The sequence below is a fragment of the Colias croceus genome, chromosome 27 (genome assembly GCF_905220415.1).
Source record: "Colias croceus chromosome 27, ilColCroc2.1".
Classification (NCBI taxonomy): domain Eukaryota; kingdom Metazoa; phylum Arthropoda; class Insecta; order Lepidoptera; family Pieridae; genus Colias; species Colias croceus.
The window spans coordinates 3,084,793-3,373,150 of record NC_059563.1 but is presented as its reverse complement, the minus strand read 5'-3'; the positions used below and the strand labels follow the sequence as shown (position 1 = coordinate 3,373,150).

Genomic DNA, 288,358 nt, shown 5'->3' with positions numbered 1-288,358 from the left:
CCAAAAATTGTCATGCTATGTGTATTCGTATATTTAATAAACTTCCCGAAACTATAAAAATGTTAAATATCGGTCCTTTTAAGACAAAACTATATGAGTGGCTAAATAACAAAAATTTCTATAATGTATCTGAATATTTAAATTTGTAACATATTAGGTTTAATTTTATTTATGAATATAATATAAAATGTGTAAATTTTATCATGTGACAATGAAATAATGTACTTTTTATATAAAATAATGTTGCGGAATTTGCACGCCATTTATGGCTAATGTGTTGATTCTACCTAAGTATAAGTAATATCTTTGTACACACATTATGCAAATAAAGAAATTTATTTATTTATTTATTTATTTGAATCACTATCTATTAAAAAAACCGGATCAAAATCCGTTGCGTAGTTTTAAAGATTTAAGCATACAAAGGGACATAGGGACAGAGAGAGCTTTTTATACTATGTAGTGATGTAGTGATGATAATATCATGAACGCAGCACGTTTAAATTCGTTACTTAAGCTTATCTTAATTTGTTTATCTGTAACCATTATATTATACTCAAACAACAACTAAACTCATATAAATTTACTGTGCCCCGTGGTTTTACCCGCAGTGTGCCGCTCCTGTTGGTCTTAGCGAGATGATATATAGGCAATATATTTCCTCGATGAATGGGCTATCTAATACCGAAATAATTTCTCAAACCGGTCCAGTAGTTCCTGAGATTATTGCGGTAAAACAAACAAACTTTTCAGCTTTATAATATTAAGTACAGATGTATAATATACACTAAAAGGATACAAAATAATAAAATATTATCTGCCTTAAACCTTACAATTTTACTTTGCTTTCAGCAATGGCTACTTCATCCATTTGAATCATATTCATAGCAAGTTCTTTACAAACCGCCTAACTGCAAGGTGAGTATAGTCTAAGAGTCATTGTTTTATTCACAGCGTAAGAGCTATGAAAAAGAGCGCTAGCCCGTGAATAATACCGTACCATGTCAACGCAGTATTATTTCCAATGTGGAAAGAAGACAGCGCTATATAGGTATTGTAGCGCTATCCCTTTCCCACACTGGGAATAGTACTGCTATATTGTTATTTTCTAAATGTATGACGTCTAGGCCCTGTCTACGTGTTTCTGCACTGAATACGCTCTGGGGAAAAATTGAAGAGTTACCGTCGAAATTCGTGAGGTAAGTTAGAAAATGTAGCTTATTTGTGTATAGTTATGTAGTGTTAAATAAACTTGGATATTTTGGTGATTATTTTTTGTTATCGATTAATAAATTATTTTTATTTGAATCCCATGTTTATATTATAAAGTGCGTAGGATCATGATAAAATCCAAAGTAATTAATATATTTTATGCTATTTTTTCCTGTATGTTTTGTTTAATGAATAAATGAAATACTCTTTATAGTACATATAAATATATTTTTTTACATAGTTGAGATAGCTTATAATAGAGATGTACAAAGAGCGGCTTTATCGCTCGTGAACGATTTCTTCCAAGCAACTCGATGTTAATTGTGCTGAAACAAAATAAAACTTTTAAATAACTTATTATTAAAGTTTACGATTAAAATAATAACACATATACATCGATATAACGAAAGACATATTATTTTTACTAGTAAAAAAATACTATAACGAGCTTTACTATAACTGTGCCCCGCGGCTTTACCCGCATTGCTCCTATAGCCTTCCTCGATAAATAGACTATCTACTAAAGAAACTCTTCAGGTTTATAACATTAGTACAAATTACCTCTGTATTAAAATCATAAACAGCGTTAGTGCTCCATTTATTTCAATCAAACATAAACACAATAAAATTTCATTCAAATTCAAATCCTTTATTCTTACAAATAAAGGATTTGAACTTGAATTTTGAATTTGAATTTGAATTCAATTATCAGCCAATTTGTCTTAGCCTAACATCTAGACGTGTACCGTCTATTGTACACTCGACAATGGCTACTGTCCCTTTGTAAAATGAAATTGGTGTCATCGCGTTGTGTTTTCAAATTGCTTGCTATTTCATGTGAATATGGCGCATTATTGTGTGCAGTGAACTAGAAACGTTGTTCTTCTGTTGTCCGGGTTTAGACTACCTTTTTTCGTGTTTTTTTGGGGGAAATATGGATTTCTATTTTCTATGTTTACTAATCTTAATATGTAATGTATTTAAATTAACAAGGGCAGATGTTTCTTACATTATTATTTATGGATAAACTACAGTCTACAATCTACATACCGAATCAATTTTTTTAATCAGAAAATTACATAGTGTTGGGCGGGAAGGAGCACGGATCAAGTATATCACTACATAGTATAAAACAATGTCGCTTTCTCTGTCCCTATGTCCTTATGTCCCTATGTACCTTTGTATTTGCTTAAACCTTTAAAACTACGCAACGGATTTTGATGCGGTTTTTTTAATAGATAGAGTGATTCAAGAGGAAGGTTTAAGTATATAATATATTAGGTTTTAGACAAAGTTTGCGAAGTCGCGGGCGGTAAGCTAGTAATTAATAATATTATAATTTTTTCTAACCATTCCTCTATAGTCTATCCTAATATTCAGACCGAGGGAGACGCGACGTTCCAAAAAACAATGAAGGTTCTCAAATCCTAGCTTATTTTTACGTTTAATTTTAGGTTAGAGTTTAAAATATTTTTATTTATTCCTGTTATTTTCTCGCTATTGCTCTTTTATTTCAATTATATTTCCGTTAATCACTGCCGTTGTTTATTAAGTTGATGTTTGCATCCTATAAGAGCCGTTGACATTGTAATTACAGCTTCTTTAGTCGGTTTTGACAGATTTAATTATAGCAAAGTTTAAAGTTTATTATGGGAATAAATAAGTACTTGAGATTTCTCGATACGATATATTTATTAGCATTTTATGCAAGCAAAATTGCAGTGTAATTAATAAAAAGACATATAATTGTGCCTTTAGCAATACATAAATAGCACTTTGGGACGACCATAAAATATGTTACTATCTGTTTTTAAGCCTTTGCTTTTTGTTTCTCTCTTATGACAAAACAAGCTTTTCAATTTCCCCTATGCCTTCGCCCGCGGCGTCTAAAACTTAACAAATTACATTTTACTCTCGAACCATCTTTAAAAAAAAAAACAAAACGAAATCCGTTGCATATTTCTAAAGATCTAAGCATACATAGAGACGGACACACGCAAAATTAGGTTATACTAAAAACTTCCTCTCGAAATACTCTATCTTAAAAAAAAAAAAACTTTAAAATCCGTTGCATAGTATTAAAGATCTAAGCATACATAGAGACGGACAGACGCGGCGACTATGTTTTATACTATGTAATTATCTAAAAATATCTATCGTTTGTTAAGATACAATAAAGTATGAATTTGTTGAAATATGCTGTGCATATGGATATTATAAACAAGATTAAAAGCAATTTAACTCTCTTAGTGAGTTATGTATGCGTTGGCACGACTTGCAGAGATTATCCTTCCCTGCATCGATATTTGAGTATATAAGGAAATATAGGGCAGTTGCATTTCATATTGCATCTTAGCTGTGGTTAGTTTCCGAATTTATATTAGAATACTTTTAATTATGAGCCCAATCCAGAACCGAATGTGTTAAAGTTTGTTAAAATTATGTAATACATATTAATTCCTCTTCCGTCCTCTTTATCCAAACTATGCAATAAATGAGGCAATCTAATATAGCAGTTTCAACGTGTTAAAAAATAATCTATACTAATACTATAAAGCTGAAGGGTTTATTTGTTTGTTTGAACGCACTTATCTCTGGAACTACTGGTCCGATTTGAAAAATTATTTATTAATTTAATTTCTTGCAACTTAACTGGTAATATTAGCATTTAGCAAACGCTTCCCTTAATTATTTTTATTAAGAAAAATTTTCTCGAAATTCATTCGCCTGTAATCGACGATTATTAAATAATAAATTAAACAGTTGAAATTTTTTAAAAAATATATTCAATAAAAGGTTACAATGTTCTTATTTAGCGCATAATAAACTTTCTCAATTTCAACTATAAAAATATTACACCAAAACAAACACGAAGACATAATTTAAACACATCAACATGTAACCTGAAGCCAATTTCAATCTATTACATTCAATAGAACGCCGCTATATTGTACCAAACATGATGAAGTTAACGGGATTATGTGGGACTTAGGGACTATATTTTAGTAATTTTATAAGCTATTATGGTAGCTATATAATTTGAAACAATTATTAATAGAATGCGTGAATAATTATTGTCATTCTATAGAACGCCGCTATATTGTACCAAACATGATGTCTGTTATAGTGTTATAGTCTGCTATCAGTTACCGCGTGAGGTATCGAGTGATGAGTGATGGTATGACAAACACACTATATGGTGACCATGGAATAGGATTATGTGGGGCATGGGACTATTCATTATTTTTAAATAATTCTGTTTTGATATACGTCTTAACAATTGTTTTTTGGAGGCATAAGGGTTTTATTGTTCCAAAAAAATGGGAGCTTGCCCAGTCTAATCCTGGCTGACTGTAGGTTCTATTTTAAGTTTTGTATAACCATCTTTATCATTAATAAGGATTAATTGATTAAAGGAGGATATATTTTAATACAACAATCAACGAAAGTCATGGGAAAGATTAATCTTCTGATTTAATCCATCAACGATCTAATATGATGACAAAATTCTTTTATTGTAAAAATAATATAGAGTCCCAGAAATTATTCTATCATGGTCACCATACAAATGTGACAGTTTCCTGACTAGTTTATAGTGCTGAGCGCCTGAGCCATGTCGAATCGATATTTATTTTATTTTCAATTTAAAATATAGGATCGCTTGTAGTATATTCTTTATTTTTTCATGTTTATGGTATTAATAAATGCCAAGGACAGTTTATTGATATAAATCTCGTATTCATTAAAGGAATATAAATGGTGATATATATTTTAAGAAAAATAAAAAAAATAACTATAAAAAAATTTAGGGCCACACATTTGTCTCTCTCTCTCGTTCACAATTATATGAGTAAGAAGTAATTTATGTGAATAATAAATTCATGTAATTCAAACATTCATTTTGATCCTTATAATTAAATCTAAATATTGGCCGTTTGAAACGTTTAGCTGACTTTTAGGGCATTGATATACTGGGCTTGGTAAACGATTATAACCGAAAGTATAGGTAATCTAAGCAATTAGCGCTAATCCATCTTCTGTGTACAATATTAACTCCTAATCCATATCAATTAGTTAAGAAGATAATGCTGTCTACGGACCTACATAAATAGCATGCTAATAGTGACAACAAAAAATATTACCAACTCAACTGAAGAAAAAAACCAACATACATTGCGTATTTCGTTAAAACTAATCCAATAATGTAGTAAGAAACGAGGTAAGGAAAAGAAAATAGACGCGAAGTTACAGTGTCGTTAGGGAATGCAAATTTCATGGTACAGAAAATGTAGGCCAGGCACGCGAACTTTTGACTATCCCTGCCTTCAATGTTGAACTCTATGCTAATGTGATAAGGTATGAAATTCCGTGCAGGTGAGGTGTTTGGAGGCCATTTTGTAAATCGGTGCCTATCGTACTAGCGACATCTAGTGGTTATAATGACAAATGATTCCCTCGCATTTGTAAGGAGGCGCGAAGCGACTGATTTCACGGGGGAAAAACATCCGTCCCTTTATTTTATCGTCTTTTTTGTATAATGATTCGCGATTTTAGCTCGAAGATTAATGTATTCTTTGGATATGTATTGTTCGCTCATTATATTGTAATGGAAGGATGTGATTTAGATTGAAACTTTTTTATGTAGTAAGTTGATGAAAAACGTTTTAAAGCTCGATAATGGACTGAATGTTTGGTACAACTTTTTATTAAAAGATTGGGGTCTCCAATTTAGTTCTTAAGATGCAAAACATTTTCAATTGGCAATTTTGAATATTGTCAAATAATAATTCAAAATTCCGAAATAACTACTTACGTTTAAAAGCAAAGTAGGTAATGTCAATCAATAAATATAATAACACATATTATTATCAAAATTGGTACAGGTTAAGAAAAAAATCGAATTCGCAGTATTCTCAATTTACAATATACATACTTACATTATTTTTTAATACGTTAATGGAATTAGAGCTTTGACAAATTGTAGGTACCTTTCTTTTTCCTATGTACGTGAGTTCATACCGAAACATAAGATTACAGGCAGCTTTGAAGAATTACAGAGAGTTAACAAAATATAGACCGGTCAAAGAAATGTTGCTGAATGTGTGTTTAAAGTTTGTGTTAAGATAAATCTTGAAGGTTGTGTTCACTACATAGTATAAATCAAAGTCGCTTTCTCTGTCTCTATGTCCCTTTGTATGCTTAAATCTTTAAAACTACGCAACGGATTTTGATGCGGTTTTTTTAATAGATAGAGTGATTCAAGAGGAAGGTTTGAGTATAATATAATTTATTAGGTTTTAGACAAAGCGGGCGAAGCCGCAGGCGGTAAGCTAGTATTTAATATAGAGGTGTATATTTGAACTATGGTAAGTTTTAAGTAATTAATTATGTTGCCGAGTAATGTTTTTTGTTTATTTCCGAGTGAAAACAATGTAAGAAAAAAAGTTTATTTATAATTGTATCACTCCTTAGAAGGAAAAGTGCAATTTGAATTTTATGCAAGTAAAGCATAATGATGAGTCGTCGAAAAAGTTTATATAATTAAAAAAGGAAAGGTTTTCATTATAAAGTAAAAATCTATTCAATATGTTATGTGTTACTTTATACGAATTAACTAACTAATTAATTTAGGAAACTTCTTATTTCAATTGGCCAGAAGTATCAAGGGAATGTCCTGTCAAACATTGTTCCCGAACTTTCTAGAGCGTTATGAAAGTCCACGACTGCTCTTAAACAGAACATAAATAATTTTAAAAGGCAAATTAGACAAATAAAACATTCGCAAAGTAAGCAAAAGGTTCAGAGTGGAATAAATTAGAAAAGTTTTCGCGAAACGCGTAAACATCAAAAAGTTCATCACTAATTTACAACGGACTTAGGCTTTATTCCTGGTCCAAGTTGTGATTTAATACGTGTTTTGGACACGAAATTTTGCTTTTTCATTTTTGAAATGGTAGTTTAGTATGTTATTCGACGAATAAGTATTAACCAAGGATTGAAAAATCAGCTCTTAGTTGATTTATGTTTTACGTGATCATTGATGTAACCAAACAATGGATAATGGATAGCATTGTTTCGTTTTTCTATTTAGCAGTTTGTTTTCTGATAATGTTTCTTGCTTATATATAAATATGGATGTTACATCGCACTTTAAAAAGAAAGTATTTATTTTTGTGTAATATAATCTATATTCTTTAGTAGGTAAATATAATAAAGATCTTTGTTTAAACGGGCTAATCCTAGGAACAGGTGAATTGAAAAAATATTTCTGTGTTCAAAATTAATTTATTTATTGAGAAAGAGAGCTTCATAACAGTATGAGTATCCAACAAGCCAGTAATAGGATGATGAACAATGAAAAAGTTGCAAAAAGTTTAAGTAATAATAAATAAAATTTAAATGATCTAAACATGCTTTAAAATAAGATGAACACCTGAACTTATTGTATTGTCATCCATCCTTGATAAGTGTTCAAAGTTTGAATTAAATCTGTCCGTTTAAAGTATATCATAATGGAATCTAAAAGAGTCTTAGAAGGCTTTTTATATTATTTATTTAGGTACTTGTTCCTTCATATTGGACTAACTGCTCCGCGCGGTTTCACCCCCGTAGCTCCACTCCTGTTGTCCGTAGCGTGATGATATATAGCCTACAATGTTCCTCGATAAATGGGCTATCTAACACCGAAAGAATATTTCAAATCGGACCAGTAGTTCCCTAGATTAGAGCGTTCAAACAAACAAACTCTTCAGCTTTTTAATATTAATATAGATTTATCAGTATTTATTCTGTGGCAAAGTCATCGAATATTAATGTTCAAAGTTCAGACCGAAATTGAATATTGAATGATTGCACTATCAACGCATTCGATTTATTTTGATTTCATTATACTTTGGTCTACAGGAATTTCATACAAAATATTATGAACATTATATTTCCATACTTCATACAAATTACAATCCAGAATTAATATGAATTTCGAATATATTTCAAATAATATTTTTAGTAAGTATTATATTTTATTTATTTATTTGTCTCATCACAACATTAGGTAAGTGTTGTGAGAGACTGGTGCCTGAAATAGGTTTCGAGGAACCTGGAGTACAAGTCACCAGCCCCCCCCCCCCCCCCCCCCCCGCGTACCAATAACAAACTACAAGAATAATTATTAGGTGATGGTGCAAACGATCATTAATTATGCATCATAGTGATAGTGATAGTATATGATAATATTTGTAACATGATGATTAAAATACAGTGCACTGTAAGAACTCATAAGTTGTTTAAGTAATGAAAACTGTTATTAAATACTGTAATAATTACGTACATCTGTGTTAAGAGACTTACCTATCTTTTTATCGGCAAAATTATTATTATACCTATTTTACGTAAAAGTATCATAACTCATATATCGTGGATATTTAATTATACTGACTACACAAAGCAAAATAGTATAAGAATACTATAAAAATTTAGTTTCGAATATAAAAGAGCTATGATAGTTTATAAAAAGGATCTAAAATATAATATATGAATAAGAGATATATATCTGACATTCGTCGGAGTCCTGTGGGTGACATTTTTCTACGTCAGTCGTTGGATATTTTTGTTATAAAGTTATTCGTATATTTTTGATAACGTCTATTTTCTCTTGCAAAGATATTGTTACACTGTTAGAGATTAAACATTTCAATTTATACCTACATATACCAGATTTCCGCCATTTCCATTTTCAAAGGAAAACCCGCATAGTTCTCTTTCCCATGGGATTTTCCGGATAAAACCTATTCTAAGATGTGTTAATCCAAGTTACCCTCTATATGTGTGCTAAATTTTATAATTGTAATCGGTTTAGTAGAATTTCGTGAAACCTTACACATAATAACCTAACACACAATAGCAACTTATTTATTTATTATATTATATTAAATTGTCGCATCTGTGCCTGTATTGTTCCGTTTCTTTATTATTTTTTGTCAATTGTATGTGTTATTGTTTGTGAATAAACCTTTTTCTAGGTCTATGCTGTAAATCAGTAACCTTCGTAATTATGCTGCTGAAAATGCTCATGACACTGATGAAGCAGTCCAACACCGAATTCGCAGTCAATATATCTTAGGAGCAGTCGTTCCGGATTCGCAATTAACAGAGATTTATAATTGCAGTCGAGTGTTAACTGCTGTATTTACTCTTTTGGATTTGATGCGGATTTTTGATTAACTTATTTATGTACAAATACGTTCACGCGTAATTTACTGAACTGTGGCTATAATGTATAAGTAGGTACTTATCTTATAAATTTTTGAAGAGTTTTACTTTATGGCTAATAATCCATACTTTATATTATAAATGCGAAAGTAACTCTGTCTATCTGTCTGTTACTCAATCACGCCTTAACTACTGAACTAATTTGCATGAAATTTGGTATATAGATATTTTGATACCCGAGAAAGGTTAGGTTTTATTTCGGAAATCCCACGGGAACGTGAACTATGCGGGTTTTTCTTGGACTGCGCGGGCAATGCCGCGTGATTATAATATAATCAAAGACAAATGCATCTGTCATTCAAAACATGTCATAAATAATTGGTACATTGCATTCATTTCAAACAATGGCCACTATAATGACCCTAAAATGGTTATTTAGTACTGTAATATTATTCAATAAGTCATATTTGGTAATGCTGCGCAAGAGTTGGCGCCGACATTAATCTGTGACTGTTATGCTTATGCTAGAATATGTGGATAAGCCTTATATAATAAAAAAATAATATTTTACGAATACGAATTTTTATTGTATTAGATCATGGGTTTATTTATAAGTTTATACAAAAATAACAATAAAAACGCCTCCCTAATTATTATTCCAGGATTTTAATCTAGCAATGCTTTTTTATCTCGGTCTGTAAATCATTACATAGTATAAAACAAAGTCACTTTCTCTGTCCCTATATCCCTTTGTATGCTTTTCAAACTACGCAACGAATTTTGATGCGGTTTTTTTTAATAGTGATTCAAGAGGAAGGTTTTAGTAGGTATATAATCTATTAGGTTTAAATCATAGCGGGCGAAGCCGCCGGTGGTAAGCTAGTTGATAATAAAAGTAAGATGTTTTTTAAATGAAACATAGAAGTCGCCTTATTGTTTCAATAATAACTCAACAAATAGCGATTTCAAATGATGACAGAAGACCATAATATTATAATCCTCCTCCTTAAGTCGAAATCCTCACTGCTGAGGGTCGTGATCATTTTGGAATTGTGATTTCCTAGTTATTTTACGCCATTTGTCTCGATCTTCTGCGATGTGGACAGATATAATATTATAATATGTAGAAGAAATTGTTACATAACGAAAAGACCAGTATTTGTAGAGCTTTTTCTTTTCTTTATGATTTTTTTATGTATAACAATATAATAGGTATATGTATATTATACTAGAATTCCGCCCGCGGCTTTGCCCGCGTTTTCAAAGGAAAACCCGCATAGTTCCCGTTCCCGTGGGATTTCCGGGATAAAACCTATTCTATGTGTTAATCCAAGTTAGCCTCTATATGTGTGCTAAATTTCATTGTAATCAGTTCAGTGGTATTTGCGTGAAAGAGTAACAAACACACACACATACATCCTCACAAACTTTCGCATTTACAATATTAGTAGGATTACAATTAATAATTAATACCATAAGCAAGCAAAGTTGAACATGTTATTTTTAGAATCGAAAAATAATCTTATAAAGCCCATTCCATACTATGCCTTACCTTGTGTAAACAACGCGAACCTTTAGATTCTGCGTAGGAGTCTAGATGTAGGTCGAAATAGTACTACGCTTGTGTAATTCGCTTATGAATAATATACAACTCTTCCTTTACATAAAAAACAAGGTCGACGAGTTTCATTAATAGTTTTAAAACGATTTTCCCTTTGATTATAAGTTGTGAAAGCTTTTTATGATTTGTATTTGTATGACAAATTGAATATTCAAGAATGACAATTAAAAGAAAGTTTAGTACACGTATCTTTAATTAATTTAGTATATGTTACGTGTTAAGAGCTTCAGAATTATATAATTAAATAAATTTAATAATTTAACTTCATTATTGCATTGTAGGTGTTTAATACAACGACGACATAAGTTTTATGCCTATTAAAAGCTGAGGTTTAAAGTATCAAAGAAATGGTAGATAATGGTCAATTTAAAACCATAATGAAAAACTAGCTTTAGATTCTGATTTTATTCGCCTGGTACGTTGTTGTATTTTTAACGAAAGAACACATTTAATGGTTACCCAAAAGAAATTGCTATGAAGCAATAAGGCCGCCTTGTACCTTTCCATGCTTGTGTCTTTTCAGAAATAAACCTAGACAAAACTTCTTATTTTCATAGCTTTGCTAATGCAAAGATCTATCAAATAAATTCTACGAAATAAGGCAGCGTAAAGCCAAACGAGATACATTAATCGATCTATATTGTAAAAGATCTGCCTACGCAACTCAATACAAATGTTCTTCAAATAGTGGTTTTCAATAACTATTATGTGCGGAACAATATTAATGAAGTTCTTAAAATAGAACAGAACAAAAGGTTTTCTTATTACAATAATATCTTTACTAGGATTTTGTCTTTCGAAATTAGATATTTTAATTCTAACATCCTTATTCATTATTGCACGTAGATGCAACTTAATAAAATATTATTTTGTCTCTTATCTACAAAACTTATTCAATACACAATAGCTTGATATTTACTGCTAATGTAAAAATATGGGGTTTATTTTATTACATAAAAAATCATAATTTTATCACAATTATTATATTAAGTGACGACTGCGAGATGAAATTCAGGAATTGTGTACTGTAATTTCAATGAAAACTGTTTTTAACTAACTAAAAAAAATAAGGAGTTTCTAGTTTCGACTGTATTTTTGTAATTATAAATACTAGCTACAAAATGCGTACATAACAAATATTTGGTATTAGGTACTTATTTTGCGGTTTAAAATCATCTTTACAGTTGCCTAATCAAACACGTCTTAGAGTTTTAGTTTTAACAAGAATAGTAAGAAATAAGAATTGTTCTAAGACCATTCAATAAAAGCTAAAACCAAGTTAAAAACAATGTTATATTGAAGTGCGAACGAAGGTATTTTATCATTTAACCTTTCGAATTGAACAAAAACTTTATCCTGAAGTTTTGTTATCGATTCTACTCACAACCCAATGCTGTTCTTTTGTTGGATGTAAAGTTTGGGATACTGGATGTGGCCTAGTTTGGAAGAAATGTGAACACGGTATATGGAAGTATTTCTAATACATTTCATAGCAGTGTTGATTCGTAAAGCGTATAGGAATACTATTGAATTGTGTAGAATTGTGAGTATTGTTGTTGATTTTTGAATAAAGTTCAAAACAATTGATTTTCTTGGAGAATATTTTATGATAATGTCGGAAACTAACTTCTAATATATATTATAAAGGCGAAAGTTTGTAAGTATGGATGTATGGATGTTTATTACTCGAAAGAGTACGTGAAAACGTAAAAACTACTGAATCGATTACAATGAAATTTAGCACACATATAGAGGGTAACTTGGATTAACACATAGGATAGTTTTTATCCCGGAAATCCCACCGGAACGGGAACTATGCGGGTTTTCCTTTGCAAACGCGGGCAAAGCCGCGGGCGGAAATCTAGTATTATCATAAAAGCATTTTATTTTTTAATAAATTTATAAGCAAACACATATATATTGTTTGCAATCCCTAAAAACATGGTGAGATATTTTTTTATCACAAATTTACTATCGAGTCGTCGATTTTTTACAGCATGTAATATTAATAATAGTAATAGTAAGAGACTATAAAATCTTCTACTGTGTTGGTTTAAAATATTTATTTTCTAATAAAAAATACATACATAATTATATACTTTTACATATTATATAATACTAGCTTACCGCCCGCGGCTTCGCCCGCTTTGTCTAAAACCTAATTAATTATATACTAAAGCCTTCCTCTTGAATCATTCTATCTATTTAAAAAACATCAAAATCCGTTGCATAGTTTTAAAGATTTAAGCATACAAAGGGACATAGAGACAGAGAAAGCGACTTTATTTAATGCTATGTAGTGATGGGTAATGTAATAATGATCAATCCAGTAGTACTACATCTATGACATCAATTCCTCCAAACCAAAAAGTTCGTTGTGAACTCCAATTAATTATATCGTATAATGAGTTAGTTCACTCTCTCTTGTACGTGATTTGAGTCGGTTTCTTTGTACGAATAAATTATTACTTCTCTCTGACTTGCCTTTCTTAATTAGCGAAATGGTTAGGTAAATTGACTAGTTTTTATCGGTTTTATGCGATAGATTTTATACATCGCCTCCTTTGTACAGTGGTACACGTGAGCGTTGAACCGAGGGATCCTGAGTTCGATTCCCGGTGGAGATGAACATAAATGTATAGGTCTAGCAGGACACAGAAGGCTGATCACCTACTTGTCTCTAAAGAAAATCGATCAGTGAAGATGTATGCATATACACATAATGCCTCCTTACCCCACAAGTTTGTTACCTTTTGTTTTATGCAATGAGTCATAGTCAAGACGTCATGAAATTAAAAAGAGAAGCAGAAATATTAGTTTAATTTGGTTCAATGGTAACATCATCAACATTTTACTAAATCAATTGAGTGTGGCTTCTAAACATTGTGCGTGAGGCTCTACCTAAGATCGAAGCTAACCCTCTTTAGATCTAAGCTTCAGTTTTATTTTTTTTAATATTGTACGAATGAGGCGATTAAGATAGTGGAAAGCGATATAAAAGGTAACCTATAGTTCAAATTTGTATTTGAAAAAGTCTTTCAAACATTTAAATCATAAATTATATTGGTTAGTTAACTGTTTTCGTTTATTTTAGCAAAACTAATATAGAATTTAGATAAAGATGAATAAGGTTATTATATTATCACTTATAAGACGTAGTTGAATGTAAATAGCCATTTCTATAGACAACTTTAACTGAAAACCTGGCTTAAACCAGCTTACCTTGACGTAAAAGCAGATTATTTTTTGCATGAACTAATCTAGCGTATGACCATGAACCGCTTTGTGAATGTAGATGTAGCCTAAAAGCTCAGATAAGTTCTTTGGCCGTGAAGTCAGTAATTATGCTCTACTTAGATGTTACTTGATAACTGGAGACTACGTTCTAGGTCATAGTATCTATTTCCGAAATTATCAGAACTTGAATCTGGAGTTTTTGGATGAAAAGTAAACAAATTCGTTGTAAGAAACTCAGGTTTAAATATTTGAAACGTCATGTTACATTGAAATTTGTAATTTGTCTGTGAGAGCAGTTTGACCTAGGTATAGGTATGTATTTTTTGTTTTCTAAAATATATTTCATATATTTTGGAGCAGTGCTAATATGGGTAGATTGTGAGGATGGATATTTGTTACTCTTTCACGCAAATACTACTGAACCGATTACAATGAAATTTGGTATGTAGTTAGCTGAAGACCCAGAATAAGACATAGGCTAGTTTTTATCCCGGAAATGCTGGTTTTTCTATGAAAACGCGGACGAAGCCACGAGCGGAACTCTAGTTATGTATGTAAAGATAAATTGAAAAAAAAATCTCTTTTGTAAACTAAAGCTTGTATAAGAAATCATTCGTGCGTAAAATACGACGACATTCTAATAACAACCATAGAAGGTATTAAAACAGTACACCAATTATAATTGATACGGCCGCAATTACACCGTCTGTCTTGTAAAATCACATAACCGTCTGTCCTCAATTACACCGTTATACACATAATGTCATTGAAGCACGCGAGATACATTCTTAAGGGGGAATTCACACTGAATAGATTTAATTTTATCTTTGTTAGGTGTAAAATGTGCGTGTGCGTTAAGATTGGTGTAGATTATTGAGATTGAGAGTGAAGGTTCGACATTATGCTACTAGTTATTATTTTAGAAGTGTCTCCAATCATTATAAAATTATAATTATTAATACAATTTTATTATATATTGTTAAAATACAATATTAAGTTTTATATAAATGTTAGGTATATTGTGGTTAAATTATAGGTACGTCGTTTGTGTAAGGGCTAAATGACATGATTTTATTTTAATGGTTGGTTCATAGGTATTTGATTGTTTCCTTAGCTTAAGTGTATATTATGCACTTAATGTAAGTACGTAATAATAATATTATGATCTTGGAAAATATATTATGACATCCCCCCTTCACAGTACATGTCTCAAGATTTCAAGACACATAATAATTGTATAAAACAACACATCACAATTAAACACTCCTCTGTTCAATGTAAACGCTCCTTAGCGATTATAGCAAGGTGAGGCAAAATAGCGCCCTTTCATAGCCAACATATTAGTGTTTGTTATTTATACCTTTGACTTTATAAAGTGAAGTAATATGGGGTAAACTATTGTAATTATTTGTCATCGGAAAAGGGGAGTCTAGTGGTGTACGCAGGCTTTTTAATGCACATGTAATAAATGTACAGTATGAGTTGCTGTACATTTATTACATAAATAAATGTACAGCACAGCGAGGCTATGATCTGAGTGAAAATGTATTTATTCATTATATAATATATATTTAACTAGCTTACCGCCCGCGGCTTCGCCCGCTTTCTCTAAAACGATTTGGGATTTAAATTATCCTATCTCTCAAGTTGGATCAAACTGCACATGGTATTTTTCGGTTGCCTGGAAGAGATTGCTTTAAGCAATAAGGCCGCCAATTGTGCACTTACCATAATATTCATGTTCTCCATGTTAAACTTAAATTATATATGTTTTTTTTTATTACTGGTATTGTACAATAAAGTGTATAAATAAAATAAATAAATAAAATAAAATGGTGTGCGAATTTTATTATAATCGGTTAAGTGGTTTAGGAGTCCATTGAGGACAAACATTGTGACACGAGATTTATATATATTAAGATATTTAGTCTAACTAAATAATAGAATTGTATAACATAACATTTATAAAATTATTCACAACGATGTCTACACTAATTTTGAATTACAGAGTGAATAAAAAGTAGAAGTAACAAAAATGTTTGTATGTATAACTCAAACTCTACTATACAAATTAATGACGAGTAATATAAGCTATACCTACTTAAAAGATTATATACATAAATATTAGCCAGGGCAAACGGCTATTCGCTTACAAAAAGCACTATCACTTTCCTAACGAGATCATCACATTAAAAGATTTAGCACAACTTATAAACCTATATAAAAAATGAACATCCATTTATTATGGCTCTGAGAAAACGATCTATTGTGTAGTATGATGACTTGCTTTGATACTCCCACGGGTGTAAGCAGAGCGCAAATCGGACCCATTTTTCAAAGGAATTTTTGTAACGTTAATGCACGAATTTTGGATGTGGCTTTGGAAATATAGGTTAGTCAATTTTTGTTTTTATTGTGGTTTTAATGTTACAGATATAACTTTTAATTTTTTGTTTCATGCTGTCGTATACTATTATTTTCTTCTTATACTATTAACGACAAAGCTTTGTAACCTTCCATAAGTTATTATTTCATGCTATCACGGATAGAGTTTATAAAACTCTACTTTTAAAATAACAGACACACTTCTTCGTATGCGTATGTATGCAAGTTTTACATTAAACTAGAGCTTTTTATTGTCTTATTTCCATTCATACCCTATTCTTTCTGAAATGAATACTTAATACCAAATATCACCCAAATTTTAAAAGATTAAAGCTTTTTTTAATTTAATTTAGTTCCCCTTATATATACTACCGAATACACATTACAATACTACACAACCTCCCAAAATAAATACCCAATTAATCCTAAATTACCGACTCCATTTATTCCTAGCGCAGTAATATTTGTATGCAGTTACCTTAACCTTGCATTGTTTTACCGTTCCTCCCACGTGTTCTAACTGTCGATCAAGTAACATTATATTCCTTTGAGAATCGCTTTTTGTTTGATAATTGCACGTAATAAAATACTAGAGTAAAAGAGTGAACGTTATTCGTGAGATTTTTAAGGAAATCTGTTCCTAAATTTGCATTTTTAGAGATGAGAAAGTAGTACTAAAACGTATTACTATTATACAAAGTATCTATATTTGGCTGAATAGAGAAGATTGATCTGTTATTTGATCAAAAAGACGCATATCTTACAGGAGAATACTTTGTAAGGATACAATAACATATATGGAATATCAGTGTAAAAACGTTAGAAGTATCAAATAATTCGTTTTTCATAAATACAAATTAAGCACTCTTATATTCTGTGCTGTGAATAAATGCTGTGAATTATTTGCTAGTCATATTCCTATTAAAATAAGTCAAAACGCAGAAAATTAGCATTTAATTTTCTTTAAGAAAAAGGAAATTTGCTTATCATATTTTTATTGAGGGTAGTTATAAAGAAATATATGCAGAAATATTTCTTTACTAGCCGTTCATCCTGGCTCCGCCCGGGTTGACCCGGGATAAAAACATCATAAAATATCTATCGTCTTAGGGATGTTGTAGGATTCTAATGGAATATTTTTTTTTAATCGGTAAAGTAGTTTCAGACTATTCAATTCAAAGAAACAAACAAGTAAATCTTTCCTCTTTATAATATTAGAGTAGGTAATAATAACGAATGTTTCAATAGATTTTTATCAATAATGGCTTCTACAATGGTCAAAACTGCAGGCTTAAGTTAGTTTAGTAATAAGAGCTCTATACAGAATAGACACAATAACTTCGATGAAAAGATTACATACATATCTACGATACAGTTAATAAAATCGTGATCTCCGATACACATCTTGTAAATTACCTATATCTTTCTATATCTCTGTATTACACCGCTAGAAAGGAGAAGTGATAACTATAGTGGGTGTAGATAAGTGAATAAAATCGCTTATTAGATTACAATTTGACGTTTCCTGTTCATACAATATTTGGTTTAAACCTTTTTTGGGTATAGAGTAGTCTACTGTCCACAGACTACTGTCTATGTTATAATAGTATCTTTTTCTGTGATCTTTTTGTATGTGTTTTAGTGTGTTTCATATACGAATTGTGGTCAATCAGATATTGTTGTTGTATTATAAATTATAATCTTCTCAATCTTATGTTTAATGCGCTATACAAGTATACAGCTTATTTAACTATAATGTAAAAAAAAATGTACTTGTTTATTAAAAATGTATTTTACAGCCAAATAATCAATTTGTTCTACGAGTAATTATTGAGAGTTATTGAGAAAAAATAAATATAATTTGAATTTGAATTTGAATTTGAGAATTCTGAGTTGAACAACTTTTTAACAAAATTCTGAGATACAACAAGCACGTTCTATAGATTATTAATTTTTCATACAAAACATTAAAATTACCTCACTGTTCCTGAAAAAAACCAAATTTATTTTTCATCTCTTCATAGAGCCAATATACCGAAAATATTTTATACAAAACTTTTAAAAATAATACAAGAATATAAAAACGTTTTATCAATGGATGGACGAAATTGTCAACTGCATTTAATAAATGCAATAAACCCTAACTGCGTTATACTTTGATATAAATAAAAGCTAGTTTTATGAAAAAAAAATTGAACCTATTGTTTAGTTAGCAATTGTTTTATAAGAATATTTAATATTGATTTTAAAAAAATTAAGTGTAACATTTTTTCGTTACGCGTGACATTTTTCCGTTACGCGCCATCTTTTTCTTATCCCTACCACGCGTGATTCAACTTATTTCTGTAAAGTTTCATATAGTAAATTATTTTTTTTAAAAAAGTTTGGAAAATCCAAAAGTGCACGCCTCATAATCTCATCCTTTACAATAAAATTGATTATTTATAAAGGTGTATATAATATAAGTAAGTATGTAGATATTTATGTATATGGTGTAAATAAAGAATATATATATAGATATACTAAAATTATGGAGAACAGTCGATATTTTTTTTTGTTTATTTAATAACAATTAAACCACATCGAATCAGACCCTGAAAAATGAAAGGGTTCTATTCCTGAGCATACTCAAGCGTAAGAGAAAAAAAAAGACTCGATTAGTAAAGTATTTCGGTCGCTATCGTGTTAACAAGAAAATCCTCCGCACATACAGACACACGGACGTCCAAGACATAACTTTTTTAAACTGTTTTTTAACTAGTTTAAATAACAAAAATGACATCAAAAATATCATGAATGTTAAAAATAGTGTATTTTCTTAATATGTGTGTGTATGTATTATCTTACAAGTGCAATGTATGATACATAAAGACATTTTAAGTTTGAAAAATCAGATGTTTTGCGCGAAGTGACAGTAGTACCCACCTCAACGCTTCGCTTAAGAGGCGTGCAATAAAGTCATGAAGAAGTTTCACTTCTTACGTGTGTACACTAGTACACCTACACATTTTTTTATAAAAATTACTGCCTATTTTGATTAGTGATTCTTCGTTGTTAGACTAAAACTTTAAAAATATTATTATATTGAAGCGATATATGTTTAACTAGCTGTGCCCCACGGTTTCACCCGCATTGCTCCGCTCCTGTTGGTCTTAGCGTGATATTATAACCTATAGCCTTCCTCGATAAATGGGCTATCTAACACCGAACATAATTTTTCAAATCGAACCAGTAGTTCCATAGATTAGCACGTTCAAACAAACAAACGGTTCAGCTTTATAATATCAGTACAGATATATGAAAATATTCAATAAGAGCTTTAATTAAGTTTTATTTGCACATATTTTTTCTTTCATTACATAGTGTTGTATATTATATTGTACGTATATATTAATATCGTATTCAAGAAACAAATGTATTTACAGAATTCCAAGTAAAAACAAAAACCAACCGCCATATTATAAAGTGCTACAATTACAAAACTCTTGTTAATCTCGCATATAATTAGCAAAGATATTTCTCGTACATTCGTCCATAACAATGCGTAAAACGGATAATTTGTCAAACTCACACCACTGGGACGTTGTCTATTAGCTGAACATATTGTAGATTAGGTGAATTTGGATGCGGCATTTTATTTGTTAGAAATTGTATTTGTATAGAAATGGTTTGGACTTTGGCGTGTAATTATGTTTGTGGAAGATTGATATGTAGATCATGGTGTAGTAATCTAATTTACAGAAAGATTGTACAATAAAAACAATATAATATTGTGTTTTTGTATAATCGTTCGTAAAAATATTCGATAATAGAATGTAGAAAGGCTGTTTATCAATGTAAATCACTAAAAATAGACATATATATTGTATTGATATGACATACTACCTACCCTATAAATTAAATTTAATACAAGAATATAAGAAAAAATAAAATATTATACATATTTTTCAATAAATGTAAAGCTGTTCCAAGTACCTATAGCAATTTTTACTTAGCCAAATCACGCAAAAACCTTTAAAATGCTTACTAATGTAAATAAATTCAATACAGTCATGTTCGAAGTACAGCACGAAATATTAACCACCAAAACTGCACTAACTAATAATATCACATCCATTCTTCGCAAACAATGGTCCGATGGTATCACAGTATGGACCGTTAACGAGTATTAGGCTCTTAGATCGATACAGTATAAAACAGGTTACATGTCTACATGTCACGGGGACTACATACATCTGTACGCATGCGTTCGTATGAATTTAATCGTACGATTGTATTGTTGAATAGGTGTAATGTATGTGTAGGAATAAATAGTAATGATTGTATGTATGATAAAATGGTTAGGAATGTAAAATAATGCATATTATTCAACACAAACATTAATTAATTTTTAAAATTCAGATTAGTTTTGCGCTTTTAATAATCTCTAGGACCCACTCTTTATCCCTTCTATATAACTATCTTTATACCCACATTCCTCATTGAAAAATATCATCGGCCTTTCAAGAATGATTTATAAATAATTTCATAGATTTGAAAGATAAAATACTCTGTCAAATATATTTGCTATGGCATTTATGGCTAGTCACGATCGAATAATATTATCTGATAACATAATTTATGGATTAATTGTTAAGTCTGTTAATTGAATATTAGAATTTTACGACGGTTTAGTTTTCAAGATAGTTCATCGTACCTACCTTCACTTTGTTTCTTAGGAATGTCACGAAAAGTCTTAGTTTGAACAATATTTGTAAATTAAATACATTTAAAAAGAAAACACTTTGTTAACAAAAATGGTTGCAAATCCGTTAAAATATTCATTGAAGTGAAACTTCATTATCGGGGTTGGAAAAAAATTTAGTGTAACATTTTTTCGTTACGCGTGACATTTTTCTGTTACGCGCCATCTTTTTCTTATCCCTACCACTCGTGATTCCACGTATTTTTGTAAAGTTGCTTAGAGTAAATTATTTTTTTGAAAAATAAGGTCATAAAGAAGTTTCACTTCTTACGTGTGTAAACTAGAACACGCACACATTTTTTTTATTAGTTAATTATTAACTAATAAAAAAAAATGTGTGCGTGTTCTGACGTGATAGGTCGTGTTACATGCTCAAATTAAAACTCAAAAACGGCTGAACGGATTCTAATGATTTTTCTTTTTTTATGAATAAACCTCTGCTGTAAATAATCATAATTTAGAAATTCTAACAAAAATATACCCAAGCGAAACCGGGGCGATAACCTAATGCCTATATAGATGTGACGAGTCCCCATACAGCTATTAAATGTCATGTAATAATTATTTTTTATCATCCACATGTCCAAGTTTAAATTAACCGTCCAACGCGTACTTCCTTATTTGTATTATGCGTTAACCGTATTAAAATTTGTTACTTGATAAATATAGTTATTTTTTTTCCTTGGATACTTATAGGTTACAAAATAGGTAAGGTTATATTTTTTTACAAAATAGCTTAAATGTATTTATACCTATGTAATGCTGTGGAATATTATTTTGATTAATATTGATTCATCAATTACATAACATCCAATTTTAGTAACTTTTTTTTTTAATTATAACATATCGCTGCTATCTATATTATAATTTCATCAAAATCGATCCAGCATATTGTGAATGGAAGAAAAATAAAATTAGTAACGATAAACACACAAAAACCAAAACTTTCTTCTAAATGGTTTTATAGTTATAAATATAAAAAAGAAGCGTACTCATACGAAACAAAAAACAGGCCTAAATTAGCAAAAATGTAACCCAATATTTTGTCACAGATAACATAAACCCAAAGCGACCGCTACAAACATTTGGGTTAGATTAAAAAAACAACTCAACAACAGTGATTAACAAACGACAAAGAGCACTTTATAATCTTATTTAGGTATGGCAATTAAAATGGAGTTACGGTATTAATATTCCTGACATTTTGTACGTGTTTTATGAGAGGTTTCTATTTTATCTGTAAAGGTCAGGAAAGTTTGATGTGACATCTGTTTGGGTTATGGCCTGTTTAATCTGTGGTAATGATTTAAAAAAGATAGGTCTGTTTCCTTTAATGGGAGTGCCGATTTGAAAGTATAGTAGTTGAAATGTATGTTAAATTGTTGTTTTTAAGCTATTGCATAGCTTCTATCGCGGGCCTTGAGCGCGGGGACCGAATCGAGAAATTCCGTAACGAAAAAACCTCACGCTCCCCACTCCGACGGGCACGTAGGCGTGGCTTGAAGGCATGCTATGCAATAGCTTTACCGCGTCAGTCCCTGAGTGCCACACGTCTTTTTTTATACAACATAAATAAATAAACAAATTATGTAAAATGCATCATATAGTAGTAGAGTAGGATAGAGTTAGAATAAGGGCGAAATTTACAAACAATTTAATCATTATTATTCATTTGCAAAAAATCGCTTTATCAAAACGTGTAAGATAGAAAGCCAGATTTATTAAGCAAATTTTCCAAGCCAATGTAACAAAAAATGTATCCTACCAAATTCAGCACAAAGCATTTATTTTCATCGTTCTTAATATCATATTGTAACAATTTAAAAAGCAATTATACTAATATACGTTTAAATAAATTAAACAACAACGTTAAAATCTAATTATTTATACAAAAAGTAATTTGGTACTTAAGGGTTGTGTTATGGTGATGAGCGGAGACATAATATTATTATAATGTTGATGTTTTCATTATTGTATTATGCCAGTCTTTTATTCTATCGGGATTTTATTTAGGGGCGATTTTTCAATCCTTGGTCAAAATTTATCCGTCCTATAAAGTATTACACGAACATTTTAAAATGTCATCTATAAACTGTCAAATACGGACAATTAAAATACATTTTTGAAATGGTAGTTTAATACGTTAGGTATTCGATGAATAAGTTTTAACCAAGGATTGAAAAATCAGCCCTTAAACAGATTAGTACATACTAAGTAAATATAATAATTTATTTTAAACAGACTAGTATTAAGTAAATATGTAATCTACAATTATAATGACTACTCTTTCTCGCATAAAATACTGAATTGATTTAGATTATTTTGTCGCTCTTTCGCGAAAAAACTACTGAATGGATTTTGGTGCAACTTTTCAGAAATATAGGTTATAACATCAGAATAACACATAAACTAAATAGTAAATACATTATCCGCAGGTGCAACCGCATGACACAAGTAGTCACTACATAGTAATAATGAAAGTCGCTTTCTGTGTCCCTATGTCCCAATGTACTATGTCCCTGTGTGCTTAAATCTTTAAAACTACGCCACGGACTCTGATGTGGTTTGTTTTACTAGATAGTGTCATGGGCGTAGCCACGGTGGGGCTGGGTGGGGCACTTGCCTCACCCTGGCTTTGACCTGGAAGGTACCTAACCACTAAGCATAATATCCGTAAGAAAATTCACACTCGATTCTCGAAAGTCGACAGTCGACATAGAAAATGCGACCTTTTTAAATTAGTATTATTTACCTCTAAATTGATTGACTAAAAAAATTGTCATACGTCCAGCGACCAAAGGGCTGAAGATAACACACTTTTGGATCTATTTCGTGGTGTTGTACGTGAATAATTAGGTGCTTTGAATAAGAATAATTCGAATAACGAATTACACACGAAAAAAGAAAATAGTTGAGGCTTCTATGTTACATGAACTGTAAGAAAAATGATTGTAGTAGTTACCCCACTATATTATCCAATTTCAATTTTGTTGTGTTACACGTTCTACAACTCACTTATATACTTTTTACTTTTTACAATACACTTTTTTTTCTAGTGCCCACACTAGAAAAAAAGTTTCAAAAAATATTAGACAGAATAAAGTAAGTGTTATAAAAAAGTTTTCAAGGCAAAGAAGATGCGAAATTTTACCTTCGCAAATGCCTTCGCAAATGCCTTCGCAAATGACTTCGCAAATGCCTTCGCAAATGACTTCGCAAATGCCTTCGCAAATGACTTCGCAAATGCCTTCGCAAATGCCTTCGCAAATGCCTTCGCAAATGCCTTCGCAAATGCCTTCGCAAATGCCTTCGCAAATGCCTTCGCAAATGCCTTCGCAAATGCCTTCGCAAATGCCTTCGCAAATGCTTACGCAAATGCCTTCGCAATTGACTTCGCAAATGCCTTCGCAAATGCCTTCGCAAATGACTTCGCAAATGCCTTCGCAAATGCCTTCGCAAATGCCTTCGCAAATGCCTTCGCAAATGCCTTCGCAAATGCCTTCGCAAATGCCTTCGCAAATGCCTTCGCAAATGCCTTCGCAAATGCCTTCGCAAATGCCTTCGCAAATGCCTTCGCAAATGCCTTCGCAAATGCCTTCGCAAATGCCTTTGCAAATTCCTTCGCAAATGCCACCGGCATTTGAGGTTCGAAGACCTAGATATGACTTTGGGTACATACAGTTGCTAGTAACATATTATTACTTTTTATTGTTGCCCCACCTTGAGCCCGTGGCTAGCTACGCCCATGGATAGTGTTTTTCTCGAGTAAGGCTTTAGTGTATAATTAATTAAGTTTTAAACAAAGGGGTAGATCGCTAGTATATTAAATCGCTACATCCTATACTTTCTTACACATATACCCATAAAATATTAACTTACTAATGTGCATCTAACAAGAGCATTTCCTTTATTATCTGTTAAACCTTTCCCTTAATTACCTTTTACCCATCTCTTAATGACCATGGACCACCTCAAAACTATCAATAATTATATACTTCCTACTTTTTAGGCAAATGAGGTGTCTTTAAAACAACAGCTTTGAACTCTACTAATTGGACTATAAAGCTGAAGAGTTTGTTTGTTTGTTTGAACGCGCTAATCTCAGGAACTACTGATCCGATTTAACAAATTCTTTCGTTGTTAGAGATAGCCAATTTATCGAGAAAGGCTATAGGCCTAGACTATATTATCATCACGGTAAGACCAAAAGAAGCGTAGCACAGCTAGTTTTAAATACAATCTTTTAGCATATTTCAAAAAAGTTGTAGGTTTATTTGTATTGTAAAAATTAAAAATCTGGAACTATTGAATCATTTGTATAATATAAGCGTATATAACTGTAAATTACTTCAGGCTGATGTGTTGGTTTATAATATTATAAGATATATTATATTTCTAATCATCCTTTATACCTTTTTTTTTTTTTTTATAGTGGGGAAATCTTCCAAAGATACCCACTGCCCCCGGGGAAGGAGCCGTGGGTTATGTCGGATTCCTACCGACTAAAACCCCACTGTGTTCCGTCGAGCCGCTTTAATGATGGGGCTGCGGGTATTGGTTGGAATTCTTCCGCGACTTCATCCTTTATACCTACGTTATGTAAGTAAGTATATATTAAATATGATCTTGAACTACAAAATATGACAAATCAATAGATCGTTTTTCATGCAAATTAACTATCGAAGTTGCTCCAAAATCATCATAAAAACAACATAAACACAGCATGAGCACCCAAAAACTAAACAGAATTTAATTAGACTCTATAATGATTAAAACAACTTGTAAACAAACGTTGACATCCGGGATAAACAACATAGTCAAATGTTTACCGGGATGCTAAGGTCGTTAACCTTATGTCGACCTTAGAAGGTTGTAGCGTTTTGATAAGAAACTTTAAAATTAATAAATTAATATTAGGGCTTTATAATTAAAAGTTCTTGTTAATTAATAATGTATTTATAATTAATTTAGGGCCGATTTTTCAATCCTTGGTTAAAATTTATCCGTCCAATAAAGTATTACACGAACTTTTTAAAATGTCACCTGTAAACTGTCAAATACGGACAATTCGAATACATTTTTGAATTTTGAATTTGTTTATTCGATGAACAAGTTTTAACAAGGATTGAAAAATCAGCCCTTAAGCGAATAGGTACTGAGAATTTTGGCCAATTCAAAAATATCAACAGGTAATAAGTTTTCACGTCTTATTTCTGCGCAAGAAAAATTTGAATAATGAATTATCCATCTATAGTCTATACTATTATTATTATTATAAAAGGGAATTAGACATTAATTATTTGGTTTATTATACTCTAAAAGATGAATAAGAAATAGTATATCTGTTGCTGTTAACTACAGTTTGAAATATAGACCAATAATTATAGTCCATAGCAGTAATTACAACTACATAGATAAGACGATATACTTTCAAATTACATTAACTACAAAAATCTATCTCTTACTATCCATATTGTATAAAATTCCATCTGGCAAGGAAACTCAAATTATATCCTTACTAGTGGTCCGCCCCGGCTTCGCCCGTGGTACATATTTCGCAATAAAAGGTAGCCTATGTCCTTTCTCGGGTATCAAAATATCTCCATACCAAATTTCATGCAAATTGGTTCAGTAGTTTAGGCGTGATTGAGTAACAGACAGACAGATAGACAGAGTTACTTTCGCATTTATAATATTAGTAGGTATTGAATAAAATTCCATCTGGCAAGGAAACTCAAATTATATCCTTATAAAGAAAACGGCCGAAATAATTTCTATCTCCCTCCACGCCCAGCCTAATAACCTTAAAATATGTGAGGGAGTATTGTTGTATCCTTAGATACGTGATTCGTGTACCAAATAATTATTTACCTTCTGCCTCCGTACTATATTTTAACGCATTATTCCCAGTGCGGAAAAGAGACAGCGCTATATAGGTCGTATAGCGCCATCACTTTCCCACGCTGGGAATAATACTGCTATAATACGTAACCCTTCTGCTTGCAGCAAATAAACAAGATCGCGTTAAACATGTTTTATTCATATGTCATTGTAGTGTGTTGTATACAAATTATTGGGTTTGAGATTTTTAATCTGTGGAAGAATTTAGGCGGGAATCTTTGTAAGTTGTGTGTGTTAACGGATGCATCGATTTTAATTTTGTTTTTACGCTTCCCGTTTACGCTTTACATTTAAATAAATATAGTTTCAAAAACTAAATAACACGCTTTCAAGATAGATACCATTAAAAAGTAAAAAATAATTATTGCTCTAGGAATTAAACAATAACCAATACATAGTATAAATGTGAACAAGTGATAACTGCGTTAAAAACACAGATCACAGAAACTAAAGGGAGATATGGTAAGGGGGCGGGGCCGGTGTCGCAGCAATATGCCCAAAATAAGAACACATGCTGTTTGTTGCATTCAGTTGACGTTCGACCGTCGGCCGGGTATTATTTGACAATGCCGCGTTGTTCCGTTAAAGTTTGTAAAAACCGAAGTGAAACCAGCAACTTTAAGTCAAATGGAATCACATACCATCGGTAAGTACTGAAAATTATACTATTTTCTTACTATAATTTCAAAAACAATATTACGTAGAGTGATTTCTTGGTTTCATTATGTGACAGAACGACAGTCACATTAATTTATGGAAATAGTTTACAATGCTTCTTCTGTACGTGACTCTATTCAAACGCGGAGTACGAATACCGCAATGTATAATGAAGATACTAAAGCTAACAAAAACGTTCGATCGTGTAGTACGGCCGCTGCTCGCGGTCGTTACTTGAGGATGCGCGTCGAGTGTGTCCATGTCGATAAGATTCGGATTTTTTATCGTATTATGTATTATTTTACTACCTTATTTTTATATCATAATGTATTACTATTAGCTTAATATCTGATTGTATTATTATTATTTGATAGGTACTCGAGCAATAATTTTATAGTGATTATTATTCATGGATTAAAAAAAATTCACTTATTTCATACTTATTTTACTTTACAATAAGTCAATAGGCAATGCTTTATGTACTTCATCACCATGAATGCTACCATCAAGGTGTCCATTTCAATTTTCTACCTAGTTACTGTATTGCCTATAAATTGTTTTAATTTTAACGTTTTTCATTTTATCGACAAGCAATCCCTATCGTAAAAACATATCTTGCGGCTGTGTGGTGCTGTATACGTACGTTACTTACAATCTAGTGTGCGAACGAATAGTCGCTCTCAAATTTTTGTGTGATGACACGCACACAACGCGAAGTATTGTTTTTATTTTGTTTACTGTTGTGTGCGTAAATTTGTTATGAGACACTGGTTTCGTACTCAGCGCAAGCGATTGGCATCTCTCTAGATCTCTATGGTTAAAAACAACCGACTTCAAACTTGCACTTGCAAAATTTACAAATACCTACAGACAAAATGCTCATAAAATAAAAACTACTGGGCCTATCCGAATAAAATTTTTATGGGACCAATTCGACACCATCCCGCATCGAACAAAAAAAAGAATCACGTAAATCGGTTCAGAAACCTCGGAGTAATCGGTGTACATACATAAAAAAATATATATATATATATATATATATACCGGCCGAATTGATAACCTCCTCCTTTTTTTTGAAGTCGGTTAAAAAAGCGTGGGGCGCTTTTCAAGAGCTGATTATACATGGCACCCCACGCTTTTTTCAGAATTATACTACGTATTGGTTATTGTTTAATTCCTAGAGTAGGTAATTACGAAACGACGAACGGACGAACGAAAGCACGAACATATTAGCCCTGTATCTTATCCTGTTATTAGTGTAAACACTTGAATCCACAAAGTTGTCAATATTGCTCCATTGTTCTGCCAATAACCGGAACATAAAACCGTGGAGCTGTCATACTTTGTACCTACAACTATATGTAAATTCATATTTCGTCGACCCACTTTTATTTGTGTTATGTTAAAGGTACTTTTTTCACACACTTTTTCGATACAATAGTTATGAATAAGCATCATATATGTATATGATATATCCTGGGTTTTATGACCAGACTTTTGAAAAGGCATTTAGGTGCATTTAATAGGTTAGTGAAATATAACAAACGGAAATTATCAATCTTATAGTGAAAGTCGAAAACGAGAAGCATAAGTACTTTCTTAAACTGCAGTGCAGTACTAATGTCATTACGATAATAAACTTACCGTATTTAATATTACATTGCTTCAATACTCGATAACAAGGGCAATATTTAAATATCGCACAGTTACTTATCAAAATCATACAATGCCCTACAGAAGCACAATTCCACAAGGTGCCTATAATGTGAGTAATTGATTCTTAAATCACATCCGTGTTTAGTAGCAGACTAATTCCTAAGTACATTCTTTGTTTATGCTGTAATAGGGGAGAGCTTGGCCACGATCACGCCTGATGGTAAGTTGAAATGTGGCCTAAGATGAAGCGCGCTTCCCTAGAATGTACCTGTTCACTCTCCTCTTGAAGACCTCCATATTGTACCCATCGGGGAACACAGATTCAGGAAGCATGTTCGAGTCCCTGGCGGAACATACAACATACTCCTAAATACTCTGAGATCCCAACTAGATTTTATTGTATATTATTGATGCATGCATGTGAAAGTGGTGATGGGATCGAAGATCATCTAATGACTAATCTTGCATCTTGTCATCGTCATCATCACAGCTCATACATGTTTCTTACATCTTGTTCAATAACAAAAGTGCAAACACTTATCATCTATATTCTATACTAATATATATACTAGTCTATACTAATATCACAGTATTACAATATTATTTATGGTAATACTGTGCTAATATTATAAAGAGGAAAGGTTTGTATATATGTATGTATGGTTTTCACGCATAAACTACTGAACCGATTACAATGAAATTTAGCACACATATAGAGGGTAACTTGGATTAACACATAGGATAGGTTTTATCCCGGAAATCCAAGGGAACGGGAACTATGCGGGTTTTCCTTTAAAAACGCGGGCGAAGACGCGGGCGAAAAGCAATTCGTTCGATAAAAAACTATAAAGACATATCGTAAACTTAGAAATAAGAGTCGATCTTAACCGTTTAATAAACCCTTTTACTTTAAACATAACCTACTCCAAAACCCCGTATTCCCTTCATTACGAGTTACATACCTTTAATAACATCGAGTACAGATTGTGTATATTATTAAGATAGCTAGTAATAATAAAAATGCTGAGATACCGACGCCTTTTGTATCGCCGCTGGTTATTTTCGTGCGGTTAGTATGGAAAGGGCTTTGTTTTTTATTGTTAAATTATTACTATTGCATAGCTTCTATCGTGGGCCTTGAGCGCGGGGACCGAATCGAGAAATTCCGTAACGAAAAAACCTCACGCTCCCCACTCCGACGGGCTCGGAGGTGTGGCTTGAAGGCATGCTATGCAATAGCTTTACCGCGGCAGTCCCCGAGTGCCACACGTCTTTTTTTTATATTTTCTAGTTGCTATGTTAATTTTGGATGATTGGTTGAATTTATTATTAATTTATGTAACCAATACTGTGTACATAATGTTCTTATTTACTTTTTTATGATGCCGATATTGTTTGTAATTATATGAAAAATAAATAAATAATTTTATTTAAATAATCTCATTAAAACTGAAGTATACTTATGGATGTATATGGGTATATGACGTGTTAAAATGAATGATAATTTTACTATTACCTGAGCTATTACTATTTCATAACAAAAATGACAGGCACTTTAATTGATCAACATGATTATTAGGGCGACAAAGTGATCGTTGACTTGACAGATTACATTCGAGATATACTTTCTCATATACAAACATCCAATAATATTAATTGTCATAAATATTGAGTCAAAATACTTAATAATTTTATTTTAATAAACGAAAGAGCCACCTCCATACTTTGGAACTAAAACAGAAACGGAAGCTTGCATCGAATTCGGTTCAGTACTCCACAATCAACCAACAAATATACAACCTTATATGTCACGACATATTATATTTATATACCAGAATATATGGCATGGGAGATTTTTTATAATTATACATTGTTAGTTTGATAAATTATTTAATTGATACAATTTGTAAGTATACCTTAGGTAGGTAGGTAGACTTTCCGGGATAGTTTATCCATACTAGTATTATAAAGCTGAAGAGATTGTTTGTTTGAACGCGGTAATCTCAGGAACTACTGGTCCGATTTGAAAAATTCTTTCAGTGTAAGATAGCCCATTTATCAAGAAAAGCAATAGGCTATATAACAGCAAGCTTATACCAACAGGGGCACGGGCAGAGGCACTGCGGGTAAAACTGCGAAGCACAGCTAGTATCAAATAATCGTATCTATAATATTTAAGTTTCTAGTAGCAGGTGTCTGATGTATTGATTTGGCACGGATTTCGAGTCGACAAAAGAGAATTTGGACGTCCTATATTCGTACAATACGAAACGGTCATATAATAATATGAAAGCGATGATGAGTATTTATTTATTGCACGCCTCATAAGCGAAGCGTTGAGGTGGGTACTACTGTCACTTCGCGCAAAACATCTGATTTTTCAAACTTAAAATGTCTTTATGTATCATACATTGCACTTGTAAGATAATACATACACACATATTAAGAAAAAACACTATTTTTAACATTTATGATATTTTTTATGTCATTTTTGTTATTTAAACTAGTTAAAAAACAGTTTAAAAAAGTTCTGTCTTGGACGTCCGTGTGTCTGTATGTGCGGAGGATTTTCTTGTTAACACGATAGCGACCGAAATATTTTACTAATCGAGTCTTTTTTTTTCTCTTACGCTTGAGTATGCTCAGGAATAGAACCCTTTCATTTTTCAGGGTCTGATTCGATGTGGTTTTATTGTTATTAAATAAACAAAAAAAAATATCGACTGTTCTCCATAATTTTAGTATATCTATAAATATTCTTTTTTTTTATATTTATAGTGTACTCAAAATTCACCATTATAAACTCGATTCTTTATACTATAAGCCAAGGTTTAAAAAAATAAGTTTGTAGTCAGTCCCTTAAACCTGCGCAGTTTCACATCTAGGTGGGGCCACAAGAAAATAGCTCAATTATTACGGTACCGCTTTCTTTACTATTCCAACTGTTTTATTTTATTTCTTTTTTATATTTATAGTGTATAAATAATCAATTTTATTGTAAAGGATGAGATTATGAGGCGTGCACTTTTGGATTTTCCAAACTATTTTTTACTCGTTTAAAAAAACAATATACCATTTTTAAAGTTACTGGGTATAGATATATGATGATAGAATTATAATTATGAAAATCGAATAACAAAGACAATATCTTATTCTGTACACCTTTAAGGTTCACAATCACTTAACACTTAAAACACAAACGTACGCGAATTCTTAATAAAATGTGGACAAACGGGAGAATTTAATAACGAAAAGTGTACTCTATAAGCTGCACACGAATTTCCCTCATATTTCACTTCAACAGATGACCTGCTTTTATGATCTCTTTTACGGTTTCACTACAATTTCCGCACTTTTAGGGTTCCGCATTTCGCTTATAAAACCCATCGCGTTATGAGAAATTTCATTGTGAACTTATTGGCTCGGAATTTTTCGTTCGCAGATGTGAGTGATAAAATTTCTTAAAAGGGATACTTAATGCTATGCAAAATAAATAATGGGATGACGCCTCTTTTAAAAGTGTTGGTGTTACTTTTGACTTAATTGAAACAAATATAAGAAATATATAAACAACTAGCTTTGCTCGACAGTCTTACCTGCATTGATACGCTTCTATCGGTTTTAGTGTAATGATAGCCTATAGGCTATAAGGCTATAGCATTCCTAGATAAAAAGGCTATCAAACATTGTAATAATATTTTATCAATTCGGACAATGGTTCCTGAGATTATCGCGTTCAAGCAAACAAACTCTTCAGCTTTATAATATTACTATATAGATTATAGAAATACAACTGTATCTAACTACATTTACATTCTATAATTAAAATCAGCCTCTATTATTCATAATATTAGGAAATCACTGCTTTATCGTATGTAGGACGTAGGTACAACTCTAGTTATCGATATAAATAATTTACTAAATATATATACGTAAGGAATTATTTATTTTAGCTTATATATTATCGTCCTTAAAATTACTTCCATTTATTTTACACCACAAACAAAAAAACAACATCGTCCAAGCCATCACATCACATAATTAAATTCTCCATGACCCAAAATAATTAATAAAAAATCCATCAATCTTATCAAAGCCTTATAAAGAATAATAATGACGCTTTTCGTCCATTACTTTTAATTATTACCATTAATCCCTCCTATTTACAATTTAATAACATCTCAAAACACATTTGAAAGCATTTTGTAGAATTACTTCAAAGCCTCTCCGATATCATTAATCTAATCATTAATGAGGCTAATAATTGACACAAAAAGTTCTATATCTGAGCCGTGTTCCCGAAAACAAAGGAGATGCCATCTTAATTTTGTAATCAATAACCGATATACAGAACCTTAACACAATGGGATAAGAATCAGTTTGGAATGTTTATTGGTTTCCCGCGAAAGTTTGTCTAGATTTGTATAGATAAAATATGACGTGTAATATTTAATATCTTTGGCTACTAGAACTGGTTTTTGACAGCGCATTGGCAGCCTCTTTATAACAGCTATGGATTGATTCCTACTAATAAAGGCATTTAATAGGGTATCTTATGTGTAATATTTATTTAAAATATTTAAAGTCTTTTACTGTGTTTTAGGAAAACTGTATTTTATCAGTTAAGGCCGTGTACGCGGTCCGTGCGCTGTTTGGCTCAAATATGTGATTTTTCAAACCAGATTGTCCATCAACCACTTATCTTACAAACATATAAATTACTAATAATTTTAGGAAATTTTATTGTCTATATAGTTAGTTAAGAGTTTTTTTCAATTAATACAGTATTTGTGAATACCATCAAGATAACTGAGCCGATGATTACTTGATTTCACTTTTAGTGTCAATTTCGAAGCTAAAAATATCTGAAATTGCTGACAGATCTAACACACATTTTTTTTAACTAACTGCAAAAATCCTTATTAAAATAGTTAGTTAAAAGATTTTTTTAATTTGGACTCCTAACTTACGAAATTAAAATCCGAACAATGTGAATTTTTTTAGAAATTATAGTCGACAAAATGATTATTTTCACCATGATATTTGACTTAGTTGAATATAATTTATACATATTGCAATGAAAGAACGTATTACTTATAAGATAAAATTTAAAAAATCAACTAAGGTACCTCTATTATTTTTCTACAATTTTTTTTAAAGTACTATAAAACACTGCGCGCGACCCGATTAAAATCAGTCGGCAGCGAGCCTTCCCAGAGAGAGGACATGTTGCTCGGCGCTCTCCTGTGGACCTATGCTGTTCATAGTAAAAGGATAGCGCAAGCCGCGATCTATCGTAATAGATCGCGGAGATTTTGACTTGCGTTAAATTGAATAAGCCCTCTTAACAGTCGTCGCCATTAATTTATTTAGGATTATTGTACACTAGCTTCCGCCCGCGACTCCGTCCGCGCGGAAAAATTAAGAAAAATTAAGATTTTTTTTCTACGTATTTTTCCGGGATAAAAAGTATCCTATTTTATGCCCAGGATAATAAGGTGTAATAAGTAATTATACCAAATTTCATCGAAATCGAACCGTTAGTTTACGTGATGCCTGAACATACAGAGTACAGACAGACAGACAGACAGACAAAAATTTTTTTAATCACATATTTGGGCTTTGTATCGATCCAGTAACACCCCCTGCTATTTATTTTTTCAATATTTTCACTGTACAGAATTGACCCTTCTACAGATTTATTGTATGTATAGATAAGTCTAATTAAGTTACTATCACAAGAATAAATTATTGTTATAAAAAAAGCGTAATTTTCATTCGGTTTATAAGAAAGTTATCAACTAAATAGTCGATCAATTAAAATTATCATTTTATCTCTGTTCTTTATCACTTCTGCATATTAATAGATTCAACCATATTTCATAACTATTATAAATAGATCATCATAATATTTTTTCAAATCTGACCAGTAGTTCCTGAGATTAGCGCGTCCAAACAAACAAACTCTTCAGCTTTATATTATGTATTAGTACAACGGATAAATCAAACAGCCTCAATGCCTTATCAACCACATACACAAAACATTTTAAAATGTTACCATAAACTTTCTAAACAATAAACGCGACAGCCACATAGAGAAATACGTTCAATCGGAAATAGATACGAGATCCGACTATAATAGCCCAATACAGCCTCCACAACGCGTATGAAAATAACCGAAAACAATCCACGCCATCCTGACCTTTATATCTATAATACTACAGGATATTATCGCGTCAACTTTTTTGGGACCGTAATTATAACTCGCCGCCGTTAAATTTGGGTATATACGACATACGTGTTTACAGTTTATGTATAGATTTGGTAGCCAAATGCAATTTCCAATGGTGGTTCAGATCGTTAGAGCCATGGTAAGTAATGGATGTGGTATTTTTTTAATGGACAGGGTACAAGTAAGATTGAAAGATTTCATTATTTAGGAAACTATTGAATAATATGTGAAATTATATATCTAATTGTTGAATTTATAGAACGTTGCGTATTATAATTAATTTTAATAATTATTCGAATTAATTGCGAAATAAATGGAAATACATTAATTCCGATTGATAACTAGATTTACTTTGAAATACGAAAGACAAATCTGTTTTATACAATTAACACATAAAAGTCTTGAAAAGAATTCAAATATTATGAACCTACTTTCATGAATCATAACTGCATAATAATCCTATCCTATCCTAATAATAATATAATAATCCTTCCTACTAATAATATTATAAATGCGAAAGTTTGTAAGGATGTGTATGTGACTATGTGTGCGTTTGTTACTCTTTCACGCAAATAATACTGAAAAGATTGCAATGAAATTTAGCACACATATAGAGGGTAACTTGGATTGACACATAGGATAGGTTTTATCCCGGAAATCCCACGGGAACGGGAACTATGCGGGTTTTTCTTTGAAAACGCGGGTGAAGCTGCGGTCTGAGAGCTAGTATTATATAATAATTACATAAGAAATATACTTACATTCGAAGAAAAATGCTAAGCTTCTTAACTACTTATATTTTGTTTTAATATGATTTCAAAACCTAAATATTATAATTACATTATATTATAGAGAAAACTGTAAAAGTGATAGATATTTACCATTAATAAAAGGATATGAACACCACTGTGTATTCAAATGCTAAAGTGGTTGGGTGAGGGATCTATGTAACGACTAGTAATGTTCCTATCGATGTCGATAAATGACATAAAAAATCATCGATAGATGAATATTTTGCGTTATCTATCAGCTATAGATATGAATGACATTTTATAATGAGTGTATAGATATGAAGGAGTAAATCTTGTAGTTAGTGTGTATAATTCTGTCAATCATACACACTAACTACTACAATCTGCTTAGAAAGCGAGTAAAATTACTTATTAGGAATTGTTACACCAAGTATATAGCTAACGTGGAATCATCACTTAAGGAGAACATCAAATATTTCTGGAAATACACGTCTGACTTAAAAGAAACCAACTCAGGTTATCCTAAAATCATGAAATTAGCAACCTCTTCATCTTGCGATCCCAGCGTAATTTGCGAAATGTTCTCCAATTACTTTCAATCTGTATTTGAACCTATTACCCCTGGAGCTTACAATGCCATTGAACTCTTAGACAATAAAAGTATACTAAATTTGCATCATATAAACTTAACTAATAATGAAATATACAAAGCATTAAAGGATATCGATCCTAATAAAGGCTCAGGACCTGATAATATTAGTCCCATATTTTTAAGAAATGTAAGTGGAAGTATATCTTTGCCATTACAAATAATATTTAATAATTGTTTAAAAACAGGAACTTTTCCGAATAGGTGGAAGACAGTTTTTATAACCCCTATTTTTAAATCTGGATCCAAAAATGATATTGCAAATTATCGTCCAATATCTATACTATCAGTAATTCCAAAAGTATTTGAAAGATTGGTTCACGGTCGAATATCCTCTAGCCTTAAACATTTTATTATTGCAGAACAACATGGCTTTGTTAAAGGCAGGTCCACTTTGTCAAATCTGCTTGAATTCACCAACTATATTTTTAAAGGTCTGGATAAAAAGTGTCAAATAGAAACCATCTACACTGATTTTAAAAAAGCATTTGACAAGGTGGATCACATGTTGCTCTTAAAAAAATTGTCCTTCAATGGCATAAAAGGCAATCTTTTCCGCTGGTTTTCTTCATATTTACAAAATCGTGTCCAGGTGGTAGTAATGAACGGTTTTAAATCTTCTCCAGTAGTTGTAACATCTGGTATTCCGCAAGGATCTATTCTCGGCCCTTTGCTCTTCACTATATTTATTAATGATATCTCCAGTTGCTTTAAACACTCAAAATTTCTATTATATGCCGACGACTTAAAAATATATTCTTCCATATCAAATAAAAATGACATTCGTCTTATACAAGATGACCTTGATAGGTTTAGCGAATACTGCAAACACAATAAGCTATACCTATCTTACAATAAATGCAAACATGTCCGTTTTACTAAAAATATAAATATTATTCCATCAAAATTTAAACTAGGAGAACACATTCTTGATACCGATTCTACTATTCGTGATTTAGGCGTCTATCTTGATGCTAAACTCACAATGGACGTACATATTGACTACATATTAAAGAAAGCTTACCGTATGTTAGGTTTCATCACTCGAATTACTAAGAATTTCAGACGAAAGGACACATTTATTTGCCTCTACCAATCATTAGTTAGATCACACCTCGATTATGTATCTCCTATATGGAATCCATTTTATAATTGCTATGTAAATAAATTGGAAATGATACAGAAGAAGTTTCTGCGCACACTTAACTATCGCTTATGCTCTCCCAAATGCTCATACAACCAACTCTTAGAAAAATATAACATGATGTCCTTGACCAACAGACGTTCAGTAACTGATGCTGTCACTTTAAGAAGCATTTGCGTGGGTGAAATTGATTCTTCGAACTTACTAGCCGACTTGTCCTTTCGTGTGCCTTCGCGACCAACTCGTTCGAAATGTCTTTTCCATTTACAACATACCAGAACCAACGCAGGACAACGCGCGCCACTTCACAGAATGTGTGTCTTACACAATGACAAACTGAATGAAATAGATATGTTTTCATGCTCCCGATATAGTTTCAAATGTACAATTAGCCAATTATATGTATAATTTTTCTAACGTTGGATAATGTACATGCTTAGTTAATGCTTTCCCTTAGTTTAATATTTCAGAAATCTGTGTTAGTTTTAAGTATTTGGCTCCCTTGCAACAGATACCTATCAACTATTGTACAAGTGGGTTTTTTTTTTCTTTTACTTTTTCTATTTATGTTCACTGTGAGACGTAGAGGAAACAATTGTTAATGTTACCATTGTATGTCATTAATTTATATATTACACGGGTTTAATTGTTTCTGTAAGATCTCCAAATAAATAAATAAATAAATAAATTACTAATAACTTTGATCAGATAATTTCGAATTGGTTCTACAGTTAACCGTATAATATATCGTTTATTTGTTCAAATATATTGAAAATTTACATAGAGCATTCCACACAAGTTGTAATAGATCTTAGCATACTAAAGAATGTAGAGTCATTCTCTATTATTGACTGCGCTATCTTTAATTCGGTACTAATAAAAAAAATTGCAAAATCTTATTTGACACATAAAGTTATTTCATTACTAAGTACTATACAAATAAGTTTATTCATGAAGTTTGGTTTTCCACTTTAAAGCGTTAAAAACAATACACTAACCTTCTTAACTTTATAATATGTATAACTCGACAATCTTTTTGTTGTGAGCTATTTTATCGTGAATAAAAAATGTATCATCCCATTGTCCCATCACTAGCGATGACCGCAAGTAAAGCATCTATTTCAACACAGATATAGGAACGATATTCTTTCCAATCGACTACATATCGACTAGATACAACACTATCGAGTTACATATCGATACGAATGGATTTTTGTGGTCGATGTCGATGTCGCCGTTATATTTTGGTGAAGAATTTTATTTCGTCACTTAATTGACAAGTTAATTTTAGCTAGAGATACTTGTAAGAATAATTATTAGCCTTGCTGAATTAAAAACTCGTGTAGTACTGAGATAGAAACTAATTTAGAATATGGTAGAAAAAAACGTATAGTATAATCGTTGTGTTAAATTTTATCCATATCCCATAATCTAATTGATTAGTGCTTAGTAAAGTAAAATTTTGAAATAAATTAAAATCTTTCTGCTTGCACTAAGTTTTTAACAGTTAAAACATGTTAAGACGTCCTATTATTCCAAACGAATTGTCAAAATATCTCAATCTATACTAATATTATAATGCTGAAGAGTTTGTTTGTTTGAACGCGCTAATCTCAGGAATTACTGGTTAGATTTGAAAAATTCTTTCAGTGTTAGATAACCCATTTATCGAGGAAGGCTATAAGGCTATAATATATCATCTCGCTAAGACCAACAGGAGCAGAGAAATGCAGGAAAACCGCGGCACAGCTAGTAATTTATAAATTCAAAATCATTAGGTAGGTTACACACCACAACCTCATTTTAGAGTCGATTCAATATTGTATTATTTATTATACCAATATTTGAACTCATATAAAATTAAATACATTTTGCATTCATCGAAAGCAAATCACACATAGAAATCGCGCATCATTGACGTTAGTGGAAAATTCTCAAAGACAAACTTTTATAAAGTTATTGGCTTTCAGTAATTTTGACTTGGTTTTAAACTTGATACTATAAGAGAGATTGATTGCAGTTTAAAAGCTAGCGGTTAAATTGTTTTCTTTTTATAACATTTTTGTGTTTATTTAAAGTAACATTTTAATAAAATTAACTTGATAGAATGGTACAATGGTTACGAAGTGGCAAAGTACTGGGTTCGATTCCCGATGGGGACTAAAATAAAATCTATTTCTAGCAGTTCACAGGCATAAGAAAAACTTAAACAAAATTTTGAAATAAAATATTTACCTACTGATGTGAAATTTAAGATTATCCCTAACTAAAAAAAACATTAGGGCAAATTCTGATATCTAAAATTTTAAACCTTAAATTACATCGCTACTACACTGTGTTGACAGCTCCGTCACGCTGGAACCCGCTTTAAAAAAAACCTTAATTTTTTTCAGCCTATTTTACCTACAAACGATGCTAATAAATGTAGTATAGGTCAATTTTTTGTAGTCTTATTAGTTACTTAGAAAACATCATTGATATCGTTCGAAGTAAAAAATATAAATAATAGCGTGTTGATTAGTTTTGGAATGGGTTCCAAATTGATTGTAGTTTATTGTAGTGGCAAGAAAATTCTTTATTTGCGTTGTTTTATCTCAAATTATTGCAAGAAGGTCACAATAACAAGATTTTAAAAAATAAATAACACTTGTTCAAAAACTACAAACGATGCCAATAAATGTAGTATAGGTCAATTTTTTGTAGTCTTATTAGTTACTTAGAAAACATCATTGATATCGTTCGAAGTAAAAAATATAAATAATAGCGTGTTGATTAGTTTTGGAATGGGTTCCAAATTGATTGTAGTTTATTGTAGTGGCAAGAAAATTCTTTATTTGCGTTGTTTTATCTCAAATTATTGCAAGAAGTTCACAATAACAAGATTTTAAAAAATAAATAACACTTGTTCAAAAACTACAAACGATGCCAATAAATGTAGTATAGGTCAATTTTTTGTAGTCTTATTAGTTACTTAGAAAACATCATTGATATCGTTCGAAGTAAAAAATATAAATAATAGCGTGTTGATTAGTTTTGGAATGGGTTCCAAATTGATTATAGTTTATTGTAGTGGCAAGAAAATTCTTTATTTGCGTTGTTTTATCTCAAATTATTGCAAGAAGGTCACAATAACAAGATTTTAAAAAATAAATAACACTTGTTCAAAAATTACAAACGATGCCAATAAATGTAGTATAGGTCAATTTTTTGTAGTCTTATTAGTTACTTAGAAAACATCATTGATATCGTTCGAAGTAAAAAATATAAATAATAATAATAATAATAAATATTATAGGACATTATTACACAAATCGACCTAGTCCCACAGTAAGCTCAATTAAGGCTTGTGTTATGGGTACTAGGCGACGATAAATATAATATTTAATAAATACATATATAGATAATAACACCCAGACCCAAGAACAAATAATTGAGTTCATCACACAAATATTTGCCCTGACCGGGGATCGAACCCGGGACCGTCGGCTCAGTAGGCAGTTACTTTACCACTGCGCCAACCGCGTCGTCAAAATAATAGCGTGTTGATTAGTTTTGGAATGGGTTCCAAATTGATTGTAGTTTATTGTAGTCGCAAGAAAATTCTTTATTTGCGTTGTTTTATCTCAAATTATTGCAAGAAGGTCACAATAACAAGATTTAAAAAAATAAATAACACTTGTTCAAAAACTACAAACGATGCCAATAAATGTAGTATAGGTCAATTTTTTGCAGTCTTATTAGTTACTTAGAAAACATCATTGATATCGTTCGAAGTAAAAAATATAAATAATAGCGTGTTGATTAGTTTTGGAATGGGTTCCAAATTGATTGTAGTTTATTGTAGTGGCAAGAAATTTTTTTATTTGCGTTGTTTCATCTCAAATTATTGCAAGAAGGTCACAATAACGAGATTTTAAAAAATAAATAACACTTGTTCAAAAACTACAAACAATGTAGTTGATTGTAGCTAAACTCATATGTTTGTAGTGGCTGCTAAACCCCTGTAAGCAATAAAAAACAAAAAATTTAGTGTTCAATAAGTTAATATATTCAAAACAATTATGAGCCTTGGATTTCGTGTCGTTTGTAGTTTTATTATTAGTTGAAATTATAAAAAAATAACAAATAGTAGTACTAAGTTATATCACATATCACTCTTGTAATTGCATATAAATATTGATGATTATTTTATTACATAAAATAGCATATGTATTGTTTTTTTCTTCATTAAATCTTTTTTAGACACTACTTTTTTCTTAGAGCTGCTGGAGATTCCGTCATGAAGTTCCCATTTATTGTTGCTTCTACGTAAGTAAGGTCGATAATGACCAGTCTCATTGATATATATATGCTCTATGGCACCAACTAAAATGTACGTATTATTTAACACTTCTAGCTCAACAGGGATTTGTACTAACGAAGTGCCAGAATTCGGATCCCTTTTGAGACTATTTTGATTGACCATACTTGTGAAGAAAACTTCAATATCAATCCATAGATGATTACCTATTACCTAAAAAATTGACCTATACTACATTTATTAGCATCGTTTGTAGTTTTTGAACAAGTGTTATTTATTTTTTAAAATCTTGTTATTGTGACCTTCTTGCAATAATTTGAGATAAAACAACGCAAATAAAGAATTTTCTTGCCACTACAATAAACTACAATCAATTTGGAACCCATTCCAAAACTAATCAACACGCTATTATTTATATTTTTTACTTCGAACGATATCAATGATGTTTTCTAAGTAACTAATAAGACTGCAAAAAATTGACCTATACTACATTTATTGGCATCGTTTGTAGTTTTTGAACAAGTGTTATTTATTTTTTTAAATCTTGTTATTGTGACCTTCTTGCAATAATTTGAGATAAAACAACGCAAATAAAGAACTTTCTTGCCACTACAATAAACTACAATCAATTTGGAACCCATTCCAAAACTAATCAACACGCTATTATTTATATTTTTTACTTCGAACGATATCAATGATGTTTTCTAAGTAAGTAATAAGACTACAAAAAATTGACCTATACTACATTTATTGGCATCGTTTGTAGTTTTTGAACAAGTGTTATTTATTTTTTAAAATCTTGTTATTGTGACCTTCTTGCAATAATTTGAGATAAAACAACGCAAATAAAGAATTTTCTTGCCACTATAATAAACTACAATCAATTTGGAACCCATTCCAAAACTAATCAACACGCTATTATTTATATTTTTTACTTCGAACGATATCAATGATGTTTTCTAAGTAACTAATAAGACTACAAAAAATTGACCTATACTACATTTATTGGCATCGTTTGTAGTTTTTGAACAAGTGTTATTTATTTTTTTAAATCTTGTTATTGTGACCTTCTTGCAATAATTTGAGATAAAACAACGCAAATAAAGAATTTTCTTGCCACTACAATAAACTACAATCAATTTGGAACCCATTCCAAAACTAATCAACACGCTATTATTTATATTTTTTACTTCGAACGATATCAATGATGTTTTCTAAGTAACTAATAAGACTGCAAAAAATTGACCTATACTACATTTATTGGCATCGTTTGTAGTTTTTGAACAAGTGTTATTTATTTTTTTAAATCTTGTTATTGTGACCTTCTTGCAATAATTTGAGATAAAACAACGCAAATAAAGAATTTTCTTGCCACTACAATAAACTACAATCAATTTGGAACCCATTCCAAAACTAATCAACACGCTTATATTTATATTTTTTACTTCGAACGATATCAATGATGTTTTCTAAGTAACTAATAAGACTACAAAAAATTGACCTATACTACATTTATTAGCATCGTTTGTAGTTTTTGAACAAGTGTTATTTATTTTTTAAAATCTTGTTATTGTGACCTTCTTGCAATAATTTGAGATAAAACAACGCAAATAAAGAATTTTCTTGCCACTACAATAAACTACAATCAATTTGGAACCCATTCCAAAACTAATCAACACGCTATTATTTATATTTTTTACTTCGAACGATATCAATGATGTTTTCTAAGTAACTAATAAGACTACAAAAAATTGACCTATACTACATTTATTAGCATCGTTTGTAGGTAAAATAGGCTGAAAAAAAGTAAGGTTTTTTTTAAAGCGGGTTCCAGCGTGACGGAGCTTGTGTTGACGACGAAGTGAAACTGCGACTCGCACTTGGCCGGCTCTATTTAATTGTTTTAGGGTGCTTTTTATAGTCATCCACAGACTTTCCTTCCTTCCTTATATCCCTCATAAAATAAATTTCAATTCAGTTCCGAATTTAGCCCCCAAAAACAGAAGAAACATCAACATATCTATACTTGATAGATGTATACAGGAATAACGGTTTGCGGAAACAATTTATGTTAGAAAAAATATAACACAGCCAAATAAAACCTAATTACTCGTTCCGAACACGTACGTATAGACCGTTATTTTTGCAAGCAACGATTGCAATTTGACATTTATCGTCACATTAAGGAGGGCAATACCGCGCAATACTCGTATCACAACACCGTCGGCCATTTCGCGCGGGATGAATTCAAAATGGCGGACACGGTGCAAACATAATGTTTCATTATTTCACATTTTTGTTAAGATGCGTTCCATGTTTTTTTAAATGGCTAGTTATGGCGGTAATACTTTTAAATTAAGTTGAGTTTTGAATGGATATTACAGCTCGGAAGCGTTGAAGTTTCTTGTAGTTAGTGTTAAAATTCATTTCGCTTATGAATTTTTACGACGTATGAAAGACTTGAAGAAATCCTAACATTTAAAGGAACTACGGAATAAAATGTTCAGATTATTTTAATACAAACTAGAGCCATAATAATTTATACTTAACTAGCTTACCGCCCGCGGCTTCGCCCGCTTTGTCTGAAACCTAATAAATTATATACAAAAACCTTCCTCTTTAATCACTCTATCTACTAAAAAACCGCATGAAAATCCGTTGCGTAGTTTTAAAGATTTAAGCATACAGGGACATAGGGACAGAAAAAGCGACTTTGTTTTATACTATGTAGTGATTATTTTATCTATGATTTATAATTAGTGCTTTATCACAGATTACTTACCTATGTACTTATTGAATATTGATTTTCATAGGAAAATATAACAATTATATTTTCATGATAAACCTGATTAATGTAACATTAACGATGGATTCTAATTCCTAGTTCTAGTATTGATTTATATTATTTACCTAATTTATATCTTAGTTAACCCCGACCTCCATTTAATCTTTACGCTTTAATCAAGCCACGTCATGGTTAGGGTTGTGAAATTGTACTTTTAAGTTATTGGGTTTTTAATATACCTATTTTTGTTGTAAATTAAACAAGATTTGCTGAATTTTCTAATAAGCGTATAATTTTTTGTTATTGTTCTTACCTATATTTAATTACTAGACGTCAAAATTTCAAAATAACTGTTTTAGAACGACAACATTGCTTGAATAGTGAAGTTCTTGAGGTCATCACCATCATTATTGTCGAACTTTTGATATGTTGGCTTCCTTACGATGTTTTCCTTGGAGTTTAGAGCAGTGGTACCTATAATGTTATACTTGCGCAGATAAATTGAAGAATCATTGAACAACTGCATCTATATGATAAAAAGTTCTACAATTTCAAAACATAACTATTAATAAATTTTAAAGTAGGCACCTAACTAATTATCACTTATATAAATCACTTCTTTGTCTCAACGTTAAAACTTAACGTACTACTCTCTCTCTACGAAATCCAAAAAGTGACAGCCCTACCCCAGACTAGCTATCATCGCCGGCTTTGTCTGGTTTATCTTTAGTATTAGCATTTAGGTGCTCCAGATATTCGTAGCTCGTTAAGCTGGAAGACTGAAGCAGATTGTCACATTTTGTTTATGTGTCTGTCTGTGTATAACTTTTGATAGTTAGCTTTTAGCTTTGGACACTTGCGCTTGTTGCTTTAGTGTTGAGTGTTTATTTGAGACTGTTTAATGGTTTATACAATAATATGAATATTAAATAGTCTAAATACGCAATCCTTATGTTGAAGCTTGCGAAAGTTTGCTGAAGAAGTGACAGACATACAGACAAACAGAGTTACTTTCCCATATTTTATAGTTACTTACTTAGAGTAATATTTTATAGTTACTTACTATTAACAATCTGTCATTTTGTGTTATATTTTTATTTATTTTGAAATGTTATTTTTAATTTATCATTAAAGACTTTTCTAATTATATCCTTGAAATATTTTTTTTTTTATTTCTTTCCGATCTTAATAGGTACAATGACGAATTAATTAATGAAAGTAAATCACGAATTAATAATTAACAATAATATCTCTCTGTTTTTGTATCAATCGTAGATGTAGTTATAAATATAATCCTTGTAGGTATAGTAATGAAAGGGTCATTCTAGAATTTATAGAACACTAGATTTCCGCCCGCGGCTTCGTCCGCGTTTTCAAAGAAAAACCCACATAGTTCCCGTTCCCGTGCGATTTCCGGGATAAAACCTATCCTATGTGTTAATCCAAGTTACCCTCTATATGTGTGCTAAATTTCATTGAAATCGGTTCAGTAGTATTTGCGTGAAAGAGTAACAAACACACACACATACACACACACACACACACATCCTCACAAACTTTCGCATTTATAATATTAGTAGGATAGGATTTTTCTTTCGCAAACCGCTACGCAATACGCTGTCCTATATAGCAGTCATTTGAAAACAAACGATAGCTCGTTATATATTCCGTTTGGTGCTCGCTAAGTCCCTTCGAGCTAACTTTTTAGATACGTGCGTAAATGCTTTGAAATAACGTGTAAGTTCCTACTTTTTATTGTAAGTATATCACTAGACTCTCACCCACGTCTTCGCACGCTTCTTTTAAAAGTTACCAATTTTATACTTAAACCTTCTTCGAGATAACTCTATCTATAAAAAAGAGCGTGCCGAGCACACGTGTCAGAATTTAAACTACGTTTCAAAATTTAAAGTTGCCAAATTCGTCGCCTTGCTCCATGACGCGGGCGTGATGATAGGCCTGGCCTGACCTGGAAAGAACATATTAAACCAAAAACTAGGTACCTACTAACTACTCAACTTAATATCCGTTAGAAAATTGACACTCCATCCTTGAAAGTAGTCAGTCGACACAAAAAATGAGATCTAAACAAAAAAGCTTGCGCACGATTGACCCCATGCGTACTCAAACGTATTGTTTTTGTTTTCTGTGTGTATTATTTACCTCTAAATTGACTGATTAACAAAACGCCCAGCGCCCAAACGTCTGAAGATAGGGACACATTTTTGGATGTAAAAGTAAATGAAATGAATGCAATGAATGAAATGGAATTGTAAGTGGAAGGGGAAGTGGAAGAAGAAATGAAAATGAAAATGAAAAAAGAAACAAGACGAAGTCGAATCTCTAGAAAACTAAATCCACACTTTAAACATGTATAAATATTTCCAAATAGAATTAACAAAAGCTAGTGTACAACTAATTTACATGGGAACAATCTCGAATCCTCTCTAAGTGAACGGATAAATTCTAACCGCGCCTATAGGCCGTTTCCTTTTACAGGCGCAGTGTACGAAATATGTTGCTAGTTGCTACACCTTGTGTGCACTGCGTGGTAATGAGATTGGGACTGTATGTAGATATTTTATACAAGTAAATAATAAATATTATTACACAATTTCAAAATTTCTTTGAAAAACACAATTCTTCATCATGAAGTATTGAATAATAAGTAAAATACAGATTTTCGACAAATTCATAATTATAAGACTATAACTTAGACTTAAAACATATAATTAGGTAAAATAAATTGTAAAAAAAAGCCAAGTTTTCACCTAATCGATCTGAACTAAAAGAGCCTGGTGTCCATTCAATATTTTGTAATTATAACATTATCATTTTATCACTTTAAAATTGTAAATACAATTACAAACACATGCACGCAGTCAGTAAAAAATGTCCAGAACATTCCATTTACACTTACCGTATTCGGTAACAAAATGTCTGTTTAAATAATATATTTTATATTTAACAAACGTACCAGTTTTCTTGCCTCGCACTGTACCCAGGTACAATATCGGCAGCTTGGTACATTCAAAGAGATTTGCGCGCAGATAAAATGTGACAGCAATGTTATTTGCATTCGCCTATAAAGATTTGAGCTACGTGAAGGAACGGTATGGTACATTGCTAAATATTAATATAACCTGTCCTTTTTTGTTGTCTTGTTTTGTAATACATATTTTTATAAAGTAAAAATAAATGTGTATGTATAATATTACCATGCAAAAATACTAGCTTTCGTAGTCAAAGAAAAACCCGCATACTTAGCGGGAACTAAGTATTCACATCGGATTTCCTGGATAAAACCTATTCTATGTACTTTCCAATGCCTTAATCTCTCTACCAAATTTCATCCAAATCGGTTGAGTACTTTAGGCGTGAAGAAGAGAAATACCGAGTTACATTCGCATATTTTATAATATTGGGTAGTAGGGATAAATACATAATAATATCATAATACATAAAAACACGCAAACAAGGTAGATAACAACTATTTGAAACAACAACTAATAGTAGAAGAAATTCCATAAAAAATAACGAACTAATAAATAAATTGGTTTTTAGTAAACAGGAAATGAAATAATAGTTCTATCAATTTATCTAAATAAAGTAAAATTGCGTGAAACAGATTAATGCGAAACGAGTATAAAACCGGATTTTTTGTTAGTCATAAATTAATGTTTTACGACAAATTAATACACACAAATCTTGTAGGTAGTCATTAAGTATTTTAAAAAACAAAGTTTTTATAATTTATTAACACCGGACATTGTTTGAAATTAAAATGCAACAATGATGTGCCAAAATACATTTACTAGGTACTTACTTATTTAAAATGAAAATAAAATAACATTTATTTGCTAAAAAACATGGTACCTACAGAGAGATGTCAAAATTTTTTAATTGTTCTTCTTTCATGTTTTGCAGTCTTAAACCATGCAAATATTGTCTCAATTTAAATTAAATACAATATTGAAATTAGATCACGTCATTACAATTAATTGACATATCATTCCATAATAATTGCTAGATTATTAAATAATTATCTACATAGTTTATCTTAAAAACTAAATTCGAATTATAACCAACTTTTCAAAATAGAGCAGACTGTCTTTAATCCGTAGCGCATATTTATTGCATTTTTGTTTTACAAATAAAACCTAACCAAGAAACATTTAACGTTAAAATAAAGACTTGTTTCAAGATAAAGTTTATTTTTAAATCAACCGGATAAAATCAAGTTCTATACGCGTGGCGCGAGAAAGAGAGGTATATATGGTTAACCATGTGTGGGAAAGAGATGGTGATAATGCAAAAACGGAAGATTATAAACCCCCAATGCAATTTACTATGTGGTACTACGAGATCGTTGATTCGTTTTAGTTAAATCAAAATTGTTTATTAATAATTTATGTTATGTAAGCTGTGTATTTACTTATTCATTAGTATGAAATTTTGAATTAGTACACATTAAAAACATGTACCTATAAAATACAAAAAGTTTATTTTAATAGGCTCATTTTTTTATGAAATGTTAAAATCGAAATATAAAACATAGATTATTATGCTTTTGTTTCTCTCTCTCTCTGTTATAATATGAGAGTCAAATCAACGAAAATTTCATTTTCGCGTCATGGCAATACCGTCACGTCATGAAGTAAGGCGACGCGGACGATTTGGTATCTTTGACTCTTGCCAAAGAAGTTTCACTTCTGAAACGTGTGCTCGTCACAAACGCTAATTTTTTAATATTAATACATACCTACTTACTTATTATTTAAAATTATACATTCATGTTTTACATGCTTTGTACAATTTATGTCTGCAAATGATTGTTTTTATTTTATTCAGCCGATCACGAGGTTACATACCTAGTTCAAACTTTTTATACTCAACTCAAGATAACCTAGCACTTATTTTAATTCAGTATTCAATAAAGATCTGCCTATAAGTGCAGTTCTTTGCCAAGATTGAAACTATCTTTGAAAGTTTTAAAATCGATAGGACTTAGTGAAACTTTGCAGTGATACTTGCCCATTTTATATAAAAGTAGATCAAATATATCTATACTTCTACTGTTGTAGGAAAGAAGAAATATTTCTGTTCGTTTATTTTGTAAGAAAATAAATGCGACGTACCTAATCGATGTTGAAAATTAAAGAGAAAAATATGAAATCTAAAATATTATGACTGATGCATTTTACAGTGCATTTTTACCGAGCAAATCCAGGACGACCAACTATCGAAATATTTATTTACCAACATACATCAAAAACAGTTGACAAACAGGATAGTTTTAACGTCACTTAAAAATTAAAACTAGAAATTGAAAATGCCAAAGACAACAACAAATGAGAGGGTTTATTTTTATTTAAAAGAAAAAAATAAAGCTCTAGGTATCGTAGTAAGAGCCATTCATTATTAAACTCACTATGCCATATTATATTAATACCTATATCATACTTTAATATCATTGGTACATAACATTGACCTCTCACAAGGTTGAAATTCATCAATAATCTCATAATTATTCTATAACGCTAACCTTACTCTGTGACCGCTCAGGGCAGTTCAAGAACTAATAAGTTATCTATGGTTCAAATTATTATAGAACGACAAATTCTCTATATACCTAATTATTACGTCACTCTATTTCACCCTATTTCAAAGATTACCTATCCTCCTATGTACATAATAATATACACATAAGTTTTGTTTCGCAGCAAAAGTTTTTTTCCCTCTTCAATATTCATAACAATTTTGGTGAGAAAACGCACCCTCTATACATAAAAAATATCTATATATCCCAAACCTAGGTACCTATATCATATTTGAAGACTACGCTTCAATGGTAAACTACGTTTCATATTAATTATTGTAACCTCATTTTATTAAATCGCCCATTTACCTATATTAACTGTTAAAATATAAAAACTAACGCGCGTAATTTGTAAAAAAAAGTAAATTTTTATTCATCACAAATCATGAAAATGCTGGCAAGAATTCACGAACAACGTGGGCTAAGAAAAAAAAAATTGAAAATAGAATCACCGCAGTTCATTCAAATTAATATAAACATTTGCTACCTCTGTGCTTAATGTAAGGGAAAAATTTCTAATGCCGTGTACATTGATAACGCGTCGCGTCTACCTTGTTTTTGAAACTCTGCAGTGTAGTGCGAGCGGGACGGCCGTATACAACCCTCACATGTGTGATAGAGAGATAAATGTTATTGCACCGGTAGTAAGGAGTGAAAGAGATCAATAATGAGAGGCACGAGGAGTTGAAAAGGGATTTCAGATTAAGGTCGTTTTCGAGTCAAAGATTAGGTAGGTGTGAAATTCATAGAGATAGCTGTCTTAATTAGGGGCAAAGAAAATCGCAATTTTAACGATGTGTTATTTTATTTAATTTTCTTTAAATTTAATGTTCTATAAAATTAATTCTGCTCATGTTAATTTAACTTTTGGAATTATTTAGTTTGCGAGTTAGGGTTCATTTGGGCTCAAAATATGTAAAATATATATTAAATATTTGTTTTATTATTATCGCACTTTTGTTATTAGAGAATACATTTTTTTAGACAAAATATTTTTCGTTACGTTATCCAATTTCATATTTTTTATTCTCGGATCAATTAACGGAGCAAGTATGAAGGCATACTGTTAATACTCAAAGAAAGAATTACTTTTAATAAGCCGCCTGTATAGTTAGTTTCAATAACTTTCCACATAATTAATTAATTAAATCTTAAAGCTTACGGCTTCATGACGTACTAAAAATAACGTCTACTTTTTATCGATTCTATGACAGCCAGCCTGGCCAGGGCAAGCGGAGCCTATTCTACACCCTCAGTCACCGGCCGGGCGCGTACGTATGATAGTGTGTTTCGTTTCGCGCCAAGCGCTCGCGATACGCGGCATTTTGAATTTTCAATTTCGAACGTCAATCGAAAATTTATTTTTATCGGAGTGGCCAGTGCTATCTATGAATTATGTTATTGATATAACCTGTTTGGTTGAGTGACTAGAAAATTATGGATAATGGTGGAATTTTCGCGGTTTGTGCCGTTTTTCCTGTAGGGCATTGTGTTTTCTTTGTACAAATTGTAAAGTGCGTAATGTTTATGGATTTTGTGGACTTCTAGGTGGAGGTAAGTTTGTATTGTAATTTTGCAAAGATAAATTGCTATAGAATACACATTCATTTTTAATTAAAGACTTCAACTGAAAATTTTTAGAGAGCTTCAACAAAATGTAAACGAAAAAGATTTTCAGAGAGCTTTTTAAAGGCAGGAAATCATTAAAAATGCTACGTAATAAAACCATTTTATGTTCTTATTAGAATCAGATACATAAATGGATAAATAAAAAATAGAAAGAGCTATTTAATAAATAAAGTCGACGTTACAAATTACACATGTATCAATGTTAAATGGGTACCTACCTAAGTACCTACTTATTCCAATGCTTTAATAATGTCATGAATAAATTAGGTATTGATTTCTGGGTGTATAAATTTAGGTGTTTGTCTTATTACACTTGTAATTTCATACTCATTACGTTTGTCGTCGCACTAATATTGTTAATTTTTGATTGTTTATTTCACAATAACACATAAACTGCTGCATTGATACTTTTCAACTTGTAGTCTTGTAGGGTTTTTAATAGGCTACTGTTATTATTAAGTACCTAATAGGAAAAAATAGATACCTAGGATAACTAAAATAAAATGGCACAGCTTTATTAGCATTTTATAGATTGTTTAATATCGTAATAACGTTTTCGTAGCAAGGTTAAGTGAAACCTGGTTTACTTAGCAAAATATATTAGCGTAGAACTTGAATATTTAATTATTTAAAGATCTTATATATAATATATTCGTATCGATCGTAGGTATATAATATAAAAACTAGCTGTGCCCCGCAGTTTTACCCGCATTGCTCCGCTCCTATTGGTCATAGCGTGATGATATACGTATTATAGGTACCACCTTCTTTAACAAATGAGCAATCTAACACTGAAATAATTTTGCAAATCGGACCAGCAATTTCTGAGATTAGCACTTTCAAGCAAACAAATAAACTCTCCAACCTTATAATATTAGGATATACATAAATACTAGGTTTACACCAACATTACGAGAAGGAAATGTGTAACTTAATTGCTACTTTAGCGTAGAAAGCTAGTTTTTGAACTTAACTAGGTACCTAGGTATGCAAAATATTACGTCTTAGTGTCTTCCTTGTGTTAATTATGTTTAGTTGGTATTTATGTTTGTACTATTTAGGAACTTATTATTATTAAAATACGTGTGAAATTTAATTATGCTTACCTACCTACATGTTTATGATTAGGTTTTCATAGATCCATGGACTTCGTACATTAACATTTAGGTATTTGAATACTTACGTATAATATTATATCTAGATCACAAATAATAAAGATCTAGATTTTGTTTTTATTAAAGATTGGATAAAACAAAAGAAACAATACATTTTCTTAAGGAAGGATAAAATTTATAAGACGTTAAGTGTTATTAGATAGGTACTACCTATACCTACTGCTAAAGCCGTATTATTATTGTATTGAAAATTACACCCTTAATAAACCACTTGAGCATACTAATTATGAATTATTAATAAATAGGTAAACACCGCTTTAGCCCGCATAAAGCTGTTTTTCAGGGTCATGGAAAGTTTATTCAATGAATTTTCGTACTAACACGTATCAAACGTACCCTTATTTTAATATTATATTTATAATATTGTATTGAATTATTTAACACCTAGCCATAAATATAATTGTCTTTATTATTCAAAGTAGGTATGAATTTACAAATCGATATTTAGGTATAAGGTAAGTAACCTACTCGTATATTTCATTAAACCTACTATGTATAGGTATATTCTGTAGTTTGTCTATGATGGGTTGTATTGGAAAAATGTTCGTCTAGAGCTAGACCTAAAAGTTTAACATGATTTGAAAATCGTAACTACAGAATTTCATGCCGGCATCTCTCTGCAGTAGGTACTCACTGCTTTCCCGAACCGGTAAATGGTAAAACTATTTTATGACGATTCAAAGTGTTCCTAGAAGTCTAATTGAATAAAATATATATTAAGTTTGATTTTGACCTTGAGTTTAGCATCTATGTTATGACAATTCAAAAATGCTTCTAAAAGAAGTCTAAATAAATGTTTGATTTTGAGCTTGATTTTAGTTTTTCCTAGCTTTCTACCTAAAACCTCGGGGGTTAGACAAGTGGCTTTTTATTAGCGTAACGTTTAATAGAAAAGATTATGAATGTATGAGATTGACGTAAGCTGGAGATACGTTTATCTACAACTTATGTCAATGTCATACATTCATAATCTATTCTATCAAACTTTACGCTAATAGAAAGCCACTTGTCTAGGGGGGCTCCACCTTTAAAAAAATACCGCTTCAAAATCCATTGCGAAGTTTTAAAGATTTAAGCATAGGTACATAGTGACAGCTAGAGAAACACTAAAATTATAAAGGTATGAGGAATGTTCTGACCATGTTCTGACAATTCAAAAGTGCGTCTAGTAGTATAATTGAATAAATAAATATTTGAGTTTGAGTTAAAAGCTTCAATGGTTTGATTATTATTGCCAACAGGTTGGCTACTTACCAACAAAGGGTGGATCCATAAATTTAAGTGAACCTTGGCAGTATCTTTGCTTAAGCATCAGAATGAAGTGTAAAAGTAACTTATTTGTGTCTTTTGTTCAAGCAATTTCGGACATTGGATTTTGATGGTCTGTTTGTAAAGTAATGTGGTAGGTAGGTCGTTATTTTTGTATTTTATACGTATTTTGCTCTATACATATCGTCAATAGATAGGAGGATAAAAACTTTTAGATCTCATTAGCACTACTATTAACTATTGAATATATACCTAACATTAGATTGCAGACAACTCGACTCAAAATATTTAACTTCAAGTTCAGGTAGGTATCCTTTGCATTGACCTATTTAAATTGCACCTATATTAAAAATTGTCAAGCAATGATCTATTGCCAACTATCAATAACTATCAATATATCTCCATACTAAACATCTTCAAAATCGGCTCAGTAGTACACGTAAAAGCGTATTCAGTTAATTTACATTCAAAATACTTATTAGCTGAGATAAATAACCTCCCAAACCGTTAAAAGAGTATAAAATCTAAGCAGAACTCTCAAGGAATTCACGAGTACCTTATCATCCATCAAGCTTCTACAAATATTTACCTCAGCCGGGAACGGAATGCCAGTACCTACTCTGAAAGCGCTCTTGTTGTTGCATCAATCTTCTTGTGATAGGTTTGAGCAAACAAAGTTATCGTTCGTTTAACTTTTGTTTAATGATGATATAAGGAGGCTTGCTTCGTGTTTTAAGTAATTTCTCTCCGTTGTCTGGAAGAAATCGCTATTTGAATAGACGACTTGCTTAATCTTTTAGGTTATTTCTCTCTACGTCTTTGTCTAGTACGTATGGTTGTCTGGAAGAAATGGCTATTTAGCGTAAAGACCGCCATTAGTCTTGATTTATAATAAGATTAAGTTACTGTATAATGTATATGTTATAGAGTAATAAAGTATACATAAGTAAATAAATACCACTAAAGTAAATTTCTGAAGTTACTATGCTTTTCAATTAAGAATAGAATCCATTCATTATGTTATATATATACTTTCGAGGTAATAATTTAAACAAATGAATAATCTAAAAAGTATGTACTTACTAACGTAAGTATTCAATTTTGATGTAAGATTCCCGCTTAATGTATTTTGATTTCAACACACGTATTTTTTCAAAGGATTTATAACAACTCATCCAAATTCATGAATCAAAAGTTAATTGCATTAAATAAATAACCAGAATCTGTTTCATTCCTATAAATCACACAAGTACATAACTTTAAAACAATTTATCACAATAATTACTGATAAAATTAATAACGTTAAATAATGTCAAAATTTATACACCACGCTCGATATGTTTTGATACTTGAATAAATTACGATCAAAACGAGTTATTCCGTTAGGGCCGGTTTTAATTAGGCTCATTTGAGTTATCAATTTATATCGGAAATACTGGTTTTGGCCTGATTTAAACCTTGATCGATTCATTTGTAACGAATATCGTATTAAATTTTAACACTTGGTTTGTTTGTTGGTCATCTATTTTGACCGCAGTTTTACTTACGTAGTGTTCGGATAAATACGCTTTCATCAAATGGATTCAATAGTTAATAACAACTATGATGATGAAAGCGTATCTACATTAGTAGGGGAGCGAAGAAAAATCTTTCAAACATGTAAAATTTCAAACAACATATATCAAATCAAATCAAATTCAAGTTATGACGTTTAAGTTGCTATAGTCTGAAGCTCAAAAGCTTCCATATAATTTATCCTTATTTTTGTTACTAAAATCATAATGTTATATGATGATCCTTCTAATAACCAGGGGTTCCAATACACGACGTATTGTGATGAAACAGATACGTTCTACAATTCTGCATTGTAACTACCTAAAATAATATAATACCACGACGAAATTGACTTAGGGCGGATTTTTCAATCCTTGTTTAAAACTTATTCGTCGAATAACGTTTTAAACTACCATTTCAAAATTGTATTCTAATTTCTAAGTGCCCGCATTTGACAGTTTACAGGTGACATTTTTATATTATCGTGTAATACTTTATTGGACGTAAGTTTCAACCGAGGATTGAATAATCGGCGTATACCTATTTTTAATTTCAAGCCTACCGTTAACCCTAGATTGAACATAATGTCTAGACATTAACTATTACAGAACTACCGTGAATCTAATCTTATATATCGTAATCCCTATCATTACGTACTGATGTAAGAACACAATCTCCAAGCTATCTAGTGCTCTACTTGACATAAAAAACCAATCAACTGATATAGTTTTATGACATAAATTATATGTGCCTTGAAGAAATGTTGTCATGAAATATGGAACACCTATAATTAATGTAGCTTTATCGATGACGTAAATTGGAAAGCCTTGAATTTTGTTCCCAATATTAATATGTGTGTCCTATGTTTTGTGAAGTTAATGGAAAATTAGCTTTTATTTGAATCGGATAAAAACTAGCTTTACTTATTTTATTTTTCCCGTATAAAATCGATGTTTAGAATACTGTTCAATGATGATGATGATGATTAAGATTGTCTCTTTGTATTATTTTTCTAATCTTATGTACAATACTTATTTAGTTCTGCAGTCAGCTTAATTATAGAAACTAAATGAAATACATTATTAAGTTATCATAATATCGTCTCTATGAAGCTTAGCGCGTTCGCTATAAAACTGAGAAAAATATTCCTAAAAACAGAATGATAATCAGAAATCAGAATTGCATAACGTTCGTTAGAGCAATGCAAATAATCATTTATTTACATAAAATTAATCGTTCAAGACTCGGCTCGCCCTTGACGGCACAAAATAAACAACGGTAGCACCACACCTGTTGGTCAATTATCCCAGCCTGAGAATCTCTACAAAAACTCGTTGTAACTTTCAACGTGACCGCCCCTACAATGGGAAAGATGTAACTCGATTGTAAGTGCTTCGAGTTTCGATCGAGATAGAGCTTTGTTTAGCTGCTTTGTTAGAAAGGTGTTTCTTAGTAAATTACGTTAGTACGTTTTAAATATCGTGAATTAATATTTGTTTTTTAAATATGCGTTAATAAATGTTCTTTCTGTTTTAAGTGAATATTTTCTTCTAGCATGTAAATATTAGGGAATGACACATAGAACAACTTGTTATATCAATTCTCTATTCCAATAACATCAAATTGCCTGTATAGTGCATTCGGAGAATTCCAGATGTCGGATAATTTGGAAAATTGCGAGTACCACTTCAGAGCATTGTTTTATTGTGAGTATCGTGAAGGTATCGCATGGAAATAAATAGATTTCATAATAATAGCATTCATATTTGTTTAATGAATCACTATAGTTACCTATTAGTTAAATAATAATACATTTACCCCATCATTCGGAATTACCCCAATGCACCGTATAAAACTGTTTATTTATTATAATAAGTTCTTAGTATCAATCATATCTCGTGCACTAATATTGAGCTCAAATCTAACTCGATCAAATCATAATTTAACATCAAAACTCGAATGTAACTCGATACGAAAACCCATAGTAACGCTTTAACACATCAAAGACTTCTCGAGATCGGCCCTTGTCATTTTATTGTAAGAAAGTTATTTTTTTTTATTATTCCCAGAAAGTTCTCGAATGTCCATTGTTTTGTACACGGCCTGTCAGCTTCGTGGTATTTGTGTCAGTTTAGTATTATGATTGTAATCTTTTGTAATGTATAATTTGATTCGGATTTCGCTAATTTATGTTTCTATGTAATATGAATATATATGAAACCACGATTATACACTATAGATACAAATATGAAACCACGATTGTTTTCTGAGAACAGGTAAGTTTTCATATTTTAGTTAACCTTAGAAACTGTATGTTATGTTATTGTTAATATTTAAAATGAATGGTAAGAATATTTTGATGTTGACCTGGCATTAAGGATGTTAAAATATAGCCTGTGTCACTAAGGAATAATATAGCTTACTGCTGGTGAAAGAACTTTTAAAAATTAGTTCAGTAGTTTCGGTGACTATTCTATGCAAACAAACAAACAATCAAATCGTTCATTTTTATAATACTAGCTTATTATTAGACGAATATGAATAGTTTCTAAAGGGGTAACTAATGGGGGAGATAGAGAAAGAAATCAAGTTTAAAAAAAATTTAAAAGATTTTCCAATCGATATTTTGACGAAAACAGAGATACTAAATTTTTAAATTAATGGTATGAACAAAATATGTAATAATTTTTTGCGTAAGTTTTTGTGCTTGCGTAAGTTTTTGTGTAAGCACATAATATGAATGATAAATTGATAACTTATACATCACAAGGGACTAATAATAAAATTAATGATTTATAATAGGTATAATGCAAATGATCAAGTGTTATGAAAAACCATAACGTCTTTAGTTTTATTCAAAAATAGATTACCTACTCTCAATACCAAACGATCATACCTATTAAAAACTTTTTATTATACCATTCATAAAGACATGAATACACGATAAAAATATATCGTCACATAATATTTTAAACTACCCTCACAAACGATACGAATTCCGGAAAATTCGTATAAAGTTAACGTTCATATATAATTTTTTTTTCATAAGAAACATTTTACGTCACATTTACGGCGCGTCCTTTATGGTTCTACTTTACGGCTCTCGCAAGTGACTAATTTTCCTCCTAAGTCCCAAGGCTTACCTTCGGCCGGTTTAATTAAATATTTTATACGTTCATAATTAATTAAGTTGGGTATGAGTAAAAACGCGTCAATTTTTTAGTTTAAAAGTTTTATACATTTTATGAAAGTTATTTTTTAGGTTTTAGTACATTTTGAAACTTTTATTAAATAATGGTTACATAATATTTTATTATTCTTTATTAATCTTGTTAATTATGCGAAAATTAATATTATAGGTAGATTCAGGTTTATGTACTTACTAGCTGTGCCTCGCGGTTTAACCTGCAGCGCTCCGCTCATATTGGTCTTAGCGTTATGGTAATATTATATAGCCTGTGGCCTTCCTCGATAAAGGGGCTATCTAACACCCAAAAAATTTTTCAAATCGGACCAGTAGTTCCTGAGATAAGCGCGTTCAAACAAAAAATCACCAAACTCTTCAGCTTTATAATATTAAGTAACTAGCATAGATTACATAAACAGCCATAGTTTTCCGTTACATACAGTGGTGCTTAATTAAATGTTTCAACTTAATATTATTCGAGTAATAAATAAATAGTTATTACATAGATAACACGTCGCGTCGCAAAGCTTAGTAAAGCTACCGTGAGTAACAACTGATAAACATACGACATAGATATCCTATGTTATGTAATAAAACATAGTATAAATAAAGTAAAAAATTAAATAACAGTATGAATATTGAATATATTACGAGCTAGTGAATAGTTATTTTATATTAATATTAATAGATATTAAAACTAAAGCTTTTATGGTTCACTTATGTTTTAAATTCTTGAATGTATGTTCTGACTTACATCAAAACGGTGAAATAGATTTTCATGAATTTTATAAATGAGATAGAAGATAGATCGGACCATAGTGAGTATCGAGAGTAGAAAATATCTAACATATTCCGATTATTTATTCAAATTCAAATTCAAATTATATTTATTTGCAAGAATGTAGTTACAGATTCTAGATGTTTTAATTGCAATGTTATGTGGCTAATACATTCTACCCATTGATTGGGTGTGCAAATATTAAAAAAGAAAGTTAATTAGTCTAATTATTTAAATGTACACACAATTCAATTTTCACAATTACGCGAACGCACTACGATTTACACGATTATATCACTACACACTTCACTTATCACACACAATTCAGTTTACACTACTTCAAAGTCATAAATTCTTCAATGTCATAAAATTGTTTTACCATTAGCCAGTTCGTCAGTTTATTTTTGAAAAGGTTTACTGGTAGTTCCTTAAAATTGTCCGGTATTTTATTATATATTTTAATTGCCATAAATATTACACTGTTTTTAGCTTTGTTGATTCTACACGTTGGGAAAATTTCTACACGTTGAAATGAAATGAAATGAAATGAAATGAAATGAAATGAAATGAAATGAAATGAAATAATTTATTTGCAGGAATTGTGGTCTACAAGGTTTTACAATATATTACATTAAAGTCCGCACAATTCGCCAGCAGACTGGCATACAAATATTTATGTGTATTTAACTAACTAAAATACAATATATATTTAGATTAATTTTAAAATTTTACATTACAGTTATTATTATTATCTACCTTTTCTATCTTTAGTGTTTACAAGCAAAGAACTCATTTATATTATAAAAGCAATGAGATTGCAGCCACTTTTTTAATTTAAGTTTAAACAATTGCATGGGCAATTCCTTAAATGCCATTGGGATTTTATTATATATCTTCGCACTCATAACATGACTGTTTTTGCTACATAAAGCTGTGCGACAAATTGGAAGTTGCAATCTGTGAGGATCCCTGGTTGGGTACTGACTGTTTTGACAACTTTTAATGTACATATAGGGATGCTGTTTCACAAATATTCCAACCTCCAAGATGTATAAGGAAGTAAGTGTTAAAAGTCCGAGTCGCTTAAATAAGTCTCGACAACTTTCCAAGGGCCCTACTCCACATATTGCTCTGACACACCTTTTCTGAGCTATAAAAACTTTTTTTACGTTAGTAGAGTTGCCCCATAAAATAAGACCATACCGAAGCAACGATGAAACATAACCATGATATGCAATGATTGCCGCTCTCTCATCAATAATCTGTTTAATTCTTCTGAGGGCAAATACAAACTTATTTACACGGGTACAAACAGAATCCGTGTGAGCTTTCCAATTTAAGTGGTTGTCTAATGTGATACCTAAAAATACCGTTTCAGTAACTTCGTCAATACGTTGTCCATTATAAATTATGTCAAGGTTATGTCTAATGTTATGATAATTACAGAATTGCATTAGTTTTGTCTTTGTAATGTTAGGAGTTAAATTATTATATTTTAGCCATTCTGTTACATTTTTAATAGTCAAATAAATGTCTTCTTTGTAGGTGGTCAATTTGTTACGAGGTATGGTGATGGATACATCATCCGCGAACAGAGTACATTTATGTTCTGTAACGTTAGGAAGATCATTTATGTACAATAAGAACAGGAGAGGCCCGAGGATACTGCCTTGTGGCACTCCGTATTTATTATGTACGTATTGTGATCTTACCGACTTTTTTAACGAATTATTGTCTATATACGATATCTCTACACATTGCATACGGTTAGTCAAGTATGAGGTCAGCCACTTGTGCGCTGGACCTCTTATTCCGTACAGAAAACATTTGCTGAGTAGAAATTCATGGTCAACACAGTCAAATGCACAGCTCATATCAAAGAAGACTACAGATACCTCATTACGCCTATCAATGTTGTCAATAATATTTTTTGTCAATGTGTGAGTTGCGAGTGTGGTCGATTTACCTTGTTGAAATCCATTCTGTTCTTGTTTAATGATATTAAATTTACTTATAAATCGATTTAACCTGCTATACATAATTTTTTCATAAATCTTTGCTATTATTGGTATAAGGGTAATTGGTCTATAATTGACTAATTCCTGACGTTTGCCTTTTTTATGTATAGGTCTAATGACTGAATATTTGAGTCTATCAGGGAATATACCTTGTGTAAGAGATAAATTAAGCAGATGGACTAATACAGGACATATTACTTTAATACACATTTTAATAGTACATGTTGGTATATTGTCATATCCTACTGCTGCAGTATTATTCAAGGATTGTACAGCTTTATAAACATCGGATTCTATGCACGGAGATAAGAAAATAGAGGATTCGTTAGACACAATACTATACTTAGCAGAACCAGAACCATTAGCGGAGTTATGTCTATTGAAAAACGTATTGAATGCTTCTGCAATTTTAGCTGGTTCATTTATTACAATATCGTTTTGTGATATATATTCGATATTTTCAGACATGTTACTATTATTAATTTTATTTGATATTATATTCCATGTCGCTTTTGATTTATTTTTTGATTTATTTATATAATTACGGTTAATACATTTTTGAGAAGATACAATACACTTTCTTAAAACTCTTTCGTATTTTTTATAATTATTTCTGTTATTTTCAGATTTATTTTTGTAGTATGTATGACGAAGCTTACGTTTATTTCGACTTGAGATTCTTATACCTTTTGAAATCCATTTGGGTGATGCTACACTGTTCTTTAATTTGATTTTGTTTATAGGAAAGCATAGATCAAAAAATAATTTGATGATGTCATGAAATTCATTGAAAGCTTCATTACTTGAGGTTTGTTGTAGAACTTCGGTCCAGGATAAGCTGTTTAGAGCATTTACAAATTTCTTCGTATTTTCTTTACTGTAACAACGTTTTTTTATAAAGATGTGATTTTTTTTCTTCACTGTGGCAATGGGAAATTGTAACGTTTGGCCAGTTTCATGGTCTGACAGATCAAGAAAATGAACTTTGCCAATTGACTCTCTAATGTTACTTATGATAACATCCAAGCAGGAGTTTCGCCGCGTGGGTTGGTTAATGTGCAAATAAAGGTTGTAGGCCATTAAGATTTCTTTAAAACTATTGGAAATGGGTGTATTTTTTAAAATATCAATGTTCATGTCGCCAGCAATTATGATTTTTTTATTTGATTTAAAAGTCATTTTATGCAAAAGAATTTCAAAAATGTTTTCAAATACGTTGGGAATATTGATAAAGCTTATTTACTATTTAGCTTGTTAGCACACACGAAGACATAGTATTTACTTGTATTTGATTTTACGCGAGTATTATATACATTTAGAAATTAAAGATTTAAATGGATATTAAACGCGATTTAGTCATTATTTTCTTTTTTCGCACACTTTGCAGAGAGCGTGGACACGGGGAGACACCGTTAAAATCTTTAATTTCCAAACCAAGACGTTATGTCTACAGTCTAATAACTTAGAAATACGTTAAAAAATCTTCAATAAATTATTAACATACCATAAATCAAGGAAAAGCTCACAAAGAACATACGTTTCAGTTTATTACAGCTAAATATCGAATAAGGAACTATAAATCAGCACTGTTAACATTTTCTTATTGCTTATTTAGTATTTACCATTGTTCGCAGTGGAGCGGACTCAGTACATTTTCTTATCAAAGCTTGAATTACCTAGTGTAATGTGACCTAGATGTGTTTTCTTTTTCCAATTTGAACTTTAAAAATGTAGCTTTAAAGTCGACTTTTGCAATCATCTATTCGATAATCGTGTTAGAACGCATCTATGTTTTCTAATTTGAACTTTAAGCAATAGATTTAAAGTTGTTTTTTGTTTGTTAGTTTCTGATATCAACGACTTGCATGTTTTGCGTGAGATCGGAAGCCTTGTTTTGATAATAACAATTGAAATATCAAGCTTAGAGAATTTTTCCGGGTTGATAATGTGTAGTACTTGACTTGTGTCGCTTTTTTGTGTAATATAAGCTCGTATGGTGTAGGAGATTTATCGCATTTTTATGTGAAAAATAAGGGGAGCTTTCACTTAGATGTATGTCTATTTGTTGCATTGTAGCTCTGTATTGGATGAAATAATTTCGGTGCGATTTTGAAATTCTCATAAGGTACTTTTATACGGTAAAGTGATGTTGTAACGTTACATCTGTGTGTTTGTTGCATTGTAGCTTCCGAAGAGATGAAACGATTTGAATGTGTTTTGATAAATCGAAAGTTTTGTATGCTTATGTGAATTTGTGTCTCTGTGTCGTAGCTTTCAAATAGATGAAAGCATTTGATCGTGGTTTTCTTAAATCGAAAGTCTTGTCACATACGTTAGTACCTATAGATAGTTATCTGTGTGATTTTACGTGACTTTTTTTTTAAACTACTACCTTAAACTACTACTAAGTTCAGAATATCTATAAACAATGTCTTCTATTCCACCACAAAGCAGAGAAACACTGCAAGAAAGACATGCTTTTTAACACGCTTTTATTACCTTCACTTGTATACGTAACCGAATCCTTTAGACTCGATTTTGACCCACTTGGAAACGCACAGATTTAGTTCAAACTTTGGACACTTATGAGTTTTAAGCTGTTGCATAGCTTCTATCCCAGGCCTTGAGCGCGGGGACCGAATCGAGAAATTCCGTAACGAAAAAACCTCACGCTCCCCACTCCGACGGGCTCGGAGGTGTGGCTTGAAGGCATACTATGCAATAGCTTTACCGCGGCAGTCCCCGAGTGCCACACGTCTTTTATATATATATTATGTACGTCTCTTTTCACTTTTCAACTTCAAATATATCGAAGTCAATCAAGCAAAACCGATTTAACTGGAATAAATCCGGTTTAAAACATATTATTTATCACCATAATAAACATAGCTAAGCCAGCTCAGCCTCAACGTACAAATAAATATTAATTTCTCAATATATTCCACGGTAAAGTAACAAGAAATAACATCTTATGAAATATTTGCGAGGAAAGTTACTTATTAATACATTTTCGTCTATTATTGTAGCCCGGGAAATTGGCCTAGTGACAATCTGAGGAAATAATTGAATTATGCCAATTATATGAAGACCGTCTGGAGTATAGAAAGCATTGTAATTACCTACTGCTGGAGTTCTTCAGAAATGTAGGTACACACTTCTGATGGAATATCAAAAGTTGGAGTATGAATAAAGACATTTTAGATAGATACCTAATAGATTTCTCAATGTCAATTGGAAAATTTATAGAATCGAGAGGTACCTACGTAATGGGTTCGAACCAAGTTTTTAGTTTTTAATTTATCCTAAGTAGGTATGCGGACTGCAGTTTACGTCGAAAGTTATGTTGACGATGATGCTGATAATAATCTTACAATAGAAATGCGAATTAAGAATTCCAAAGGTTATAAAAATAGTTATTTTCGTAGGGGAGCTTTTTCTCTATCATTTTCGACATTAGCCCTTATTCTTATGACTCATAACTTTGACTGCGTAGGTACATCCCTATCATATATAGATATAGAATTGTTATGCGAAATAGTAATACGAGATGTGTAATTCATCAACATTACTTTACATAATTTCCAAAAGAAATTATTTAATTACATTTGCATATAAACTATTATAGCAGAACAAAATAACCTTCCGAACAAGGAAATATCTAATTCATACATTTAGTGGCACACAGGTATTGTGTGTCATCTAAAAATTAAACAGACCCCACATGCCTTAAACAGGGTTCACAAAGAGTACTCGTGCAAACATTTAAATTTTTAATAACAACAGTATTTCGTAAACCGAGGCCTATATAGCGACGCGTGGGCGCTTTTCATACCATGGCCGCGTTTCTATGCCTATTCACGAATCTTCATAAAAATAACATATGAATAATGCTGTTTACGAATGTGTTTGTTGTAATATAGTGTTTAATTGATTGTGCATATTTGTGTGAATGTAGGTAGGTACTGTAAGTTTTCTCCTTTTAGAGTTATGGTAATTTTATTCAGTAACTTGATGAATACTACAGATACTACAGATGTACTACAATTTCCTCAATATTGGTTAAGTATTTTTGATTTTAATAGTAAAAGTCACACAGACACACGATATTACATTGCAATATTATTTAGTGACTAGCTTTCCGCCCGCGGCTTCGCCTGCGTTTTGAAATAAAAACCCGCATAGTTCCCGTTCCCGTGGGATTTCCGGGATGAAACCTATCCTATGTGTTAATCCAAGTTACCCTCTATATGTTTGCTAAATTTCATTGTAATCTCTTCAGTAGTATTTGCGTGAAAGAGTATTCACATACACACACACCACACACATCCTCAGAAACTTTCGCATTTATAATATTAGTAGGATAGGATGTATTTTGCTCATGGTCAAGTCGGATTATTTTCTTTACACCAAAGCAATTTATCTACTTTACTGTCTTATCTTAAAGCAGTATTATATCCAGTGCGGAAAAGCGATGGAAATAAGACTGCTTTAAAACGTCCTGGTATAGCGATGACCTTATAAATAGCGCAGTTGTTTTACCCGAATTGCTCTAATTCTATTGGTAACCTACCTCGGTAAATGGACTATCTAACAGTGAAATTGTTTTTTTAAATCATGCCGTGGTACGTATATTTAAATATTGACGGAAAAATCAGCATAATTTCATTTCTCTACACTGGTATAATAATACTAATATAAGACGTTCTGGTACAGAGACGAACTTCCAGCGTCTTCCAACCACAGAAACACTAATGCAACAATCAGCAAATTCCCTACAACTCGTGAAGTTCTTGCAAGTAATCAAGTAGTGAGAAAGGGTGTATGTAATAAAGGTCTGAATCCCTCGAACAAACAATAGTCTGCCTAATTGCTTGCTTCAAGAGGGATTAAGGAACTGGGCAGGGCTTACAGTCGAATTAAAATTATGTAACCCTTGTCAGTACGGTTTGCAAATGTGATAAGAGTGATGTTTTAATGTGGATACAATTAAATTGATTATGTTCGATTGAATATGTTCTTTAAAATCGAAATAAACACTGCGTAGTCAATGTGTTTTATGTAAAAACGTTGTAATGATGTGAAGAAGGTTTAGTAATAAATTAAAACTGTACTTATATGACGTCATTGACATTACTTTTAACTCTGACATAGAATTTATATTTTAGTATCATTTAATTTGATGAATTTAAATCAATTTTTTTACTTACAATAAAACAAACATGCTTTTTAAAAGCAGTTGCTAATGAAGTCATTTCCCGAATATTTTATGTCAGTAAAATGTAAAATTGTATCTTTGACTTGTGTTGCTGATCGTATATAGCTTTGTTATCTTGTCGCATATTATTAGAATAATATATCCAATTTAATGGGATACGCTACACGTCCAAAGAAACCCACACGTTATAGGTATCTATCTTAAAAAATAAAATTAATGAATAAAATTTAAATAGAGCTTTTTCTGCGGACGATACTTTCTATCGATGATTGTTTACTTTCATAAATAATAGATTAAAATAAGGACATTGCAGCTGTTACTTATATATATTTCTAACATAATCACCTGTACCTAAAACCTGTGGCAGAAATCGCCGTAAGCTATAAGACCTTTGGCTCTATTTTGTTTCTCTACCAATATGTCTATTACCAATTGTATGGTATATATTTTAGGGCACATATTGTAATATCAAGTGATGTATTAGTATGGTATCTTAATGAATAAAACAAAAACTGCATAACTAACTTGTTGCAGGTAGTTATGGTAACGAGTATCATCATTTAAGGCCATAAAATGCAGTCAGTAACAAGTTTTGCAAGATCTTAACGTGAAGCTGATTAACCCTCTTATATCTAAATATATCCTGAATTATAATTCTATGCCTTTATATCTTAAGAACATTAAACTATATTATTATAATAGGATGGGTGTTTGTCACTCTTTCACGCCAGAATAGCTGATCCGATCTGTCTAAAATTTGACACAGAGATAGATTATAACAATACTAGCTGTGCACCGTTTTACCCGCATTGCTATAATTCTAGTGGTCTTAGCGTCATTTAAGCTTAAATGGACCTTCTAACAGTGAAATTATTTTTCAAATCAGATCCGTGGTTATTTAAATATCGACAGAAATTTGGACATAATTTCCTTTTCTTGTGCCAATCGAAAACTAATTAATCTAATTAAAGGTTACTGACTAAACAGATAATTTAGCAATACCGTTGTTTAAGAATTATTGTAGTAAAACATTCGTTTCGACATCCGGTCGATTTCAATAAGTCATACAAAAACGTAACGACATTAAAGTAATTAGATTCACAGCGGGCATTTCCTAAACCGTAACGATTCACAAAATAGTTCATAATAAAGCGTTTGCGGTTAGTTTCTAATGTGAATTAGTACCATAACTGGGTAACAGCGGTGAAAGTAGGGCCCACGTATTAGTGTAGGCGGTGGTGACGTCACAGGCTTGACGGTTTGCGCAAGTATGACTGTCAATTTATGTGTATAAAACTATATGGAATTGGAAATATGATATATCTAGCTGAATGCCGTGGCGTTATTCACGTGGTAAGCGCGTAAAAACTACGAGCCTAGGCGCGAATACAGACTATATTATAATCTATCTCTGTACTTAAATTGTATGCAGATCTGATCAGCTGTTTTTGCGTGAAGGAGTAACAAACATCCATACATAGTTACAAATTTTTGCGCGTTTATAATATTATTACGATTGTAATAGGTAGTTATTTCATCCCTTTGAAATAATATTGGGAGTCTATTATAGCTTAGAATTACTAAGGTTTGATCCTCGATGGAATAAGAACAGGTAGCTTATAACGAAATAGGTACTTACTGATTTATTTGGGATCAATAAAAACATGATGGTACAGATTAGTGACTAAAGAAGAAAGTATACAATTTCCATTGTTAGTATTGTGCAATTAAATATCTAGAAAAATCTTAAACAATTCCCAAAGTACCTACTTATAACTCTTTCTATAATTTTCATTCTACAAATGTACCAACATTTTTCAATTTTCCACGCATCAGGGCACTGATGATTTATTAAGGTGCGGGGAAACATTTCGAAAATATCGTTTTTTTGTATCGAAGCAGATAGTTTGAAAGGAAAATTTGACATTTATTACCAGTAAACAAGAGTTATAGTTTTACCTCCCATTTTGATACCGCAGTGAGGGAAAAAAATATAAAACATAATTTACGAGCGGCACAGTTTTTTTGCGGTCGAAGAAATCGATTTAACCGTTTTACAACTTAGCTGCGAAGTAATAAAGGCGAATATTGCGTAACGCTTATCTCTTTTATGGTGGCACTTAGTTAGGTGATGGCTTAGTTGTAAAATAATAATTTAATGTGTTTTATCGTTGTCGATATACTGCAACCCACGTGACTGGTCTATAACGAATCTATTACGTAACAGTAGTACAAATTAATACAATTCTTTGTTATTATGCGATTAATCTCAGGAACTACTGGTCCAATTTGAAAAATTATTTCGGTGTTAGATAGCCCATTTATCGAGAAAGGCTATAGGCTACATATCATCACGCTAAGACCAACAGGAGCAGAGCAATGCAGGTGAAACCGCGAAGTGCAGCTAGTTAGTAAGAAATAAGAAGATAAAGTTCGACGACATGTGACTTATGCCAACCTGCACTTGGCCAGCATGGTGGATTATGGCCTGAACCTACATGGGAGGCCCGTGTCCCAGCAGTGGAAATAGATATGGGCTATTGATTAAGATATAATTAAAATTTGAACTAAAAGTTAAGAGATAAGTTTTCCATCCTAGTTACTATTCTTAATCGTTATCCTATCTTATTGAACGTGAAAGTTTATGAGAATATATTATGGATGTTCGTTCCTCTTTCACGCAAAACCGCTGATTGGATTTGCATAAAATTTGCTTTAGAGATAGATTAGTTATAGCTGAATTAGTAAAACTATCAATTTCGATACGACGCAAGTTATATCGCAGTTAGTAGATTAAAAATGTAAAATAATTATCTAAAACATCAGAAAGGGTTAATAAAATATATTCCGTTGACGTTAGCTAAAAACAAATAAACGTTAATTTAAATTTTATGGTTAAAGTTAAAGGGCTATAAAGTTGCATCCAATTTAAATGAGCCGATTTGTAACATTTTATGACGGTTTTCAAATAGACCGTTTATGTTCATATATGTGTATAATATGATATGATTAGTCGTAAATAATGGACTCATACTTTATTTTTCTATTTTGAATTTTATTCTATAACAAATCGATTTTATTCTATAAATATAGCTCTACAAGTGACAGACGTCACAATCAGACAACTGTCACATTTCCATACAAATTACCAAATTACGATTCCCTTTCGGACGGTTGCATCTTGACACAAACTTCAGAGGCAAACGTCAAAATCCAACCGGCCGTAAGTAAAACGTTTAACGGTACAAAAAGGACACAAAATCACATTTTTTCTTCAACATACTACAAAATATGTATGTCACGAACCGTGCTAAATAAATATGAAGATCTTTAAACATTAAAATACTTGTATCCATCGTAAAATAATTAAAAACCGGCCAAGTGCGAGTCAGACTCGCGCACGAGTCCGTGCAATGGGGAAATATAAATATTTTTTTAATTTTTAGTATTTGTTCCTATAGCGACAACGGAAATACATCATTTGTCAAAATTTCAGCTTTCTTGCTATCACGGTTTATGATATGGAGCCTGGAGACAGACAGACAGACAACGAAGTCTCAGTAATAGGGTCCCGTTTTACCTTTTCGATACGGAATCCTAAAGATATATATAAACATTAAATGACTTGTATCCATCGTAAAATAATTAAAGAAAAACCGTGAGACAAAATAAACCCAGCATTTTATAATCACGAGGATCGAGTCCCGTTGCAGCATGTATCAAAATGCGAAACGAGTTTTTAAAACGGTATTTATTTCTTCCAAATAACGATGTCATTGAAAAAGTTACGAAAACGCAATTACGTGGCGTACAGTCGAGTGCAGAAGTGTATTTAGAAATATAGGTCAAAACTTGTACGATCTAAATTCTAAATAAGATGCAGTTTTTAATTTTGTATTTTCACATTTAATTTTATCGGCTCTGGTTTTAAATTAATATAATGATGCGTCTATCAAATGTCAATTTAAATTTGATTAGGTTAACTTTATTAAAGTTTAGTTTTATTAAACCTTCTAACATTATAGGTAGTTAAAGGCATCATCATATTCATGCTATCATAAATTGTGACTAAGTACGGCGTACAAGTCTTGACTTCCTTGAAGATCATAACGTATCAGGTACTTCCTTTTAGATTAGCTTTACGATGAAAAAATAGAATTGAATCTGTATCATTATACCTAACTTTTTTTTGAAAATATGTTGCACTCCAATTAAAATTGACATTTGATAGATGAAGCATCATTTTAGAACGGAAACTCACAAATTACCACAAAAATATTTATCAGCAAATTGCAAAAAGCTTTTGTTCGCGACAGTACCTTCACCAAATAAAACTGCCATGCAATTTATAGCGTACAGTTGTAGAAAAAACCTATTGATTTTTGTTAATAAGTTTTTTTAAATTCTTGTGTCCGATTTCAGTTTTTCTGTTTTCACATAAACACGCTTTTGTTAAGGCTTTTTCAATTATTGTTAGTTTTTTTTTTAACTAAACGTAAGTATTGGAAATTGGCTTTCTTGCTAAACTAAAAGTAGAAACTTATTTTTTACTAGCTGTTGCCCGCGACTTCGTCCGCGATTAGGTCGTTTTTCGTCATTCGTTGTTTAAAAAAAATACGTGACACTTTATTTTAAAATTTTCTTAATTATTGTCTCTTATAAAATTTAACTACATTAAAATTGAACACTCTGATAATAAAATCTTAAAATCTGAAGAAAACATGAATGTGGTTTAAATTCTACATTACTTAGTATCAAATAATAATCTAAATTAAATGTAGATTAACAGTTTGAGCACACCATTATAGAATATGTACCTAAGTATTAAATTACGTTAGTTTACATAGTAACTTTACTAAAAACACGATGACTATCTTTCGCGCTCGATACCACAAACTAAGCATGTTTGTGGTAGGTACGTGGCCCGCGTCACTTGACCCCCATCTGGATCCATGATGATGATTCCATCCTGAAGATGATTCTGAAGATGATTCTGAAGATGATTCAGAAGATGATTCTGAAGATGATCCAGGATGATTCCATCCTGAAGATGATTTCTTTTGCCTGGAAGAAATCACCATCGCCTAACAAATATAATGTGTTTTCTTATAAAACCGTTACATAATTTATTTTATCAACTTAAATAATGAAAATGATATATTTATAAAATATAAAACATATTATTTAAAATGATTAAAAATAAATAAATGAAGCAACTACGATTCAAAGAAAACATCTTTTTCAGTGTGAAAATGCTCTAAGCAATCCGGGATGATGAACTGTATATCATGTACCTACTCTGATCCCAGTACGGTCGGTACGTCGATAGCCATAACGATAAATATTATAATCAGATAACCGCAAAGTCAAAATAAAAACATTACTTGTAAAGTTGTGAGTGCAAAATTTACGTTTCATTTGGCAATAACATTTTTTTCGGTACTAAAACGTAGTAGTTTGATATGTGGTTGGCTGCCCCTCCTCTCCTTCCTGAAAAATATCCTCCAAAATTTCCCGAGATACTTCCAATGATTGAACCATTGGACGTTGGACATTAACTTCAGTCAAAAATTGACGAAGCGGATGATTACTAATTTCCACTCCTCGCTGCTACTGTCTTTATCATCAAATCATCAATTTTCAAGTGGTGTAGTAAAAATATCAGCAGAAATCGTCTTCCAAAGGCGATATAATTTTATTAGCATTGAATAAAAAAAATCAAAAGTTAACTGTAAATCTATAAAAAAAGCTACTTACAAATAAAATTTTATCAAAAACTTCTGTTCCCAATGCACCTCAAAATAATAAAAGAATCATTCATTTCATTTCATTTCAATAAATACCTGTAAGTAACAACTTATGTGGGAACGCATGATGGTGAAAATTCACAAAACACGAAGATTGCATTTGATATTTTTGGTTTTATGGCATTCAATTGCTTTATAAATATCACTACATAGTATAAAAAAGTCGCTTTCTGTGTCCCTATGTCCCTATGTCCCTTTGTATGCTTAAATCTTTAAAACTTCGCAACAGATTTTGATGCGGTTTTTTTAATAGATAGACTGATTCAAGAGGAAGGTTTTAGTACATAATTTATTAGGTTTTAGACAAAGCGGACGAAGCCGCGGGCGGTAAGCTAGTAAATTTATAAAACACGAAGATTTTAAAAATTGTAACTAATGAACACAACAATATATTATTATACTCTTTGGAACACAATCATTAGATTAACTGTAGATAATGGTGTCTATTTTTACTTAAAATAATAAACATCTAAGTAGGTACCCTCACTTTAAAAAAAATATAGTTTATTATTTACACGAAATATATCTTATAGGGAACGGAAGATATGGGTTAAAGAGTTAAATAAATAAATAACATAATTATATTTAAATTATTAATTTTTAACATTGTGTTCAGTAGTGTTAACATGTAAATTGATTTGATTTTTACGAAATCTCATAGATGGCGCTGTTACAAAATTAACATTATACAACTTACATTCTTTAAGCTATGTTTCTCTTCCCAAGTTACTTAAATGGCATAATTTTTATAGTGTCAATCTAGATATTGTCAAACAACATTTATATATGCGTCATTTGATTATTAATTTCCAATAGTTAACGTGTAAATTAACATTTAATAGATGGCGCTGTTTCTAATTTGTCTTTATACTACTAAATTCATTAAACTGTTTCTCTGCCCAAATTACGTAAATGACATAGTTTTTATTTTGTAAAGCTAGATAATAGCATGGCTTACTCGAAACCAACATTTAAACATGAGTCTTTAGATTGTACGCTGTCGTAATACACGGAATACGTAAGAAAAATAAAGGTTCACAGCTCCTCCCCCGTAGGTGATAGCTTGATAATATGTAGCCTATAGCCTCACCCGACCTGTTAGTAATATTCATGCAAAATTTGAAGTCAATCTATGCAGTACTTTTCGAGATTAGCTCGGACAAACATACAGACAAACAGACAAACAGACAAACAGACAAACAGACAAAAATTCTAAAAACTATGTTTTTGGCTTCTATATCGATTATAGATCACGGCCCAGGTAATCTTTTAAAAAAATATTCAATGTACAGTTTTGACTTTCCTACGATTTTATTATATGTATAGAAGATAGTAGCACGTAAGATCCATTTCTAAATAACGGAGGTATTATTGGAATAATGTTTACACGGCATCTCAGTGCTATAATTTATCGACGAAATACTGATATAATATGTATAGAATTTATAAAAGCAGACAAAAAAGGCATAAATCTCAAGGATTTCCACTGAAAAAAGCGTGAAAGACTGATTTGTAACAATACATATTCCGCGTCGGATATGAGAATTTATCTCGACTTACTCATCTGATTAAATATTCTTATTTGAAGCGACATAAATGTAAAAAAAAAAAACTTGAAACATCTCAGAAAAACGAAACGTCGCGAACAAGTTTCAAGTAGGATGCGCGTGGCTCTGCCGTCAAAATGTCGAGTCGTATCTGCCCCGGGGCAGTCACCGTAAATCCAACCTTATCGTTTACAAGTAGAGCTCAAATCAGCTCACACTTCACACATATCAAGCGACATTTAACATTTTATCGCAAAGGAAAAACTTACTGCAATCGCAACGTGCAATTTTAAACTTTATTGCAATAGAATAAGATGCAAACTGGCCTGTGTGCAGTGTAAATTGTCTGCTATTTTGCGACATTTCAAAGCTCCATTTTACCAGTTTTCTTGAGAGTGCGTTAAACTTGAAGTATACTCAGTTGCATGTGTTGATGTAATATATGCAGAAATCGTAAAACGGATGAGATCGAATCGATGAAACCGATTCGAGATTCAACCGACTGGATAACCGATTAATAAATATTTTATGTGGCTATTTGTACCGGGATGTCTGTATAAACAGTTTGTCGTAAGTGTATTTAAGTGTAATTTAATAAATTTGGACTGTAAGTCGTTTAATTATCTTTGTACCGTTAAATCAATTTAAAAAGATAACTATGTAAACTAAATTTCGATTGGAGGAGTAGTGTGATGAAGATCTTTTTGGATCTTGGTATGTATATTAATTACTAGCTGTGCTCCGCGGTTTCACCCGCATTGCTCCGCTCCTGTTGGTATAAGCGTGATAATATATAGCCTTAGTCTTCCTCGTTAAAATGGGCTATCTAACACTGAAAGAATTTTTCAAATCGGACCGGTATTTCCTGAGATAAGCGCGTTCAAACAAACAAACATTTCAGCTTTATAATATTCGTATACGTATGATATGTATATGTATGAGTATGATACGAAAAAATCAGTCAAAATTTGAAACCAATCAATTTTATATGAAATGTTTTCAATTTTCAAATTCATTGAACATTAACAAAAAATATAATTTCACAGAGTCCTTCAATAAGAAGGTTGAATTTCCACCACCGTAAAATCCTAGCCATGATTTAAACACTAAAATACTTTAAATACTATTCGAACCCTTTAATATATTACATGCACAAGAGGAAGGAGATAAATAATTGACATGATCTTGCCCACTCCGGTCGGTTCCCGTCAAAGCCGGTTTTATACACCTGCCGTGATTATTTTTATTTATTTTTTCCCATACGTACAGTGGCCATGTGTTACGCGTGAATAGTATTTGTTTTTTATTTGAACGATCTACTGTGATAGTATGTTTGTCGTTCGTCTTGATTTTTTCGTCTTTATCAATTACTAGCTGCTCTGCGCGATTTCACCCCCGTGGCTCCACTCCTGTTGGTCATAGCGTGATGATATATACCCTATAGCCTTCCTCGATAAATGAGCTATCTAACACCGAAAGAATTTTTCAAATCGGACCCGTAGTTCCCGAGATTAGCGCGTTCAAACAAACAAACAAGCAAACTCTTCAGCTTTATAATATTAGTATAGATTTCTTCACAAAAACGTCTGGTTATGGTGTTTTGTCTAATTAGTAGGTACTCCGTCGTTTTACTCGCATTGCTCCGCTCCTTGGTCTTAGCGTGATGAATGATGATATTAAAGTCTATAGCCTTCCTTGATAAATGGGCTAGGTATCTAACACCGAAAATTTTTTCAAAGCGGACCTGAGTTCCTGAGATTAACGCACTTATTAAAAAAAAAACTTAGAAGTATTCCTATTCAACAATTATTATCGGCGTGTTCTAAGACATAGTTTTAATTAAAAACAAACAAAATATGTATTTCAACGACTGTAGAAATTTAAGGCCGTTTCACAGCAAAAATTCGCAATCAAGAAAAATATCCAAATGTCAAACGATTTCTTGTTTCTTAGGGCTGTCACATGAAGAAAAATAATAAATAATATTCATTAACTTATTAGCAGGAGATAAAAAATACCCAGAAACGTGTGTAATTCTCTAGTATGCAAAAATAGTAAGGAACATTTTATATGAAAATCAGCTTAAACACACACACATAAAAATTATTAAAGTGACGTATAGCCTAGCTTTCTGTATCTTATCTTACACACATTTCTTATATTAGTTTTCACGGACCATTGAATTTTAGCCAAGATACGGGATACGTTTTATGGAACACATAATCAAAAGTTTTCTTATGAGAACTCGCTTTAGGGATTTTGATTGCTTATAAGTTTTGCAAAATATTGTTTGTAACATAATATTGTGTTCTTTAAAAAGGTACATACTGTTTTTTAATCTATGTTTATTCAGGGATTTTTGTCCAAAAGGACGATGCCAATCCCGTCGTATCTTGTACAAATATGTTACACTTAAGATCTATAATATACTTTAAAATTTAAAGTTGAAAAAAGGTACATACTTATATCTGTTAAATAATCTCACACAAGTCTTTGAAAAAAAAAATTACATATTTAACTGCATTTATGAGTTTAATTAAAAATAACTTCTTGCTGTACGAAAGTCCTAGAAACAAAGAAATATAATTAAAAACACACGATTGACAGCCCTATCGAGCAATAGTGTAATAAATTATTTATTTCAGACCCTTTCTCGTTTTAATAGAGCAAGCTCTCTAGAGACTTCCATCTAGACGGTTGATTTTCTATCAAAGAACGATCGTCGAGGCATTTTCAGAAAGTTCAATCTCCATACAAATATTTAGCAATAAAATATTTTAGCTACGTAATGGCATCGTGAATTCCTTTTAAAGTGAATATGTATCTATTAATCATTACTTGGAGGTCTTTTATTTACACTTTGAATGAGTGAATTAATGAATGAAAATCTTTTATTGCTGTAAAATACAAATATAAAAGCATACAATACATTTAAAATAAGCAAAAGGCGGCCTTATCGCTGTAGCGATCTCTACCAGGCAACCAGTATAGGAAATAAACAAACTCCCTTGTATTTTGTCAGTTTGAACTTAGAAAGTTCTTCAAACTCCTTCCTATCTTATAATTATTCTTAGCTCTGGATAGAGCTACTGTAATAATTATAATAAATGCGAAGATGTGTTTGTCTCTCTTACACGTCGCAATGGAGCGATTTTATGATATGATTTTTGTGTCTGGAGAAAGTTAGTAGGCTAGAAACTTAGAAAGAGACATAGGCTACTTTTTACTACGATGACACACGTCGTTTCCAGAGGAATTCTCTTTGACTACCAGGCGAAGCTGCGAGCGAACCTAACCTATGATAAAACCTAGAACCTACCATATTGCCCTAAATAACATGTGTTTAGAAGGTCGTTATCATCATCATCAGCTGATAAGGTCACACGTAGACCAAATGTGAAAGATTCAAAGATGTCATAAGCGTTGGATTTTTCAGAGTTCGTTTAAAATTTTAATTAAAATTATCTATGAATATAATAAATTCGTGTTTTTTTTTTATTAAAACCCGAGTCTTCAATTGCTGAGTCATTGAGAGATTTTCGAATAAAAATGTGAATAAAATGTTTGTCGGTGTTAACATATATTTAATGTCGTATGTAGGCGTTCAAAGACGTTTGAACTATATTGAAATCACTTAACTATAAAGGCAGACTTTCCATGAATTATAAATTAAAGGTTTAAATATCATTTTTATATTCAATTTTTGCGATAATTTATTATTTATGTAGATCCTTTGATGGACGAGCTTTTTTCCAGTCACGCTTAATACAGTTTACACCAGTATAAAATAATTTTACATAAACATTGGTACAATTTATGAGCTGCATATTTATAAAGATACCGCGTCGATTGCGATATCTTCCATCTTATCTACTAGGGTGGAGTCTCCTATTATCGGCCTGCTCCTAATATCGGCCTTTTCGAGAAAATGGAATATAACTATAAATATCGATCTTATATCATAAAAATTTTTATGCAAAAAGAGACTCTATATACATAAGCAAAACCTCCCAAATTTCGGTGTGGGTACCTTAACTGTTGAAGATTCAGTTGGCCATAGAGCACGCGCAGGTACGAATATGCGTAGTTTGGCGGCATTGCGGAGTCAAATCCCTGAGTCGACGCTTTACGTGGATAAGTATTTTAATGGAATTAAACAAACCTATAGTATTTAAATTTATATGTTCTTAAAGAAAAACAGTCAAATTATCGATAAAATAGTGTGTTTTTACATTTATTTGTCTTTTTAATGAAATAATTGCGGGGCCGAGATTAGGGATCTGTATATAATCAAATGTCTACTATATAAAAATAAGTCGGGTTTTCCTTACTGACGCTATAACTACAGAACGCGCCAACCGATTTCCACGGTTTTGCATTCGTTGGAAAGGTCTCACTCTCCGTGAGGTTTATAGCAAAGAAAAGGTGTCTCTGGTGGCGAAACGGAGTTCGCCCGGTTTTCTAGTTAATTATGAAATATTATATCCAAGTAATCAGAACCAAAACACATAATTTACTAAATGCTAATAACGAACTAAAAATTAACATTCAAAAAAAATAAAATTATGACCTGCATGTAACGATTTAAAACCGGTTTTTAATCGCGCTTGGCGCCAGATAGGCACCGAGATTCTATATTTATTAGTTACTTCCTTTCTCCGAAACTTTATACAGTTATATTAAAATTTATGAAGGATAGGCAGCCTTAAATTGTATGCCACTAAATGGGGCCTAAGAATATTTTAATGATTAATTTAATTCAAGCACATTAGGTACTCGCAAATGAAATTAAAATAAAACCGTAAATGCGTATTAAATTCTAGCTGTGTCCCGTGGTTTTACCCCCATCTAATCTTCTATTGGTAATAGCCGTCTTTGATAAATGTGATAACTAACACTGAAAGAATTTGTCAAATTGAACCATTTTTTCCTGTGATTACCGCGTCCAAGCAAACAAACAAACTCTTCAGCTTTATTAAGTCTATATCAAGTATATAATTATCAAGTATTATTAGGGAAAATTTATTTATTTATTTAATTCTATCTCATTTATGTAATTGCTAATTTTAAACGCTATAATATCGAACTTAATTTCATAGAGCTTTTAGTAAATTAGTTTCTTTTAAAACTTCTAAAAGTTTACGAAGAAAATGATCAACTATTCACTTTTGAATTTAATTTTTAATTTAAATTTTAATTACGCTATACAATCTTTATCGAGTCCTTTCAATATTGGTTTAGATCTTTTGCGTAAATTGTATTATAGTTAGAAGCCAATATTGGGATTTTAACTTCTCAATAAAAGTGTATTTTCAACTATACAAACTTAATTTTAAACTAATTATAAGAATCTTTAGAAGCTTATTTTTCTGCTAGCAATTTTTCATTTTAATTATAAAAAAGAACATAGATATTTTAATTTAATATACTTAAAATATTATTAGGCAGGTATTTTAATGTCTTTAGACCATTTTATTTATAAAACCATGATTTTAAAACACATCAATCTATTTAATTTTTCAGTACTAAATAATAAAGGAAACAAAATAATCAATTTAAATTCGACATGAGAGATCTCAATCACACAGTATCAACGCATTTGCATGTCAATCAGACAATGTACGGATCTTGTTGACACTCGACGTATCAATACGGTGTGAGAGAGGACAGATAGTCAATGAGAATATGTTCTGGATATGTTCTGGTTAGCTTATCTGTCAGTTAAAGTAATGTATGGTTATGTGTATTAGAGGATATAAGCTTCTTGGTTATGTGATAGGTTTTGCTACTTTATAGGCGGTGTCAAAAGTCATAGATATTATGATGATAGTAGTGCTTAGTCTGTTAGTTTGAATGATGTATGGAAAATAACGCCATTGTCAGATCTATGTTATTACAAGTAAGCTAAACTTTTATTGACATCATTAAATAAAATCATCAATTACAATACAATTTTGCGAAATATCCAATTATAAACCTTAAAATAACATACTAAGGTTGAAATTCAAGTGTCACACTTTCATCTTATATGTCTTTTTTGCAAAATAAGAACCATTAATCAAAAGGCTGTTTTAAAAATCACCAACTGAACATTGCAAGTTTAACTTGTTTGACGGCTTTGCGTATAATTTTAATCGTTTTACAATTTTACAATTTAATGCTTATAAAACTAAGTGAATATTTCGTTCCAGGTATCCATACTAATATAATAAATACGAAATTCTGTTTATTATGCTTTCACGGCTAAACCATAGCACCGAATGAATATTGGTTGTAGAAAATAGGTCAAAATAACAACGCTAGTTTTTTGTACAAAAAATGAATACTGAAGAGTTGAAAAGGAGAACGAAAGATTATTACGAAGTCATGTACCTACACCATAAACATCTCGACCTGTAATTAAAATTAGACTATTTTATTTGTACACGCTAATCTCAGGAACCACGAGTCCGATTTGAAAAATTGTTTCACTGTAAGATAGTCCATTTATCGAGGAAGGCTTATAGGCTATATATCATCACGTTTAGAGCAACAGGTGTGGAACAATGCGGGTAAAACCGCGGGGCACAGCTAGTTATTTATTAAAAGATTTTTTAATTAAAAGGTGTATTCTCTGTAGAATTGATCAATAAAATATACCCAAGAGTATTAATAAATAGCATAAAATATAATAATCTCTGACATACAAGCTTTACGCCCACGGCTTTGTTAATGTTTATATTATTGCACTAAAGCAGTTTCCCATTAAAATTCCTGATATAACTACTTTAGTTTAAGTCCCATATTTTATTAAACTCAAGTTGATTATTTGCTATTATTCGTATTTAAGTTTCCTTCTTTACTTATTAAAATTCATTAAAAACTGTTCATTGTTTTGTCGTAAAAAACAGATAAACATTTACTATAGATATTATTCTGAAGCACCAATTACTTTAATCTACACAGAATTAAGAACAAAATATATTAAAAAAAGCTTATTGCTATAACATGAATATAAAAAAACTAGCTTTGCCTCGCGGTTTTACCCGCATTGCTCTGTTCCTATTGGTCTTAGCGCGATTATATTATGAAATGAAATGAATTTATTAAAAATTATATATTATATAATAGCCTTCCTCGATAAATGGACTCTCTAACAGTGAAATAATTTTTCAAATCGGACCCGTGGTTCCTGAGATTAGCGCGTCCAAGTAAACAGTCTAAAGATTTATAATATTAGTATAAATAATACAAAATATACAGCGCACATTAAAAGCACGTTTCCTTGTAATGTTTTATTCTTCAGCTAATATTTGTGTAAACGAAAACCAAATAAGCCGCCTCGAAGGGTGAAATTTCATTAGGCGGGTCAATTTTGGCGTTTTGGGGTTAGAAACGAGACAAGATTTTTTATAATTTGTTTGTGTTTTAATACATCCGGGTTCTAAAAACAATGTGAGAAAAACAGTGTACCATCGACCACACAACCACTAGACGCCTAATGTTAGCTTGTATGCATTAAGGCCGTGTACGCGGTCCGTGCGCTGTTTGGCTCAAATATGTGATTTTTCAAACCAGATTGTCCATCAACCACTTATCTTACAAACATAAGAATTACTAATAATTTTAGGAAATTTTATTGTCTATATAGTTAGTTAAGAGTTTTTTTCAATTAATACAGTATTTGTGAATACCATCAAGATAACTGAGCCGATGATTACTTGATTTCACATTTAGTGTCAATTTCGAAGCTAAAAATATCTGAAATTGCTGACAGATCTAACACACATTTTTTTTTTAACTAACTGCAAAAATCCTTATTAAAATAGTTAGTTAAAAGATTTTTTTATTTTGGACTCCTAACTTACAAAATTAAAATCCGAACAATGTGAATTTTTTTAGAAATTATAGTCGACAAAATGATTATTTTCACCAAGATATTTGACTTAGTTGAATATAATTTATACATATTGCAATAACAGAACGTATTACTTATAAGATAAAATTTAAAAAATCAACTAAGGTACCTCTATTATTTTTCTACAATTTTTTTTAAAGTACTATAAAACACTGAGCGCGACCCGATTAAAATCAGTCGGCAGCGAGCCTTTCCAGAGAGAGGACATGTTGCTCGGCGCTCTCCTGTGGACCTATGCTGTTCATAGTAAAAGGATAGCGCAAGCCGCGATCTATCGTAATACATCGCGGAGATTTTGACTTGCGTTAAATTGAATAAGCCCTCTTAAGTTCAATCTGTCAACAACTTGAGGTATGGTGAAGCGGGGCGCTGCATTCTCATTGGCTAATTCAAGGTCACCAAATGTCCTAGAGATGAGACATAGTAAATTTGTATACAAATACTTTATCGATATATTTTGTATTCACATACTTTATCGATATAGGTATTTTGTACATATACACATACTTTATCATTGGAAATTGAATACGATGTTAATACATATTAATGAAAACCAGTCCAGCATGAGTCGGACTCGCGACACTGAGGGTTCCGTACAAACAGGCTAAAGAACAACAAATCTGCAAAAAATCGGTCATCAATCTAAATTATGACCTTTGCTTAACCTCGATTTTCATTTTTAGTGATATAGTATTCATATTATTTTATTACAAAAACTTAACATTTTATATTATAATATAACTATATTATGCAACGTCATTCATGTCATTAATTTTGAAAACAACTAGTATAAAATCGCGAACCTAAATAGTTTTCGATAATTATTATCGATACAATTTACAATCACAACTGGTATGTCACTAGTTACACGTGCCACACCATAGAAGAAAAGGGATGCGTAATCAGGTGCATACGAAAGAAAGAGATGCAAATATAATCGACGCGCTTTGTCACTTGACCAGTACCAGCGTAAAAAGAACTCCGATAAAATATTGTTCGTAATAATATTTAAATTATACGCAAACAAACTACTTCAATATGAAAAGTAATCCCGTCCTTCTGCAAACTTGAGGTTTTACTCGTTTTACCACACTATTTAATACTACAAGGAGCCATTGTTTCTTTTTTTTAAAGGATTTTTTCGGACGTGTTAACAGATCACGGAACTGGTCGCAACTGATAGTTGCGTTTCGTATGGCAGCGGTTATAAGTCCTATTAGACACATGCGTTGACAGAAACAGTTCGTCTGTTATTAGGCGTCTAGTGGTTGTGTAGTCGATGCAGTGTACCTATTAATAATATTATCTATATGTTTAGAACTTGTGATTTTATAAGTAGCTGATATATACCTATTTATTTATTTACTAGCGGTCCGCCCCGACGCCTGTGGTGCAAATTTACGTATTCTCTACATAAGAACCATCCTCGTACTTCAAGAAATGTAATAAAAAAACAATTATCGAAATCGGTTCAGCCGTACACACGTGATGCGGGGACAACGCAAAACGGGTTTCATTTTTATTTATTTAAACTTATTTAGGAAACTTAGCCGCTCACGTAATATCAAATCTTTTTAAATATCATACTTTTAAATGTTCAATGTTCCTGTAAAATCTTTTTTATAGAGTTTTATAAAAAAATAAACAAACATACAAAAATAAAGTATTTTATGCGAAAGGTTTCGGGAAAAGTGTAATTAATTCAGCTTTGTAACAAAGGGTTCATTATATTTTTAATCGATTTTCCGAGAACACTTTCCATTTACGGGAATTTGTGATTTTTTGATGTTTATTTTTCAAAGTTTCTACGAATAATGTCAATAGCACAAATGGCTTTAACGGAATTAATATTTTAAAATATTTTTGTAACTTTATTTATAAGTAGATTTCCGCCTGCGGCTTTGCCTGTGTAGCAAAGGAAATCCCGCATAGTTCCCGTTTCCGTGAGATTAAAAAAAAAATTGCATATGTCCTTACTCAGGTGTAAGTATACTATAATTCTACACAAGTAGATAACTGCGTTAAGAACAACCGACTTCAAACTTGCACTTGCAACATTTACAAATACGGACAAAAATGCTCATAAAATAAAAACTGCTGGTCCTATCCGAGTAAAATTTTTATGGGATCAATTCGACACCATCCCGCATTGAACAAAAAAAGAATCACGTAAATCGGTTCAGAAACCTCGGAGTAATCGGTGTACATACATAAAAAAAAAAACATACCGGCCGAATTGATAACCTCCTCCTTTTTTTTGAAGTCGGTTAAAAATTTCGTTCAATTTGGTTAAGTAGTTTAGGCGTGAAGAAGAGACAGACAGACCTTATAACAAATATAGTTATGATATTATAGAAGGAATAATATCAATTAAAGATAATATTTATTCGAAAAAAATCATTACATAATAACTAACCATCACTACATAGTATAAAACAAAGTCGCTTTCTCTGTCCCTATGTCCCTTTGTATGCTTAAATCTTTAAAACTATGCAACGGATTTTGATGCGGTTTTTTTTAATAGATAGAGTGATTCAAGAGGAACTAGGAAGGTTTTAGTATATAATTTATTAGGTTTTAGACAAAGCGGGCGAAGCCGCGGGCGGTAAGCTACTTTGTCTAATAAACTCGAAATGCAATAAAGCAGTATAATAACAAAGTAATTTATTTGCATAACGTGATATAAATTCCTTTGTCAATTTATATTTCCTACGTTCAGGATACGTCAGTACAAAAATAAATTGGAAATCGAGATCCGATTAAGGGTTTGTCAAGCTATAGGCATGTCATTAAACAGTTTATTTTGCGTAATATGTGTACGCTAAAATGGTCTTTATTGTTAGGGGATAGATGATAAAATTGCACGTAATAATAACAAAAGGTTGTATAAACAAGTTGGCCGTTACTTCCGTTCCCAGAAGGATTGAGGATGGACAAAAAATAAAAAAAAAACCCGTGAGGGCGGTGAGACAGTGAAAATGTGGTTGACGGCTTCGCAGCATGATGCTATAGTAATTTGAATATTGCCTGTATTATTATAGGTTTTATTATAGTCTATGTTGTATTATAGTCCAGTTCACGATGGATTAAAATTCGTGAATTATATTGATAATTGATAAATTGCGTATTTGCTATAATTAATGTATTGGATTTGTTATATATTATCTATATTGGGTCTTTTTATTATTATTGTAATAAAAATGTATACCTAATATACTATTAGGTACTTAACTTTCTTTATACTACCATAACAATAATTATTTATTAGCAGGTAGGTAGAAATATGACGTATATTTTATTATTCCAAAAACAAGGAAGGTTATTTTCTAGAGATTGTTCTTTTATTACCTATTGTTTTTTACTTGTATAATATATTTTTGGATAAACATTTACTTTCGTTATTATTTATTTTCTCCCTTCAAGGTCGTTGTTTACGCTCGTTCAACCGTAACTCAGAGCCACAAGATTCATAAGAAAAAGTAATAAAAGATCCCTCTAAGAACTCAATACCTTTCCTTGCGGTGAAATAAAAACTAAAATCAACCTATTATCACGTAAAATTTTACAACTCAAAACTACTGCATTATTTCGAACATACACTTCATTTAATACATCAAAATCATTTCTTTGAATCCAAAATAAACAATTGCATTCTAAAACCAACTGTGTTACGTATAGATAGGGTGTAAATTTGATTGTACCTTCACTGAAGGTACTATAGGCCAATTATGAAGTAAACGATCTTCAGGCACGAATCGAATTACCTTATTACGTAGCATATGTTGGTTTTAAAGGCTTGATTTACTCGTACATAAACACCCACAAACGAGGTACTAGTTAACTTCCAAATGGACGATTAACTTTTCCCATAACTGCTGAGGATGTTTTAGACACGCCAGCTTATTGGTGCGTCTATTTGCTTTTATGTATCATTTTTGTATGAATATGGATATGACTATAATAAACGTATTTTTTCTTCCTTTCTTGTGATAGAGGTTAATATTATATTTAATGTTGTATGAATCCATACTAATATTATAAATGCGAAAGTTACTCTATCTGTCTGTCTGTTACTCAATCACGCCTAAACTACTGAACCAATTTTCATGAAATTTGGTATGGTGATATTTTTATACCCGAGGAAGAGGCTACTTTTCATCCCAGGAAAATGACGCAATCCTGGAAATCCCACGGGAACGGGAACTATGCGGGTTTTTCTTTGACTGCGCGGGCGAAGCCGCGAGCGGAAACCTAGTATTGAATAATCAACACGTGTATATGTCTATAATAAACATATTTTTTCTTTTCTTTCATGCCTTTTGTAGGTATTATACTGACGACAAATAACTACAGCCTTCTTATTGATATTTTTTTTATTTAATTGCTATAGACTATTGTTATAGCGCAGCGTTACGAACAAACAAACAGATATTTTAGCTTTTCAGAAGCGCTTTATATTCGTATATTCTGGATTCCCCTACATATTTTATCTGCTATGTATAAGCTAGACTGCCTAGACTAGACTATCTTATTATTCTTAAAATAAACAGTCTAGACGCTTTCCTTATAAAGATTTAAAAATCTATTTGTATTGCTGGAATATCTCAAAGGAATATCCATATTAATTTCTATGAAATCTCTATCTAGACTCTAGAGTAAAATATGTATTCTTTAATCTTAATTTTAAATGAAATGCAGTCAAAAGGCGTTCGCTAAAATCTGAGATTACAATAAGTGGCTGACCTATTTTCCGCATTTTATGTTTATTATTTTCTAGTATTGTATTATGTATGAAATTTATATAAAATACTAGGCTGAATTTAGGCATGCGGCTTTCAAGTAATAATGTATGTTCTGAACTAACTTTCTTTGCGATTAACCTGTGTAAAAAGTATTCTATGCGCAAATTCTGATTACAATGAAATTCTATCCAAAATTCATGGTCGTCCTACACCTTTGCTAAATGTCGTTATGTTCCTGTTGTTTTGATACTTCCAAAACATTAATTTCATAAAACACAAAATCTTACCTACATAAACATTTCGACATTACGATTAAACACTTCAATTTAATTTATTTGTGTATCACAAAATCACTACATAGGTCACTTTCTCTGTCCCTATGTCCCTTTGTATGCTTAAATCTTTCAAACTACGTAACGGATTTTGATGCGGATTTTTAATAGATAGAGTGATTCTAGAGGAAGGTTTTAGTATATAATTTATTAGGTTTAAGACAAAGCAGGCGAAGCCGCGGACGGTAAGCTAGTCACATATAAAACATACCTTTAACTTTACCAAGAATCACACTCCTAAGCAATTATCTTCAAAGTTCACTAAACAAACATTTTAATTACTATTTTTACAGTTTTATCAAATACCACTACATCGGTAGAGAATCCATACATTATAATTGGCTTACTAATTGGGCCTAGTTAATTATCAGCCAGATCCGATTTGATCATCTGCTGACAAGACGTAATTTGTAGGTGCATGACATCTGAGTTTGTGAACACCCTGTATTTGGGTGTAAAATGTGTGTGTTTTGGGAACAGCCTGTATATAATTATGTGTTAGGTTGTCAGATGATTTTGATACTGTTTTTTTATTTGTGAAGAATTGTTTATTGTTTACATCGTGAAATATGAGATCGTATTCTTTAAATATCCTGTTTTTACTGTTAAAATACATATCTACTATTCAGATTGAGTTACTATGTAATTAAAAAGGTGTAGAATGCGTTAGAATCCGAGAATAGCTTATCTTTATCTAGGTCATTTTCAAAACGCTTATTTTGAATCATTGTGTCGCTGAAAAATCTCGTTTGATTGTTTCTTCGTCTTTGTTATGTTTCAATTCAATTATGACACCAAAGTTTTGAACACCCTGTATCCGAATTTAAAAATGCAGATTGTTATTTAAGAACATCCTGTATTTATTAGTAGGTACGTGTTCGAATCACGCTATTGTTAGTGTTTTATCAGAAGAGAGCACGCTTGTTATTTATTCATTTATTTTTTACTGCTGATGAAAAGGCTTGTTAGATTTTATAGGAAAAAATTGCTAGGTAGATATCGTTAGTAGATTAAATGCGGTGCTGTCTTTTTGTAGGCATTTCAGTGCTATTCACGTATGTATCGATATGATTCTTATACATAGTTAACTACTAGTCCTTCAAGTTCCATAAATAAACAAGTTATCAACGAGTAAAATTTAAAAATAATTTAAATAGAAAAATACGCAACATAGACAAATAACTGTTCTGCGAGATCCGATCATAATATTGAAAGCCGGAAGATGCTTTGAAGGAGGAAATTAGAATTCAATTGTTTCCCGTTGCTTTGTATCGCAGTTTAAAATAACGTGAAATTACGCAGTTTTGTAGGAACTATTTAGTTTTTAGTCGCCTATTTGGTTTTAGGGAAATTAACATCTGTTATTTTGTCATAATATATAGGATTTTGTCATACCTATATTTGGCAATAAAGTTTCTCCTAAACTGATTTGGACTTTTTAACCGACTGATTCAAATAGAGTATGTTATTTAATATTGTTATAGGTCTTTGCTATAAGTCGAAGCTATAAGTCTACGATTCGACATCATTCACACAATCACTACACTAAACTGAGAAAAAATATAAGTTAAATTCAGCTAACTAGATCCTGTCGGTTGAAACATTAACGGATAAGCGTTTGTGTCCGTCTGTCTGTGCTAAATATAGCGGTTCAAATTTAGACTGCATTGATTTCGTCTGAGTATCTCTATAGTTATACTAATGTTTGTCTAAAGTAAGGTGAAGAATTTGTTTGGTTGAACGCGCTTATCAGGAAGTAGTTGTTCGAATTGATATATTATTATTTTTTGTATAGCCTATTTATAATAAGGTTATATATCATCACGCTAATATCAATAGGAGAGGTGCAGCAATGGAAATTGCTTGTTATAGTTTCATTTTTTCATTATAATGTTATTTATTTGAAAATACAAGAGAAAGTAGTTGTATTAATTATTATTTCAAAATTCACTTTGCGAATGAAATATCGAAGCTTTTTTATCGATTAATAATATAAATTACGTTAGTTTTGCCGCCGTAAAATCTTCCATTAATGTGAACATCTAATTATACGTTAAACACAAAAAATCGATTTTATTCATTGATATAAGTATAATATAAATCGCTACTTTACTGCAGTTATTGCTATAAAAAATGCATTTTCATAATATTTTACAAGTTTACGTTATTAAACTCAAACTCAAACTCAAACATTTATTTATTCAATTAGACTTCTTCGAGAAGCACTTTTGAAACGTCAATACATATTTTTAACATTTACCACCGATTCGGAAAGCAGTATCTATGGAGAAGAATCGGCAAGAAACTCCATAGTTGCTCTTTTAAATCATTTCAGTATTACAATTTAATTTTACAAAATATGTAAGTAACTGTACGTATATATCATAATATGCCAAAGAACTGTCCTGTGGTTTTTACGCGACAACCCTCCATGGGTTTTTATCTTCCATATATTCCTTAATGCTGTAATAGGCTCTCTGAACTAATACGTTTTTTACATAATTTTTAAATTTAGCACTACTAAACTCTTTAATACTATGAGGAATTCTGTTGTGAAAAAGTATACCTTGGCCCATAAATGAATTTTTAACTTTAGCTAACCGGTAAAATGGCATTTCAATTTTATTTCGGTTCCTTGTGCCATAACGGTGTCTATCTCCTACTCTTGTGTGTAAGTCTGCGTTTTTGTGTACATATAAAATATTATTAAAACAAGTGCGGGGCTAAATTTACCTACATACATTTATTTGTCCCACAAACTCTTCAAATAACCATACCTACACATCAAAGCTGCATAATTCCAAAACGACGTAACCGCCCCGCGAATCGCACAGAAATCCAATTTAGAATAAGATGTTTTTGTAAAAGTATTATTTGGAGGATCTTCGAGTTAAACCGATAGCAGAAACGATTGGATGCTTCGAATTTGCGTTTATCTATCGGATTCGATTTATTCAATGTTTTTCGAGTTGTGTGTGTTTTGATAATTTGTAAGATGCATCAGTAGATTTTTTTTTAATATTTTAAGACTTTATCTATGTATTTAATACATTTGCTCTTCGTTATCGGTGATAATTGGTACAAATATATTAATAGGACGTTTCATAAGTGCTTCTAGAAGAAGTCTAATTGAATAAATAAATGTTTGAGTTTGAGTATGGTTATGTTAAAGGCACGCTATGCCAAACGTTTTATGGGTGTACAAAATATAATCTATACTTAATATTATAAAGCTCAAGAGTTTGTTTGTTTGAACGCGCTTATCTCAGGAACTACTGGTCCAATTTGAAAAATTGTTTCGGTGTTGGAAAGCCCATTTATCGAGGAAGGAGGATGCCACGCGGGTGAAACCGCGGAGCGCAGGTTTATTATGTTTTTTGTTAACGTTGTGTTTACTTAAGCAAAGTCAGAAAATGACTTCATTATGTCTGTCTAACTATCCCTTCTATCTAACTATCCTAACAATATTGCCTATTTATATTCAAGCTAATTTTATAGCTATTAAAAATTAAATAAATCACGCTTGAAATTTTACCTATACGTACTTTATTTATCAACTAAGACAAACCATTTATTACCACTAGCTAACCGCCCGCGGCTTCGCCCGCTTTGTCTAATAGGTACCTAATAAATTATATACTAAAACCTTCCTCTTGAATCTATCTATTAAAAAAAACCGCATCAAAATCCGTTGCGTAGTTTCAAAGACTTAAGCAAACAAAGGGACATAGGGAAAGAGAAAGCGACTTTGTTTTATGCTATGTAGTGATAACCGTATATCTGGTTGTCAATTAAAACAAACCATTTATTTTACCATTATTATACATTTTCGTACAGAATGTTAGAAATGTAACATCCAAATAGGATGCCTAAAAGCTTTTAAGAAATCGAACCCCCGATCTTTAAATAGAGCGTGAAATGCATCTATTTTTAAATTATAAGTTAGTTTCTAAGACGGGGGTGGTTAAAAATATACAATGAACGGAATGGTCAAAAGAAGATAGTGACTGGCGACGGCTTTTGGAATACGGTTGTGATCTTATATAGTTATTGTTTAGTGCATAATAATTGTGTTTTTATAAACGGTTATAAGGTAATGTACCTAAGATGGCGGTTGTTTTTACCTAATTTGAAAAGTTGATGTGTGTGTGTACTGTGTAGTTAGGTTTATTTCAGTCAATTTTCTTTATAATCTCTATAGTTTTTGTCTTAAGTTTTCACCGGAACTCATTTATGTAGGTATGTAATTTTATTTGAGAGTTAGAAATAAGTATTAATATAGTCTACTGCTTTGCGATTCCCTTTTCGAATGAAAATCGAAACTTTTTAAAAGATTTTATCTATACTTACTAATATTATAAAGCTGAAAAGTTTTATGGTTTGTTTGTTTAAACGCGCTAATCTCAGGAACTACTGGTCCGATTTGAAAAATTATTTCGGTGTTAGATAGCCCATTCATCGAGGAAGGCTTATATCATCACGCTAAGACCAATAGAAGCAGAGCCACGCGGGTGAAACGAGTAGGTATTATAAAATACAATTCATCATAAACAAAAAATATTAGGAACTAGAAGGCATACCTATTTGTGAACAAATTATAAGAAAAATATATAATAATTAATAATTACTATTTCAAGATTCACTTTGCGAATGAAATATCGAAGCTTTTTTATCGATTAATAATATAGATTACGTTAGTTTTGCCGCCGTAAAATCTTCCATTAATGTGAACATCTAATTATACGTCAATAATAAACGCAATTTATGTGATAAGTAAATGCTTTAAAGAAACTTGTTCGAACGATTTGTCTTTGATCTATTTTTTTTAATCGAATCACTTTTAGATTTTATGTATAAACTAGTTTTGGTTATTTACTATGTCTTACTGATTAATTTTCTAATTGCTGGTAAATACGTTTAACGTAGATTTTTTGTGATTTTTTATGTTCTTTTTTGAAATTGGTTATTTTTTAACCGACTTCAAAAAAAAGGAGGAGGTTATCAATTCGGTCGGTATGTTTTTTTTTATGTATGTACACCGATTACTCTGAGGTTTCTGAACCGATTTACGTGATTCTTTTTTTGTTCGTTGCGGGATGGTGTCGAATTGGTCCCATAAAAATTTTATTCGGATAGGCCCAGTAGTTTTTATTTTATGAGCATTTTTGTCTGTATTTGTAAATGTTGCAAGTGCAAGTTTGAAGTCGGTTGTTTTTAACGCAGTTATCACTTGTTGTAGATTTTTATATCATGTAAGTTACATTTTTTTATTCTGAATTAAGCCATATATTTTATCATAATATAAGTAGGAAGATTCTTGCTCGTAATGTTGTTTTGATGTAATAAAGATTTTAAACCAAGCGAAGTCGGCACTCGAACCTAGTTTAGTTATACATAACCTTCTAGTGTTGTAGTATATTAATATTCCTCACTTCATGAGATAACTTATCTAGATATAGCTCACCCTTATGGGAACTAATCAAGTTGAGATTACCGTAATGAGTCAAAAGAAACATAACTCTGGGAATGAGAATATGAGATGTAGTGTAGGAGCTGGTGGCATATTTTGTGTTTCATTTTGATATAAGATTGATAAAATACATCAAGTAGGTATAGGTAGTTGATTTAAACATAGTAAGGTTAGACGTTATTTCATAAAGGTCTGATTTTGTTTGAATGAATAGAGGTCAATATACATCTACATTTATATTGCCTACTGATTTTATTTAGTTAATTATTTTTACAAAAAATATATGTGAATAGAGAGCAGTGGTGGCTCAGTGGTGAGACCTCGGACTTTGAATCGATAAGTCCGGGGTTCGAAACCAGGCAAGCGCGCAGGAAATAAATTGATTTTTCAATTTATCTGGGCATGTTGTAACTTCACCACTGCTCGAACGGTGAAGGAAAACATCGTGAGGAAACCGACATGTCGAAGAATTAAAAAATCGATGACATGTGTCATCCGCCAACACGCACTTAACCAGCGTGGTAGATTATGGCCTGTGCCCTCATAGGAGGCCCGTGTCCCAGCAGTGGGAACGTATATGGGCTGATGATGATATTTGAATAAATACCTTTATGTAGCGTCGTAAAACCGTTTCATTTTCATTTTTTCATTTCACTTCAAGTTCTTAAAAAACTCGCAAACTAGGTATTAATATACAGTTTGATAGAATTTCATTCTTGAGCAATTCATTGAATACCTAATGTACAGTTTATTTTAAGAGTTCCCCGATCCCTCTTACAGTTCATTTCCTTTTAGAATATTGCACTTCTATTCAAAGGAAAATCCTTTCAAAGTGGATGTTAATTAAAGCATAAATTACAATCTTTGAGATGCCAACAAGGGTATATAAGTTGTAAGGATCTTGATAATTATGCCTTTAAACTGTGTACTTCTTCAGCGTTATATTTTTTTTGAACGCTTAGCTTGGGTACGAAATGAAGTGGCACTGGAATACTTTTGATTTCTATATACTTTTCTAAATAATTTACTATATAATATTATGTAAATATATATAGTCGGTGTAGTGGGTATATAACATGTGTTTTTAACATTTTCTGGTAGATATTAACGTATGAATTAACTTCAAAATATATACTATTTCATTTAATTTCGTGTAATATAATTATATTATAGTACATTAATATATTATTCATATCAATTCAATGTTTAATAGCAACATTGAACTCTATTAAATTAATTTCCATTTTCTTTCCCTAGCTCTTAGACTACACACGACAAGTATGGAAGTTCACTACTGGTTATATTACACCATTTCCTGTGTTTCACGTTTAAAGGTATTTAAAAAGTACATTAGTACTGTGAAAGATATTACTTTATAAGTATTTCTAGTGATTTAACAATAAATTAATGGTACAGATTAATTTATAAAAGCGGTTATTTGTTGGAAAGATTTATTCAGTAGTTACGATTCAGTCCATTATGAATAAGAATTAATGTTCAGTATAACTTTTTAAAAGTATATAAATGGAATTTGTAGAATTCTTGTATATAATCTAAGTACTTAGGACCGGAAGGAAGTTAGCGCGGAAAGTTTTTTTTTTTAATTATTAATATCTCAAAAAATTGCTCCTTAAATGCTCCATCAGAATCTGTAATTGCTCCACTTCTATAATTATTAGTTTATTTATAATTAATTTTAAAAAAAATCCAAATACTGAAAACTTGATTTCCCTATAGAATGAAAAATATTCACTTTTCATAAAAAATTTTTTTGCAAAAAAATTGCTCCTTAAATGCTCCATCAGAATCAGTAATTGCTCCACTTCTATAATTATTAGTTTATTTATAATTAATTTTTTAAAAAATCCAAATACTGAAAACTTGATTTCCCTATAGAATGAAAAATATTCACTTTTCATAAAAAATTTTTTTGCAAAAAAATTGCTCCTTAAATGCTCCATCAGAATCAGTAATTGCTCCACTTCTATAATTATTAGTTTATTTATAATTAATTTTTTAAAAAATCCAAATACTGAAAACTTGATTTCCCTATAGAATGAAAAATATTCACTTTTCATAAAAAATTTTTTTGCAAAAAAATTGCTCCTTAAATGCTCCATCAGAATCAGTAATTGCTCCACTTCTATAATTATTAGTTTATTTATAATTAATTTTTAAAAAAATCCAAATACTGAAAACTTGATTTCCCTATAGAATGAAAAATATTCACTTTTCATAAAAAATTTTTTTGCAAAAAAATTGCTCCTTAAATGCTCCATCAGAATCAGTAATTGCTCCACTTCTATAGTTATTAGTTTATTTATAATTAATTTTTAAAAAAATCCAAATACTGAAAACTTGATTTCCCTATAGAATGAAAAATATTCACTTTTCATAAAAAAATTTTTTCCAAAAAAATTGCTCCCGATTTGCTCTATCAATTACAAAAAAAATTATTTAATTTTGATAATTTTTACAATAATTAACTGAAAAACTATGTTTGCATAGTAAACTACTGCGCTGTGACGTCATCAATTATTGTCGTTGCGACGCATAAGGGCCATATTTACATGTATCAGCACTGCAGCGATATGTATAGACCTTAATGTTTATGTTTTCTTGTTTATATTATTCACTAGATTTCCGCCCGCGGCTTCGCCCGCGTTTTCAAAGGAAAACCCGCATAGGTAGTTCCCGCTAACGCAAACGATAGCAACTTGACACCTAAAGATGAAACAAACGACTGAAACACAAATTAATTGATAATTACTTGAAGTTTTAATAATACGAATAAACGTACGAGTATAGGGATGGGTAGGGAAATGTTTATAAAAATACCTATAATAAGAATGATTTAAATAGGTACATAATAATATCTGTTCCTTGAAATTTTGCTAGATGAAAACTCAATAATTAAAATATGGCGCCTAGACATTCTTAGAGTATAATTAATAGCAACATAAGGTAAGTACTAAGTATTAAATAATAATATTATTATTCCCAGCATTAAACTTATTAATGTCATTTTAAGGTAATTAATCATATTAAATAGTTGCTCTTTTAAAATCATGTCAATATTACATATTCTGTAACTTATATCTAACTTCATAATATATCATTTTCATCTTCCATATATTCCTTAATGCTATAATAGGCTCTCTGAACTAATATATTTTTTACATGAGTTTTACCTGAATTTAGCACTACCAAACTCTTTAATACAATGTGGAATTCTGTTGTAAAAGCGTATACCTAGACCCATAAATTAATTTTTAACTTTGGCTAACCGGTAAAATGGCATTTCAATTTTATTTCTGTTCCTTGTGCCATAACAGTGTTTATCTCCTACTCTTGTGTGTAAGTCGGCGTTTTTGTGTACATGCAAAATATTATTAAATATATACTGTGATGGTACAGTAAGGATACCAGTATTCAAAGAGATCTCTTAGCGAGTCCCGAGCACGTAAATTATATATAGAGCGAATGGCTCTTTTCTGTAAGATAAATATAGTTTCTATACCTATCTGCTGCCCTGCCCCATAGTAGAATTCCATAGGACATAATACTTTTTATACACCATTACAATTAATCTAATATTGATTGTGTTCATTGGTTACATTTTTAAAATCTTCGTGTTTTATAAATTTATAAAGAATAGAAAAAATTCGATCACGAGGCGGGACTCGAACCCGCATAATTTCGTGATCGAATGTTTATATTCTTTATATTTATAAATTTATATTTATAAAGCCAAAAATATCAAATTCAATCTTCGTGTTTTGTGAATTATTTAATAAATCATTTACGTGATTCTTTTTTTGTTCGATGCGGGATGGTGTCGAATTGGTCCCATAAAAATTTTATTAGGATAGGCCCAGTATTTTATTTTATGAGCATTTTTGTCTGTATTTGTAAATGTTGCAAGTGCAAGTTTGAAGTCGGTTGTTTTTAACGCAGTTATGTCTTGTATGTAAAACCTTTTGTCAAAAATAAAATTCTTTATAATTAGCACATATTTTAATATTTATACTCTAGTGAAAAATTTTCAGGTGATTATATAAAAGTAGGGCTCAATTTTTTCGCGAACCCTACTTCTAAATAATTACCACTCTTCAATAATTTAAAACTCCTTGACTGAATCCCTTCACACCCTAAAATAAAAAGTGCCTATTAATTTTTCTTATAGTAAACAGAAATTCAAATTCAATTATAAAAATACTTATTACCGATTTAATACTTTGATGATAATTGATAGTAGAAATATTTATTACTAACCTTGATATTGTTGTGGACATGATGAAATGTCTCCATATTATGTTATACCTATGTAATATATCGGAGGGCAAGCTGGCAAAAGAGCGGGGTGGGATTCGGTGGGATGTCAAGACCACCAATGCCTATAAAATGCCCATAATGCTCGCTGCTGTACTTTGATGGTGGAGTACTCAAGAGAAGCAGATGTCAGCCAGTCCGCTTTGTCCACGTCCGCGTCGTGCTCTCTGGGACCTTCTGCGACCGTGCTTTGCACGCTCACCATCTATGTTCAGATCGCAGATGCCAAGGACAACGGGCGAAAGGCGAGTAATCGGCGCCTTACAAACCGATTCCAACTTGACAACTTGACAGGGATGATACCCGACACAAACAGAGCTTGGCCGCAAGCTCCGAAATGGCAGCCCCATTAGCGGTCTAGGGTGCGTTGGGCTAATTACTCAACCATCCGAAATTTTATAAATTACTGAAACCTCAGAAAATAATAATCCGGATCGATATAATACAACGACTTTTGGCTTGAAATCACGGATAAAGATTTGCTGCTGGAATGTAAAGACACTTTGGAGACCGGGTCGACTAGAAGAGCTTGCGACCTTTATGCCTAAATATAACATCGATATCATGGGAGTAAGCGAGGCGAGATGGAATGGATTTGGAGAAATAAAAAGCGACCATAATACTACATTCATATATTCAGGTAACCCTTCCGAAGGGGATAGACATGAAAAAGGGGTTGGGTTTTTACTCTCTGAAAAGGCAAGAAGATGTCTTCTGGACTGGAAACCAGTTTCAGAAAGGATAATTACTGTGCGTTTTAGAACTAGAGCACGGAATTTGTCTATAGTCCAAGTATACGCGCCTACAGAGACTTCAAGAGCAGAGGATAAAGAAATATTTTATGACCAACTAAAAAATACAGTGAACAAAATAAAACGGCAGGACATCGTTATGGTTATTGGAGATCTTAATGCTAAGGTTGGTGATAGTAATTTTGGTAGAGAAGCGTATATGGGAAAACACGGAGTAGGACACCAAAACGATAATGGTATAAGATTTGCGGACTTCTGCTCAGAAAACGAACTTGTTATTGGCGGCACCTTGTTCCCTCATAAAACCATCCACAAGACTACATGGAATCATCCCGACGGAATCACAAAAAACCAAATTGATCACATTGCTTTAAGCCGCAAATGGAGAAGATCCCTACTGGATGTTCGAGTTAAAAGAGGTGCTGATATTGATAGCGACCACATGCTCTTAATGGCTGAACTCCGACTCAAACTTGCGGCGCACAAGACAATAAGTGAAAAAACTACACCTCTTTATAATATCTCCAAATTGGAACATCCAGAAACCTCTGATGCATACACCCATGAGCTGAAAAATAAATACAATAGTCTGGATGTTAATGATCTTGATGTTAACGGGAACTGGGAGGCAATTAAGAGCGCCTTTCAGGTGGTTGGGGAATCAGTACTGGGCTTCCGCCGACGTGACACAAAGCCTTGGATGTCAAAGAATACTTGGGAGCTAATTGAACAGAGGCGTAAAACAAAGGAAACCCTGATACAGCTATCAAAAAACTCACCCACATACGAAGAGCAAAATTTACGCTATTCATTACTACGGAAAAGCTTGAAGCGCAGCGTTCGACGGGACAGAAGAAATAACACGAACTTAATAGCCGATCAAGCGCAAAAGGCTGCAGCTGCCAAGAATATGGCCGGTATCTATAAAGCTACAAAAACTCTGCTCAACCAATCGGGGCATCGGTCCAATGCTAAACCCCTTAAGGATGAAAATGGCGATCTTCTTACAACATCTGAACAACAGCTTAAGAGATGGTTCACCCATTTTCGCGATCTCTTGGAAACAGGCAATCCAGAGGGTTCTGACATAATTCCTTTGCAGTCTCACCACCCAAAGCTCTCTAATTTTAACGTAGAACATCCAAATTGCATAGAAATCAAGCAAGCTATAGACTCACTGAAGTGCCGTAAGGCTCCTGGCAAGGACAGAATAACTGCTGAGATGTTAAGAGTGGATAGCACCTTCACCGCAAAAATGCTCTTCCCCTTACTTAAACAAATATGGGAAACGGAGACAGCACCCGATGATTGGAAGGAGGGTATACTAATAAAAGTTCCCAAAAAAGGGGATAGAAGCAATTGTAATAACTGGCGAGGGATAACATTACTCTCCATTGTGTCGAAGGTGCTAACTAAAATAATCTTAAACCGCCTTTCATTCGCCTTTGAAGCGACTTTGAGAGAAAACCAAGCTGGATTCAGAAAGGGCAGGTCATGTGTGGATCATATCAGTACGCTACGAATAATAGCCGAACAATGTACAGAATGGCAATCTGATGTCTTTTATATGTTTGTTGACTTCGAAAAAGCCTTCGATACAATAAGATGGTCCGCACTTTGGAAATCCCTTGAGAATAGAGGTTTGCCTACCAAAATCATAAATATCATTCGGTCTTTCTACACCAACAGCTCTTGCAGAGTTCTTCATAATGGCCAGCTTTCCAATCCCATCAAGCTTAATTCTGGAGTCAGACAAGGATGTCTTTTGTCGCCAATTATGTTCATTGTTCTTCTTGACGATGTACTGTGCGAAGCTACAGCGCACCGAACGGGTATTCCATGGGGTAACGGCAGTCAACTCCTAGATCTTGACTACGCAGATGATATTTGCTTAGTATCAAATAGCATAGAACACCTTAATATAAATGCATGCGCACTTCAATCTGCAGCAGCAAAAGTCGGATTGAGAATCAACACCCAAAAAACTGTTGTCATGAAAACTGCATTGACAAATGAACAGCTGCAAATAACATTAAATGGAAAATCAATTCGAGAAGTACCTACATTTTGCTATCTAGGAAGTATTCTGAGCCCTAACGGTGGTGCAGAGGTTGATATTGAAAATAGAATACAGAAAGCAAAAGCTGCCTTTGCACAGTTATCTCCGATTTGGAAATCAAGTCGCTTATCCCGTCAGCTTAAATTGCGAATCTTCGAGAGCAATGTGAAGTCGATACTGCTATATGGTTGTGAGACTTGGAAAGTAACACAAGCTATCTCCAACAGACTCCAGGTATGCCTGAACAAATGCTTAAGAAGTATATTACGAATTTTTTGGCCTGATACAATTTCCAATGAAGAACTCTGGAAAATAACCAACCAGCAACCTATAGACCAACAAATCTGCTACAGGAAGTGGGGGTGGATAGGACACTGCCTTAGGAGGCCGGATCAAAATATAGCAAAAACAGCTTTAGACTGGACGCCCCTGAACGGTCGTAGAAGAAAAGGTCGTCCCCCTGCATCGTGGAAGAGATCTGTGGTTGCTGAACTAAATAAAACCGGCCTGTCGTGGCAAGAAGTCAAAGCAAAAGCCCAAAATCGACGTGACTGGAAAAAGTTTACTGAGGCCCTATGCTCCACGAGGAGTTAAAGGAACAATCATCAATCATCATGTAATATATACGATGGTATACACAAATTATTATCATTCGAACCTGCAATCCTAACTTCAAGACTCAATAAAACAAAAATTATAATTATTTCTTATTATTCTTATCATCAGAACCCTTTAGTTTCTGTGATCTGTGATCAGAACCAAATAATTACATGATAATAATTAATAACCTTTTAAGTAATCCATCCTACTAATCTATACTTCTATACTAATATTATAAAGAGGAAAGGTTTGTATGTATGTATGTATGGTTTTCACGCATAAACTACTATACCGATTTTGATGAAATTTGGCACAGACAATCTTTAGACCCTGAGAAAGAACATAGGCTACCTTTTATTGCGAAATATGTACCACGGGCGAAGCCGGGGCGGACCGCTAGTAATATAATAAATGCGAAAGTTTGTGAGGATGTGTGTGTGTTTGTTACTCATTCACGCAAATACTACTGAACCGATTACAATGAAATTTAGCACACATATAGACCGTAACTTGGATTAACACATAGGATAGGTTTTATCCCGGTAATCCCACGGGAACGGGAACTATGCGGGTTTTCCTATGAAAACGCGGGCGAAGCCGCGGGCGGAAATCTAGTGAATAATATAAATAAGAAAACATAAACATTAAGGTCTATACATATCGCTGCAGTGCTGATACATGTAAATATGGCCCTTATGCGTCGCAACGACAATAATTGATGACGTCACAGCGCAGTAGTTTACTACGCAAACATAGTTTTTCAGTTAATTATTGTAAAAATTATCAAAATTAAATAATTTTTTTGTAATTGATAGAGCAAATCGGGAGCAATTTTTTTGGAAAAAAATTTTTTATGAAAAGTGAATATTTTTCATTCTATAGGGAAATCAAGTTTTCAGTATTTGGATTTTTTTTTAAATTAATTATAAATAAACTAATAATTATAGAAGTGGAGCAATTACAGATTCTGATGGAGCATTTAAGGAGCAATTTTTTGAGATATTAATAATAATAAAAAAAAAACTTTCCGCGCTAACTTCCTTCCGGTGTACTTAGGTACCTACATAATTATAATGATTGTATTTTATCCTTTTAAGTTCTAGCACGTTTACCTTCTTCATTCTTATTAAGAAAAAAAAGACGTGTGGCACTCGGGGACTGCCGCGGTAAAGCTATTGCATAGTATGCCTTCAAGCCACACCTCCGCCCGTCGGAGTGGGGAGCGTGAGGATTTTCGTTACGAAATTTCTCGATTCGGTCCCCGCGCTCAAGGCCCGCGATAGAAGCTATGCAATAGCTTAAAAAGAAACAATCAACAAACATACTTTTTCATTACACTTCATCACATTTAAAGGCAACGCAATAAATTGTAACTCAATAAAAAAATGCAGACGTAATGCAAAAGAATTTCCAAGAATGTTGGTCAGACAGGAAACTAAAGGGACATCGATATGAGAAACTTTAAAATTATGCGCCGAGTCTTTCCAACTTATTTATTTGATTAACCCGGTAGGGATTCTCTTCCAGCAAATGCTAAACTATGTAAAAACTATATTTTGTAACTTACGTCCATGGGCGTAGCCGCGGTGGGGCAGGGTGGGGCACTTGCCCCACTCTAGCTTTAACCTGGAAGGTAGGTAGATACCTAACCAAATCTAAAAATTGAAGTAAGTACCTACTAACTCTTTTGACTGACTAACACCTAACAAGTGTCATACGCCCAGCGACCAAACGGCTGAAGATTTTTGGATCTATTTCGTGGTGTGGTAGGTGAACAATAAGGTGTTTTGAATAAGAATAATTCGAATAACGAATTACACACGAAAAAAGAAAATAGCTGAGGTTTCTATGTTACATGAACTGTAAGAAAAATGAGTATAGTACCCCAATTAGTTACCCCACTAACTTATCCAATTTCACTTTTGTTGTTTTACACGTTCTACAACTCACTGATACTTTTTACTTTACATTTATTCACCATCGCAAATGCCTTCGCAAATGCCTTCGCGAATGCCTTCGCAAATGCCTTCGCGATAAAAATAATTAATAAAAAAAATGTATACGATTGTCGACCATGGCTGTAAGCCATTTCTTCAATAGCAAAGTTAAAAAATAACCACACCAATCGATGAGACAAACAATTTACGTACCACATCCTGACAACCGAAATAGCTAAACTAAAATGATTCATCCGCCTCACCAATCTATTTTTACCTTCAATTATCATTCTTTTGTTTCAGATCTCGAAATAGTATGGCGCCAGAATATTTCACCAATACGTAGGGGAGTGTCTCACGATGTAAATAAATGTGGGTAGACGGGAAAATGTCGAACAGACACAGATGTGTGAGTGGGGTTCCGTTGTTCTTGTTGATACGGACTTTGGTGTGTGTGCGTGTGGTGTGGGGGTACCATGAACAGAAGTTCGCTATGGAGCCGCAAGATCAGGTTAGTGTTCACTGTTTTATTATTTTATTAAAGTATATTTACATACTATATTTTTATACTGAGTTATATTTGCGACTAGCTTCCGCCCGCGACTCCGTCCGCGCGGAAAAATGAAGATTTATTTTTTTCTACGTAATTTTCCGGGATAAAAAGTATCCTATTTTATGCCCAGGATAATAAGGTATAATTATACCAAGTTTCATCGAAATCGAACCGTTAGTTTTCACGTGATGCCTGAACATACAGACAGACAGACAGACAGACAGACAGACAGACAAAAATTTTTTTAATGACATATTTGGGTTTGGTATCGATCCAGTAACACCCCCTGCTATTTATTTTTTCAATATTTTCAATGTACAGAATTGACCCTTCTACAGATTTATTATATGTATAGATTTTGTAGCAAAGAGAGAGGAGGTGACGTTATTATAATATGGTATTATGTTCATTTTTAGTATTTATTTAAAGAGCGATATGTTATCATACTACTTTCACGTGTACGTAAGTATCTTAGACGTGTTTAGGTGTTGATTTATTCAATTGCTTATTAAATAAACACTAGAATATCCTATTTACATAGAAAACATGTTTTCTATATTAGCAGATAGGTATTGCAATTTATAAGAAGATGTTTGAAATTATAACTTATTACATAAACACTAGTATATCTTATTTACATAATATAAAACATGGTTGTTCACTTTATTAGCAGATATTGTGATTTATTTGTAACAAGATATTAAATGTAATAAGCTTTGACACCATAATTGAAACTAGAGGTATTATTACTACATAGCATCACATCGCTCCGCTTTCACTGTACCCAAAATTATATATTATATAGTATTGCATAGCTTCGCTTTCAATGTACCCAAAGTGGAGTATAATTTCATATTCCTTTATATTCCCGGAACGAATAACTTGAGAACTAGCCGAGGGATTGTAGATATAATGAAGTTTGCAGACAGACGAGACAGATTTAATAAGTTCGGTATAGTTTTGTCATGTCTGTTTTTTATTTGTTTTTACAACGATATAAAATTGACATTGTATAAAATCCTTGAAACAATGTTATAATCGCATTTTTAGCTTTGAATGGTTGTTCCTCTTTCACGCAAAAACAGCTGATCAGATTTGTATGAAAATTTGTTCAAAGATAGATTATAGTCTGTCACCTGCGTTCCACTTCACGAATATCCAAAAGTATTCCAAAAATCTAATTGGTAGGTATACATACCTACATATTGTCACTACACTACAAAGTACGAGCAAAACAAAGTTGTTTTCCGCCATCTGTGTGTCTGTATGTTTAGATCTTTAAAAATGCACATCGGATTTTGATGCTTTTTTTTAGACAGAGTAATTCTAGAAAAAGGTTTTAGTATAGGGAGTAAAGGTATCATTTAATAGGTTTTAGACAAAGCGGACAAAACCGTGGGCGGTAAGCTAGTAAGTAAAATATTCTTATCTCATATAAAGAACTAAAAAACGATATAAATGCACCAACTTCTAATAAATAATCTAACATCAATTAATTAACTATAAACGACCTTCACAACTGCATTGAAAAACACTTAAACATATCCCCAATTACATAAATATATCTAATACGAATCAAAAAACACGATTAAAATCGAAACCAGAATTAAAAATTTAAATAAGTTCGCTTCCGTGAAATGCTTGATTTTATCATAAAAATGAATGCTTTACCCGTCGATACTTGAGTCAATTTATGTTAATTATTATCTATTTATTAATTAAATAAATGAACGAACTTGACACTTCTCACAATTATTATACCGGTTTTGTTAGATAAAGGATACGGTTTAACTGCTTTTATAGAATTTATAATTTAAAATGACTACCTATTTCTCTTAGCGAAGAAATATGCATCTTATAGGTAGTAAATATGATAATTGAATAAAGCAATTGAACTCTTAGTTTTTGAAGTGAAACTTCTGAGTAAAATTTAATGGTCGCGTCATGGCAACATCGTCACGTCGTGGAGTAAGACGACGATTTTGGTATCTTTGAATTTTGCCAAAGTTTTCACACACGCTCTTTTTAATATTAATTAGTCGTTTATTAAAGCAACGATATTATGTTAAATCATTTTTGTTTCATTTTCACGCCATTTACAATGGCAGTATCCTTCCTCCCAACTAATATTATAAATGCGAAAGTTTGTTGGGTTGGATGGATGTTTGTAACTCTTTCACGCAAATACTACTGAACCGATCGTAATGAAATTTGGTATGTATGTAGCTGAAGACCCAGAATAAGACATAGACTGTTTTTATCCCGTAAATCCAAGAAGAAATCTAGGAAATATGCTATTTTTATAAAAATAGCCTATTTCTTATTCTGGGTCTTAGGAACGGGAACTATGCGGGTTTTCCTTTGAAAACGCTGCCGAAGCCGCAGGCGGAAATCTAGTTTGTGGTAGTAAAATTGTATCTAATACCTTACTAACTATTTATATATACGAGCAAAATAAAGAAAGAAAGACTGGTAATGGAATCCTGGACATTTTATCCCTACTCAATATATTTAAAACTGGACACAGCTATTTATTCCCACGTATCTTATCTAAACGCTTAATACAAGATCAGACCGGGTTATCTCTTCAATTAATCCGACATTTTATTAATTTTACCGTTTTCTTATATACTTAATGAGCATTTATTAAGATGTCACGTAATTATCGATACTCCATTTCGATTTATAAGATGTTTTAAACTATATTCTGTGTAATAAATTGAAGAAAAAAGTGTTTATTTATATTAATTACTATTTATTACTAGCTTCCACCCGCAGCTTCGCCCGCTTTGTCTAAAACCTAATAAATTATATCTTAAATCTTGCTCGATAATCACTGTATCTATTAAAAAAAACCGCATCAAAATCCGTTGCGTAGTTTTAAAGATTTAAGCATACATAGGGAAAAAGAAAGCGACTTTGTTTTATATTTTGTAGTGATTGTAAAATTTAACTAAATATCATACATTTAATCAAAGTATCATTTCTCTAATCCTATATTTTATCAACAGACGGCAGTAATAGGGTCCCGGGTGACCCTTCCATGCAGGGTCGAGAACAAGGCTGGTCAACTGCAGTGGACGAAAGACGACTTCGGTCTTGGATTACATAGAGATCTCAGTGGATACGACCGGTATAAGATGATCGGGAGTGATGAAGAAGGTTGGTTTTATAATTATTATATGAGTATGAGTTAGAAAGATTTAAGATGAATATAGAATTGATGTGTTTGTATGCACATAAATATGTGTTTGTAATTTGTGGATACCTACACAAATTAAATTTAAATGATTAGGTATTAGGTAAATTTAAATGATAAGGTTGTTCTACTCAAATCAAATGTTTGATGTAGGTAGGTAAGTATATTTGGTAGTGTTAAAATAATAATTTATTTGTACTGGAATTGGTGTAACAAAACAGTGTTTTATTGTTTAAAACTTGGTTTAGGAATATCTTCCAATCTTAATATTAATTTTATGTTAAGTAGGTATTTCTTTCCTTTGGTGTATACAATAAAGCTGTCATTCATTCATTCATTCACTAATTTCTTAAAATTTAACAATTGACATACTTTTTCATATTTGTAATATTAGTACATAACTCTTATTCAATAATGAATTCATATTACTATGGCTTAATTGGTCTAATCGATATGATTCATTATAATTCAACTACCCTTGAATTATTACTACGGACATAATTATTTCGTCAATTTATATTTCTATTATGCTGTACATTTGTTACAGATAAAATTCATTGCCGGTCAAAACTAATTTTGTCTACAATAACATCAGTCAAAAAACGTTTTAAAAACCGACGCGTACGCGTATTAGGTCGTTTTCCCACTGAAATACAATGTATATTATAGTTTTACTGCGACTTGCTTGCATGTTAATTATGTACCTATCGTTAAATTTCAACTGAATCATTTGATATTTTTTTAATGATTAAACTGTTTATGTTAAAATATATAGTAAACGTTCTTAGTTCTAAACGTTAACAACACGTTTTACTGCAAAAATAATTTAAAATCGTTTTTGACCGACTCCTTTGTCAAAAACGTTTTTGACTGGTTTCAGCAGTTTCAGGTTTTGACCGGCAATGAGTGACTGTAACATAGTGTCTATTGTTCGTTTCATACCTCCAATATTAGTTTCATTAATAATCATTTTACAAAACGTATAATTCGTTTTGTGATTTAAACAGTGGTTTATTGTTTATTCTGTTTTGATTGTAAAATTGAGAGAGATTTAAAAATAATCACGAAAATCGGTTTACTCTAATAGAACCACTCGGGAAGACCACCTTCCAAATAAAAAGAAGAATCTTCAAAACGGTTCACCCATTCGAAAGTATGGGGTAACAAACACAAAAAAAAATCTGTCGAATTGAGATGTCCTCTTTTTTTGAAGTAGGATAAAAAATACATTCGTATATCCATTTTTTCATTATGCAAGCGTTTTTTTAAACTCAAAATAACTTGAAAATAATGAAAATTTCGTTCAGTAATTGTCTACTTAGAATTTCCTCCACTTGCGCATCTTATTTATAATTAGATATAGTGTTTCAGAACTAAATTCCTCCCTGAGGACTTAGTGCAAGTAATATTAATGCTCTTAATGTGCAACACGTGGTACGTGGTCTAGTGTGTCATAAACTTTAGCATATATAATATTATAACGGATATTTAAGAAGATAAATTATTTAAGACTAAGGATAGTATTACGAAAATTGGACATGCGTAGTTTTTCTAATCTATGAATTTTGCTTTTGCTTTTGTGAAACGGAGAATTTTAATTATTCATTCATATTAATTACTAGCGGTCCGCCCCGGCTCCTCCCGTTGTAAATATTTCGCAATAAAAGGTAGCCTATGTTTTTTCTCAGGGTCTAAAGATTGTCTGTTCAAAATTTCATCAAAATCGGTCCAGTAGTTTGTGCGTGAAAACCATTCTACATAATTACAAACCTTTCCTCTTTATAATATTAGTATAGACTTGTGAAGATGAATTTATTATTGTCTTTTAAGCTTCATCAAAGTACCTACACGGTATCGATGTAGGTATATTATGTTTTTAAAATACACATTTTAGACCTTAAATCATACTTCTGTTATTTTTTAAATAAATATTTATAATTGTTTGTTTCCCAGGGGACTATTCCCTGGATATTCGAGATGTGACGCTAGAAGACGATGCCAAATACCAGTGCCAAGTCAGCTCAGGATCTAGAGGTAAGATATTTTATACAATAGTTCTATAAATAAATACCTTACTATATAACTTTATGGATGGTTTAAATAAGAAAAAAATACCACAAATAAAATACTTAAAGAATATTGATGTTGTTAATCAAATTATGTACTTTCCATCACATTTCTATAGTACCTCTAATATTGTTAATTTGCTTCATTTTTTAATTTAATTAGTCCTTAAAAGTTACATTACCTATGAACTTAAGTTTATCAAAACGTACCTTGCGCACTATCATAAAGATCTGTAACATTTTTAAAAAGACTTATATTATTGACAAAACTTTATATCAAAAAATATTACAGAATAAATCCTCTATCCACTTACAAAAACTTATAACCACATGAATACAAAACTAAACGTATTGTTATGTCCATTGTGGAACTATATAATCGCTTCTCGAAAGTTCTGGTTAATTCGGTCTCACGGTTGAGTAGTAATTGAGGTACAATTATGTTGTACAAACAGTGTTGTATTGATTTGAGGACGCGGTTATGGTACGAGCGGGAGCGCGAGCGGTAGCGATAGCCTAAATTTATGAGTAAGAGAGCTTTTCCACGTGTAGCGAGGAATGCGTTTTGCGAACCAATCATATCGCTTTACTTAGTTTGAAGTATGAAGCGTTTAATTATTGGTGGAAATGCACCCTAATAGCTATTTAGCAAAATGTTTGGCTTTGAAACATTATCGAATACCTACTTTATGGCTTTGGTTGGGAGCGTGAGCGAAAGCGAAAGCGGTATACTTGGTATTATAATTACTAAATTACTTATTATCGTTTTATTCACGAAACAAGTTATTTATCCAAAATATATTCTGCATTAGTTTTCCCCATTAATTTACCTATCAAAGAAAACATTAAAAAGAATGTCGTATGATGTCGATAAACAATATTTCTCGCTATCACGTCTATGACCACACCCTGTAGCATATGAGTATTTTAACAAGCCGGATTCTAGATGGGTGTATAATAATCGTATCTCTCAAATGCACTTAATAATGGGTATATTATGTTGTTTCAATTTTATCACTGCACGTACAGGAACATACGAATATTATTTGTGAAATTATATGGTTTAATATATAGAAAATAGTTTGGACAATGGAAAGCCTAGTGTTAAAATATAACATGGTAGTAGTTGTTACTTGAGAATATAAATATTATTTGCTACATATTAATGTTTTTATACCTAGGTTAAAGAATTGATTTGTGTCTACAACATTATTTTGAGCAATTGAATTCATTTCCTTGAAGTGAGCGTTATAAATATCTGTTAAATATGACAAACATAGATAATTATATTTAGACACTAATAAGAAACTGTGTGTTATAAATAACACATATTTTTGTTGACTAGATACTTAAAACCTTTTATAATTCTTCTAAGATACGATGCTATTTTTGCATCGAACGTTTATTCAATAATACTTAAAAGATTAAGCAGATCATATTGAATGAATCCATGCAAAAACTAAAGATAAATATTTTAAAATATACGTTTTCATAATGATCTATCTAATAACGCAGGCCATTAAGTATATTATGTTTATCTGTTGCAATACGGTAGGAGTTTCTAATTCAACACACACCAGGGCCGAATTCACTTTTATTATATTTAGGACCTTACTGTTTTAACAATATAAAATTTATCCAAAATACTAAAATTGTTATTTTTATTTAATCGGTTTAAAAATTAAAAAATTAAACACTTAAACCTTCCTCGATAACCAATATAGGTGCAGTAGTTTTTGAGTTCATCGCGAACACACAGACGACAGAATAGATTAGTAATTGATATAATTTGCTTCACTCTGAGTGTATAGATTTGATACAGGCTCAATGATATTAGTTTATTACTTATATCTTACCTTACTACTTATTATACCTTACTAATATATTATATCTGTCAAGTTACGAAAAAGAAATCACCAATACAATATTTACACACAGAATACTGTAGTACTGCAAAACCCATTTCCCTTTGCAATACTCATTCCAAAGGGAATTGAAATAGGAAGGAATAAAAGCAGTCTCATTCATCTAATGCTGTATACACATCAAACCTGTGAAAGCCGAATGACATTTACCGTCGCTTCGCCCATTCGATCCAAATATAACGGGAAATTCTTAATTACCCCGCCTGAATACGGCCCTGAAAAATATTATAAAAGTACCATTGTTTTTCTTGTTAAGCCAAGCTCGAAAATTCTGTTTGCTTTTAATAAATTGAAAATCTGTACGTTTCTTTTCTTATTTTTCATTTTGGTTCGAGTCGTGTGGTTTTATTAATATAGTTGATATGTTATTTGTAGTGTCTGATTTTATGGTTCTTTCTCATATTATAAAATAATGTATTGCATGAAATGGATTGGCGAGGAGAATTGTGTTTGAATAAAGAACTTTATTACTACGAATTTAAGGTCATGACGTATTCGCTTGTTTCATTTCAACTTCGAACATTGTTATACTTCTAAAAAAATATTTAATCACGCTGTAAACTTCTTCTTGCTCTTGTACAGAAATTGCGTTCTTGTTTCATAATTCGTTCAATAAAAGCTATTTGTCATCTGTCAATTTATTAAAGAATATTCCGGATAATATCGTTGCAATAAGAGGTACCTATACACAGAATTTATCTATTGGAAATATATAGGTTAAGAATCGTTACCAGAGGTATATCTATCATACCATATAATGTTGAAAATTTAGTTCTTTCTAGAACAATTTAGTGTTAACATTTAACACTGATAACAAAAGAACATAGAAGCTTTACACATTTATAATCTCAAGAACACTTGAAGCAGAAATATTAAGCACGTCTAAACACCATTTAAAATTGTCAAGTAATACCTTCAAAATAAAGTAGTAATTGAGAGAAATATAAAATGTTTTTCAAGAGGAAACTAAGAAAAATAAATGCTCAATTTTTCTAAGTGCTCTGCGTTTTATACAGAGGGAATAAGTTTGTGTTGTTACATTTACTAAGCTTATGACGAGATTTCTATGATCATAAGACTGAGGAATATTTTCTTTTCAAGATTATTAATGTTTTCATATTGTTTGCTATACGCAATTTCTTTGCGGATGTTATACATATTATAGTAATATAATTTCTTGTGTGATGTGAGTTGTTTACATGTTTATTTAATAATGTAATAATCTTTAAACATAGAAGATACATACGTTCAGATGAATAGAATTTTTTTTTTTTTTTATTTCAAAAGAATAATCTGAATAGGGTGAAATAATTGTTCACATTTGAAATAGGAAAATGACTAAGGCCACGTACTGTTAAAAACTGGTACGCTTTATTGACACTAATGTATGAAAATGTATCTTTATACAACACACTAGCAGTGCTCCGCTCCTGTTGGTCTTAGCGAGATGATATTATATAGCCTAATTCCTCGATAAATGGGCTATCTAACACCGAAAGAATTTTTCAAATCGGATCAGTATAGTTCCCGAGATTAGCGCGTTCAAACAAACAAACAATCTCTTCAGCTCTATAATAATAGTATAGATAATACAGCCATCATCTATAAAAAGATAACAATAAACCAAAACCTCCTTTGTGTCAAACCCATTACGCTACCACATTAACTATTCAGAAAATACGCAAAACATTCAAAAAGATATCTAAACAGAAATCGCTCCGTAATTGGCATAATTTATTCCTTTTGAGCGCTTCACAATACGACAATTTTTATGACCCGAAATCCAATAAAAACTCTCGGATCAATCTGTTGAACTCTCTATTCATATGCAAAGGGATCAAGAAATTAATTTACATAGGCCTTTGTGCGTATATTTGATAAATTCCCTTCTATCTTATCTAAGACCGTTGCTTACGGGCCATTCGGCTTTGTTCGAAGATTAACGTTTAACTCTGCATCGAGATAATCGAATGCTCCTTTTCCACCGTTATCTTAAAGGATTCCTTGATTCCATTAACGTGGCTTGACAAATTTATTCTAATCATCCAGGGGCTCTTAATGTTTCGTTTTAATTTCAACGTCCCGTTTATCTGATTACGTTTGTATTTTGAGGAGTGTAAATTGATCTGGCTTGAATAGATTGGATATCTAAATCGCTTTGAAGATGTCTTGTATGATTTTGTTAAACGAGTATTAGGCCGGTTGCAGAGTGTCACCGACCATCAGTGCGTACGTCAGTCGCGCTTATCATATGTATGGAAATACGCGTGCGTATGGTCGGTCTAGCTATGAACGGTTTTAATTTCCATACATATGACAAGCGCGACTGACGTACGCACTGATGGTCGGTGAAGCTCTGCAACCGGCCTTAAAGTGACGTTCGGATGCCTTGAATATTTTGGTGTAAGTCCAGGGAGGATGTTTGCGGATTTAGTCGTGAGCGGGAGATTATCATAAAGGGGTATGTTGCAAACAGTTGAAACAAGTACTGTGTATGAACATTATAATATTATGTAGGTATATGGTCGCGTATGTAGGACAGTTGGTAAGAATAGCATAAAATCGATCGATAGTTGTATGGGAGTGTCAATTTCGGCAAGGTATTCAATGTTAGTAAAAGCGTGAAGCGATACGCATGAATTTACCCTAATGAATGAATGAATGAATGAATGAATACGTTTATTGCCACATCAAGTTTGATACATACATTTAAATCTACTTAACCTAAAGAACAAAATAAAATGGTATCCACACTTAATATTATAAATGCGAAAGTAACTCTGTCTGTCTGTTACTCAATCACGCCTAAACTACTGAACCAATTTGCATGAAATTTGATATAGAGATATTTTAATACCCGAGAAAGGACATAGGCTACTTTTTATCCCGGAAATCCCACGGGAACGGGAACTATGCGGGTTTTTCTTTGACTGCGCGGGCGAAGCCGCGGGCGGATACCTAGTATATGTAAATACTTTCATGTACATTTAAGCAGTCGTACTGTTAAAGATAATTCAAGTACTCTTGATAATGCACGTTTCTTTCCGATCGATTACAATTGTTTGAGAATATTTTATGTGCTACAAATATAAATATTCTGTAACATGTAAATTACATGCTATGGATATAAGTAATGAAGGCACATTCGAAGTGTAAATTGTGAATGAACAACGTTTTAATATGGAAATATAATTCCGTAGTTCGTAAATGTTCGCGAAGAAACCTTTTCGTTTATACTAATGTTATAAATGCGGAAGTAACTGTCTTCTATAACTTTTTATTGTGTTAGAGGATCTTTGAAATTTGGGTGGATTTTAATGCAGAAGTAAGCTTTGTTTTTACTCCGAAATACTGAAGAAGGGCAGTGCTTTAATAAAATAGTTTTCTTATAAAATATTTGAGTTAAAGACTTAATTTAGTGAATACTGTACTATCAATCTTATTCAAAATGTATTTTGCCATCAGAAAGCGAATTCATTTAGTAAATATCTCATTAGTACTCTTAATTATTCTTCAAAATTAGGTTTACGAATAAAGAAGTAACATTATGATAGGCTAAAAATATACAACAACACAATCTATACTAGAAATTTCCATTCGCCAAACAAGAGACGATCCTATTCCAAACTTAATTAGGTTCCAAATTATTCGTACAAATTCTAGCCAGTCCATTCTTCTCGAAGTTTCCGCTAGCTTTGCTGGATGCTGGGAAATACGAAATGTTTTGTGGTGCACATTAAAGTATCAAAACTCGGACACAATGGACTATATTAGTTGTTCTGTTTAAACTTAGACGTGGACCAGGATAGGAGTATTATTAGAGGTGCGCAAGGATCGGGTATTTTGATTTCGATACGGTATAAAAGTCTTAGATGGGAAAACTGTGCTGTGAAATATACCTTAAATACACTCTATTAATCTACAGTCAATATTGGTACATAGTAAGAAAGAATAAAATCGCAGCAAATACTACGATAATTGGAAAATTTGAATTGTAGGTACAGTACATCAAGTATACATATTAAACATTTTTATTATGATAATTATAGCATCTCATCAAAGACTTCCTTGGGTTTTTATACGACGTCAAATTGTCACAGTATCGATCAACATTTCTACTCCATTTTCTTATCCCTGAGCCATCTATTTCAATTATCAACTAACTAAGAATAAGTAAATGGTTTAGTAACTGAATAAGAATTATAAAAGGCAAAGAAAAAACAATTAGAAAAGCTTTCCTAGTCTTACGATAATTCCATATTGGAATGAGTTTGGCAACCAGCCCAAAACCGAGGCTTGTAAAATGTCCGGAACGTCCGTATCATTAAAATAATAAACCACTATTGTTTAATTATTTCGTTTCAATACACATATAAGTAATATACTTTGCTTATTTATGAGTTTATTTGAAAATTGAGCATTAACTGTTATTTTAAGGTCAAATATTTTGGCATTTTTTAAATGCTCTATGGGCTAAGATCAAACTTCGTTATTTATGTATATTCCATGTATGTATTGATAGAACTTGCAAATTATCATCATAATGATAGTAATGCTTTTCTCAGTATTAATTTCGATCTATCTTCACAAGCCTTTGCTAGCCCAATATTCCAATAAAACACAATATACTCGAATAAGAAAGAACAACAGACAATCTCTAGTTCTTTTATACAAAATTCAAGCAATATTTGTTATGTAAAGCAAATATCCCGTTTCCAATAAAGCAGAGAAACACATTGTTCTCTTTACTGTTTGTGTACGCCGACTAAAAGAAAAGACAATAAGCGAAAAACCTAAATTTACAAGCAGATACTTAATGGCAATCTTCAAAGAGAAAGCAACATTGTACTAGAGAAGACTAGATAAAAGATTTACATAAAACTAATGGAAGTTTTTATCAAGAAGACACAACGATGGGTAACTAGCTTGCGGCAAAATTGTACAACTTTGCACTATTTAACTTGCAAACTTTCAACAAAGTTTGCTCTATAGAAAACTGTCTAAAGGGAGTCTTTCATTGTCTTTCCTCGGTTTCGCCATTAAATTGTGAGTCAGGGTACCTCGGTGGACCGCTGTCTAGTAAAACTGCGGGTTTGTGTCCTGTTTGGACCTTAAAGTTTGGAACATATTCAAACATTACCCACACTATATGGTATCGGTTAAACAGTTAACTGTTCCTATTTGGATCCAGATCTGTGTGAATAATATGAATTTTGTGAATAGGATATGCGGGCTGAAATCGGAAACATAAATGATGGCTCAATTACAACAATAGAGTATACGTGATTCGTGTTTTAAATCAAAACATTTGGTAGTTAGGTGAATAATCGGTTTTATAAATTATAATATACTAGTGGTCCGCCCCGGCTTCGCCCGTGGTACCTACATGTTTAAACTATCCTATCTCTCAAGTTGGATCGAACTGCACATGGTGTGCAAATTTTATTATAATCGGTTAAGTGGTTTAGGAGTCCATTGAGGACAAACATTGTGACACGAGATTTATATATATTAAGACTATAGGTGGATAACGAAGTTCTAAAATCCACACAAGGTTCAAGTTTATTAGTTAATTAACTTGGATATAAACTTAAAGTAAATCGATTCCTAATTAGGTAAATGTTGAATTGAGGTCAAACTTTATCGTGTTACGTAAGGTTATTGTTTGCAAGAACTATAAATTTTAAATAATGAAATCTGTAAAATAGAGCATAAAAATGGAACGTTTTAGTTAACAATATCAATTCCCTCAACAGATATACAATGTATACCCAGCTCAAATAAATTAAAACTCTTTGTACAGGTGAACCTGCAATTAGGTCACGCTACGCCCGCCTAACCGTCCTAGTGCCGCCGGAACCACCGAAAATTCTACAAGGGAATTTCTACTCTACCACAGAAGACAGAATCATCAAACTCGAATGCATCTCCGTGGGTGGGAAACCGCCAGCTGAGGTAAGAAAGACTTATGTACAGAAACAAATAGACGAAATTAAACTTTCTAACGAGATCCATAAAGGCGGGTATCGCGTGAATTGGGAAAAGCTGACTAGGTGAGAACTGACAAATTGTAGATGTTCGATTGAAAATGGATGATATATTTCAAATGCGTTTTTACGCGCTCAATTCCATTAGCACTCACAATTGATGAAATGGTTTTACATTCCTGCATGTGTAATTTATTAACGTGAAGGTAACTTCTAATTTAAGTGTAATTTTAGTTGAGTAATTTAGTATGGTCTGCTCTCAATTTAGATTAGATTGCACTTAATGCTTTCTGGGTTTAGGATGGTTGTTTTTAGATATTGTTATTGTTTGTTATAATCTCTAAGCAGGATTAGAACATAATTATCATTGTGAATAAAAGATGCTTGTTAGGAAGAAAGGGGTATAAAATATCTCGATTTTGAATTCATGTAATCCTCATTTCAATCAGCCTTGACGTTAAATATACGACATTAAACCGGTTATGTCTGAAATATTTAGTTTGATCTTTCACGGTTCCCCAGCCAAGAAGGAGCGGTTTTCGACATATTTCAAATTAAATATTTAATTTAATTACGCAGGAAAATTGCTATTCAGATGATACTTTAATCCTTTCCTATATTTATTTAAATAACAACTCTTAAGCTAACGACGTTTTAGAATGATATTTTAGTCTGAATTTCATCCTTGCGTTGTCTATTTACAACTAATTAACGTCTCAGAATTTTAAGCGCGTCGAAAATGACATGCAAATATCTTCACTGTATAAATTAAGCAAAATATATTCTCTGCTTACGTTTCAAATTATCTATTTCAAAGTTAAATTTAATTAACTAGATACTCCGAAATTCGCAATTTATTTTAGTTTTTCGCTCTGGCTGTTGTTTTGTCATTATTTGATGTTAGTCTCCGTTTTTATATTGTGTATCTATTTAAACTACTTAAGCTTATTTTGTTTTTTGAAATTAGCTTTCCTAAGATGAGCCTCATCAACATTAATTTACATCTCATCTTTAAATATAAGCATTGCTGAGATGGGTTTCGAATTTCAAGCTTCGCCTTCGGTATCGATAGAAGAATATTTTTTATATTCATTTTATTACTAATGTGATTCATTTAGATTTTTAATAACCGCAATATTTATAAATGTGACTCACGGGAAAGACATGTGTACAGTGTACTTAATTAGAATACAAATTTGGTGAAACATTTAATGTTTAAATTACGTGTTTTTATCTCCGTGTTCATGATAATTAAAATGTTCTTGATTTACATGCACCATATTATTTCTTCGTGAACTTAAATATAATTTTTAGAAATAGAAATAGAAATCGTTTTATTTGCCACCATGTAACTCTTAGTAATTAATACACAAAACAGAGAAAAAAAAAAGATAGATAGTAATGGAGGCAAAAAGGACTCCCCGTCAGCAAAGCAGCAACCATTATTTAAAATGTATTGCTGCACTGATTTTCATCTTCCTCTTTTTATTCCTCATCGTCTATAGTAAATTCTTCAGCATATCCTTCAGTAGCTTTTAATGTTCTTAAAGCCATTATACTAGGAGTATTTACCCATTTATCAAATATATCGCCAAGCTCACTATTCAAATTCTTCCGTACTTCTATTAAATTCATGTAATTCTATAGAGATTTGTCCACCGGACTTCCATTTAACAGTTCAACTCATTTGCTGGAAGCTGTTTCATTTAATCCATTTAAACGAATTGAATAGATGATGCTCACGGGAGGAGAGACAATTAGGGGTTAAATTGAATATGATGTCGCGAGCCCGAGAGGGCTGAAATGTTAAACTTGTGGTTGTTTTTGTATTGCAGTACTTATTTTAAACTAGAGATCGCCCCGACTTCGCCTGGTATATCATGGTGATGATAAATATATCCTCTAGCATTTTATGCATTCGTTTGTGATGAAATGAGGTTACAAAATATAATATTTTATGCATGTTAGATGTAAGTTATTTTAGTTCGTATAGAATCTATCTATCTATTTAAAATCCCGCATCAAAATCTGTTACGTATTTTTAAAAGGACAGACAGGCGACTTTGTTTTATAATGTGTAGTGATTAACCTTGTATTCAAGTTCGGGAATAAATGAATGAATGAATGAAAAGTACTTTATTGCATTGAAAATACATATAACAAAGACAATACTACAGAAACAGCAAAGGGCGGCCTTATCGCTAGGTAGCGACCTCTACCAGGCAACCCAAAAATCAGAGGAAATATAACAATAAGATGTGGGTGAGCAAAAATAAGGCAATACTAACAGTACTTAAAGTTAGTTCTATCTATTGATAGTTTAGTGCTTGAATTGCAATGATTGTTAGAATATTTAAAACAGCAGAAATTAATTTTAAAAGCTGTCAGAATGGAGTATTTATAGTGTAGCAGTTTTATTGTGATTTGTCAGACAATTGTTGAATATTTTAGCGCGTCGACGATCCCGCTGATGGTACTATTTTATATGGAACAATAGATTGAAAACTAACTTCGCGCCATTTTTATTAACCGACTTCAAAAAAAGGAGGAGGTTATCAATTCGGCCGGTATATTTTTTTTATGTATGTACACCGATTACTCCGAGGTTTCTGAACCGATTTACGTGATTCTTTTTTTGTTCGATGCGGGATGGTGTCGAATTGGTCCCATAAAAATTTTATTCGGATAGGCCCAGTAGTTTTTATTTTATGAGCATTTTTGTCTGTAGGTATTTGTAAATTTTGCAAGTGCAAGTTTGAAGTCGGTTGTTTTTAACGCAGTTATCACTTGTTGAATCTGTTTTTAATATTATGTACGAATATAAAGTGTGTCCTGGAAGATGGTAGTTTAATAAACCAACTAAATTTAATACGAGAGATAATGATACATTAATCTTTAGTTACCCTGCTTTATTGCATGGCATATCATTTGTAATCAATTCTTAAATAAAAGTTCGTGGTAATTGGCTATATACTTCTACCGATAATCTATATAAACCTGAAGAATTTCTTTGCTTCTGTTTGAAAGCTCTAATCTCTGTAACTAATAGTTCGATTTTAAAAATTATTTTACCTGATGGTCTTGTACCTGTGAATCCTGAGTTCTATAGGTTATAAAAATATGTACCACGAGTGAAGCCGGGGCGGACCGCTAGTCTAGTATAAATGGAAGAGAAAAGTATTAAAGTAATATAATTTCTCCTTTTTTAAGAGAAATAAAATTTTAACACTCATGTTTTCACCAGGTTTCGTCCCTAATTACGATTCTAACACGTCTCCATCTAAAAGCCATTAAGCAATTTATGATACAAAGTGTACTAAAGTAAAATACATATACACTCGAATAAATTAACCCTCCTGGTGAAATACTTAAAAATTATAATAATGTTCGTCCGTTAGGCTTTAAGCGTATAATACTAAAATTCTTCAGCGCTGGTTTTTTGTGACGTCCGTTAGTTAAAGTACGACTGGATTTAATAATAATAGAGATTGCCAGTCAGTTCTTACTTGTATTATAAATGCAAAAGTGTCTTAGTCCGTTTGTTTATTTTTTATGTCGCAATAGATCGATTTCATTCACTTTCGTGTTTACAGACTAATATCCTATTTATCTCTAGCCCCAAAAAAGGTTACAGAGTGACATACGCTACATTTTACGGTTGTAAAAATCCCATTCTCTGACTCAGAACTGAACTACTAATAAACCTGAACTGGTGAAATTATAAATGCGAAAGTATGTTTAAATCTTACCTTCTTATTCCAAAAGAATAAGTGTATGATATGATTTTTATGTGTGGAGACAGTTACGTTGCTAGAGAGTTTAATTTCTTCAAATTGTCTACCACACTAACCAATCTATCACACATCATTAATAACACATCCATTCCAGATAACCTGGGTGGACAGTAACGCTGGTGTACTCACGCAGGGCGTCACCTACACAGTGGAAGCGTTGGCTGATGGACAGAGATTTACTGCAAAGTGAGTATGCGTATATTTCACACTAGCTGTGCTCCGCGGTTTGACCCCAGTCTTATCGTGATGATATATAGCCTATAGCCTTCCTCGATAAATGGGCTATCTAACACCGAAATTTTTTTCAAATCGGACCAGTAGTTCTTGAGATTAGCGCGTTCAAACCAACAAACAAACTTTTCAGCTTTATAATATTATAGTATAGATTGGGCAGCGTTAGGCGAGTAGAGGCAATCACGATAGTGTAGAAGGCATTGGCCTTCCTCCTTAGACATTGGTCTATGATCGGTTATTGTAGATGTTTATTCATAATCGCTGTAATCGAATTTGGCATATTTACGTATGTAATTAAAACCTATTACAAATATTGCTCTTTTAATTGTGCTCGCATTCTTTACATAGATTGAGTTTAGAGTTTAGGCTCTACGCTCACTAAAAAAACAGTTCAAGCGAGTATCTTATCTTTGGTTCGAGACAGAAAATCTGTAATAGTTTTTTATATTTAAATAGAAGCTATCATTAAAGTGTTCTTAGCAGTTTATTTACATCTATATAAAAATATCACTGGTAATTATGATTCATGTAAAAATATTTTTCAGCTATTAATTTCAGTACTTAATATTACAAAACCATGTTATTCATTTTTACGCTATCATAGAGCAATACCATATCCAAAAATTTCATTTATCGTTGTTCCATTTGCTTTCATATGTACATTAAAAATAAAAGCCAAATACGAAACAAAGGACTAATGATAGCTTTTCGGAGATTGAAATGAAATGTTCTGGTTAATTTATAGGATAGTATATTTGTCCAACAAACCCTTATTATATATTGTAAACCTGTGATTATGTTCGAAGGTTAGAGTTCGAGGTTTAGTTTGGTGTTCTATTTATCTTGTGTTTTATACTATCAAGGTTCGTAGGTAGGTACTATGTTAATTATACCTATATGTGAAATAACAAAATTGTTGAATATTTTGATCGTATTTTGTGTAAAAGTTATATTCGGGCAAGTAAATATTTGAACAAAGAAAAAAGTAATACTACTGATTTTAAATCTATACTTAATATTATAAAGCTGAAGAGGTTTGTTTGAACGCACTGATCTCGGGAACTACTGGTCCGATTTGAAAAATTATTTGAGTGTTAGATAGCTCATTTATCGAGGAAGGCGAGGAGGGAATCTTTTGTGAACAATGCGAACTATTTCCACTACTTCATAAAATATAGCGTTAAAATCCAAACATAACAATGTCAAATTATTATTAACACGTTTTATATTTTTGTTAATGATTGTATTTTTCTATAGATCCGTGATTAAAATGACGCCAAAACAAGAACATCATAACCAGACGTTCACTTGTCAAGCGCAAAACACAGCTGACAGGGCGTACAGAGCGGCCAGTATACAAATTGAGGTAAGTAATACGTTTTTTTAAGTACCTCTAAATCCTAATAATATTATAAAAGCGAAGGTTTGTATGTTTGTTTGTTACTTACTACGCAAAAACTGCTAAACCGATTTTCATGAAATTTGACACACACGAAGGTAACTTGGATTAACACTTATATAGTGTAGTGATAATTTAGAAAGTACCTATTTGTTTGTGTGTTTCTCCTTTACCCAAAATCCGCTAATTCGATTTTTATGAAATTTGGCACACACATAGAGATGGATTAACAAATACGATAGTTTTATCCCGACAATCCCGCGGGAACGGGAACTATGCGGATTTTCTTTTGACAACGCGGGCGAAGCTGCGGGCGAAAGGTTAGTAAATAAATAAAGAACTTAATTTGTTGACAGACGTTGTGCTAACATTGAATAAACAGTTCTCTGACCAAATTTATAATTTTTCATTCTATAAAACAAAACTTATAGAAGATTCAAGATAAATGATATCGTGAAAGTCGTTCTTAAGTTTTAATGTGCCGAGAAATTCTTTTCGATATTGATTTAAAAAAAAAATATTAGGTACCACTAGCTTTCGCGCTTTAGCTCGCCCGCGTTTTCAAATAAAAACCGTGATAAAATCTATCCTATGTATTAATCCAAGCTACCCTCTATATGTATGCTAAATTTCATTGTAATCGGTTCAGTAGTATTTGCGTGAAAGAGTAACAAACACACATCCATCCTCACAAACTTTTGCATTTATAATATTAGTAGGATATTACTTATTAGTAGTAGGTACTATATTAAGATCGTAAAATATTATTCCATTTCATTTTCATTGTTGAAATATTGGTTTATTGCATACAATCCTTAATTAATTAAATTAAATTAATTGAAAAGTATTTGACATATAATTAATCAGTACACTCCGCACGACCGCTCGATGCACTCGATATGTCACGTTAAAAATAATTAATTATGTTGAAAAACGAATGAAGTATGTTTTTATATAAATTATAATATTGTTCATTGTTTTCTAAATTAGTTATTTCATATTTGTATAAGTTTTAATTGTAGGCTAGATGGTTGAATGTAACACTTTTATGTAAAAATAACTGGCCAAATTTAGATGAAAATACGCATAGATTGTATGTAGTTCGAAAAACGTTCAGGTTACAGAAAACTCGTAATAATCAATGAAAAAATAAATTATCTGCCTTTACTATGAAAAATAAGAAGATGTTAGTGACATAATAGGGTTTTAGATAGGTAGGTACTACGCGAGACGAAATTTAAATACACAAGTAGGTAATTTTAGTGTACCGTAGTAAAGTTTCAATGTTATGTTTTAATCTTCTTATAAATATGACTATTAAATATTATTACTAACACTTCTTGGTTTCAATATAAATTGTATATTATTTTTCAACCAGTGACACGCATATTAGCATAATATTACTATAAAGTACTCCTCATAGATATCCAATGAAATATTAAATTTTCCACAGTATAAATGTTCTAGCTTAAATCGATGGAATACAATTCACAAAGTTACCAAGTTAGTTATTAAAGTTTCAGAACTTTAATTTTTACATTTGCATAAAATAGTATTCTAGATTCCTATTTACACGCTACTGAAATTCTGAATTCACAATAATTTACACTTACAAATAGAAAATTAAAAAAAAAAATACGAGTATAAACATTTATGGTTCGCTTTATGAAAAACGAAACCATTACGTATGATATATTATAGAGAATATATTTTTTTATATAAAGGTATGTAGATACATAATATTATATTATTGTTGAACTATACTGTCATATACACGGGTTTACCTGTGCTTATTAATAGTGTTCCTTTATGCGAGGAAAACTACATTTTTCAACGACAAAATTCGGGGAGATCAGTATTAATATGATTGAATAGATAATTATTATAATTATGAGACTGTTATTTATTAATAGCTGTGTCTCGCGGTTTTACTCCGGTCCTGTTGGTCTTAGCGTGATGATATACCCGTCACAGGGTATACAGAAGCACGGTGTTTCCTTGATTAATGGACTATCTAACACCGAAATAATTTTTTAAATCAGACCCGTGGTTCCTGATATAAGCGCGTTCAACAAACAAACGCTTTAGTTGTATAGTATTATTAAGTGAAGATTAAAATTAATTTATAAGTTTATTAGTAAACAATTAATTAACCATTCAATTAATAGAAGTAGGTACTATTGTATTCTACACTACTAGAACATCGTTATCAATTCATTACCAAACCAATTTCTATTCAATGCAGTCAGCATTCACATAGCCTTACAAAAACCCTGCCAAAGCAAACGAGCCAAATCGGCCAAAAATAACGTAGAGAATTGAATTATAGAAGCCAAATATTTGATTAAAACTACATCTGTACTTATTGTTTGCTTGTTTATTTATTCTGATCTCGTATTTTTTCCGATCGGGCCTTTTACGAATGTTTCTTAGAAATTTTTGGGGTAGCGACTTGAATTTATTTGTGTTGTGGGAACTGGCTTGTTTTTATGTGAGTATTATAGTCGGAGAAATAAAAACGTATTTTGTTCGGAGAATACGAATCATTAGACTTTTTGGTTTGTATCAAGATATCTAATTTGACGTCCTAAAACAGGATTAGATTGGTGTCTAATATGCGGTTAGTGTTTGAAAAGATAATTTTGGGTTTCTATTGCATGTAGTATATGTAGGTATTTAGTATTGACATGTTTTTTCAACACATAATTAGCACACAAAGATATCACTTAAGCATATTTTAAGCTATTGCATAGCTTCTATCGCGGGCCTTGAGAGCGGGGACCGAATCCAGAAATTCCGTAACGAAAAAACCTCACGCTCCCCACTCCGACGGGCACGGAGGTGTGGCTTGAAAGTTGAAGGCATGCTATGCTTTACCGCGGCAGTCCCCGAGTGCCACACGTCTTTATAATTTGTCAAAAAAAAGATATAATCATGTCATATTATGCATGCCTAAAAGCTCCTAAAACAATAGAAAGGTGTTGAGATATAGATCTAGAAAAGAGATATTGAGTTGCACAAAAGTTGAGACGAGATAATATTTTTATTTTGGTTGCATCGTTTGATATTTCAGAGCTTATCGATTCTAGAGGCGCCGATTCAAAAGGGATAAAGACAATAGTCTACATAATATAGGTACCTGTTTATTCCTAACTAGCTGTGCTCCACGGTTTTAACCGCAGTGCTTCGCTCCTGTTAGTCTTAGCGAAATGATGTATAGCCCATAGCCTTCCTCAATAAATGGGCTATCTAACACCGAAAGAATTTTTCAAACAAACAAATAAACTCTTCAGCTTAATAATATTATATAGTATACCTAGATTCTAGTATATTAGGCGTTTAATTTTAACTACCAAGTTAGCAGTTGTTAAATAATACCTATTAACACACGTAACCGGAACCACTAATTGAATATAAGCCTTTGATTTACGATTCCCACCTTATTCTCTTTTAATGAAGTTTCGTTACCGCGGTAGCAGTATTCGACAAACGGCCAAGTTTAATAGGCCATCAAGTTTTTACGATTACATTAATTCGTATTGCTTTTTTTAGTTGGTCGGGTTATAGCGCTTATCCGGTAAATGATTTGTTTTTATGTAAAGTGTTGGGATGTTTATTAGCTGACCTTCGTGGTTGTAATGAAAATATAAAATGCGTGGCACTATACACGCATTGGTGGAACTTTTCAAAATATATAGTTCCTTTTCTTGCATTTACAAACCTAAATATAAACAGAACGTCTCCTTGCTATTTAATAGTATCTACTCGAAAAAAGCGAGATAATTGTATTCGGTATTATTTAGGATGACGGTAAAGGCCTTAAACTTTGATTAAGATACCCCATTTAACAAAATATTTTCTGTTATAAACATGTATACTATGTAGAAAACAGTGTCTGTAGTTAAAAGGGCATATTATATTCTTAGAAATGATATTAATTAGACTGATGATCTATGATAGAGCCATATAATATCGTAAATTTTTAAGCTATTGCATAGCTTCTATCGCGGGCCTTGATCGGCGACTGAATGTAAAAATTCTGTAACGAAATAACCTAACACCCCCCACTCCAATCGGCACAGCGATGCGATGCTATGCAATAGCTTTACCGCGGCAGTCCTCGAGTGCCACACGTATTTTTTTTTTATTTTTCTTAAATATACAAATTAAACGGGCTTCTAAACTCTATGATATATAAAAGAGCTAGATACGTTACCCGCTCTCTATTTTGGCAAGAAAAAACTCAACTAATTGCCCGAGTTTTGCTTAGTCACGCACCATTCAGCGTCGTGGCTGGACGTTCTTTTTATATTTTAATCGGCAGTTGTTATTACGAAGTACATGAGTGAGACATGTATTATGTCTTGTGCGTAAGAGTGAAAGAGAGAACAACTGTATTGGTGATAATGCGTTAGTAAGTAGGTATGTATTAATCACGCTGTTTTTTAGTGCAATGATGTTGGCGTATGCCGCGTCTACTAGTGTAATAGGTCATTGTCTAAACTACGTATTAGTAACGGTTAATCGTAAAATGTCTATATTAATCAAGTTTTTCGACTACTTTATTACTCGAAGCATGTTCAAATAGTCGACCATTAGGTATTTATGACTACACGTAATTAATGGTTTTCTTTTACTAGTATTGAGCTGTTTAAAGGTATATTTTCCGTTTCGAATATTATCCGCGGGTGGTAAAGTGGTGATTAAATTACTTGAATTCAGTGGATAATTAAATTTATTTGTCTTTTTTTTAGGGTTTTGTACCCATAAGGTAAAACGGGGCCCTATTACTAAGCCTCCGCTATCTGCCTGTCTGTCTCCAGGCTGTATCTCATCAATCATGATATCTAGAAAGGTGAAATTTTCACAAATGATGTATTTTTCGTTGTCGATTCTGATCATGAATATGATTTCTCCACAATCACAAATACTCAAAACACCTAATTTCCTCTTTTAATAGTACCTATAAGTAATGTAATTGCCAATATAATCTATACATATAATAAATCTGTAGAAGGGTCAATTCTGTACATTGAAAATATTGAAAAAATAAATACCAGGGGGTGTTACTGGATCGATACCAAGCCCAAATATGTGATTAAAAAATTTTTTGTCTGTCTGTCTGTCTGTCTGTCTGTCTGTCTGTATGTGAAGGCATCACGTGAAAACTAGCGGTTCGATTTCGATGAAACTTGGTATAATTATACCTTATTATCCTGGGCGTAAAATAGGATACTTTTTATCCTGTAAAAATACGTAGAAAAAATTAATCTTAATTTTTCAGTTTTATCCATAGACGTTGTTCCGCAGAACCGCGAACACACGTTGCGTATTATTATAGGCCTAGCCGTATTTGGGAATTGGGTCCAATAGATATTTATAAGATGTTATTGTCAGAGGTACTCAAAATGGATAAATAAACCATCCACGCGAAGACCGACATCCGCGCGGACGGAGTCGCGGGCGGAAGCTAGTTAAAAATATAAACTTAAATTAACATTTCATGTCAAGTTATTTATAAATTCACAAAAACAAAACTACAATCTGGGAAGACATTGACATCTTTGGCTGACCTATTTATGATGAAAATCGATCATTCAGAGAGACCTAGAAAATGGAAACTCTGTAATCCGTGTCAACTGATGTTATTTTATTTATACTAGCTGAATCGCTTGACTTTCATTCATTGATTGGAATAATTTTATTTTTAATGAAAAAATTCGTTTATAAAGAAAGTACTAAAATCCACGGACCGAAGGACAAAAAATAAGGGAGTTTTAAGTAGGTGGTTGCTATTTTTTCTGTCATTTATACCATTGAAAAAATGTTTATTCTTTCTTGTTTCTTCTTTAATAGCAAAAGCGTACATTTACGAGTATAAAAGCATTTCATTTTGAAATTTAAATGTCAAATTCATTACAGAATAATTTATTAGTTTATAATTCAACTAGCAGTCCGCCCCGGCTTCGCCCGTGGTACATATTTCGCAATAAAAGGTAGGCTATGTTCTTTTTCAGGGTCTAAAGATGATTGTCTGTGCCAAATTTCATTAAAAACGGTTGAGAGGTTTAAGCGGGAAAGCGTTGTTACGCTGTTACAGACAGAGTTACTTTCGCATTTATAATATTAGTTGGGAAGTAGGAATTGGTAGGGATGTTTGCTAAAAAAATCATCATAAATTATCAATGAAGTACGTAAAATAATAATTATGTATTTTTGTTTTAAATAAGCAATTTTCGGTACCTATACGTGGAAAGAAATGAAAAACCATGTTAATCAAAACAGCATTTGTTTATTACCAAAACAGTACGTAGCACAGCATTTATCGAACGAACACAAAAATTATTGCCCTCCGTACTGGAGAGGAAATTACTATTCCGTTGGCAGAATAAATGACGGTAGACGAGCAATTGTTTGAAATGAGTCCCCTCTATACCACTGCTACGTTGTTTATAGATCTTTCAGTTTTTAAGGTATGAATGGTATACTGAACAGTTTATCACTATACTAGCGGTCCGCCCCGGCTTCGCCCGTGGTACATATTTCGCAATAAAAGGTAGCCTATGTTCATTCTCAGGGACTCAAGATTGTCTGTGCCAAATTTCATCAAAAATCGGTCCAGTAGTTTATGCGTGAAAACCATACCTACATACAAACTTTTCCTCTTTATAATATTATAGTATTAGGTCTGGGTCACTAAGTTTATGTAGGTAATATTGTATTATCATCATGGTAGTAAATAAACGATCTATTTAATTATTTAATTAGTTTATTTATAATGTTTGTGGTATTTTTATAATGCCATAATTTTAACCCATTGAGCCCCAAGCGGCCCGATCGGTCCCAGACACAATAGATTTTCTATTGTCTGTGGTTCCGGGGCCTGAGTTACTACAGGCGAGTTAACGCAATGCAAACTTTAAAGTATAAGAATTCGTAATGTCTAATATTAAGGAGGGATGGAGGGAGGATGTCTAATATTTATTATATTATTAATTGCGCAATTTTAACTGTCAAATCTAAATTGCCATTTTTAACGTTTTTCTCTCAGAAAATATTTTAAGTACTTTGTAAAATGTATATTGATGTACGTGTCTTTAAGATTGTAAGTGTCTTTTATATACGTTTATAATACGTGGCATTCAAACGTGCCAAAACCAAATAATCATAACGTCAGCTTACCAATATATTCTCTAAGTTAGTGACCACAGATAATAAAACGGGCACAGATAAACAGGCACGTATTGTCAAATGTCCGTCCTATACTCTGGACCGTAAAATGTAATTGGGTAGAGCGTAAAGGGTTCTTATTTTACGACCAACAAAAAATATATGATAAACAAACTGGCTTGCGTCATAACCGGAAATGAGTGAAACGAAAGGGTTATTGTAAATTTGCCACAAAGTTAATTCGTCACGTTTTTAAAACTCCATACATTGAAAGTAAATTCGTCACATGCCTTAAAAAGTATGTGTAAGTTCGTCACAGGTATATTCGGGTTATTGTAAATTTGCCACAAGTAGTAAAGTACTGCCAGCAAGCAAGGCAAGTGAATTATACCTTTCAGCCTGCGGTGAAACCAGCAATATAATGATTTACATTTTAATATTACAGTTATCATTCACATAAGGTAAATTCATCAATAACATAAGGTAAATTCATTATTTAGTCAAATTGATTTGCGCTTTTTAAAAGTTTGAAATGATTTTTTATGTATGAGAATTTTTATTTTTATGGAAAACGAAAGTTGACTTATAAAAATAATTAATGTGATTTTAACTGTGATTTATTAATTGTCATGATCATGAAACGCGCTAGTCTGTTTGAGTTTTGATTTTTATTTGCTTTGTGTTTTTCTAATATTATAGGATATGATTTAAGTAAAGTAAGTAAGTAAGCAATATCTTTACTTGTTAAAATAAAAGAATAATATTTTATCCTTATTTTTATAGGATTGTTATAAATATTGTAGAGCCGCTTTTAGTTCATTGCATTTTAAAAATATTTATAAAGAGAACTGTGATTTTTACGATTACCTATGTAGAATAATATAGATGTTAAGTAATATTTTTTATAACTGTTGTATATTTTTAGAACATTCAGGGTGTAAGTGACAGTCTTTCGAAAACTTTGATCATGGACTCAGGTCATCTTTCTGAGCAACTTTCCCAAAGAAACCATATTGCGGAAATGAAAAAAAAAATTCGGCTTCCCATACAAAATTTTCGAGTGAGATGCTAATTTTGTATGGGAGGTTGAAATTTTTTTTTTCATTTCCACAATATGCTTTCTTTGAGAAAATTGCTCAGAATGATTCCATGGTTAAAGTTTTCGGGAGGCTGTCCCTTACACCCTGTATACAAAATAGGTGAAAAATATTTTATCCTTATTTTTATACGATTGTGATAAATATTAGTTATAGTGAAGTGAAGTCCCATGTCCCCAAGTGGGGTAAGGGGCAGATGCATTACACATTTGTTTCACTGATCGATTTTCTTTAGGGACAAGTAGGTGATCAGCCTTCTGTGTCCTGCCAGACCGAGACATTTTTTTTTCTTCGTCTCCACCGGGAATCGAACCCAGGACCCCTCGGTTTTACGCTCACGCGTCAACCACTGTACGAAGGAGGCGGTCTAATTAGTTATAGAGCCGCTCTCATTTCATTACATTTTAAAAATATTTATAGAGAGAACTGTGATTTTTTACCATTACCTATGTAGAATAATGTAGATATTAGATATTTCTTAAGTAATACTCTTTATAACTGCTGTGAATTTTTAGAACATATACAAAATAGATGTTCCTTGGTTTTTAGCAAAATTTAACTTTGTTATGCTTTTCCTTATGTTTTTACAAAGTCCATCGCCATCCAATTTGACTGTGATTTTTTTACATGTAAGGTTGAAAATCTAAAACTGATTAAGAAATAAACATTTTAAATTAATTTATTGTTTAATTTTTTTGCTATCTGTACTTAAATTATCGATGTGACGAATTTACAATACTTGATATTAAATCGTGACGAATTAACTTTAAAAAAATAAAAGTGTGGCAAATTTACACATGCTTTTTTAGGTGACGAATTAACTTTGTGGCAAATTTACAATAACCCAAACGAAATGTGGTATAAATATAAAATAGGCTATTATTTTAAACGTCTAGCGGTAGTGTGAAATTATACAGCCTTGAATCCTTCTAATGTTATAGATGCCAAAGTTTGTCAGATGTAGGTATACTCGACTGAAAAAAGTACGGGACGGTTTTGGATGAAACTTTACAGTAATACCTATAAGTTATATATCGTAACTAGCTTCCGCCCACGACTTTGTACGTGCATCCCCATTTTTCCCCGTTCCCGCAAGAATTTCGGGAAATCCTTTCTTAGCGGATGCCTACGTCCTAACTTCTACCTGCATGCCAAATTTCAGCCCGATACGTCCAGTGGTTTGGGCTGTGTGTTGATAGATCACTATATCAGTCAGTCACCTTTGAGTTTTATATATTCATATTGATATATAGGTTTCACAGAATAATGCATGAGCATTACTTTAAATCCCGCGAGTGAAATCGCGCTGCACAGCTAGTTTTTCATATTTTTTTTAATAATTAATACACTTAGAAATGCGTTAATACATAGAAGAGTAAATGGTACCAATGAGTAATTTTGAATGAAACAAATTAAATTAGAATTAATGTTAGCCATGAGTTCGCAATTGTGTTTGTGTCGCGTATCGGGATACGCAGTCGCCATCTTGTATTGTATTCCCTTCACGTATCATGATGATATTGTTGTTTTGGTATTACAATGCAGATTTTTCGCATAAATATTTCATTCAGTTATGTACTTTGGAGAGTACTTAATAGTCATTAGAAAGAGACAACTTCTTGAACATAACTTAGTTATTTTGCTTTTAGTAGGCCTTCAAGTATCTTCTTCACTCCCAAACAACTGAATAGATTTGGATGAAAATAGGTTCAAAGATAATTTTAGACTTAAGAAAGGATATAGAATTAACTTCTGCATGCAACACGACTGACGAATGTGACTACGTAATATGATTCCTAAAAGAAATTCTACTGTATCATTCTCATCCAAGAACCATTAAAACCTTTCAACTCTCAAATCAATAAAGTAATAAATTCAACGATGGAAAATTTAATTTTCCCAGAATAAACATTCGCAGGATTCAATACTCTTTTCCGAGGTTGTAAATAACATACAAAAAAATCAAACAAAACACGTATTCGACTATAAATTCAAAACGTGAAAATTCATTAAACACATTCAATACCATGCAGGGAGGGGACAATAAAGAAAATTCATTACCTTAAAAAAAACCCATAAATTTTAGTGGACCGCGCTCCATATAGCGTTCCATACATGTACTTTGGGACTGCATTTTCACTGCTAATCTTTTAGTCTATTATTTCAATTTCGTTTTGGCTATACCTTTTTATAATCAACTAGTGGTCCGCCCCGGCTTCGCCCGTGGTACCTACATGTTTAAACTATCCTATCTCTCAAGTTGGATCGAACTGCACATGTTGTGCGAATTTTATTATAATCGGTTAAGTGGTTTAGGAGTCCATTGAGGACAAACATTGTGACACGAGATTTATATATATTAAGATATCTCTTTTCTATTGAACATTCAGATTTCATTGTAGATACCCTTGAAAAGATTATATAATATTTTTTTACTAGCTTCAGCTCGTTATTTCGGTCGCGTACCTAGATAAAAATTTACTATTATTCAAACTACAATTTCACCCAAAAACGATTAGCCATTTTTCCGCAAAAGAGTAAGGAATATACTACACTAATATAGATATGAAGTTGTTTTATGATATAAAACTTACGCAGGTTTTCATTTTTGCCTGCATTCAGTATTAAATTTATATGTTACCCAAATTCTTATAGAGATATCCACCTGCTTTCGAATAGATATCATTTATTATTCTTAATATATATAAATCTCGTGTCACAATGTTTGCCCTCAATGGACTCCTAAACCACTTAACCGATTATAATAAAATTCGCACACCATATGCAGTTCGATCCAACGTGAGAGATAGGATAGTTTAAATCTCAAATCGTTTTAGAGAAAGCGGGCGAAGCCGCGGGCGGTAAGCTAGTAATATATGAAGATATATTACAGCTCACAATTCGTTTATAACAACAAAGTATGAGGCTACAAACACATAATATGTAATACCCCTGTTTCCTATAATGGGACATGGGGTAGGCTTATTTCCCCTGGGCCAAATCCCCCCTTCTCAATATGTTACCAACATAACCGTGTCTGAGTTAATACCCAGCTTATCGTTACTTTTAATAGTGATTGACTAACAAGCCGAAACAGCTGTGTCGAGAATAATGGATTTTGCTGAAATGAAAATTTTGGTTTAAAATGTGCGAGAACTTTTAGGAAATTTAAACTATAAGTTTTTTCTGAGTAAAACGTACTTACGAATATCATACTAAAAAAATAATTCATAAAAATCTAAACCCTTGTCATTATAACAATGTAAGTATGCACATCGCATCGTAAAATTTTATAAAATGTTCTTTCATAAATGACCAATTATTTTTAAAATGGTATAATACATATTTTACTTATTCTCCATGAATAATACAGTTAGAAATCAAATATTTTAACGGATTTTAAACTCGATTTACTCATTATATTATTCACGGGAAGACTGGAATAAATCACGTTTAAAATCTTTAATTTCTAAATGTATAATACTCGCGTAAAATTAAACACTATAAAATACTATGTATACTACATCCAACTCAGCAAAAAACAAGAAAAAATACATTGAAATTCGCATTTTGCAAAGCTAAGAAATTCTAACCATGGTACGTTCAACAAAATTACATCCCTGACAGCCTTAACGCTCCTGAGGATCAAATCTTCAGGCGTAGAGATAATCTTAAGGCTTCGTCAACTGGATGTGAATATAATGGCTTTTAAAGGAAATACAGAATAAAATGTTCGTAATAAATACGTTTTTATTTGTTAACAGCTTTGATCCGGCTCGAAGGACCATTATCGTATGAGCTGTCTATATTAAAGATGATGTTTGAAAGAAATTAAAACATTTATTACGCTTTAATTCTTCTTTCTCTTCTTTTCATAATCTTTATACGGTTTAATGCCAGTAATAGGAATAGGTATATTAAATTGGTTTAGCCTAAGTAATAATATACCTAAATAACACTGTAGCTTGCTGATTTGCGTGTACGATTTTCTAGCTCAAATTCGTTTTCTTTCGGTTCGAATCTGTAAGATGTGTATATTATTTTAATGCACTCTCAAAACAAATATTATGTGTTATTAATTATTATAACAAGTTCATCTGCTCTCAAACAGAATATTTTTCCACTTTTACTACATACTTCATTCATCATCCGCTCCTATTGTTTCTTCAATTCGAACCAATAGTTCGTGAGATCGTGCATTCAGCCATATTAACAAACTCTATGTCTTTACAATAATATTAATACCTAATACAAGTTAGGAGAATATAAGATATAGGCGTAAAGGGTAATAAATATACAAAGAAAATGACGTCACAAAGCAGAACTCCCTAACAATTTAAAAATGTTTTTAATGTCACGTTACGAAGAAAATACACAATATCCGACCACACAGATTTATTTCTAATCAATGTATAATCAAAATGGATTACTAGCAATAAGGAGGCATTAATTTTAAATTTGTTCCAGGTAAAATACGCGCCAAAAGTGAAAATACAGATTAAAACAGGAAAAAGAATACCGGAGGGGAAAGACGTCGTTGTTGGTAAGTAATTATATTTTAATTTATTTTTTATACAACCTCTACCGATAGGGAATTTTGCAAAAAATTACGAATTCGAGAAACAGACTTCCGTAATTTATTTTAGAAATTAATGGTTTAAGGTTAAAAATTATGTATTTTTTCGTTATTTAACATCCGATGATTGCAATAAGTCGAACGAAGAACCTAATAAAAGTTTTTTATCAGAATCTTATAACAAGAAAAAAACCTACATAAATACAGTAATTTCAAGTAAAAAAATACAAATAACGATTTTAATACAATAGATACAAAATAACGATGTAAATGTAAAAACATTCCAATTGTATAAATCTTTCAACAGCCTAGGTTTAATTTTAAACTTTTAATTCACGACAAAAGGGGGCTTAGCTAGATTAAATTTCGCTGCAAATGCTAAAATTTCATTTTCCACTTTACTATTATTTAATATTTAACGAGATTTACTGTCATTAACTTGGTTATATCTCAGTGGATTATATTTTAAACTTTCCCAGAAAATTGTTAATTTTCTGCTAGAGATTACGAATAACAATGATTGCCGAGATGTTTGGAAACAAACTGATTGCGTATTTTAATCGTAGGTTTATTGTTAATACAACTGCGTATTGAAACGTTCTACGAAGAAAGATCTTTGTCTCAATTGTATCATTAATGAGATATTTGATATTATATTAATTTAAACTTAATGTAAAGCGGGCTTTCTGAATAATTTTTTTATTAATAGAAAATTATCTTCATCATTTAATCAAGATAATTATTGAACTCTATTTGTGTTGTATTTAAAACACTTGATTTTAATTATTATTAATGAAATATAAAATTGTGTGCATTAGGAACTAAATAACAGCACAAGAAATTATAGAAAAATATGTTGTTGCTAGTTTTTGTCCGTTGTTTTTTTTTCGAAATCGTCTGAACCAATTTAAATGGGACCTTCATTGGGAGATAGCTAATATTATAGAGATTAACAAACATTAATTTGAAAAAAAAACATCAGGGTTGCCACAAGCCTCGTCGTCGCGCTAAGTCGCGTCATTCGTCGCTTTTTTGTAGTGAAACTTCTTTATCGGGGTTGGAAAAAATTTCGTGTAACATTTTTTCGTTACGCGTGACATTTTTCCGTTACGCGCCATATTTTTCTTATCCCTACCACGCGTGATTCGACGTATTTCTGTAAAGTTGCATAGGTATGGTAAATTATTTTATGAAAAATAAGGTCATAAAAAAGTTTCACTTCTTACGTGTGTACACTAGTACACGCACACATTTTTTTTAAAGTTTGAAATTGACTTTCAAAATGAAAACTTCAGTATCAATCTAAAGTATAAATAAATGTATTTCCGATTCAGCTTGCACCGCGGACGCGAATCCGAATAATTTGACATACAGATGGGTTTTAAATGAATCAATCATTGGAAACGGGTCAGAGTTGGTGAGTATGCTGTATTTTTAAATTGATTCCGAATATTAATGTGTTTGTCTTTATAATTATGTATCTGGACGTATATTGATTTTAAATGTACTTGCTTGTAACAGTTGTATACACATAGTGTTTATTTATTTGCGTTTACAACGACTTACAGTTAGCTTTTCTTTTAATGCTGTGTTTTAGCTGTAATAGGTACCTTCCTTATTAAGGGCTAATACATAGATACTTACAAACTTAACCATTGTTTTTGAGTTTTTAAACTGCAAAATCATTCTATGAAATTTGCCTTATTTTTATACAATTAAATGCAACTCAAAAATATTTGAAATCTTTGAATCAATGTTAAAAATCATTGATGTTGATTCTCATATTAATCAAATATTAATTTTAATTTTAACTAATATTTTTGTAACAGGTAATACCAAATGTAACAAGACAGTACAACGGAGCAATTTTAAAATGCATGGTTTTTAACGTGGTCGGCAAAAGTGAAGAGACTGAGACACTTGAAGTTACATGTAAGTTAAATCTAAGTTAAGTTTTGCAGAAGTTAGTTTTTCGTGCGTTTGTCTTTCTGTCTCTATCAGAAACCCGATTTGAGTTCGGCTTTTAATGGAAGATAGTAATATGTAGCAATGTCTTTTAACTTATCTAAGTTAGGTGGTAATAGAACTGTTTGATCTACATCTACACTAATAATATTATAAAGAGGAAATTTTGTTTGTTTTTTTTGTTTGATTGATTGTAATTAATAGGCTCATAAACTACTGGACCGATTTTAAAAATTCTTTCACCATTCGAAAGCTACATTATCCACGAGTAATATAGGCTAATCACGCTAAGACCAACAGGAGCGGAGCCAGGCAGAACATATATTTTTAACAAACAAGTATTATTTATTTAAATTTTAAATATTTGTATGATGTGTATTTTTTATAGCATAAGTACATATTTCTTCATTAAGAAAACTTAGGGTATAAAACATGTTTTTTTTTTTTATAGAAGTTAATACAGCTTTTTATTATATAACGAAAACTCTATAATATAAAATTCCTTTAAAATATTTATTTGCGACTTTCAACTCTATTACAACACAATACAGCTTATTATCATTTGTTTTAGATGCACCAACATTCAGAAACCGTCCTCAAGACGTAGAGGCAGAGCTGGGTAAGCAAGTCACGCTGAGTTGCGATGTGGATGGGTTCCCGGCGCCTGAAATAAGATGGCTGCATTTTGAAGAAGATACTAATATTGTGAGTCATATTATTTTATTGCAAATCTTTTTAAAAACAGCAACATTTTTCAATGCAAACATACATATTATATATAAGAAAAATAGTATTGTTAAAATAAATAGACAATAATTGTCAACTATTACAACAAATATTTACAATTATTGTAATAAAAAAAAACGTTTAGTTACGTAATGCTCTTAACTACATAAAGTAATTTCATAATTGCCGTATAATGGTGGCAAACATCGACGATTATTTGTTGGGCCAACGCTGCCCATTGTGAAGAGGGCCCATGTTTTTTCTAATTATGACAATTAAAATAAGTTTTCCTTACAGAGTGTGGGCAGAACAGCTAATTTAACATTAACCGTGGACACTCATACTTCTGGTCGATATTTATGCAAAGCCAGAGTCGATGGATACCCTGAAATAGAAGCTGATGCATCGATTTTTATTAAAGGTTGGTAAAGATATTAACTTATTACTAACTAGATTACCGCCCGCGGCTTCGCCCGCTTTGTCTAAAACCAGATAAATTATATACTAAAACCTTCCTCTTGAATCATTCTATCTATTAAAAAAACCACATCAAAACCCGTTGCGTAGTTTTAAAGAGTTAAGCTTATAAAGGGACAGAGAAAGCGACTTTGTTTTATACTATGTAGTGATGAATAGGGGCAGTACTTATACGTAATAATATTGCTTGCGTAGCAATTTCTTGCTCTTAAAATTAATATTTTTCTATTTTTGTTACATATTCCACTGCTGCTACATGAGAAACATACACGACTTTCATTTGAAACCAGTAGCTCCGTAGAGCTCATTAAAGCAGATAAATTATCTCGATTTATATCCCATACTAGCTTTCCACCCGCGGCATCGCCCGCGCAGACAAAGAAAAACCCGCATAGTTCCCGTTCCCATGGGATTTCCGGGATTGCGTCATTTCCCGGGATAAAAAGTAGCCTATGTCCTTTCTCGGGTATCAAAATATCTCCATACCAAATTTCATGAAAATTGGTTCAGTAGTTTAGGCGTGATTGAGTAACAGACAGACAGACAGACAGAGTTACTTTCGCATTTAATTAGTATGGATATTTTCTTTTTTTTAATGAAATTTATTAATCATATAAATTCCTAACATTTAAAATCGATCTAATGTCCATTATAAAAGAGTCGTAATTCACAAAGTACCGACTTTACTTCGAATCAACTAATATAGTCGACAACTCATTTCTAAGTACTAAAATATTTTCATCAAGCGATTCATTAACATACTATTGTTAGGATAACTGTATTAGCTTAAAGTACATATTTTCTATTCGCGAATCCATTAGAAGGAAGGTATACTACGTTTTTAGGTCATCTAGGGTGCGGCGTATTGCCTAGATATGGTATACCTACGTGAAGATTTGTTTTTAGGTATTTGCATATATTTGGACAACGCGAAACGGGTTTCATTTTTATATATTATGTAGATGAATAACTACGTCATCCTCGTAGTAGGGAGCGATATTGCTGCCCCTTAAATTTTCCACGTATTATATTAAGCGAGCAAACAGTTTTTTTTTTATACTATTAACTAGAATGTAAAAAAAATTCCTGGAAAGAAACGCGTCATACTTTTCATATAATTATGGTCCTTTAAAGGGTAAAAACCACTTACGGTTTATTCGTGGAAATTACAGTTTTATTTTATATGCAATACTGAGAAAAAAATAATTACTAAAAGAATGCTCATATTTCCTAGTATATTAATAAATTTAAACTTAACCTACGCATGGACTGGGTAAACACAAAGAATTCGAATTGCGAAAGAGTAGAACTAAAATAAATATTTCAGTTGGTCCTTTGTCTTTATTAAACACTAGCTGTGCCCCGCAGTTTCACCCGCATTGCTCCACTCCTGTTGGTCTTAGTCAAGATGATTTAATATAGCCTATAGGCTTCCTCGATAAATGGGCTATCTAACACCGAAAGAATTTTTTCAAATCGGAACAGTAGTTCCCGAGATTAGCGCGTTCAAACAAACTTTTCAGCTTTATATTATTAAATATAGATTTGTATAATGCTCACAAGGGCATATTTTTAGAATAACCATCAATTGTAAACATTTTCTTAATTCACATTTTAAATTATCCCTAACATTAAACGCAATTCATATTTAGTTTTGACTTCAACAACTTCCACATTTCAAATATCAATAAACATTTTAATCACTAACATAGATTTTAAATTCTTCCATTCATTTATCACCAGCAAACATTTTTAATCGATACAAATAACTCGATTAGAAACACAAAGAGAGATCTAAAAAGTTCTTCTCATAATAAATCTAAAACACAAAGAATCATTTAACTATCTCTAATAGGATTAACATTAAACGACGTTTATATGTAATTAATATAGATTAAACTTCTAGAAGCGATGGTATGAATAATATTACCGTTATTAAGTCGAAGAACACGATAAAACCCGTTGAAATAACATAATAGATGTGAATTGATGAAAATATTAGGGCTCCGTAATTGATAGTTATTATTCATATTGGAACATGGTTTTGTAATAAAATTGAAGTTTTCAAGACCTTACTTGGTAGTTAATAGATCGGAATTTGTATAATGTAATAAGTTTTTAAGAGTCCATATCGATTTTAGAGTGATTTTGACTTGTTTCTGTAATTCTTTAGGCGCTCGTTTAACAAAACTAAATTAATAACAATGTGTTTTATTATCTAAAATTAAAGATTCATTTAATATCTAAAATATGTTCGAGACAATTTATTGGTATTCATTGTCCAGTTTGTTTAATAGCCAATAACCTGAGGCGTGTTTCAATTTTTTCCATGCGGGACGTTCGTGTCTTTGTAGTTTACACGGAATTTAAAAGAAGAAGTTTTCTTATAAAATATACAAAAGTATACAACACACTGACACATCCTAAAATATGTTCGAGGCAATTTAAGTACTTTTATTCAAAAATTCAAAGAAAATCTAAGTTAAAATAGCCTTACTTTGATGAAATTTTATGTGTATTTGGCGTCGAATTTCTAAAACATACAACAGAGTAAAAAATAAATAAAAAATACACATTAAATGATAGATTTATGCTTAAAAATTTGCAATAAAAAAATACATATTATATGATTTATGAAAGTAATGGAATAATTTAAAGTTCTCTAGAATTTTCGATTATATACGGGAGCGCAAACGCTGTTACGGCAGACCTACAGTATTATCTATGCGGCAGACCGCGCTCCGCGCTTTAGAGTTTAGGGAGTAGGACGTGTTGCGCTGCTCCGTCAGACACAAAATTACTAAAGTACGTTTTTCCCGCGCGCAGAAGTCGGGAAGCCCACGATACAAGATTAGAATTGGTGGAGTAGACGATAACGAGATAATAAGGTCCTATAATGTTTCCACTTTGAGCGCTTTCAGCCTTTGCTACTCGACTACACGATGATCGCGTTCAAACGTAAAAATACTAGCTTTCGTCCAGCGCAATTTTGTATTAGAACTCTTAAGATATTGCATAGCAATCGAGAAATTCCGTAACGAAAAAACCTCATGCTCCCCACTCCGACGGGCGGAGGTGTGGCTTGAAGGCATCTGGCATAGCATGCAATAGCTTTGCCGCGGCAGTCCCCGAGAGCCACACGTCGTTTTTTTTTAATGCTTGAGAAGGTATAGGAAAGCAAATTGTAATGAAGTTGTAGAGCATAGTGCATTAGATTTTCTATATTTTGATAGTTAAATGATTTAATATGTATTTTAATTATTGTAGGGGCTTCCATCTTATATCCAGTTTAAAATTGAATTATTATGCATTATTTTATTTGTAGATACAAGTTATAGTATCTACTTCAGTAATGAATTATTTTGTGTTCATTACACAATCAAATATTTCTCTTGCCAAAATCATTATGCTGACTTTCGAAGCACAATCTTATAATTCAACCTATTCATACTGAATTTAATTTTACTATGAATACAGTATCACAAAATAAAACAAAATCTCTTTCCAGGGCCACCAAAAATACTATCCAACGCGACGCAATTCGGTTCCCAAGGTGACACAGTGAACATAGAATGTGCAGCTTTCGCAGTACCCAAAATTGATAACATCGTCTGGACGTTTGAAGGGAAAGAGATAGATGGTGTACATGATCAGGTTAGTAATTATTAGACATCGGATTATATGCATTTGCATGTTTGCATATGCAAATGCATATAACTCTCTAATTACGCCGTTAGTGCATATTTTAGCCTTTTTCCTCCAATCGTGCATATTTCGTTAAGTAGCGGGAGTTTTAATTGGTTGACAAACCTTTATTAGCCAATCAGAACGCTCAGCGAGTAAACAAACCCTATTTTGGCATGGTAAAATGGCAAAAAATAATGAAATGGGCTCCATTTAAGTAAATTTTGAGCCATTGAAAATAGGGCTAGGTGACCCTTTTCGGGCTAAAAACTTAAAACACGGGTTGAATTCCAAAAAAGGCCTAGATTTAGGCTAAGCGCGCACCACGATTTTAATTTTTGCGACACGATTTCAAAATCGCGCTGTAGAAAATCGCAGAGAGTACGGTGCGCGCACAGCGATAATTTAATAGTGATCCTTACTCACTTTCATCGTGGATTTTGTACAAGTTGCTTGTCTTTATTTTACAGCAGATAGAATTGTCAAAGGTTTCTTTTATCCATACTAATATTATAAATGCGAAAGTAACTCTGTCTGTCTGTAAATTTGGTATAGAGATATTTTGATACCCGAGAAAGGACATAGGATCGGTTTTATCCCGGAAATCCCACGGGAACGGGAACTATGCGGGTTTTTCTTTGACTGCCGCCAAAAGGCCGCCCTTTGTGCTTTTTTATTTTTTTTATTATTGTAACCTTTATGTATATTTTGTTTCTTGTACAATAAAGTGTTAAATAAATAAATAAATTCAAACCTTTGACTGATTACTGAGTTTATGTTTACCAAACAGTACCTACCTATACCACTACGATGTTTACTGTTGGACAGACGAAACACAAGTGAAGTGCCGGCCGGGCCCGAGTGTGTGATTTTAATATCGCAGTGCGCGCGGTACCATACAATTTCATATTCTGCATTTCATTTTGGCGACAATCGCGTCGCGAGCAGTCGCAGCAAAATGTGACAAATCACAATTTTAAAATCGCTGCGATTATTTAAACGCATGTGCGCGCATTGTCATAGTAACTCATACGTTGTATTTCTGCGATAAAATAATCACGCTGCATAAAGTCGTGGTGCGCGCTTAGCCTTACCCCGAAAAGGTGACAACACTGGGCTCGCGGGTGAAAAACGTCACAAATTTGCGCTCGAAAATTTGCTAAAAAGCTTAATTGTATATTGCTACAAAAACTATACTTAATTTTAAGAAAACTTCGCTGTTTTTTGATTTTGTATTGTGCATATTTTAGGCATATCAGCTGTTTTTGGTGCATATTTCGGCCTTTTTTAGTGCATATTTGCATGCATATTTTGGCATTTTGTTAGTGCATATAATCCGATGTCTAGTAATTATACTATGGCATTTTAACGTTAGTTTAACGGCAGTTTTATGAGAAACTAGCAAACCGGGCGAACTCCGTTTCGCCACCAGAAACACCTTTTCTTTGCTATAAACCTCACGGAGCCCGAGACCTTTCCAACGAATGTAAAACCGTGGAAATCGGTTCGTGCATTCTGGAGTTATAGCGTCAGGAAGGAAAACCCGACTTATTTTTATATAGTAGATATTTTTTTACACATCCTTGATGTTGTTTTATGAAGATGATTTTATTTATAATAGGAAACAAACTTTATGAATTTATTTAAAAGACTCTCGTTTAGCTTGCAGGATATTTAACATGATACACTCATTAAAATTTGATTCAGGGAACTAATTAGTTTAATTCATTAGTTTATTAATAATCATGCAAGAGCATTCCAAGTTCTTAATAAATTATTTAAACACAGAAAAAATAACAATTAACATCCTTACAATCGAATATTAGTTATTGTAATGAAAGTTTAACTTACATGAAATAAATCTAAACAATTTCCTTCATATGAATTCTATTTATATTCCTATTTTGTAGTATATTTTAATAATTAATTTTATTTAATTTCCCTCCGTACGTCTGGTTGTCTGGAAGAAATCGCTGCATAGCGATAAGACCGCCAATTGTTCAAATGTATTCTTAGGTTTAGTTTTATTGTAACTTTCTTGGAGCAATAAAGAATTAATAAATAAATAAATATGTTTCGTATTTTAACTCCAAGGACTACGCCTTCCAAGAAGACCTGCAACCTGGTGGTATCGTAAACTCAACGCTCATCATCAGAGAAAGTCAAGCGAAGCACTTTGGAGTGTATCGATGTAATGTGTCCAATGACTATGGAAGTGATACCATGGATATCGTTGTTCGACCTAATAGTGAGTATTTGTTACATGTAATTAATATATTTTTTTATAATTTATTAGCTGTGCCCCGTAGTTTTACTCGCATTGTGTTGATATTTAGCCAGCCTTCCTCGATAAATAAGCTATCTAACAATAATAATACTTTTAAATGTTAAAACCGTTGTGATTCAAAAGTGTTTCTAGAAGAAGTCTAATTGAATAAATCAATGTTTATTTTTTTATCGGATCCGTAGTCGCTACCTACGAGGAAAATAAGCTTATCGGAAAAATAGAAAATTCTATGGCACAGTAAAACTTTAGACTAAAAGTGTAGTTGAAATACTTATTTAACTTCAATAAAATCTATACTAATATTAAAAAGCTGAAGAGTTTGTTTGTTTGTTTGAACGCGCTAACTTCAGAAACTACTGGTGGTATTAATTCTTTCGGTATTAGATAAGCGATAGCCCATTTATCTAAAAAGGCTATAAACCCTAAGGCACAGCTAGTTATTAATAAATCCATTCATTATTCAGGTTGCTATTCCAAACCGGTATATCATTATTTTTTAAACCATTTTCCCAAATATTTTTCCTAAAACGTACGCAGTCGACATGATAATTGCAAAAATCCCTTTATTAAAAACACAACTTACATTCTAGTGGAACTTTAAAATGCCTGCAATTTTCCACGCAGTCGAAACTTCGTAGATTCATATTCTTAAACCAAGTTGTGAATTACTCGAGGGTATATGAGAAAATCCTCGACTTTATAAGCTTTTCTTTAAAACGTTTGAAATATATATATTTGTGTGATAGTGTAAGCTTGCAGTCGCAAATTGAATTGTCTGAATCGTATTTTTTTATAAGGAAACATGCGGTATTGTAGATGTGTATCGCGAAATGTATTTTTACGTAAATATTTTTTACACCAAAACCACTAACCACCATTATATTTTTGCACAATTAAATGGGCTATCTAACACCGGATCGGACCAGTAGTTTCCGAGATTAGCGCGTTCAAATAAACAAACTCTTCAGCTTTATATTATTAGTATAGATATCTAACTAAAATTGGCTGAAACATAACCATTTCTTTCACAGAATCATTCCCGCTCTTACTAATTCTGTTCGGCGTGACCTCCGGCACAATAATGGTAGCAGCAGTGATAATGCTTGTAATACTTTGTCAAAGAAAGCAGAGGAAGAACAAGCAAGTGACAGAGAAGCCTGATGTTACAGTCACGGCGGAAGAATTGTATAAAGATGACAGGAATTCCAATATAAGCGACTTGAAACTGGAGTTGCGGCAGAACGGGACTTGTGATGTTGTGAGTTTTGTATTGTAATGTAATGTATTGTATTGTATTGTATATATTTGTTGGATTTAAGAATGGTGGGTGGTATGTGGAATTTTATTGTATTGTACAGTTTTGTTGTTAAAGTAGTGGGTGTGCAGATCCGTGAAATGTTTACATTTTCTAGGTGGTATTGTGTAGATACAGGTTTTAAAGAGGTGTTTGGATTCAATTCTCTTTAATGTTTATTCTATTGTAAAATGATATGTGAAATTATTTCGTTTCAATGTATGGTATAGGTAATACAAATAAAATTTGCATCATCATGAAAACGTAACTACAGACATGAACTTTAAGCTTAGAAGACTAACTAAACAATGAGTCATTCCTGGGTAATTGAATCCATCATCATATTATAATCATAATATCACATCCAACCCAATGTTTTTCTCAAACTGAACTACGTAGTGGATTCTGATATTAATCTCCAACTTCACATTTACACGGAACAGCATACATAATATAGTTAATTTCTATTAACATTAATGAACTTGAATATTTTGAATTGAAACTTCTTTATCGGGGTTGGAAAAAAATTTCGTGTAACATTTTTTCGTTACGCGTGGCATTTTTCCGTTACGCGCCATCTTTTTCTTATCCCTACCATGCGTGATTCGACGTATTTCTGTAAAGTTGCATATAGTAATTTTTTTTTGAAAAATAAGGTCATAAAGAAGTTTCACTTCTTGCGTGTGTACACTAGTACACGCACACATTTTTTTAAAGTGAAACTTCTTTATCGGGGTTGGGCAAAAATTTAGTGTAACATTTTTGCGTTACGCTGTAGGCGTGACATTTTTGCGTTACGCCGTAGGCGTGACATTTTTGCGTTACGCACTAACTTTTTCTTATCCCTAAGTTTCACTTCTTACGTGTGTACACTAGTACACGCACACATTTTTTGATGTTGTTACTGAGCTTACTATAAACAAATAAACAAAACCAGGACTACTCGAACACCGGGTCGGACAGCACGCTGTGCTCGAACGCGAAGCTGGGCAGCGGCGCGCCGCTCGCCGGCTCCGCGCCGCTCGCCAACTTCCCCTATCGGTACAGTAACGATTATAGCGATCCAGCTTATACGGATTATAAGGTGAGTGTTAGGTAGGATTTTAATGTGTTTGTTTTCATTATTTTGTTATAGAAATCGAAAGTTATTGCATAGCTTCTATCGTTGGCCTTGAGCGCGGGAACCGAATCGAGAAATTCCGTAACGAAAAAACCTCACGCTCCCCACTCCGACGGGCGGAGGTGTGGCTTGAAGGCATATCATGCAATAGCGCAACCGCCACAGTCCCCGAGTGACACACGTCGCTTTTGTTAGTTGTGCAAATAAAGAAATGCTTTACTAGATACTTACCAATTATTGTGGGAAAGTAAAAAAAAAACACATAAATAATTCACTTTATGTCACGTCAAATCCACATCAATCACAATCTTTTTGTCAATTGTTTTGTATAAAAAAAAATGTATTTTTGTAACACCATGTATAATATGTCTTTTACATCAGGTAAATGGATATTCGACCTACGTCCATTACGGCCACGATTATACGCCGGGCTCTTTGAGAGTTCAGTCACCTACGATGGGCAGTGATAAGCTCACGCCGAATAGGTGAGTTATACCTACAGGGTGTCCTATTTCACGCGTTTTTTTACTGAAAAGAAATTAGGTGTAGATTTTTGGTGGTGTTGTTCCTATTTTGTGTTTTTTAATCGTTTTAATTATTTTGTAAGATTCAATCCAATGTCGCATTTAATAATTTTGATTGTAAAATTGTAAATTAAATTTAGTAAAATTCATTAATATATCAATAAGACACAATTTTTAAAACTACCTTAAAAATCACACAGAACATATTTTTTCTTCATAACATATTATCTACATGTAACAGTTTTCTATACACTCTCATAAAGATAGATACATCCATATTCCATCGAAAAACGTCTTGATAAAAAACTACCTCGCATCCAAACAAATACATAAACTGTACATTGTAATGTTAAATGGTGTGGTACAATAAATGGTTAAATAAATAAATACCCTCAAAATTTTCACGCACTTTTTTGTTACTAACAAATACATACGTAAAATTTGCAATTATCAAGTTGATAATTTCATCAAAAACAGGTCAATAAACGGCAGTCTACCGCGAAGTATAGACACATCCCTGCAGTTAGCGGGCGGCGGCAGTCAGAGCAACTCGCTGCAGCGCGCCAAGCGACAAGGCAGCAACAACGCAATTAACAGCTTAGGAGTTCCTAGCACGGAAGGTAGGCTTATCTTTTTTACTGTTATTGGTGTAAGAAATAGCAGAGGCGAGGTTTTTTTTCTTATTCTTCACAATCATAATCGTCATCACATAAGTTCCCACTGCTGGGCCACGGGCCTCGTATAAGGGTACAAGCCATAATCCACCACGCTGGCCAAATGCGGGTTGGCAGATGTCACATGTTGTCGAACTTTTGATTCCTTGACATGCCAGTTTCCTCACGATGTTTTCCTTTGCCGTTTCTAGTAAAGACTATAAAGACTATAAGCGTTATTACAGCAAGGTTTATATGTATAATATACCTTGCTATAGCTTAGCTAGCTTATTATAGCCTATATTATAATATATTTCAATTATTAAATGACATCGTATTTTTTGAAGTGAAACTTCTTTATCGGGGTCGGAAAAAAATTTAGCGTAACATTTTTTCGTTACACGTGACATTTTTCCGTTACGTGCCATCTTTTTCTTATCCCTACCACGCGTGATTCGACGTATTTCTGTAAAGTTGCATATAGTAAATTATTTTTTGAAAAATAAGGTCATAAAGAAGTTTCACTTCTTACGTGTGTACACTAGTACACGCACACATTTTTTTAATATTCCAGCTCGAAGGACCAAAAAATCTAAGTTAATTTTTTATCATTTTTAACAGGAAATCGAGTAGGCAACGGTGGTATAATCCACGGAGTAGACGTGAGATACGCAGCTACATATGGGAATCCCCATTTACGCAGTGGGATCGGTTTTACCGTGAACACGGCGAAGCCCGCGTCCACGCCCGCACCGCCACCGTATTCTTCTGTTAGAAGTTCTGTTATTATTCCTTCTGGTGAGTTTAATGTGTTATTTATATTATTAAAGTGAAACTTTTATTACATCGTCTCAAACTTTTTGGTCTGTGTAGCGCATGTCGCGTGACGCACGATACGTACGATAATTATCGTACAAAAACGATAATAATTTTTAGTTAAATGTCTATAACGTGAAAAAAAGTTTCACTTTTACCGTGGTTTCTTAAAACCACACAACATTTTTCTGTTAATGTTTCGGTGTTTGAATTTTTAAATTTATTAATTTTGAACTGAATACCCTATCGAATTATGTACCTATATTTCTAATTAACTTTGAAAGAAAGAATCATTTATTGTACATACTTTACATACTTTTCTTTAGCTACAGACTACTCTTGTCACAAATAAAATGCTTTAACAAAATCTTTTCTATGTAGCTTTCAATAAATCTTAACGTCACTATTCGCAATTTCCACACCATCGCAATTTTGCAAATAAATTAATTTCAAATTATCGAGTCCATACATTCAATACCCAATTCACCATTCATGTAGTATTCTTCGACATGACAGTTTCCTCATGTTTTCCTTTACCGTTTCTAATAGACTATAGAGCTATAAAGACTATAAGCTTTATTGCAAGATTTATATAAAATTCCTTGCTGTAATAAAGCTTATAGCCTTCCAAGCCAGAGTTATATAGGTATTATTCATGTAGTTTAGGTACATTTTAAAAACAATACCACACTGATACAGGTACATTAAATACCCAATTGGTACAGGTACATCATCCCACTCAATAACGTCACCAACAAGTCTCGCGTCCCCGCAGTGTGCAACGAGCCCCATCACTAACTCCACTATGTCTACGGATAGTGCACAGCCTGTGAGTTAAAAATAAATAAATAAAAATCGTTTATTTAGAAACAATACATACAAACAAAAAACAATTTAGACACGACGATCGCCTCAACTAGGAATACCTGTGCTAGAGACAATCGACGCCTAATGACGTTACCTTTGATACCGGTATTATTTGGTTTCGTTATCGGTGTGTTTAAGTAACAGAAGATATCGTTGTTTGATATTTAATTTTATTCTGTCATGTTATATGAAAAATAAATTATAATTGAAGGTTATGCAATATGCATATTGTAAAACTGAATTGGTTAAATTTCTTTGTGTTATGTCATTGATTCATTATCAGTATTCCTAAACTACCACAGTTCAGGATTCAATTTTTTAAAGCTATACACTTTGTTGTAAAATTCTTGGTTTTATTAAATAGACATTAGCTATGTTTATCAATATTCACCATGCCAAACGTAAATTATGTTTGTGTTTTTTATCTTAGGTCGGAGTAGTAACGTCGTCAACGACGCCGCAATCTCCAAGCTCTCATTATATTTTAGCACCGTCAAGTAGAGCATTGACTAATACCACTGTTACCAAGAAAGGTAAGATTTTAAACATTTATTAAAAATAAAATTAACTTACGTAAAGATTTGATGTTCTTTAATTTTTTTTTTACTTGTACATAATATCTGAATACAAATTTAGCTTATATATACTGCTGGGAAGTAAATAAAGATGAAAAATGGTGTTTCCTTTATGTTTTGTTATTTGTATTAACGTTTTATTGTTTTATAACTACTTTGTCCTTGTTTACTTGTCAAATTTTTCGATATAGTATACCTACAAGAAAATTATTATAAATTTACATTCGTTTTCAGTTCTTATCATATTCTCCATTTACAGGTAACGGTATCCAAACACCGCTCGCCACACACGTATAACAGAAAACCGGTATTCCATTGATATAGTCGAAAATACCGGTATTCAAGGACGTAACGAAAAGTGATAACGAACTGTGAAGTGATTTAGTGTGATTTTGAAATAACGGACAGTGATTTGTAACTGCGTTATAATGTATTAGGATGCATTTTTATGCAACGAAAATTATAACAGTTGCGTGGACATTTTAAAACTAAAATCTATATGAAATACGCCAAACGGTTTGTTAATAACTATAAAAATAGATAATTTTAATGTGTTTTCGTTGTTAACAGCAGCACTTTTGTATTATATTTTAGTTGTTTAAGTCGTATAATAAATTGTTGTACTATTTCAAATAGTTATCTTAATTAATCTGAACTTTAGTCAATTTCAAAACATCCGACTGAGACTGGTCTATTATTATAATGTATAAAATGTAAATAACTATGAATAGATAACTTCTTGGCTTCACTACATGGAATAAAGCGTTTTTTTATGTTTAGTTTTAAGGATTTGCTTCTGTTGTCATTGTTTATAAATAAAAATTGACCTGTTATAAGCTATTTGCCTTATTTCATTTAGCTTTTTGCAGGTAACCTTCAGGAATATAAACAAAATATATTTTACAGAACATCATAATGTATTGTTGAAGTGACACTTTTTTTAATGTGTCTGTATTTTGACTGTATTTTAAATCCTTTTTTTCCTATTTTTACTTACTATCGTATTTACTTCCACTTAGTCAGATTTAGTCTTGATTTTTTTACTATTATTTTGGTTTTTTGGCGGTTACAATTCATAACTAATTTTGTTTATCGAGCTATATTCTAAGTCCTTAAGGTCCTTATTTTTTTCGATATTATGTCAAAAAAAATCATTTATTAAAAAAAAAAAACCATTTTAGTGAAGCCAAACTATGACTGTTGCACTAATAATGGCCTTTCCATTAATATCTAGATTAGTTAGATCTTAAATTATTGTTGTGTGCATTTTTTTATTTAAAAAAATCTTAAATATTCAATTAATGAAATGTTTTAGTCATCTTGATGAAATGTTAATACAAACTAATATGAAATAGTATTTTACTGATTTTTAATATACAGTGGTGGTCACATAATTAAAGACACTGAGAGCATTTTATAATACCTAAGATACTTCTCTCGACATTTTTTTTTACACCACCATTGGAACTTGTTATATAATTTTAAAATATTTACGTAGGTGTTGTCTTATGCTAAACTAAATTTTATCGACAAAACTTGTCTGTTTGTTAGATTTTAATCGGTTTATCCTTACTACTAGCCGTTTTAACCTAGCGAATGTCTGGCCATATAATTAAAGACATTAGACTCGCTTATAAGAAATATAAAAATTTATTATTTTAGTGAAATTAATTTTTATAACACAAAATGCCTGACATATTTTCAAAACTTTTCAATATTTGGTCGCATGTCCTTTAGCAGTAATGACGGCTTTACATCTCTTGGGCATTGAAGCAACTAATTTTTTACAAGTTTCATCGGTAATTTGGTTCCATGCTTCGGTAAATGCTTCCCAAAGTTGGTCGATATTTGATGTCCGCTTTGCCGCCACTTTTTTCTTCACTTGATACCATAAGTTTTCTATCGGATTTAAATCCGGACTGTAGGGGGGCCAATCCAAAACAGTTACAGATTGGTTGCTTAAAAAGTCTTTCACTACTTTTGATGTGTGCTTTGGATCATTATCGTGTTGAAAAGTCCAAACAACCGGTAAATTTTCCTCCGCATAGGGCAGCATGGATTGCTCTAAAATATTCTTGTACTGGAATTTATCCATGTTGCCTTCTATCTTTTTGACAGGTCCAACGCCAAGTCCGGAAAAACAACCCCACACTTTGATATTCCCACCCCCATGTTTGACTACCTTCTTGGTGTATCTTGGATCCATTTCCTTATTGGGAGGGCGTCTTACATATTGTTTTCCGTCAGAATTAATCATATTAATCTTAGTTTCATCTGAAAACAGCACATGTTTCCATTCTCGTTCAGTCCAGTGTTGGTATTTTGTAGCAAAGTCAAATCTTGCTTTCACATTTTGTTTTTTCAAAAGTGGTACTTTCCGAGACACTCTTCCATGCAAGTTTGCCTCACACAGTCTCCGTCTAATTGTCCTTGCAGACACCCCCTTCAAGCCTGCTGCACCATACAACTCTGAACGTATCAGTTCCGACCCTTTGAATGGATCTTTTTTAGCCAACAACACCATTTTAAAATCTTCCCGCCGAGTAGTTTTTCTTGGTCTTGCTTTTCTGAGTACGTTTTCAGTCGTGTGAAACATCTTGACATGTTTAATAGCATTCATAACCATGTCCTTGGAACAGTTTAAATGGTGAGCTATTTTTCTATATGACCAACCTTTATCATGGAAGTTAAAAATAATTTTTCTTGTGGACGAGTCGCAACTCTTGTTTTTTCCCATAATAATTGATATTAAAACTGTTGAATGTATGAATTTTAATTTTAAAAGTTAAAAATACTCAAAAAAATTATGTAGTGTGAACGATTTATGAAATTACGCGGCAAAACGAAGAAAACCACAATGTTGTTTCTTTTTATTAAAAAAATTAGAACTCTTTTTTTTTTGTCTTTAATTAAGTGGCCAGCTACAAGTACGTAAAAAAAGTTTGTGTTACATTCTCACAGAGAGCAAGTGTCGAACCTAACAAGGAATATAACTATTTTTTACCCTCATTTTAAAGAACACATTGTCTTGTATGGTTTTATAAAAATAATACTAAATTAAATACCTTTTGCAGATAATTGTAGTTCCTAATTTAAATCTTTTGTGGTCAATTAGGGGGTGTCTTTAATTATGTGACCACCACTGTATATATGATCGTTTAGAAAGTGCTTAACTTTTTGTTTATTGCCTAAAACCCAACGAAAATTGAATATGTCCTAAATTTAAGCTTTAAACTTATGTAGTGCCATTCATATCAAACACATATCTTTTATCTCAATCTTGGTATGAAAAATCATATTTTTTATTAGATAAAAATATAGTTTAGCTCAGACTTTAGGTAATGGTGCAAAAAATCTCTTCAGTATTTTCAATATTTTAATTATTTCATAGAATATTATTTACTAAAAATTACACAAATTATAAAAAAAAATTGTTTTTAACCGACTTCAAAAAAAAGGAGGAGGTTATCAATTCGGCCGGTATATTTTTTTTTTTTTTTTTTTTTTTTATGTATGTACACCGATTACTCCGAGGTATCTGAACCGATTTACGTGATTCTTTTTTTGTTCGATGCGGGATGGTGTCGAATTGGTCCCATAAAAATTTTATTCGGATAGGCCCAGTAGTTTTTATTTTATGAGCATTTTTGTCTGTAGGTATTTGTAAATTTTGCAAGTGCAAGTTTGAAGTCGGTTGTTTTTAACGCAGTTATCACTTGTCACATATCAAAATGTCTATGCTCAAAAAAAATTCATTCTCGATTTCGCTCTAAGACTGACTAGTGTAATTATTTTTCGTTTCGATCATTTTAAACGCACTAAAATCATTTTATAGTAAAAAATTCTTGACACTTAGCCGTCCTATATGTATATCAAGCTAACATATTCAATTAAAAAAAGTTCTTAAAATTACCCAGTAGGTAATTGCAGAAAAAGATAATGAATCGTCTTTTTCTTTCATTAATCTGTTCTAATTACCACTTTAATTACTGGCAATTTTTTTTTTAATTTCGGTAAGTATACTTTTTGTCTACTGACAATAATTGCAGAGTCTTCACGTAATAAAAAACAGCTAAAGAAACCCCAAACAAAAGTTACATAAAAATCCAATTATACGAGTCTCAATAAATTTCTAAAAGGCTAAAATTGAATAAAACATGACAACAGTGACGTCAATATGGTGAACTTCTAAGCTATTGTTAAGTGACCTAAATAAAGTTATTTTCAGCTGACCTATACGTAACTTCACAATTCATTTAGCTACTGTTTTGTTTTATATACTGTAAAGTGAGTTAAATAACCGGTCCTTCACTTTCGTATAAACTAAATATGCATTTGAATTCTACTGTATATTATATTTACACGTATTTCAGAATACTGCGTTTAGGTACAGAAATTTTTAAAGACTAGAAGAAATTCGATCACGAGGCGGGATCTCATTAATAATAAATAATGTTTTTTTAATGCTACAAAAAACTAATTACCTATCTCATTTATAAAGAATGTTTTTTTTAATGCTATAAAAAACTAATTTGGGTACTGTTTGGTTTTATATACTGTTAATTTAGTTACTCCCATTTTTTAATTTGTATAGACACATGCTATTTTAAAGGTAATAAGGGAATATCCATACAAATTAGTATTACCTATTGAGAATTTGGAAAATAAACAACCCTTTTATCAAAGCGTCCCTATTGAAGTTGCCTATTGATCCAAATCAAATATACTTAGCTCATTAAAATTAACGATTTTGGGTCTAATGTCGAATAATTGAGGTCAGTTTGTCTGTTACCGAATGTATATTACTAATTGGGTATTGGTACAGTTAAATGAATATGGTAATGTCAAGGGAGGAAAATACTCAAACTCAAAGGAAAATATTTTGATATCAGTTTTAATTTACCTTAAGAACAGGAATTTTTTTCACTTCGGTAGATTTCAGAAAAAATCGTTGCCTGTAGCAAATTTTATCGATCACAATTTTTCGACAGTTTTTTTTTATACTGTCGAAAGTTCAATTTATAATTTGTGTTCATATTCTTTCGCCAAACTTTCTTTTTCAAAGACTCAACATAAGAGTGCCTTCTAGGTACCCACGTAAGGTTTTGCTACCACTTTGTCCTCCTCTTCGCAGAACTGTCTCGGGCCGTAATTCTCCAGTTCCAAGATTTTGCAATACTATTAATAAACACTGTGAGCTTTTCGACATTTTTTCGGACTCCCCCAGCAAACTCCGCAAAATTTTTCAAGATTTTTCTTTTAATGGATAATATTAACTGTATATATTTTTTTTTTTTTTTTTTTTTTTTTTTTTTTTTTTTTTTTTTTTTTTTTTTTTTTTTTTTTTTCCTGTTCTTGTTAATTTTCTTTTTATATGTACTTAAAAATAATTAACGCGTTTAACGTTTTGCATGCTGTGTTTGCCAGTAAGTGTTTGTTACATTAACCATGTTTGTTTATTTTGTGTATGTAAACTTTTGTTGTAAAAATGTAAACAAACGTTGGTAAACCAATAAATAAATAAATAAATAAATAAATAAACAAACAACAGTTTTTATTGATTGTCATATTTATTATCAGAATTAAGGCCTATTCAGATAAGAGCGGTATCTGCTACCGCCGTGGGTAGCGGTATCCCGATGGCACGCGATTAAATCTCTTACACAGTACATTATAGAGACTCTAATAGCGTACCTATATGTATATCGCGTACGTAAACCGATCGGTATGAATAGGCCTTTATATGTATTATTATGAATAAATAAATGTATTTAATAATGAACCCCATTTTTAATTGATAAATTATAATTAATGAAATTGTCAATTACTTTAATTTCAATTATAAATTAGTCAATTGTAATTTTGAATGCTTTACATTTAAATCGATTGTATAGGATTTTTAAGCGTATGTATGTAATACTTATATTTTTATTTTATCGTATTTTTTATTATGTATATGATCTGAAAAAATACAATACTTGAATATGGCATGCTTATTCAACCTTATTAGGTATAAGAAATTTGCAAAAAATATTTTATTAAAGTGAAACTTTTATTACATCGTCTCGAACTTTTTGGTCTGTGTAGCGCATGTCGCGTGACGTACTATACGTACGATTATTATCGTACATATACGATAATTTTTAGTTAAATGTCTATAGTGTGAAAAAAAGTTTCACTTTTACCGTGGTTTCATAAAACCACACAACATTTTTTTATATATTAAATAAGAATTGTTTTTATTAGTTTCAGATTCTCTTCTATACCTACCAAGAATACATTTTTCTGTTAAACCTAAAAAGTTTTTAAGCATAGAAATCACCAATATTGTGAAAAGTCTATAAACGGAATAAAATATAAAAAATTAGCCTACTTTATAAGTTCTTCTCAAAATTATTTAAGTGTTTATTTTAGAAAAACTTAATATATTGATATTATTTAGATAATAAACCGTAATACTTCTTACTATTAAATAAGTATCGTTATGATTTAATCTCATCAGTTCTGGTTTAGCAAAATATACCTTAACAGCAAATTATTATGTAAAAAATAATGTTATTTAAATATAAAAATATCAATTATTATAAACATTGGTGTATCGAATGAACTCTACTAAACTATAAAATATGATATTTTTTTGAACAATAAATTTGTTCTGTATAATATTATGATAAATTGTACATTCTTCTCGTTTGTTAAAAATATCATATTTTATAAAAAAAATAATTATTTTTTCTGTGATAATTAGAGTAAATTGTAAATATATCACTACCTATTGTAAATTTGTTGTATTTAAAGGTAAGACCACTGAAAGAAAACATCATTGTTATCATGTTATTAAGTTTTATTCAACAACAGAAAATTTTAAAAACGGTTGATTTAAACAATTCGAAATAATGTTTGCAATAATTTTAGTAGATATTGTACATTGTTTTGAAAACTGTTAATATTTATTTATTTTTGAAGTGAAACTTCTTTATCGGGGTTGGAAAAAAATTTAGTGTAACATTTTTTTCGTTACGCGTGACATTTAATTACGCGCCATCTTTTTCTCATCCCTATCACGCGTGATTCGACGTATTTCTGTAAAGTTGCCTAAATTATTTTTTGAAAAAATAAAGTCATTAAGGAGTTTCACTTCTTACGTGTTACACTAGTACATGCACACATTTTTTATTATTTCTGTCCTCAATCTTCTTTTTTATATTAAAACATGAGTTGTCGATCAGAGGTCAAAATACTTTAAATATGACTTCCTAAAGCTTTTTGTGAAATAGTCTAGCTGTAGATAGAGATGAGTAAACGAATGTTGAATTTTCAAATTAAGTTAGTAAAAATGTACAAAATACTTTTCTAAATAAATGAAACTTTGGCCTATGTAAATGAGATTTAATTTCACCCGTTCCGTAGTAATTTAAATGGGTAAGGTAACACAAACAAAAACAAATTTTGTTTACTTTGTATTTAGCTTCTACAATTATTGTATTGTTTATTTTTGCTAATCATTTTGACGCCTTTTACCTCGTTACAAAGGAGTTTTCGTAATAAGGTTATTTGATGATTTGCATACAAAAGTAATGTTAAGAAAAGCTTATATACTTCTTAGGTATATTATAAATGCGAAAGTTTGTGAGGATGGATGGATATAGATGTTTGTCATTCTTTCACGTAAAAACTACTGAAGCGATTACAATGAATTTTGGTATGTCAGTTAAAGACCTAGAATAAGACATAGGATTCTTTCCCAAAAATCCCACAGGAACGGGAACTATGCGGGGTTTTCTTTGAAAACACGAGCGAAGCCGCGGGCAGAAATCTAGTACGATGATAAGAGTATCTTATTGCTCACCAAACCAAATTTACACAATACTTTATGAAAGACACATATATATAGTAAGTATATTCAGACACACGTAGGTACATACATACAATTCACATAAATAAAAAGTCAAGTCAAGATATAATAATATAGCCTTCCTCGATGAATGGTCTATCTAACACCTAGAATTTTTCAAATCAGTCCAGTAGTTCCTGAGATTAGCGCGTTCAAACAAACAAACAAACTCTTCAACTTTATAATATTAGTATAGATTTAAATTACAATAATCTACATCCATTACAATACTTTAAAAACCTCCATTACATACGTCATACAGCTCTTTATAAACACCTCACTTTACTTCAATATCCGTTACCAATTCGAAGGATTTCTCTTCATCAAATCTATAGATAACTAAGCCATATCTTGTACTCTATAGGCGGGAAATGCACAGAGTACTAACGCACAGAGTAACGTACAGAGTAATAGCAGATAGACGCAACGCACAGATTATAATCCAGGCTTTGTCAAATCAAATCCAATTAATCTACTGGACTCGCCGTATCTCTGACAAGTGTAACTACACGATGGCTTTGTAGGACAGTGATGTATAATTCGATTGAAACAAATATACGTCGTTTAAATTTCTAGTTTGTTAGGTAATATGACTAATATGGCAATGCGTCTTATTTTGGAACGTATTAGTGGCTATGCGTCGTTTTCGGGTATGTTTGTAGTTAGGTGAGTATTAAGACAGCAATTTTTTATAATATAAGGTTAAAGCAATATTTAATAAACACAAAAATCTTAATCACTACATAGTATAAAACAAAGTTGTTTTTTTCTGTCCCTATGTATGCTTAAATATTTATAACTACGCAACGGATTTTGATGCGGTTTTTTTAATAGATAGAGAGCTTCAAGAGGAAGGTTTTAGTATATAATTTATTAAGTTTTAAACAAAGCGGGCGAAGCCGCGGCTGGAAAGCTAGAAAAAGAATCTTAAAAAATAAATACAACGCTGCTACCATGATCAGTGATCACTGTGTCTACTACTATACGACAGAAAAAGACAAGATATTTCTTTTGATGACCAAATTTAACTGAAAATCGCAGTGAAAAGAGTTACGTAAGTACTATCAGTGCCATATTATGGTTTCACACGTGGACAATAAGTATTTGTAATATTAAACTGTTACTCTGGAATATAAGCTATATCACTGTCAAAATTTCTTCAGTTGTTTTCGATAGATTAAGCAGTCATACATTCTTAGCAATTATTTGTGATTGCAAGAATCTTTAAGACGTACATCAATTATTTCAAGTTAGCAACCTGCATTTGACATAATGATTTTCAATTTCCGACCCTTTCATTCACAAAGATCAAATGCGCGATGTATATCGCTGAATACCGCTTGATTATATTGAATGTAGGAAATAGCTGGACCATAATAATGATCGTAAATACTCGAAACACATAAACGCCATAATTCTAACGCTCACTGTTTTCTTTATAGCCTTTGTTTTAGTTTTTAACTGTATCCGATATAAATCGTCGATAGTTTGATATATTTTCTTTATTTATATCGATGTTATAAATATATAGATGCAATAAGTTTTAGAGCTGATTTTTCAATCCTTGGTTAAAACTTATTCATCGAATAACGTAGATATTAAACGTCATTTCAAAAAAGTATTCTAATTGTCCGTATATGACAGATTACAGGTGACATTTTAAAATGTTCGTGTAATACTTTATTGGACGGATAAATTTTGAAAAATCGGCCCGTCTCATATGTTACCTACGGTTAACTTCGAATCATGTATCTGACCGCAAAGAAAGTCGATTAGTCAAACAAATTTAAGTACATCTTACAATATAAAAATGAATCGCAAAATGTGTTGGTAAGCGCATAACTCGAGAACGGCTGAACCAATTTCGATAATACTTTTTTTATTATATCCCTTGAAGTACGAGGATGGTTTTTATGTAGAGAAAACGTAAATATGTACCACGGGCGAAGCCGGGGCGGACCGCTAGTATAATAATATTATGATCCGACTTCTGCCGTACTTGAAGAAGTATGAACTACTCTTGTTCGTTTAGAAAATTAAGCTTATTTATATAACAATAAACTAGTAATAAATATTTAAAAATAAGAGCCACGGTACATTTAATTAAAATAATATTTTAGTTTGACTTTAACTGAATATAATTGAATATTATGACGAAAATATTTTTATGTGTAAATTTATCAAATAACTTACAAGTTAAAGGCCCCTCAAATTAACTAAAATTACGTATCTCTAGGTATATATTCGGGAATGGAAAATTGTTGGAACAAATAAACTGTCACGTATGAAATTTTATCATATTATGAACTTTCACTTTTATAAGCTAATATTTCATACTCTTTATAGAGGTAGGTAATAAAAAAACATATACGCTTAGTGTGTAAAAACACAACGAAACATATAAAACACGTATCTCTATCTACGTATGTCCAAAAACATTTATTTTAATACACTGAGAACGATGAAAAATATAACAATACATCTATTCACGTGATACGGCACCGTAGCGATACCGAAAAAAGTATCATGAGCCAGAATTGAGCCTTTGTTTTGCCTTATCTTCAATACAATATCACTAACTTTATCCGCTCAAGCGATATTCAACTCTACCTGCCTTTATATAAAGTCCACTTTCCACTGTACACAGTGGTAGTATAAAATACAATATGGCCGCCACGGAACGCGTAAAGTTCTTTACTTTCATACACAGTGGCTCATAAAGACGGTACGTGATATTTTTGACAACCGCATGGACTTGGCGAAATGAATATTGCAATTGTTTCCTTAGGTTCCGATAAAATGATGCTCGAATTGGCCAGCTTGGGCATCGCTTTTGATTGATATTGGGATGGGAATTGAATTAGTATAGTTCCAGTATGATGTGAAAGGTCTTTGGGATATGGAAGGTGTTATTTTCAGGAGTATGTGACGTTTTATTAGTAATCGTAATGTATTTATAGTGTGAAGAATTACTCATCAAGTATTTAATGTTTTTGGTTAATTACTTAACTTTTATTTCAACACACACAAACACACTGAGTGTTTGAATATGTTGAAATAAAAGTTTTCTTTCTTCTTTCTTTAGAAGCTAGACACTACTTGGATTTTTTTTGAATTTATTATGCATTTTATAAATCTATAAATAGGTTTTAAATGGGTAAGCTTTTGATGAATTTAACCAGGACGAAGCCGGTGCAAGCGGCTAGTAATAATAATTTAAATATATTTTTTACAGTGACAAAAGTATTTTTTGGATAAGATTTTCACACAATAGCATATTAGGCAGGCGCGTAGCTACCGCCGTATCTGCCGTATCAATTATACGGGGCCCCCGCGTCAAGGGGGCCCCCAACGTGCGTAAGCAAAAATTACTAAAAACTTCCCAAAAAAATTTTTTTTCATAAATGATAAAAGTAAAAAAAGCAATTTTCTGGCCTCCTGTGTGTATATTTAATTTGAATTGTTTGTAAAAATTTTGGAATAAGTGACAGATAGATTATTATGATGAATAAATATTTCTTTTGAGTAATTTTATGCAAACATTTTTTTTTTGTGAGAAATCTTTACCGTTCCTAGGGGCCCCCAAACAAATTTTTATACGGGGCCCCGCCAAGGCACGCTACGCTTCTGATATTAGGTATTATATGAGTATGTTCTCGGTGAGAAAACATTTAATTTCGCCACACGGTAGCAACATAAAATTGAAACCAAATAACAATGCGTATTAAATAAACATCTCTCATAAACGTCTCTCAGCAATCGTAAATTGTTCAGCATTTTTCACAATCCCTAAACAATACAAAACGGAAGCTTTTATAGCAGTTTTTAAAGTCTATTTAAAATTTATGTTCTTTCCGTTTTTTATTGATATTATCTGAATTGTATTTTCGTTCGGAAACTTTGCTCTGCAAACAATGTAGCGAATTTAAAAATAAAACTCATAAAACGTTATATGGTGAGGTATTAAATATTTAGGCAAGTTTGATCAGTTTATTTGTTTTATAGTTGAAGTTTTATTCGTGAATTCAATGAAATGGTTTTACGAGTTTTTTCTAAATGGTTTTTGATGTTTCAGTGGAATCATTTTCGGAAGCTTTCATTATGATTAATTGGTGCTTTTCATTATGATATTGAAAAATATTTTAAGTGAACAAATTTTACATTTAAAACGTAGCGAAACTGTATTTTTATTTTGACAGATAAAAGTACCACAATATAAGACACAATATAATGTGCTATTTTTATTTTCTTATATAATTATGTATAAATTTTTAATTAAATTTTGTATATTGTTAGCCACTAAGTTCTGTTCATCTAGCGATAGTATATTCCTTCACTTCATTAATTTAGTTGTATTTTGTATTCATTGAGCAAGGAAACATAACGGTGCATTTACATCAAACGAACATAGAGCAAGAGTATTCTCTCGTGATCTTTTAGTATAAGTAGGTATATACGCAAACGAATTCAGTGTTGTGCAGTATTATAATCATTGAATAGAATCTTTTCGAACGTACTAAGAACAACTACATAATGCTCTATGACTGTTTACACTAAAATAATTTGACATAGAGCAATTAGTATGAGCATTCGCTCCTATTGATGTAAATGCACCGTAAAAAGAAATATATTTATTTTAAATTTCCCAATCGTTTTATTTTCCTTTACCTTTGATTCCTTCATTCTTAATTCACTTAAAACACAAGGAACGTTACTAAAATATTTTTAGCCACACACTTATCCTAGAAACCTCTCGCCTTACGAAAATAAATCCAAGCACACAAACATTATTTTCCTCCCCTATTTAATCTCTTATTCTAACCTTTTTTAATATCAAGGGTTCCGTATCTACTTAACAAATCTATCCGTCCCTTTTCATCCGTACCATTCAAATGAGACAAAAACAACTTCATCAAAGGAAGTGCCGAATGATTTGGACAAGGGCTCTTAATTAACACCATGGAGAATAAAAATAAAAGGTGAAAGTCTAATGAAACGTCTTTATCTGCAAGATAAGCTGAGCTCAAGCAAAAACTCGTTAATGAAGGGACAAAGTGATTTAAATACGTCTTCAAACACCATCTGGCAAATGCACTTCATTAAAAACATGCTAACTCTAGCAGAGTTGAACACCGACTGACCGAATTCGAAATTAAAATTGTGGTCGACGTTTTTTTTTTTAATTTCGAATGCAATTCTTGTGGCTCTGACTGAGATTTCTTTTAACCGCTTGTAAAAAATATGTTTAATAGCAAAAACATTGGAGCTTTAAAATTGCTCCTGTATTTCATGGTTCTCTATTTCATGATGTTTTGTGCGCGTTTAGTAGGTCAAATTATTTTTTTGTTGTGTAGTAATTATGAAACCATTCTTTTTATTATTTCGTCCACGGAATTATGAAAAGTTTTGTGTGGTGAATTAACGCTTTTAATAAGTAGAAAATGAAATTGAATGCAGAAATATGAAATAGTGTAATTCAAATCAGCACTTTTATAAAAGCTGTGACCCATTATAATTATTATTGCTGTTACGTTTTACATAATAAATAATATAATGTATTACTATTTTTAAAATTATTTTATTCATAATATAAGCCGTAAATAAGAAAGTTATAGTGTTTTAAAATTTTCTCACACAATAAGGAAATTTGAAGTTATTTTGTGAACGCCAAAAAAAAAAATATTCATCGAATTGCACACAAATTATTATTTTATCAATTTTACCTCTCGGTAAAGTTGATGCGTGTTCCATAATAAACAATCAAATCATTAACAAATGGAATACACACCATAATACTCTATTAAAAAATGGAAACCCACTGCACACATTCCAAAAGATGCCCTATAAATTAATTCAAAAAGCCTTACCAAATCAAATATTTTTACTTTCAAAGACAAACCCGCTTCCAGACCCTCAAGGACCAAAAGTTGGAATACATTTCCAAGTCAATTTAGCAGGAACTTGGTAAAAATCAAGCCAGTAAGGCGATTTGCGTTTTGAATAACATTAAAATAATCGAAAACCGTTTTCGTAACGTTAAATGTATTTGTTTTAGGTTTTATTGTGCTACTAGCAGTACATATTCACGTTTTCTCTACATAAGAACAATCCTCGAACTTCAAGGAATATTATAAAAAAAGAATTAACGAAATCGGTTAAGCCATTCTCAAGTTATGCGCTTACCAACACATTTTGGGATTCATTTTTATATTATAAGATTAGTTGAGTACCGCCGACCGCGGTTTCACTTGCATAAAATTGCGTTCAAAAGCTCTTCACTATTACTTTGGCAGTTGATAATATAAGTATTAAGTGTCTACCTACAGTGATCTTCGAACTATTTTGTTTTGAATTTCATTCAAATTCGTGCAGTTAAAGAGTAGCGGGCAGACAGTCTTTCGTCTTTATCATATTGTTATGTATGGATTTTAATGTACGAGGTCATTTCAAATTTTTGGCTAAAAATTAATTATATAGTTTTATAGCATATACGGAAAATAAAATAAACAAAAATTTTCCAGTTATTTAAAAGCTCATAACTTCAATTGAATTTCGTTTATAAATCACATTCAAAACTTAATCAAACAAAATAATTTGATATATCGAAATAATATCGCAGGTAAAAAAAGCGGCCGATAATTTTAAAACTTCAGATTTAAATCGGAAAGCAGCTTTCAAAATCACTGATCGGAAAATCGTTCATCGGCCATATTGGAGCCGATAAAGCGTAGTTATTTCAGCAAAATCACCACAACTCGAATTAAAAGGCAAAAAATCGTGAGTTCACTAACAAATCTCGTTCAGGAGTCTCAAAATCGGGCTATTGATTCGATGAGCTGTTTAGATTGTACGACTAAATATCGGATACGATATCGGTAAATTGGATTTGTTTGTATCGTTTAAATTTTAATTAATAGATGATTGAATGATGAATGCCTTAGCCTGTTCTGTCGCCTTGAATCTAGCTTGAATAAATCCTATCCTACTAATATTATAAATGCGAAAGTTTGTGAGGATGGATGCGTGTGTATGTATGTTTGTTATTCTTTTACGCAAATACTACAGAACCGATTTCAATGAAATTTAGCACACGTATAGAGGGTAACTTGCATAAACACATAGGTTTTATCCCGGAAATCCAACGGGAACGGGAACTATGTGGGATTTAATTTAAAACGCGGGCGACACCGCGGGCGGAATGTATTATATATGGTTTGAAAAGTTTTGTGCGTCACAAATTCTAAATAATTTTATTGGCAACACTTTTACAAGTACACTGTTACAAGCTAAAAATCAATCCTGTTATAATTTATTAATAATAGTAGGTATCTGATTTTAATTATTCTTATCCATTTAAATAAAATTTGTAGCAGTTAAATTATTCTGAAATAATATGACCTCAGTAGATTCTAGACTCTAGAGTGTACCTAGTTATTAATTTATAATAGTTATAAACTTTAAACTCCGATCATAAAACTTTAAATAGAAACTTTATTGCACTTTATAATGTTAAGGGGTAGTTACATGAATAGTACAATTATTGGTGCATTAAATAATAACCAGTTATTAAATGCCATTAATATTATATTCCACGCTTCACTATTATTAGCATTAATGAAGTATAAAGAAATGGCTAAAATTGCTTGCTATAAAATTAAAATTATAATACTAGTTTACCACCCGCGGTTTCACCCGCTTTGTCTAAAACCTAATCTACACTAATATTATAAAGAGGAAAACTTTGTTTGTTTGTTTGATTGTAATGAATAGGCTCATAAACTACTGGTCCGATTTTTATGAAATTTGGCATAGACAATCTTTAGACCCTTAGAAAGAACATAGGCTACTTTTTATTGCGAAAGATGTACCACGGGCGAAGCCGGGGCGGTCCGCTAGTAAATTATATACCTTCCTCTTGAATCACTCTATCTATACGAAAAATTCGCATAAAAATCCGTTGCGTAGTTTTAAAGATTTAAGCATACAAAGGGACACAGGGACAGAGAAAGCGACTGTATTATATAGGTACTAAGTATGTTGTGTGTTATATACTGTTAAAATATGGGTATGGACTCGTATTTATGAACGACTAGCGGTCCGACCCTGCTTCGCCCGTGTTTACATTTCTCTTCATAAAAACTTACTTCAAGGAATATTCTAAGAAAAAATTAACAAAATCGGTTCAGCCGTTCTCGAGTTTTGCGCTTATTAACACATTTGGCAATTCATTTTTATTATATAAATCTATGTCATCTGATTTTTTTTAATTACCTACGTACTTATTAAATTAGTAACAACTTTTATATTAATAAAGTTATATCGTACATTATAAAGATCCCAAAGTTGAGCCGACTCAACATTTCCTATTACTAACTTAAGTGGGAGTTAAACGATTCTAAGTTAACCATTTCAACTTGTCTTGTTACAAACTTCACATGTGTAATAGAAAAGTACGACTAAGGGTTTAGGCACAACTTATAAGAGCGTGATTAAAACTTACGAACTCTTAACGCTCGCTTTGACGCAAAGAATGCTCCAGAAGCTGGAAATTCAAGGCGTTTCTTATGAAACAGAGTCCAAAATTATATTCCACTTTAAGTCAAATTATTATCAAGTAAAGGTCAAAAGATTTAATATGATACCTATCCCGAACGTAACTGAAATTTTCACAACTTCAATATTATTTCTTAAAACAATTACATGCTATCTATACTATTATTAAAAAAGCTGAAGAGTCTGTTAGTTTGCTTGAGCGCGCTTATGTCAGGGACCACGGGTCCGAATTAAAAAAATGTGTGCGTGTACTAGTAGAAAAGAAACTTCTTTATGACCTTATTTTTTAAAAATAATTTACTATATGCAACTTTACAGAAATACGTCGGAATCACGCGTGGTAGGGATAAGAAAAAGATGGCGCGTTAAACGGAAAAATGTCACGCGTAGGTACCGAAAAAATGTTACACTAAATTTTTTTCCAACCCCGATAAAGAAGTTTCACTTCGAAAAGTATTACAATATAGTCTCTTGGAAAGCAATAGGCTGTATAATATTATCATCACACTAAGACCAGTAGCGGATAAAACTGTGGCGCACAGCTAGTGATGTATACCACCAGAAGTAAATTTGATTTTTGTATGAAGATTCTAAGTAAGAACGTTAGAATCTTCATACAAAAATCAAACGAAACGAGAAATCGAGGACAATAATTTGTTGAATGAAATTAGTGCATATTATTATGTTATGTTTTGTAACTATGTTTAAAATTGATCTTTTGAGTTTTGTAGCTAGGATTACGATTAAAACGTATAATATTACTGACATTCTTATTCATACTCTACAGTAGAAGAAAAAAGTTAGGTTCTATTTTACTTTCTTTAAAAAACATTTCATAGTTAAATTTTTATTTCATACTTTAAACATATTCTTCGCAAGTGTCAGTCGAAACTGGCAGTTTAATATAAAATACTATTCATAAGTACTTGTAAATTTTACACCAACAAAAAGTTTCGCGTTCGGAAAGGCTGCGGGAAAAAATAAGTGAGCATTTTTAAAAATTTAAGTTCATCAGCGGACAGTATTTCTGATTTTTTCCCGACTTTACATTTTGACTGCAGCAAACGATAAATATTTAAACTACAGTTGCGGCGTATATTCAAACATTTATACTCATTTGAACCAACTTTACAACTAAAGTTTTCCAAGCAATTTCAGATTACTGTCTTGTGTATTGTTTTTTGTTGGAATTAGTTCGCGCTAAAGTTTATTTAACGAACTGTTCCTTATGCTTCTTTGTTCGTGCTTTGTGATTTTTTTATGCTTGGTTTTTATCGTTTTGCCGTGTTTTAGACTTGCCCCGTAACTTTGCCTGAAAATAACTCCAAGAAGCTTTCAGGCAAACGGCAACTTAAAACAGTTATTACTATGACTTACTAGTAATTGATTTATAACTCAACAACATTTTCTTAAAAATGTTGCAGTCCGCAGTCTAAGCATAAATTATGACATTAAGTTAACCAAAAATAGGAAAAAATTTGCTTATTTTAAAATAAGTTTTACAGAAACTTTACTCATTTCATACTAGAACATCACTGTGTAATGCAAAAATTAAAAATTATTTGAATTAAAATTTTTATACTTTTATTTATTTTTTAACCCTACAGAACCCACCGCCCACAAAACCTATCACCCTTTTTCAATTTGGCATCTGCCTTAAAACTAAATGCATTCCAAATCTCTGCTGCCTTTTAAATCGAAACATTGTATCCGTATTCAATTTAGCTACAAAAAATCTATTACTTTGGCCCCAAATGAAACTGAATAAAATGGCCGCTAGAAATTCAGGTGTAAAGGAATATTTTTTCCCGCCCAAAATAAATTGACCCTTCTCACACTGTTCCGAATACTTTTATTTACTGTGTGGGTACATTTTTATTAACTGAGCTCAAAAAAAGAGTATAACGCTCTGTTTTTAAGTCCGTAACTTTTTCTGGGTCAATCAATTTTTCGACCTGTGTCGAGGTGTGATGAGTTGTAGCTCAAAATTTATGTCTAGGTAAGTATAGGTTTTATGGTCAGTAAATGCTTCGTAAATACTAGCTTGATTCTGTGGCTGCACTCGCATGGTATCCTGAAAGTCTAGGTAAGTGTAGGTTTTATGGTCAGTAATTGCTTAGTAAATACTATTTTGATTCTGTGGCTGCACTCGCATGGTATCCTGAAGTGCCTAAAGTGAAGTCCCATCACGTATGTCCCCTAGTGGGGTAAGGGGCAGATGCATTATACATCTGTTTCACTGATCGATTTTCTTTAGGGACAAGTAGGTGATCAACCTTCTGTATCCTACCACACCGAGACATTTTTTTTCTTCGTCTCCACCGGGAATCGAACCCAGGACCCTATCAATGCTACGCTCACGCGTCAACGACTGTAGCAAGGAAGCGAAAGAAATGCCTATGTGCTTATCAACGTAGTAACTAACGTTCTATCTCTATACGAAATTTCTTATCATAATGATCAGCTATTTTGCCTGTAAGAAGAACCATACAATCATCCATTTCTACGAAGTTTCACGTTTAAAATAATTGTCAGTTCATTATTTCTGATACGATTTATATCTTCGTATAAATGAAACTATTTACTACTACTTACTACTTCGACGACCTGGAATAAGAATAACGAGGAGAGCCGAACCCAAGTGAACTGGGATAAGGCTAGGCACAGTAGTAGCGTAGTAGTATAAGTGAAACTATTTGTCAATAGCATAATAGCATATTATTTTTTATTTAATTGTTAACCATTGTAATTTAATAATTTATTTTTCTGTACAAAATTCAATACTTTCCAAATTATAACAACCAAATTAATGATTCCGAAATACATTTTTAAAACGAATTTCAAATTTCATATTTATTTACTTTTTATTTACTTAGAGTATAGCGTATAGTAAAATATAAATCATAAATAATCGCTGAATCAAAGCAATATTTATTCCTATTTAGTATTTATGTTTAAATATGTGATCAATTTTATATTTGTATGGCTACAATACCAAATAATGTACCTACTAACATATTTAAATTTAAACTTTAAAAATATCTCGTTTTTTCTGGGGTGCCTGGTAGAGATCGCTGCCACCGACAAGGCTGCCATCTGTACATTTTTAAATATATTTTTAAGTTTTTAAAATGTATCCTATAAAGTGCACAGTAACAATTTTTCATTCGTTAATAATTTATTTATTCAATATTGTTAATCAAACATTTTTTATGACTATGTCCTATGTAAATACTATAAGTACAAATATACTGAAAAAATATGTATTAAAAATAAAGGTTTAAGCGAATAATGGCGAAAAGCGAATATTTTTAGACTAAATTTTTTACAAACTTCCAATTTTAATTAGTATTATTTTCAGGATTCCATATTGAAAGGCTACCTAATGAGACTTCGTTGTCTGTTTGTCCGTCCGTCAACCTTTTAGTGTTAGAATATTTTTGTGTATATTGAAGTTCCGTGTGTAGTGAGGTACGGACTGCTCCTTGCATCCATGCATCTGCATGCATTACGCATACATCTGTTTCACTGATCGATTTTCTTTAGGGACAAGTAGGTGATCAGCCTTCTGTATCCTACCAGACTGAGACATTTTTTTCTTCGTCTCCACCCGGAATCGAACCCAGAACCCCTTGGTTCTATGCTCAAGCGTCAACCACTGCACCCATGGAAGCGGTCTTTTGTTTATAAATACAGTAATATTCGAGTATTTTCTATGTAAATGTATAAACAGTAATAGAATGAGGAAATCCGTGCGAGTTGAGATCGGAATGATGTTTTCATTCGCCCGAAGTGGGCTTAATGACGCCATCTTAATTCAATTGTGGCCACATTTGATGGAATAACGCTAGTGGTTTTGTTCGGGAACAAGAAAGTAATATTGTTGGATGTTTATATTTTTTAAAGATGTTTGAAAATAACTAAAAAAGCCCTTGCCTTGCCTTTTTTAAAGGTTTTATTTATTGTCTCTCTCTATATGAATATGTAAGTACCTAAATATGCACGTTTTTATTAAATTAAATTGCGATATAATATAACTACTTTTAACTATTTAAAATTCTCACAAATTCAGTTATTACTTGAATACAAATATGTTACAAACGTTCATTAAATAATTAGAAACATTATTGGCTTACTCTCTAAATATATTTTTTCTCCAATATCTTTTTCCTAACATTCTTAATAAGCAATAATTTGTATCCAAACTATTCCTCTATCAAGTCTAGTTCAGACTTCTAAAAAACTTCCCTACATACACATAGTGTAAAACAAAGTCGCTGTCGCTGTCTGTCCGTGTCCGTCTCTATGTAAACTTCAATCTTTATAACTACGCAACGGATTTTGATGAAATTTTTGATTAATTTACGGGGAATCTTTTAGTATATAATTTCTAAGGTTTAGATACACAATACAATACTGGTAAACAATAAAACATAAATGTTTAATACTTATTTTTTTAAAGAATAGAAAAAAAAATCAATAAAATAATTCAGTGTGAAACTTTCTTGTTGCCATACCGATACCCGCCTACCGCATCAAATAAGTAATAGAGATCGTAATTATTAAGGTAGCGGTCGAAATGCTTTTTGTGGGCCTTGTTTTTTTGTTTGTATTCCCTGTGCTCATGAACTGGATCGCTCAATCGAATACGATTTGAAGTAACAATAGAGGTGTCATAATATTTCGTGTGTTTTAATAATTACGAGTGAGAATTATCTTTCCATTGGTTTGTTTAATATAACATTTTTATCGTTTAGAAATTCTTCTAGTAAGCAGTAGTATCAATAATTTCTAATTAAGTTTGTTGTTATTTTATAACATTTAGCACCTACTGTATAGAAGAAATCTGTTGCATGAACTATAGCTATCGATAACATGAATTTTTCATTCCTTAGTAACATTTTCGTAATTTAATCGAAGCTTAGAGATTAGTTGACTTACTAGACCTCCATTGCAAACCATTTACCATAGATCAGAGAGGTCACTCTAAACTGGTTTGGAAACCTTTTGAATAGATTTTCCGGCTTAGTAAAATATAACAACGAAACCGTGAATGAAAATTGTTCTTTTTGACATAGATATGTGGATATCGGTGAAGAAAATACGCCAAAATTCAGCTCGGCTCCCTTTGAAAATACTTTTGTAAAACCAGTTTTGACTGACTCTACAAAAGAAATTGTATACGGGTTTTTGTATTTGCCGTAGGTATACGTCAAAATTGTAACTGAAACTTGTACGTAACTATTTGTTTTATAGTATACTAGCTTACTGCCCGCGGCTTCGCCCGCTTTGACTTAAACCTAATAAATTATATACTAAAACCTTCCTCTTGAATCACTCTATCTATTAAAAAAAACCGCATCAAAATCCGTTTCGTAGTTTGAAAATTTTGAGCAAACAAAGGGACATAGGGACAGAGAAAGTGACTTTGTTTTATACTATGTAGTGAAACTATTGTTTCTGTTTGTTGGAAATATTTTATTAACTTAGGCAGTAACAATTCAATTCATGTTAATTTACATGAATTTGTTATGATAGTAAAAATGTTATCAAAATAGACAATGCATTTTTCTTTTCCTCTAACTAAGTAAATAATTAAATAACTAAAAACTTAAGCGAACCAAGAAAATTTGCTTCATTAAAAAGCCTGTATAACGTTAGAAACATTTTTTGTAAATTTCATATCTACAAGAAAGCAATAAATTAATGAAACAGGATTATAACAGTATAATTATTATATTATTATTATGAGTTTTTGATTATCACAGTCATCAAAAACTCACAATTTATTCGTTATACTATTTTTGGAAAATTCCTTTGCTTCAATCAAAAGCCACATTCATATAAAAAAATACCTTATAATTTCATAAAACTGAACAACACACAAATCTCAATATGAAGTACATAAATAAACTTATACATTAACAATTTTGGTCACCTTCGTCCCTTGAGAAATCACGGCCACAAAATGCAATAGTAAAAGATTTGCCGTTATATTTCTAAATAATTGATGTTCCTGCGACAGGCTAAGATTGCGGTCTTTGGGTAAAATGTTTGGGGTTTTAGGGTTCAGTGGTTAAATGGGAATTAAAAAGAAAACGTTCTTTTTAAACAAAAATAATGTTTTTCGTTTTTTTAATGAAGTAAAACTTCTTTAGGCGCGTTGAGACTAAATTTCAAAGTCACGTCATGGCAATACCGTGCCGACGCGACTATTTTGGCATGTTTTAATCTTACAAAAGAAGTTTCACTGCTGACAGTGTGCTCTAGCACACCTGTCAGCAGTGACAAAAGTGAAAAAAGATATGATAGATCATATCTTTTTTTATAGATATTAATAAAAAAATGTTAAAGTGAAATCACATTCTATTTAATTCCAATAAGTCGATTGCGCTACACAAACATACAAAAAATGTTTTCGGTAGATAATAATTATTAGTATACAATATACATATTAAAATTTAAGCTTAAACCATTTATAATTACAGCACATTATTGAATATTTCATACATAATTTAATTATAATTAAAATATAATTAATATTCATAAAATAATTATTACAGGAACTTGTTATTAATTGATTACTTCGTCACTATATCTGAACTACGAACAGAATTAATGATAATTTTAACCTACATTGGGTAGTAACTTTAATGTGTATTTTTTGTATCTATGAACATCACTACTTATTATAAAACAAAGTCGCTTTCTCTGTCCCTATGTCCCTATATTTCCCTATATCCCTTTGTTCGCTTAAATCTTTAAAACTAGGCAACGGATTTTGATGTGGTTTTTTTAATAGATAGAGTGATTTAAGAGGAAGGTTTTAGTATAAAATTTATTAGGTTTTAGACATAGCGAAGTCGCGGGCGGTAAGCTAGTTATAATATAATATTACGTTCATACCTAGATAGCGGTGGTGATCGTTTCCAATCAGAGGAATCACAAACTCGGCTCTAACATAGGTGCTAATAAAGGCGAAAGTTTGTATGTTTGTTTGTTACCCACTCTTTCACGCAAAAACTGCTGAACCGATTTTCATGAAATTTGACACACACAGGATAACTTGAATTAACACATAGAAATAGTTTTTATTCAGAAAATCCCGGGACCGTGAACTATGCGGGTTTTCCTTTGACTACGCGGCCGAAGCTGTGGGCAAAAGTTAGTCTATTATATAAAAAAAATCTACATCGCTAACACATGATTTTGTGTAAATGGAATAGTTATTAAATACAATTATTTATTGATACTGATACTTATAGTACTAAATATTTAATGTCAATCAATTTTACTATACAGAACCCAAACAAAAGAAAATCTATACGCACTTGACCGATTTTTGTTTTCTAACGATGTATTTTTTATCGTAGGCTAGACGTGAGGAAAAGCGAACTCTAATATAATTTCTATACAAATGTTGTATACTTTTTATATATTTATTTTGCTAGCGGACACAAGCGAATTTTTCCAGGGTCAGTAGTATGTAGTTATTTGGAATATTATTATTTTATCGAAAATATTTGAAATAGTTGTCATCATCTATGTATGATATAATAAGGACTTGGTCTTCCTTATAACATAAACTATGTGTTATATAATTTTATATATTTTAGTTGTATAATTTTATATTTTCTTTTTCTTTTTTTTGTTATCATTACCAACTTCTTTGTTCATTTATTTAAAATGATATTTTCATATAACCAAGATTTAAATTAATAAATTACTTTTATTTGTATATTGTATTGTAATAATAATCTTATCTTAACAGAAATTTCCTGTTCCTGGTATTTAAGAATATGATTATGTAGGTGGAATAACAAAAATAGGCTTGAGGAAAAATAAAAATTATATTAATTTAATTGACGGGCATCACATTATTATTTATAATTGAGGAAATAAAAATATTAGGCGTCGAAATGTGACGAAAGAAAACAATAAGCGACAAAATATGTATTTCGCACACTAATACATCAAGTTTATTTATTTATTTATATTTTTTTTCATCATCATCATCATCATCAGCCCATATACGAGACACGGACCTATGAGGTTACAGGCAACCACGCTGGCCAAGTGCGGGCAGATGTCACATGTCGTCGAACTTTTGATTCTTCGACATGTCGATTTTCTCACGACGTTTTCCTCAAACTATAATAAATATAACGCAATAATTATAGTTATAAAATATAATGCCTAAAATCCATCTTTCTTCGATTAGTACATATTTTACATTAATTAAATTTACAGGAAATACTTCAATACACATTAAACTGTACCTATTAATCAAATGAAACTTTTTACTTTTACCTAATTTTTATCAAACCATAAAAAGTCGAAATATATCAAAAACAAAACCCTGTTTACATTCTAATTATCCACCGCCGATTAAGACACCAATTTGGGTCACAACAATTAAGGTGCACGATTTTATTTTGTAAAAGCGCCAAAATTAAAAAAAAAAATATATTGAAACCCCGCCAAAACCCGCGTTAGATTAACTGATGTTAAAAGTTCACTCTTGGACCGTTGCCAACGTACTTATAGTTTGACAGATTTATATAGAAGGAAAGAACAATTGTCTTATACGTTAATTCATGGCTCGGAATTACTTACATGGAATTAAAACGATTTATTCCGCCAGTCGTGCACATATTAATATGCACTGTGCAGTTTTAGATTTCTAAATTGTTTTTGTAATTGTGTAGATCTAGTGTTGAGTGTTTTATGGATTGCTTGGTAATTATTGTAAATTGACTAAGTGGAATGATAGTAGGTAATGATAATATTAATTATTATTCTAAACATAAATTAAAATATTAACGACTTTTAAACGCGATTTATTGCCCACAAATTTTGACAAGGTGGCTGGCCTCCGTGGTCGAAAGAAATTCCCATCGGAATGAGATATTTCTTCGAAGTAAAAAGTAGCCTATCACTCTTTAGTCTCTCAGCTATCTCCAAGCACAACAGTCATTTCAAAAATCCCACCGTTGCAACTTATAAGAAAGATATACAAACACGATTTAGAATTTATGGTAATTAATAATTATATACTTAATAGAATTAGGGTTGCTGATCTACACTAATATTATAAAGAGGAAAACTTTGTTTGTTTGTTTGATTGTAAATTGTAATGAATAAGCTCATAAACTGGACCGATTTTAAAAATTATTTCACCATTCGAAAGCTATATTATCCATTAGTAATAAAGGCTAGGTTTTATCCAGGAAATCCCACGGGAACGGGAACTATGCGCGTTTTTCTTTGAAAACGAGGGCGAAGCCGCAGGTGGAAAGCTAGTGTTTAATAAAATACGTTTAGCTTGTGATGTAGTGAACTGTATATGAAACATTTAAACATAAACGTAAATTTACGAACGAATACACAATTTAAAACACTTCTGAGAATCATAACAGAATAAATATTTACACGACAAATTGCGTAAAATAAACAACGAGAGAACGCTATAAAATTTTATAACATAAAACATCTTCAATTTACAAAACTTCAGAGAAATATGTTCAAGCGATTTTATATAAAATACGAGTTTGCATTTTATACTTAAGCATTCGTAATATTGCAAGTTGCAAATGAAGAAAGTATCCTCAGCATTATGTATGCAAAAAGGTCGACACTTTTCTGATTTTCCTTTACTCGGAAACTAGCAAAAATATACTGAATGTAGAGCTAAATGCATCAGATGTTTGTCGCCTTGATTTATGAAACAGTCTTGAGACTTCTAATCTTGAATACAAAATTTAAACGTGCACACTATCTGTGCTCCGCGGTTTTACCTGTATTACTCCGCTCCTGTTGGTCTTAACGCGATGATATTATATAGATTATAGCCCATAATAGCCTTCCTCGATAAACGGGCTACCTAACACCAAAATAATTTTTCAAATCGGACCAGTTGTTCCTGCGATTAGCGCGTTCAAACAAACAAACAAACTCATCAGCTTTATAATAATATTAGTATCAATAAAAGCTCTATTTATAAAAAGGAACAACTAATGTAATAAATGACTGAAAGACTGATAAGTATATACGTAGAATATGGTTCCCATCCTATCCTCGTCGCCAATATTAAAATATGAAAGGGACGTCAATGAAACACACACCAGATCAATGTAAACTGTTTTTTAATTAATTTATACCTACCTGCACATACATGATATTTTATGACATTACGCACATAATAAAAATTATTATAAATATTTTTTACATAACATATAGAGATACAGAGTTATCTTAATCCATAGAGTTTCTAGCACATCCTCAACTTATCATGTAGGTACGATATTACAATTTGACTGACTCCAAACATTCCTATAACATAATATACATAATCCAGATTAACCAGACATGACGTTAGTACTACGTCTGTTTACATAAATTTTACAACATCTAAATTTGAATTTCATACTTAAGAATATGTTAACATACGATTAAACTACCAACATTATCACATAGCAACAATTTGAGGAGTGAGTTACATTCCTACCCATGCGGGCAGTATGGCTTGACTATAGTAATGAAGTGTGGTACAACTCATAAACTGTTACGTACTGTATTTACAAAAACTGATTAACTATTGTGCAAAATATATAGTTTTGTTTGTATATTAGTATATTTCAAATAAGTATCTAATATTTAACTGAAACGGCTTGATCGATTCAAATGAAACTGCGTGCATCTATTTTTCATCCCCATAAATGATAAGAGTAAGGCAGAACAACGTTTGCTGAGACGGCTAGTAAATGCATAAATTGGTAGGTATGTGTGCAAGTAACTCTCCTTAGCTTTTTGGTTATTTGGTAGAAATCGCTCAAGAGCGATAAGACCACCTACTTTGACAGAAAGACATTAATAGAGGTTAGGGTACACCTAACCTATTTTTATGTCTTTCTGTCAAATTAATCTGTGTGCACACGTGTCAGAAGTGAAATTTCTACGGCAAGATTCAATTATCCCAAAATCGTAGCCTTACTCGATGACAGCACAGTACTGGCATGACGCAACCTTGAAATTTTACTCTCAACGGGGCTAAAGAAGTTTCACTTCAAAACATTGAAATTCCTTTAACTTGCACCAAACACCATCTAAAACATTACACTAGAACTCGACTATGACTCCGGGAATAACGTCTAACGATGACAGTGTTGCACTTTTACAACTTCGTACTAATTTTATTTCAGCTCCACGACCATTGGGATGAATAAACTAACGCTTTATAGGAATTTTATTAACTACACTATACTGTAAGGCAAAATTAATCTTGCTACGGTATTGTTCGTGGATGGTCAAGTGTGTTGGGTTTCAATTTTAATTAATAAAGAAAATATATTGTTGAAAAAAAATGTGCATAAATGAGTGAAAAATTTGATTATTTTACGATGAAATGTAATAATTTATTTACGTTGTTGTCAAATCACTGTTTATTAATAGTTCGAAATTAATGAATGGTCTCTATTAATCTTAAGTTGGATTTAAAATTCTGGATATTCTAGATATTATCTAGAATATCCAGCAAACAATTGTTAATATAAAGTTATACGTCAAAAAGCTATAAGTACTAAGTAGGTTATAATATGTGTTGATAACAAGTATATTATGTTTTTATGTATATATCAGTCCAGTGTCAAATAAAGTATAAGAAAATAATTGGCTTTTTTAATTCCTTCGTAGATTTAAAAAAGGAAGCATTTTTATTGAAGTTCATAATAGTATGAATTATTAATATTATCACATAATAAATATACAAGAATGTATGTAAGTACTGATACTAAAATATATTTTTTAACATCCAATATTTCAAATTTTTCGATTAAAGACAAAGTATCAAATGGATTTTGATACTTCATCTGTAAATAATATTTGAATTGAGCTAAAAATTGTTTTCTAATAAATAATTCTTACACATATTTACCAAATTCAATAGGTACCAAACAACTGAGAAGAACAAGCTTCCAAGAAAATCCACATTAAAATAGTGTAAAAACTTAAACAAGAAAACTAAATGACGCTCCGAGACGCGGGATCTCTATTTGGGAATTGTTCAAATCATAACACTGAAAGAGGAGACAGTGACAAACGGGTGGCCTCGGGGGAGACGGGCCAAGTTATACGCGGCTGATTTTAATAGGTGTATAAGTTACGAAGTGTATGTGTGAAAGTGCACTTTTGAAATGTTTGGGTTATAGAAGGCATGCTATTTGAAGAAAGCGTGTGTGTGTGGGTAGGGGATAAATGTGCGTGAGTGTGTACTGTGTGTGAATGCGTGTTTGTGAGTGCGCGTCTGTGTACGTGTATTTATTGGAGAGTACCTAGTATAATAATTGTCATTAACCCTTAAATTGATTTCGTCCGTTTTAAAGGACATAGTATTTACACACATGCTGGCGCTGTTATGGCAGACCTAAGCTTCGCTAATCGGTATATTGGGAAGGGACTAGCTATGTCCTTCGCGTACATGCAGGTTTTTTTACCAAAGCCATGTACAGTCGCGAATGGTGACCATTTGAAAATTGCAAAAAACGGATCTCTTCACTCTTCTGATAAAATTGATAAAAACTGTAAGTATTTTGGCTATTTTGTTTATAATGTTATATTATTAGTTAGAATACAATTGTAAGTATAGTATTTTGACATAATTTTTACATATTTTACAATATTTGGTATACAAATATTAGTTTATATACGATGTCCCATAAAACGGACGTTGACAACTTGGAGTATATACTAGGGTATTCTTCACATGTCCTATGAAACGGACGTTGCCAATAAGGCCCTCCATTTTTAACGGAATCATTTTGATATATTTTTCTCTATTTTTATTATATTTTACAGGAGTATGACTTGGCAATCAATAAAAAATTCCCTCGCTACCTCTGGCGGAAGCTGAAGAGTCTAGTGTTGAGTTGAGATGTCGATTTCGAAGGAAATGTAGACCTACAGGAGTGATTTCACTATGATAACAGTGTCAATCATTTACCCCCAGCACCATACATTCGGAATTATACGATATATTGATTTGAGACACAATGAAGACCCAAAAAGTCAGAATTTTTACCATCAACAAAATATTATTGCTGCAGAATTACAGCCATTACATGAGGTGCGAGATGAATCTTCCGTACTTCTCAGTAGTTCTTCAGCCACAGCATCATGTTACTTACCAGAAATACTACCCAATGTTTGAAAATTTAAATAATAATACCTTACAAATTAAAAAACTGGCAGAAAATGGATATAATATATGCCAAAGAATCCAAAAATTTCCTGTTAGTTTTGGTACTTCAGGCATGGTATACGACTTCTTTGCATACGATGAAGCAAACACATTTCAATCTGTACAATATAAGAAATGGGAAGAGGACTTTCTTGGTGTATTAGGTAAGTTCTCAGGCTATGTAATACTATTCCTATTCCAATTCTTAGCATATTCTTAGGCTGTGATTTTTAGTAGTGTCGTTTTTTAAAATCCATTATTTTTTAACGATATCGTTAAAGTTTTAACCAACATTTTAAGACAGATGTTTGAAAAGCATATTCTAGATCGTCCATAATTATAATTTGATAATAATTTTGAATTACATAGTTGAAAAAGTGCATTGTATTCATGTACCACGGTTGCAGGAATAATGTGCAATGTCCGTTTTATGTGACGGTTCGAACATGTACATATAATTGGCAATGTCCGTTTTATGTGACATAGTGAAAACAATAGAAAAAATTAAAATTTTTAATTTTTTTTTTCATTTTCCTCTTTTCTATCCTAATTCCAATACATCCTTTAAATTTGGACATTATAAACACAAGTTATCTAGGGGTGACAATTTAAGGGTTAAGTTATTTATTTGTCATAAAGAATACCTAGCATTAGCAGAGGTATTAGTAGTAGTAGTCGTAGTAGGTTTAGTAGTAGTACAACTATACTGTTTTTATGATCTAACACGGTTCATTTTTTAGTTTTTATTACGTTTTAATTAGTATGAAAACTTAAATTACTTGTTAAGGCCGTGTACGCGGTCCGTGCGCTGTTTGGCTCAAATATGTGATTTTTCAAACCAGATTGTCCATCAACCACTTATCTTACAAACATATGAATTACTAATAATTTTAGGAAATTTTATTGTCTATATAGTTAGTTAAGAGTTTTTTTCAATTAATACAGTATTTGTGAATACCATCAAGATAACTGAGCCGATGATTACTTGATTTCACTTTTAGTGTCAATTTCGAAGCTAAAAATATCTGAAATTGCTAACAGATCTAACACACATTTTTTTTAACTAACTGCAAAAATCCTTATTAAAATAGTTAGTTAAAAGATTTTTTTATTTTGGACTCCTAACTTACGAAATTAAAATCCGAACAATGTGAATTTTTTTAGAAATTATAGTCGACAAAATGATTATTTTCACCAAGATATTTGACTTAGTCGAATATAATTTATACATATTGCAATAAAAGAACGTCTTACTTATAAGATTAAATTTAAAAAATCAACTAAGGTACCTCTATTATTTTTCTACAAATTTTTTTAAAGTACTATAAAACACTGCGCGCGACCCGATTAAAATCAGTCGGCAGCGAGTCTTCCCAGAGAGAGGACATGTTGCTCGGCGCTCTCCTGTGGACCTATGCTGTTCATAGTAAAAGGATGGCGCAAGCCGCGATCTATCGTAATAGATCGCGGAGATTTTGACTTGCGTTAAATTGATTAAGCCCTCTTAAACTAAATATTACTTGTAGCTCTATCGTCGTCGTATTATCAATTTGAACTCGATTATTAGCACTCATAATATTATTATATGAAACATAATTAAATAATTACATGTTTTAATTTCAGGTGGTTCCCGTTTAATACGCTGATCTCCTTTACCTTGCCCCACACATTATTTTGTGCATTTGAGAGGAAACAACCTATATTTCTTTGGGAACTTGCGGAAACTGTCGTAATTTTCATGAAATATTATATTTATTATTGCTGAAGATACACTATGTAAGATATATTTGTAATATCGATTTTATCTCTTGACACAGTTCAAATTTCCAACGGGAAGATTGATTTCAGAAGTTTTCTGTTTAGTTGTATTCATGGACAGTATATTTATTATGTTTTAAAATGATAAAAGCCAATGTACTGTAGGAAGGGGAAGATGTTCTACCACAAGCATTTAAATGCTTAAAAGGATGTCTCAATGACTGGAAAAAATTGTTAACATAATATTTATTACTGATTAAATATTTTTAATTTGGATTTTTGATTATAAAAATGTCCATTTAGTTAGTTTTATATTCTCTGTATGTATAATATATTATGTAGAAAGACTTTTTTTAGGTTAAGTTAATACTTTAAGAAATCGAATATAACCCTTTTTGTATAGTGTTTTTTATTAATAAATAAATGTTTTAAACTATTTAATTGTGTTTTATTTCGATCTCATCGTTTCCTTACTTTTCTAAACTTATTGAGAAATATACTTTGGAAATATCACTTCTGATGAAATCTATAATATAAAAAAATAAATCGCAAATTGTGTTGGTGAGCGCTTAACTCGAGAACGGCTGAACCGATTTCGTTATTTCTTTTTTAGGGTTCCGTAGCCAAAATGGCAAAAACGGAACCCTTATAGTTTCGTCATGTCCGTCTGTCCGTCTGTCCGTCTGTCCGTCTGTCACAGCCGATTTACTCGGAAACTATAAGTACTACAGTGATGAAATTTGATGGGAATATGTGTTGTATGAACTGCTACAAAAATATGACACTAAATAGTAAAAAAAAGAATTGGGGGTGGGGCCCCCCATACATGTAACTGAGGGATGAAATTTTTTTTTTCGATGTACATACCCGTGTGGGGTATCAATGGAAAGGTCTTTTAAAATGATATAAAGTTTTCTAAAAAACATTTTTCTTAAAGTGAACGGTTTTTGAGATATCAGCTCTCAAAGTCGTAAAAAGTATGTCCCCCCCCCTCTATTTTTATAACTACGGGGTATAAAATTCTAAAAAAAATAGAGGTGATGCATGCTAATTAACTCTTTCAACGATTTTTGGTTTGATCAAAGTATCTCTTATAGTTTTTGAGATAGGTTGATTTAACTGTAATTTATTATATTTGCTGCTACGGAACCCTTTGTGCGCGAGCCCGACTCGCACTTGGCCGGTTTTTTATAGTATGGAGAGTAAACGTAAACATGTACCACGGGTGAGTCAGCTAGTTACTTATAATATAGTTTTGCTGCCAAACTGAAAGAGATTATGTAACTTGATCCCATAATAATTTCTTATTTAATTACCCGAGCTGGCAGAAAAAATACAGTTATATCTATACTAATTTTATAAAGTTGAAGGGTTTGTTTGTTTGAACGCGCGAATCTCAGGAACAATTCTTTCGGTGTTAGATAGCCCATTTATCGAGGAAGGCTATAGGCTATAATCATCACGCTAAGCCCAATTAATGACCGCCTCCTTGGTACAGTGGTTGACGCGTGAGCGTAGAACCAAGGGGTACTGGGTTCGATTCCCGGTGGAGACGAAGAAAAAAAAATGTCTCGATCTGGCAGGACACAGTAGGCTGATCACCTACTTGTCCCTAAAGGAAGTGGATCAGTGAAACAGATGTATGCATAATGCATCTGCGCCTTACCCCACTAGGGACTTCACTTTTAAGCCCAACAGGAGCGGAGCCACGCGGGTGAAACCGCGGAGCGCAGCTAGTTATGTATATGGGGACTCTAATATATTATTTTCATTTCTTTAGTTAATATTTAACATTTAGAGCCATATACCTACTCCAACAAAGTGGTCGAGTTGACAAGTAAAGGGTTTCCTCAAAAGGTTAGACCCTTTGAGTCCCCTTTTGGGAATATTGGATGTGTTATCTACAAAACGTATGAAACTATTTTTTTTAGATGGCATATTACTGAAACGTTATACGTATCGTGGTTGGATTTGTGTCTTTTTGGTACTTGTTCAAGGTTCGATTCTCAGTAAAAATTGCCAAAAATTTTAAGCTTTCTAGTCTAAAGAAATTTCATTAATATAATATTATAAAAGGTAAAACGTAAGATCTGTTCAACTCTACCCTAGGTAGGAAAGAAACAAAATAATCTGTATTTCTATAGTTTTATTGCTGAAATAATTATTGTCATCTCAATTTTTAAAACAAAAGCAATGAGTCATAATAATGTTGTGCGAATTAAAAGGAATTTTTATTAATTTGTTATTATATCTCATTTACTCTTTACTTATTTGCTTGTAAAGAACATCGGTCACTGAAATGAAGCTTCAACACCATACATTAATGTTTTCCCAATATTTTTCTTTATAAATTTTCCGAATAATATTAACCTGGCATATTACTAAAGCCATTAATTAATGATAAACGCTGATAGGCACACGGTTAAATTATTTTATTGCAATATAACATATGAAAACGTGTTTACATTAATTTTCACTTACTGCGGTCAACCGATCATTTATCATAACTGCACTACCTAACTAATAAAATGCGAAATTGAATTATTATTTCACGCCATTTAATAGATATGATTTGACATTTATTATGTGATAGCTGTTATTGTCTGGAATTTCGTTCATATGATTTAAATAGGCGTGGTTCTTGTAATAATATGTAGGTATTACAAAAGTAGCCTATAATTGTTTTTTAAATCTTATCACTTCATACACGATACTTCACACCCGACACTTCACACACGACACTACACACACGACACTTCACACACGACACTTCACACACGACACTTCACACACGAAACTTCACACACGACACTTCACACACGACACTTCACACACGACACTTCACACACGACACTTAACACCCGACACTTCAAACACGACACTTCACACACGACACTTCAAACACGACACCTCATACACGACACTTCAAACACGACACTTAACACCATACACTTCACACCATACACTTCACACACGACACTAATTAACACTCGACACTTCATACACGACACTTCATACACGACACTTCACACACGACACTTCACACAAGACACTTCACACACGACACTTCATACACGACACTTCACACACGACACTTCACACACGACACTACACACACGACCTTCAAACACGACACTTCAAACTCGACATTTCAAACAGGACACTTCAAACACGACAATTCATACACGACACTTCACACACGACACTTCAAACACGACACTTCATACACGACACTTCAAACACGACACTTCACACACGACACTTCACATACGACACTTCAAACACGACACTTCAAACTCGACACCTCATACACGACACTTCACACACGACACTTAATCACACACGACACTTCAAACACGACACTTCATAGACGACACTTCAAACACGACACTTCAAACACGACACTTCAAACTCGACACTTCAAACAGGACACTTTAACACGACACTTCATACACGACACTTCACACACGACACTTAGAACACGACACTTCGCACACGACACTTCAAACACGACACTTCATAGACGACACTTCAAACACGACACTTAACACCCGACACTTCACACACGACACTTCACACACGACACTTCATACACGACACTTCATACACGACACTTCACACACGACACTTAGAACACGACACTTCGCACACGACACTTCAAACACGACACTTCATACACGACACTTCAAAAATGACACTTAACACCCGACACTTCACACACGACACTTCACACACGACACTTCATACACGACACTTCATACACGACACGTCAAACACGACACTTAACACCCGACACTTCATACACGACACTTCATACACGACACTTCACACACGACACTTAACACCCGATACTTCATACACGACACTTAACACCCGACTCTTCATACACGACACTTAACACCCGACACTTCATGCACGACACTTCACACACGACACTTCAAACACGACACTTCGCACACGACACTTCATACACGACACTTCATACATGACACTTCATACACGACACTTCATACACGACACGTCAAACACGCCACTTCATACACGACACTTCCCACACGACACTTAACACCCGACTCTTCATACACGACACTTAACACCCGACACTTCATACACGACACTTCACACACGACACTTCAAACTCGACACTTCATACACGACACTTCATACACAACACGTCAAACACGACACTTCAAACACGACACTTAATACCCGACACTTCATACACGACACTTCATACACGACACTTCAAACTCGACACTTCATACACGACACTTCACACACGACACTTCAAACTCGACACTTCAAAATCGACACTTCATACACGACACTTCATACACGACACGTCAAACACGACACTTCACACACGACACTTCAAACACGACACTTCACACACGACACTTAAACTCGACACTTCATACACGACACTTTACACACGACACTTCATACACGACACTTCATACACGACACTTCATACACGACACGTCAAACACGACACTTCATACACGACACTTCACACACGACACTTCAAACTCGACACTTCAAAATCGACACTTCATACACGACACTTCATACACGACACGTCAAACACGACACTTCATACACGACACTTCATACACGACACTTCATACACGACACTTCATACACGACACTTCATACACGACATTTCACACACGACACTTCATACACGAGATTTCACACACGACACTTCATACACGACACTTCATACACGACACTTCATACACGACACTTCAAACAAGACACATCAAACACGACACTTCACACACGACACTTCAAACACGACACTTCACACACGACACTTCATACACGACTCTTCATACACGACACTTCACACACGACACTTCAAACACGACACTTCACACACGACACTTCATACACGACACTTCATACACAACACGTCAAACACGACACAACACCCGACACTTAACACCCGACACTTCATACACGACATTTCACACACGACACTTCATACACGACATTTCACACACGACACGTCAAACACGACACTTAACACCCGACACTTAACACCCGACACTTCATACACGACATTTCACACACGACACTTCATACACGACACTTCATACACGACACGTCAAACACGACACTTAATACCCGACACTTCATACACGACACTTCATACACGACACTTCACACACGACACTTAAACTCGACACTTCATACACGACACTTCATACACGACACTTCATACACGACACGTCAAACACGACACTTCATACACGACACTTTACAAACGACACTTCAAACTCGACACTTAATACACGACACTTCAAACACGACACTTCATACACGACACTTCCCACACGACACTTCACACACGACACTTAAACTCGACACTTCATACACGACACATCATACACGACACTTCATATACGACACTTCATACACGACACGTCAAACACGACACTTCATACACGACACTTCATACACGACACTTCATATACGACACTTCATACACGACACGTCAAACACGACACTTCATACACGACACTTCAAACACGACACTTCACACACGACACTTCATACACGACACTTCACACACGACACTTGATACACGACTCTTCACACACGACACTTCAAACACGACACTTCATACACGACACTTAACACCCGACACTTAACACCCGACACTTCATACACGACACTTCATACACGACACTTCACACACGACACTTCATACACGACACTTCACACACGACACTTCAAACACGACACTTCACACACGACACTTCATACACGACTCTTCACACACGACACTTCAAACACGACACTTCATACACGACACTTCACACACGACACTTCAAACACGACACTTCGCACACGACACTTCATACATGACACTTCACACACGACACTTCAAACACGACACTTCACACACGACACTTCATACACGACACTTCATACACGACACTTCATACACGACACTTCATACAAGACACATCAAACACGACACATCAAACACGACACTTCACACACGACACTTCATACACGTTGTTAATGCTTTCCCTTAGTTTAATATTTCAGAAATCGGTGTTAGTTTTAAGTATTTGGCTCCCTTGCAACAGATACCTATCAATTATTGTACAAGTGAGTTTTTTTTTCTTTTACTTTTTCTATTTATTTTCACTGTGAGACGTAGGGGAAACAATTGTTAATGTTACCATTGTATGTCATTAATTTATATATTACACGGGTTTAATTGTTTCTGTAAGATCTCCAAATAAATAAATAATAATGACACTTCATACACAACACGTCAAACACGACACTTAACACCCGACTCTTCATACACGACACTTCATACACGACACTTCACACACGACACTTCATACACGACACTTCACACACGACACTTAACACCCGACACTTCATACACGACACTTCACACACGACACTTCATACACGACACTTCATACACGACACTTCACACACGACACTTCAAACACGACACTTCATACACGACACTTCATACACGACATTTCACACACGACACTTCATACACGACATTTCACACACGACACTTCATACACGACACTTTACAAACGACACTTCAAACTCGACACTTAATACACGACACTTCAAACACGACACTTCATATACGACACTTCATACACGACACGTCAAACACGACACTTCATACACGACACTTCATATACGACACTTTATACGCGACACGTCAAACACGACACTTCACACACGACACTTCAAACACGACACTTCACACACGACACTTCATACACGACACTTCATACACAACACGTCAAACACGACACTTAATACCCGACACTTCATACACGACACTTCATACACGACACTTCACACACGACACTTAAACTCGATACTTCATACACGACACTTCATAGACGACACTTCAAACACGACACTTAACACCCGACTCTTCATACACGACACTTCATACACGACACTTCACACACGACACTTCATACACGACACTTAACACCCGACACTTCATACACGACACGTCAAACACGACACTTCATACACGACACTTCATACACGACACTTCATACACGACACTTCATACACGACACTTCATACACGACATTTCACACACGATACTTCATACACGACATTTCACACACGACACTTCATACACGACACTTCATACACGACACTTCATACACGACACTTCAAACAAGACACATCAAACACGACACTTCACACACGACACTTCAAACACGACACTTCACACACGACACTTCATACACGACACTTCATACACGACACTTCACACACGACACTTCAAACACGACACTTCACACACGACACTTCATACACGACACTTCATACACAACACGTCAAACACGACACAACACCCGACACTTAACACCCGACACTTCATACACGACATTTCACACACGACACTTCATACACGACATTTCACACACGACACTTCATACACGACACTTTACAAACGACACTTCAAACTCGACACTTAATACACGACACTTCAAACACGACACTTCATACACGACACTTCCCACACGACACTTCACACACGACACTTAAACTCGACACTTCATACACGACACTTCAAACTCGACACTTCAAAATCAACACTTCATACACGACACTTCATACACGACACGTCAAACACGACACTTCACAAACGACACTTCACACACGACACTTCATACACGACACTTCATACACGACACTTCATATACGACACTTCATACACGACACGTCAAACATGGCACTTCATACACGACACTTCATACACGACACTTCACACACGACACTTCACACACGACACTTAAACTCGACACTTCATACACGACACATCATACACGACACTTCACACACGACACTTCAAACACGACACTTCATACACGACACTTCATACACAACACGTCAAACACGACACATAACACCCGACACTTAACACCCGACACTTCATACACGACACTTCACACACGACACTTCATACACGACACTTCACACACGACACTTAACACCCGACTCTTCATACACGACACTTCATACACGACACTCAACACCCGATACTTCATACACGACACTTCATACACGACACTTAATACCCGACACTTCATACACGACACTTCATACACGACACTTCACACACGACACTTAAACTCGACACTTCATACACGACACTTCATACACGACACTTCATACACGACACGTCAAAAACGACACTTCATACACGACACTTCATACACGACACTTCATACACGACACTTCATACACGACACTTCAAACTCGACACTTAATACACGACACTTCAAACACGACACTTCATACACGACACTTCCCACACGACACTTCACACACGACACTTAAACTCGACACTTCATACACGACACATCATACACGACACTTCATACACGACACTTCATACACGACACGTCAAACACGACACTTCATACACGACACTTCATACACGACACTTCATACACGACACTTCCCACACGACACTTCACACACGACACTTAAACTCGACACTTCATACACGACACATCATACACGACACTTCATATACGACACTTCATACACGACACGTCAAACACGACACTTCATACACGACACTTCATACACGACACTTCATACACGACACTTCCCACACGACACTTCACACACGACACTTAAACTCGACACTTCATACACGACACATCATACACGACACTTCAAACACGACACTTAATACCCGACACTTCATACAATACACATCAAACACGACACTTCACACACGACACTTCAAACACGACACTTCACACACGACACTTCATACACGACACTTCATACACGACACTTCACACACGACACTTCAAACACGACACTTCATACACGACACTTCATACACAACACGTCAAACACGACACTTAACACCCGACACTTTACAAACGACACTTCAAACTCGACACTTAATACACGACACTTCAAACACGACACTTCATTCACGACACTTCCCACACGACACTTCACACACGACACTTAAACTCGACACTTCACACACGACACTTCACACACGACACTTAATCACACACGACACTTCAAACACGAAACTTCATAGACGACACTTCAAACACGACACTTCAAACTCGACACTTCAAACAGGACACTTTAACACGACACTTCATACACGACACTTCACACACGACACTTAGAACACGACACTTCGCACACGACACTTCAAACACGACACTTCATAGACGACACTTCAAACACGACACTTCATACACGACACTTCACACACGACACTTCACACACGACACTTCATACACGACACTTCATACACGACACTTCACACACGACACTTAGAACACGACACTTCGCACACGACACTTCAAACACGACACTTCATAGACGACACTTCAAAAATGACACTTAACACCAGACACTTCACACACGACACTTCACACACGACACTTCATACACGACACTTCATACACGACACGTCAAACACGACACTTAACACCCGACACTTCATACACGACACTTCACACACGACACTTAACACCCGACTCTTCATACACGACACTTCATACACGACACTCAACACCCGATACTTCATACACGACACTTCATACACGACACTTAATACCCGACACTTCATACACGACACTTCATACACGACACTTCACACACGACACTTAAACTCGACACTTCATACACGACACTTCATACACGACACTTCATACACGACACGTCAAAAACGACACTTCATACACGACACTTCATACACGACACTTCATACACGACACTTCATACACGACACTTCATACACGACACTTCATACACGACATTTCACACACGACACTTCATACACGACATTACACACACGACACTTCATACACGACACTTTACAAACGACACTTCAAACTCGACACTTAATACACGACACTTCAAACACGACACTTCATACACGACACTTCCCACACGACACTTCACACACGACACTTAAACTCGACACTTCATACACGACACATCATACACGACACTTCATACACGACACTTCATACACGACACGTCAAACACGACACTTCATACACGACACTTCATACACGACACTTCATACACGACACTTCCCACACGACACTTCACACACGACACTTAAACTCGACACTTCATACACGACACATCATACACGACACTTCATATACGACACTTCATACACGACACGTCAAACACGACACTTCATACACGACACTTCATACACGACACTTCATACACGACACTTCCCACACGACACTTCACACACGACACTTAAACTCGACACTTCATACACGACACATCACACACGACACTTCAAACACGACACTTAATACCCGACACTTCATACAATACACATCAAACACGACACTTCACACACGACACTTCAAACACGACACTTCACACACGACACTTCATACACGACACTTCATACACGACACTTCACACACGACACTTCAAACACGACACTTCATACACGACACTTCATACACAACACGTCAAACACGACACTTAACACCCGACACTTTACAAACGACACTTCAAACTCGACACTTAATACACGACACTTCAAACACGACACTTCATACACGACACTTCCCACACGACACTTCACACACGACACTTAAACTCGACACTTCACACACGACACTTCACACACGACACTTAATCACACACGACACTTCAAACACGAAACTTCATAGACGACACTTCAAACACGACACTTCAAACTCGACACTTCAAACAGGACACTTTAACACGACACTTCATACACGACACTTCACACACGACACTTAGAACACGACACTTCGCACACGACACTTCAAACACGACACTTCATAGACGACACTTCAAACACGACACTTCATACACGACACTTCACACACGACACTTCACACACGACACTTCATACACGACACTTCATACACGACACTTCACACACGACACTTAGAACACGACACTTCGCACACGACACTTCAAACACGACACTTCATAGACGACACTTCAAAAATGACACTTAACACCAGACACTTCACACACGACACTTCACACACGACACTTCATACACGACACTTCATACACGACACGTCAAACACGACACTTAACACCCGACACTTCATACACGACACTTCATACACGACACTTCACACACGACACTTCATACACGACACTTCACACACGACACTTCATACACGACACTTCACACACGACACTTAAACACGACACTTCGCACACGACACTTCATACACGACACTTCATACATGACACTTCATACACGACACTTCATACACGACACGTCAAACACGCCACTTCATACACGACACTTCCCACACGACACTTAACACCCGACTCTTCATACACGACACTTAACACCCGACACTTCAAACACGACACTTAATACCCGACACTTCATACACGACACTTCATACACGACACTTCAAACTCGACACTTCATACACGACACTTCACACACGACACTTCATACACGACACGTCAAACACGACACTTCATACACGACACTTCATACACGACACTTTACACACAACACTTCATACACGACACTTCATACACGACACTTCATACACGACACGTCAAACACGACACTTCATACACGACACTTCACACACGACACTTCAAACTCGACACTTCAAAATCGACACTTCATACACGACACTTCATACACGACACGTCAAACACGACACTTCACACACGACACTTCAAACACGACACTTCATACATGACACTTCACACACGACACTTCATACACGACACTTCATACACGACACTTCACACACGACACTTCATACACGACACTTAAACTCGACACTTCATACACGACACATCATACACGACACGTCAAACACGACACTTCATACACGACACTTCATACACGACACTTCATACACGACACTTCATATACGACACTTCATACACGACACGTCAAACACGACACTTCATACACGACACTTCAAACACGACACTTCACACACGACACTTCATACACGACACTTCACACACGACACTTCATACACGACTCTTCACACACGACACTTCAAACACGACACTTCATACACGACACTTCACACACGACACTTCAAACACGACACTTCGCACACGACACTTCATACATGACACTTCATACACGACACTTCAAACTCGACACTTCATACACGACACTTCAAACACGACACTTAATACCCGACACTTCATACAATACACATCAAACACGACACTTCACACACGACACTTCAAACACGACACTTCACACACGACACTTCATACACGACACTTCATACACGACACTTCACACACGACACTTCAAACACGACACTTCATACACGACACTTCATACACAACACGTCAAACACGACACTTAACACCCGACACTTTACAAACGACACTTCAAACTCGACACTTAATACACGACACTTCAAACACGACACTTCATACACGACACTTCCCACACGACACTTCACACACGACACTTCAAACTCGACACCTCATACACGACACTTCACACACGACACTTAATCACACACGACACTTCAAACACGACACTTCATAGACGACACTTCAAACACGACACTTCAAACTCGACACTTCAAACAGGACACTTTAACACGACACTTCATACACGACACTTCATACACGACACTTAGAACACGACACTTCGCACACGACACTTCAAACACGACACTTCATAGACGACACTTCAAACACGACACTTAACACCCGACACTTCACACACGACACTTCACACACGACACTTCATACACGACACTTCATACACGACACTTCACACACGACACTTAGAACACGACACTTCGCACACGACACTTCAAACACGACACTTCATAGACGACACTTCAAAAATGACACTTAACACCAGACACTTCACACACGACACTTCACACACGACACTTCATACACGACACTTCATACACGACACGTCAAACACGACACTTAACACCCGACACTTCATACACGACACTTCATACACGACACTTCACACACGACACTTCATACACGACACTTCACACACGACTCTTCATACACGACACTTCACACACGACACTTAAACACGACACTTCGCACACGACACTTCATACACGACACTTCATACATGACACTTCATACACGACACTTCATACACGACACGTCAAACACGCCACTTCATACACGACACTTCCCACACGACACTTAACACCCGACTCTTCATACACGACACTTCATACACGACACTTAAACTCGACACTTCATACACGACACATCATACACGACACTTCACACACGATACTTCATACACGACACTTCATACACGACACTTCACACACGACACTTAAACTCGACACTTCATACACGACACTTCATACACGACACTTCATACACGACACGTCAAACACGACACTTCATACACGACACTTCATACACGACACTTCACACACGACACTTAAACTCGACACTTCATACACGACACTTCATACACGACACGTCAAACACGACACTTCATACACGACACTTCATACACGACACTTCATACACGACACTTCATACACGACACTTAACACCCGATACTTCACACACGACACTTCACACACGACACTTCATACACGACACTTCATACACGACACTTCATATACGACACTTCATACACGACACGTCAAACACGACACTTCATACACGACACTTCATACACGACACTTCACACACGACACTTCACACACGACACTTAAACTCGACACTTCATACACGACACATCATACACGACACTTCACACACGACACTTCAAACACGACACTTCATACACGACACTTCATACACAACACGTCAAACACGACACTTAACACCCGACACTTAACACCCGACACTTCATACACGACACTTCACACACGACACTTCATACACGACACTTCACACACGACACTTAACACCCGACTCTTCATACACGACACTTAACACCCGATACTTCATACACGACACTTCATACACGACACTTCACACACGACACTTAAACTCGACACTTCATACACGACACTTCATACACGACACTTCATACACGACACGTCAAACACGACACTTCATACACGACACTTCATACACGACACTTCACACACGACACTTAAACTCGACACTTCATACACGACACTTCATACACGACACGTCAAACACGACACTTCATACACGACACTTCATACACGACACTTCATACACGACACTTCATACACGACACTTCATACACGACATTTCACACACGACACTTCATACACGAGATTTCACACACGACACTTCATACACGACACTTCATACACGACACTTCATACACGACACTTCAAACAAGACACATCAAACACGACACTTCACACACGACACTTCAAACACGACACTTCACACACGACACTTCATACACGACACTTCATACACGACACTTCACACACGACACTTCAAACACGACACTTCACACACGACACTTCATACACGACACTTCATACACAACACGTCAAACACGACACAACACCCGACACTTAACACCCGACACTTCATACACGACATTTCACACACGACACTTCATACACGACATTTCACACACGACACTTCATACACGACACTTTACAAACGACACTTCAAACTCGACACTTAATACACGACACTTCAAACACGACACTTCATACACGACACTTCCCACACGACACTTCACACACGACACTTAAACTCGACACTTCATACACGACACTTCAAACTCGACACTTCAAAATCAACACTTCATACACGACACTTCATACACGACACGTCAAACACGACACTTCACAAACGACACTTCACACACGACACTTCATACACGACACTTCATACACGACACTTCATATACGACACTTCATACACGACACGTCAAACATGACACTTCATACACGACACTTCATACACGACACTTCACACACGACACTTCACACACGACACTTAAACTCGACACTTCATACACGACACATCATACACGACACTTCACACACGACACTTCAAACACGACACTTCATACACGACACTTCATACACAACACGTCAAACACGACACATAACACCCGACACTTAACACCCGACACTTCATACACGACACTTCACACACGACACTTCATACACGACACTTCACACACGACACTTAACACCCGACTCTTCATACACGACACTTCATACACGACACTCAACACCCGATACTTCATACACGACACTTCATACACGACACTTAATACCCGACACTTCATACACGACACTTCATACACGACACTTCACACACGACACTTCATACACGACACTTCACACACGACTCTTCATACACGACACTTCACACACGACACTTAAACACGACACTTCGCACACGACACTTCATACACGACACTTCATACATGACACTTCATACACGACACTTCATACACGACACGTCAAACACGCCACTTCATACACGACACTTCCCACACGACACTTAACACCCGACTCTTCATACACGACACTTAACACCCGACACTTCAAACACGACACTTAATACCCGACACTTCATACACGACACTTCATACACGACACTTCAAACTCGACACTTCATACACGACACTTCACACACGACACTTCATACACGACACGTCAAACACGACACTTCATACACGACACTTCATACACGACACTTTACACACAACACTTCATACACGACACTTCATACACGACACTTCATACACGACACGTCAAACACGACACTTCATACACGACACTTCACACACGACACTTCAAACTCGACACTTCAAAATCGACACTTCATACACGACACTTCATACACGACACGTCAAACACGACACTTCACACACGACACTTCAAACACGACACTTCATACATGACACTTCACACACGACACTTCATACACGACACTTCATACACGACACTTCACACACGACACTTCATACACGACACTTAGAACACGACACTTCGCACACGACACTTCAAACACGACACTTCATAGACGACACTTCAAAAATGACACTTAACACCAGACACTTCACACACGACACTTCACACACGACACTTCATACACGACACTTCATACACGACACGTCAAACACGACACTTAACACCCGACACTTCATACACGACACTTCATACACGACACTTCACACACGACACTTCATACACGACACTTCCCACACGACACTTCACACACGACACTTCAAACTCGACACCTCATACACGACACTTCACACACGACACTTAATCACACACGACACTTCAAACACGACACTTCATAGACGACACTTCAAACACGACACTTCAAACTCGACACTTCAAACAGGACACTTTAACACGACACTTCATACACGACACTTCACACACGACACTTAGAACACGACACTTCGCACACGACACTTCAAACACGACACTTCATAGACGACACTTCAAACACGACACTTAACACCCGACACTTCACACACGACACTTCACACACGACACTTCATACACGACACTTCATACACGACACTTCACACACGACACTTAGAACACGACACTTCGCACACGACACTTCAAACACGACACTTCATAGACGACACTTCAAAAATGACACTTAACACCAGACACTTCACACACGACACTTCACACACGACACTTCATACACGACACTTCATACACGACACGTCAAACACGACACTTAACACCCGACACTTCATACACGACACTTCATACACGACACTTCACACACGACACTTCATACACGACACTTCACACACGACACTTCATACACGACACTTCACACACGACACTTAAACACGACACTTCGCACACGACACTTCATACACGACACTTCATACATGACACTTCATACACGACACTTCATACACGACACGTCAAACACGCCACTTCATACACGACACTTCCCACACGACACTTAACACCCGACTCTTCATACACGACACTTAACACCCGACACTTCAAACACGACACTTAATACCCGACACTTCATACACGACACTTCATACACGACACTTCAAACTCGACACTTCATACACGACACTTCACACACGACACTTCATACACGACACGTCAAACACGACACTTCATACACGACACTTCATACACGACACTTTACACACAACACTTCATACACGACACTTCATACACGACACTTCATACACGACACGTCAAACACGACACTTCATACACGACACTTCACACACGACACTTCAAACTCGACACTTCAAAATCGACACTTCATACACGACACTTCATACACGACACGTCAAACACGACACTTCACACACGACACTTCAAACACGACACTTCATACATGACACTTCACACACGACACTTCATACACGACACTTCATACACGACACTTCACACACGACACTTCATACACGACACTTAAACTCGACACTTCATACACGACACTTCATACACGACACTTAACACCCGACACTTCATACACGACACTTCATACACGACACTTCACACACGACACTTCATACACGACACTTCACACACGACACTTAACACCCGACTCTTCATACACGACACTTCATACACGACACTTAACACCCGATACTTCACACACGACACTTCACACACGACACTTCATACACGACACTTCATACACGACACTTCATATACGACACTTCATACACGACACGTCAAACACGACACTTCATACACGACACTTCATACACGACACTTCACACACGACACTTCACACACGACACTTAAACTCGACACTTCATACACGACACATCATACACGACACTTCACACACGACACTTCAAACACGACACTTCATACACGACACTTCATACACAACACGTCAAACACGACACTTAACACCCGACACTTAACACCCGACACTTCATACACGACACTTCACACACGACACTTCATACACGACACTTCACACACGACACTTAACACCCGACTCTTCATACACGACACTTAACACCCGATACTTCATACACGACACTTCATACACGACACTTCACACACGACACTTAAACTCGACACTTCATACACGACACTTCATACACGACACTTCATACACGACACGTCAAACACGACACTTCATACACGACACTTCATACACGACACTTCACACACGACACTTAAACTCGACACTTCATACACGACACTTCATACACGACACGTCAAACACGACACTTCATACACGTCACTTCATACACGACACTTCATACACGACACTTCATACACGACACTTCATACACGACATTTCACACACGATACTTCATACACGACATTTCACACACGACACTTCATACACGACACTTCATACACGACACTTCATACACGACACTTCAAACAAGACACATCAAACACGACACTTCACACACGACACTTCAAACACGACACTTCACACACGACACTTCATACACGACACTTCATACACGACACTTCACACACGACACTTCAAACACGACACTTCACACACGACACTTCATACACGACACTTCATACACAACACGTCAAACACGACACAACACCCGACACTTAACACCCGACACTTCATACACGACATTTCACACACGACACTTCATACACGACATTTCACACACGACACTTCATACACGACACTTTACAAACGACACTTCAAACTCGACACTTAATACACGACACTTCAAACACGACACTTCATACACGACACTTCCCACACGACACTTCACACACGACACTTAAACTCGACACTTCATACACGACACTTCAAACTCGACACTTCAAAATCAACACTTCATACACGACACTTCATACACGACACGTCAAACACGACACTTCACAAACGACACTTCACACACGACACTTCATACACGACACTTCATACACGACACTTCATATACGACACTTCATACACGACACGTCAAACATGACACTTCATACACGACACTTCATACACGACACTTCACACACGACACTTCACACACGACACTTAAACTCGACACTTCATACACGACACATCATACACGACACTTCACACACGACACTTCAAACACGACACTTCATACACGACACTTCATACACAACACGTCAAACACGACACTTCATACACGACACTTCATACACGACACTTCATATACGACACTTTATACGCGACACGTCAAACACGACACTTCACACACGACACTTCAAACACGACACTTCACACACGACACTTCATACACGACACTTCATACACAACACGTCAAACACGACACTTTATACACGACACTTAACACCCGACACTTCACACACGACACTTCATACACGACACTTCATACACGACACTTCATACACGACACTTCATACAAGACACATCAAACACGACACATCAAACACGACACTTCACACACGACACTTCATACACGACACTTCACACACGACACTTCAAACACGACACTTCACACACGACACTTCATACACGACACTTCATACACAACACGTCAAACACGACACTTAACACCCGACACTTAACACCCGACACTTCAAACACGACACTTAACACCCGACTCTTCATACACGACTCTTCATACACGACACTTCACACACGACACTTCATACACGACACTTCACACACGACACTTCAAACACGACACTTCGCACACGACACTTCATACACGACACTTCATACACGACACTTCACACACGACACTTCAAACACGACACTTCACACAAGACACTTCTTACACGACACTTCACACACGACACTTCATACACGACACTTCAAACACGACACTTCGCACACGACACTTAAACTCGACACTTCATACACGACACTTCATATACGACACTTCATACACGACACGTCAAACACGACACTTCATACACGACACTTCATACACCACACTTTACACACGACACTTCAAACACGACACTTCACACACGACACTTCACACACGACACTTCAAACTCGACACTTCATACACGACACTTCATACACGACACTTCATACACGACACTTCATACAAGACACATCAAACACGACACTTCACACACGACACTTCATACACGACACTTCACACACGACACTTCAAACACGACACTTCAAACACGACACTTCACACACGACACTTCATACACGACACTTCACACACGACACTTCATACACGACACTTCATACACGATACTTCACACACGACACTTCAAACACGACACTTCACACACGACACTTCAAACACGACACTTCAAACACGACACTTTACACCCTACACTTCATACACGACACTTCATACACGACACTCCATACACGACACTTCACACACGACACTTCATACACGACACTTACAACACGACACTATTTTTACTCGCATTTGTTGATATCTTGTCAGTTTGGTCCCCATTTCCGATTTCTTCTTGTAATGTGTTATCACTACATAGTATAAAAAAGTCGCTTTCTCAGTCTGTCCCTATATCCCTATATCCCTATGTCCCTATGTCCCTTTGTACGCTTAAATCTTTGAAACTACGCAACGGATTTTGATGCGGTTTTTTAACTAGATAGAGTGATTCAAGAGGAAGGTTTATATGTATAAAAACATCCATTAAATAGTGGATATGTACTATTTTTGAGGATTCTAATGTGATGTCGTAAATAATTACATTTTTTTCTGCTTACATTGTAAACGCATGCTGAACCCTACGAGTTTTATCAAAATAATGTACTAAGTATTGTACACATTGAAAAGGTCTACAGAAAAGTCCGTGGTGGTATATGTCTATCTCTTATGGATAACCCACAATTACTTTTTTTTTTCATTTACTTTTTACGACAAATAATGGCTAATTTTCGAAGTTTGACATTGTTCATTTAATATAGATCTATAAGGCCCTTTACACCGTATGATTTAAGTGAATATTTTCGAAGATAATTATTACAGATTTAAAAATTGCGGGACTTAGCGTTTGCGGCGGTACCGGCCGGCCACCATTGCACCCACAGAACATATTATAGTGATTGTACCCGTGCGAAGCCGGGGCGGATCGCTAGTTAAAATTAAAATAAAGAGCGTGTGTGCCGACTGCCGAGCATACTTGTCAGAAGTGAAACTTCTTTGGCAAGATTCAAAGATAGGTACAAAAATCGTCATATTACCCCATGACGTGATGGTATTTCCATGACACGACCTTGAAATTTTACTCTAAACGCTTGAAAAAAAGTTTCACTTCAAAAATTAACTTACCGGTATGAAGATTTCAAAACTAAGTATGTAGGTAGTTAGGCACTTTATTTCATAATTATTTCATCAACTCACTCAAAACATATTGTGTCCTATGCCTAAGAGCCAGACCAAATTCAAACAAAGTCGCTTTCTCTGTCCCTATGTACCTTTGTATGCTTAAATCTTTAAAACTACGCAACAGATTTTGATGCGGTTTTGTTTTTAATAGATAGAGTAATTCAAGAGGAAGGTTTTTGTATATAATTTATTAGGTTTTAGACAAAGCGGGCGAAGCCGCGGGCGGTAAGCTAGTTTTATATACAAAACAGATATAATTCGACTGCCCCTACAATATAAAATGGTCCATGTTAGAAGCGAAAAATGGTGGATAAAAAGGCATATCTCATTCAAGAGCAAGGAGGGATAAAACATGTTTTTTATATTATATTAATATCTATGTAAATAAATCCCTAAAATCATTAGTAAATTAACATCCAGCGGTGAATTTTTTTTATCAGTACAGTTCCTGAGATTACCGCGCTCAAACAAACTCATCAGCTTTTTATTATTATTACTTTAAACAAAAACTTTATTCCACTGAATGCTGTTACAAAATACCTTATAAATGTAATAAATCTATACTAATAAAGCTGAAGAATTTGTTTGTTTGAACGTGCTAATCTCAGGAACTACTGGTCCGATTTGAAAAATTATTTCAGTGATAGATAGCCCATTCATCGAGGAAGGCTATAGAGTATAGACACTAAGACCAACAAGAGCGGAGCCACGCGGGCGAAACCGTGGAGCGCAGCTAGTATAATAATAAAAGTATCCGCTATGTCTCATAACATAGACAGCAACCTAATGAAGTGGGGTGCTATTATGTAAATTGGGATGGTCCCGTTTCGTTTCGAATACGACAATTTTGTCATTCCTATTTACCAATTCCATCTTATCAAAGCAGTATTATTCCCAGAGTGGGAACGTGATGGCGCTAGACGATCTGTATAGCGCTGTCACTTTTGCGCACTGGATATAAAACTGCTTTGTGACAGCATGGTTTGATCGAATTGGATAGATTGTTGATACGGATTTGATAAGCTGTTTTGTTGATGTTATTATTGAGATTTTGTATGGTACTTATATTTTTTGCATTTTAAATACGACTTTGGACTTGAATATTCTTGTCTTACAATTTTGTTACATACTTGAGATAGTGTTTATTTTATTTCTTTATCAGATATATGAATTTTTTCGGTCGATTTGGTCGACTTTCCTCTTCATATTCATACAAACATTCCGAATCATTTATTACATTAATTCGCTATTATTTTTTGTATTTTCTCTGCGTATTACATTGTTTTCTAATTACAATGCAGATTAATCTAATGTATAACGCAATACATGTAAGGGTACGCAGGTAAGCTCTTATGGAGGGTTCAAATTTCTACTGATCCTAGATAAAGAGATAGATTTATGACGTTAAATGGATAAAGGTAGATATCTATTACACCTGTTTCAATTATTGATTTATTTACAATTGACTCTGACTGTCTTTTATAGTTTTGCGTTTACAATGATGTTGATGGATGCATTTTGATTTATAGAGAGAAGCTTATTAGGTTAGTTTTATTAGATAATAATAGGTATATGTTTGTTAATAGTAATTGAAACTATTTAAAAAAGTTGAAGGGATCGAAATATGTAAGTAGAACGACTGTAAAGCGATAGCCGATACGGTGAATTCACGTAAGTAAAAATACTATCTAGGTAATTAACTTAACATCCATAAAAATAAAATTATAATTTTTCTTCATTTTTCTCATTTAACTTCTCCGAAACGGCTTGACAGATTTGAATGAAATTTGTGTATATTCAGTAGATCTACGTGATAAAAATGTCCTGGCAGAACGTTTACCTGGTCATCTAGTAAATCTATAATTGTATGCAAAAAGCAAAATAAACAGCAGTCCATTTTATATAACTTACGTACATTGTTTACCTGGGATCTTATTTATTCGGGTAATCCGGGCGAATCCGGGCCCGGTCATCCCGGATGCCACAGGTGGTATCAAACCGACTTTACCCGGGACAATCTCAGAATTATTTATGGTCCACATTTGATGTTTGGTATATTTTATTTATTTATGAATCGTAAGAATATTCGGATGGCTTTGGAAGCCATTTGAATAGGGTTGAATGTATTTTTTATTTGTATTATTCTTAATCGTAAGGATCGGGTAGGGTGGTATAAAGTTGTCCCCTTTTTATATTATGGAATATAATATAATGGGTTATAGGTTACAAAAATATTATGTTGCGGAAACGTAAGTAGATACCTACGCAAATAAAAAGACATCATATCTACATAAAATGTGACGACAGCATGTATAGAGTAACTGTAGTATTTTAGAATGTAGTCCTATTAGATAGGGAGGCGAGGTAGCTAAATGGCGTAATTCAACGGCGTCGTCGAGACTTATCAAAATCGAAAGAGAAAATAATTTCGAAAAGAAAAGCTTCTATGGTAAAAACCATTTTAGCGGTGGGTTTGGCGTGTACGGATTTTCAAAAATGTAAAAAAAAACAGTTACTTGGGCATTCTCGAGCGCGTCAGATATTCATACTACGTATGCCTCAAGTGCCTCTGATAACAACGGTATACTAATCTGCCGGTTTGCGTGGTGGGGCTAGGCATATAAATTCGTCAAAAATGCACAAAAAAAAAATTTACTCGAGCGCGTCAGATTTTCGGATGGGGTGTTAATTAGGCCCCAAGAAATCTCCCCTTAAAAAAACTGACGATTACGGCATGACGATAAGTTACGATGAATTTTTGAAAATGCAGAAAAAAAAAGTCCTTTTGAAATACTCGAGCGCGTCAGATTTTCATAGGGGAGGTTTATCTAGGTATCCTGAAAGCATATTTTCTTAATCTGATAAAAATGTTGGTGGGTTCTCTTAATCTGACCGAAAAAGGTTTGTGGGTTTCTTTTTTTTAATCATCGTTATTTCATATCAATTTTTCTTACCACCCTCAGTTTTCGAGATATACTCAAAAAACCGGGAGTTTGAGTTTTTATGATGCTTCAAGTAAAAAAAAATTAAACTTTGGACAAAAATGAAAAGAGACCTTTTTTTGTAAAATAAAATTACCTTTTTTGCTTATTTAAACTTTTTTTTTTGAAAAAGTAAAGTTCGCGACTTATATACTGCAACGCGTTTTTCGGAAGATGAAATGGCTCCTCCAGACTTCCGGTCATGCGGAAACCGGCAGATTTTGTGTTTTTGGTAAGTTTTAGATTATATTCTTCAAAATTAAAATAAAAAAAATCGCGCTCGAGAATGCCGGGTTAACGTTTTTTTTTTACAAGTTTGCGACCCTATAACTCGGCGGCGTCAAGGACTTATGGTCAGATTAATTAAATTTAGTCTTAAAACACTAAAATCAACCCCCAATATCTTAATCTGACGCGCTCGAGTATTTCAGACTATCGATTTTTTTTTACTAATCTGATCGTCTATCCTAGGCGCGCGTCACTACATATAGAGCTAAATAGTGAAAAAGTTTGTTCTATTAGGTCTAAGGTATCTCTCATATCTTAAACTGCCACGCTCGAGTATTGCAGAAAATTCCCCTCTTCGCCTCCCTATCTATATTATATTAGCGGAAATAAATCGTGTAGTATTGAAAATCGCTACAGTTATTCCTCGACATGTTCAGATGATCATATCGAAAATCCTGTATATTAAATCTGCAAAGCAGATGGAGCACCAATTTTCGGAAATTCCCTATATCGTTTGTTATTTTATAATTTATTATGTACTAGCTTACCGCCCGCGGCTTCACCCGCTTTTTCTAAAACCTAATAAATTATATACTAAAACCTTACTCTTGAATCACTCTATCTATTGAAAAAACCGCATCAAAATCCGTTGCGTAGTTTTAAAGATTTAAGCATACAAATGGACATAGGGCCAGAGAAAGCGACTTTGTTTTATACTATGTAGTGAAGTCGCATTATATTCATTTATTCCTCTTATCAATTAGTTCAAGTACATTGTCCACTAAAATTTCGTCTTACATTATCTGTTTTCTTACCTATAAATCCACCACGAAGAAGTAAAATCATTAAACTATACCCCATTGACACCCCCACAGATGACACTGTTACGTAGATGTGAAACTGCAGTGCTAACGATTTGGTAAAGGGAAATTTTAGCACCCATGTTTTATGTTCAGATTTTTGTTGAGTTAACGAACAATGTGTTGGTCTGATTGGATTTTGTTGTGCGGTTTTTTGTGTGTTTTGATGCTTTTGGTTTTTCATTTATGGCAATAGAAGATATTATATTATATTGTGACTTTGATTCTTAAGGTAGAGTTCCTTATAAGTATTTTTAAGGTAAAAGCTCTACATATTATGTACCTACGCCTTATTATTTATCGTAGGTACATTAATAGTAATAACTATTAATTATTATTCCAAACCCGTTTTCCTTGGTCACGGCATCACGTGTGAACGGGTGGACCGATTTCGTTAATTCTTTTTTTATTATATTCCTTGAAGTAAGAGGATAATGGATATGTACCACGGGCGAATCCTGGGCGGACCGCTAGTAACTAATAAATAATTATGATTAATAATTATTTCATGTACGTCTCTTAGATTTTAACAGCTGAAGTGTTTAATTTTTAACAGCTTTAAAAACTGATTTGTTTCAGTTAAAAACATACATTAATAATTTAACATAATAAAGTCCTTGACGAGTAATTTACTTATAAATCTCTTACTTCAATTATATTAGTTTACATCAGAAATACGCAACCTTAAATATCCAATACCCAAAAATAAAAATACCGCACATTTAAAATAATTATGAAAACAAAATGTTTTCCAATAGACAGATACGATTTCAATTTAAATGCAAATTCGTTACCGTGAATAAATTGGATTATTGTTGCGAAAATATTTTCAATTTTTAATTCGAGTTCAAATATTTCATACGAAGAGAATAATGGGAATTTATTTAACTATTATAGAATGTGTATTTGGAATTGTTAAAACATATTATTTTTACTAGGTTTCCGCCCGCGGCTTCGCCCGCGCAGTCAAAGAAACCCGCATAGTTCCCGTTCCCGCGGGATTTCTTGAATTGCGTCATTTTCCCGGGATAAAAAGTAGCCTATGTCCTTTCTCGGGTATCAAAATATCTACATACTAAATTTTATGAAAATAGGTTCCGTAGTTTAGGCGTGATTCAGTAACAGACGGACAGACAGAGTTACTTTCGCATTTATAATATTAAGTATGGATTAGCTTTATCTAGCATAAGTTTCATATTTACTTTTTTGAATTATTGTCAGTATTAATAATTTTGATATTGCTCGCTAAGACCCGCGGCTTCACTCGTGTGATACACGAGTTGTGTCTTGCAAAGCCAGACTGTAATCTATGTTTGATTCAAATCTCATACAGATATGTTCAGTAGTTGCGTGATTGAGGAACAAACATCCATACAAAATTATATAGAATATTAATTATAAAATTAGTAGGTAATGATGAAACAGCTTTTCCATTTTCTGCCTAAGAAATTTAATACCAACTTTAAACTAAATTACTCTAACTTTAGGCTAAATGTTCACTTTGGTTTGATAATGTTGAGTATTTCTATCTTGTATGACAAATTATATTATTTTCCTCTTGAAGATATTTTAACATAATTTACTGTGGGATAAATTGATAGTAAAATTGTTAATACTAGATAATCATCATCATCATCATCAGCCCATATACGTTCCCACTGCTGGGACACGGGCCTCCTATGCGGGTACAGGCCATAATCCACCACGCTGGCCAAGTGCGTGTTGGCGGATGACACATGTCGTCGAACTTTTTAATTCTTAGACATGTCGGTTTCCTCACGATGTTTTCCTTCACCGTTCGAGCAGTGGTGATGTTACAACATGCGCAGATAAATTGAAAAATCAATTTATTTCCTGCGCGCTCGCCTGGTCTCGAACCCCGGACTTATCGATTCGAAGTCCGAGGTCTCACCACTGAGCCACCACTGCTCTAATACTACTAGATAATACTAGATAATAATTGTTAATACTAGATAATACTTGGAAGAGAATTTTGAACAGCTTAGTTTTGGAAGTGTGCGTGAGTGTCTGTAATATATTATGCGTGTGTGAGTGTTGGACTGGTCTATGAGTCTCTTATTCATTAAATACCTAATAAATAAATGCATTGCATTTAATCGAACGGGAAATTTTTCACAAATTAAAACAGACATGTTCAATATAGACTTGTACGAAGTAAAATGAAACAAGACAATAGTTAAAATAAATCAGTTTATTTAACAGAAATGTACATAAATTTAAGCCACAGATGGTAACCTAGAAAAACAGTATTTCATTAAACAATACAACCTACCGCTTATATCTCAAAATTAACCCACGCGATTTTCACACCTAAAACAAAAGCCAAAAAGGCTATTTTATTGTGAAAATTAAGTATCACCTTACGCTATTGCAAGTGAAGTTAATCGGCAAACAAGCTCGTTTTCCAAAAGAAATTCCCTTTTTTGCGGAACGTCTTGGGAGATAAAAGAAATTTATTGCCCAGATTAAAACGGATCTACCGATTGTTTGGTGGTGTGTCAATCTGGACCAGTAAATGTGGAAAATGTCGCCTATAAGATAATGAATATACGGGACTTAGTTGGGTTTTAAACGCGGCTGTTTTTACACCTAGTGTATGGTAGAGCGTTATTCAAATGATCGAGTAAATATGACTCGATTATTTGTCTTGATCATATCGCTAAACGATACATCGACGATTATTAGAAATTGCATTTAATTAGAAATGTACGTTAAAAAAATAAAAAAATATACACAAATGAAAGGTTATTCCATCTTTTTTAATATTCGACATGTTTGAATTGCTTCTGCAAGACTTGACAGTGCAAAACGGCATTTTTAGCGGAGCACTCGCAGACGTCCTTTCGATGCTTTACGAATACGCAGAGTGGATGTAATCGATTGCGCAAGTAGTTTTTATGAAAGCATAAGATTTTTCGACTCGAATAATCTTATACCTCGGCAAAAGGGGAAACGCCTGCGAGTGTTATCCATTACTTAATGATCTAAGGAGTTACACATTCGTCTCACGGTGCATTAAAATCAAACGAACATAGAGCTAGAGCAAGAGCATTCTTTCATGATCTTTTAGTGTAAACGAAAACTCGTGTTCAGTGTTGTGCAGTATTACTGTATTAGAACATTGCATAGAATCTTTTTTAATGCACTAAGAACAACGAAAGATTGCTCTACGCCTGTTTTCACTAAAATAATTTGACATAAGTAGTGATGTTAGTATCAGCATTCGCTCGTTTTATGTAAACGGTGCATTTACATCAAACGAGCGAATAATAGAACCAAGCCATAGAACCTGTCCCGGAGTATTCCTAATAACCAACTTTGAGTTTTCTATATAAACATAACATGTTGTGAAAATCTCTGCCTTTCTATACAGATAAAAAATAATTCGCATATTGTTGAAAAAAAAAACATATTATTTTACTTCTTTCAAGCAGCTGTTTTTTTCACAATACAATGCCGTATATTTTGCATCAAAGATTATGTTTGAACGCTTCGAAATAGAAATAGTGATTCCTGTCTGACCGCCTTTTGTGCGTTTTCCGCTAAATTAAATTTATAAAAGCAAATGGTACCGTTCGAGCGGGAAAATTGCCAATTAAATAATTCTTACTTTTTTTCAGTACATTAGAAATCTGTTAGAGAAATATTTAATTTACCGTGTTTATTTAATGAAATGAATTCGATTCTGTATCGGTAAAATTGCTATAATTATGTAATGAGTAAATTATTATGTTATGTAATGTAATTATTATGTTATGAGTAATATATTATTCTGATTCATGCACTTTTATTTATTATGCACCACCTCGATTAATTTAACTATTTTCCTCGTCTTTTTTGGGTTGCCTGGTAGAGATCGCTGCCAGCGATAAGGCCGCCTACTGTACATTGGTTAATTTGTTGTTAAGTTTATAAAATGTATCATGTCTGGTGTACAATAAAGTATTTTTCATTCATTCATTCATTCATTATTATAGAAAAATATGTGTAGATGAAATTGAAGTTGCTTTTATTTATTTTAATAAAACATCTTTTTCTTTGCTTTAGAGATAATAAAATATATTCATTTTAATGCACATTCTCATACTCTATATAATTTCAACTTAACGTGAAATTGCTTTCAAAGCTTAACAATCAATAAATCGCGTTTTAAATCCGTTAAAATTAATTTTAAACGGTTTTAAACCCTAAAATTTTGCTCCAAAACACATGTCGCAGAAGTCGTGTTTATTATACCGGCGTCATGGATATTTTATCATTCTCGAGATATCTTTCCTTAAGTTTAAATGCATTAGACCACACTGGTTCAGGTATTTTTGCCTACTCCTGACTCTGTGGTTGGAATATAAATCTGTAAGGGAACGTTCATATATGGGGACTTGGTGATTTGTTACAGGAAAATATTTTATTGTGAACATAGCCTTATGCTTTAAAGAAAGATTCGCAGACTGTATGAACAGTATTTGATGAAATTTAATATTTTTAATAGTAAGTTGAAGTTACCAATTATATACTTAAAGTAGAGCTAATAAAATCTATAATGTAATCGAAAATGATGTAACATTATGTACCTACCTAGACAAAAGAAGCATAAGGTAAAGGCTCCTAATACGGCGGTAGTCAAAATCGCTTCCTAATACGGTGGTATTTCTTTTTTCGAGTTTTATTCCTGTTTTATAAATTTTAAGTACACCAAAACGTAAGCTATTTATTCCAAATTTATTACTCCATGACTTAACTAACGTTTGCAAGTATAGCACATAGACAACACAACAAGATCAATCAATCTGTGTAACGGCATCGACATGAGAGGTGTTTCCATACAAACGCGAAACAACAAAAGTAAGTACACTAATATTTATAAACTAAGTTTTTCGTATTAAAAAGCCGTTCAAGTTTGTATATGTATTGTTTATTGCATTTTCCTACTATTACACTCACTATTTAAATAGCTTGTTTCATATTTGTAAGTCATTTTCTACCCAAAAAATAAGAAATAAAATACCGCCGTAATACGATACAAATTTTATAGATTAATCCTAATACGGTGGCATAACTCCGAAATAGGAAAAATACTGGGCATGTTTAATTGTTTATAACTTTAATTTTATTTACTTATTGAATTAATTCCAAGATTAGTTGGAATAATTATTAATCTGATAAATTAGAAACCATATTCTGCGGTATGTTTTCTTAATTAGAAATCCAGTTAAATATGAAAATGGTTGAGTACAAAATGTTTGTTTCTTAGAAGGGGTAAAAATAGGAAGGTGTATTTTAATGTATCACAAATCATTTATTTTGTATAACTGTTGATTTGAGTTTTACACATCTGAGCCAAAAAACTGTTATCATTTGATTAAGCATTTACATTCTCTTGTTTATCGAATTTTTGATGGGTCAGAATTAGGATTATTAAAAACACGAGTAGTTTTCCTATTACGGTGGTAGATATTTCCAGGTAACTCTGTATTAGGTTATATATGATCTCCTATTACGGCCCTATTTCATAGAACTTAAAATTACCAGATTTAGGGTTGCGTAAATAAATAAGAAGTTTTGTGTCTTTTTTTGTGGATTCTTATTTGATATGCGTGTTTTTTTTCCGATAAAACTAAAAGCATAAATGAAACACATTAAAAGTGAATCAACGTAATCAAACCAATGGTTAATGAATAAAAAACTTACAATTTTTCTTTACTAACACATTCCTATTATTTAACAAATATTATTTGTACGGAACTTCAATGTATATAATATCTGACCCTCCGTATTAGGAGCCGCCTACCGCAGTATTAGGCTCTGACCAAAATCATACCTCCGTATTAGGGAAAATCGACATGACTATTTAAATATTTTTTTAAAATAAGAAATATTATGAAAATAAACATAGACTCAACAGCAATACAAAATTTAAGTTCCACTTTTAACGATAAAGTGGTTTGGCACCTTTAGAAATACTTACAAATGCTTATTTTTGATACTTACTTTCAAATGTTGCGAAATACCTCCGTATTAGGTGCTTTTACCTTAATTATGTACCTACTAATCCAGACTATATGTATCACTTGTTTATCTTTGTAAGTAATTTCACACAGATCTTGCTTGAAAATGTTACGCATCCACGTAGACACTTAAATCCACAAGCTTTTGTATTTAAATAAAATAAATATGAACAAATAAATTTAGATATTTGAAGTTACTAGGGAAAAAATTAGTTAACTATCATTAGAAAAAAGGTTGGTTCCCAATTTTCCGACAGTTTACAATCTCACGAAATACTATTATAATTCAACGGTACCTATTTATACGGACGGAGACATACGCAACGCGTTTAATTTTTTCCAATTTCCACCAAAAAATATGCTTCCAATCAAAATATAATACATCAATACATCCAACAGTATATTTTCCTTATAAAACCCAGTAACCATCTCTGAACGTCAAGGAAGGAAGCAGGGCTGATACGATTTCCTTGCGCCAAATTACTTGGCCGTGTTTAGAATGCAGACAACATTGCTATCTTTTATCAGACTGTACATGTTCGGCTTATTATAGCGAAATTGATTCGTGGGTGAAAGAAAATATATCTATCTTTATAGATAGATTCATATATTGATTAAAAGATTGCGTCTTTAGTTGTATCATTATGATTAGTTTATTATAATGTATAGTATGTTGTGTGTATCTTGTATATGCATTTTATTGTATTATATAATTACTTCTACTTAATCTAATAATTGTTTTTTTCTTCTGTTTCTCAATTTATTGTATCGCTTCTTTGCCTTCTCCCCGTGGTTGCCTGGCAGAAATCACTGCATAGTGATAAGGCCGCCCTTTGTGCTTTTGTTTATTGTAAATTTTATTTTATGTACCTGGTTTATTGCACAATAAAGTGTTAAATTTAATAAATAAATAAAAGATGGTATACAAGACATAGGTCGAGATATTGCTATAACAACATTAATGATTTGAAGATGATTTTGATTAACGTGTACTGTATTTATAACGAGTTTTGAGTTGCTTGGAAAAAATCGTTCACGAGTGATAAAGCCGCCCATTGTACATCGCTACATAGTATAGAACAAACTCGCTTTCTCTGTCCCTATGTCCCTTTGTATGCTTAAATCTTTAAAACTACGCAACGGATTTTGATGCGGTTTTTTTAATAGATAGAGTGATTCAAGAGGAAGGTTTTAGTATATAATTTATTACGTTTTAGTAAAAGCGGGCGAAACCGCGGGCGGTAAGCTAGTTTCTAATATATTAGCTTCTTACTATTATGTACAGAATCCTAGAAACAAAACAATGTAATTGTAAATATATGGCAGTCCTTTTTACCCATGTCAGAATGATTTTGTGTTACATTGTTTATGCTTGCTACGGTTAATAAAGTGCAATATTAATACAGAGAGATTTGAGAGAAAATAATATACTTTGTATAAGTACATAGTTTGTTTTTAGTGAATGTAATCTTTGTTTTGATCTGAATGTATTATCTAGTAAAGAAAACAGGATTTTCCTAGGAAGATAGAGCTGAAATTAAAATTGTTATAGGCTAGTACTGTAGGTATTCATTTGTAATCTTAAAAAAGATTGTTTGTTTATTACCTACTAATTAAATTGCTTACCAAAAATTTCTAGGAATTCAATTGTATTTTATTCCTCTTCAATGGGTAAAAAACCGTAATATTTATAATAAAAAATATACATTTTTACCATATTCTATACAGAAGTCCTAGAATGAACTTTACATTATATAGTTTCTATACTTACCTCATTATATAACTTATTTACAAATACATCAACAAATTGGGTTTCTCGTTAATTCACGTGTTTGTACATTGACAGCTGTGACGTCACAGGTCCCAAATCACCAATTAAAGCTGGAATATTCACGAAGCACCGACGTTTCAATTTAAATCCTAGTTACTTTGACGGAGGCGGACGCCATAGAATATGTAAGAATGTTCTGGAAAAGTATATTTACGTGGTTATAATAATTTTGTAACTACCACGTAAATTTGCTTTTATGCTATACTAGATTTAAGTCCGCAGCTTTGCCCGCATTTTCAAAGGAAAACCCGCATAGTTCCCGTTCCCATGGGATTTCCGGGATAAAACCTATCCTATGTGTTAATCCAAATTACCGTGGGATTTCCGTGTTAAAACCTATCCTATGTGTTAATCCAAATTATATGTGTGCTAAATTTCATTGTAATCGGTTCGGTAATATTTGCGTGAAAGAGTAACAAACACACACACATCCTCACAAACTTTCGCATTTATAATATTAGTAGGTTTATTTTTTTTATTCGCTAAGCAATCGGTTTTGATATCGTAACTCTTAATTTATTATGGGAATCTTTTTAAGTTTTGTTAATATGATTTTATGATTTTGAGCTCGCCGCTACAAAAAAATTGTTTTGATTTGTGTATCGAAAACTAAAGAACGAATTGTATATATACCTACCTACTTCTTATAAAGAACACGCAGAAGAAGATCCTACCAAAACAATAGAATCTGTTCACACTAAAGCAATAAAGAATCATAGATCTAATAGAAAATGCTCGTGTCGCGGTGTTTGAAGTTCCTTCGAAACGGCTGCACCAATTTTGATGAAACTGTGTGTGTATCGAGTAGGTCTGCGAATCTAATAACATCTATGTCATACCCTTTTACTAAGAGTACGGCAACGTTTGCCGGGACAGCTAGTCTATACATATAATAAATCTGTAGAAGGGTCAATTCTGTACATTGAAAATATTGAAAAAAATAAATAGCAGGGGGTGTTACTGGATCGATACCAAACCCAAATATGTGATTAAAAATGTTTTTTTATAAGATGTCATTGCCAGAGTTACTCAAAATGGAGAAATAAACCATCCACGCGAAGACCGACATCCGCGCGGACGGAGTCAACTGTTCTTCTGATTTTCAAAATTCTCTTATCAAAATAGAGCCCCATCTATAATGATTAACATAATATATTTTGAGGGATTTTCTTTACATTGGATTAAATTTGGAAATTATTATATTAAAACAGAACTAAAAACATTAAATAGTTTTACTCTATGACCGCACGATGATCATAAATCGTCTGAATTCATCCCTTGTTTATTTCTATGCAAATTCAACCTTTGTTATCTATACTGGACAATGATTTTATACAATGTATCTAAATTTGTACTTTATTTTCATGTGATAGAGTTTATTTTCAAAGAGCAATCGTTAACATGAAGCCTTAATTTTTATTCGCTCTGACTAAATTCGTATGTGTACCGTATATAAATAATTGGGCATTATTATTGTGAAAAGTAATCAAAATATTGAAGTCTATTTGTGTTTTATTTTAAATTGGCAATTATACGACAAAAAGAATTTATAGGTCTGAATGTTGAATAAGTGCGTGTGTAATTTATTTGTCTACACTAATATTATAAAGAGGAAAACTTTCTCTGTTTGTTTCATTGTAATGAAATAGGCTCATAAACTACTGGACCGATTTTAAAAATTATTTCACCATTCGAAAGCTACATTATCTACGAGTAATATAGGCTAGGTTTTATCCCGGAAATCCCACGCGGGCGAAGCCGCAGGCGGAAAGCTAGTATGTTATAAGTATCCCTTTTGAAACGCCAAATGTGTTGCTAAGGGCAAAACTCGAGAACGGCTGTACCGATTTCGTTAATTCTTTTTTTTAATACTCCTTGAAGTACGAGGATGTTTCTTATGGAGATGTACCACGGGCGAAGCCGGGGCGGGTACACATAAGGTACATCTACTCTTATATTTATAAAAAAGATCGAATTTGTTCAGAAAGGGAAAACTCAAAAACTAGTGAAAACCCTATTTAACAATGGAAAAAGTTCATTCAGGGTAATTGTTAAACATCAGTTTTTTTTCCATGATCAACCGTTCAAAGAACTTTAAAATATCCTGCGATTTTATCACAGAAAATTAAAATTCTATAGCCCATTAGAACTAAGCTTTTTATAACATTATTATAAGAATAAGACATTAATTGGTCGCTTTTAAGCTCTTTCTAATTGCTTAACCTTGACCAAAAAAAATAATTATCTTTGTATTAAAATATCCAATAAACATAAAAGAAATTCTTCCAATTAGTTTTATTGTCTGTGCTTTTTTATAATCTGTTAAAAGGTTTTTCGTATTAATTAACAAACTGCTTTATAATATCTTTGATGTTAAAATTGGTTTACGTTGCCTTTAAGTATATTTTGTGTACCTACGCACTGTTTATTTTGGCTGTAAGAAAATTATAAATTATTAAATTACCTTTTTGCTTTGCTGCCCTTTCTTTCATGTGCGTAAAGAGTGTACTTTTGGGAGTTGAAGCCGAATTTCATAGGAACAATTTTATTTATTTAACACTTTATTGTGCAATTATAAACCAAGTACACATATAAATTATAAAATAACAATTATACAAATAAACAAAATCACAAAGGGCGGCCTTATCACTAAAATGTGATTTCAATTCAATTTCAATTTTATTACTTTAAACAAATTGTCGATAAAAAAAATAATATGTCTATGTGATTTAAGTTCCTAGCTTTGTATCAAATTGTTAAAATTTTAGTTTTTTAACATGATTTTGAATCTAAATTTATTTGAATGATAAACAATGTATCTGAGGTTTTACTTGGTATAATATTTTAGAGCTATATTCTAGATTGCAAACCTACACAGGGAACTTTTTGGTAGGCAAAATTAAAACCCTTTTATTTTGAAGGTTCCATTCAAATTATGAAGCTTCAAATTCCGTGAAAATCCTTCACTCGATCCAATCTTTAAATAATGGAACTATGAAACTGCAACTAAAGGGCCCTTTAGGGACAAAAGCCTAAAAATTTATCAAAAACTTATGAAAATTTTCAAACTGAATGATTCATTTTCCACGTTTTAATAATGTAAGAATTAACGACTTAAACTCAAACTCAAACTCAAACATTCATTTATTCAATTGGACTACTATTTAGTAGCACTTTCGAATCGTCATTACATAATTATTTTAACATTTACCACCGATTCGGAAAGCAGAGAAGAACCGGCAAGAAACTCCATAGTTGCTCTTTTTTTTAAAATCATGTCGATATTACATAATATGTAACTTATATCTAAATACATAATATATCATATAAACTAATTATATTATATTCTTTATATAAACTAATTTTATATAGAATATATTATAATATGCTATGTTTGTATCGAATTAATATATAATATGTTAGTAAGTATAGGACGGATTTAGATGAAACTTTACAGTAATATAGGTTATAACTTATAAGTCAGAATAACACATGAGCAAAAGAAGATTTTACAAGCGCAACCACTAATATTTTAAATGCGAGAGTTTGTTAGGATGAATGTATGTGTATGTATGTTTGTTACTCTTTCACGCAAATACTACAGAACCGATTACAATGTTTAGCACACATATAGAGGGTAACTTGGATTAACACATAGGATAGGTTTTATACCGGAAATAGTAACGGAAACGGGAACTATGCGGGTTTTTCTTGGAAACACGGGCGGAGCCTCAGGCGGAAAGCTAGTAATAAATACATAATTGAGTAAAATGCCTGTAAAACATTGCGTTAAGAAATAAAATATGTATTAATATTAAAATCTGTAATTTTAAAATAAAATTTAAAACGTCTTTTCCACTTCCACCAATTTTTCATATTTTTTCCTATAAAGGTTTTTAGTTATTCCTCATTGAATATTGGGAAGTAGAGCAAATACCCTATCATAAAAGTTAAAGTGATAAAAATACTTCAAAAGGCTTAATTAAATATTCGAAGCACGAATACAATTATGGGTTGGTTCGATAAAAGGAAAAGGTATTCATGACCCCTAATTAAGAGGATTTGAAATATAAACTTTTAACCCTTGTAAGGGAAAAATAATTATCAGCTTTAAGAGCTTTGTCGTAATTAAATATCATTTCTGTTATAAATGCTGGTGTCAGTGTGTTTTTGTTAATTTTATGAATCGTTTACGTTTTGAAATGAAATTATTCGAACCGATTTTTGAACGTAAATTGAGCAGTCGAGAAATTATTATCTGTGCAAGTTGTTATGAGTTCTAACAGACGAACGGCAAGTTGTGAACGGTAGAGGCAACTTTAGCCGTCGCCGTCGATGTGTTCACTGCTGCCGCCGACGCGGACGCTTCGACGACTGCCGTCGACATGTGGCGACGGCTGAAGTAGCCTCTGCCGTTCACAACTTGCCGTTCGTCTGTAAGAACGCTAACATTATCACTGCTCGAACGGTAAAGAAAAACATCGTGAGGAAACCGACATGTCGAAGGATCAAACGTTCGATGACATGTGACATCTGTTAACCCTCACTTAGCTAGCGTGCTGGATTATGGCCTGTACCCATAGGAGACCCGTGTGCCAGCAGTGGGAACGTATGGACTGATGATGATGATGAGAAGTTTTACGTCATATTTAGGTACCTTTCATAACAAGAGAGATAGAAGATGTTTGATGTAGAGATAGAAAGAGAGGTATATATTTCACACAGTTTCACTTTAAACGCTTATAAAGGTAATGATGTTTTTATTCTTTTAATTTTTCTTCTTGTTTGTTTAGATTAGACGGTAATTGGACTGTCTGGATTATAACAAACAATAAATAGAAGGCCGGATTCTAAGAAGTTGTTTAAATAATACAGTAAATTTATTAATTATTTTAAATAGCACTCTGATTTTAGTATACTCTATTTTAAAACTCATATTTCAATTAATTTGGGATTAAAAAAACAATTATTAGATACATGGTTCCATTTACATTTCTACAAAAATTCATCAATCCTTGTTAAGTGGTTTGAGAGATAAAGCTTCACAAGCCATATTTTTTTTTTTCAAATGGTGTAGCATAAGCGAAATAAACATGAGTTTTAGACAATAGATGATGGTAACAATCTATATTAATACCACAGAATACTTAATAGTAGCTGAAGAATTTGTTCTTTTGTTTGTACGCATTATTCTCAGGAACAACTAGATAGAGTTGAAAAATGTCGGTGTTGCATTTCTGACATTTCTCGAAGAATATAATATTGTCTTTATTATAACATAATCCTACAACCAATAAGAGCATAACAACAAAGATAAAAATAATTAAAAATATATAGCATACTTAGTCATTATAATACATAAAATATAATACAAGTGATAACTGCGTTAAAAACAACCGACTTCAAACTTGCACTTGCAAAATTTACAAATACCTACAGACAAAAATGCTCATAAAATAAAAATTACTGGGCCTATCCGAATAAAATTTTTATGGGACCAATTCGACACCATCCCGCATCGAACAAAAAAAGAATCACGTAAATCGGTTCAGAAACCTCGGAGTAATCGGTGTACATACATAAAAAAAAAATATACCGGCCGAATTGATAACCTCCTCCTTTTTTTGAAGTCGGTTAAAAATGGTCGCCTACATCTTGAAACATTTAATAACATTTCCGAAGCTAAATATTAAAGGTTATAACCGTTTTCTGCGTATAATATTCTTCACATACTTACACTGAGTAATTCAACATAAAGATGAATATTTCCTAGCTCCGGAGTCCTCGTTATTTTATCTTACCTCCAATCGTACATTTCTGCATTAAATCTTTATGAAAATTTTGCTGAGCGAAATTGATCCTTAGTGCTTAAGTGAGATATATGAAATTTGTATAATACGACTAATTACGTTATATTACTAAGATATTGTACATCGTTTTAAATGTGAATTATTTTTATTAACAACTAGCTGCTCCGACAGACGTTGTTCTACCCTATTGCCCCTTTTTCATGTTTTCTCTCCATAAGAACCTTCCCTGTCATTTAATAAAAACGTAGCTGAGTTTGTCGAGCCTTTCTCGAGTTTTAAGTTTAACGATACATTTGGCGATTAGCTGTTAACACGTTTTTATTAGTTTCACCTGTGTGTTTATGTATGTTTGAATGTAACCAACATGTTTGCATGCAACTGACTCTTTAAGACTTGATTTTGATCCACTTTAAACGGAGATATTTAATTCAAACTTGGTACACTTTTCAATGATAGGTGACGATGAAATAATTTCACTAAACGTGTTTTTTAACTGTATTAATAAATTATTTTATGAGCAATACTATCGTACGTTATATCTATCTATTATTGCATACAATTAACCTCAAAATGATTTGCTCATTACAGTCATTAAATAGCGTTTTACGTGAAGAAACATACATACCGTATCTAATTTATGAGATTTAAGTACATCTTAACGACTCATTAGCGAGCTTAAGAAAGAATAAATCACGTCTCAGCAACAATTTTAACCATAATTACATCGCAAGTGGTTCGTAATTATGTACCAAAAGGTTTAAATGCGTTGTATTGTTACTGCTTTTTGATATATTTATAACACTAGCTTTCCACCCGCGGCTTCGCCCGCGTTTTCAAAGAAACACCTGCATAGTTCCCGTTCCCGTGGGATTTTCGGGATAAAACTTATCCTATGTATTAATCCAAGTTACTAATATGTGTGCGAAATTTTATTGCAATCGGTTCAGTAGAATTTGCGTGAAAGAGTAACAAACACACACGCATCAAAAAATACAAAAAGTATCTTATTTCTATTTACCTAGAGATAATTTTGACATATTATACAGACATTCATATTAAAAATTTCATGATATCCAACAAAGCGTGTCACTTAATTATTTAGTGCCCAAAATAGGAACGTCAGTCGGTGACTAATTTGGCACAGAGTCTTATATATTTTCTCCATTATTTTACATACATAAGTCTGCTGGGAAATTTACTTTTTTGGGTTCAAGTTGATGTATTACAGTAACTGTCCGAACCCCTTGATTTCCCTGAGCGAAAACGAATATAAGTAAAAGGTTTAATCTTAAAATAGACTAGAAATTAGTTGCTCTTTATCTTTTGCATAAAAGAGGAGATTTATTTATTCTTACTGTACATAAGTATACCAATCGGAAATAATAGATACTATAATTAGATACAATCAAAACACACGGTACATACGTACTAAAAGGCGGCCTTATTGCTCAAAAGCAGTCTCTTCCAGGCAACCTTGATTGGTAAGGAACGTATGCTAGTACGCGAAGGCGCAATTTTTTTGCTTGGGTCGCGAAACTTACATTAGTTACATTGTGGTCCAGAATTTGACGGTTATAAAGTTGAATTTATATGCATGGTGTTACGGTTTCAAAAGCTTCGACTGTTAAAACATTTTACGTATTTGTCTTGTTTTTTGTACAGAACATAATATTGATGTTGTTGGATTTAGGTACCTATTAGTGACATTAGAAGACAATTATCTCTTTCTACTCTGCTCTACATTCTACAAATTCAACGGATCTTACAAATAAGGAGACAATTGTCAATTTTTGTTTAAATGTGAAATAATAAAAAATACATAACATTTTAATAATGTAATATTATGAGTTAGCTTTGTATATTTCCGCTGTTGTTACTTAATGAATCCTTGGCTTAATGACCATGTGGATATTAAATTTTAAATTTTACGAGTCATGTAGTGGGATTATGTTGTCAAAAGATACACATTAGAAGGGACAGTTTTGTTTAGGCTATGGTATAATAAACGTTAGAGATAGTATGGTTATTAGGGAAATTAAAAATGTGTGGTAATGACTCGATTAACTTTGTATTAACATGAAGATTTTATTTGCCTTTTTTACAAAAAGAGCTTTACTTGCAAGTTTTCTTATGTAATTTTTTGTCATGTTATGTAAGAAAGTAATACAATAATAATCGCTCCTTGCCGATTTCGGCTACAGCGACTGCTCCATCTTTACACCGAAATAATTTCTGAAATCGGACCAGTAGTTCCAGAGATTAGCGCGTTCAAACAAACAAACAAACTTCAGCTCTATAATATTAGTATAGATGCGCAGATGCTATTGCACACACTCGTCCTTCCTCTTCTGAGCCCCGTGGAATGGAGACCGCTACGTCTGGAAAAGAGATTGGATGCTGTGTCTGGCCGACACGATGGTCTCTTTGGCACCTCAACCGTCGCCCTCAGGGCGGCCGTACACAGACCGCTTCAAACAGTAGTGACCGACGGCTTGAAGCAGCGACCGCGCGGTGAACTATGGACAATCATTCACTGCCGTACACGGACTGCTCGAGCAGTCACGACCGCTTCAACCCGTCTACTGCGCGGCTCAAAGCGACTGCTTGAGCAGTTAACGACCGCTATGAACGAATATGCCAGGTCCGCTGCATATCTGCTATTGTTGCCTTCATCTCCGAGATAGTCTTTGTGCACTAAGTAGGAGGTGTCTGTGGTTAAGAAAGAAGAAATATAGTATATAAAACAAACGTTCACTACTTAATTTAATGCAAAGTCGCTATGTATGTATATAAGCTTAAAATGTTATGTTTAATTCATATTATATACTTACTCATATATATTAATTCATATCTTTTATTACATATTAATTCTTCATGTAAGTTTATTTATTAAAATAAGAGGGTATCATCTTATTTGTGTACTCCACGAATTATATTTTATTTATTAATTCATATCTTTTATTACATTTTATTTCTTCATGTAAGTTTATTTATTAAAATATTAGCGTATTCATTCAAGTATTATGGTATCTTATTTGTGTACTCCACGAATTATATTTTATTTATTACTTTGTCCGTATTTATTATTATTATCCAGTAAAGCAGCTGACAATCTGGATGTCGTAAGGGGGTCACTGAAAATCAGTGCTGAGGTATTATGCCTCAGGTATCCTGAGTGGCTTCCTTTTTAGCGCACGCAACCACACATATATTTATGTTTTCTATTACCTATTATTTATAATTTACGATGCTATTTTATATGTGTGTTGTGTGTGTTGGAATAAATGGTTTCTTTCTTTCTTTCTAACACTATACAACAGATTTTGATACAACAAAGTTTTATGGTAACACTAAAAACATGTATTAAAACGCTACAGCTTATAACACAGACCGTACATGTTTTCAATTTTATAGCAACTACCGATAAAATGCGTTAATTAATAATGAAAAGCGTTTTAATTTGGAACAATATGCTCTTAGTTAATTAATTATAAAAATAGCTACATCATTCTTAGTTTATATTATAAAATTAAAGAACGGTTTTTATATTGGATTCTATTTTTATTACTTTCAAAAAATTGCCTGCCCCAGCTTCGTTCGTATTGCCTCAGGATAAAAAATGACACTATAGAGATCGCTTTTAAATGTGGTTCTTGAGTTTAATCGTAACAAACTAACAAACAAAATGTTTGTATACTCCATTTACAACATATGTTTTTTGTTTGCAGTTTCTGAGGCACTTCTGTTGTAATATATTAAACATTTTTTGTTGTTCATAAAATAATATATCCTTGAAGTTTAAAAATTAACAACCAAACACGTATCAAGGTCACCCAGGAACTTACTATTAGTTGATCGTCCATTTGTCGTCGCTAATAACACCCGAACCGTGACGTTGATAAATGGAAACACGCTACGTTCAGAATATTGCTAAATATTATTGGTTACAGCTGCTTTTCATATATTATTTCATATATATTTGTATGAAAATAATGCTTTTCCTGACGTCAGAACTGCTAGAGAATCGAAGTGAATTAATTCTGATGTTCCGGGTCTTTGTTTTTAACCTCTTTTTTTAGTCATAACTGGCTGTTCCCCGCGGTTTCACCCGCATTGCTTCGCTCCTGTTGGTCTTAGCGTGATGATATATTATAGCGTATAGCCATCCTCGATAAATGGGCTATCTAACACCGAAAGAATTTTTCAAATCTGACCAGTAGTTCCCAATATTAGCGCGTTTAAACAAACAAACAAACTCTTCAGCTTTATAATATTAGTATAGATAAGCTAGGTACTAAAGAACACACAATACTGCACTCTACATCAGCAAATACTTGCGTTGCACCCCAAAATATATCCCTAAAATATTGCCAAGGGTTCGGGTAATTTGTGAATATCCCTGCACGGGGGTGTTTTTGGTAACGTCTCTCTGAGGAGTGCAGCTAAATGTATGGGGAGGGAAAGGTGCGTGCTTTTTTGTTAGATGACAATATTATGTTTATTAAACTAGAGTAAATTATTACAATGGCAGGTTGATGTATTATCATATCAAGAATAACTTTTATTTAGGTACCTATAATAAAGGTGAGAATTTTGTTTTGTATATAATAATCAGGTATTAGGTATAAAGAATTTGAATGCCATAAAATTAAATATTAAAGAGGTTTGGGAAAAGGTTATGTACTGTGAATGTAAATTAACCATTAGGTATATCTCATTCTAAAATATTATTGTAAATTTCAAAGATTTGTGATTTTCTTCACCCGCGTCAAACGTACTTCAACTTGCAAGTAATATCGCCTTGGAGGTACTCGGGTAAACCAAAATAAAGCCTATTAATATAAAAGTTAATCTTTAAAACTCCTCAAATATTCCTTACAGTTAAATATCCTTACATTAAGAAATTCATTACAAGAAATTCTCGAATGTTTGCTCATTGTTTCTATCTATTTTTTAATGCTTGATGTTATATGAATCCGTATGTTTTCAAAAATACAAAGTAAAGTCAGCAACGAGGTTGTATCAAAGAGAATTACAAATTACTAAAGTAATAAAAAATTTTCTTTTCAAAGACTCTTATTTTCTTTGCCATTAATTTATTATCAAGATAATGAGAAAACGTTGATATAAAACCACTTTATTCTTCATATTTTTTTAAATCTAGCTTTTAATTAGTATCTGATCTTATGTTTTAGGCGAAAATAAAAGTTTCTAAATTAATACCTCCTTCTAGAAATTTCCATGGAATATTTAGAAATAATAAAATTTATTTTTCGTATTGATATTTATAGAGATGAAGATGCAGGCGAAGCCGCGGGCGAAAGGCTAGTTATTTAAATAACGCTTTCCACTTGAAAAGACAGACAGACAGACGGAGTCTTTAACATTTATAATATTAGTCAGGATCATAATATTTAAAAATGTAAGTACCTCTCCTCTCCTCTCCTCTCTCCTACTTCTAAGTTCTAATCCTGTACTTAACCTTATTAGTCGTGGCTGAAAAAATGGACATTTCTACGTAAGATCTAGATTCTCTTAAGCCCAACATCCTAGACTCGGATATCTAGTTAAATCTATTACTAGTCTAACTGTATTTGAGTAAATAGACAGCACATTGCATACTAATACAAGATTCTGTTGTATTCGATGACTGGCATTCTAATAGTGTACAAATAATGGACAGTTTGTAGTGAATGGATTTCTATTTATGTGCAGAAGTAAATAGTTTTGGTAATTTAAACTTTAACTGGTACATAAATATAATTTACTAAAATAATATGATTTTCAATAACAATTATTATTATAATAAAAAAAATTGGTTGTCTGTAAAGTCGGTTTACTGACGATCGTTGAACGTGACAACGTCCGATTGTGCTTTTTTGTCGCTCGTTCCGCGCTCTCGCTCGCACTTCAAGCCTTACATGGAACGCCTCAGATGAGTCAGAGCGAGGTAACGCCGCATGAGTCATGTTTTATCGTGCGTGCAGCCGGCTTTATCGAATTATAAGACGTTGTCACGTCAAAAAATAGTAATATCTATCCATATTATTAATGATGTCTAAGATAATGATCGAAGGTAAAGTAACTATTAAACATACATATTTAACCAGAGTTTTTATTTAAAAATTAACAGACAAAACTATTTCCTATTTTTTATCTTAATATTATCTACTTTATTACTTAAATTACTATTACTATAACTATCAATAGATTGGCATTTAAAGGCCTACGAGCACAAAAAAACGAATGCTGTCACCCTACATTTATAACAATTTCACCAAATCCCAGAAAGACCAAAATCCCCGAGTCCTGTATTCAACCTTGTCCATTTATAGTCTGTGGAATAATTGCTTCAAACGTCTGTGTACGGACAACGGACGTAATTAGGCGGGAAGGGGACTGAATAACGTTTCTTTTTTCTTTTTTAATTTTTTCGAGTGACGGCTTTTTGTTATAACACCCGGAGGACTTTTAACGCAATGAGTCTTTTCGTAAAAGCGAGAATGGACTCCGCCTGCGTTTCATGAGATTTCATTTTTGAGGTTATGTTTTGATGATTCCGCGGGAAACTGCTTATTGCGTTTCAGACCAGATGGTTGTGTGATTAAGATTCAAGGTGAGCTTGCTAATTTGGTTTTTAATATGATATTCTTTATGAATGATGTCTGTCTGGGATTCATCGCATTTGATGTTAGATAATTATGAAATATTGTATTTATAATTCATGTCAGTTATTTTTTAAAGCTGAATAGTTTGTTTATTTGATTGAACACATTAATCTTCGGACCGAGGTACTATAGATACGTACCTACTTAAAATTGGAAAATTTTGTGTAGGTATTAGATAGTCAATTTATTGAGAATAGGAGCGGAGCAGCAATGAAAATTTTGCAAAAGCGGAAAAATGTATTCTTTATAAATACAGGTTGATCCGTAGCCCATAGCTTATCTGTATATACAATATGTCTTTATAGAAAAATAAATAAATACAATCATAACACTAACAATAAGGCGATTACTTCTATTCATACAAAATATAATAATAAAATATTTTTCCTAACATCTGTTATAATTCGCTTTAAGACACCTGTCCCTTAGCAACTTTTATATCGAAAAGGCCTCTACAATAATAGCTTATAAATCCATGTCATCTGAACCACTTTATCTGACAAAATACGAAAAGTTTACGCAGTTTCAATAAATTATATTAGGAACTTTATTCTCTGACCAAAAGCGTTGATATTTATGTGTAGCTAGCTAGCCTAGCTAGCTTTCTGGCAGTGGTTTTTCTCGTTAAGTACCTATTTACGTTATTTTGTTCATTATTTCTTACTAGCTTACCGCCCGCGGCTTCGCCTGCTTTGTCTAAAGCCTAATAAATTATATACTAAAACCTTCACCTTGAATCACTCTATCTATTAAAAGTAACTCTGTCTGTCTGTTACTCAATCACGCATAAACTACTGAACCAATTTTCATGAAATTTGGTATGGAGATATTTTGATACCCAAGAAAGGACATAGGCTACTTTGTATACCGGGAAAATGACGCAATCCCGGAAATCCCACGGGAACGGGAACTATGCGGGTTTTTCTTTGACTGCGCGGGCGAAGCCGCGGGCGGAAACCTAGTTGGTTTATAAATTGAAAATGTAACATCACTACTAGAACTGACGGATTAACTTTCATCACATATTTTCTGTGCTCATTCGTTTATTTGGACTAAAAAGTAGTTTTAACACATTTGGGTCACTCCTTACTAATTTTTAATACGATAAAACCTTTTAACAGGATCAAATGGCTTCCCATTTTTATATATTTCTTTTTTGAGTATTATATCAAATTTATTATTAAACTGCTTTTAAATATTATCGCATTACCCAATTTACAATACATTAAGATTTAAAAATAGACATCTAAAATAATAATATATGCAAATTAATTTACTTCTGAAGCGCATTGAAAGCTTTTAAAAGATAATGATTCAATTAAATCCCTGTGTTTGTTTTATATCAGACAGACGTCAATTCTTGTGATTATTATATATATGGGAGCATAACTGGTTCATCCATTAATAAGGTTTAATAATGTGAGGATCTTCTTATAGTTGAAATTCAACCCTAGCATGTACGTAAATTATTTTTTACGTACATGCTAGGGTTGCTAGGGTTGCGTAATTAAAGAAAAACGATTCGAAAAACTACATAAGTAACTGATATAGAAACCATAATTAAAAAATATTTTATACAGAATGACAAAATTGTAAAAATTACTATTTTGGTATATTATGTTCACTGTACAGTGTACCAGTACAACCATATTACACACACTCCAATTTTATTTGTTTAAACCTACGCATAGAAAATATAATTCAAGAAAATGAAATAGAAATCCTTGTTTATACACATACTTGGAAATATTTTATAAGGCTTATCACTCGCAAATTACTTTCACAAACGCTATGATTTTCAAAGCTCCAATTCAAATATAATCAAGAACGTAATATAAAGTCTAGACTAATCTCAAGAAAAACTTAATGTCTCACACAGATTTCGAATTAAATCCTTATTTGTACTAATTTAAGATCACGTTTTATGTTTATTCAAATAGTGTATAGGTCCAAAAAAGCTTGTTATTAAATGCAGATACGATGATTATATATGGTGTGAATCTAAAGAAAAACAAGGTTTTATGTAGGTACTTAATACTTATTTTATCAATCTGTCTGTTGACTGTGAATAATGTCCTAAATAGCTACACCGAATCTTACAGTATACATTCACAAATATAGCTGCGAAATATATGGTGTGAATCTAAAGAAAAACAAGGTTTTATGTAGGTACTTAATACTTATTTTATCAATCTGTCTGTTGACTGTGAATAATGTCCTAAATAGCTACACCGAATCTTACAGTATACATTCACAAATATAGCTGCGAAATTATCGTTCTATGCAATGCCTTTTCCCATTTTCCAATGATTTATAAAAACAGCTTATACTTAGTAAAAAATAATAATTATTAATTAATATTAATATACTTTGTAAAAAGTGCAAACCAACTGAGCTATTCGCTTACATTCCTCCAAAAAACTGACACGATCGAGATCGACATTCGACACACGCCTGTCATTTTGTACTAAACTAAAATATACTACGTTAATGTTTTCGCAATGGTAATAAAATATAGCGTGTGTGCCGAGACACGTGTCAGAAGTGAAACTTTAAGATTCAAAGATACCAAAATCGTCGCCTTACTCCATGACGTGACCTTGAAATTTTACTCTCAATGCGCCTAAAGAAATTTCACTTCAAAACTGCTTATTTTTTTAGCACAAAAGAGTAAAACAATTAAGAGCTTTGCACTCAAAAGCTGACACGATCGACACACGCCTGTCATTTTGTACTAAATTAAAATATACTACGTTAATGTTATCGCGATAAAGGTATATAAATCAACATTACAAGTTGGATCCCGAGCCGCTACGGATTAGAGCAGACGTGATTACGGCTCCAATGTGCTTTCTTTGAAGATAGGTTATACAGGATGCTCATTTGTTTCGGATTTTTTATTTATTTATTAAACTTCATTATAATATACCGTCACGTCATAGAGAAACACGATTCTGGTATCTATGAATCTTGCCAAAGCAGTTTCACTTCTGACACGTGTGCTCGGCATACGCTCTTTTTTGAAAGAGAAAAATATAATTTATTACATTCTAACAAATATAATTTTTAGATTTCAGTATTACAGTAAAATATTTAAGAATTTAAGCTAAGAACGAATAAGTGGTATCTAGTCTATTATGTGCAGAATCATATTTCAATAGTAATAGACATATTTTACAAAGTATTGAACAATTTTTATACCATGGTGTTGTTTAAAAGTATATTTACACACTACTGAGTGTAAAATCAGTGATAAATGTTAAAAATGTTGTGTGGTTTTATGAAACCACGGTAAAAGTGAAACTTACGATAATTATCGTATTTGTACGATAATTATCGTACGTCACGCGACATGCGCTACACAGACCAAAAAGTTTGAGACGATGTAATAAAAGTTTCACTTTAAAAAATGTCATGACGATTCCAAAGTGCTTTTATAAGAAGCACAATTGATTATATAAATGTTTGAGTTTGAATTATAAGTGCCATTGTTATGTAATATCTTAATATTACACATTACTTACGACATAACACTCCAAATATAAATAATAATAGTTAAAAAAAACTAAAAAACACGCTTTTTATAGAAAACCGAACTAAAAAATAGAAAATTTTATCAAATTAGTGTATTGTCATCGGTCCTCAATAAATCTACAAAGTTTGAACGAAATCTGGCCGTTTAAAGTGGGTCAAAATCGCGCCCAAAGAAGTCGGTTACAAACATACAGGTGAAGCTAATATAAAGCGTGTAATAACAAGCAGTCCGCCCCGGCTTCGCCCGTGGTACATATTTCGCAATAAAAGGTTATGTTCTTTCTCAGGGTCTAAAGATTGTCTGTGCCAAATTTCATCAAAATCGGTCCAGTAGTTTGCGTGAAAACCAAACATACATACATACATAATTACAAACCTTTCCTCTTTATAACATTAGTATAAATACATTTATACATAATACATATTATATAAAATATTAATTGTTTAAAAAAAATAAACTTAATGAATTTGTAGCGCCCTGTATATCACACATGGATTTATTAGATTTGTACCGAGCTGGCACCTGCTTAGAACAGCCAATCAGCGTCGCGGACGCAACAATGACGTTTGTTTATTGATACAAAGAGGAAATAAAAGAATGTTACATGATAAATTTATATGCCACATAGAATTTGTTTGTACTGCTGATAAAATGTCGTTGTTTTGTAATTGTTCGGATTTTCCAATTTAATTGATTGGCTAGTATGTTTATCTTATCAGAGCAGTGTTTTATTAAAATTTATGAGGTGATTGAAATTATTTATTCAATTTTATAATACTTGTATTGCTTGCAGCGATATTTATATTATTTTTCAATGATGTTTTTATGTCAATTTTTAACAAAATCTATGTACCTGATGCCACATAATAATAAGTATTAGCTTGCTAATGCTTGAGATTTATTTGAGGTGTTTATTTTAAATTAAACTCAAAACGATTAGTAAATAATTTGGAAAATCCAAAAGTGCACGCCTCATAATTTCATCCTTTTTTTTGTTTGTTTATTTAATAACAATTAAACCACATCGAATCAGACCCTGAAAAATGAAAGGGTTCTATTCCTGAGCATACTCAAGCGTAAGAGAAAAAAAAAGACTCGATTTGTAAAGTATTTCGGTCGCTATCGTGTTAACAAGAAAATCCTCCGCACATACAGACACACGGACGTCCAAGACAGAACTTTTTTAAACTGTTTTTTAACTAGTTTAAATAACAAAAATGACATCAAAAGTATCATGAATGTTAAAAATAGTGTTTTTTCTTAATATGTGTGTGTATGTATTATCTTACAAGTGCAATGTATGATACATAAAGACATTTTAAGTTTGAAAAATCAGATGTTTTGCGCGAAGTGACAGTAGTACCCACCTCAACGCTTCGCTTATGAGGCGTGCAATAGAACAGACAGTTTAAAAAGCAATGTTACATTATATAAACGAGGTAAATTAGAATTCTATCTAGGTAACTTCCCATAAAACTGGTACACCACTATCCATATTTGTTATACACCGTAAAAAGTCAAATTATCGATACCGGCTATATATCGGGTTTAGCTTAAACGCACGCATTAGCCCAGTGATGTACGGCTATCGATAGTCGATACATTCAATTTGTTTTTGAGTATTTCCATCCCAGTGACGAATTGTAAGCGGTTTCCGATTGATCTGAATTTTTATGGGACACCCTGTATATCGATTAGATGGCCGCGTATTTTCGAATTGGAGTTTGAATTTTTTAGAGTAAGTATTTTTATTTAAAAAAATTATTCTGCATTTTTTTTCTTCAGATACTTATAATAATAATAGTATCTATTTTTAACCGACTCCAAAAAAAGGAGGAGGTTCTCAATTCGGCCAGTTTTTATAAATCTAAAGTGTAATAATGTCGTTGGAACTATATAATATATTGTTTATATATTGCATAATTGCATATATTTTATGCAATAATTAAGTACATAGAATACTTAACAAATATATTAATTTCAATGTGTAATGAAAGTTTCAATACTACACCGTAGTTTACACAATCTCAAATACCTACGAACATTCCACAAATATTACATTTTAATTGCTTCCTATACCAACACAAATTTTCATTCTTATTTTACAAACAACAACAACAATTATCTAGATCCCATACAAAATTAATTACCACCAATAGCGTGTATCGATTACAAACTAATTCATTGTAAGTTGAATCGACAAAACAAAAGCTATCGATTTCAAAACAATTACTTAGACTCGATAAGCGATCGAATAGATAGTATATCGGATAATTTCAGAGATAATACTAGCTTTGTGACACGACTACGCATGCTAATTAGTTTCTTGTCACGTCAGGCGAAAAGATTTATCTATTAAAAAATACGTGTGGCAGTCGGGGACTGCCGCGGTAAAGCTGTTGCATGCTATGCCTTCAAGCCACACCTCCGAGCCCGTCGGAGTGGGGAGAGTGAGGTTTTTTCGTTACGGAATTTCTCGATTCGGTCCCCGCGCTCAAGGCTCGCGATAGAAGCTATGCAATAGCTTAAAATATACTCGATCCGAATATAAGTAGGTATAGTAGAAAATATTATAGATCCTATCAGAATACGTTTTTGCCTGAAATGTTAACAAACACTTTTGCATCTGTAATATTAGTAGGATTATAAAGCTGAACAATTTGTTTGGTTTAACGCACAAATCTCAGGAACTACTCGTACGAACTGAAAAATTAAAGTTTTGTCTTGATAAGTCCATGTATTTAAGCTTATAGGCTCTAAATCACGCTACGATGAATCAGCTGAGTATCAATAAAAAATCCCACTAATATTATAAATGCGAAAGTTTGTTTGGATGTGTGTGTGTGTATGTTTGTTAACCGATTATAATAAAATTTAGTACACATATATAGAGGGTAACTTGGATTAATACATAGGATAGATTTCCTTGAAAGTGCGGGCGTAGCCGCGGATGTAAAGCTAGTGTTTAAAATAATGATACAATTCGAACTATTGGTTCCCGATATAAGAGCGTACAAACAAACTCTTTACAATATAACTATTATATAATTATTTCTTCATCTGAATATTCAAATTTACAAACAACAACAATCGAATTTAATAAATTGTTTTCACTTCCTACTGGATTATATTAACAAACTTTCTAAACTCCTTGTTTATCTTTCAACCCCATTGTTCCCTGTTTTGTATATGACAATCCATACTTAATATTATAAATGCGAAAGTAACTCTGTCTGTCTGTCTGTTACTCAATTACGCCTAAACTACTGAACCAATTTTCATGAAATTTGGTATGGAGATATTTTGATACCCGAGAAAGGACATAGGCTACTTTTTATCCCGGGAAAATGACGCAATCCCGGAAATCCCACGTGAACGGGAACTATGCGGGTTTTTCTTTGACTGCGCGTGCGAAGCCGCGGGCGGAAACCTAGTATGGCATAATTTATTATATTAATATTAAAGTATCAATTTTGTTACTAAAGTTTTACCATTGTTATCTTTAACAATTTGACTTTCTAACATATCTAAATTCGTAGGATTTTTGTTGCTGTATTTATAAGTTATACACTGCCTTTTTAAATTTATTATTAAGCTATTGCATAGCTTCTATCGCAGGCCTTGAGCGCGGGGACCGAATCCAGAAATTGCGTAACGAAAAAACCTCACGCTCCCCACTCCGACGGGCGGTGGTGTGGCTTGAAAGCATGCTATGCAATAGCTTTACCGCGGCAGTCCCCGAGTGACACACGTCTCTTTTTTTATCTTTAACAATTTGACTTTCTTACTTAAGTAAATTCGTAGGATTTTTGTTCCTGTATTTATAAGTTATACACTGCCTTTTTAAGTTTATTATTTTTATGGCAAATAGATCTATTGAACATGTATAAAGATACTTAATTGTTTGTGCCAAAAAGCTGATAGGAAATCATATATTAGTAGTACCAAGCATAGCTAACAACCATTTCGGTAAACAAGACGATTTTCATAATGAAATACGCAATCCAAAGTAACTACAGGCACACTTATTATTACACTACTTAGCTGCAAACAAACAAACACACAATCCAGAAAACTTTAGATGCCAGATTACTAATGTAAAATTTAAAGTTCACATTTAAATCCGAATTCGTTATCGCTTCGTGTTTGTAGGAACTAAAAACGTTCGTTCAAACACTCGAATGCCATCGCGGGGTCTAAATCTACGCTCAGACCTTTTCAGGCAACTTGACCCATTTCTTGATTGGTTTGTGTTATAGGTTGTAGCGATTTTTGTAACTTGGTTTTTGTATGTGTTTTGTAATAAATTTACTTTTCTATAATATAATGTATGCTCTTAGAAACAGAATATAACATAGGTACCTATTTAGTATCATTGAGATATACATATGGAGACGACACCGCCTATATCACTTATGTTCCGCTCAACCATATGGCGTAACTGCACGCTCATTTTTCATTTGTTTTAAAGTGAAACGCTTCAAATATGCCTTCGTGTGTGTTACGATATTGCACAAATAATACAAATAATACGGAAAAGTGCAAAGGAATAACTTTCATCGGTAAGTTCCTAACTAGATAATAATTTTTAAAACTTAGTTAGTGCAAAAAATGGCGCACAGATTTTATTCGTGGTGTCTTCTCCATACGTAGTAATATTATCTCAATGTTTAGTATAAATATTTTGTTCGTTTGATTATATTTGCTTCAAAGCTTGTATTTTGCGTAGTTTACAATAATTTATGCTTTTTTCTTGTGTTTCCTATCAGTTCTTATTATCACATAAGGTATTTACACCCGTTTTTCTACGGCTTGATTGGTTCTAGTAGACCTTATAAATATTACAATATTTAACGATTGTATATAAAAAAATGTACTTCCAAATGATTGCACATACTATATAAATCGGAATATCTCACGCTGAAATCCTACTAATATCATAAGTGCGAAAATTTGTGAGGATGGATGTATGTGTATGTCTATCTTTCTATTTTTGTTACACTTTCACGCAAATACTACTGGACCGATTACAATGAAATTTAGCACACATATACAGAGTAACTTGAATTAATACATAGGATAAGTTTTATCCCGGAAATCCCACGGGAACTAGAACTATGCGGATATTTCTTTGAAAACGCAGGCGGAAAGGTAGTATAAGAATGTTTTTATCTCAACTCTTTATTAAAAAATCAAAATTTCCTTTTAAACTGCAGATAAAATCGCTGAAAGTTCTTGCCGTATTCACTTTATAAAGTGGCCACTTTGAAACTTTCTGAACGTTGCGTTGACTCTATATAACTTTGCTTTTACCATCGATTTATTGTTATTTAACTAAAATCATATTTCTTTTTTATGATGAAATAAAAATATAGGGGAATAGCTGTTGTTATGAATTGTATGATAGTTATTCTATCCGTTTCATTATTATATAATATTATATAATAATATAATAGTTATTCGTTAAATGTAACTGTTACATAATATAATATGAATGCAAGCTGTATGTATTTCTTACTAGCATTTCACCCGCGGCTTCGCCCGCGCAGTCAAAGAAAAACCCGCATAGTTCCCGTTCCCGTGGGATTTCGGGGATAAAACCTATCCTATGTCCCGGGGTAAAAAGTAGCCTATGTCCTTTCTCGGGTATCAAAATATCTCTATACCAAATTTCATGCAAATTGGTTCAGTAGTTAAGGCGTGATTGAGTAACAGACAGACAGACAGAGTTACTTTCGCATTTAAAATATTAATACGGATTCTATTATCATCTCATCTTATAAAAGATAGTTTCTGTTATTATAATTCAAACTATATGAAATCTTCGATTTCGTATTTGTAAAATTAGTTCTGTAGACGATGTGATAGCTCAAAGCCACTAATATTATAAATGCGGAAGTGTGTTTGTCAGGATGGATATACATCCATGTGTATGTGTATGTTTGTTATTCTTTCACGCAAATACTACTGAACCGATTACAATTAAATTTAGCAAAAATATAGAGTGTAAATTGGATTACCAACATAGGATAGGATTTATTACCTACAATTTATTATTACTAAACATCAATACTTACCAAAAATTTTCCAAATAATAAGATACATAACAGTTCCGAAAACATTCCTCACTATCCAATAACTGTGTCCGATCATTTGTAAGAAGTGAAGAACCAATAATCGAAACTATGTATTACGTTAAGCTAAGACAACCCTACAGATTTAATATTAGCCGTCCGTACAAAAAGGCATTCCTCTGTACCATGTTATGATGTAACGTATATCGTTTTAATATCGCCGGTTAATATTAAAAGATTGCTATGAATAGCATGTACCTACTCTTGTAGTTTAGTATTATCTAATGCTAGCTTTTCGCGTGCGGATTCGCTCGCTTTGTCTAAAACTGGGCAAATTATTTATTTAGACCTTCCTCGATCTATCTATTTATTAAAAAAAAACACAATATAATCCGTTGCGTATAGTGTTAAAGATCTAAGCATCCATACAAACAGACAGACAAAGCAATTACAATTCAAACCAATTAAGTAATTAATACTTAATTGTTACCCCCTATATATGTGCTAAATTTCATTATAATCGGTTCAGTAGTATTTGCGTGAAAGAGTAACAAACACATACACACACACGTCACACACATCCTCACAAACTTTCGCATTTATAATATTAAGTAGGATAAATCGCGTATTGAATATAGCTATTGCAAATTCCGGAAATCACCATCTGATAAAAAGCATACAATTGAATATAGGTACCTATCAAAATCGACGATCACACTACTTGCAATATGTTTGAAAACAAGTCTCAAGTTAGGTTAGGTTAGGAGGACAAACAGGACAACGCTTGCCAAGTGTATCCTGAACAGTTTAACCCTGTGCTCATAATAGTGTCTTGAACGAGAGTTCAAACATTTTAGAGTGTAGATGCTTGTGTGTAAAATGATGGAAGATAGTGATTGAATTTGGTAAAGTAAAATCTATTTGTGTAAAACTAAATATTTTTGTAATCACGACTACTACTACGATTATGATATTTTATATGATATTATCGTAATTAGGACCATTTATTGCCATTAAAGTCGTTACAAATCAGTATTCACATGGCTATAAAAGTTAAAATGAATGAAATAAAATTTTTACCTGCTAGCCAAGATAACTTTATTTTATTCTAATGTCAATTTATTGAGTTTTTTTTTTGTTATTTAGTTTTTAGGTTTAAATCTTAATAAAAGGTTTGGAGAATCAATAAAACAACATAAATATTAATTAACATATTGTTTATTTTTAACAAAAGGTTTTCCTAAACATTGATAAGACTATAAACGCGTATTATAGTTACAATATTTAAGAACATGATAAATATGAATAAAGTTTATGAAAAAGAGTAATTTTAAATTTACAGCTTCTTCAAAACTAGAATTCACATGGCATGAATATTTTGAGGACTTATTTCATCTCTTTTAGATAAATAAATAAATGATAAATAAATAAATATTATAGGACATTATTACACAAATCGACCAAGTCAAACAGTAAGCTCAAAATGCTTGTGTTGTGGGTACTAGGTGACGATAAATATAATCTATACATATAATAAATCAGTAGAAGGGTCAATTCTGTACATTGAAAATATTGAAAAAATAAATACCAGGGGGTGTTACTGGATCGATACCAAACCCAAATATGTGATTAAAAAAATTTTTGTCTGTCTGTCTGTCTGTCTGTCTGTATGTGAAGGCATCACGTGAAAACTAGCGGTTCGATTTCGATGAAACTTGGTATAATTATACCTTATTATCCTGGGCGTAAAATAGGATACTTTTTATCCTGGAAAAATACGTAGAAAAAAATTAATCTTATATTTTCAGTTTTATCCATAGACGTTGTTCCGTAGAACCGCGAACACACGTTGCGTATTATTATAGGCCTAGCCGTATTTGGGAATTGGGGCCAATAGATATTTATAAGATGTTATTGACAGAGGTACTCAAAATGGAGAAATAACCATCTACGCGAAGACCGATATCCGCGCGGACGGAGTCGCGAGCGGAAGCGAGTATTTAATAAATACATATATAGATAATAACACCCAGACCCAAGAACAAATAATTGAGTTCATCACACAAATATTTGCCCTGACCGGGGATCGAACCCGGGACCGTCGGCTCAGTAGGCAGTAGGCAGATAACTCTATAGATGATTCTAGAAACCTGAAATCTGCAAGACTTGTTCTACCCAAAACATTCGCTTCCAAAAATTTCCAAGCATTTCGTAAACCTCTACAGAACATAAGATTCTATCAATTTCCCGCCCCAATATATCACATAGAACATAAACATACGATATCAAATTCCCCAGGACACTATCAAAATATAAGAGGACCTATCTCAAATATCTTTAGCCCCGTGACTTAAGAAAATGGCGGATTCTCTCTGGTAGTGAAACAATGATAATATTGAGAGTACCCTTGGGCATCATGTTATGTGTCATATTCGTGTTTAGGCAGGGGTATTTGATACGAAGAGTATAAAGCAATGTAAAGGCTTCTATAGTAGCACATTTAGTTTCTAATCCTGTTTTATTACTAAGAACTCATTTATTTTGCATTAGGTTATGAACAGTTAGTTATTGAATAGCCATATATACAGGGTGTATTCGTTAAGTGTACACAGGCGATTATTCCGTAACTATTGCAGATATCAAAAAAATGTGTGCGTGTACTAGTTAGTATACACACGTAAGAAGTGAAACTTCTTTATGACAAAAAATAATTTACTATATGCAATTTTACAGAAATACGTCAAATCAAGATGGCGCGTAACGGAAAAATGTCACGCGTAACGATAAAATGTTACACTAAATTTTTTTCCAACCCCAATAAAGAAGTTTCACTTCAAAAACTTTAAACTGATATCGTTAGTACTGCACGTAATGAGTTAAATTACACTATTAACTTTTTAAAAATAAAACGAAATATCCATATATATCCATCCAATATTTTAATTAGATGATGCCTGTTTAAACTCTAAGTGCCCTTACGCACTAGCGGTTAACCGCGGGGGCGGCTAACCGCGCGGTTAGCCGCTTTCCCGCCGCTTTAATAATTTGCCAATGAATATGGTTTTTTATGAGTGAATAAGATAGACTTACCTAACTGTACTATTGTGCGATAGGTTGATTGTTTTTTATATTTTGTTTTCCATCATTTGTGTTAATATTATAGATACTAAATATTTTAACAAATAAACTTATATTAGCAATGAAGTGATAAATATTACAAAAGTATCAAATACAGATCCCATACAAGAACCACGCACACCGACACGCAATTTATTGACATCTGACGACAAACGTATAGGTATTTGTCAAAGATGTGACTGCTACACGACCGGCGCTAAAGTAATGACGTGTAATATTTCAACATCTACAATAGTATTAAATTCACAAGACTTCTGGGAGCTTTCGCTTTTAGTGACATATCACACTAGCGGATTGCGAGCGGTTTCAAAGCGGAGCGGTTGCGCAACGAATACGTTGCGGGCGCGCAACGAACACGCCGCGGTTGCGCAGCGAATTCGTTGCGGACGCGTGGCAGATGCGCAACGTTTACGTCGCGGTCATGTACACTCATTAACAAAATGGAATCCGTGCTGGTTGTTACTTATAACTTGTGATAGTATAATAATTATGAGATCATTATTTTTTACGAGTTTCATAACATGTTAATGTTTAGGGTATTGTTTTATCTATTAAATCTTGGTCGAAATGCAATCAGATAACTTAATTGCTCATTAAGAAAGTTCATTATTGAAATAAATGTTAAAGCTACTTAACTAAAACAGGGCTATCTTATTATTAGATAAATAGCAGTGAATAGAAAATTTTATCAAGCAACCAGCAATTCACTATCACTTTGCTCATAATTAGGTTCACAAAAACTCTTTATAACATACGTTGCTATGGGAGAGATTATACTGGTCAGTTGTTACATACTTTTGGAATGTATGGTACATTCTAAAAGTCCTAGTAATTCAATTTTATAGCACCTTTTTTAACAACTCCAGTTGTTATTACATCTTTAGTTAAGTAAGTGCATTTCCACAGTACGGTTAAAAAATTGAGTGCTACAGAAACGATGGAAATATTGAATGGAAGTTAGGCAAGGCGGAAGGGCTGGATTTTGTGCGAGAGTATACAAAATGACGTCGACGCTTCTATTCGCAGCGAAATCGTTGCGCGTCCGCGACGAATTCGCTGCGCATCCGCGGCGTGTTCGTTGCGCGCCCGCAACGTATTCGTTGCGCACCCGCTCCGCTTTGAAACCGCTCGCAATCCGCTAGTGTGATATGACACTTAATGACCTCAATTACAGGGAGATTGAGGTATAAGGTATTAGGAATTGGTAAAACGAAGCCGGGTTCAAATCTTGTATCACGATATTTTTTTGTTGAAAGTGTTGTGTACATATTTTCTTAAATTGTTTGAAATGATATAAAAACTATAAATGAAAAAACAATTGTTGATTTCTTAATTTCCGTCATGAATGTCACAGATGCATTCGCGTGCGGCAGCGAATCTCTGCGAAACTACTGCGTAAAAACTTTGACATCAGAAATTGACTAAAAAATGTATGGTCTATGAACGTCGTAAATACATGTACAATGTACATACAAACCCATGATACTTACCTTCGTAAAATATGTTCTCTTATAAAGAACTAGCTTTCCGCCTGCGGCTTCGCCCGCTCTGTCTAATACCTAATAAATTATATACTAAAACCTTCCTCTTGAATCACTCTATCTATTAAAAAACCGCATCTTATTACGTTGCGTAGTTTTAAAGATTCAAGCAAACATAGGAACATAGGGACAGAAAAAGCGACTTTGTTTTATACTATGTAGTGATTTCCATAGTAATTTAGCATTAATTTACTTCCAAAAAATATTTTTGAAGTCTAGATATTCAAAGCTAATTTCTTAATACCCTCAAGTCATATTTCCCAAAATCTTTGTTAAGTCCATTTCATTTTATTTATATTTTAATAAGTTAATCTTTCCTAATTAGCCAGTAATAGCAAGAAAATACAAACAAAGAATCATATTCATTAATTATTATTTTCCTTAGGCTTACCGAGGATTGGCGGGATGAGTTTCTTATTTATTCATATTAATTAGGTTTTTTCAAACGTTCTGAAATAATGGGCCATATCATTTATCTTGTAAATTGGATCTTGTATTTTAGAACTGTTACTGTACTTGATATATTGTTTTATAGTATTCAAAAGCTTTATGAATAATATTTTACTGTATTGTATTAATATTGTTACTATGTTCTAATAAATTGCTTTTGTTCGGAAAATTATTTGATAGGAAATGTTGCTATTATTTCTCTACAAGATTTCCTATTTTTCAACTTCTATAAGCGTGTACAACACGCTTATATTACTCTTCCTATAAAATATAAATAAATGATCTTTGATAGGTCTTTTTTAAATATCTTCTATGAATTAGGCATCAATTCTACATTCATAAAAAACTATCATTAGAAGATACAAGAATAAAATAAGAAACTATATTGAACACTAGCCGTCCGCCCCGGTTTCACACGTGGTACATGTTTATCTTTTCTCTTCATAAGAACCATCAATCGTACTTCAAGGAATATTATAAAAATTTAATTTTTACTAGCTGCGCTCCGCGGTTTCGCCCGCGTGGTTCCGCTCCTGTTGTTCTTAGCGTGATGATATAATATAGCTTATAGCCTTCCTCGATAAATGGGCTATCTAACACTGAAATAATTTTTCAAATCGGACAAGTAGATCCTGAGATTAGCGCGTTCAAACAAACAAACTCTTCAGCTGTATAATATTAGCATAGATTTATATTATTTATGCATTAAAATATGTCTAAATATAAACACTTCAAGTACTACAGAAGTCAAAGACCCTCGAATCGTGAAATAATGAAAATCTCTCTGACGGCCGTGACACTGTGATAGATCGATTTATTGTGGCCTTTCAGAATGAGGGTAGATAGAAAAATACGAACGAATAATGTGTATGAAGACGCTACTGTTGATATTATATTATGAATGTCATTAATTGTAAGTTGTATCAATAATAATTTTTAGCGAATAGCATGTACGAACTGTATTAAAAAAATGTGTGCGTGTACTAGTGTACACATGTAAGAAGTGAAACTTCTTTATGACCTTATTTTTCAAAAAATAATTTACTATATGCAACTTTACAAATAGATGGCGCGTAACGGAAAATTGTCACGCGTAACGAAAAAATGTTACACTAAATTTTTTTCCAACCCCGATAAAGAAGCTTCACTTCAATAAATCGTATAGGAGAATAACATGCTTCATGTAGCTGCATCCAAATTTACCTATGGTATATTAACTATAAGGATTAGAATTGAATTGTAAATAGTAATTAGTAGGTACATAATAGGTATTACTTTAATTAAAATATTGAGACTAAATAAAGCCATAAGATCAATCAATTAGTAATCACAATAACACTATATTTTTTATGTTTTAGCATTGGCCTCAACTTCGGCTGCATGGTTACAGACTTTGAAGAATGCAAATTAATAATTTGTCTCCTAAGTTTGTCTCATTGTCACTCATTTCATTGTTTTGTAGTTCTTTTTTTAAATTACATCCGCGTCATATCTTTCTATTATTTTTATGTGCTTGGAATTTGTGTATACAGTATGTTCTTGTCCATCTGTTTACGTATTATTTTTTCATGCTTTGATTCCAGTATCTTAAGTAGGTTTTAACAAATATAATATCACATAAACTTTTCCCTACGCAAATAACTCCCGTATGTTTTCACACAAATGCAAGTCAAAGGTCAAATAAATCCGTAATAACGAATAATTATTTCCTTATGCCGTGTCAATGTCGACTTTAATTATACACTACTGGTTCTGTAACAATAGGGTTATTCTGAGCAATTACATTCGATGTTTTACAAGAATTTGCTGAATAATAAGAAATTACTGAGGGAATGCTATGGAGTTTTTTTTTCTTTTGTTTCTACGTTACTATACACTTATGTATAGTACCTACAACTTATAATACTTTTTTATCAAATTCTGTCAAACGCAGAATTTAATGGGTATTTTATACATAAGCTAAGAGAATAAGCTAAGCTGTCCTGGCAAAACGTTGTTCTGCCTTGCTCTTCTTCATTTAGGGGTATGAAAAATAGATGATAGCCGATTCTCAGACCTACCCGATATGGACACAAAATTTCATGAGAATCGGTCTAGCCGTTTTGGAGGAGTATGGTAACTAACATTGTGACAGGGGAATTTTATTTCGCGCCGCAATGTATCTGCTTGCAAATTTAACCAAACTCGGCAAGGAGCTTTTGCCTAAAAGATCAAGCTTTTGTTTAAATTATATAGTAAGATTTATTGTATTAAACACTTGACCGTAATTTGAAGCTTACTTATTGAGAAGGTACCTAGCTTTTTCCGCCTATTTTCCCTCTCTTTCTCGTTGTATATATGCTATCTCTCTCGCACACGGCACACCTCTCACCAGGTGGCGCGGCCGGCGCACGATAATGTGCAGGCGCTAGATCTTCTTCATTGGCGTCTAGCTTCCGCCGCGAGAAGGTTGTCTACAAGACTACAACCTTGGTGCTATTAAGTATTAAGTATTGCATATTGCAAGTGCTAAAAGTGTGAAAAAGTGTATCCCGTCGGATCGGTACAGTGAGTTATTTTTACATCTATTGTAATGACATTTTACTTAAAAATGAGCAAAAATCTTTTAAATCGACGGTATATCCGTTGGACTTTATTTAAAATGCTGAGGTCTTTTAGTGAATCCTTCAGCAATAGTTTATTTTTCAATATGCTTTAAATACTTAATAGCATGTTAGATATTTAAAATTAACGATACAACCGTTACATTTTACGTGAAATAGTAACTTTTCTTTTGAAATATTTTATAAGTAATGCAATATATACTAATGAATATTTGAATTTCTAATACTGTGAGTAAAGCAGATTTTAACGGATTTACCGTTCGGCTTTACTCGTATCGTTAATATTACTTTTGTGATTATTTGATATTGACTAAATATATCAAATACCCTCTCTTTTATATAGATATTTTTATTTTATTTCATTTTTAATGTGTTTTTATTACAAGGTTACAAGTGAATATTAATAGTATGTATGGATAAATCCAAGGCTAATCCTATGAGCCAACTCAAAGCTTAACAGGCATGCAATCCATTGCTACGACTTTATTACATTGTCGTTATCACTAGGAACGGTTCGGAGTATAGTTTATAACTAAAAATTATCGAACGAGATGAGTCAGCTCAAAGAACAAATTATATAGGTATTACCTATAACAGGAACAAATTGATGTTAGCGTAATTGCACGAATCACAACGTGTCCGAACATGTCGAGATATGTTATAAATCGTCCGGGAGTTAGCCGCTCATCTGAATAATGATGGAATACGCACAATGCACATTTTCAGTAGGTACCATGAACGTACCACACATTCAAAAGTATCCGTAGTCTATACGTGTCCTTTTATGAGTATTAATCTGATCCGTATATAAGCGAAAATAGACATAGGTATTACACACAGCAATTTTGGTTTGAAAATTACTTTTATTTATATTACGTTTCCTATGTTTCAAATGATGCAACTTTTTGGTTAAAACGAGTAAGTGCCAAAATTTTACATTTAAATTTTCTAGTTTGGAAAGAGACGTTATCGTATAGTTATCGAGATACCTTAATTAGAAATTAAATTTAGAGACATTTCAAAGGATTTACTATTCACATATTCTAACGTTTTAGAATAATATTATAAACTTGTACACCTTGACAAAAAGTAAAAAATTGCGGGTGAGCGGAGATTATTTTGTGCAATAAAACCGTCCTACGATGGTATGGCCACGTATGGCTGCGTTCGTAAGGAATGTTAACGGATATAAAGCAACTGAATGTGACATCGATTGTATGAACTAAATTAAATATGAATCGAAGTTCATTTTAAAATTTTGTGTAAATGATTTGAATTTTGACTTTATTAAATTGTTAAAGCCTTCTTTTTATATACATATACATAACAATTAATTACCATTGTCAAATCCATTCTTATTTCATCCTGGACAGCTGTTGCTAGCATTGGAAAATAAGTTAAAGTACCTTGTTACTATATTATTATTTTAAATGATTATTAACTTCTAATTTTATATTAGCACCTTAAATCTTGCTCGAAGCAGATTACATAAATGTGGCCGCTAGGTTTAACCGCTACTCCTCGCAGGTTAGGTTCGTTAGCCAGGTTAAACCCACCCTCGCAGGGTGACTATTAAGTATTTTTGGGAAGGCCCTACTTATTTCAAATTACAAACATCCCTCGCGCAGCTGTCGCTCGCAGGGAAATAGGTGCAAATATATCAGCCCTCGCGGGGCTTTGATTACAACCGCCCTCAAGGAGAAATGGTGGAAATATATATCAGCCCTCGCGGGGCTTTGATTACGACCGTCCCTCACGGGGAAATGGTGCAAATATATATCGGCCCTCGCGGGGCTTTGATTGCGGTTGGTGCAAATATACAAAGGATTGATCATTAAAATGATCATAGATATTTGCTTTCGTCAACGAGGACCCATGAAAATGTTAGAGATGACAGTAACGGATCTTCACTCTTCTAAGGTAGGTAGAAAAAGGTTTTGAAATCTAATTCACAGTGGGCCATCTATACAATATAAGTATAGTAATATAACCTAATAAATACAATAAAATAGGTAAGAGACGTTAAATAATGGACGCATGAAATGAATACTTTGTATCCTAAAAGGTTAGCTTACGCTTATTTAATCAGGAAACCACCATTGGTTTATCAATTATGGAAATTGCGACTTGAACAAATTGTACTTACCAATGCGGAGCCTCACAATGCAGAGAATCACAACAAAGGGAGGCGAGTCGGATCAAATATCATCTCGCAGATGATTTGTGGCGGTGGTTTCCAGGATTGTCACCAAGCCTTGTGTCAATGGTATATTTGTTATCGTAATTCCATGGCACTAGCCGACCAATTTTCACATAAAATCACCTGAAGAGATTTTTTAATCGCAAAGCGATTGAATGTAACAAATTACGATTGGTTATGTATAGTTGACCTCTCATAGGCCTACTTTAGTTGCCCGATCTTGTAGGCAATTTATTCGACTCGTTTATCAACCCGTTTGGCCTCATTATGGCACCCATGAGTTTTTCTTCAGGGCTCAAACAATAAATCGCTGAGGGATTAGGATAATCATTTGCTTAGACAAGTTTCTTGTCATCCCACCAGGATTATTATATTATATAATAAACTTATATGCAACTATTAACGTAAAACGTTTAAGGACTCAACGAGTGCTGTGAATTCTGACTATTGAGTTACTTAGGATAGAGGATAATTAATAACGGAAGGTCAATCCTTCCAAACAAAAGCCTCGTATTATTAGATATTACTTGGAACCCCTACCCTTCACGAGAAAGCTCTGCCAGATGACTTCACATTTCTTTGATTTGAAGGGGGGGGGGCAATAAATGCAATGCAATACAGACTATACGGCTTTTGAAACATTATAAATATACCAGATAAGCGAACTAAACCTTTCTGGTTTAGTTCTTGCTATATCGATATCCGTGCCTGCTTCTCGTGGTTGCGGTTGAATTAAGTTTATCAATGGTCATAAATGCAATTCTATACAGATGATATACTGCATTTTAAACATGACAAAGTCTAGTAAGCCAACTAAACTTTGCTAGTTTAGTTCTTACTATATCACTGTCCGTGGCTGCCTCTCGTGGTGGTTACAGATGACTAAAGTAACGTCCTGTCTTCGCATCCACAACCAACTGTCCTTTCATAATCTTAAAACAGATTCATTCGACATAGATCCCCACGAGTTCAGTTCTTCATTTTTGCACTCGAAAAACTGTGGACAACCCACGAGCAGTGCCTCCATTGGTAGCAGTTACAATCAAGGGGTAACTAAGGTAAGCTAGCCATATTAGGGATGTTGGAACAACCGACCATATTCAGGGCAACTTTCTTTGTCCAGTTTAACGTTTAGGCAGTCGTAGCATTCCTACGGAACAAAAATGGGATCAGATCTGCACCCTTAATGCAGTTAATCGAAAGGTCTTCAGACGACGATAGTATTCAGAACGCACCATATTCCTGAACATAATAATGCATATTAATCTGTTGCCATTGTCCTGCAGCAGAATTCCTTAGCGATAATTTGTTCTCGTTAGAGCGAGCGAGGGTTGTAACGATAATATGAGAAATCCTAGTCAGTTCGAGGCCTGAACGACGTGTAAGAGTACTGCTATTTCAGTAGTAGTAGCACCGAGAAGGGCGAAGGTATTCTGGAAAGCAGAACTGAAGGCCCGGTCAGCAGCACCATTCACCTAATAGACAGTGTTTAGTGCTGCACCACTAGAATCTGACTCTAAAGGTATACAGAAATGTATACATTTTCCAAATATCAAATGTTATAGTCGGAAGAAAAATCCTATTTGCCTCCGTCTACCCAAAAGACATACGGAGTAGCTAGTAGAAGTTGGTTGAATTAGAATAAGTATAATTAAAAACCTTTGTTACTTACTGGATAAATTTGTCTCATTTCCTATCTGACGTTCATATAGCTGTTGATGGCCTAGATGTTATGCACAAACACTTTCATTATAAATAAGTCACGTTATGTAGTCCCGAGACTTTTGGTATATAAGTTCTGATGTAAACCATAACTATACCTTAAAAACAATTTGATTAAAACTTAACGTACTTAGCTGTAGTAATTGCAGGTTTGGGACACAGATAAGCTCTTATCATTTGAGTCTCTAACTTCTTGAGTTCATTATATGTTTCCAGTACAGAGTTTAAAACCTATCAGTTTTAAATAGATAATTCATGCATTGCACTGAAAGTACCAGCCATGTTTATATTATGATCGGTGGCGTTGGCTCTAAACATTAATAGACACCGCACGCTTTGGTTGGATGTTACATATTATCTGTATTATAATTTAAACCGCTTACCTGGTTTATTTTATTACCTTATCCAAGGGATGACCTTTTAATTTATTTGACCCTAAAAGTAAAGACCAAGGTCTCTACTTGTCCGCTAGTAGCAGGTTGGGTTAGAACTGTGTGAGTTGAGACAGCTGGTAAATCTATGTTATGAGGATTCAATGGTGCTTCTACAGAAGTCTAATTGAATAAATAAAGGTTTGAGTTTGAGGTATTCTTGCCTCGTCGGTGATGAGCTGTTGCTTAATTTTGTAAGTAACATCTAAATGCGTAATTAAAAGTCGTTACTTGCTCTTTCGCAGATTTACGCTAAAGATAGTGGAAATTGTAGTAACTTTAACTTTTCAAGCCCAAAAGGTTAACTAAGGTACGCTTGAACCAATCTCATAAGTTCTAATACTTTTAATCATTATGATTTACTTTTTGGTTCTTATTTGATTAACTTTTTATTGTTAATATAAATAATATAAAAATTTAAAAATTTGTGTGATTTATTGGTATACTATCTGCACACCTTACTCTTTCAAATAAAGAAATAAGTAATTACTTATGTACCTATTCAAATTCACATTGGCGTCCATATATTGTACACCAGGTGGGTAACAAACAGGTCTCAATAAGTAAGCTTCAAATTACGGTCAAGTGTTTAATAGCTGTGTTTTACCTGAAATAAAACACATATTAAATACTTACCTATATTTGAAGCTTACACTTAACGTCCACCTGTTGAGTATTTCGACTCAATGAAGAAGATCTAGCGCCTGCACATTATCGTGCGCCGGCCGCGCCACCTGGTGAGAGGTGTGCCGTGTGCGAGAGAGATAGCATATATACAACGAGAAAGAGAGGGAAAATAGGCGGAAAAAGCTAGGTACCTTCTCAATAAGTAAGCTTCAAATATAGGTAAGTATTTAATATGTGTTTTATTTCAGGTAAAACACAGCTAATATCTCTAGGACATTAAATTGTACGCATTTTTTTTATGTATTAGCGGGCAAACGAGCTGGCGCGTCATCGGATTAATACGATGATTGGCGCCGCCCATAATCACCCACAAGACCTGTACGGTTGCAGGTATGTTGCCGGCCTTTTAGGGAAGAGTACGCTCTCTTTTTGAAGTGACCTAAGTCGTATCTGTCCGGAAATGCTGAGCTCGTAAGGTCGTTCCATAGAGGAGTGGTGCGTGGCAGAAAGTTCCTCCTAAATCGCACGGTGGATGAGCGCCAAGTATCCAGATGTTGAGGGTGATATTTCAACATGTGGCGAGCAGTTCGATGGTGAAATTCAGCAGCTGGTATTGTTCCGAACAATTCGTCAGAGCATTCGCCGTGGTAGATGCGGTAAAATACGCAGAGAGATGCAACATCTCTACGGAGAGCCAAAGAGTCCAGCCGCATATAATAGGTATTATTAATAATTATTGGTGTCATTGATTTTGACTATAAAAATTACAAAGCTCCAAAGCGTCGATTAATAAAAAAGAATTCAATAAAATATGAATAAGTGTACACACGTAAGAAGTGAAACTTCTTTATGACCTTATTTTTCAAAAAATAATTTACTATATGTATATGAAACTTTACATAAATACGTCAAATCACGCGTGGTAGGGATACGAAAAAGATGGCGCGTAACGGAAAAATGTCACGCATAACGAAAAAATGTTACACTAATTTTTTTCCAACTCCGATAAAGAAGTTTCACTTCAAAAAACTTACCACAAATACCATTTATTCTCTCCTAAAAGAAAAAGCTCTAGCAAAACGATTTTAAACGCAAGAACAAATTAGCAGAACCACAATAAAAACTTATAGATAATAGTAATTAGAGTTCACCTGTAACAAAAACTACAATTAATTCTACACAGTAATTATTGCTCGCGACAATCCGCATAAAAACCGTTGAAAACCACGCTCTGACGTCAGTAATGACTTCTTTTTAATGAGACTTGTTTGTCGTTTCATTCGGGCTCTTTTTATTTTAAACGTCATTAAGTTGATAAGACGGGGCTGAGGGGTTGATTTTCGTATTTGTGACCTCTAATACAAACTGTGTTTATGTAATTATTATTGTATAAAATATTAAAATAATGTATTATTTTACACACATTTATTATCTTCTTCTTGTGGTAAAAAAATAGTTCTTCTGAGGAGCTGAAACATTAAGAGTATATTATTTTTAATTTCTTGATAGTGGACAGCATGTGGACAGTATGAGATTTTAGTTTATTCATTTCACCAATACACATACTACATAATTATATTTGTTTTAGTAAAACCACGGTAAATTAGTACGTTGTTGGGTTAGCTAGGAAATTCTTAGTAAATATATAGATTTGTTGATTTCTTAGTCCTACAGAGTTCCATCCTAATGATACAAGGCGAATTATATGGTACACAATATAGTGTGTATGAGAGATAAGATCTATTACTATTCATTATTTATTTATTTATTTTATTTATAAAAAGGTACCTTACAGCTTATAATACAAGAAATAGTAAATTAATAATTAAGTACGCCAATAACAAGGTACACCATTATCAGTTCAACGTAAGTGACAAAAACAAAGAAATTATAGAAACAGTGTTTAAAGTACTTAAAATTATACAAATTGGAATTGGTTTTTATAATTAAATAGCAAATTTCAACCCTAAACAAGTATGTGTATGTACGTGTGTGTGTGTGTGTGTGTGTGTGTGTGTGTGTCTGTGTGTGGGTGTGAGTGGGTGAATGAGAGTGTCTATGAGGGAGCATATTGATATTAGTAGATATAGTGTAACTAGGTATGCAAATTATTTGTTATATTCTAAATTAATCAAATCAAGGATCGCAGTTTTAAATTTAGCGCGAGATAAGTGGAAAATGTCAACAGATGAGAATTTATCATTGTAAACGTTGGAAAGTCTTAGAAACGGTGTGTTTTTAAGATAATTTGTTGATACGGCCGGTACATGGAATAGGGGTGTGTGGCGAGTTCTCCGAGTAGGGGTGCAAAAGTTGATGTTTGAGAGCGCAGATAAGAAATCAAACTTATTACTTACAATATAATCATATCAATAAGATTTCTTCTATCTTCTAAAGTATTTAAATTAAAGTGTAAACAAGCCTCTGGGTAATTTGGTGAGAAATATTTAGTTTTAAAACTTAATTTTTTAATAAAAATTTTTTGAAGCCTTTCTATTTTCTCGATGTGGCATTTGTATATTGGACGCCAAATGACACTAGCAAATTCGAGGATGCTGCGAACATAAGCAAAATAAATTACTTTAAGACAAAGGATATCATCAAACGGATCTGCCTGGCGAAGAATAAAACCTAGATTTTTATATGCCTTTTGGGTTATTGTATCAATGTGTATGTTATAAGAAAGTTTTTCATCAAGGATCACACCAAGGTCCCTTACAGTTGTAGCAGCCGGAATAATTTCATCGCAGATTTTGTAGTTGAAAGATAATATAATAGATTTATTACGAGAGAATGATATTTTTTGACATTTTTGGATATTTAAAGATATTTTATTATTTTTATAATAATTCGAAAGTCTATTTAGGTCTTCCTGAAGTAAAAAGCAGTCTTCTAATGTGTTTATTTTCCTAAAAATTTTTTTATCGTCGGCATACAACAAGAATTTTGAATTCAAAAAGCAGTTAACAATATCAAATAAATATAAATTGTATAATAAGGGACCGAGATGTGAGCCCTGAGGAACTCCTGAGGTTACATCGACAAAGTTGGATTTAAAGCCTCCCAGTACGACTGATTGACACCTGTTTCGGATATATGATTCTGTCCACCTAAGGAGATTTCCCCGTATTCCGGCTGCAAAAAGTTTACGCATTAAGACATTGTAGCTAACCCTGTCAAAAGCTTTCTCAAAATCCGTGTATATGACGTCGATCTGAACACGGTTATTCATATTATTATTTATGTAATGTGTTAATTCAAGTAGGTTTGTTACGACATTGCGCGATTTAATAAATCCATGTTGCTCGGAAGGAATGCAGCTTATAGTATGGTTATAAATCTGTCGGTATACTAATTTTTCTAACATTTTTGCGAATATATTCAGTAGTGATATCCCTCTATAGTTTGTTATACATTTTTTGGAATTTTTTTTATGAATAGGTATTATTAATGCTTCTTTCCAGCAATTTGGAAAGATGCCTTCGTCTATAGATCGTTGGAAAAGAATACGTAAAGGAGCGAGAAGACTAGTATGACAGCGTTTGATAAAAATTGCTGGTATACCATCAGAACCCGCTCCCTTCCGACCGTCTAATTGTTTGAATAGCATCTTGAGATCCTTATCTTCTATGGTGATGGTACATAAATTGCTATTAAAAGGAGACTCACATACCGAGGGCAGAGAATCCGAAGGATTATCAGATTGAAAAACAGACTGAAAGTATTCGCTAAACGCCGAACAGATGTCATGTCCATTCGTTAAGTTACGATCCCGGTAAACCATACTACAAGGATAGGTACAGTTACTTCGTTTGTTGTTTATGTATTTCCAAAATTCCTTAGGCGTGGATTTAATTGAATTCATAATATTATTCTCCTCTGCTGCAGATTATACAAGTACAATAAATTAGAAATACAAAACAACAAACATCTTCCAAGCCGGCTGGTCACCGTGGAAGATCATGACCATAACCCTCCAAAGGATTCAAAAGAACCTATAAAAGTTTTAGAACCAAAACCTAAATCAAAAAAAAAAAAACAAATTTTATGTCATGACATATAACATTAAAACTCTATCTTCTCACGAACGTCTAATTGAACTAAACGAAGCTCTGAAAAATACAAGATACGACATAATAGGAATATAAATAGGATAAATAGACGCCATAAAAACAAAAAATAAAAACAAAAAATTAATAAAAAATAATAATATATATATATATATATATATGTAGTATAGAGAGCTACACAGGCCTTACTGAGAGAGTTAGTTAAGTTAAATATATATATAAGTTAAGTAAATATATATTATACATATATAGTAAAATATATATTAAGTTAAATATGATATTAGAGGACACCCACCTATCGTTTATACAAGTTTATGCACCAACCGAAAATGCAAAGAAGAAAAGGAGGAAGACCTTGCGCAAGATGGAAAGATGACTTAGTTAAAGTAGCCGGTGTGGATCGGTTGGAATTAGCCAAATCTAGAGAAGACTGGACAGCCTTGGAGGAGGCCTTCACCCGCAGAGGGGTTCTAGCAGATGAACAAACTTAGATACACAGTAGATCGTAATTACTTTTAATCATATTTTGCTACTAATACTTTTATTTTTAAGTTACATTTATTTTTGTTAACGATTAGCACTGTCTAGAAATAAAAGGCTTTTTTATTTTTTATTTTTTATTTTTATAATATTATTCTACGAAAAATATTCAGTTCCGATAATTTCCATTATTACTTTCAACAATAAGCTACTGAGAACGCCTTAATTAGTATCCTACGCAATTCCCAGAACATTTAACTTTATTCCATTATTATTAACAATACAATGTTATTTTATTTAAATGTAACAAAAACAATTTTAAACTAATCTAAGTTAAGCGACTTGCAGAGTGATTGAAAGCAAGCAGGTTGGAGCATTCCTTGTGTAATGACCAACTTTTAATTACTTTGAAACAAAGAAATTGTATCGAATTTATATTTCTTTGCGACGAATAAATACTTAATAATATTGTCAATGTACAGACATATAGATTGAGTTGTGTAGGTATAGTAAAAGAGAGACGGCTTATCAGCTTCTAAAAACTGTTTAAAATTAACGACGTATTTCTTTATTTTAAGTTAGCATATTTTTTATCTATTATGACACTTTGCTGTATATTGAAATTAGTAAGTACTCTATAAAAAATAAACTAAAGGATAAGATTTCATAAAAATAATGCCTAAAAATCTTCCAAGGGCTTAAAATATTTAAATCTTACCTGGTACAACATATCCATGTAATTTAGCTGTTCTTTAACAACCTAAAATTATTTACCATATCATTTTTTCGCACATATCCATTTCAACACTTGAAGGTAAGAAAATCGAATATATTAAAATGATATTAAATTTCTTTCAAACGGAGTGTCCACGTGGCGCCATCTGGTGCGAATTGACGGGTAATAAAAAGCTGATTTATCCCGAATCTGCAATCCTCAGCATGAGGTAGAACAAAGGATAAAAGTCAGAGACGCGTGACAAGGGTCTTGAAAACCGAATTAGAGATGTGGTACTGGATGCCGCATTTTATGGAGAAGAAACGTGTCTTTATAGCTAGTGAAGACTTCTATGTATTTGAGGATTTTCGGAAGGATGTTCTTTTCTGTGCAGGAAAACAGGAACTTTTACAAACAAGTATAATAATAATGTTTGATATCAGATACATAGTTTTATTATTTCCTACAATCGTCTTACTGGTGACTTAGACCCGATAAAATATTCTCCAATAATAAGTACTTTATATTTTGTAGATACAAGTTATGACAACAATATAATCCACACATTATCCTTCATAGTTTCTAAAAGCCTACCTCCATAAAAGCCTACCTCCATTTCTGTTGTCTATTTTCAATTGCAGAGGTGTTGCAACAGGCAACTAGGAGCAGCTAGGCAACTAGGCAAAGCGCCACTTTACATACACGTTTGGCTTGTCCCATCTAGTATAGGTAAATCTGTGTTCCGGACTTATGGCATTCAATAGAGATGATTTATATACTGCTCGTGTCTTAGGTTTGAAGTCGGTCGGAGACATGACGTATTAGAGTGTATTAGGGACTGTTTGCTTGAAATCAATTTATGTAATTGTTATAATACGTTTTGCAAATATTTTCTTGTTTTTCTTTGCGTGCCTTTTGATAAATTACATTTATGGAGGGTTTTACTGTGTTTTATTTTAGGTGAGTATTATACAATAGAAACCAAGACATATTTTAAAGAATATAGATGATAGTAACATAAACTTTTGAAACATGTTAACCTGATTAACCTGCTTTAAAATATGTAGTACTAGCTGTGCCGCGCGGTTTCACCCGCGTGGTTCCGCTCCTGTTGGTCTTAGCGTGATAATATATAGCCTATATTACTCGTGGATAATGTAGCTTTCGAATGCTGAAAGAATTTTTAAATTCGGTCCAGTACTTTATGAGCCTATTCATTACAATCAAACAAACATACAACAAAGTTTTCCTCTTTATAATATTAGTGTAGATAAGGTACTTTTTAACCCGAAACAGCAGCAAAACAAAACAAAAAGGGTATGTGGTTTGGCCAATTCCTACCCGGTAAACCATTAATATACATTCAGGCAAATTATTAAGCCATTTAAAATGGTATTTACTTAAATAAAAGATAATGTGGATCTTATACAAATTGTATTTCTTGAACAAAACATTTTTTCAAAAAACGTAGGCTTTCTTTGAACTTCACACGAGTGATCTTCGCAAGATTGGTCTGAAAAAAAAAAGGAAATTTGTATCTATGAATATATATTTTTCACTATCTGAGCTATTTTTACAAACACAATCGATTTTATATCGTTGCTATTATAACAAAGGCTTAAATTGCTTCTTTAGACAAGGAAAGAAGGTGTAACTACTGTAAACTGATATCCTATTAACTATTGTAGCAACAACATATTCAAATGTTAGAATTTTCTGCTTTCCAAAAATATACTTCTGTACGCTGTGTGTGATTATATTGCCAGAAGAATTAAGTATTAATATTAAATTCATATGTATACACTAAAAAATCGATTCACCAGCTTCAATATATTGATCAAAATATTATGAGTGTCTGTTGCCGCTATACCAAACAAGAAATCGAGGTTATCAACGCGGATTGGCACGGTCATAATTGGATGGCAAGGTCGTAATCTTATTTAGATTCGCACTTGACCGATTTCTTCATAATATATTATAGTAATGATGCCAACGAACCGTCCTATGTTTCTAAAGTAAAAAAAGTTTAAACGTTCTCCACTGCAAGGCCAAGAGGTTGCCAGCAAATTCACCATAAGATATACCTACTCGAAGGACCATAAACTTCGCTCAAAGCACACTTGCCTGTAGTAAATTATCTTGTCTAATCTCCAGGTGGGGAACTTCCTTTCGCGCACTATCTTAACTTTGGGACGCGGGCTGAAACAAGATTAAGTTAATTAATGTTATTATTTTAATTGAGTGATTAACTTTGGAGGGAAGAAAAGTGTTGATTATGAAATGATATGAAAACTAAATATCAAAGTGTTCAATATATTGATAAGTATTGCATCGTATTCAGAGGCTTTTTTTTTAATTTCCCAATAAATTTTTTTGACTGTGTGTACCTATATGTGTGACCTATATTATGTATAGGTATTGCTATATGTTACTAAAATTATTGACGTGAGAGATTTTGTTTTACACTTGATAAAATTATAAATTTTTGAGTAAGATTAGTACAACGAAAGAAAGAAAGATAATAACATATTTTTTTTTAATTTTAAAGATTAATAGATACTTTTTAATGTTTCAAGTTGCAGCTATAGTATATTACTGTTATTTTACATTAACTTCAAAAAGCATATTTATCAAGCCAAGAATATTTTGTAAAAACCTTTTCGCATTAATGTAATCACTATTAATGTGAAATTAATGACATAGAAGGTCTTACTAGCAATTATGATGACTCTTTTGGGAATAAGCTCGATGTTCTCGTAGATATATTTTAACGTAGACTTTACTTTGTAACGGTAACAGCTCATACTGATAAACACAAAACAAGTGATATGAATGAGATATATAATATTATACTAGCTTACCGCCTGCGGCTTCGCCCGCTTTGTCTAAAATCTAATAAATATTATACTAAAAACTTCCTCTTGAATCACTCCATCTATTAAAAAAGCCGCATCAAAATCCGTTGCGTAGTTTTAAAGATTTAAGCATACAAAGGGACATAGGGACAGGATTTTAAAGTAATTTGGATGCCATTTTACATTCAGATATTATAAATTTATAATATCTATCTAATATTATGTTATATTATACTTTAAATTCATTTTCCTTTTAGATGAATAAAATAGAAGAGAAGCAAATTTTTTCTTTGCTTCGTCCAGTAAAACGAATGATAAATTTATTAACTGCACGAAATATTAAAGTTATATTTTATGTTGAATTCTATACAGCCTAATTTGATAGTTTGTTTATTTCTATGTCATCACATGTAACCCGATAAACGGATTCGGATGAAATTTCCCCGACTTCTAGATTCCTACCTGTACACTTAATTCATCATCTTAACTTTACCATGAAATAAAAACTTACCTCATTCAAAACAGAACGGGAAAGGGAAGGAAATATTACTACTAACTCTCTTCTTAATTCGACCCCTGGCGGTTTTGGCCTTTTTCACCTTTGGGTTAAATCTTTTGCTAAGAAAAATAATTCATTTCAACAAAAAGAAAGGGGTGTCGAGTTCGTGCGTTTATTTTAGCGCTAAATTATATTTTCAAGGTTTTACGTTTTAAGTGAGAGAGAATATTATTATACGTGTGAATTAGCTTTATCTTAGGAATTAAGTTGAATATAAAACAATATTTTGTACAATTAATGCCTCAATTACGGAAATAGGAATGACAAACTGTTACAACAACGTAGTAAAACCGCGGGATAAAAGGAGTCTATAATTGTTATATATTGAAAATTAGCAAATTCTTTATAATATTTTTCTCATGACGTTTTATTTTTAAACTAAAAGAAATAATTGTAAAAAAACACTTACTTATTGCTATTATAATAGCTCTTGGTATTTTGCGGCGGTACGTATCCTTTATTGGCACCAAAAAGCTTTTTCTTCCTGAAATTTTTACATACTCATGTACTTCTATACTAATATTTTAAAGAGGAAAGGTTTGTACTTATGTATGTATGTATGTATGGTTTTCACCCATAAACTACTGGACCGATTTTGATGAAATTTGGCACAGATAATCTTTAGACCCTGAGAAAGAACATAGACTACCTTTTATTGTGAAATATGTACCACGGGCGAAGCCGGGGCGGACCACTAGTTTAATATAATTTTATGCGAAAACGTTAGTTCTGAAATATCTTCGCATAGATATTGTATACATAATATTATAATGTATTTTGCGTTACTATGTCATGTTTCCATACAATATTTATTGAACAGTGGATAAAATGTTTCACCTGTGAGGGAATCTGTATGTTTGTGCTAAAATAATTTATCCATAGGCTATTAGTAGATAGTAAAATATTATTCTCCTCCTCCTCGATGATGATGAGGATGAGGATGACGATGATGATAAGGGAGAGGGACAGGGAGAGGGAGAGAATGAGAAAGAGGCTGCAGCATGCTGCTTGTACAAGCTGCTTGAGAATTTTGCTTGAGCATGTTGCTTTTGCATGCTGCTTGATCATGCCGCTTGTGCATGCTGCTTGATCATGCCGATTGTGCATGCTGCTTGATCATGTCACTTGTGCATGCACCTTGAGCATGAGGCATGAGCATAAATCATCTTCATGAAAAAAAAATATATAAATCTATGTAAGTACATATCGCACCTTCGGTAGAACAAGGGCACAATTACAGTTTTTGCAATTTTACAGGAGAGCCATTTTAAGATATTTGTAGTACATAATGTGGTCTAGCTATGATAATAATTTTTTTATGGTTGTTCTGCTTTGTATGACATAAACTATATACTATATTCTTTTAGGTGTATCGTTTACAAATATTAAAAACTGCTAGTTTTTTTTTAATAATATTTTTTTCTTAAGTAGGTGTACATTTGTGCCCTTGTTCCACCAACAAGAAAATTAATTTGTAAATATGGCCATATCTAAAGCTTTAAGTTAATAATTTTGGAATGATAATAACGTGTTTTTTTGTATAAATGTTTTATTTTCTTAAACACTTTAGAAAGCCGCAGTACTTTATCACAAAAATAGAGATCAAAACTTACTAATCAGCCATTACACATCTTCAACAATCTGAAACTATTATGTTTCCTAGCAAAATTCTTTGGAATCGCTTTAAAAATTGGAATAATATTATATTAAGATAACAGAACAAGAAAGAATCATAATTCAATTCCTTGACATTAAATAATTCCTCCTTTTTCGTGGCATTTTTTATAAGGCTTATGTATTCTGCCGGAGTGCATATTGATATTGGGCCAGCTTTTTTTGCACGTTTTACATTCCAGAATGGACGGCATCGGCTTTACGCTGGGTCCCCTAATTTATGTATGATCGATTTTATAGGCAATGTGTTCACAGCAAAATAATACATTCCAAAAACAAATTTGAAAAAGAAAAATAATTATTTACGAATAAATATCTTACTAATATTATTATTTATTATGTAAACTCGAAAGTTTTTGAGGATAGATTTGTGGGTATGTTTGTTGTATTTTGATTGGCAGTCCTATCGTTTAAATTTCTAAAAAACTAACTTGTTTTTTTTGCTCTCTACAGCAAATATCGGAATAAAATGTTACTTTTAAGACCATGGAGTATAACAAATCTTGGACAGACAAGGGCACAATTGTCTGAACGACTTTGTCCTCCCAATTTTTAAATCGTAAACTAGGCATAAGTGTGACAGATATGGCCTTGTCGTTCCAGAAATCAAAAAAATTATAGGGCATATTTACATAAACGACGTTAGCGCTCCAAGTGACAGCTAGCTCAGTCCCCGCCGATGGCACAACTAACCAATGAGACTTTGTCTCGCCAAGAGAGAAACAAAATAGCGCCAAAATGACAACGCCACTATTTCAATCTGGCTGTTTTTTGCAGGAATTAAACGAATGTCTTTGTCCCTCCAGTTGAAAGGGCCTTTTTAAAGCATTTCTGCATATTTAAGTCATTTTGGCAATTTATGACAATTATGCCCTTGTTCTACCGAAGGTGCGATATATTTTATTTCACACTAGCGGTCCGCCCCGGCTTCGCCCGTGGTACATATTCACGTTTTCTCTACATAAGAACCATCCTCGAACTTCAAGGAATAATAAAAAAAAAAGAATTAACGAAATCGGTTAAGCCGTTCTCAAGTTATGCGCTTACCAACACATTTTGGGATTCATTTTTATATTATTGACTAGTGGTTCGCCCCGGCTTCGCCCGTGGTACCTACATGTTTAAACTATCCTATCTCTCAAGTTGGATCGAACTGCACATGGTGTGCGAATTTTATTATAATCGGTTAAGTGGTTTAGGAGTCCATTGAGGACAGACATTGTGACACGAGATTTATATATATTAAGATTACGAACCTACAAATCAGGTTATAAGAAATTACATCGAAACACATTCTAGATGTACTTGTTACGTCCATAAAATTAATCCGTAGAATAATTTGAACGTCGTGAAACACGGTAAGGCAGAGAATACTTGAAAATCTTGAGCTACACTTAAGTTTGACAAGTTTTAAAGTCCCTCAGTCGCTGCACCCGGTAACAGTGAACATGAGATATAACTTTGTATGGAATAGTGTTATTTTATATATTGTTTATGTATTGCTCCTATTGGTCTTAGCGTGATGATAATATTATATAGCGTATACTCCTATAGCCTTCCTCGATAAATGGGCTATCTAACACCGAAAGAATTTTTTTAATCGGACCAGTAGTTCCTGAGATTATCGCGGTCAAACAAACAAACTATCCAGCTTTATAATATAAGTATGGACGCGACGTTAGGTTAGCGCTTTGACGCGCGTTTTTAACGCGTTCTATCTGACGAAGCTATAATAAAACCAACTGATTTATCAACTTACTTTTGCGGATAATGTATGGTGACACCTTTTGGAGTTATTTTCTGCTTACACGGCCCGTTGTTACCGCAGGGACAGCCCTTCACAGGTCTCATTGACGCCGCCGTGTACGCCGGTATTGGCGCTATTCTGTATATTTTTATTTAAATTTAACAAGGTGAGACTTAGAACGTAAAATCTTAATATAATATATAAATCTCGTGTCACAATGTTTGTCCTGAATGGACTCCTAAACCACTTAACCGATTATAATAAAATTCGCACACCATGTGCAGTTCGATCCAACTTGAGAGATAGGATAGGTTTTATCCCGGAAATCCCTCGGGAACGGGAACTATGCGGGTTTTTCTTTGAAAACGCGGGCGAAGCCGCGGGCGGAAAGCTAGTAATATTATAAATATGCAGATTTTGCTGTGATTTTATTCGTAAATATTTGTTTAACTTATGTGATGTATAGAAACTATCCAAGTTATCCTCTATGTATGTAGGTACCTACCAAATTTCATGAAAATCGGTTCAGCAGTTTTTGCGTGAAGGAGTTATACAAACAAACATATACATACAATAAAACCTTATTTAATATCTACGATAATTAACAATATTTTCGTTGTATGCTTATGTGTGATTTTGACTTTAATATGTATAAAATATTATAAAATCATACTTACTCCCTTTTTCGGAACAATTTCCATTTTGATTTATTGGTCGCGATGACGTAACGAAGGTTTGATAAGCTGAAAAACAAAAGTAATAAGAATTAAAAAAAAACACTTCCAGAATTTAAATATTTACAAGCAATTTAGAACTCATATTTAGGGAAACCTCAAATTCTGTAACAGGTTTTTCTTAACTTTTACATAATTTAAAATTATCTGTACCTATTCACGTTGATGCTTTGTACATTGAGATAATAACACATCTATACTAATATTATAAACCTTAAGAGTTTGTTTGTTTGAACGCGCTAATCTCAGGAACTACTAGTGTTAGATAGCCCATTTATCGAGGTAGGCCATAGGCTATATATCATCACGCTAAGACCAACAGGAGCGAAGCAATGCGGGTGAAACCGCGGAGCACAGCTAGTAGATTAAAGAGTCGTAGGAATCTTATAGGTACTAGAGGATAAAACACTAGAAAATACTACCTATATTCCTATGTGGCTAAGATGTCTTTAGACTCTAAAAATTAAAAAGTTGAAAGTTTTTCGTATAAATCTCAGAAGTCGAAGATAAGACGAAGTTTTCTCAAGCCCTATGCCCTTGAGATTGTGTTAAGTTAAAAATTAAGGCATTGAAAATGTATTGTCTATTCGAAAATATCTCTTTAATATTTATGTTTCAGGCGAACACACAATTTTTCAAATCTGACCCGTGGTTCCTGAGATAAGTGCGTTCAAGCAAACAAACAAAAATTAATATAGATAAAAATCCTTTAATGTATTAATACAAGTGCTAGAAATAAAGAATATATTATAGCTTGAGTTTTGATATAGACAAAATCATTGAGCCTTATCATTAAAGGCCAATTCTGTCATCCAACTTTCTTAAAGATTGCGTGTAATTTACGCCGAAAAGATGGTCGTTGAACTTTGAAGATTTCATTTTCTAAACGTATAGATTCCGGGAAGAAGATACACACAACATTATACTAAGAAATTTCTTATAATGTTACTAACTGGAATAGGTACAGCAAATCTTAATAATAATATATATAAATCTCGTGTCACAATGTTTGTCCTCAATGGACTCCTAAACCACTTAACCGATTGTAATAAAATTCGCACACCGTGTGCAGTTCGATCCAACTTGAGAGATAGGATAGGTTTTATCCCGGAAATCCCTCGGGAACGGGAACTATGCGGGTTTTTCTTTGAAAACGCGGGCGAAGCCGCGGTCGGAAAGCTAGTTTCATTATAAATTAATCATCACTACATAATATTAGATGTAGTATAAAACAAAGTCGCTTTCTGTGTGCCTATGTCCCTATGTATGCTTAAATATTTAAAACTAAGTAACGGATTTTGATTCGGTTTTTATAGATAGAGTAATTATTAAGTAAAGAGAAAGGTTTTAGTATATAATTTATTAGGTTTTAGACAAAGCGGGCGAAGCCGCGGGCGAGACGCTTATTGTAATAATAAAATAAGAATATAACATAAGCGTCTGTCTGTTCGCGATAGACTCAAAAACAGCATAGTTTTACTTTATGTTTTCACTACTTAGTTTTAGACCGCGGGCAAAGCTTAGTAATAATATATTATGTAAATACATAGTTAAAGCTATTATAATATTGTAATTATTAGAATATTGAACATCTCTATGTTTTTATTTACTATAATTTTAAAAAGGCTCCTCACCTGGTGTTACTTGTAGCTTCATCGATTTTTCTCTTTGTCATAATCTCCTTACTATTTATCAAACCCATTTGCAATTTATTAAATTAAGATGTAATATATAAAATTAACATTGAAATAAATTCAATGTTAGTGTAAAATCGAAATCATGGCATTGTTTAAATGTTTTTATTTTACGTTTTCGATTTGGAGATCACATTACGTGTGACATAAGATGTCAGTTTGTTTTCTTTATGTTCTTTATAGAAGAGTTTTGATGGCATAGATAGAAAGGCGGTTGTATCTATACTAATATTATAAATCTGAAGAGTTTGTTTGTTTGCTTGAACGAGCTAATCTCAGGAACTATACTGGTCCGATTTTAAAAATTATTTCGGTGTTAGATAGCTCATTTATCGAGGAAGGCTATACGCTATATTATATCATCACGCTAAGATCAACAGGAGCGGAGTAATGCGGGTAAAACCGCGGGGCACAATAAAATAAAATCACATTAAAATAAACTGTTCATAGTTCCTACTATAATCACCATATCCTTATTTATTTTATTAAAGTCGGTACACCTAAACAAACAATGATTGCAGTAAAACGCCGACCCCGGCACAGATAGAAGTTTTCGTTTTGACGACCTAATTTACTTAGTAACTTTCGGTAAAGTTGATAATTAGTTTTAAATCCCTTTAAATTACTACGAAACGTTTGAAATTGCAGACTTTCGTACAAGTTTTGCGCTTGAAAATCTTTGTTGTTTAAGTGCAAAGCTATGTTTTGAGAATTTCAGGGGAGGTGTCAAAAAGCGTGGCAAACTGTAATTATTGGATTTATTGGTAAATCTTTTTATTACTTCCGTAATATGAAGCTTGTAATATGTTTAAGAAACATGATTATTCAATATTCATTCTATTTTTTACTCAACATTAAAGGTGCTATGTATATTTTTGTTTAGGATTAAAATAGCTTTTAAATCAAAATTATAAACAAATTTGTAACAATCGGGCAGAACATTTTTATTTCTGGGAAAATGAATAACCTAAAACATTTGACATCTGTCATAATTCGTGATAAACGCGAACTACAGCCACCTACAGTTATAGGTACCTACTAAAATAGTAAAACTACAATGTTATCTATTTGTGAGAAAAATAACAGTTTAGTTTGTGATTGTAATTTTGTATTTATTTTGACAAATTATAATCAAAATGCGCTAAAATTTATTTAATACTGTAAAATTTGTATATTTCTTCGTCAAACAATTAGTTTTCGTATATAATTTGTTAAGTTTTCTATAAAGCGGACGAAGTCGTGCGCGGATTTCTAGTAGTTTATTTAAGGCTATTTTTTTCTTTATATTGACAAAGGTAAACCAAAAAAATATTCCACAGTATAAAATTACTACGTTTCTTCGTTGTAAAATTATGTAGCATACAGCCTCGACTATGTGAATAAAAAAAATTGTCGCTTTCTCTTTATTTGGGTAGAAGTGAAAATATGAGAAGCACAAAACAAAGCCTTATATTCTATGTTCATACAATAAAACCCCCAACACACGATAACGTAAAAGCAAGTTATTACATACTTACATAGTATATAACAATTGACACCGGCATCCGCAATAGGCGTCTCCGTGGCTGCTATGTCACCTGCGCGATGATTGATATCCCGCCTACTATTTTATACTGTGGTGTAATGTATAAGAAATTGATATTAATTTATTTTTTAACTAGCGGTTCGCTCCGGCTTCGCCCGTGCCACATATTTAGGTACGTTTTCTCTCCATAAGAACCATCCTTGTACTTCAAGGAATATTACAAAAAAAAATATTGATATCGGTCCACACAATCACGCGTGATGCCGTGGAAACCAAGGGAAATAGGGATTCATTTTTATATATAGAGATGAAACTAGTTTTCCGTCCGCGTGGTACCTAAATGTAATTTGGACAATGTAATTATTAAAATGAGTACAATGTAATTTAGGACAATATTGAGCTATGTCTTTCCTAATTCAGTTTTATTGACCCATATAACAGCTGCTAAATGTAATAATATTTTGTGAAGTTGATATTAATATCATTTGTACAACAAATGATATTAAAATATGGATAAGTCTTAATTATGACAAAACAAATCTTTACTTATAATGTACTAGTGGTCCGCCCCGGCTTCGCCCGTGGTACCTACATGTTTAAACTATCCTATCTCTCAAGTTGGATCGAACTGCACATGTTGTGCGAATTTTATTATAATCGGTTAAGTGGTTTAGGAGTCCATTGAGGACAAACATTGTGACACGAGATTTATATAGGTATATTAAGATTAATCGTCTACCAATAAATATGTCTAAATTAATGTTCACAAATAAATAATTTAGTAAGAATCATAAAACAAGAATATAAAAATGCTTGCTTGCTATTACCTGTTAATTTTATAACCGTTTTACGTTCTTTATTTATCAGAGCTATTAAAAAAATGGAATATTCATTTGATTTTTTATGGCTACTGTTTATTTTGTTGTGCAAATAAACGTTTTATTTACCTACTGCTTGTGCCGCGGTTTCATTCGCGGTCTAAACAATTTCATCTCTTAAGGATTAATAACCCCTTTTGAGGGTTTATTTTTGATAATTAAAGCTGCTAATAGGGTCTAGATGATGTTACATATACACATATGGATTATTCTGCTATAATAAGATTTAAAATTGTAAACTTAACAATCTAATTTTAATACTGTAATAAGTAACACAGAATCGAATCGTAGTTGATATTCCGTTTTAGCATTAACTCTAAATAAATAATATAAATAAATATTCAGGACTATTTTTGTAGCGACACCTCGCTCTGAATCGCGCAAGCGAAATGTTTTCGCTACAGAGCTATACATACAACTTTCCGACATCATTCATCGGGGCCTTCACGGCCGGCCAGTCGAGTAGACTGGTCGAGGATCCTCCCTTTTTCGATGGAGGAATTCCACCTTCCTTCCTCCACATTTTCACACACGGCACGATCTGATCCCATACTAAGCTTTCGATTGTGTTATGGAAACCAGATGGCTGATAAACATACATATAATTTGTAATAAATACTTATGTAGGCAGATAATTAACACCCAGACACGGAGCAAACATCTACGTTCATCACACAAATATTTGCCCCCGCTGGGAATCGAACCCACGACCTCTGGCTTCGAAGGCAGGGCCACTACCAACCAAGCCAACCGGTCAGCCTTAACATAATAATATATTGTCTTTATTATCTCACGACTTAACGACTCCAAGTATGTAACAAAAATTTAAATACTGATGAATTGTAACTTGATGAATTATAACCACATAATATTACTAAATGGTTACCCAAAAAATGTTACTTAGAAAAAGCATAATAAGTCTGCAAAAAACTCAATAATATGAACTAAAAATCATTAAATATATTATCGCTACAGCCTATACCTTGATATATCTCATTATTGAGGTGTCACCGTTTGAGATGGATTAAATTACGTAAAGAAAGTTCATACAACAATATTTCATAGCCTTTGGCTTTTTATTATCAAATTAATTGATAACCGAGTTATTTATAGCTTAAATGTTTCATAGTTGACTTGTTCAAACTTTAGTGTTTGTTCAAACAGAATCGTAGTAAGTTAGTAGACAATAATAATCTATACTAATATTATAAAGCTGAAGAGTTTGTTTGTGTGTATGTTTGTTTGTTTGAACGCGCTAATCTCGGGAACGACTGGTCCGATTTGAAAAATTCTAAAAATAACGAAAAACAGAATTGTTAACTGTATTTACAAAAAATAATGACACCACTAAACCTTAAAAATGAAGAAAGTTAAAATTCTATTTGATAAAACATTTGAACAAAGTTAACGATAATTTGCGATGAAATCTTTAATTGTGACACTTTTATCAACACTTTGTAAAGTATTCTAAAAGATAAAGGGACGGAGAAGGGATGACAGTTTAGAAAAATCCCAATTAGAAGAGGTGAATAAGCCTTTTACGTTTAAGGGCGCTTTCAACAGTACCGGCACCGCGAACGCTCGCGGCGTTGTTGCCGCACCGAGCGTTTTGTATGAAAAAAGAGGATCGTCCGTGCGCCGTACGTCTAAAGCCCGCCATTCACTACACGTTCTGCGAGCCGAGCCCCGAGCTGTATCCTTAACGCACCGCTTTGGCAGCAGCCGTCCAACACGAAACGCGTAAATGAATGAAAGCGCCTTAAGGGCTTTTAATTTTTAGATCATCGTTAAAATACGTCGAGTTGCCTTTTTTATATTTTATAATCTTTCTTTAATTGTAATATGAAAATGTTAATTCATCACATTTTTCACGAACATTTTTAATTTTTGGGTTTAAGTATGTTTGTTTTTACCATTCTACCTTCTGATTGAACTATTTAAACAAAATGTAATCTTGCGTGGAATGTATTTTAAATAATGATTCTGATTAATGTAAATAGCTAACAATAATACACTTACCTGAATTTTACCTGAATTTCCTTCTCGTTTTCCTGATACTAACGTAGTTTCTTGGTTACAATAAGATGCCTTCGAACTGAAAGTAACTTGTAGGGCGTTAATAAACGTAGATAGTAAACTACGTCACACTCCAAATACTCTTTATTTCATACAAATACATGGAAAATTTCGTGTTTTTCACAAACATTACACAAATAGACCCAATGACGGACAATCGCAGACTGACATGCGTGCGCGCGGGAGCGTTCTCGACAGCGGTTTTCACTTTGTGCAAAATGAGGGTAGTTGAACAATAATAAATGTTTATTTCAATGTCACCTTCATTTTTGTTGCTCAAGAAGTATACGTGACCTGTATGTGCAGTTGTTTAAATTATTGGAAAAGAGAAATAGTAAGTAAAATTCCTATAGTCTTTTGTTTGGAAATAAATTATAGGTGCAAAATGTCTCATGATATCAATTTGTAAATTACACAATAATAAATACCTACAGTTCTGTGTTACTTTTTCTGTAGTGTTCATGTTTCATTTGAATGCTTACAAGCAATGTTATCTACCTTGTTTATACTACAGTTTTATCATGATAAAGAATAGAATTAAGTACTCAAAATAAATTTAGATTACTTAATAGTTTGTATGAACCGATCATCGACAGAACATAGTTTCCTTTTTTTGGAATGCATAATTTTTCGAAGATTATTTACAATTTTGAATAACACATATTTTGTTCTAAACCAGACTTGCAACAAAATAAATAAAACTACAATTTTAAATGTTTAGAACAGCATCCTTTGGAAAAGTAATAGTTGGTAAATTGATTCGACAGAAACGAATTGAAAACGTCGCGAAAACACTTTGTAGAATTTTTTACTTTACATTTCCTCAGTTTGTTCGGAGATTTATTTTGTACAAGACGTACAAATAAAATGCGACGCCATTTTAGATGTAAGGCAATAATGTAACGGCATCGCGGGAAATAGATTTTCAAAAATGATGACGTCAGAGTGACTTATTAGATAATGCAATTTTGTTAATTATTTAAATGACTATAATATTAAGTTTAACGACTATCATTATCAGCAGACTATATTATAATAAAACATATATTATATTATGGATTATATTATGTAGATTAATAATTGAGAATTATTATTTTGTGAACACTCGTCACGTTTCGAATCTCCTAAATTTTTACAAAACCAAAGGAAATATCAACTGAGACACCACTGCACTCTCTGCCGTTTGCTTTAAAAGAAAAATAACATTTACTTTTACAATAGAACAACATATATTGTTTTATTTTAATATATCAGAATTTCAGATATAGGTAGAACAGAGCATACAAATATAAAAACGTTCGCGTCTATTCAATAAATAGTAACAGTTTTGAACGTCCCATTTTCTTTGTGCTTTAGTACTTTTCTTTAGCAAATATAGGTCGAGTTAAGCAGAAACAAAAGCCGTTTAAAATATACCATAGATAAGAATATCACTGCCTTTAAAAGCGCCTGTAAAGCTTACATTTTACAACAGTACTTGCATTAAAGTAATTATTTCAACGTAAAGTAAGGTTTATATTCACACATTTACTTGGAGTGCGGTATCCGAACAATATACCGTAAATATGGTGGATAGAGATTCTCTAAGTATACCGGGTAGGGAGACAATGATTTGAAATTTTGTGGGAATTTTTACTTAAAAATTTTGTAAAACAAGTCCTCTAAGTAGGTAGTTAAAAAATGCTTGGAATTACTAGAATGTGTTGATGTTGTCGAATATTTGTGAGACACTCGTTAGTTCAGAACAATTATGGACTTTCTTGTCGGTTCTTCTCCATAGATACTGCTTTCGGAATCGGTGGTAAATGTTAAAAATATTATGTAATGATGATTCGAAAGTGTCTAATTGAATAAATAAATGTTTTAGTTTGAGAGAAACAGAGCGTGTGTTCCTTGCACACATGTCAGAAGTGAAACTTCTTTGGCAAGATTCAAAATCGTGACGTGACGGTATGGCCATGACGCGACTTTGGAATTTTACTCTCAACGCGCCTTAATAAGTTTCACTTCAAAATATATATTGACGAGTGATGTAATGAAGTGCTGCCTCCTTCCTAAGTCCTTCTCTTCGGACCCTTGCTGAAATTGGTCCTGCTTTTATCAGCTGCTAATACGTAGTTAATAACGTGTATAATATACACACTACATAGATTTAAATTGTATACATACGTATTTCAATGTATGAAGCCCATTCTAACTAAAATTCAGTATGTCATCTGGTTGATTTGAACGAGATTTCGCCTTTCATATGAGGTCGTTTGAACATGAGGATGGCGATTAGTTCTATACGAAATACATACCAAATTCTCTCTTAAATTACATACAAATAACTGTCAAATTTCGTATTATACACAGCCACTACGTAGATGTAACGCTAATACAAATGCAACTACATGAAGCCTATTCAATCTTAAATTCAGCATGTCATCTGCTATAGATTTTCAGCCTGGCTTCACCCAGGATGACCTTCCTTATACTGTTTCGAGTTTTATTAGCGGTTATCCGAAACCAAGTGGAGATAAATTGTACAAATAAGTTATTTCAATCCATTCAGTCGTTATTTAGTTATGAGCGGTGTAAGAGCTAGCGCGCAAGAGCAACTTTTGTCTCCGCAACTATTTTGTCTCTCCCATCAAATATATGGGCTATTAAGAAAGTGCGCGCACGTAGCGACGCAACTCCCCATAGAGTTGATGGGAGAGACAAAATAGTTGCGGAGACAAAAGTTGCTCTTGCATGCTGGGCTTAACTAGCACGATTATCTTTTATTTACATATGCTGTATGCATTGTTATTGGTTCGTATTACTAGATGTGGTCCAGCTACGGTAAATGACATGTGCTGTCATCACTCTGTGTAATTATAAATATTTGGTACTATTTATATTTATAAAATCCGCGTTATTAACAACCCATAGTCACCCTCACACGAGTATCTTTTATCCACGAAGTGGCCTCAAGTGATCGCACTTTGTCTTTTGTGTACGGCTCTCGCAACGGTAACAAAGACAATTTTATTTTAACACCATTACCCTGAATCTGCTCACTAAATAATCACTTACATATTCTTTGTTATTTCTTGGAATAAACTCGTTAGGTTACGAAGGAAAGAAAACATAAAGATTTGATTATTATTTCTTTTCAGTGTTTTAAATTGGACTTATACATTACAATAAGTAATAACAGTTGCAATGTTGGAATCTTCTTATAATATAAAAATGAATCCCAAAATGTGTTGGTAAGCGCATAACTCGAGAACGGCTGAACCGATTTCGTTAATTCTTTTTTTATTATATTCCTTGAAGTACGAGGATGGTTCTTATGTAGAGAAAACGTAAATATGTACCACGTGCGAAGCCGGGGTGGACTGCTAGTAAATAATATAACAAAAATTAAAAGCAATTTAATAACGGTATATTTTACATATTTCAAATAAATTTAGTTTTCATATCAAAGCATATAAATAGACTGTGCAATAAAGTCATGAAAGAACACAAATGATATCGCACAATATACATACATAGATAAAACCCTCATAGTTTTTTTTTGTTAACAATAAATGCGGTACGTCCAAGTTTTGTCCCAATAATACCTATACACATGATATTCCCGTTGAATTTTAGTTCTTAGTAGCAGTAAGTTTTATAAAAATACATATTTATTATAAAATTACAAAAAAAAAATAGTCTGTACTTCTATGAATAGTTAATCATTTTGCTACAGATCACCTATAGGCATTATTATCTTTTAACATCGCTAACCCTTATACCAAGAAAAGGATTCTTTAAAAAATTTTAACTCAGTATTATACCCTTGTTAATTTTTCATAAAGGTCATTATAAATTAAAAACAAAGTTGCAAATATGCTACGCAGGGGTTACGGCGTAGCGCATGAATGTTGTATGCTACGCGATTTGCTACTCCGTATCAAATTAATAATTATATACGCTACACATTGAAATGCACATTGCACATCCTTACATCTATACTTGTATTTATAAATGCATATTATAAATGCGAAAGTTTATTTGTAACATTGTCTTTCTTTCATGTAGTAATGTTAGGATTTGATTTGATTTGATTTGTGATATTTGGTATTTGGATGGTGTTTGGAGGCTATTAAGAGAACCTATATCACTGCGAAAGAATAAATTATTTTAAAAAAATTATCAAACATACCAAGATATTGTTGATCATTGCTTCAGCTAGTAATTTGTATAGTATTTACAGGAAACTCTGTATTATACGAAAACTAGCTTTCCTCCCGCGACTTTGCCCACATATTATCTAAAACTCAAAAAAATTATATACTCAATTCTTCCGATTAAGAAACCGCATCACAACCTATTGAGTAGTTTTATAAGAAATAAATAAATTTAAATATCGAAAAATGCTTAACAATTCTTGAAAGGCCAATAAATTTCCACTGCTTCCCAATCCACGGATAGCATACATAGGGACAGACAGACATCGGCATACGACTATGTTTTATACCATGTCGTTTTAACAATAAAAAAAAGAACATAATACTTAAATGAACCTCTATATTTTACAGTTAAGATAACTAGAACTAAGATGTTTTAAGAAGATAAGAATATGCTGCTCATTTATTTCATTAAATGATTTGACCCTTGATTGAATTGCTAGGTACTTGAATGAAACTTAATTTATCGAAAGTTGGAGAACTGAGCAATATACCACATTAAAATGATATGTTTTGATTCATAATAAAAAATAAATTGGTATAAAATACTGAAAATAATTTGAATTGAATAAATACATAATAATAATAAGTAAGAACGTATGTATGTACAGTAGCTTAGTAGCTAGTTTTAAATGTGTAGTGTAAAAACACTTTCTTAAAAAAATACTGTGATAAAATATATAGCGATAATCTATAAATATAGTGATTTGATTTTTACATCATATTATCAAGTTCAAATACCAAATGATAAATTAACTTACCTAAAATAACACTACACCTGAGATCATATTTTCGCATTTAGGTTTCATTTCGCGGAATTCCTGAACCGAGTTAGAATACCAGGAAAATTTAATTATATTCTGAAGTTTTAGAACTAATACGCAAAAGCGTGATTCCATAAAGTTTTTTTTATGGTAATTATTGTTTAAATACACAGGAGCTTATTATGTTATTAAACTCTGAAATAATAGACAATTTATATAAAATATTAATATTATGATGCCTACATTGTAAATTACTAGCTGCGCCCCGCGGTTTCACCCGCGTTGCTCCGCTCTTGTTGGTCTTAGCGTAATGATATATAGCCTATAGCCTTTCTCGGTAAATGGACTATCTAACACAGAAAGAATTTTTCAAATCGGACTAGTGGTTCTTGAGTTAAGCGCGTTCAAACAAACAAACAAACTCTTCAGCTTTACAATATTAGTATCTTAGATTGGTATAGATAACAAATAATACATAAAACCTACATAAAAAATCGGATCCTCGGATCCAGTTACACCTAATATAATACTTAGTATAGTTATATTATTGATTTTTTCTGGGTTTATCCCTAATATAAATTAAATTCAAAGTTAAACATTATTTATACACTAAAAATTGTTTTAGAAGCGCTTTTAAATACGTAATAGGTAGCAGTTTCTACGGTTATGTGAAAGAACACTGTAGACTAAAAATATTATGATTATAATAATTATATAATATATATATAATAATATATGCATACGCGTCCATCATAATAATTAATATCCTTTTAGTTTAAATTAAGCGAATATAAAATTATGTCCGTACAATGAATTGACACCTAATCATGCAATTTATTAATAATTTATATAAACAAAGTGTATTAAGATAATTATTATCAATTATTACACGCAAAATATATTTGACAAACGAAATTTTATTTCAAATGAAAATGGGGTAATTATATTTTCATTTCAGAACGTTAATAACTGCTCACCTGTCTCATTAATTTGACAGACATAAATTTGACTCATTAATTCTGACTTTGCGCTAAATTATTATATTTTTTATGACTCCTAAATACATATATTTTGTGTATAGTAATAAGGTTCGCCAGTTTATGTTTTATCATGCATCAAAGGATAAATAAATATGTATGTATGTTATTACGACTAACACGCTATTAATGCCATATACCGGCTATTTCGTAGAAATGTATTTAATCTATACTAATATTATAAAGCTTAAGAGTTTGTTTGTTTGAACGCGCTAATCTCGGGAACTACAGGTCCGATTTGAAAAATTATTTCAGTGTTAGATAGCCCATTTATCGAGGAAGGCTATAGGCTATATCATTACTAATATTATAAAGCTGAAGAGTTTGTTTGTTTGTTTGTTTGAACGCGTTAATCTCGGGAACTACTGGTCCGATAAAAAAATTATTTCGGTGTTAGATAGCCGATTTATCCAGGAAGGCTATGGCCTATAAATCATCACGCTTAGACTAACAGGAGCGGAGCAATGCGGGTGAAACCGCGGGGAACAGCTAGTTTCTTATATACTTTATTGTGCTACCAACTAAGAATTAGTAAAAAAATAGTAGGTAACTAATATAACATACAATACATAAGTTGAAAATATTCTGTGTTATGTGTAATTTAGTAAGCTAAGCAAATAAGTAAAAAAATACCTATTATAAAATTAAATAGAGATAGATCTAATCATAAAATGATAAATTGATATCCAAATATGTAAAACTCCATTTTCTTTTCATAATAAGTTGATAGTCATTCAATAAATCAATAGAATACAGAAGCTTGAATTCCTCTATAACAGTACAGATAAGCATATATTTTTAAATAAACACGTAAAAATATTTAAATTTGTTTCCAGATTCACAACTGCATTGCACCTATTCGCAACATCTGATAACGTTCAAAAATACGAACCCATTTAAAATTATATCGATAAAACAAAAAATATCGCTGCACTTTACACATTACTTAATGTTAAATAAACATCGAATACTGGGCTTTTTTGTTCGATATTTGCTCGATGTAATTTCCTGTGTATTCGATACATAAATATCGATTGTATCGAGTAATTGAATTACCCATCTGCCATATGCTATCCGATTATGAAACCAATTTCTGTGCTCCTTGCAGACCTTTTTGCAATTTAACGATTATTGAAGCTTAGACTTTTGTTAACGTCGTGTTATTTGTTTATTTTTTTTCTTACATGTTATAGTAACAGTAAGATTAGATCTTAACTTACTTGTTTATTGGTATTTTATATCACTTCTATACTAGCTGCACTCCGCGGTTTCACCCGCGTGGTTCCGCTTCTGTTGGTCTTAGCGTGATGATATATAGTCTATAGCCTTCCTAGATAAATCGGACCAGTAGTTCTTGAGATTAGCGCGTTCAAACGAACAAACAAACTCTTCAGCTTTATAATATTTGTATAGATTTATACACGAGACACACAACACCATACACTTTTTATACAATTAAAAAAAAACGCACAAGTAAGTAATTGAAATTCTACGACAGAAATAAAATCCGTTCGTGGTTCCATTCTATAATATATTATGTATCAGTATTCCTTCTAGAAAATGATGTTAATGTCCCTTGCCCCTTTTCGCACAATATCGTTGTTGACCCCTTACGTACGATCCCCCCTTGTATACGATCCTTAAAAACATAATCTCTATACAATTCTCGTGTCACAATGTTAGTTATTATAATACTCCTCTAAAACGGCTCTACCAAATCTCATGAAATTTTGTGTGCATTTCGGGTAGACAAGAAATCGGGCAATGTCTTTTCATATCCATAAGTGCTAAGAGAAAGGCAGCATGACTGTTGGGACAGATAGTAATAATATAAAAACATCTTACCAAATATGTAGCAAAATATTATAACGTAAGAGTTGTGTACATAGATAGATTACGAGGATGTTTGCTACTCTTTCACACAAAAACAACTAATCCGTTTTAAATGAAATTTGGCAGAGAAGTAGCTTATATTCCATATTAACACCAAGCATTGACCTAGTTATATAAATATACAAAAGATCCCACTTACAAGCTTATTGTGTCACCTAATATCACGCAAACATTTGCACACTATACAAAAACATAGACGAACAACAATACAGTGAAATTTGTCGGTTTGTTGAAGCGAATCGTGATTTTTATTGTAACCGCGTTTTGCTGTTTCAGTTGAAAACACAAGCATTTTGATTGTTTAGGAAGTTAACAACTCTGGCTGAAGCATGTCATAATATGAATAGATTTTTAATCTGTAGCCTAACAGTCACTGCTACTTTATGTTATAGATGCCCCATTTTTGCTTCCTTGTCGCCTTAAATTCAAGACAAGAATAAAACGTTAAAAAGATTATTATACCTGTTATACCTATTTTGTGTAAAAATAATGTTATATTTAACACAACATAGGAATAATAGGCATGATTAACTATACCTAACATACAATACAAAATTCTATAATTAACACACACATACAGAAGAAAAGAAAAAGAAAAGAAAAAAACATATAAGACAGATACAACAATATGTTAAATATTATTCGGCCTTATCGCTTTCAAGCGATCTCTGCCAGGCAACCTTTGGATAGGATTAGTTTTATGAAATCGAATGAGATAGGTGGTGTATAAATTAAACATACCTACATGAAAACTGGTAGCATTCGATGTCATAATAATGAAGGAAGCTAAAAATATCAATGTCGCATAACAACGCCTATGTTACATAAATCAAACAATTATATTTTGCTCGTAAAAACGATTTACTTGTGATAATAATTTAACATAAATAATGGATAAAACATGACATATGGTCATAGACAGTCTTCCTCGATAAATGACCTGTCTCAGTGAATTATTTTTTCAAATAGTACCAGTAGTTGCTGAGATTAGCGCGTTCAACCAAATAAACGATAGCTTCAGTATAAAAATCTTAGTAAGGAACAAAATAAAATACCTATTCAAAATTTTAAACATTTTTCAATCGTAAACACAAAGGAAATGAGATCCATCCGTTTCGGGCCATTTGTCAAACGTGATTGAACACGGAAACCGGAACTATTTCCAAGTGACTATCGCGATGTCCCTTCATTATCAATTCAAGGGTCGTCACAAGTTTTACATTGTAATCTGGCTCAAGGGGACAATGGCAAATGGGTATTAAAATATGGCGTTTAAAACTTTGGAGTTTTGCGAAAATGTTGTTGAAGTATGTAGCTATGAAGGGGTTAAATTATGTTATGGGTTAGGGCATTTAAAGGATCGTTTAGTATGTAAATGGCTTAAAGAAATGCTATTTATCAGTAGGTAAAGTAAAAATGTGTATTTTAAAAGAAAATAAAATAGCAAGTGTTCAAAACCTTTTTCAAGACGATAATATATCAATAGCGTATTATGTACCTACTAGATTTCCGCCCGCGGCTTCGCCCGCGTTTGCAAAGGAAAACCCGCATAGTTCCCGTTCCCGTGGGATTTCCGGGATAAAAACTATCCTATGTGTTAATCCAAGTTACCCTCTATATGTGTGCTAAATTTCATTGTAATCGGTTCAGTAGTTTTTACGTGAAAGAGTAACAAACATCCATACATCCATACAAACTTTCGCATTTATAATATTAGTAGGATGTACTTACTTCCGAGTATATTTTGTTACAGAAATTTATAAATCTAGTTTTTTGTTCTAGTCAAAAATAAGTAAGAAATTTTGAATGCGATAAAATGATTTATAAAATAATACTAGCAGGTAAACTAATCATTTTTAAATATCATCACATTTCTAAATAGTTCAAAAATTAACCTCAAAAGCAGTTCAGTATTTTATTGTAGATACGTATAAAATCACAACTAGCCGATACTTTCCTCATGAATTTTAATCCAGAACCCAACAGGGACCCTATTATTCACGATCCGCATCCAATGTTTTGGAAACAACTTGATTTTTTGCCCTTTCGAATATTTTAGCATGACGTGGGAATCATTTTAAGTGATATTTTTATTGGTTATGTGGACTTATGGAAGATGAGGGAATTCTGAAGCGAGGTGTTTTCTGAAAATAATATTGTTGTGTTATTTTTGAGATAGTATGTAGTCAATGAAGAAATAATTTTAACCTTATTTTTTATTTTCATAACAGAGACGTCTTAGTTTAATTATTAAATGATAGTATTTTTATGTATGTTTCAATATTGCACTATTTATATATCGTTCTATTGTACTAAATTATCTATGAAACGACTTCTTGAATAAAATCACCACATAATATTATAAAAATTTCAAAAATAAATCAAATATCTACATAATATAGAAATAATGACTGTGACTGTCATGCCATACCATGATAAGATATTGTGTTACTAGAACGTTTCTATCGATATCATAAAAATTATACATTGAAACTTGTATAAAATTTCACAATCGCCTTTATAAGCCGACACCTTTAATTAAGTACCTACCTTCTTCAAATTCAAAATCGAATGAATTTATTCCTTTATCCACTAATGACGTCACTTATACATAACATTTCTAAGGCCGGTTGCAGAGCTTCACCACAGTTTTTCAATACACGTGCGTATGGTCGGTCTAGCTATGAACGGTTTTATGAATTTCCATACATATGACAAGCGCGACTGAAGTACCTACGCACTGACTGACCTACGTCGGTGAACCTCTGCAACCGGCCGCGGCCTAAACAATAAACATCTCTTTATTAGACTAAAACGATTCGAATATTTGTGTGCCATGCGAATAATTCCATTGCCATTAATTCGTGTGAAGTTTAGTAGTTGCGCGCTTTGTCAAAAAGTTGTGGATTTCAGATGTACAAGTTTCGAGATTGTTTGTTGCTTATAAAGGGCGTTATTGTTGCTATATAGGGTGATTCTGTTGTGTAATGTTTTCAACAATTATGTTACGTTATTCTAGTATTCATTAATTTAGTATTCATATTATGTTCTCAGTATTCATACTGCCACCCGAAATTTATAATGTTTTGTTAATCTTTTATTATTGTATCTTTTTAATGATCCCTTTATACATGCCAATATAAAACAGCCCTATGCTTATTTATTGGCCTTATATTTACAGAGCGAGTAGCCTCGCGAAATGATTGTTGCGCGAAGCAGTGTAGCTTGGTTGAAGAAAATGATATGACCCTATTATTGGCAAGCTTTCTTATCAGAAAATGATAGATCAATTTGTTATAAAAAATTTCAATCCATACTAGTATTATAAATGCGAAAGTAACTCTGTCTGTCTGTCTGTTACGCAATCACGCCTAAACTACTGAACCAATTTTCATGAAATTTGGTATGGAGATATTTTGATACCCGAGAAAGGACATAGGCAACTTTTTATCCCGGGAAAATGACGCAATCCCGGAAATCCCACGGGAACGGGAACTATGCGGGTTTTTCTTTGACTGCGCGGGCGAAGCCGCGGCCGCGGGCGGAAACCTAGTAGGTAATAAATAATAAACTTAGTTTTTTTTATTTTAATTTCAGTCTTTAAGATGCAACTATATCTATAACTTATCATATCGCTAATCGCATATAATCGAAAACCTACTATAAATACTACCCTCGTTCGTTTAGTATTTAGCGCGAACCACGGCAGGCGGCTCCACTCGCGTGGCGAAGACGTGGATCTCAAGTTGTACCTAATCTAGACATAAACTGATAAATAGGAATTACTTCTCGCCCGTTTTCGATCACATACAAATCAAGTTAACACATTACATACGGTTTAATTACCCTCTATTTTCATTCCGACTTAAAAAAGGAATTTATTTAATTTCTAAAAGAAATAATTAAGAAAAATGTAACACTGTATCAATATGGGAAAGCGTTATGCAGCGATAGCTCTTAACATGAGTGTCTTTGGCTGGCCGCAGATCGTACGGTCAAGTTGTAAACTGTTGTATATAAAAATTTTATACCCTGTATGTGAAAAAATGCAGTTATATTTTTACTAATTTTTGTCGGACAGGACGATTGTATTTATTATGCTTTTTGCATGTTTGAAATTTCCATTTTAAGATTTAAAGTGAACTTTCTGTAACAGAAAATTTAGAAAAGAATGACTTTTCTATTTTGTTAAAAAAATATTATAATCCTATATATAGAAATAAGTAGATAAATAAAATTTAATTTAATTTAAAACATATTGTTACAGACAAGAAAGCAAATTAATATTAAGTTTTTTCCACATTTTTTTTTACTTTCAGGGTTTCAGTTACATCTACATCTAAAACGTACCCTCCAATCGGATAGCTAAGAGTACAGTCTACAGACAAAGAGATGCGGAAATGGAATTTTCAAGTAGAACACTAGCGGTCCAGACTTGCGATAACGATGCGAAGTGTGACGTCACTGGAGCGAATAATTAATGTTTATTGTTTGGGACATTGTTTTGGAGTTGGGTGTACTTGGTTATTTTTGTATAGCTATTTTAATATTTTTAGTATTTCGAGTCCTACAGAACAATAAATTGTTTTAATCGATGAATTTGAGATCAGATGTTTTGTGCAGGATAGTGCATCAACTTTTTTTCATTTAGTATCATAGTTTAAGGTTAAATGTTTTTGTCACTACTTTTCAATGATGGATTTTTTAGGGACAGGTTATAGCCGGTGATCAGCTATCTGTATCCTGCCAGACCAAGACATTTATTTCTTCTCCAACGGAAATCGAACCCAGAATCCCCTGGTTCTATGCTCACGCGTTAACCACTGTGCCTAGTCTATAATAATAAAGATAATACTTAATATAAACTAACTAAATAACAGCGCTCGCAATATCAACACTTTACGATGTTTATGCGAATTTATGTAATCCCAAGTACCTAGTGGAGTTAAATAAATGCATGTGCAATATGCATGACAAATATAGCGGGGCGTGTTGACGATGCTTTATGACTAAAGTTTATTTAACACTAGCTTGCACTGTGGCTTCGCCTGTTGTTTTTGTAATTTTTAGTTTTTGTGGCAGTTTTATTGTATCCTAATAAAAAGATAAATATAACAAAATTAACTTATTACAATTACAGTAAGTAGGTACATATTTTTCCCGTATCTAAACTTTTCCAAAGTTTATATAAATTTATATAATCTATAGTCTGTTGTCTAGAGTCTAGACTATAGACATTTCATTAAAATTGGCTCAGTGGTTTAGACACGAAAGCGTAGCCGACCGACGGAGTTACTTTATACTACTATAAATTACTATAAAGTATATACAAATATGCCAATAAATATAATAATGTTATGTTCCATACGTAGAATGTATTAGCCACATAACATTGTAATTAAAACATCTAGAATCTGTAACTACATTCTTGCAAATAAATATAATTTGAATTTGAATTTTGAATTTGAATTCAACTATATTTTTATTCGTTACTACACAGCGCTGTAACAACACGAAAAACCCAAACCACATACAGAATTAAATAAAATCGTTTGTTTACGACATTATAAAAATATTTAACGGTTACCGCACGTTATTATAGATCCCAATGCGAAGCCTACGACATCTCTTACAAATGTATGCGCATTTATTACTGTAGTACGAACGGTAGCGCTAAAATGGCGCTATTGCTGGATTTTTTTATCTATACTCATAATATTATAAAGATGAAGAGTTTGTTCGCTTGTTCGAACGCACTAATCTCAGGAAATACTGGTCCGATTTGAAAAATTATTTCGGTATTAGATAGCCCATTTATCGAGGAAGGTTATAGGTATCATCACCCTAAGACTAACAGGAGCGGAGCAAAGCGGGTGAATCCGCGGGGCACAGATAATTCGGAATAAATAAAGATAACAATGAAACAATAATTGTGTTATGCTAATAAATTCAAGCTCATGGATTTATTTACAGGCGAAAAAAATTAGCTTACTGCAATATTAATAAAATCCCTGGAACTGATTTCGTATACCGATTTATTTCTTTTATCGTATAGGTATAGGAACATGAATTGCGTTTATTATAAACGAAAGAAGTTACCTATATAATTACTAATAACTTATCTAGGTACTCTTTTAAATATAAATGCGTCCATTTACCACAGATTAATTTCAGGATCTTTTTTTTATTTTTAATCAATACATGCACTTAACGGTATAAAATAATACTGTTTTATTGTAAATTAAAATTATTTATAACACTTTATTGTACAAAACAATGTAGGAAATGTAGTACAAACTAATAATTTACAACAATTTTGCACAATAGGCGCTACACATCAATCTCTGCCAGGCAACCTGGTAGGAAAGGAAATGTGAGAAGAATAAGGATAGCGCAAAAAAGAAATAAAAGAAAGAATTTAAAAAAGCAATAAAAATGCCTACATACTACATAAACTACACTGTACATAGATACAACATAGTAATATAAATATACTTCTATAATACACTACACAAACTTCAATAAGTATACATAACAATGTATACAAAAATTATAATTATACTTAAAATTATCTTAGTTTGAATTCAAAAGGCAACATAAGGACCCATGTGGCTGAGGATAAACATCTGTGAATTTTAGGGATATCTCGAAAACACTGAATTGTTTCAGTTTGGTAAAAACAGCAGCATTTTACCAACCATGTAGGTCATGTCGATAGGCTTCCGATCATGAATACGAGCATAGCACAATTTACTGGTTTTTGCACGAAATTCTGAACGTGTAAAAATGTGGGTATTTTCGAATTGTGCCCTTCGCGAACAGATATCATCCAATATGAGATATGACAAAAATAAATTCTTGCTATTGACTTGGACAGTACACTTATTTATGAAAAATAAGCTCTTAAAAATAAGATAGTTTTTAAGAATAATTCGACTAATATTATAAATGCGAAAGTTTATATGTTTGTTCGTTACTCTTTCACGAGAAAACTGCTTAACCGATTTTCACGAAAAACACTTACATAGAAGATAAATTGGATTAACACATAGGAAAGTTTTATCCCGAAAATCTAATGGGAACGGGAACTATGCGAAGCCGGGAGTAGTAACTATAACTTGAATATTTTCCTATGAAATTACGTCATTCAGTTTCTTTTTTTAATAAATCCTCAGAGCAAATCAATAAAGCTATTTCGACATCCATATTAATCTATACAAATATTATAAAGCTGAAGAGTTTGTTTGTCTGTTTGCTAATATCAGGAACAGCTTGCCCGATTTGAAAAATTGTTTCACTGTTAGATAGTCCATTAATCGAGGAAGGCTATATAATAATCTCGCAAGACTAATAGGAGCGGAGCAATGCCGGTAAAACCGCGGGGCATAGCTAGTATTGTAAATAATATGTGAATGACTGTCTGTCTGTTTATTACGTTTTCACAGCAAATTGGAAAAAAAAAGAAGCCACATTAGTACCGGCTTCTTTATAAAGGACAAAAGTTTTTTTTACATATGCATAGATATGGACACAGACGTGGATATGGAGTTTCTTGCCGGTTCTTCTCCATAGATACTGCTTTCCGAATCGGTGGACAATGTTAAAAATACTTATGTAATGACGATTCGAAAGTGCTACTAAAAGTAGTCTATGTAATTGAATAAATAAATGTTTGAGTTTGAGTTTGATATAACAAAGGATACGGAATAATACCATTTTTTAATTTCAACTTATTTTCAATAATAAATCAGAATACCCTTTTCAAAGACATTTTTATTTCAGGACAAACAAAACGGTCTAAATTAATTGTGAACCCTGTTTCCCGATACATAATTCAACTAAAAGATGAAATTTGGCAGCAAATTTAATTTTTGTTTGCAAACACAGACATTGTTCAAGCAATTATTAAATTTGTTTTTCCGATCTCGATAACAATAATGCCTAAAATCGTAAATGATTTTTGCTTTTAAGCTATTGCATAGCTTCTATCGCGGGCCTTGAGCGCGGGGACCGAATCGAGAAATTGTGTAACGAAAAACCTCACGCTCCCCACTCCGACGGGCGGAGGTGTGGCTTGAAGGCATGCTATGCAATAGCTTTACCGCGGCAGTCCCCGAGTGCCACACGTTGTTTTTTTAACCGACTTCAAAAAAAAGGAGGAGGTTATCAATTCGGCCGGTATGTTTGTTTTTTTTTATGTATGTACACCGATTACTCCGAGGTTTCTGAACCGATTTATGTGATTCTTTTTTTGTTCGATGCGGGATGGTGTCGAATTGGTCCCATAAAAAATTTAATCGGATAGGCCCAGTAGTTTTTATTTTATGAGCATTTTTGTCTAGATTTGTTAATGTTGCAAGTGCAAGTTTGAAGTCGGTTGTTTGTAACGCAGTTATCACTTGTTATTTTTGTGGATGAGTAGTTGTCACTATCCGAACATGCTTAGCTGTCGAATAATAAAAATGCCCAAACGTTGTTTGTACGACGTTTTGACCCAACTACCCTCACTTTAGTCGTTGACTTGCTCTGATTTGTTATCAACTGTCTTCATCAATTAGGCAGCTGTTGTGTAGAATCGCAGTACATTCTTATTACATTCAAACTAATATTTAACCCTGCCTCCCGTGTAATTTCTTATAATACTATCATGCCTAATGCTCAAGCCTAATACCTCATGCTCGTGCTCAAACCTCAAGCTCAAGCCTCATGCTCAAGCCTCATGCTCAAGCCTCATGCTCAAGCCTCATGCTCATGCCTCAAGCCTCATGCTCAAGCCTCATGCTCAAGCCTCATGCTGATGCCTCAAGCTTAAGCCTCATGCTCAAGCCTCATGCTCAAGCCTCATGCTCAAGCCTCATGCTCAAGCCTCATGCTCAAGCCTCATGCTCATGCTTCAAGCTCAAGCCTCAAGCTCAATCTTCATGCTCATGCCTCATGCTCAAGCCTCCTGCTCTTGCCTCATGCTCAAGCCTCATGCTCATGTTCATGCATCATGCTCATGCCTTAAGCTGAATTACTTAACTGGAGTTGTTTAAAAACGATCAGAAATAAATTCATCCCATAGCAAAAATGTCCTATACTTAACCAAATTGGAAGCTAAAAGAATCACCTAGTAATCTCTTAGAGGAATGACTGAATATAGTAACATACTAGCTTGAAATTGGAGCAAAGCCAGGTTCTACCGTAAAAAGATCCTAATAGATAATGTTGGCAGACCTTTTATGTAATTGGTGTGAACATCCAATTGAAAAGGATTAAAATTAATAACGTTTTATAAGATTTAGTGAGACTTGAACGGTTATGGTTTCCTGGTAGATGTAAGGTATGAATATTTCTTTTGTATTGAAAATTATATGGTAGGTTTTAGATCTATTGTACCATTGTTTTTGATGAAGTATATCGATATTCTTAAATAAGAAGACTGACATTAGGTATTTTGAAAAAATTACTGAAAAAAAATGTGTGCGTGTACTAGTGTACACTGTACACACGTAGGTACCTAAGAAGTGAAACTTCTTTATGACCTTATTTTTCAAAAAATTATATACTATATGCAACTTTACAGAAGTACGTCGAATCACGCGTGGTAGGGATAAGAAAAAGATGACGCGTAACGAAAAAATGTTACACTTAATTTTTTTCCAACCGCGATAAAGAAGTTTCACTTCAAAACGCAGTGAACAATGAGTGAACGCAGTTTTTATTTTGTCTTATTCTAGATAACAAACAGAATCGCCGAAATGAGGGGAGCTTGTATTGATTATTTCCTCTGACTTCAGACTAAAAAAATAACAAAAAATACTTTACCTTGAACGCGTAAATTAATTCAGTAATATAAAACTTTTCCATACAAAATAATACATTTCCATAAATTTACAAATATTGTTATTTATAGTATTAGGTACGTGGCTTTGTAAAAATAGGCCGTATTCAGGCCGACGATAAATATAGTAAAATTATTCCCCTATTCCTATGTAAATCCCTTATCTCGATACCTTTGAAAGGTTTTGTATGAAAATTTCAGTTAATTTTGCGTCATTTCATTTAACGGCAACAGGTTTTATTGTTAGATATGTGACCGCAGAATTAGCTTCATCCCTTTTGTAATAAAACGGTAATAATAAAGGTTATAATGCTATTGTGTGATTATAAAATGTGTGTACGGATCACCCGTACGTACGTGTACGGTAATTTTACTGTACGGGTACGTGTACAGGAAAATTACAGTTTCAATTGGATAAATTATTGTTGGTAACGCAAAAGCAATTATTTCTTGAATTTGATTGTTTTGAACTAACGATTACTAATAAACACATATAAATAAACACATGATTGTGTATCAGTTTCATTGAATTTTTGTACCTATGTGGAAAGTTATTTATGTATAATATTACGAGAAGATAATATTGAAAATCACAAATTGATTAAAAATTTTAAATGAATTTAAATGTGTGTGACATCATTTTCATTATTTCCTCCCTTTTGGGTGTTTTATTATCGAGATAATCTTTTTAAGTTGTCTTTAAGTTTAATTTTTTAAAGGTAATTTCTATATTTAGATCGAAAACGAATAGCACTTACATAATACAGATATTAAGCTATCAACCTTCAATTGCAGTTATAAATTTAAGAGCACTAAATCACGAGACGGTCCATTGAATATAAGCTTTATTGGCCTATAAATAAGATCCACATTCATATAGTGTAGGCGTCACCGATTTCTGATACATAATGCCGTCTATCCAAATCGGTGGCTTAGTTTTAACTAGAAGTTATCGCACGTTACCATTCATTAGTGTAGATTACGTTGAGATGCTGTTCAATAGTATCAGCGATTTTCAGCTCTATACAGAGGAAATACAGTTCAAAATCGCGTATAGAAATCGGTATAAGGATATTTAATCAAACGCTAATGAATAGTTCTCGTCATTAATAGGGTGACCAAATTTTGAAACGATAGTTTGGGACGTATAAAATTGAGGATTTTGACGAAATAGTTTCGGTTTGTAATACTGGCGATTACTTGCTTCAGTCATTATTCATCAAAGGATTTGGAAGTTTTGTGATATTAATTCATGACAGATTATATTTTTATGCATAGTTTTCTGAATTAACTACGTAACTTTTTAAAACTACATTCTTTTGGAATTTAAGTCAAATCATAAAATTTCATTAAGATTTTAGAATTTTTACATGCTCGTAATATTACCTTTCGGTGTTTATTGATTCGTTAAACATATTTTTTTCAGAAATGCTCACTCATCAGAAGTCTAATTTACTATTCCACAGCCCGCGGCTTTGCCTGCGTGTTCTTCTTTACAAAACAACTGTGTCCACTGTCCATAGTCCACACAGACCCCTACACGTCACACGAGGGTCCTTTCTTTCTTTCTCTTTCAAGCTTTGTCTTTACCACAAACACCACTAAACAGCTGTTTCACTTTTTCTTTGTAGTTTTCTGGTCAACACTGATAAAATTGTCTTCTTCGTATTGCATTTATTTTTTATTTTTAATGATTAGAAATTGTTATTATTACATAATATTATATACTGCTTTCGGAATCAGTGGTAAATGGTAAAACTATGTTAAGATAATTCAAAAGTGCTTCTAGAATTCTAATTGAATAAATCAATGTTTTAGTTTTAGTATCGACTTAGGTAAGCGAGAGACTCTTAT

At 32.8% G+C, this 288,358-nt stretch overlaps 2 protein-coding genes across 4 annotated transcripts; one reads left to right on the top strand and one right to left on the bottom strand.

The window, feature by feature from the left end:
• Window positions 1-52,349: 52,349 nt before the first annotated feature.
• Window positions 52,350-151,646, top strand: LOC123703826 (irregular chiasm C-roughest protein-like). Of its 2 annotated transcripts, none has more exons than XM_045651989.1 (22): window positions 52,350-52,636; window positions 103,686-103,893; window positions 106,947-107,097; window positions 109,088-109,168; window positions 116,929-117,080; window positions 121,001-121,092; window positions 122,398-122,506; window positions 135,274-135,349; window positions 136,717-136,799; window positions 137,212-137,314; window positions 137,919-138,052; window positions 138,371-138,494; window positions 142,059-142,204; window positions 144,329-144,482; window positions 145,553-145,779; window positions 146,753-146,899; window positions 147,317-147,420; window positions 147,937-148,079; window positions 148,734-148,910; window positions 149,654-149,757; window positions 150,226-150,328; window positions 150,630-151,646. In XM_045651989.1, exons 2-22 carry the CDS (start codon window positions 103,753-103,755, stop codon window positions 150,665-150,667), a joined length of 2,589 nt encoding a protein of 862 aa, XP_045507945.1. In that variant the 5' UTR covers window positions 52,350-52,636; window positions 103,686-103,752; the 3' UTR covers window positions 150,668-151,646. The 2 variants fall into 2 exon arrangements, with proteins under 2 accessions (XP_045507945.1, XP_045507946.1); XM_045651990.1 differs by lacking the exon at window positions 52,350-52,636 and adding an exon at window positions 94,960-95,036.
• Window positions 151,647-256,515: 104,869 nt separating this feature from the next.
• Window positions 256,516-264,491, bottom strand: LOC123703875. 2 transcript variants are annotated; one of them, XM_045652059.1, is made up of 6 exons: window positions 264,247-264,491; window positions 262,556-262,621; window positions 261,891-262,016; window positions 258,867-258,941; window positions 257,168-257,242; window positions 256,516-256,556 (listed from the first exon to the last, which is right to left on the bottom strand). In XM_045652059.1, the coding sequence occupies exons 1-6, from the start codon at window positions 264,312-264,314 to the stop codon at window positions 256,529-256,531; spliced, it is 438 nt and encodes a 145-aa protein (XP_045508015.1). In that variant the 5' UTR covers window positions 264,315-264,491; the 3' UTR covers window positions 256,516-256,528. The 2 variants fall into 2 exon arrangements, with proteins under 2 accessions (XP_045508015.1, XP_045508014.1); XM_045652058.1 differs by lacking the exon at window positions 256,516-256,556 and adding an exon at window positions 258,410-258,516 and having other exon boundaries at window positions 257,185-257,242.
• Between the last annotated feature and the right edge of the window lie 23,867 nt (window positions 264,492-288,358).

Bases quoted from the DNA above. Each gene is read 5' to 3' on its own strand.
- LOC123703826 (XM_045651989.1), top strand. From the start codon at position 103,753: ATGTGGGTAGACGGGAAAATGTCGAACAGACACAGATGTGTGAGTGGG. The intron at 103,894-106,946 runs GTTAGTGTTCAC...TTTTATCAACAG, and splicing joins CTATGGAGCCGCAAGATCAG to ACGGCAGTAATAGGGTCCCG. The intron at 109,169-116,928 runs GTAAGATATTTT...CTCTTTGTACAG, and splicing joins AGTCAGCTCAGGATCTAGAG to GTGAACCTGCAATTAGGTCA.
- LOC123703875 (XM_045652058.1), bottom strand. From the start codon at position 264,314: ATGGGTTTGATAAATAGTAAGGAGATTATGACAAAGAGAAAAATCGAT. The intron at 262,017-262,555 runs GTAAGTATGATT...AAAAATATACAG, and splicing joins AAATTGTTCCGAAAAAGGGA to AATAGCGCCAATACCGGCGT. The intron at 258,942-261,890 runs GTAAGTTGATAA...TAAAAATTTCAG, and splicing joins ACCATACATTATCCGCAAAA to GAAGAAAAAGCTTTTTGGTG.